The 288,358-nt window shown below is 43.8% G+C and overlaps 2 protein-coding genes across 3 annotated transcripts; one reads left to right on the top strand and one right to left on the bottom strand.

Annotated features, from left to right (window-relative positions):
* Positions 1-56,539: 56,539 nt before the first annotated feature.
* Positions 56,540-252,255, bottom strand: PARN (poly(A)-specific ribonuclease). The gene is made up of 24 exons (XM_068967772.1): positions 252,149-252,255; positions 251,738-251,815; positions 247,994-248,073; positions 247,447-247,514; positions 247,280-247,361; positions 238,864-238,924; positions 232,725-232,890; positions 231,635-231,700; positions 230,517-230,555; positions 229,117-229,159; positions 227,905-227,985; positions 224,860-224,916; positions 218,615-218,692; positions 214,042-214,085; positions 212,860-212,902; positions 212,102-212,177; positions 209,811-209,921; positions 209,433-209,502; positions 182,897-182,952; positions 181,836-181,922; positions 178,813-178,887; positions 109,943-110,132; positions 70,964-71,157; positions 56,540-57,472 (listed from the first exon to the last, which is right to left on the bottom strand). Exons 1-24 carry the CDS (start codon positions 252,165-252,167, stop codon positions 57,420-57,422), a joined length of 1,917 nt encoding a protein of 638 aa, XP_068823873.1. The 5' UTR covers positions 252,168-252,255; the 3' UTR covers positions 56,540-57,419.
* Positions 252,256-257,791: 5,536 nt separating this feature from the next.
* On the top strand, positions 257,792-287,613 carry BFAR (bifunctional apoptosis regulator). Of its 2 annotated transcripts, none has more exons than XM_068968038.1 (8): positions 257,792-257,904; positions 270,765-271,101; positions 272,601-272,805; positions 273,484-273,653; positions 275,562-275,706; positions 282,723-282,896; positions 284,597-284,799; positions 286,386-287,613. In XM_068968038.1, exons 2-8 carry the CDS (start codon positions 270,839-270,841, stop codon positions 286,576-286,578), a joined length of 1,353 nt encoding a protein of 450 aa, XP_068824139.1. In that variant the 5' UTR covers positions 257,792-257,904; positions 270,765-270,838; the 3' UTR covers positions 286,579-287,613. The 2 variants fall into 2 exon arrangements, with proteins under 2 accessions (XP_068824139.1, XP_068824140.1); XM_068968039.1 differs by having other exon boundaries at positions 257,795-257,904; positions 270,826-271,101.
* The last annotated feature ends 745 nt before the right edge of the window (positions 287,614-288,358 follow it).

Genomic DNA, 288,358 nt, shown 5'->3' with positions numbered 1-288,358 from the left:
CTCCCAATGGGGCCAACATCATAGCTACTTTGTGCCTCAGCGCCTTTGGCCAGGCAGTGTCTTCAGCCGGGGATGTCTACCTTTGGACCCTGTATTAATTTTCCCCCTGCAGGGCTCAGTCCAAAATTCACCTCCTCGGGGGCCTCCCTGGTGGTCCAGTGGTTAAGAACTCACCTGCCAGGGCAGGGTACATGGATTTGATCCCTGGTCCAGGAGGATACCACATGCCACAGGGCAGCTAAGCCCATGTACCACAACTACTGACCCCAGGTGCCTTAGAGCCCATGTTTCACAACAAGAGAAGCCACCACAATGAGCACCCCAATGGAGAGCAGCCCCTGCTCGCCACAGCTAGAGAAAGCCACCGGGCAGCAATGCAGACCCAGCACAGTCAAAAATAAATACATCAATTCTCTATAAAGTCACCTCCTTAGAGAAGCTTTCCCTTCAAAACTCTCCAGGACAGGTCTCCCCAAGGCCCCTCCCTGGATATACTCTCCCACTTTGCCTTATTTTATTTTCTTCTGGAACTCAGTTCCCTGACATCATCGTGTTCATGTACTCCTTTCTCTCCCTCTTCCCCCACCCTGGATGTGAGTGCCACAAAGCCAGGGGCTTCACCTGTTCCTTCTCTGCTACACCCCCAGGTGCCCCACGAGCATCCAGGCATCAATAAACACAAGTGATGCCAGTGCCCATTAAACTGGCATGTTATTAGAAGACTCTCAAATTTCAGAAATTATTCACATCTGAGAAAAAAAAATACATCTTAGAGGCACAGAAATACTGGGTCTGAAATATGTGCCTCCTAGATGCCCATGCATCCCAGATGGATGAGCCCTTTTTGAGTCCCTCCGTGGAGGTTGAAGTGTCTGCCCCACAGGCAGCTGCTTAAGTCCCAGTCCGGCTCTGCAGGCTCCAGGCAAACCCTACCTCATTTCACATTCGTGCCAGACTTGGGAGGCAGGTGGTCATGTCCCCATTTTGCAGATGAGGAAACTGAGGCTCAGTGAGACCAAGGGCCGCCCATCAAAGTCACACAGCAGAAAAGGCACAAGATCCTACCCCTTCCCAACCTCCCCCCATCCCACGTGCCCCAGAAGAGGGGGAAGGAGAGGAGGAAAGAACCGACAGAAAGCCTGGAGCCCTCCTGTTGCAGCCCCAGCTGCAGGCCAGGGAGCTGCCTCTGGTTGTCCTGCGGGGGTGGACCCAGAGGTGACTTGGGGTTGGGGGAGGCGGTGTCGTGATCCATAAGCTCGGGCAGTGGGTCAGCAAGGCCTGGCACACAGATAGTTCTGCTCACAGGGACCAGCCTACAGGGGACACCACCTCTGCCCTTAGATGTTATGGCTGCCTTGCAAACACAGGAAGCACTAAGAGGCTCAGTCTTCTTCTTTAGATCCCAGACGATAATGTTCCTCAGACAAAGAAAGGGACTGAGACATTTTCTGCAGAAACTGTGGTCTTCCAGCCTGTGCTGAGAGCAGGGAGACATGCAGTGCCTAGCGTCTCCCAGAGGGCAGCCCACTACTCCATCACAAAGCAACAGTTACTGCTAAGTCACTTCAGTTGTGTCCGGCTCTGTGCGACCCCATAGACAGCAGCCCCCCAGGCTCCCCCGTCCCTGGGATTCTCCGGACAAGAACCCTGGAGTGGGTTGCCATTTCCTTCCCCAGTGCATGAAAGTGAAAAGTGAAAGTGAAGTTGCTCAGTCGTGTCTGACTCTTAGCGACCCCATGGACTGCAGCCCACCAGGCTCCTCCGTCCATGGGATTTTCCAGGCAAGAGTGCTGGAGTGGGGTGTTTGCTGAATTTCATGCCACCCAGCTGGGCTGATGTCATGGCTCTTTCAAACCCCAGGGCCTTTGCACAGGCTGCTTCCTCAGCCTTGGAGGTGGCAGGTAGGGAGAAGTGTAAATAGCTTTTTGGACTGATTGCATTGCTTTGTCCCAAGTCTAACTCCTCTGCAGACATCTCCCCCCTGAAATTTTTCTTGCCCCCTTTCTATACCCTCCCCCCTGGTAGAATCAGCTCCTCTGTACCCAGTGTCAGTTCTAGAACGGCGCCTCTACAGGTGGATCCTGGGGCGTCCCTGGTGGCTCAATGGTAGAGAAATCACCCGCCCATGCAGGGGAGAAGGGTTCAATCTCTGGTCTGGGAGGATCCCACATGCCACAGGGCAACTAAGCCCGTGCACCACAACTATTGTGCCCGTGCTCCAGAGCCCGGGAGCTGCAAATACTGAAGCCAACGTGCCCTAAGCCTGTGCCCCACAGCCAGAGAGGCCGCTGCGATGAGAAGCCCGTGCTCCACAGCCAGAGAGGCTGCTGCGATGAGAAGCCCGTGCCCCACAGCCAGAGAGGCTGCTGCGATGAGAAGCCCGTGCCCCACAGCCAGAGAGGCTGCTGCGATGAGAAGCCTGCGCTTCACGGTCAGAGAGGCCGCTGCGATGAGAAGCCCGTGCATGCCACTGCTAGAGCAAAGTAGCTCAGCCAAAAGTAAACAAACACAATTATGCATGTGTGTGTGCCAAGTCACCTCAGTCGTGCCCCACTCTCAGCGACCCCATGGGCTGTAGCCTGCTAGGCTCCTCTGTCCATTGGGTTCTCCAGGCATGAATACTGGAGTGGGTTGCCATTTCCCTCTCCAGGGGATCTTCCCAACCCAGGGATCAAACCAGCGTCTCTTACATCTCCTGCATGAGCATGCAGGTTCTTTACCACTAGCACCACCTGGAAAGCCCTGATAAAATTCCAAGAATAAATAAATAAAAGTGGATCCCATTCAGGAGTGCATTTGTCTATGTACCACTGGCCGTGGTTCTGACACCTGGAAGGGGTCGAGGGTATGTCTGCTATCATATCGTTCTCACAATCGAAGGACGGCACACCGTGCTGTGTCCAGGGATGACTCACCAGGCCTTCACACAGCTCATGGAGTCCCTCTCCTTCCTCCTGGCCTTTACCTGGGGACCCGTCCCCTAGAAGAAGCACCTCAGACCCACAGGGGGAAGCAGGGTCAAGGGTGATCCCTTCCCCCGGCCAGGGCTGACCTCTCTGTAAGACATTGCTTGACCCAGAGAGTCTCTGAGTCCATCTCTTGCTCTTCCAGACATCACACTCCATCACTTGAGTAAGGAAGGAGCAGAAGGTGGGTGGAAACCATGCTGCCACCTACCCGCACCCCAGCAGCTGGGGCTACAGCAGGAGGCCTCCTGGCTTCTACGTGGTTCTTTCTCCTCTCCTTCCCCTCCGCTGGGGCATATGGAAGGGGTAGATTGGGGGTCTTTTGCCTTTTCTGTCATGAAACTTTGATGAGAGACCCTTGGCCTGGCTCTCTGCCCATCCAAAGCCTGATGCCTGTTATCTAGAGATGCTCTTCATATGCGTGTGAGTGAAAAACAAAGGAAGACTCAAGGGTTAGCAGCCCAGAGTCTGACAAACATCAAAAACAGATACTTATCAGTGCTTGCAGTAGACCAGGGCCTTCTAGATGTGCCCTTCTATCTTGTTTTATCTTCAGAGGGCATCAAAGAGACTGGGCAAGCAGGTGGCAGATTTGGAACCTAGCCCCCGCAGTCTGAACTTCAGGCTACTTCAGACTCACTGGTCTGACATCTGTACAGTGGGTCACAGCTCACACCACCTGGCCCCGTTGGAGCCCTGCCAAGAGGACGAGAGAACACATGTGGGCCAGCCTGAGGCCCACGCAAGCAGTGGGGGACCCACAGAAAAGCTGATGCAGCCCTGAGGGGTTCCCCCAGAAGTCAGCAGTGCAAGTCTGTTCTGTGGGGCCCCATCCTAGGGATGGGGAGCCCTAGGCCCCTGATCCACATGAAGGCCACGAGGATCAAGCCCCAGGGGCCATGGGAACTGCTGGTCAGGACAGGTGGGCATGGCCGTGTAGCAGGCACAGGGCCCCACTCACGGTTACTCTGACCTCTAAGGCAGGCCAACTGGTAGACACTCTTCCCAACCTCATCAGCAGAGCTGAGCTGCAGCCACAGCCAGGAGGCCCAGGGTGGGGGCTTTGGCTTCCAGCTCCTTCCACCGAGGCCAGTTTGCCCAGTGTCATCACTGGCTCCCCAGCCTTTAAGGTCTGCTATATCCACACATATCACCTCCATCATCACTCACCTAATACCTTCCATAATAGGACCACTTTTAAAAATTCATTATTTATCTGAAATGGAAATATTTTATCACTACCTGGTGAAATCAGTCCGAGGGGCTACTTACACTTCTCTCTTACCTATAACTTTATGGTAAACTAATAACTACAGACATAAAACCTGGCTCACTGTGTATACCTAAAATCATCATACACTTCAGCAGGAGGACAAGTGCCCCATTCTGTCCAGTTTTTGAAAAGAGGGTCTCAGTTGCTCCCTCCTCAACCCCTAGACCCCAGGGGCCCCCTTTCCAAGTTTTCCAAAGTTGGGGAGTCCCAGCACATTCCTTCGACCCAGCACACGATGAGCACCCCTACATCTTTCCTGGGAAGAAATCTTGGGCTGTTGACTCTAAAGAACCCCACTTGGATTAGAAGCCAGGATCCCTGAGTTTGAGCCACAGTCATGGGACTCTGGGAGGGTCACTGCCCAAGCCTGAGCTTCTACTGCAAGCAGGAATAACCCTCCCAGCACTTCCCTGGTGGTCCAGTGGTTAAGAATCCACCTGCCAGTGCAAGGGATATGGGTTCAATCCCAGGTCCAGGAAGATTCCACATGCTATGGGGCAACTAAGCCCACACACCACAACTCCTGAGCCTGCTAGCCCTAGGATCTGTGCCCCACAGCAAGAGAAGCCCACGCGTGACAACTAGAGAAAGCTCACATGCAGCAACGAAGACCCAGTGCAGCCAAAAAAATAAGTATATACTTTTCCCAAAATCAAGAGTTTAAAGAAATAAACCTCCTAGAGGAAATTTCACTTCCCAAAAGCTCCCAGGATGGCTACCAGCCCATCTTAGGCTCCCAGGAAGGCACAATGACTAGCAATGCTTCCTGGACAAAAGTAGTGGGTGTTCATATTCTCATGGTTGATGAGCATGAATAACACCATGGCAGCCCTGAGAAATATCCCCGTTGGTAACAGAGGAAGAGATGTCGACAGGCACTGGGTCCCCACTGTCAGAAAAGCCACTGCCATGCAGCTGGCCACTTCCCTTCTCAGGCTCCCTGCCTCAGTCTCTCCATCAGTAAAATGGGCAAGCCTTCTGTTTAAGGAGGGACAAGGAGAGGCTGAGATTCAGACACTGCCTGAATTTGGAACTTTTCATTCCAGGAGAAGTCTCTCTCTAGGTGGGCAGGGGAAGGACACACAGTAACTGACACCTTCCCAATTGCGGGGAAACAGGGCGATCTCGCCAGCAGCCCCTTCAGCCCAGTGGTTGGGGAAGATGGACCCCAACCCCATTCCCAACCCCAGCTCAAACCTTAATTGGTTTAAATGAATCCCAACCCAGCATACCTAAATTAGTTAGCCCAGGGCTGGCCCCAGGCCTGGGGTGGGAGTGAAGGACAATCAGGACTGCATTTTGCAAATAAAAATACAGGTTGCTAAGTTAAATTTGAATTTCAGCTCAACAACAAATAAATTTTGTTTACCATAAGGATATCTGATGGAAACATTTGGGATATATTATTACTAAAAATTCACTCACTGTGGATCTGAATAACCTGGTGTCTTGTATTTTATCTGGCGACCCTACTTAGGACCCTCATTAGCCAATTGAGGGAGGAAATGCTTTCCCCAGCCCAGGACACCGAGAAGCAGGCGGTCTCCTGGCCACTGGCTGTCATCTCACACCCACGGGGGAGGGCGGCCACAGGGCAGGCAGCACATCGAGGCAGTGGAAGAGGGCTCAGAGAGCCAGGGCAGAGCAGGGGCTCCTCCATCACTGCCTGGTGCCTGCGTTTACTGAGCACTCACGGGCCAGGCACCACACTGAGCATGCCTTTACGTACACTACGACATGGTGTGTTCCCGAGAAAGCCAGCACAGGCGAGGAAGTGAGGCTCAGGGCGCTGCTTGCTGACTGTCCGAAGCTGGATTTGAACCCAGGCAATTCAGTTTCTAGGGGATAAGCCACTGTGCTACCCTTTTAACCTGCCTGCACATGGATCTCCCTGATGCTCCAGTGGTAAAGAATCTGCCTGCCAATGCAGGTGACACGAGTTCAACCCCTGATCCGGGAAGATCCCACATGCCCCGGAGCAACTAAGCCCCAACACCACAACTATTAAGCCTGTGCTCTAGAACCTAGCAGCTGCAACTACGGAAGCCCAGGCGCCTAGAGCCTGTTTGCAACAAGAGAAGCCTGAACACCGTGACTAGAGAGGAGCCCCTGCTAGCCGCAACCAGAGAAAGCCCGTGTGCAGCAAAGACCCAGCACAGCCCAAGATAAAATTAATTCATTAAAAAAAAATTTGCCCACTCCTTATCTTGCTACAGTTGGGTACAGGATGGGGGGGTGGGGTGCTGATTAATTCCGTTAGTAATTAATATGCATCTGACCACGACTGCCCCGGTAAAGAAACGCATAGAGCATCATGTGACGGTGCTGCAACAGCCATTGAGTTTGGGACGGGAACAGGGAGGTTGGGCCTCCCACCCAGGGACCAGGATGTACGCACCCTGGCCCAGTCCCCTTCCTCCCAGATTTCCTTCCTTTTAGGAATGGAAAGAGTTATGACAGCCAACCCCAGGGTCAGAGAGCAATTCCACTGGGCATCTAGTCTGGCAGAGAGGAGCCACCAGCCACCCAGGGCTGGCCCGAGTGAGAAATCCCCATCAGTGCCCAGCCAGGATGGGGAGAGGCCCCGGGTCCCAGGGCATCAGCAGGCATGAGCACCCAGCCCCTGCTGGCCTCTGCTGTAAGAAAACCCCCACCCACACACCGGCAGGGACAGCGGAGCAAGGAGCCAGCACGGCAAGCTTCCCCTGCTGGCGCTGAGCCCAGCCTGGCACCATCCCCAGCTCCCTGAGACAAGGATGAAGCCCACGCATCCTGAGAACCTGTGCTCAGCCTTCGGAATCCTTGAACCCAGGGCCACCAGCGGAGGAGGGGCTATTGGCTCAGCCAGTCTCAGTCACCCAGTCCAAACCTGGGCCAGATGAGAGCCTAGCCTCAGAGAGCTGAATGTGGCCCATTCCTGCCCCTAGGTGGGCCTCCCTGGTGGCTCAGATGGTAAAGAATCTGCCTGCAGTGCGGGAGGCCTGGGTTTGATCCCTGGGTTGTGAAGATCCCCTGGAGGAGGGCATGGCGACCCATTCCAGTATTCTTGCCTGAAGAATCCCATGGACAGGAGCCTGGCGGGTTACAGTCCGTGGGGTCACAAAGAGTTGGACACGACGGAACGACTAACACTTTCACTTTCAGGAGCTCCAGATCAGCCCAGGAAAGAAGGAAGGAAGACAGTATGCCCAGAGCCGGGGCCTGGGCCAGAGAGGGGGGCACAAAAACCCAAAGGGGAGCTCCATCACCCCGCCTGGAGAAGCTGATGGAGGTGATGGCCAGGCTGGGGTCAGGGACGAGGAATCAGGTGATGAAGAGGATAACCCCGGAACCACCATCTTGGTTATCTCTTAGCTAGCCAGACTCCCTGGTTCCTTGGCCACAGCCAGTCCTGTGAGATGGATCACAACCCATTTCGCAGAAGAGGAAAACTGAGGTGCACTCTGTCTCTTGGCATCACCCACCAAGGGGCAGAGAAGGGATCTAAACCTGGGACTTCTGCTGTCATCGCTCCGGGACGGGACTGCTTCCCTGTCCTCTTGCTGCTGCTCCCAATCCACACCAGGTGCCAAGCCAAAGCCAAGCCTTCTGCCCGGGCCCTGGAAAGCCCCTTAGGCTGGGAGATTTTCTCCAGCAAAGAGTCACACGTTCTCAGCACCCAGGCCCAAAGCCTTCAGGGTGGACCACAGACCTCAGGGGACCGATACACCCTCTTTTCCCCTAGTCTGTGCCAGGTGAGAAAAACGGGGCCTGGTTGCCTCTGGGCTCACATGGGCAATGGGAAACCACCCCAGTATTCTTGCCTCGAGAACCCACAAACACTCTCTTCAAAGCAACAGCTCCTTCTTGGTTGGAGTGGGGGAGGGGCAGTCAGTGGTCAGGTCGGGGGAGGATGAAGGAAAGGGTGCCTTAGAGAGCTGACGGCTCCCAGCCTGGGGTTTGGTAGTTGGGCATGAACCACAAAGTCCACTTGGCGGCCCTCTGATAGAAGCTGGGGTCAAGGTCAGGCTTGGAGGCTCTGAGGTAGACAAGGCCAGGGTTACAGACTCCCTCACTAGAAGGGAGGGGGTGAGGGGTCAGAGGTGAGGAGTCCCCTATCTCAAGCAGATGTCAGAAGAGACCTCCACTAACTCTGACTGCAATTCCAAGGCAGCTGGGGCTCAGAGGCCCTGGGGGCCCTGAGGTTTTCCTCTGAGCACCGCCCTCCCCCCAGATAAGCTAACTGGGATTCTGGTTCCACAATGAACTGACTCAGTGGGCCCGATAGACACTCATTGCAAGTTCTCACCATCTCCAGGGCCTGCACTGGAAATGGAGACATTTGATGCCCTTCTGCGACTTTTATCCAAACTATGTAAAGAAATCTTACAGGGACTTCCCCTGTGGTCCAGTAGTTAAGACTTTCAATGCAGGGGTCACAGGTTTGATTCCTGGTAGGGGAATTAGGATCCCACATATCAAACAGTCAAGAAACAAAAAGACAAATAAAAAATAAACAAGGACTCTTAGAACTCAATGAGAAGAAAACAAATCATTTAATTAAAAGTGAGCAATGTTTGTGAATGGATATTTCTCCAAAAACAGGTCAATGAGACCATGAGAAGATGCTTGGCATCCTTAGCCATCAGAGGAGATACAAATCGAAACCCCAAGGAGATGACCCTTCAAACCCGCTCAGATGGCTAGAACCAAAAAACAGACAATAAAGACATCACTGAGGATGTAGAAGGAACTGGAAACTTTGTGTAAAATAGAACAGCCACTCTGCAATGCAGTGTGTTCTTCAGAAAGTTAAACAGATCAACAAGGTCCTACTGTATAGGACAGGGAACTATAGTCCATATCCTGGGATAAACTATAAGGGAAAAGAATATTACAAAAAACGAATGTCTATATGTATAGCACTGAGTCACTTTGCTGTACAGCCGAGATTGGCACAACACTGTAAATCATTATTTTCAATACCACTATTTAAAAAAAAAAAAGGTTAACCAGAGAATTACCCTATGACCCATCAATTTCACACCTGGCTATCTATGAAAGGAAAGAGAAATGAAAACACATGTCTGCATAAACTTGTAGGAGCATGTTCACAGCAGCACCGTTCATAATAGCCAAAAAGTGGAAGCCACCCAAATGTCCATCATTTCATGAATAGATAAACAAAACATGGCCTGTTCACACAAAGGAATATTACTCAGCCATAAAAAGGAGTGGATTCTGATGCCTGCCACGACATGGATGAACCTCAAAAACAGGCTTACTGAAAAAGTCAGTTTTTTACCATTTTATATATATGTGTGTGTGTGTATATATATATTTCACTGTTATATATAAAATGTAGAGCTTCCCAGGTAAGGAATCTGCCTGCTGATGCCAAGACATGCGGGTTGGATCCCTGCATCAGGAAGATCCCCCGGAGAAGGAAATGGTTCCAGTATTCTTGCCTGGGGAATCCCACAGACTAAGGAGCCTGGCGGGCTAGGGGTCACAAAAGAGTTGGCCACGACTTAGCGACTAAAGAACAACTATATAAACTGTATATAAAATGTTCAGAAAAGGTAACTCAATAGAAACACAACATGGATTAGCGGTTGCCTGGATCTGGGGGTAGCTGTGGGAGTGACTGCGAATGGACGCCAGGTTTCTTTTTCAAGCGATGAAAATGTCGTAAAATTAGATTGCGGTGATGAGTCTACGACTCTGCGAATTTACTGAAATTTGTAGAACTGTGCACTTTCAACAAAGATTAATTTTTTATTTTATTTTTTTGGCCACACCGCAAGGCATGTTGGATCTTAGGTCCCTGATCAGAGATCAGCCCTACACGCGCTGCATCGGAAGGTCAGCCTTAACCACTGGGCTGCCAGGGAGCACAAGCTGTGCACTTTAAATAAGTGAATTTGGGGGGACGCTGAGTAAACTTCAGTAAAGCTGCTTAAAAAAAAAGCTGGCCTCCCAGACCCAGAGAGGTATCTGGAGACCCCCTGGGTGGACCCTGAGTGTGTGACGCTCCCCAGCGGCCTGCCTATGTTTCCTCGTCTGCAAAGAGTCAGACATGAGTGGACAACTGGACTGAACTGAACTGAAAGCAAGATAAGAGCTTCCCAGGAGATGCCATGGTAAAAGAATCTGCCCGTCAATACAGGAGACGTAGGAGATGCGGGCTCTATCCCTGGGTTGGGAAGATCCCCTGGAGAAGGGCATGGCAACCCACTCCAGTATTCTTGCCTGGAGGATCCCATGGACGGAGGAGCCTGGCGGGGTATCGTCCATGGGGTCACAAAGAGTCGGACACGACTGAGCATGCGTGAAAGTAGGATAAGGGGCCTCCCTTTTGGGGTGACCCTGCCCTCCCCCCAGTCCCTCCTGCTGAGGACAGGTCCCAGGGGAGTTAGGCAGGGGAGGGGTCTTGCTATTGGGGAATCAATTCATTGTGACATTCTCGGAAACGCAACCACAGCTCATCAGCCAGCAGGCTTGGGCAACATGAACTGACACGGGTGCCAACTGAGACGAGGGGCTGGGCTAGGCTCCTCCCCACCCCAATAGTTCCCCAGGGTCATGGGCATCAGCATTGGAATTCCACCCCCAGGTTTTCTGAGCAGAACAGGAACCCTGGAACTATGCTATGCCAGAGGCATAGCAGGTCAGTCTCCACCAGCTCAGTAACAAGGGGCGTTAGCAGTGTAGACTGCTGGTTAGGTGCTCAGACCCTGGGCTCAAATAGACTGGGTCAAATCCCAGCTTGCTCACTAGGTAGCTTTTGATAGCCAGTGAGTTTTATCATTTCCCAGAGCCTCAATTTTTTTAATCCAAAAATTGACCAGGGACTTCTCTAGGGGTCTGGTGGTTAGGAACCTGCCTGCCAAAGCAGGCAACATGGGTTTGATTCCTGCTCTGGGAAGATCCCACATGCCGAAGGGCAACTAAGCCCATGTGTCGCAACTACTGAAGCTCACATGGTGTAGAGCCCGTGAGCCAAAACAAGAGAAGCCACCACGATAAGAAGCCCGTGGGCAGCAATAAAGACCCAGCATAGCCAAAAATAAAATCAATGAATGAATGATTTTTTTAAAAAAACATCACAACAAAAAAACGGTCATGATATTACAGTGCCGGTGTGGTAGACTCTGGCAAGTATTAAAGCCGTGGACATAGAACTTTCTGTGACCCAACCTGTCTTCACTCTGATCTCCTCCTGACGTCAGAGCTGGTCACTGCAGGACCCAGAAGGCAGGGCTGGCTGTGAGTGGACAAACAGGCCCAAACCATCTATTAAGCTATAGAGCAGGACAGTGGGCAGCTTTTCTTCTTAACCCAGAAACTCTCACAGAAGAGTTCGGAAAACCTAAACAGAACCCTTGGTGGAAGAGTCAGGTGACTCTTCAAACAGTTAAACCCAGAATTACCCTATGACCCAGCAATTTCACTCCTAGATATGTACCCAAGAGAACCAGAAACTTACATCCACACAGAAACTTGTACACAAATGCCACTGTAGCCTTATTCATGGGCGCCAAAAGACAGAAACCACCCAAAGGTTCATCAACAGATGAACAAGCAAAACGTAGTATAGCCGTACAATGGAATATCATTCAGCCATAAAAAAAGAATACTGATGCAGGCCAGGACATGGATGAACCTTGAAAAGTGAAAGCAGCAAGATACAAAAGGCCACGTATTCCACGATTCCACTCGTGTCAAAGTCCAGATAGGGAAATCCAGGGGAGAGAAAGCAGATGGTGGTGTTTGGAGGACGGGGGAGGAGGCTAGGAGGGCTGGTAGTTCATGGGTACCAGGTTTCTTTTTGAGATGTTGAAGATGTTCTAAAACTGATAGTGGTGATGGTTGTACACATCTGTAAATATAACAAAACCCACTGAATTGTACCTTTAAATGGCTGAAGTGTATATAAACTGTATTTGAATACAACTATTAAACAAAAAAAAAGAACCCTAGAATTTGTACACTGAAGGACCTTCCAGACCACTGGGTCCAACTCTGGGCCCAGAGATGAAGGAAGTGAGGCTAGGAGGGGGAGAGATTTGCCCAGGGTCACTTGGGGCTTCATGTTGCCTGGGGCCAGAAGGAAGGGGGTGGGTGTGGGGAGGCTTGACCTTCAAGGTCAAGGCAGAGGGGTTCTAGGGGGACAGGAATGGTGGGCGCCTGTTGGTTGGAATATCTGGCAAGCTCTGTGTAGACCTCCTAGCCCCAGGTCTGTGGTACTTCAAGTAGCCCAGGGTCCTTCATCTCTGCCAAGATGAAGGGCAGGAGGGAACCACATGGATAATCTTGTATACAGAGGGAGGCTGTGTCCCAAGCATATCAAATGATCCCCTTATTTTAAGGGGTTTATGTGCTTAGTCGCTTAGTCATGTCCAACTGTTTGAAATCCCATAGACTACAGCCCACCAGTCTCCTCTGTCCATGGGATTTTCCCAGACAGGAATACTAGAGCAGGTTGCCATTTCCTTTTTCATGGGATCTCCCTAAGCCAGGGATCAAACCCAAGTCTCCTGCAATAACAGGCAGATTCTTTACCACTAGCGCTGCCTGGGAAAGGTTACTTTAAGGGAAGGGGGTGTGAAAGAGACTCGGCGAGGTGAAGGGGCTCACCTGGAAGGACACAGCCCAGAGTGGAAGTGGTTTGTATGATCCTAGACTGCACAGACGGAAGGGGTGCCTTGCTTCCAGCCTGGGGTAGGCAGGGGTCGGGGGAATTCTCCACTGAGCGGGCACACCAAGGAACCAGTATTGGGACAGTGAGGCACAGGAGCCCCTGAATCTAGGCAGGGCCCTGGCGTCTCCACCCTGCCCTGGGCCTTCCGTGGTCTCTGAAATAACCAGTGGGGCTGGGGCCTGGGAGCCACCCACCTCCTGTCCACTGCACCCAGAGGCTTCTCTCTGCTTTCATTCTCCCCACAACCTGGGCGAGTGCCCAGGCTCATATCCCTTCCCACCCAGTGAGCCGTCCAGGCTTCGGAAGAGGGTCTCTGGGGTTGGACGGCTGCTCTCGGGTCTCCCCCAGCTCCTCAATGGCCCAAGGTTACATGTTCCCCACCCCGGCCCACCAGCCCATTGGCATGATCCTGTAAACCCAGCCAGGACACACATCAAGGCTGTGGCCAAGGGGTGAGAAAGAGCTGTGAGCTTGAAGGCCAAGACCCCACAAGCAGGTGCATCATTTTTATTGGGTCATTTTCTAGAGGTTCAGGGAGGCCCTGGGGTGGAGGAGGACCGCCAGTCACAAGGGCGAGATGCGGCCTGGCCAATCCCAGGGGTGGGGGAGAGGCCTCAGGACACACCAGAGTTGCCCTCGGCTCTGAATCTAAGCGCCCAGAGGGAGTTTTGAGAAACACTGGCACCTCTCAGATACGCCTTCGCTGGCCCTCTAAGCTGTCCCTTCCCAGTCCTGGATCCACCATTAAACCAGGTCCTCCAGGCCACTCCACAGCTCTAGAGCCTTCAGTGGCTCCCTAGCACCCAGCACTGGCGACACCCCTCATCCCCACCCCAGCCTTAGGGACTTGGTCCTGGGCTCCATCCTCTGCTACCTCCCTGGTTTGCCACATGCTGTTCCCAGTTGGCTTTCCTCTTATCCACCCAGAAAGTCCTACTCAGTGGTCAAAACTCCAGCCCGATAGCAGTCATCTCTGACAGCCTTGGGGAACTTGATTCAGAAATGAAAGGCAACCTACAAACTTGAGAAAAACTATTCACGAATTTGATAAAATGTTATTATTTCTTATAATTTTAAGTGGAAAAAATAAAGCATGTAATGGTGAACACAGTACCCTACTTTTTGTGTTGGACGAGAAGTAAGGATATCTATTGTTTGTAGTTTAGTTGCTAAGTTATGTCTGACTCTTTTGTGACCCCATAGACTGTAGCCCGCCAGGCTCCTCAGTCCATGGGATTTCCCAAGCAAGAATATTGAAGTGGGCTGCCATTTCCTTCTCTAGGAATATCTGTATCTACCTATTATGTTCAGTTTTGCAAAAAGAAAGGAAAATGAACAGAAACTCATAAAAACAGTCCCTCAAAGGGAGCTGGTTGGGATTAGAGACGACGGGTCCCGGATGGGAGTGGGCTTTTGAACTTTGCTCCATTCATATATTGTTTTATGCTTCAGAAATGAAATTTAAAAAGAAAGCAAAAACACCCAAATGTGAAAACAAAATAGAAACAAGTGAACCTACCCGTGTAACAAATTGATAACAGAATCACAATGAGAAAAGCGCTTCTCGGAAGTTTTGAATACCGCGATCAGACTGTATTTCCTCACAGTGACACAGTATAAGGATGAAAAGAAATGCAAAGGAATCTTAGCTAGCATCCAGTAATGTTTTTTACTGAAATGAAATTTAGAACACATAAAAACGGAAATGAAATTTAGAACACATAAAATTAACCATTTTGAACGTTACAATTCAGTGACATTCAGTATTCACAATGTTGTATAACTATTGATAGTAGTGTTCTAAAACATTTTTGTCACCTCAAAGTAAAACCCTCAGACCACTAAGCGGTCACTCCTCATCCCCTCCCCCGGCCAGTCTGCTTCTGTCCACTGTTTATGTTTAGAAGTTCCCACTGTTACAATTTCGAAATGATTCTACATATATTGTAGGATAAAGCAAAAAGTAAAAACGGATATTAGAAGTCTAGATTTTCAGTGTCAGAGAAAAGAAATACAAATATAACGCAAAAACTGCTAGGATGAATAGGTATTTGTCCACCCCTGTCCACGGCAGCACAACTCTCAACAGCCAAGAGGTGGAAACAAACCAAATAAATGGACCAATGGATAAACAAAATGTGGCATAAACACACAATGGAATAGTGCTCTGCCTTGAAAAGGGAGGAAACTCTGACACATGGTATAACAAGGATGAGACTGGAAAGATTATGTTAATTGAAAGAAACCAAACAGAAAAGGACAGATATTATATGATTCCTGTTATATGAAGTACCCAGAATAGTCACATTCATAGAAAGTAGAATGGTGGTTATGAGATGCTGGGCAGAGAAGGTAATGGGGAGTTATTGTTTAACGGGTATAGAATTTCAGTTTAGGATGATGAAAAGTTCTGAGATGAGGGATGGTGGATGATAGTTGCAGAAAATGGTTAAGATGGCAACTTTTGTTATAAATACTTTACCACACGGGACTCGCCTGGTGGTCTAGTGGCTAAGACTGCACGCTCCCAATAAAAGGGACCAGGGTTTGATCCCTGGTCAGGGAACTAGATCTCACGTATCACAACTAAAAGATTTTGAGTGCTGTAAGATCCAACACAGCCAAATATATATTTTATCACAATAAAAAAGTAATTAAGAAAATACTCTCTCTGATATGTGAAATCTGAATCAGAAATATCAATGCATATTCAGGTATCAGGCTTCCCTAGTAGCACAGACGTTAAAGCATCCGCCTGCAATACAGATGACCTGGGTTTGATCCCTGGGTTGGGAAGATCCCCTGGAGAAGGAAACAGAAACCCACTCCAGTATTCCTGCCTGGAGAATTCCATGGACAAAGTAGCCTGGCAGGCTACAGTCTATGGGGTCACAAACAGTCAGACACAGCTGAGCGATTAACACACACACACGCATGTATCAATATGCGTACATGCTGAGGCTGAAGCTCCAATACTTTGCCCACCTGATGCGGAGAGCCAACTCATTGGAAAAGAGCCTGGTGCTTGGAAAGACTGAAGGCAGGAGGAGAAGAGGGCGACAGAGGATGTTGGTTGGATGGCATCATCGACTCAATGGACATGAGTTGGAGCAAACTCCCACAGATAACGCAGAAGAGGGAAGCCTGGTATGCCGCAGTCCATGGGGTCGCAAAGAGTCAGACAGAGCTGAGTGAGTGAACAACAAGTGTGCACATGATTTTTATATACAAACATAGTTTCTGAAATGGTCTAGGAGCACTGACACCCCGGGAGCAATGAGCACACCTAATACTCAGGTCGCGGCTTCTAAGCATCATTTCTTCTTAACTGAGGCTCTTTGGAGAAATGGCCGATTCCAGGTGGCCTTATGATATCTTGTACCAAAAAGTAAGAAAGCTACCAAAGACAAAAACATCATACCAAAGGTCACAAAAGCCAGCTTAAAGGGACTCCCCTTGGCTAAACTGAGACTTCTGAACTTTGAGAAGAACAGTGACTATAATGAGCGGCTAGGTATTCAATAAAAAAAATCTCTGTGTCCACACTGATGCCGCGTGTATCCTCGTCATTCACAGAGTCAGTATTCGCAAGTTTGTCTGCTCACTAAACTTTATTTGTAATCCTCAAATCAACGCTCACTCATCCAGCAACAGTCACAGTCTTTCTTGGACATGTACCAAGTGGTTAAAAAAAAAAAAAAGATTCATTTGATATGGATTTTCACAGGTATGGTTGAATACGGCAACACCCTGCCTACTTGTTTCAGCTTTCAGACCATAAACAAAAGTCCTTCTTGTGGTCTGAGTGCCAGGGTTTTTACCCCCACCTCGCATTTTTGTGGGTTTTGTTGGTGATTTTGCTGCTGAAAATGGCCCCAGGCATAATAAAGTGCTGTGTAGTACTCCCAAGCCCCAAAAGAGGCTAAGACGTGTATTGCAGCGAAAATGTGCATGAGATAAGCTTCATCCAGGTATGAGTTTCAGCACTTTTGGTCATGAGCTCAATGTTAATGAATCAACAACACATATTGAACAAAAAGACTTTAAACAGAAACACACACAAAACAAAGTTACATAGTGATTGGTTGACCAAGAGATTGTGACCCAAGACTCTCAGGAAGCTAATCTTGTATTTCCTCTAAGAGCGATGGTTCAGGGTTTGAGGTGACCCCACAGAACCTAACTACCATGAATAATGGAAATTGACTGTACTTGAAAAAAATAAAAGTGGAGGAAAGCTCTTCCCATAGAAGAATACCACGCTTCCCAGGTGGTGCAGTGATAAAGAATCCGCCTGCCAATGCAGGAGATGGGAGATGTTAAGAGACGCAGGAGACACGAGTTCAATCCCTGGGTTGGGAAGATCCCTTGGAGTAGTAAATGGCAACCCACTCCAGTATTCTTGCCTGGAAAAACCTATGGACAGAAGAGCCTGGTGGGCTACAGTCCATGGGGTCATAAAGAGTCGGACACAACTGAGCACGCACTCAAGCAAGCAAATAGTAGAACATTAGCTAAAAACACAGAAGGAAAGATGGAAAAGTCAGCTTTGCAGACTCCGACGTGGTAACCAGTTCATAATCAGGCAAGGATCTCTGCTGGCTGTGGAAGCCCTGGGTGAAAGGCTATTTGGGGACAGCATACTCTCCCTGTGCCAAGATATCATCACCCCATGGGCTGCTTATTGCACAAGGGTCAGTACAGTGTAAAATGGAGAAACCAAGCAGGCAACACCGAAATTAAGAAATAAACTCAGCATCACTGAGTTTATATAATCAGCTGGTATGAGTTCCCCACTGTGATGCAATGAAACGTCACCCATGGGGTATTCTTGCTTAACCAGTTGCATCAGAATCTAGTTAAGTCTCTAGACTTAAGTCTTCCAGGTGACAGGACATACAGGAGACAGAGGGGCATGAAGCCCCTCAGGACCACATCATTAGACAATAGGAATTTGAGAGCATCTATAAGGCGATGATGATGGGATTCCCTGGTGGCTCAAAATCTGTCAAGAATCAGTAAAGAATCTGCCTGCAATGCAGGAGATGTGAGTTCAACCCCTGGAGAAGGGAATGGCTACCCACTCCAGTATTCTTTCCCAGGGAATTCCATGGACAGAGGAGCCTGGTGGGCTACAGTCCATAGGGTTACAAAGAGTTGGACATGACTGAGTGACTACCACTTTCATAAGATGAAAGATCTAGATTCTTCTAAAAGTCAAAGTCATGGGGGAAAGAAAAATGGCAGGATGAAAATAGTAAAAGATTGAAAGGCCGCCCGGAGTAGGAAATGGCAACCCACTCCAGTATTCTTGCCTGGAAGTTTCTATGGACATAGGAGCCTGGAGGGCTATAGTCACAAAGATTGAAAAAAGACATAACCAAATGTGAGGTATGAACTGGGTGGGATAGGATCCTGGTTTTAAAAAAGCAGCTATGAAGGGACTTCCCTGGTGGTGCAGTGGTTAAGAATCTGCCTTGCAAGGCAAGAGACACAAGTTTGATCCCTGGTTCCGAACTGGAATCTCACATGCCACACAACAATAGGGCCCATGTACCGGACCTGCTGAGCCTGTGTGCTCTGGAGCCTGAGAACCACAAGTAGAGAAGCCCCAATGCACTGCAATGAAAGACCCCTCATGGTGCATCGCGGATCCTGCGAGCCGCAGCTGAGAACCGATGCAACCAAAAATATTTTTTTTAAGCAGCTATAAAATATATTTTTATAGATTGAGACAACTGAGAATATCTGACTGTAGACTGGAAGCTACTGAAATTCTGCTAATTTTCTTGGACATAATAATGTATTCATCTCTCATAGTACAGTTCATTTTGCATCCAGCCAGGCCTGGGTCTGACTTCTGGACAAAACACACCAGTTGGTAATTACTCCCACTGTTTGCTAGGCCCTGGGTGAGGGGTGCTGTTTCCACAGGGTCCAATTGCCCGGGTGTGCATCCTTCTTGCTGGCTGTGTGACCTTGGGCAATTTACTGAACCTCTCTGGACCTTATCTGTAACATGGCAGAAAGAACAGTACCAAACTCACATGACTGTCTGAGGATTAAATTAAATAAAACCTTCTGGCTCAGCTGGTAAAAATCCGCTTGCAATGCAGGAGACCTGGGTTCAATCCCTGGGTTGGGAAGATCTCCTGGAGAAGGGAAAGGCTACCCACTCCAGTACTCTGGCCTGGAGAATTCCATGGACTGTATAGTCAATGGGGTTGCAAAGAGTCGGACACGACTGAGCGAGTTTCACTTTCACTTTCACTTCACTTTCTCTTGAAGGGCTTAGTTCAGACTGGCACAAAACAAGTTCTCAATAATGTTATAGATTTTCAGCTGTAGAAAGAGCAGCTCATCTTTTCAGAGGCTGCTTCGGGACAATGACTGAGCACAGCAGTGCTACTAAGACACGTCTCTTTCTGAGAGAGATTTTATGTATATTCCTTATTTATGGACATAAATATATATATATAGTCTGTGTGACCCCATAGATGGCAGCCCACCAGGCTCCCCCATCCCTGGGATTCTCCAGGCAAGAATGCTGGAGTGGGTTGCCATTTCCTTCTCCAATGCATGAAAGTGAAAAGTGAAAGTGAAGTCACTCAGTCGTGTCCGACTCTTAGCGACCCCATGGACTGCAGCTCACCAGGCTCCTCAGTCCATGGGATTTTCCAGGCAAGAGTACTGGAGTGGGGTGCCATTGCCTTCTCTGCATATATATACACACACACAGATCTTCCTCGACTTACCATGGGATTACATCCCAAAATATCCAACATAAATTGAAAATATAAATGGAAAATGTACTTAATAAACCTGTCTTCCAAACATCAGAGCTGAGCCTTACCCACCTTGAACATGCTCAGAACACTTACGTTAGCCCACGGCTGGGCAAAAGCAGCGAACGGAGCCCACTTCATAGTCAAGGTGTGTAACTCATGTAATGTATTGAGCACAGCACGGAAAGTGAAGTACAGAATAACAGTAAGGGCGTTGGTTGTTTACCCTTGTGGTCGCATGGCTTCCACCGCCCAGCATCACACGGCAGGAGCATGTTATGTATTGCTCGTCCAGGAAAAGATCAAAATTCAAAATTGGAAGTCGAGTCTTTACTTAAGGCACAGCACTTTCACACTGTTTAAAGCAAAAAATGGGGCCAGTGCTTAGGAATCCACCTGCCAATGCAGGGGACGCAGGTTCAACCCCTGCTGCAGGAAGATTCCACATGCCGAGTGGCTACTGAGCCTGCCCTCTCGAGTCTGTGCTCCGTAACAAGGGAAGCCACAGCAGTGAGAAGCCTGGGCACCACAACTAGAAAGTAGCCCCCCCTTGCCACAACTAGAGAAAGCCCGCACACAGCAACAAAGATCTAGAGCAGCCCAAAATAAAATTTTTTTAAAAGTTAAAAGTTTAAGTTGAACCATCATAAGTAGAACCACTGTATATTGGAGATTGTCTGTCTGAGAATACATACACCCACATACATATAATTAATAGTTGGGGCATTTCACCTTGAATTTTAGAGGCCAAGTCATGCACCTCTGAGCAAGCCTGGGGAGGTGGGCCTTGTCTCCATCCAATTTGCAGATGAGAAACCTGTGTGCCCACAACACACAGGACTGGGGTCCCAGTCAGGGCCCTTCCCACAACCCCTCATCTCTCTCCTGCTGGACTTGTCGTGTGAACTCGGGGTGGGGAGGGACATTAGGGCTGCCCAGACTCCCTGGGGGACAGAGACGAAGAAAGGGCCCTGGTCTGTCGCACACCTCTCTTTTGTTTGTCTGTTGCCAGCTTCTCACTATAGCAGATGGGACTGGGCATGGCCTTGGGGGGTCTCGGTTCTGTAAAGGCTTTTCTACCCCCAGCCATGGCCCAAGCACTAGGCTGGACAGAGTGACACGTGGATGTTGCCACCCAGGAGACCACAGTCCCGTATGTCCATAAATCCTGTGTGTCGGGGGCTTGGGAAGCCAGCCAAGAACACCTTTTAACTCAAAGTAGAGCACCGTCGCAGTTTTTACCTGCAGAACTAGCAAGCTACCTGGGAGGAGACCGGGTTTCAGGTGAGTCACGGCGGGGAGGAGTCTGTTAGTCATGCTGTTGTTGTGGCTGTTCTGTGCTCAGTTGTGTCTGACTCTGAGACCCCGTGCACTGAAGCCCGCCAGGCTCCTCTGTCCATGGGATTCTCCAGGCAAGAATACTGGAGTGGACTGCCATTTCCTTCTCCAGGGGATCTTTCTGACCCAGGGCTTGAACCCAAGTCTCCGTGCCTCCTGCGTTCCAGGTGGATTCTTGACTGCTGCACCACCTGGAAAGCCCCTATTAGTCAGTGGAGGGCAAATAAGGGGAGCCAGAGGGTGTATGGAGGTATCTTCGAGAACAGGGCTCAGCAAACTATGGCCTCCAGGACAACACTGGCTCATTTCCTGCTTTTATAAATAAAGCTTTATAGGCACAGAGCCACACCCACTCATTTACATATTGCCTACTGCCAGCCCCTCCCACTTTCGTGTATCAGACTCTTTGTGCCGAGTAGCATCCAGGGCACCCTCTCCCTCTGTGGTCATGACGAGGCTCCCTCCCAATCTGCCTGCCCACGGGTCCCTTAGTGACCCGTGCAGAGAGTGCTGGCAGCTGCTCCCATCAGTCCTACCAGCTTTTGGTAGCTATTTATGTAGCAAAATCTCAATGAAATGTCTTTTTCCCTTAAAAAATAACAAGCAGAGCTGAATTGCTGTGACAGAGACTGGGTGGCCCATGAAGAATTGCAGGAGTTCCAGGCTTTGTCAGTTTTGTTCTCTGCCGCTTTCTCCCGAGCACCTACCCCAGGGTGGAGGGCTAGAAAGTGACATGAAGCTGCCTCCCAACATCACCTTCTAGTTCTGTTAACGTGAGCTCTTTCCAAGCACTTTTGCAAAGAAGCCAACCTTTGACAGAACAGATGACAAGGAGGGGCCCCTCGATGTGGCCCTCAGCCCCCTCTAGCCTCCCTGTCCCTGGTGTGGCTGATCTCCTGCCCTGCCCTTGGCGGCCTGGGGCTGCCCTGCAAGCCCAGCCAGGCCTGTGAATCATCAAGGGCTGACTCACTCACTGTCTAAAAATACATATTGTCTCATGTTGGCGGGTGTTGCTTTGATCACTGTTTGCATTCATTCCGGTCATTTTCTGCTCAAGTTAGAGCCCTGAGCAGGCAAGGTATGGGTTTTCACCACTCCGGGTCCCCATGTTCCAGTTCTGTCCACTGCCTGAAAAGCAGCTGGAAGGAAGTGCTTGGATGTTTTGAGCAGACTGTCCACTGCTTCTCATTTACTGTGTGACCCTGGGCAAATCACCCAACCACTCTGAGCGCTCCATTTCCATCATCTGTTGCCAGGACGAAACGAGCCAAGGAGGCTCTGCTGATGCCGCGGTGCTTCTTCCCACCTGAGTAAGGGGCGGGGGTGGGGGTGACCTGCCTACTGACCTCCCCACTGGGCTTTTCTCTGCCAGTGATTCCATCTGACATCATCTCAACATCCAAGAAAATCGGGAAGCTGAGCCGATGCCGAGTTCTGGATCTTGGTGCCAAGCGCCGGGGAAGCTCCAGTTACAGAAAACAAGTGGAAACCACAGGCCCTGGGCTGAACGTGGAACTAATTTGGGAAGCAGTGAGGAGTAGCAGGACACAGCCCAGAGGCTGATCCACCCCGAGCCAGGCCACTGTCCAGGTGGGCCATCTAGGGCCCCACAGAATTCTCCAGCACCTGCTTCTTTCTGCAGAGGGCTGAGGGCCAGGACAGGGACCCACCTCAGGATGGCTGGGTGGAGATTCAGAGCATGGGCTGGAGCACCTACAATCGGACCCTCCGTGCTCTGTGACCCGGGGCCTGTGGCCTCACCTCTCTGAGCCTCGGCTATCATATCTGTGAAGTACAGGAACTAGGAATGCCTTTCTCATTGGGTTGCTACACAAAAGGTTTATCGCTGTGCCCCAGCACCAATCAAATCCTCAAGAAGTCGGAAACATGCAAACAGGACTTGGGAGATGGGCCATATGGGAGTGAAGACTGGTAAGGTCCTTGTTCATGTATTCATTCAACACACAGTTACGGAGCATCTCCTCTATGCCAGCTACCATAGGGAACAAGACAGACCCAGCCCTGTCCCCAAAAGAAAGTGAGCAAATAATATGTAGCTGTAGTAATCTTATGAAGAAAAAGAACAGAGTTCTTGGATGGAGAATAATGGAGGGGTTCTCAGGGGAAGACTGAAAAATTGGCATCTGAGTGAAGGTCTGAAGTGTGAAGGGGATGCAGCAAAAGGAAGATTGGAGGAGGGGACTCTAGGCAGCGGAAGAGCATTGCAGAGGCCCTGAGGCAGGAGAGAACTGAGGGGCTAGGGGTCTGGGGGTTAGAGATTCAGCAGGGTCAGCCACACTCAGGATTTTGGATTTTATTCCAGCCGTCCAGGGAGTGGTGCTGGGCCAGGCAGCATCGTGAGCGTGCCCTCTTGGGGGAGGCGCTGAGCTCTCTGGAGCGCAGGGCTGGTCCAGTGCCCCCTGCCCCCCGCAGGCAGCATGCCCTGAGGCCAGATGCAGCAACTGCCATGCCATCCCCTAAAGGCTAGGGGGATGCCTACAATCCACTTGGGGGCCCCCGCAGGCCAAAGACCAAGAATGGGCTGGGGTGGAGGGGTCAGCTCAAGATGGTGGACTTGAGGAAACTTAGGGAACCTCCCACTGTCCCTCCTACAAAGGATGAGACAGACACAGAGGGGAGAAGTGACTTGCCCAGGGTCACACGATGTGTTAGCCCCATTCTTACATACATCCGCCTAGAAATGATTTGCTGAGCCCCTACAGTACGGCATGTCCTGTGATAAGCACAAGGAATAGGAGGGTACATAGTAAGACCTGGCCCTTGTCTAAGGTTCTCCATACTCCCCAGACACAGATATTTAAACTGACATCTGTAGCTGACCTCCCCAGAGATGACCGCTCCCCAAATCCTCCACCTCCTAGCTCAGTTCCGGTTTGGCTGTCTACCTTTCCCCCAGGCCTGCTGATCTGGGGGTTTGTTTGGGGGCAAACAGTTCACATTCTTCCCTCCCCATGAGTGGCACACACACCGCCCAGTCGTCCTGCCTTATCTTCAAGATCTTGTCTCAGATGGGCCATTAGAGTCAGGGAAATGATGCCTCTTGGACAGATGGACAAATGGAAAGACAGATCAAAAAAGTGAGCCTGTCATGAAAGTCTACAAATAATTAATCCTCGAGAGGGTGTGGAGGAAAAGGAACCCTCCTACACCGTTGATGGGAATGGAAATTGGTGCAGCCACTGTGTAAAACAGTATGGAGGTTCCTTAAAAATCTAGAGTTGCCGTATGATCCAGGAATCCCACTCCTAGGCATAGATCCAGAGAAACTCTAACTGGGAAAGATACATGCACCCCAATGTCCACAGCAGCACTAGTCACAATAGCCAAGACATGGAAGCAACCTAAACGTCCACTGATGGATGAATGGATAAAGAAGATGTGGGGTGTGTGTGTACACACACACACACATATATATATATACACATTGGAATATTACTCAGCCATAAAAAAGAATGAGGTGTCATTTGTGGGAATATGGATGGATGGAGAGATTATCATCCTAAGTGAAGTCAGACAGAGAAAGACAAACACCATGATATCACTTATGTGTGGAATCTAAACTGTGATACAAGTGAGCTTCTTTGCAAAACAGAAACAGACTCACATAGAAAACCTTATGGTTACCCGAGGGGGAGGGGTGAATTAGGAATTTGGGATTAGCACATATAAACTACCATGTATAAAACAGATAGACAAGGTCCTACTATATATGGATAGCATAGGGAGCTATATTCAATATCCTGTAATAACTCATAATGGAAAATATATATATATAATACATATATAAAACTGAATCACTTTGCTATAGACCAGAAATGAACACAACACTGTAAATCAACTATACTTTGATAAAATTAAAATTTAAAAAAGCGAGCCTGTGGCATTCATCTCACCTCACTCCACTTCTCTACGAGGGCTGTCCTTCTGGGCCGGCAGGAACCTGGCCCACCCCCAGGCCTCTAGACACGGGGCAGGCCCTGTCTCTCAAACAGCTAAGCAGCTGCCTTCTGACCTGACCTGGGAGGGTGATGTCATCTTTGCCCTTGGAAGGGGGTTCCAGAGGGAGGGGCACTTAAGGCACAAGTGGAGGGGAGGGGGGTCATGGGCAGGAGAAGCCAGGCTGTCTGTCTCCCAAAAAGCTCTGTTAGCCAGGCAGCAGCAGGCAGGGCGGGTGGATCAGAACCCTTGTTCCCAGACGTCTGTCTCAGCTGCCAGGCCCTGGCCAGGCAGGTCAGCACTGGCCCTAGGTGCAAAACATCGCTGCTAGAGGATTCCGGCACAGGCAGTGCACACCTGAGCCATCTCCTCCTCCCCGCTTGTTGTTGGTGTTCGGTCACTAAATCTCTGACTCTGCGATCCCACGGACTGCAGCACACCAGGCTTCCCCTGTCCTTCACTATCTCCCAGAGTTTGCTCAAGATCGTGTCCATTGAGTCTGTGATGCCAGCCCACCATCTCATCCTCTGTCACCCCCCTTCTCCTCCTGCCCTCAATCTTTCCCAGCATCAGGGTCTTTTCCACTGAGTCAGCTCTTCATATCAGGTGGCCAAATTATTGGAGCTTCAGTTTCAACATCAGTCCTTCCAATGAATATTCAGGGCTGATTTCCTTTGGGACTGACTGGTTTGATCTCCTCTCCCTCCACTCCCCACCCCTACCAAAACAGCAGCTTCCCGGCTCCCTGTGTCACTGTTCCTCCCAGAGTCCAGGGTCCAAGTTCAGGGGCAACAGGAAGTCATGGAGATGATCATCCATCCCGTTTGTCTGGAACTTGGGGATTTGTGGAACGTGGGAATTTCAGTGCTGAAACCAGAACAGTCCTGGACAACCCAGGGCCTTATGGTCACCCTAGCAATTGCTCACTCAGTGAGATTTGAGGGTGTCCAGAAGGTCCCCGCTTCCCAGATCATCTCAGCTTCCTTACTTGTCTATGGCAGGCACCTAGAATTCCACTATTACAGAGGAAAATCTCCTAAAGACGCTCAACCATACCGGCAATCAGAAAAGGCAAACTGAAACAACGAGATGCAATTTTTTTTTTCCTCCTAAGATTGGCCCAAATGAAAATGTTTGTTAATAATGAGTCTGACCTTGGTGCTGGGAAATGATCTCTCAATGCTACATAGTACAGACCTTCAGGAGGGTGCCAGGGAGGGGGTGGCCAGGATGCACTGCTGTGGCCCAGCAACCCTGTTTCCGGGGAAGCCCCGGAAGAACATTTGCCCAAGGGGCCACGGGAAAGGATGCTGATCAGGGATGAGACCCTGACGGACTACAACGAGGATAAAGCCTGAAAACGTGATGCAAAGCGAACGCAGCCCGACACATGGAACACGTCGCGTAACTCCATTTCCATGAAATACCCAGAATGGGTCCATCCAGAGAGACAGAAAACAGGCAATGCTTGCCAAGGGCCTTGGGGAGCTTAATGGGTACAGGGTTTTTTTTTGGGGGGGTGATTTTTTAAAAAGTCAGGAACTAGATAGAGGTAGCTGAACTGTTCATTTTCAAATAGCTAATTTTGTTATGTGAATTTCCAAAAAAGTGCCTCGTCAATAATATTGAGACCCACCCGGTGCTCTGTAACAATCTAATGGGGTGGGATGGAGGTTCAAGAGGGAGGAGACATATGTATACCGATAGCTGATTCCTGTTGTACGGCAGAAACTAACACAAGCTTGTAAGCAACTATCCTCCAATTAAAAGTTTTTTTTTTAATATTACTGAGACCCAGGAGCCACCTGACTGTCACTCAGGGGGCATCCCGCACCCCGGATACAGCCACCAAGAGACAGAGGTGGGGAGGGGAAGTGGGAAGACCTCCAATCCAACCTGCCAAGTGTGGCCAAGTTTCCATGTGCACACTGTCCAAGGCCTAGACTTGTGGGGCAGGTTCAGAGGAGGCCCTCAGGGTGGGGTGTTCATGCCCGACCCCCTGGGGCCTGGCTCCCTCCATCTCTCCTTATTCCACACTCAGTCTGGGCCCATCAGTGCAGCCCCCACCCACCAGGATGGAGGGTTCTTAGAGCCCATGACTGCAGAGATAACCAAAGAGGACTCTCCATCTAAAGATTTACAAGTAAAAGGATATCGTGTTCTCCCAACCTCAAAAAAAAAAAAAAAAAAAGTGGGGGTACAGGGAAGAAAAGAGAAACAAAACAGGCCAAAGCCAAAGACACTGAAACTGGGCACGCTGGAGTCTGTCGTGCTCTTCTCCCTACTTTGTACACGGTGAAAATTCTCCTAGTAAAAAGTAAAAACCATGCACCCCAAACAGGCTGAATTGATGAATGCTTAGAGGAACGGATTTTGTTGTTGGTCAGTCGCTCAATCATGTCTGATTCTTTGTGACCCTATGGACTGCAGCACACCAGGCTTCCCTGTCCTTCACTATCTCCCAGAGTTTGCTCAAACTCAAGTCCATTGAGTCCATGGTGATGCCATCCAACCAGAGGAATGGATAGGTGTGTGATAAATCAGGTTTAGTAAACTACTAACAAAACAATGTTATAACAATATATTTACATACAAACATAATGCAACATTTTTTGTAATGCAATACAAATGTTATCGCAATACATTTGAGATGTTTCATAATGAAAAGTTAGGGGGGAAAGTAGCAACAGCAGTAAAACTACAAAACCTTTACTAAAAGCCCTCATTTCCCACAGAACATCTTCCAGGGCTTAGCCGGCATCAGACTGTCACCTCTCTGAGCCTTGTGTCCAGGGCATGTAGGGAACTGACACCCCCCAACCTCCCCATCCTCACTGGGAAGCAGAAAAGCCAGCACCCCACCCCAGGCCCAGCACACAGTAGGCCTTCAGGAGAATGCTGCCTCCAGTCCTCAAAGCTTCAGAGCCACTTCAGTGACTCTCAGATTCTGGAGGAACACCTGGTCACCTAGCTTTTCCTGGGGGCTGGCAGGGTTCCTGCCTGTTTCTGCCAGTTTCAGCTCCGTCAGTCATTCCTTCGCTGGTCCAGCAAGTTCTCTGCATGCCAGCCCCCCAGCATAGAATCTAACAGATCCTTGCTTTTCAGGGACTCCCCCCTCCAGACACAAGAAAGGTCCAATCCAATAGAATAAACACATCAGGGGAACTGAACCCAGGACCCAGAGCAGCAAAGCCTGAGAGAGCTGGTTAAAAAGCAGGGTTCCATGGACAGGCCTTTGGGGCACTGGCTCCCCACTAGGCCCAGAGGAGCCAGGGCCTCAGTGCAGGGCAGACCTGAAGTTGGGAGGTTGGGCTTCTCCTGGGCTCAGTGGCCCTTTCCCCCTCCGCAGGGAGCCAGCGTGAGCCCCCGGCCCTAGGAAGGCAGGAACCCCCCTCTCCCCTCCGCAAATTCCAGTGGGTCTGCACCAGCTACAGAGAAAAGTAAAGAGACACAGATACTCCCTTCAGGGAAGAACAAGGGCAGGAAAGGAAGTACTAACCAACTCCCCTCATCTCCTAGCCAGGCTGCGCCGAGAGCCATCACCTCCGAGCGTCTTCAGCCCCAGTCTAGAGATCGGACTCCACACTCCCCCATTTAAACATCCACCAACACATCTGCGTTCTCCTTAGTGAGGCCCACCTGGAGTTACGCTCAGGGTCTCGGTTCACTGCTGTGGGAGGGAGGCCCCATCACAAGTCCCCACTGAGTAAGGAGGTCACCCAGAGCCGATCTCCAGCCCCCAAGGTCAATAATCATGGCCATCCAGTCTGTGGACCCTTCACACACATCTTCTCATGGACTCTCCGCCATGCCCTGAGCAAGGAAAAGCATGTTCTCCATTCCGTGGAGCAGGAAACTGAGGGTCAGAGAGATTCGATTCTTTACCTCACGCGCCACAACTAGAGAAACCCACAGATCCCAACAAAGACCCAGCGCAGCCAGAAAAAATAACAACAAAAAAACTTTGCCTGAAACAACTCAGTGAGCAGACAGCTGAGCCAGCACTCAACAAGTAACAACAACAACACTTACAGCAGTCAGAGGAGTTCCCGCGGGTTCCCATCGCTGCTGCAACACTTCAGTTCAGTCACTCAGTCGGGTCCGACTCTGTGACCCCATGGACTGCAGCACGCCAGGCCTCCCTGTCCATCACCAACTCCCGGAGCTTGCTCAAATTCATGACCATCGACGAGTCAGTGATGCCATCCAACCATCTCATCCTCTGTTGTCCCCTTCTCCTCCTGCCTTCAATCTTTCCCAGCAACAGGGTCTTTTCCAATGAGTTGGTTCTTCGCATCAGCTGGCTCAAGTATTGAAGTTTCAGCTTCAGCATCAGTCCTTCCAATGTATATTTGGGGCTGATTTCCTTTAGGATGGAGATGGTTGGATCTCCTTGCTGTCCGAGGGACTTTCAAGAGTCTTCTCCAACACCACAGTTCAAAAGCATCAATTCTTCGGTGCTCAGCTTTCTTTATAGTCCAACTTTCACATCCATACATGACCACTAGAAAAACCAAAGCTTTGACTAGATGGACCTTTGTTGGCAAAGTAATGTCTCTGCTTTTTAATATGTTGTCTAGGTTGGTTGTAGTTTTTCTTCTAAGGCGCAAGCATCTTTTAGTTTCATGGCTGCAGTCACCATCTGCAGTGATTCTGGAGCCCAAAAAAATAAACTCTCTGTTTCCGTTGTTTCCCCATTCGTTTGCCATGAAGTGATGAGACCAGATGCCATGATCTTAATTCTCTGAATGTTGAATTTTAAGTCAGCTTTATACAACCCAGGTGTACTTCCTCTCCTAGAGACCCTTCACCAAGTCTGCAACGCCCCTTTGACCGTGTAATTGACATAGCCACAGGTTCTGGGAATTAGGACGGTTATCAACCTGCCGCAGCAGAGATCTATTGAGCACATGCTAAACGGCCTCGTGCTTAGCATCTTTTAAATACTGTGCTTACGCTCTCTTGGCTGTGCTGGGTCTTCGTCACTGCATGTGGACTTTCTCTGGTCACAGTGAGCGGGGCTAGTCTCCAGTTGCAGGGTTTGGGCTTCTCACTGTGGTGGCTTCTCTGTTGCAGAGCACGAGCTCCAGGAGCACAGGCTTCAGTAATCATGTCTCTCGAGCTCAAGAGCGCAGGCTCAGTAGTTGTGGGGCACCGGTTTAGTTGCCCTGAGGTACGTGGGATCTTCCCCGACCAGGGATTGAACCTATGTCCCCTGCACTGGCACGTGGATTCTCAACCACTGGGCCAAGTCCTGTGCTTAACATCTTATGTGCATCAGTTTAGGGCAGCATGCCTCATACTTTAACAGGCACACGGATCCCCAGGGAATCTGGTTAAAACTGCAGACTCTGCTTCAGGAGCTCTAGAGTTCCAACAGGCACCCAGGTGGTGCTGATGCTGCTGTCCAGAGAACACCTTGTGAACAGTAAGATTCTAGAAGAGGGGCTGACAAACTTACTCCATAAAGGACCTGAGAATAACCATTTTCAGCTCTTCAGGCCCTGTGATGTCTGTTGTGATGGCTACAGTCCCAAAGCAGCCACAGATGATACAAGAACAAATGGACATGGCTGTGTGATGGTAAAACCTTAATTATGGACACTGAAAATTGAATTCCACATAGTTTCCATATGTCACAATACTTTAAAAAAATTTTCCACCATTTAAGGGACCACCACCCTGGTGGTCCAGTGGCTGGGACTCCATGCTCCCAATCCAGTGGACCCGGGTTTGATCCCTGGTCATGGAACTTGAACCCACATGCCTCAACTAAAAGTTCACACGCTGCAACTAAAGATCCCACATGTGCACTAACAGCTGGCACAGTAAAATAAATATATCAAAAAAACTTTACATATTAAAAAAAAATCCTAGATACCTGGAGTAGGAAGTAGCAACCTACTGCAGTATTCTTGCCTAGAAAATCCCATGGACAGAGGAGCCTTTTGGGCTACAGTTCATGAGGTTGCAAAGAGTTGGACATGACTGACCACTGAGCACGCACCCATCTTCCAACTTGAACCACCGCTGCTGCTGCTGCTGCTGCTAAGTTGCTTTGGTCATGTCCGACTCTGTGTGATCCCATAGACGGCAGCCCACCAGGCTCCCCCGTCCCTGGGATTCTCCAGGCAAGAACACTGAGTGGGTTGCCATTTCCTTCTCCAATGCATGAAAGTGAAAAGTGAAAGTGAAGTCGCTCAGTCGTGTCCGACTCTTCACGACCCCATGGATTGCAGCCCACCAGGCTCCTCCGTCCATGGGATTTTCCAGGCAAGAGTACTGGAGTGGGGTGCTATCGCCTTCTCTGCCAACTTGAACATTTACTCATAATTCTATGCTTTCTTATTGTTGTTAAGTTTCTCAGTCATGTCCAACTCTTTGCGACCACATGGATTGAAGCACGCCAGGCCTCCCTGTCCCTCACCATCTCCCAGAGTTCGGCCATGTTCACGTCCATTGAGTTGGTGATGCCATCCAACCATCTCATCCTCTGCCTTCTTCTCCTCTTGCCTTCAATCTTTCTGTGATTCTATGCTACAGGTCCTCAGTCCTCTATTTGCAAACCTGGAGACTGCACATGTTCCCGAATTCAAGCATTTCAGTCTTTCAAAGGTAATAAAGTGCATAAAAGTTTTTAAAACATAAAATCCTCTAGGAAACATTTTTTTTCAGTCATTTCAAAATGCAATAACCATTTTTGGTTTATATTCTGTGCAAAAACATGCCAGGCCAGTTCTGACTTTTGGGCCACAGTTTGCAAACCCCCTGATCTGGAATGCCAGTCCCAAAAGAGCAAGTATTTCTGCCTTCTTTTCTTTGCCATCTGGAAGAGAGCCTGACACTTAGTAGTTGCTCAAAACATATTTGTTGAAAAATAGACCTGTAGACATAGAGAACAAAATCATGGTTACCAGAGGGGAGAGGGGTAGGGCACAAAATAGGTAAAGAGGACCAGTGACAGTATAGCAACCTGAGGAAACTAAATTGTTGGTGGCAAGCGTGCGGTAGGGAACACAGAAGTAGGAATGTCATGTGGGACATGAGAAACATGTAATAAACCAATTTTATCTCAACTGAAAATAAATAGAAGATAAAATACATTATAGATAAAATATGTATGTGCGTGCTCTGTCGCTTCAGTCAAGTATGACTCCTTCGCAACCCCATGGACTGTAGCCCGCCAGGCTTCTCTGTCCGTGGGATTCTCCAGGCAAGAATACTGGAGTGGGTTGCCATGCTCTCCTCCAGGGGATCTTCCTGACCCAGGAATCAAACCCGAATCTCCTGTGTCTCTTGCACTGCAGGTGGATTCTTTACAACTGAGCCACCTGGGAAGCCCAAAATAAGTATAAAAATGTTTTCAAAAGAAATAAAAAGCCTAACTCCAAATAATATTAATAAAAATAATAATAACATTAATTTGTTGAATGAAAGAGCAAATCATCTCATTCAATTCTCACAGCTACTTTACCGAGGAGGTAACATATAATTAGGAAACCTATTTACACAGGTGGAGCAGATGAAAGCAATTTCTCTGGATTTATTGATGAAAAAAAAAAAAGGCACGGAGGTGGCAAGTCCCTGAGCATGCAGCCTGGAGGAGCCAAACTCCCTCTTAGCCCTGCTTGTATACTCCCCCGCAGCCCAGGGCCCCTGCCCCACAGCCAGGGCCACAGAATTGCCTGCCTCCCCAGCTACTGCAGAGGAAATTCTGCTCCCGAAACAGCGGGTCTCAGGCCCTTCACCCATCTGCAGCCAGGTTTTGCCGGGCTCTCACAGCGCCACTAGACGCAGAGTGAAACTCTGCCCTTTGTTGGTTGGAAACAGTGAATGCCCCACTGGGCAACGAGGCACAAGCTCCACCCAGTCAGAGGCTCGGGCAGGTCAGAGCCCAGCAAATGGATTCCCTTCGGGGGCCAGTCTGGTAACACAAACATGTGAAACGGGAACGGGTGGGGTTGAAACCATGAGTGCCGAATTGCAGCCACTGCCACAAGCAGAGACACCGGGCCAGTTCTGGGGCTTCTGGAAGCCTTCTGTGGCCAACCCATCAGAGACCCATGTGGCCTGAGGCCCACAGGGACCTGCTGGGTCACCCGAGCTCTAGCTGCCCAAGGCCACTGGCTCAGCAGACCCATGTCTGGACTTTCAATCTTGGAGCAGCTAGAGAGAAGGGAGTGAGGACCATGCTGACCACTGATGTCCCGAGGGGGATGAGAGGCTGGCCTGTGGTCTGGGGAGGGGGCTTCCTTTTGAAGTGGCCCCAGCTGCAAACACAATGTGGCCCTTTCTGCTAAAGTTTTTCATCAGCTGAGAATTTCTTCTCTTCCTGGAAGGGGGCCAGCTTCCCATCTGAAGTCCTTAGGGTGAAACAAGAATCATGTAGACTCAGAAACGCCCTGTTAGATTCCTGCTACTGTAACAACGTATCGCAACTGGGCAGCTTCTAATAAAGGGGCTTCCCTGGTGGCTCAGGTGGTAGAGAATCCGCCTGCAATGCAGGAGACCGGGTTCCATCCCTGTGTCAGGAAGATCCCTTGGAGACGGAAATGGCAACCCACTCCAGCATTCTTGCCTGGAGAATTCCATGGACAGAGGAGCCTGGCAGGCTACAGTCCATGGGGTCGCAAAGAGTCAGACACGATATATAATAACAGAAGCTTATTCTGTCACAACTCTGGAGGCTAGAAGTCCAAAGTCAAGGTGTCCGCGGGGCCAGGCTCCCTCTGAGGGCCGGAGGAGGGAATTCTTCCTTGCCTTTTCCAGCTTCCGGTGCTCCTGGCCATGCCTGGAGTTCCCTGGCTGTTGACAGCATCACTCCAGTCTCTGCCTCCTTCGTCACATAGCCTCCTCCTTGTGTGTATCCGTGTCCAGGTTTCCCTTGTCATATAAAGACATCTGCCACTGGATTTAGGGCCTGTGCCAATCCAGGACGATCCCACTTTAACTTGATTATATCTGCAATGACCCTATTTCCAAATAAGGTCATAGTCATAGGTTCTGCCTGGAAGGTCGTGCAGGGGCCGGGCTCCAGGTGCTGGAACGCCCTCACCCTTCACCACCAGTCCACTTCCTCAGCCCACACTGGGGTGAAGTAGGGGAACCTGGGCACGAGGAGGAGCAACTGGTTAAGGACCCCAGTGGCCAGGCCAGGAGCTGATGCTGAAGGACGCTGCCATAGCACATAATGTTGCAGCCTGCCCAGCTTCTTTCCTCCTCTTCCTGGAAATGGGACCTAGAGTTTCCTTGATGATTTGCCCCTCCCCCACCCTCAGTTGTGAAAAAGCTGGTTTAAAACTCCACATTCAAAAAACTAAGATCACAGCATCCAGTCCCATCACTTCACAGCAAATAGATGGAGGAAAAAACAGAAACACTGACAGACTCTATTTTCTTGAGCTCCAAAATCACTGCAGATGGTGACTACAGCCATGAAATTAAAAGACTCCTTGGAAGTCTTTCCAAGGTGCTTTTCTTGCCCCTTGGAAGAAAAGCTATGATAAACCTAGACAGCGTATTAAAAGGCAGAGACATCACTTTGCATACAAAGGTCCATATAGTCAAAGCCATGGTTTTTCCAGTAGTCATGCACGAATGTACATGCCCTTTGATGCTTGGGGCTCAGAGCACAGAGCAGTCGCAGTGTGAATTTAGGATGGGAGGGCATTTCTGTCCATGTCTGACCCCATTTGCTCCTGAAACTTTCTCCTAAATCTGAGGAGTGAAGGTGGGAAGTCCTGGTATTGAACAGATGGTGGCTCATAAGGCATTCTATTTGATTATGAGGCATAAATAATTATGACCTTTTGATCATGCTACCCAAAGCCATCTGTAAATCCAATGGAATCTCTGTCACAATTCCAGTGGCATTGTCCACAGAAATAGAGAAAACAGTCTTAAAATTTGTATGAGACCATTAAAGACCCAAATAGCCAAAGCAATCCTGAGAAAGAACAAAGCTGGAAGCACAACACTTCCTAACTTCAAACTACATTATAAAGCTATAGTATCAAAACAGTGTGGTACTGGCAAAAAAGAGACACGGACCAAGGGAACAGAATCAAGAGCCCAGGAAAAAACCCTCTCATATATGTGACAATGCTACTCAATGCAGAAACAATAACCTCTTCAAAAAATGCTGCTGGGAAAACTGGATAACCACATGCAAGAGAATGAAACTGGATCCCTATCTCGCCCACAAAACAAACCTAAGAACTGAAACCATAAAATTCCCAGAGGAAAACACAGGGGAAAACTCCTTGACACTGTTCTTGGCAATGATTTTTTTTCAAAATGATACAAAAAGCACAAGCAAGAAAAGCAAAAATTAGTAAGTAGGACTACATCAAACTTAAAAGCTTCTGTACAGCCAAAGAAAGATTAACAAAAGGAAAAAACAATCTATGAAATGGGAGAAAATATTCACAAATGATATATCTGATAAGAAGTTAATGTCCAAAACATATACAAACTCATACAACTCAATAGTAAAACAAGTGAAAAACAGTCTGATTTAAAAACGGGGGAAGGGGACTTTCCTGGTAGTCTAGCAGTTAAGAATCTACCTTCTAATGCAGGGGATGCAGGTTCAATCCCTGGTAGGGAAACTAAGATCCCACATGCCGTGGAGCAACTAAACCCACGTGCTACAAGCAGACAGCCCGTGTGCTCCAGAGCCTGTGCTCACAACTAGAGAAGCCATGTGCTGCAATGAAGACCTGAACAGCCAAAAAAAAATTGCTTTTTTTTAAATGGATAGAGGAACTGAATAGACATTTTACCAAAGAAGATATTCAAATGGCCACAGGTACCTGAAAAGGTGCTCAACATCACTCATCATCAGGGAAATCCAAATAAAAACCATAAGGAGATATCACCTCACACATGTTAGAACAGCCGTCATCAAAAATTTAAGAGATAACAAGTGTTGGGGAGGATGTGGAGAAAAGGGAACCCTTGGGTACTGTTGGTGGGAATATAAATTGGTGCAGTCACTATGGAAAACAGTACAGAAGTTCCTCAAAAAATTAAAAATAGAATTACCATATGATCTAGCAATCTCACTTCCGGGCATATACTCAAAAGAAATGAAAACAGTGTCTGCACTTCCATGTTCATTACAGCATCAGTCAGAATTGTGAAGACATGGAAAAAATGAAACATCCATCAACAGATGAATGGGAAAAGATGATTTGGTTTATGTATACAATGGAACATTATTCAATCACGTGGAATAAGGAAATACTCCCATTTGCAACAACATAGAAACTTGAGGGCATTATACTATGTGAAATAAGACAGAGAAAGACAAATACTTCAAGATATCATTTATATGTGGAATTTTTTTAGAAAACTGAACTCATTGAAAAAGAGGGTAGAAAAGTGGGGGAAATAAGGAGATGCTAGTCAAAGGTTATGTTTCTAGTTCTAAGATGAATAAGTTCTGGGGATCTAATGGGCAACAGGGTGGTTTTAGTTAATAATACCATACTGTGTACATGAAAATTGCTGAGAGAGAAAACTTCACCACAAAAAAACAAATGGTAATTACACAATGTGATGCAGGTGCTAATTAATCATTTTGCAACATAAGTGTATTAAATCAACACTTTGTACACTTTAAGCTCACAAAATGTCATATGTCAATTACACTTCAATAAAACTGGAAAATTTTTTAAATAGAAAAAAATTTTTTTTTTAAGGATAGTGACATTTTAAAAACCCATGTTGGGGCTTCGCTGGTGGCTCAGCGGTAAAGATTCTGTCTGCTAATGTAGGAGATATGGGTTTGATCCCTGATCCAGGAAGATCCCACATGCCTCGGGGCAACTAAGCCTGTGGGCCAGAAACTACTGAACCTGTGCTCGAGAGGCTGGAAGCCGCAACCACTGAGCCCATGAGCTGCAACCACTGAGGTCCACGAGCCCTAGAGCCTGTGCTTTGCAACAAGAGAAGCCGCCACAATGAGAAGCTCGTGCACCGCAACTAGAGAGTGGCCCGTTAGCTGCAACTAGAAAAAGTCTGTGCAGCAACAAAGACCCAGCATAGACAAAAAACTAATAGATAAATGAAAAGAAAACCATTAAGGGAAAAAAACCTTCCATTAGAAAAGAAAAAAACCCATGTTGGGTTTTCCCTGGTGGTCTCTCTGCTCCCAAAGCAGGGTGCCCAGGTTTGGTCCCTGGTCAGGGAACTAGATCCCACGTCACACATGCTGTAACTAAGACCTGGCACAGCCAAATAAATATTTTTAACTAAATGCATGCATGCTAAGTCACTTCAGTTGTGTCCAACTCTTTGCAACCCTATGGACTGTAGCCCACCAGGCTCCTCTGTCCATGGGATTCTCCAGGCAAGAGTACTGGACTGGGTCGCCATGCCCTCCTCCAGGGGATCCTCCCAACCCAGGGACTGAGTCCTTTGGCTCCTGCATTGCAGGCAGATTCTCTACTGCTGAGCCACCAGGGAAGCCCACATACATGCAAACATGAATAAAAATAAAAACCCGAGTTCAGGGACTTCCCTGGCAGTCCAGTGCTTAGGACTCTGCGCTTCCACTGCAGGAGGCACAGGTTTGATCCCTGGTCAGGGAACTAAGATCCCGCCTGCCATACAGCAAGGCCAACAAATAATTTAAATGTTTTAAAAACAAAACTAAACCCATGTTTGCTGAGTAAAACTCATTCATCTAACTAATGCTAAGGGATCCCACCAGGAAGGCTGGCTGCCTACTCCCCACCCAGCCTCCAAGTCCTCCCATCTGCCTGTTCTCAGGCTGGAGTCAGCTCTTAAACACACACAAAGCATTTGGAACAATCCCCAGCTCACAGCACAGAAGCCTAAGTGCCCACCCTTATAGCTGTTACGATTCTGTCCAGAGCTTTACGAGCTTCAGGTGAGAAGTCCTAGTTTGCTAAAACACCAGCATGTCCTCCTGGGATGAAAAAAATCTATTGAGTGCCGAGCATATGACAGAAAAAAATCAAATTTTCTTCCAACTGTGTAAGGAGAAAAAATATAAAGATGCATTGGTGAGTCCCAGACATGGCCCATCACTAACCTCCATCCTTGAGTCACTGACTTGATAACCAAACAGCCTACTCCTGTAATCACTCATTTCCTGCGTGTCATTGCTTTTAGTAACCACATGCCCTGAACTACCCGTTTCCTCCTGCCTTCCCCAAGCTGAGGCCTTCCCTTGAGGGTCCAGATTTTTCCTCCAGCTTCACACAGTGAGTCCTGTGACCCACCCTCTGAGCCAGGGTGAGCCCACTATGTTCTCCCCAACCTGGATGGCCCTGTCCAGCCCGAGACAGCCTCCATCTAGACCCTGGCTACTCTCTAGTTGCAGCTGACTCTCATATTCAGAAGACATTCAGGTCTGTACATATTCATGAGAATACTCATGGTTTACTGCAAACACATAATCGCCCTGAGACAGAGATGGGTACACACAGAGCCGTGTATCCAGAGAGAGAAGCCATCTCAATGAATCCTGGTGTTCACTGGGTCCCCACACAGACACCCTTTGACCAGAGACCTCTGTACATGCATTTTTAGCTCCAGAGTTACAAGGCTACCTGTGAAGGTCTGAGAAGGTGAACGCCAGGGAGTTGTGCCTGCTAAGTCGCTTCAGTTATGTCTGGCTCTTTGTGATCCTATGGACTGTAGGCCACCAGACTCCTCTGTCCAAGAGAGTCTTCAGACAAGAATACTGGAGTGGGTTGCCACTTCCTTCTCAAGGGGATCTTCCCAACCCAGGGATTGAAACCTGCATCTCTTACGTCTCTTGCATTGGCAGGCAGGTTCTTTACCACTAGCGCCACCCCAGCTAAATACTGATGCCAGGGTCACAAAAACCCAATGATGATATTCCCTGTGGATACCTGAAAGAGGCTCATTGTCAGCAAACAGTTAACTCTATCTTTTGAGCATGAAGGGCAAGTAAAGTGAGTCACTCAGTCATGTCTGACTCATTGTGACTCCATGGACTGTAGCCCAATGCAGCCCGTCAGGCTCCTTCCTCTGTCCATGGGATTCTCCAGGCAAGAATACTGGAGGGGGAAGTCATTCCCTTCTCTAGGGGATCTTCCCAATCCAGGGATCAAATCCGGGTCTCTTGTATTGCAGGCAGATTCTTTACTGTCTGAGCCACTTTGAGCATATCAAATTCCCAACAGAGACATAATGGCAGAGAGTGGTGTAAAGAAAAACCATCACTCACGTACCAGCCCTAACTCTGTCGCTAAGCTTAACAGCTGTCAACCACTCAACACATAGTCTTAAGCTGGACACATACTCAGCTCCAGACTGTGTAATAAATGCTCAGGCTCCTTATCAGAATAAGAGTATTAATTTTTTCCTTAACAATCTTCTCCCACCCAAAGCCTCACCCCTCCACCCACACACACACCTCTGTTGGCTCTCCCTTCCAAGGGAGGGTGTTCAAACTCTCTATGGGTCATTTTGTTGTGAAAACTTTCTAAATACAGAGTTCTTGTTCACTCTGTGCTTTATCCCTCAAGATTGAGCTGGACTTTTCAAGTTAGGTGTTCCTAGAGATGTTCCTAGGGGCTTCCCAGGTGGTTCAGGGGTAAAGAATCCACCTACCAATGCCATAGACACAGAAGATGCAGGTTCAATCCCTGGGCCATAAAAATCCCTGGAGAAGGAAATGGCAACCCCAGGGACAGAGGAGCTTGGCGGGCTACAGTCCACAGAGTAGTGAAGCGTCAGATATGACTGAGCGACTAAACACACACAAGCACATGCACACACAGGATGTTAGTGACCAGTCTCTGCTTACACAGCTTTGAGATTGGTACTTTGTAATTTACAAGCATGACCCAGATAAGCACCTGCACTTCAGGCTAGAAACTTACCAATTTTTGAAATTTATTAAAAACATGTTAACCCAGCATTAAAGAAGAATAGTACCCCATATATGCACCCATTTCCCCTCTCACTCACTGATTTTAAAGAAATTGCTGCTTTTATGAAATTCAAAGGACTGGAAAGGCAGCTTTTAATAATGCAGTTAAGCCTTCTGTGAATATTTTATTATGTTCTTGTATATCCTAGCTCACTAATAAAAACCAGGAGCGAGAATACTGGTATATTTTACCTTCCATCATGATGGAAGGAGATTAAGGGGAAAAAAGTCTTGGCACTTATTGTCAACCTTTTTTCCTCCCAGAACAGTGGTTGATTTCACTGAAAACCCTTGGTCTCAACCCATTCCAAAAAAGTGGGTTTCATTATATACGAAATGATTCAGGAGTATACAGTCTTCCAGGGTGACAAAGTCCCTAGGTCCTGGGAGAAGGCTGGTCATACATGGGGAAGACAGTTTTTGCCCCAGTTAGGTGCACATATTTCCAGGGGACCCAGGGGGACACTCTCTCTATTTTCCTCCCAGTTATACCCATGAGGGACAGGCTGGCTCTTAAGGCACTGCAAGGATTCCAGGTCTCAGACAGACAAGAGGAATCATTTCCAATTGCCTGAAAGAAAACCAGCAAGAAATATGACACTCATTTACTCAAAACTACCTCATATGCCTGACCTCGACTCCTCTTGGGGAGAGAAAATTCGGTTGAAATAGTACAGTGTTTTTTTAGGCAACTCTCTAAATGCTCAAAATCTGCCTCAGCAACAGTGGTGCAGAAAGAAGGTGGAGCAGAGACCTGGGGGATCTCTCTGGAGGAAGGGGGGGTACAACTCCTACCTCTTAAGCAAGTGTCTGGTTCCTGCTGTAAATGGGGAGACTGCATTTGAGGGGCTCTCAGTCCCTCTCCCTCTAAAATCTCACTGTTCTGTAAGCCCACCAGCTGGCCAGAGGATCTTAGGTTTTGCAGGAGTAGTCATTCTACTGGTTGGATTTGGGGAGGGGGGCTCTGAACTATAATAGAGGAGATGGAGACCGGAAATCACATAGAGGAGCTTGGTGAGAAGCCTGGGGAACAGACCCTGGATGGTGGCCTTTCACTAACTGCCTCTCTCTAGGCACTTCCTGGGTGCTGGCAGATGGTAGGTCAGGACTTTGTAGACCTACCTAATTTCATCCTCCCAACAGTCCTGTGAGGTAGGTGACAGTGACCATTGTTTGCCTCCCAATTCCTTCTTTCCTTCCTTCTTACTCACAGAACCCTGGGAATGTGTCATCTGGAAAACTGTATTAGTTAGTCAGTCCTGTGTAACAAATATGCCCCAAATTAGCAGAAAACAGAAACGTTTACTATCTCACAGCTTCTCTGGGTCAGTTTTGTGGGTTTTCTGGATCAGGTCGCTCAAGAGATTGCAGTCAAGATATCCACCAGGGAGAATGTTCCTCCAAGCTCACTCATGAGGCTGTTGGGCTGAGGGCCACAAGTCCTCACTAGCTTTTGGCCAGAGACAGCAGTTACTTGCTTCATGGGTCTCTCCACATGGCAGCTCACAACATGGGCACTGGCTTTCCACAGAGTAAAAGAGAGGAGAGGGCACCCAATAAAGAAGTCACCATTTCTTTGTAACCTAATCTCAGGAGTGATATCCTACCATCTTCTCCACATTCTATTGATTAGAGGAAAGTTACTCAGTCTGGCCCACACTCAAGGGGAGGGAATTATACAAGGGAGGACCACCAAGAGGCCGTGAGTAGAGGCCTCCTACCGCAACCACCATTCCCAGACTTTCTTGAAGCCAGATATGGCCATGTGACTAAATTCTAGCCAGTGACATAAAAGCAGAAGTTTTCTGGTGGACTTTTGGGAAGGCTCCTAAAAAGGGAGTCAGGATGTAGTTCTTCTTGTCACCTGGAACATAATGGCTGGAGGTCTAGCAGCTATTTTGGACTACGAGGTGACCTTTGGAATGGAAGCGAGGATGGGAAAACTGAAGGAGCCTGGGTCTGTGGCGAAAAGACTTCATAGACTCATCCAACCAGCCCTAACTGCCTGCCTTGGGAACCCTGTATTTTGGGGTAGAGAGTGGGTGGTTAATATATTTTTAAAATTTTTATTTAAACACTTGAAAATTATTTTATTTTTTGAGTCAAAATATATGTAACTCATTGGAAAAAGACACTGATGCTGGGAAAGACTGAAGGCAGGAGGAGAAGGGGACGACGGAGGATGAGATGGTTGGATGGCATCATCAACTCGATGGACATGAGTTTGAGCAAGCTCCAGGAGTTAGTGATGGACAGGGAAGCCTGGCGTGCTGCCGTCCATGGATTCACAAAGAGTTGGATATGACTGAGCCTACTGAACTGAACATGTAACATAACAGTTAGCATCTTAGCCATTTTCAGGGTTTAGCTGAGTAGTATTACATTCACACTATTGTGCAACCATTACCACCTTCCATTCCCATAACTCATTTCCTCTTGTAAATCTGAACCTACACCTATTAAACAATAACTCCCCATTCTTCATTTCCTCCAGCCCCTGGCAACCACCATCCACAGGAGTCTTTTACATGAATGTTTTAAGTCACCAAGTTCAGAGCTCTGTCACTCACACCTCAACCCAGTCTTAAACATGGCAGTATTACTGTCCCTATAGTACAGAGCAGAAAACAGGTTCCTATGTATACAGAACTTATACAAGGTCAAAAGCAAGTAAGTGGTTAAGCCTGGGCTTGGCTTCCAAGTTGTTTCACTACAAAACATCCTTCTTCCAATGCTTCTAGGAAGAGATCATCTAGAGTTCCTACTCATCTTCTAGAGTTTTCATCATATAAAATCAAATGGAAGACACAAATGGTATGTGATAACAGCCTGGCAAAACAGTCCTTTTACTAGGGCAGGGAGCAGAGACTGCTGTTTTTATTCATCATGTTCCCCATCTCTCCTGTAGGGACACTCGGCAAGGAACACGGTGAACTGGGCAATTGTTGGTTTGGGAAACATTCCCAATTTCAGAATAAGTGATAGGGAAGGCCGGACTGAAAGAGAGAGAAGTCTGGGTAACAGATGGTCTGTGTTTGAAAGCAGGCTGCCCCCAGGCTATGGGAAGAATTTGGTACCAGGACTCTCTTGGGACAGACAGACTGAGGTGCCTTCTGGCAAAAAGCCACGTCCTTCTGGAGAAGATCCAAATTGGACCCCTACTAGAGTATGAAGGAAGGTTCTGGCAAAGACGGGCCATCCCCTAGTGAACTCCATTTCAAACCCCAGAACCTGCCAGAGAAACCAGCCTTCCGCTGATGAAGTGATGCTTGTCAACTCAACATCTGTGTGGCCTTTTCCACAGGTGAGGTACCTCCTGCTTTCATTCCCTTACCGGGACCTAGGGCAGTAGCTGTAGACAGAACACTGAGGTCAAAGAGTGTCACTCAAGGGACTGCAAAGGATTGACTTTCTCCAGTTAAGCTAAACATTTCTGTTTTATTCTTCCCACAAGCCAACAATCGCTACATACCAGCAAGCTCTTTCACAGATAGCAGGGTCCTTCTGTACCCAAATATTCCCTGTAGTAGTCAGAGCAAGTGCCGGAAATGTAACTCAAACTAAGATAGGCAATAGGAGGGAGATGGTTTATTGATCTACATACCTGGAAAGGAAGAGGGCAGATCTAGTACTGAGCACAGAGGGATCCACGACCCCGGTGCTGCTGCCCATGTGCTCGCTCAGACCGGGTCGTCCTTCTCTACCACTGCCAGTGGGTTCTCAATGGATGGGAGAATGCCTGCCAGCAAGCCCAGACCACGTGCTTCCATCGCCAAGCGCAGAACAGGCACTAGCCTCTTCCTGGCAACTCCACCTGCGTAGGAAGTGATTGGCCCGGCTCAGGGCGAGGGAGCACTCGGATTGGCCGGGCCTGGGTCACACGCTTCCCTCCTGCAGAGGAGGGAGGAGGATGGTGGTGGTGGTAGTGGTGGTGGTGCTGGGAAAGGCGGCATGCTACTAGAGTTATGTGACTGGGGATGCCCAGCTCAAAGAAACAGGATGCTTCCAGGGAAAAAAAGCAACCGGTTTGTAATATGAGGGTTGTTAAATGTGTGGATGAAGGTTTTCCTGCGCATACGTGCAAACCCAGGGGCCCTACGGAATCCAGCTTGCAGATGGATCTCTCAGTGCACTAACGCTCCTCAGCCTGGCTGGGGGCTCCTCGCCTCTCACCGCTCTCCGCTCTGCTTTCCATTCTCCTGACAACCTCCCGCATTCTCCCACCTGCTGTGTTTGAATGGAGATCTTAACCACCAGCTATAAAGGCCCTGAGGCAGACTCTGCCATATACCGTCTAGGATGGGTGAGCTTCCTCCGTTGGCGGAGTGGGAATTCCCTCCCTAGTCCCTGCCTAAGCCTTCTGACAGCTGTCCTCGTGTTCTCCGAAGACAGAAGAGCTGCTGGTAAGCCAGGCTGCTAATCACAGATGACATTTGACCTTTCAACTCCAACGGGCTGAGTGGCAGCTGAGTGCAAAGCCACAGCTGGACCTTGACAGTTCTTGGCTGAAAAGAGAGGAAACGAGGGAGTTGCCGACCCCACGCATCTTCTGGGGAGGCGGGGCAAGCGGATTTGATTGATGTACCCCAGTTCTTGGGCTCTAAAATCACTGTGGATGGTGACTGCAGGCATGAAATGAAAAGACTTTTGCTTTTCGGCAGGAAAGCTATGACAAACCTAGACAGTATATTGAAAAGCAGAGACATTACTCTGTCAACAAAGGTACGTACAGTCAAGGCTTATGGTCCTCCCAGTGGTCATGTATAGTTGTGAGAGCAGGACTGTAAAGAACGTAAAGGACACGGAAGAATCGATGCCTTCAAACTGTGGGGCTGGAGAAGACTCCTGAGAGTCCCTTGGACAGCAAGGAGATCCAACCAGTCAATCTTAAGGGAAATCAACCCTGAATACTCCTTGGAAGGACTGATGCTGAGGATGAAACTCCAATATTTTGGTCATCTGATGCGAACAGATGACTTCATCGGGAAACTCCCTGATGCTGGGGAAGATTGAGGGCAGAAAGAGAAGAGGGCATCAGAGGATGAGACGGCTGGATAGCCTTACTGATGCAGTGGACATGAACTTGGGCAAACTTCGGGAGATGGTGAGGGACAGAGAGGCCTGTTGTGGTGCAGTCCATGGGGTCGCAAAGAGTCGGACACGACTGGGGGACTGAATAACAACATCCCAGTTCCAGGCGAGGAGACACGGGGTCTAAGCTCCTTCACTTGGGAAAGAAGATAAAGCATTTCTTTCCAAGAAGTGCAGCTCTGTGGGTGACCCTGCACATTTGCTTCTGTTCACAGCAGCCTTAAGGTGGCCAGGAGTCCAGGAGAATCTGGGGGGACGAGGTTACTCAGAACCACCCGGAGTGCCTTTGAGTCAGGAAGCAGGCAGATGGCTGCTGCGTGGTTGCTGTCCTCTCGTTGCTGTTAGAGGCGAGGGTGGCCCTCTTAAGAGAGTGGATGCTTATGCCCAAGAGAGGAGCCACATGAGCCCCGGAAGAGGCAGAGAGCAATGGCAGACCTCCGGAGTTGGGGGGGGGAACCTCAGGACTCTGCCTCTTTGCCTCCTTTCATGGGTGCCTCTCAGTTCTAAAGGAGGGTCTCCAGACCAGCCTTTCTCGGGGTACTGTTCTTGATCACTCTAGGTCTACAGTTTCTGTCTAGCCACACTCAATCGTGTGCCACACATTGGACGCTATTTTCTTTCTTGTTTTCTTTTCCTCCCCCCACACTGTGTGGCATGTGGGATCTGATTTCCTGAGCACATGTGGAACAGGGGCCCCCCGCAGTGGAAGCCTGGAGTCTTAACCACTGGACGGCCAGGCAAGTCCCTGACCCCATTTTCTTAGTCGTCTCACTCCTCTGGAGGCAAAGGAGAGGAAGAACCTAGTGATATGGAGCTGGTCCTGGCAGACACAGGGATGGACTGTGATGCCCCCTTTGCCTTCCAGACACTTGCATGAAATCATCCTTTTACCCTATGTTTCCAGGGGCCCCATTTAGGACAGGAAAGACATGGCGATAACTCAGGAGTTCATGGCCACGTGTTTAGCTTTCCCTCCCTCTCTCTATTTGGTGCTGGGGTCCAGAAGGAAGCTGCAAGGAGGGACGGGGCCTCTCCCACTCCCTGGAGCGGCTCTTCCTCTGCGGAGGGACATTGCTTCCCAAATTGAGCCGTTTCTCGGCACCTCGGTCTATTTTTGCAGTCGAGCCGGCTGCCCCATGCCAAGGTTTCTTACCACAAATAGAACTTCTGGAAAGGCCTACTGGTTTCCTCCGGGCTTTCAGACACCTCTTCACATTTCGCTTGGCTTCCCTTCTGCAGCCCCAAAAGGGAATATCTGGAGTCTGTGTTCCGCTGTGATCGCAGCCCCCCCACCCCCAGGCTCTGCAGGGCATCCTCCAGCGCAGTGGGAACCAGGCGCCGCGGCCGCTCCCTCTGGATGCCGGCGGGGCCCGGCCCAGACGCCGAGCCCCAGAGCCCCGGGGCGACCCCGAGCACCGGCATGAACTGAGGCGGTAGGTTCACTCCTGAGGGGGACGGTGTGGGCAGAGGAGCCACTGGGGCCCGCCCTCCGTGCCCCTGTCCCCTCAGAGCCCCGGCCCTGCCAAGTGCCTCTGGCCCCCACCTGTCCTTGGAGAACAGGATGTGAGAACTCATCGCAGTAAGTGTCGTGGGCAAGTGACGCATAACTGAGACACTTACCTTGCAGGAGACACCTGGAGTCTGAACGCTCCAGAAGCAATTACAATGAGTCAAATTAAAACAAGTAGGAGTGTAACTTATTGACACACGAGTAGGAAGTAAGTGTATGAAACACGAAGCAACCTTATAGTGGAGATGGAAAATGTACAAAAACAATATACGTGCTTAGTTGCTCAGTCATGTCCGACTCTCAGACCCCATGGACTGTAGCCCGCCAGGCTCCTCTGTCCTTGGGGATTCTCCAGGCGAGAATACTGTAGTGGGTTGCCATGCCCTCCTCCAGGGGATCTTCCCAAGCCAGGGACCAAGCCCAGGTCTGCCACATTGCAGCTGGATTCTTTACTGTCTGAGCCACTGCGAAGCCCCCCCCAAAACACCATTGCACAAAAAATACCCATGTTAATTTACTGTTTTATGTATGTTATAAATTCTGAAACTTATTACATAAATATTTAAATGAAATTAGAATGCTGGATCTCCCACCACAAAAAAGTGGGGGTGAAGTAAGAGGTCACCCCATTAATGTCCTAGGGACTGTGAACCAGGCAGGAGCTAGGAGTGCCCAAGACCAGTGTTGGTGTGTTAAGTCCAAGGTTAGAGAAGGTGCCAGGGAGGGCTGTCCCCGGTGGCCCAGTGGTTGGGAATGCATCTTGCAGTGCAGGGGATGCAGGTTCAATTCCTGCTGCAAATAAGACCCGAAGCAGTCAAATAAAATAAGATGATGCTGGGGGAAAGCCACTTCTAAAGGTACTGGAGATGGAGCCTCAGAAGATCCCAGAGCAGCCGCCACAAACCCCATCATTTGAAAGGCTCGCACACTGTGTAAGTATCCCCGCTCCTGCTCTCGGGGTGGCCGCGCAGAGCCCGACCTCTGGGACATGGATGGCGCTCCAAGTCCACGGCTGCCACTTATCAGTTGTGGGACCTCGAGCGGCTTCTAAACGGCTCTGCGCCTTCCCTAAAGGCAGGGGGAGAAGGGGACGATAGAGGATGAGATGGTTGGACCGCATCACTTACTCGATGGACATGAGTTTGAGCAAACTCTGGGAGATGGTGAAGGACAGGGAGGCCTGGCGTGCTGCAGTCCATGGGGTCACAAAGAGTCGGACACGACTGAGCAACTGAACAACAACAAAGTTTTCCTTTCCACTCCTGAGGGAATGAAGGGGGTAATAATAACGTGCGTGGCACATAATAAACCTCTAATAAGTGTCTACAAGAGCGGGACCGTTCTCAGGAAAGAAGCATGTGAGTGGGACCGTGAACACGAAAGGAAGAGTGACATTTTCCACATGGTCCCAATTATCCAAAGTAGATGAGCTAGGCGTTGCCGACTCTTCACGTGAACTAGAGAAGGGAGTGACCTTGCCCTGGGCTCTGCCCCTGGCTGGCACAGGTTTGGTTTATTAACAAGTGTGTGCCTTTCCCCTGCAGCCGAGCCAGCTTCCCCAAGCCCAGTGGCTCCCGGACCAGGCAGGCACCACCAACACCCGGAGGGCTTGTTTCCAGACTGCCGGCCCCACCCCTGGAGTTTCTGACTCAGGAGGACTGGGGCGAGGCCTCCACATTTGCATTTCTAGCAAGTTCTCAGGTGATGCTGCTACTGCTGGGAACAGGGGAGCCTGAAAGACCCGGGCTTGGCTCTTCAGGGCTCCGTGGCCTCCTCTGTGAGTGAAATGACTTTGCTGGCTCATGAGGAGGGCGTTCTGGACTAGGATTCTAGTCCTCTGGCAGGAGTGTAAATTGGAAAGTAATTTGGCTATCCGTGTTGAGAGCCTTGGCTGTGTTTCTGCTCCCTGAAGCTGTAATCCCCCTTCTGGGAAGCTGTCCCTTAAGAAACAGCCTGCGATGTGCACAAAGCTTTCTGAGAGAGGGGGGTGCGGGTCTGTGTAGAATTCTGCTCCTGCTCTGTGGACGGATGGAGGGCGGATCCAGCCCCCGCCCAGTGAACTGACTCCTGATTTGTTCGGGACGTGCCCACATGAGACTCGGGTGTGCAGAGGGATTCCAGCCACCCTGGTCCCTCAGCACTTCCATCATTGCCATCTCTCTTTTTTTTCCCCTAAAAATTTGTTTCCATTATGGCTTATCACAGGATATTGAATACTGTTTCCTGTGCTACACAGAAGGGCCTTGTTGTTTATCCATTCTATGTGTAATAGTTTGCATCTGCGAATCCCAAACTCTCAATCCATCCTCCCCCGCCGCCCACCCAGCTTGGCAACCACAAGTCTGTTGTCTGTGCCTGTGAATCTGTGTCACAGATCGGTTCATTTGTGCCGTAGATTCCACACGTAAGTGGTATCGTGTGGTATCTGTCTTCCTCTTTCCTACTTGCTGCACTCAGTATGTAATCTCTAGTTGCATCCGTGTTGCTGTAAATGGCATTCTTTTCTTCTCTTTTATGGCTGAGTAGTATTCCATTTGGAGAAGGTAATGGCACCCCACTCCAGGACTCTTGCCTGGAAAATCCCACGGATGGAGGAGCCTGGTAGGCTGCAGTCCATGGGGTCGCAAAGAGTCGGACAAGACTGAGCGACTTCACTTTCATGCATTGGGGAAGTAAATGGCAACCCACTCCAGCATTCTTGCCTGGAGAATCCCAGGGACGGCAGAGCCTGGTGGGCTGCCCTCTATGGTGTCGCACAGAGTCGGACACGACTGAAGCAACTTAGCAGCAGCAGCAGCAGCAGCAGCAGTATTCCACTGTCCTCCCCTCATGGCTCAAGTGGTAAAGAATCCACCTGCAAGGCAGGAGTCACAGGAGACGTGGGTTCGATCCCTGGGTTGGGAAGATCCCCTGGAAGAGGAAATGGAAACCTACTCCATTATTCTTGCCTGGAGACTCCCACGGACCGAGGACCCTGGGGGGCTACAGTCCATAGGGTTGCAGAGTTGGACACCTGAGCATGCACAGGCCAGCATGCCATCGTATTCATGGAGCACACATCTTTATCCGCTGATCTGTCCATGGACATTTCGGTTGTCTCTACGTGTTGGCTATAGTGCATAGTGCTGTTATGAACACAGGGCTGCACGTGTCTTTTTGAATTAGACTTTTGTCTGGCTATATGACCAGGAGTGGGATTGCTTGATCACGTGGTAATTCTAGTTTTAGTTTTCTGAGGAACCTCCACACTGCTTTCTATAGTGGCTGCACCGATTTACATTCCCACCAACAGGGTAGGAGGGTTCCCTTTTCTCCACACCTTCTCCAGTATCTGTTATTTGTAGATTTCTAAAAAATGATGGCCATGCTGATGGCCCCGCTGCTATCTGTGTGTCTCCTCTCCAGGACATGTCCTTCATGTGGACATATGGTGGTATCGGGTCATGGTTAGGCACGTGGGCATTGTGGTCAGAAGTCCTGGGGGTTTGAATTCCAGCTCTGCCACTGACCGAGACCTTCAGGCCAAGCGACTGAACCCAACCCCGTTTCATCTTCCAGTGGAGATGAGACTAGCTATCCATCGAAAGGTTGTGAAGTGCGTAGAATAGAGTACGTTCCAAAATACCTTGCCCATTATGAATTACAGAAAAAATGCACAGTGCAGTAGAGAAGGTTTGCTTTCAAAAAGCAAGGGTTAAATATTGGAGGGGAGTTTCAGGTGGAAAGTTCTAGAGAGCGGGGTTATGTGTCTTTAGAGGAGACGGTTTTTCCTAGTGAAATTGAACAAAGGCAGTGAAAGGGGTGGAGTGGAGGGAGACAGTGGAGAGCAGTCACTCCCTGTTATCTTCCAGCAGCTCTCAGTGACCCTGCGAGGAGGAGCAGGTGGGCGGGGGTCTGGTCTGACTCAGCAGGAACTCAGCCAGCATCCGGTGAGTGGCAGGCCATCACAGGGCGCAGACAGCGTGTGCCGGAGCCCGCTGCCTCTAATGTGTGGTTTCCTCAACGCCTGTTATTAATGGAAATTCTTCTAGTGCCTGAGTGGGCATGAGTGGATGGAAAAGGGAGACAATGAGGGCTCTGAGGCTCCAAAAGGTGGGGTGCTCCTATCAGACATCCATCAGGACGCCAGGAGCCTGCTGATTCACACACGCCCGGCGGGAGATGAAGTCACCTGGATGATGGAGAATTCTGGGGCTCTGTATAAACAACCCAAACTCCCAAAGGACACTCCATTTCCCCACTGGCCCCCCCACCCAAAACTTAGACCCAGCCTTCAAAAGTACGCAGAAGTCTAGGCTTCTGAGTCACCATCATTTGTCAAGGTAACTTGTAGGTTCAGCTATTTAACTTTTACCCTTTTCAACAAACAAGAGGACAACCACTCGGGTAAGATTGAGTAAAATGAACAACTCTGAGTTCCCACACTGTGGGGATTGGTAATGAGACCAGGCCAAACAGACTGCAGGGCACAGAGGGGAGATGAGCAAAGAGCTTTTAAGTCTCCTCATTATCAGGTGGAATGTGGGAGGTTACCACTCTCAGCCATGTGTTTCCGGCAGACTGGCTGTTGCCAGTAAGGAAGCTCCCACTGTCCAGGGTTGAACCACCTGCAAGGCAACTGGGTGGAGGAGTGCTGGCCCCCACTCACCCTCCTCCTGGAGGAGGCAAGCTTCAGAAGATAGGTAACTAGTACTCCAACTGGTCCCAGAAATACTGCAACTTTCCACACACAAGTCGCAGGAGTCAGATGAGTGCGTAAAGCCTCCCACCACACAGGGGTCTGCCCAAATCTATGATTTGCACACCAAGCGAGCTTTCTGGCCTATTGCCCTATGTTCTTACTTAAGAAAAATAGGCCTGAGGGTTTAATCTCTTTTTTTATGAAATACAAATTGAAGTCCACGCCACCACTCCCATGGGCTTCCTAGGTGGTGCTAGTGGTAAAGAACTCGCCTGCCGATGTGGGAGTTGCAAGAGACGAGGGTTTGATCCCTGGGTTAGGAAGATCCCCTGGAGGAGGGCATGGCAACCCACTCCTGTACTCTTGCCTGGAGAATCCTATGGACAGAGGAGCTGGGTGGGCTGCAGTCCATGGGGTCGCAAAGAGTCAGACATGACTGAGCGACGAGGCATGCAGCCCACCCCCATCCCCAAATAAAAGGAGAAGGGAGCTCTTTTTTGTGGTCTTGTCTTTTCTGATGGGGTTATCTTATCGAGAACATTTCAGGGGGCCTCCCTGGTGATCTAGTGGTTAAGACGCTGCGATTCTACTGTAGGTGCTTGGGTTCGATCCCTAGTCAGGGAGACTAAGATCCTGCATGCCATGAAGTGAGGTCAAACAACATTTCAATCTTAAAAGCCCTTCCCAGCTGCTTGGAGGTTGTCACCAGGCCCAGCCACACCAAGTACTTTGTCAAATTCAGGTTCACCACAGAATCGGAAAAAGCAGAAGGCCGAGGCAGAAATGGGCGAGGGGCTGAGGACAAAATGAACTACTTTCTACAGGGACCAGATGATGGGGAGGAGAGCGTGGCCCAAAAAGGAGAAACACGAACTGGCCTTCAGGTATTCTATTTCCCTCCCTGGACAAAACTGGATGCAGAGATTTACTCTATGAATCATTTGGGGGAAAAAAAAGATTTCCATTGAAGTCATGAAACTTGAGTCATGAGATTTAAAAAAAGCATTCAAAAAGATGTCACTATTTTTAACACATACTGTTTCCCAGGTTGGGAGAGAATGGTGCAGCCTCAGCAGTAACCCAGGGTCACGGCATTTCCCTCTCACCATCGACACCGGGCTGCAAAACGGTCTAAGTGGGAACCTCACAGATAGGAACGCTGCCTGTCTGTGCTGTTGTCCTTTTCAGCAATAACAGCACACTTTTAAAATAACACTCAAGACCCATGCTTGTTATTATAGCGACAGATTTTTTAGGAGGTGGGCTGTCTCAGTGGTCAAGAATCTGCCTGAAATTCAGGAGACATGGGTTTGATCCCTGGGTCAGGAAGATCCCCTGTAGAAGGAAATGGCAACCCACTCCAGTATTCTTGCCTGGGAAATCCCATGGACAGAGGAGCCTGGTGGGCTACAGTCCATGGGGTTGAAGAAGAGCTGGACATGACTCAGCAACTAAACAGTAACAACGAACAAAGAAATATACTTGGAAAGGTCTTCTCTACAAATGGAGGTGGAACAACTGGATGGCCACATGGAATTAGGGAACCTCAACTCCCATCTCACACCAAATATCAAAATACTCATTCAAGCAGACTTCAACGTGAACACTAGAACTACAAAGCTTCTAGAAGAAATGCAAAAGAGTATCTTTTAAACCTTGAAGTTGTAAAGTTGATAATTATCAAAATGAAAAACTTCTGCCCAGTAAGATATATTTTTAAGCAAACGGGTTGTTGGGAGGATAAGTGAAACAGGTGAGGGAGACTGAGAGACAAACTTCCAGTTATAAAATAAAGTAACAGGGATGTAATGTAGAGCTTGGGGAATACAGTTAATAATGTAATAACTTTGACAACAGATGGTAACTAGACTTAGCATGGTGATCACTTTGTAATATATAAAGGTATTTTATCACTATGTTGCACACCTGAAAGTAATCTAATACTGTAAGTCAGTCAGCATTCAGTTTATTAAAAAAAAAAAAAATCAAGTTGCTGGTAGAGCAGATCCTGAATGTTCTCACCACAAAAACTGATGTGGTGTTCATTTTGCTATGTGTGAGTGCACCAAGTCAACACATTATACACCATACATTTACACAACTGCAACTCAGTAAAACTGAAAAGAAAGGACGGGGTGGGGAGGGAGAGACGGAGGGAGGAAGAAACGAAACAAGCAAGCCACAGACTGGGACTGCTGCTGCTAAGTCGCTTCAGTCGTGTCTGACTCTGTGCTACCCCACAGATGGCAGCCCCCCAGGCTCCTCCATCCATGGGGTTTTCCAGGCAAGGGTACTGGAGTGGCGTGCCATTGCCTTCTCCGCAGACTGGGACTAATCATGTACAAAGCTATCTGACAAAGCACTGATGTCCAGAATACATAATGAACATCTATAACTCAATAGAAGAAAGACTTACAACTTGATAAAATACAGGCAAGAGAGTTGAGCAGATACTTCACAGAGGAATATTTAATATATACAAATGGACAAAAAAATACCTCATCATTAGTCAACAGGGAAATGCAAATAAAAACTGCAGGCAGATATACTATAGGGCTAAAGACCAACACCAAATGCTGCCAAGAATGAGAGCTACTGGTGAGTCTAAATGATACATCCACTTTGGGAGATGATATGGAAGTTTCTTATAAAACCGAGCATCACTGATCTAGCAATTCCACCTTGGTATTTACCCTCCAAATGAAAGCTTTTGTTCTCAAGAAGACTTGTACTAGGTTTACAGCAGCTTTATTCATCATAGCCCCAAATTGGAAACAGCCCAAGCATCTATCATGAATGGATACAGACTGTGATATGCACGTACTCAGCGGTGAAAAAGGATACACTGGGTGACACGGATGAACCTCAAAAACATTATGCGGAATGAAGGAGGCTTCACATCAAGAAGCATGGCTCCATGACTCATGAAGTCCCAGAAAAGGCTAGACTAATCTGTGATGAAAAAGTTCAGACCAGTGGTAACCTCTGGGGATGGGAGTGGGGTAGCGGGGGACTGGAAAGAGGCAAAAGAGAGTATTCTGGGGGTGATGGTGATGTTCTGGGTCTTGATAGACTGTGTTGCATTTGTTACAATCTATCAGAAGGTACCCACGATTAAGATTTGATCATGTTATTAAAAATTTTATCCCCGCTGGCTATAAACACATAAACTCTGGCTCATGACAAGCATGCTCAAGGATTTGGGATGGGGAGTGCTCTGATGCTTGCAACTTACTTAGAAATGCTTTTGAAACTAAGATGGACTGATGGAGAGAGGCACGGCTGAATGGTGATGTAATAAAGTAAACACAGCAAAATGGCAGCTGTACAATCTAGGTGGGGAGGAAACTGATTTTTGCTGAACAAATCTTTCCACTTCTTTGTATGCTTGAAAGTTTTCATGATACGATGTTGGTGGGGGGAACTGGACGAATACAAAACTATAAGAAAATAGAGCCGCAGCACTCAATCTCCACCCCAGCTCTAAAATCAAAGAACTACCAAAGGACTTGAAGAGAAACACTGAGGTCCCCACTTCCACACCTGCCTCCATGTGTGGTTACAGTACTTAAGAAACCACAGGACTCGGTGGTTCAGTGGTTAAGAGTCCAATTCAGGGGACAAAGGTTCGATCTCTGGTCTGGGAATATTCCACATGCCAGCTGGGCAACTAAACCCGTGAGCCACAACTACTGAGCCTTGGCACCTCAAGCCTCTGCTCCACAATAAGCAGCCTCCACTCACCACAACTAGAGAAAACTCGCACATAACAACAAAGGCCCAGCGCAACCAAGAAAAGAGAAAAGAAAGTCCGCCAGGGACTTCCCTGGTGGTCCAGCGCTTAAGATTTCATGTTTCCACTGCAGAGGACATGGGTTCGATCCCTGGTCAGGGAACTAAGATCCTGCAAGTCACACAGCATGGGGAAAAAAAAAAAACAACCCCAGAACCACAGCCCCCTTATTTTAACATGCCTGAGTCTCAGTATGGAAAAGCCAAAGCAGCATCCTAGGGTTTCAAACCCAGAAAAGACATGGAGAAAGCCTGTGTGTGTGAATAGGCAGGAGGGCCAACCCAGGTCACCTGCTGTAAGTCACTTGATACAGCTGGGAAAATAGGAGTCTGGACACGTACCAGGGCTTAGCTGGGTATTTAACGCTAATTTAACCCCTCCCCCTGCCCCTATCGTGCCTGTGTCAACTCCAGCCAGGGTTTCAGATCAAAAGCGTCTTCAAGTATCACTACAACTCGCTGTGCACTCGTGTGAGTGCTGGGTGTTTGACATGATTCCATTTAACCCTCACCACCACCCTGTAAAGTAGGTTAATAGTATAAGCCTGCTTTTATGATTGAGGAAACTAAGGCTCAGAGAGGGTATTAATGTACCCGGGAACACACAGCATGGATGCAGGCACATCCCATGAGGCTCTAGGGCAGAAGCCCTTTCTAGAGAGCACCTCCCCAAACCCCTCTGGACCGTAAGCTGTGTGTCTGTGACACTTTTTGAACAGGAAGAACTGGGCTTCAGGTGATAATGAAGAATCTCATACCTGAGAATAGTCCTCCAACTCCCCCCCGCTCCGAGGCCTTGCATGTGTGAAGTTCATTAGGCCGCCCCACGCTCGCATTTCCACGCTCGGCCTGCCCATCAGCCCAGAAGTGCGCTCCAAAAGCGCACTGACCACCACTTTGCACTGGTCTGCCCTGTTGTTCGTGCTGTTAAAAGCAGCATCAGGTGCGCCTGTTTCCACCTGCGGGTTTTAATGACTCAGCGGGGGCCAGCAGCACCTCTAAATCCTCCTGGAGATGCTGCTTTGTCTGGCCTCACCCTCCCGTCACACGCTTTCCCAGTGGGCTGTGCACAGTGATAGCGGCAAGGAGCAGGGGAGCCTGGGTTTATAATTTGGGGGCTATCAAACTCTCGGGGAACTGGGAAATGTCAAGAGGCCCTTAACTGGGGAAAGCATCTTACAAATCTGAATTCCCTCAAGACCTTGAATTCTGTTCAGAACCTTTCCACCATGAAGATGCACCCCTCTGACACCGCTGACCACCGGCTCCTCTCCAGCACCAGGCGCCTGACTCATCAAGGCAGGTGTAAGGGGTTAGAGGTTAAGAGAGAGAGAAAAAAGAAGAAAAAAAAGCACCAGGCTTACTGACTTTGCAGAGCTTTTTCTGGGGTGATCTTTAAAGAGAAACACATCTATGTAGAGATTAAGTATGTCATTCACTCACAAAAGAAGAGAAAAAACCCAGAATCCTAAGAAAATCTCTTTAATTTTCATCTTTCGGAAATACATTTTTCATTTTTTTTAATTACCATGATACAAAAATGTTAAATATCTAACAATGATCTGTAGGAAGCAGATCCACGGGATTCTGTCGCTGCTGTGACCTGGTTTGACAGAGAAAGGCTGGTACACGGTGTTGATTTGTTATGATTTCACACACATGCACACGTATGCACACTTGCCACCTCACCCCCAGACACCACCAGACAAACAGACAAGACACTGGCTAAGACACGGAATGCTACCTGGGAAAACAGAAATTAACTTTTCATTCGTACACCCCACCATGAGAAACTCACATCTTAGGGGGGAAAAAAACCACCTCTAAATAAATATGCCCCAAAGGTCAAGGCATGTGTTGATGGTGGCAGACATCTTCCTACCAGGAAAACAAGCTTGGGAGCCTCGTGGTTTCAGGCAGCAATGATGAGAAGCAGGCAGACACGACCGAATTCTTCACGGGAGGCCGTACCACACCCCAGGGCTGCCCCCGGGCCTGAGCGTGAACCTCTCGAGAAGTTCAACCCCAAATTCATGGTCACAGCACACAAGAGTGTCGGCTCTTTCTGCAGGTCTCACGGTTGGCCTTCCCCTTCGGGTGGATTCGCACACACAGATCTGTGACTGGAGGGTTTCACACGAGCAACAAGTAATGACCTTAATGACCTGGTGAATCATGAACACACGACAGTAGACAACACGCTGAGTGCCAGCACATGGGTGAGGCTGAGGAGGAAGGAACACAGCCTTGAAAATAAAAACTGGGGTTTTTTCAGGAGACACACTTGGTTTCAGGCTCCTCCCACACCACAGTGGATTCAGTGAAACGCGGTATGGCTTCCAAACGTGCCAGCTGCTTCTTTCCTTCTCGGCAACAGCACCAGCGGGGTTGTTCCACTCCGGTCTTGGTTACCACGTGTCGGGGACTTCGAAGAGCTTGGCCGAGCTGTCCGAGATGCTTCCTGGTGGGCGAGGACAAAAGAAGGTGAATCAGGAGAGGGCTGCCCTGGCTGGGGGAAAGAAAGAGGAGCTGCCTGGACAGGGTTGACCAGGGCCAGGCTGGGATGGTCTTGTCGCTGGAGAGCAGTGCCCGGCATATGAAGTCCACGCTGCAGAAACATCACCGCAGGATCCAGGAACGCCTCCTGCCTGGGCGTCCGTACTGACTTCACAGGAGTCAAGCATCCTCCAGTGAGCACACACTCCCATATTCTTTGCTAGCCAGCATGCCGGGCAGAGAAGGCAGTGGCACCCCACTCCAGCACTCTTGCCTGGAAAATCCCATGGACGGAGGAGCCTGGTAGGCTGCAGTCCATGGGGTCGCTAAGAGTCAGGCACGACTGAGCAACTTCACTTTCGCTTTTCACTTTCATGCATTGGAGAAGGAAATGGCAACCCTCTCCAGTATTCTTGCCTGGAGAATCCCAGAGACAGAGGAGCCTAGCAGGGGCTCGCACAGAGTCGGACACGGCTGAAGCGACTTAGTAGCAGCAGCAGCATGCCAGGCACTTAGTTCATTTAACCTTCATACAAGCCTGGTTTAGTGGCACTAATATGCCTGTTTTACAGCAAGTGGCTGAGATGGGGGTCCAGATGCCCCCAGAACCGAGATCCCTGCCAAAGGCCTGGGAGGATGAGTTTCTCTGTGCTGCAGTGACTGTAAGCTAGATGAGAAGTCTCAGGGGCTGGTGGCTAGATAGTGGCTAGAGGGAAGCTGACCAGTGGGGGTTCAGACATCCCAAAACAGATCTGCAAAAGCAGCTTGTAGCTCTTTCCTATTTCAGCAACACTGGCTACAGTCTTTGTGACTTAAAGGAGCCTCTTCTGTTACAAACAGTCTCACCCCAAAGTTACAAGCCCTTCTTCATTCGGAAGCTTTCTGTAACAGCAGCAGCACCATTGGGTCACTGCTTGGACCACCGATGTCCACAGCCAAGTACATGGGAACTAAGTCAGGAAACAGCGTTTTCATGATGGAAAATGCGGCCGGCTAGGTGCTCTCATACCCGGGATATCATGCATTATTTAAGCCCTAAGGTAGGGTTGGCAGGGAAACAGGCAAAGCCAGCCCCAGCTAACAGTCCAAGACTGAAAAAGGGGAGAGGTCTGTGATGATGCCTGAAGTGGAGAGTAACTTTCAAAAACAGAGGGGCACTTGTTCAGCTGAGGGTGGTTACTGCCCGTGACAGGAAGGCCTAAAGGTAACTAGGTCCAAACACGTGAAATGACATGAGGATTTCTGCTGGCATGAGAATCCGCCCCTCTCCTCCTTTACTGAGATAAAACCCAGAGAGACAGGATGAGAAGAGCAGGAGGGGACGTCATCTAAAGTGTTCTGTAGGGAGTCTCAACGGCTGCATGAAACACACATGTCCCAGGACTGCTCCAGAGAACTGAAGGTGAGCAGGAGATGGTGCCCATGACTGAGTCCCATGATCCAGTTAGAAAAGGAAAAACGGTGGGACTTCCCTGGTGGGGCAGTCATTAAGAATCTGCCTGCCAATGTGGGGGACGTGGGTTTGATCCCTGGTCCAGGAAGATTCCATATGCTGTGGGGCAACTAAGCCCACGAGCTGCAACTACTGAGCCCGTGTGCCCTGGAGCCTGTGCTCCGCAAGACGGGAAGCCACTGTAACGAGAGGCCCTCGCACTGCAGCTAGAGAGCAGCCCCCTGCCTGCTGCAACTAAAGAAAGCCCTCGCCCAGCAACGAAGACCCAGAGTAGCCAAAAACAAATAAATGCATAAAACTTAAAAAGGAAAGAAAAGGAATAAAGGCTATTGAAAGACAAAGCAAAACACAAACAGTCCCCTCCAGGGAACAACTAAATTCTGCAGATGGCCCAGGATAAGATTAAACTAGCCTGACCCCCTTCTCAACCACCCAGTCACACAGTACTTGATAGGGAGGAAAACTGACATCAGTAAGGGCGTTTTTGTAACTCACATATCAAAGAAATAATACAGCAGCCTATCAGATATTCTAAAGGTAAAAGCCACAAGGCCAAATGTTGGGGTGGGGGTGGGCGCTGAAATAAAACTGAGAGGGAAAAAGATCAATGGCTAAAAGCAATGTACTGCCATTGCTACCTACCTGGGTGGGAGCGCATGTGAGTCTGGCGGCACGCCGTCCCACACACAGGAACAGGACTTCCTTGGTAGCTTGGGGGTTAAGAATCCACCTTGCAATGCAGGGAACACAGGTTCGATTCCAACTAAGCCTGAGCTCTGTGACTACTGAGCTGTGCACTACAAGGAAGATCCTGCGTGCCACAATCAAGACCAGATGCAGCCAAAAGCAAACAAAAAGAAACCACACAGGAGTGACTCTGCGGAGAGCAAGTGAGAAACAACGGCATAAGCAGAAACTGGGGAGAGAGGCGAGCGTGGTGGGGCTGTCTCAGTAGCTGTAAGACTCTGAGCAACTCTCACTGCCGTATCTGTACGGTACACTCAATGCTACTCTGAGCCTCAGAGGATTTCCATGATTCAGCTATGTTCCTGGCACAGAGCCAGTTCTGAATGCTCATTAGCCCCTTCCCCTTGTGGAGAAGGTGGCCCAACGCTGCATGTAGTTACTGCGTGGGGAAGCCAACAGCCTGCATTCAAAGAAAGCTGCCTACAATGTGCAGCTGCTGAGAAAGGATGGTGTGCACAGAGCAGCCAGAATTTTGTGAACCAACTAAAGGAGACCTAGACCAGACGGGAGCTGAAGGTTACTGCTGGTGCTCGTTCCAGCACCTTCCAGAAAGGGAGAGCTGTAGACCGTTGAAGGATCCATTTAGAAGCTAATGGATAAGAAACTGTGGTCAGTTTTCCAGGAAACTCGCTTTTCACAGCCCTGTGTGGTAACTAGAATGCAAAGAATTACTCAGGAACAACTTTTCTTTTTCAACAGAAACTTCAGGACATCTGTCTCCTGCTATGATGGACTGTGCCTTGCATCATATACAAAATGGATGGTATATCTAAATGTAAAACCTGAAATTAGAAAACTTCTAGAAGAAAACATAGGAGAACTCTGCAATCTTGACTAAAGCAAAGCTTTCTCACATATGACACCAAAGGCATAATTCAAGGGGAAAAAATGATAAGCTGGATTCCATTAAAATGTAAAACATCTACTACTGAAAGGCACTGCGAAGAGAATGAAAAGCACCGTCCAGAGGAATCTGTAAAACACTCAACAGGTCTTGTATCCTGAATCCATAAGAACTCTCAAAATTCAATAAGAAAAAACAAACAGCCCAATGAAAAAACAGGCAAAAGATTCAAACACTCATTTCATCAAAGAAGATATTTCCATGGACAAATAATCACATAAAAAGATATTTAACATTGTCAGTCATTAGGGAAATTCAAACCAAAGCCATAAGGAGATACCAGTCCACGTCACTGGGATGGCTACAAAGGACACCACCGCACTGCTGACTGCAGAGAGCCACTGAGCCCTGGTGGGGATGCGGAGCGCTGCAGCCACCCTGGAGAACAGTGGGCCAGGTTCTTACACAATTAAACATACACTTACCATCTGACACAGTAAGTCCACCCGTAGGTGTTTATTCCAAAGAAATGAACACTTAGTTCACATAAAAACTGACACAGAAGGTTTGTATCTGCTAGATCCTCAGCTGCTAACACCTAAATGCCAAAGGCAAAATGGATAAACAAAGAGTGGTATGGCTGAAAGTGGATTGTTAATCCACAGAAGAAAGGAATGAACCAGCGACGTGGGTGACAACACAGACAAACGTCAAAGGCCTTATGCTAAGGGCAAGACCCGAGGGGTCACGTATCGAATGATTCCATTTAAATGACCCCCGGAAAAGGCAAAATTACAGTGACAGAAAGCAGATCGGTGGCTGCCAGGATCTAGGGACGGGGAGGGGCTGACTGCAAAGGGGCACGAGGGAATCTTCTGGAATAGCTGTTTTATTTCTTGAGCACAGTGATGCTTATATGACTGTATACATTTGTCAAAACTGTACACTTTGTCAAAGCCGGTATGCCTCAGAGTAATGACTTTCACTGTATGTAAACTGAATCTTAATAAAGCTGACCCTGCAAAAGGTATGAGGAATATTGTTTTTTTAAAAAAAGACAAAAATTTTAATATAAAATATTATGCTGATAATTAAAATTATTTGACCTAGAATTTTCAGATGGGGGAAAACAAGATACTAAATGGCATACAGAGTATGCTCCCACTATGCATAAAAACGACAGGTAGAGAGAAATACTTATTAACAGAGTACCAAGTAACTGTGGAATTTTATATTCTTCTATTTTCCTTCATTTTACTGATTTTCATAGTAAGCCCATTATTTTTATTAACAAAACAACAAAAGAAAGTAAAAAGTGGAAACAAAAGGTGACTGTTTCTGCTGATTTGCCTTTCACCTACTTAAGAGTTGAGGGTTTCCCTGGTGGCTCAGACAGTCAAGAATCCACCTGCAATGCAGGAGACCCAGGTTCGGTCCATGGGTCAGGATGATCTCCTGGAGAAAGGAATGGCAACCCATTCAGTATTCTTGCCTGGAGAATCCCATGGACAGAGAAGCCTGGCTGGCTACAGTCCATGGGGGTCTCAAAGAGTCGGACACGACTTTTTATTCACTTCACTTCATTAATCAGAGCTGAAAAGGAGAAACTCTGAGCTAAGGCAGCTCTTCCCTCCTGTGAATCTGAAAAGGTATGCAGCACATCAGAAATCTGCCATCAAATCATATCTACAGAGTGGAACTCTTCACATGGAAAGATCCTCTGGGTGCCATATGGGAGTTTTTAACTAGGAAATGCTCCGAAGGGCCTGGTCATGGGGTGGTTTCCACACTAAGAAGGCAGGGCTCCCCTGGATGGCGTGTGGGGAGTCCCTGAGGGCTGCCTGCAGGAAGAGGAAGGGCACTCGCGGAGCACACTGCCCTGCAGTGCAGCATCCCCCTCGGTGAGGCTGAAATCCATATCTGAACTGAGTAATCAGAAAGCTCCTGGGGAGGCTGCTGGGCTTCCCTAGGCTGGCCACGCAGGTGACCAACAGCACCAACTGCAGATCACGTTTCTGACTTCAGGAGACCTCTGACAGCAAGAGGAGACTGCTGTTCCAAGTAGAGTCTCCATTTTCACACTGAACCCTAAGGGCTGAAGCTGGAAAAAAGTCAGCAGATTAGTCAAGACTCCAATAAAACTCTCGGTTCTTGGAAAACATGGAAAGCTCTACTGTGTTGTGTTTTAAACGTGAGGGGGAAAAGAGACTTGGAACGACATCGCTGCTACATGACAAGTCACCAGGAACAGCCACAGCTCTTGGCCCTGCTCTGTGAACACTAAGAGCGTTAGACGTGGAACCTCGGCTATTGGACAGTCCATCTCTATTTTGAGATTGGCTAGTCTGACCAGCATCAGGCCACTAGAATATGAATTCACTTCCTCAGCAAGAGCAAGGGCGCTGTGGATACCCACCCATCAAACAGTGTCTGGGAAACACTTCTTAGAGACAGCTGACTCCAGCATATACAGCACACGGAGCTGTTTCCTTTATGCACCAATGGAGAGAATGCCTTGAATGGCCCAGAGGAGAGCAGACAGCATTATCAATCTCCATTAACTCCAATAAATATAAAAGGGGGAGGATTGATAGTATACATTTGCTTCCTAAAAATAGGATAGAAACAACTACATTCAGGAGAAAAACATTAACTAAGTCACATGACATGCAGATAAAAAGCTCCAAAAGGGAAGAATATCTTGGATTTTTATCACATGATTTCATCACAAGAAAGTCTGGGTGGGCAGCTGTTTCTGATCTAGAACGGCTGCCAGAAACATTCACCTTTGGGAAGAACCCTTCACGTCCTCTGAAGTTAGGAGACACCACACACTGCAGGGAGGTTTGATGCCTTTGCTCTGGCTCAGACAGCCCTCCCCGCCACCCTCAATAGCAGCTGTATTTTACTTTGCCTATCTGTGATTCTTTGACTCTTTTTCCTCTCTATAAATCAGAGATAATGACATCTACACTTTACTCAGTTTTTACAATGACTAGATCATAAAGGACATTCCTAGCACAATGTCTGGTATATACTATTAAATGGTCATTTCTTCTGCAACTTAAGTCCTTTTGTTCTGTGGGAAGGCATCCAGTACTTAACTCTCAGTGTATCTTTGATATTAAGAGGTATAACTAAGAAAAATGACACTGTGGGGGATTTCTTGAGCATCAGTTGGCCAGAAATTGCTACGGTACATGATATCCTGTGAAAAACAGTGAAAGTGTTAGTTGCTTAGTCGTGTCTGACTCTTTGAGACCGCATGGACTATAGCCTACCAGGCTCCTCTGTCCATGGAATTCTCCCGGCAAGAATACTGGAGTGGGTTGCCATTCCCCTCTCCAGGGGATCTTCCCAACAGAGGGATCGAACCCGGGTCTCCCGCATTGCAGGTGGATTCTTTACCATCTGAGTCACCGGGGAAGCCCATATGATATCCCATGGTCCTACTTTTTGCTACTTTCCCCTTGGAAAGCAGAACGCTCCCTACTGGTGGGAGGCTGTCCTCTGCATTCCCCATGCCTTCACTGGCAGTGCTCTGGGCACCCAATGCGCCCCAGTGGGTCATGGGAGCACCTGTCAAGGTGCCGTCCCCACTGAGCTTGGGGACTTCGGTACAAAAAGATTTGCAGAATCCTGTACATATTAATATCAGAGAAGCCTTGGCCATCGTGGATTTGAGTGTCCACATAGAAGCGGACAGTTAGATAGCAAGAGCAAAAGATGGGGACTAGGACCAAGATAAAAGCATCAGTGGCTCCCCAGGTGTCTCAGTGGGTGAAAGAATCCATCTCAGAGAGATGCACAAGATGCGGGTTCATCCCTGGGTTGGGAAGATGCCCGGAGGAGGGCGTGGCAGCCCACTCCAGTGTTCTCTCACCCGGAGAATCCCATGGACAGAGGAGCCTGGCGGGCCACAGTCCATGGGGTCACAAAGAGTCGGACACGACTGAGGTGACTCAGTACGCGTGCATGCAAAAGAACTGGCTGAGAATCTCATCACTGGCCTTATAAAAGGAATTCACGCAAATCCTGTTATCACACTGTATGCTTTCATGTATTCAATCTGTTGAAGACATATTTATTGAGTATCTAATTCGTAGAAGGACAAAATCCCTGCATAGAAGGTTAATCTATAGTGAGAGGGATGTATTTAAAATAATACTCAGATAAATATACCACCACCACATCTGATCTTGTTATAAAATAAAACTAGTGATAACAGTGTGTTCTCTGGAATTTATCATTAAATTTAGTGATGAAACACTTTATAGTTAAAAGAAAAAAAAAAAAAAAGATACGGTCCCCAGTAGGACTGCTCAGCTTGATGCCTTAGAACCCTTCTCTGCAGGAAAAATGAAGCCACACTGTACCAAACATTCTAAGCCAGTTCCACCTCTGGTCTCCTGGGACACTCTGAAGCTTTGGGAGTTTAACACAGACCCTTCAGAGTCTGAACTTTGTTGTTGTTCAGTTGCTCAGGCACGTTCCACTCTTTGTGACCCTATGGAATGCAGCATGCCACGCTTCCCTGTCCTTCACTATCTCCTGGAGTTTGCTCAAACTCATGTCCATTGAGTCAATGATGCCATCCAACCATCTCATCCTCTGTCATCTCCTTCTCCTCCTGCCTTCAGTCTTTCCTAGCATCAGTGTCTTTTCCAGTGAGTCAGCTCTTCACATCAGGTGGACAAAGTATTGGAACTTCAGCTTCAGCGTCAGTCCTGCCAATGAATATTCAGGGTTGATTTTCTTTAGGATTGACTGATTTGATTTCCTAGCTGTGTAAGGGACTCTCAAGAGTCTTCTCAGCACCACAGTTAGAAAACATCAATTTTTCTCTTGCTCATTTTAGGACCTCCTTAAAGTAACTGAGCAATCAAAATTGGTTGACCTGCCAGGCCCAGTACCTGGTATCTTGACCTACATCCTGCGGATTCTTTTAGGACTATGTGCTCGAAACAAACCAGCTAAAGAGGATCCAGGGAACTTCCAGGCCTGTGCTGTTGGAAGATCTAACCCAACGAATGGTGTTCTAGAAGAAAACTCATTGCTCTTAAGTTATCTGATTCAATTAAAAGTTGTCAAGATGTTTCTCTTTCTTCTTTAGCAGGACCGACAAAGAACTGAAAAAATCTATCTTTTTTTTTTTTTAAAGCTCAAATCTTGTGGCAGTGACAGCTTTACTGTCAATCGGAGGGAGAAAGAGACTATTTAAATGATGGTGTTATAAATTCAAAACCCCAAATAACTCATAGAAAGTTTTCCCTTAAAATGATGAAAGTTATAAAAGGAACTAATCTATTAATGCAATCTATTATTAGGTATTTTAATATCTTTGAGACTGTGCTGAGACAGAAGGGAAAAAACCTAAAATCCTGTCCCTGAGAAGTAACAGATAATTTAAAAAAATTCAGGAGATTGAGAGGTGAAGGAAAGCTATACAAGAAGGGAAAAGCCCCCAATCCTGGTCATGCTCTGGGTGAGCTCTGACAGCCATGCTAACCTTTAGTATCTAACATCTGTGGAGCAGGCCCAGTGTGACAGGGGCAACGGGCGTCAGAGGTGAAGACAATGTTGCAGATTAAAAACCTCTCTCATACTTACATGAGGGAAACGAGGGGAGACGCACAGCCTGGAGTAGACAGTGAAAACACACAGCCCAGACTTCAAGTAAGAACTTACGCTTTCAGTTAAAGTGCAGCTTCAGCACAATGCATAAAAAGGCATCTGTGACACTTCTGCTGTCTTTGATTTCATTAATATCAATGAGATTCAGAAAACGCCCTGCAGGCAGATCAAGCCGTGTAAAAAGAGGAATTAACTGAAACACAATGCATTCTTGGCCTGGGTATGAATAAAGTTCCAGGGCTCCACTCCTATCCTTTGACCTGACTGTTGGTTCCAACTAACGGGGGTGACTGTCACGAAGTCAGATACAGGACAGGAGTAACTTCCCTCTCAGGCATCCCCTCATCCTAAGGAGACAACATGTTAACTGCGCTTAAAAATATAAGCAAGGTGAAAAGACAGCCTTCTGAATGGGAGAAAATAATAGCAAATGAAGCAACTGACAAACAACTAATCTCAAAAATATACAAGCAACTTATGCAGCTCAATTCCAGAAAAATAAACGACCCAATCAAAAAATGGGCCAAAGAACTAAATAGACATTTCTCCAAAGAAGACATACGGATGGCTAACAAACACATGAAAAGATGCTCAACATCACTCATTATTAGAGAAATGCAAATCAAAACCACAATGAGGTACCACTTCACACCAGTCAGAATGGCTGCGATCCAAAAATCTGCAAGCAATAAATGCTGGAGAGGGTGTGGAGAAAAGGGAACCCTCCTACACTGTTGGTGGGAATGCAAACTAGTAGAGCCACTATGGAGAACAGTGTGGAGATTCCTTAAAAAATTGCAAATAGAACTACCTTATGACCCAGCAATCCCACTGCTGGGCATACACACCGAGGAAACCAGAATTGAAAGAGACACATGTACCCCAATGTTCATCGCAGCACTGTTTATAATAGCCAGGACATGGAAACCACCTAGATGTCCATCAGCAGATGAATGGATAAGAAAGCTGTGGTACATATACACAATGGAGTATTACTCAGCCGTTAAAAAGAATTCATTTGAATCAGTTCTGATGAGATGGATGAAACTGGAGCTGATTATACAGAGTGAAGTAAGCCAGAAAGAAAAACACCAATACAGTATACTAACACATATATATGGAATTTAGAAAGATGGCAATGACGACCCTGTATGCAAGATAGCAAAAAAGACACAGATGTGTATAACGGACTTTTGGACTCAGAGGAAGAGGGAGAGGGTGGGATGACTTGGGAGAATGGCATTCTAACATGTATACTATCATGTAAGAATCGAATCACCAGTCTATGTCTGATGCAGGATACAGCATGCTTGGGGCTGGTGCATGGGGATGACCCAGAGAGATGTTATGGCGAGGGAGGTGGGAGGGGGGTTCATGTTTGGGAACGCATGTAAGAATTAAAGATTTTAACATTAAAAAAATAAATAAATAAATTTAAAAAAATTAAATGTGGTTAAAGATAAAAAAAAAAAATATCCACTTTGTTGCAGGCCTGACTTCGTGCTCCGTGACCCGGGGCAAGTCACACAATCCTCAGGCCTTGGTTTCCTCCTTTCCTCTTTTCCCTCCTTCTTCCCTCCTTTTTTCAAAAAATTTTTAGTTGCAGTATAGTTGACTTACAATGTTGTGTTAGTTTCTGGTCTATAGCAAAGTGATTCAGTTATATTTATATACATATAGATGTTTTTCATATTCTTTTCCATTATGGTTTATTACAGGATATTGAACATAGTCCCCCATTCGATACACTAGCACCTTGTTGATCTGTTTTATATATAGCAGTTTATATCTGCTACTCTCAGACTCCTAGTATCCCTCCCCTGCCCCCTTTCCCCTTTGATAGCCACAAATTTGTTTTCTTTGTCTGTGAGTCTCTTTTTGTTTTGTAAATAAGTTCATTTGTATCGTATTTTAGAGTCCACATAGAAGGGGTATCATATTGTATTCGTCTTTCTCTTTCTGACATTGGCTTAGTATGGTAATCTCCAGGTGCATCCATGTTGCTGCAAATGGCATTATTTCATTCTTTCCTATGATTGAGTGATACCCCCACGTATATATGTACCACATCTTTATCCATTCGTCTGTCAGTGGACATTTAGGCGGCTTCCATGTCTTGGTTACTGCATATAGTGTGGTTATGAACACTGAGGTGCATGTATCTTTTAGAATTAGTTTTCTCCAGATATATGTCCAGGAGTGAGGTTGCTGGATCATGTGGCAAGTATATTTTTAGCTTTTAAATAAGGAACCTCCATGCTGTTCTCCACAGAGGCTGTACCAACTTTTGTTTCTACCGACTTTTTTCTACACTCTCTATAGCATTTTGGAGAAGGCAATGGCACTCCACTCCAGTACTCTTGCCTGGAAAATCCCATGGACAGAGGAGCCTGGTAGGCTACAGTCCATGGGGTCACTACAAGTCAGACATGACTGAGTGACTTCACTTTCACTTTTCACTTTCATGCATTGGAGGAGGAAATGGCAACCCACTCCAGTATTCTTGCCTGGAGAATCCCAGGGATGGGGGAGCCTGGTGGGCTGCCATCTATGGGGTTGCACAGAGTCGGACACAACTGAAGCGATTTAGCAGCAGCAGCAGCGAATACAGCATTTATTATTTGCAGACTTTTGACGATGGCCATTCTGACCAGTGTGAGGTGGTACCTCATTGTAGTTTTGATTTGCATTTCTCTAACAGTTGGAGAAGGCAATGGCACCCCACTCCAGTACTCTTGCCTGGAAAATCCCATGGACAGAGGAGCCTGGTAGGCTGCAGTCCACAGGGTCACAGAGTTGGACACGACTGAGTGACTTCACTTTCACTTTTCACTTTCCACTTTCATGCACTAGAGAAGGAAACGGCAACCTACTCCAGTGTTCTTGCCTGGAGAATCCCAGGGACGGCAGAGCCTGGTGGGCTGCCGTTTATGGGGCCGCACAGAGTTGGACATGACTGAAGTGACTTAGCAGCAGCAGCAGCATCTCTTCATCTGTATGCCTTCTTTGGAGAAATGTCTACTTAGGTCTTTTGCCTATTTGTTGATTGGGTGGTTTGCTTTTCTGTTGTTGACTTGCATGAGCTGCTTGTATATTTTGGAAATTAAGCCTGTCAGTTGCATCGTTTGCAACATTTTCTCCCATTCCATAGATTTTGTCTTTTCAATTTGTTTATAGTTTCCTTTGCTGTGTAAGGGCTTCCCTAGTGTCTCAGACGGTAAAAAGATTGTAGAAGTTTGAGTAGGCCCCATTTGTTTATTTTGCTTTGTTTCTATTGCCTTGGGAGACTGACCTAAGAAAACACTGCCAAGACTTAAGTCAGATAATGTTTTGTTCTCTTCTAGGAGTTTTATGATGCCATGTCTTATACTTAAGTCTTAAGCCATTTTGAGTTTACTGTTGTGTATGGTGTGAGGGAGTCTTCTAACATCACTGATTTACATGCAGCTGTCCAGCTTGGCCAACACCACTTGCTGAAGATACTGCCTTCTCTCAGGCTTTCGTTTTCTTCATTGTAAAATGGACCATGATGCCTACTTCAGAGATTTGAAGGAAAGTGTTTCAGTCAAGTCTGAGGGGCAGAGCCAGGCCCTCTACAAGCACTTGGTCAGCAGCGGCTGTCCTTTCTGTTGCTGTGACAGCTTGCTGAGCAGGTTCCGGTCGGATCTCCTAGGCAGGGCCTTTCTCAGGCTCTGGCTGCCCCTCAAGCCCCTTCCTTGCCTTGCACTCGGGCCGGTAGAAGCTCTGAGCACCAAGGGCTGGGTGAGCTCCTGGGGCCTCCAAAGCATGTCTGGGGGACGGAGGGGATGTGGGACTCAGCTCACCTTCTCTTTCTGCTTTTGGTGTTGTTTTTTTTTTCCTGCTCCTTAAAAAAAATTATTTATACTTGATTAAAAAAATTTTTTTTAATTAAGTTTTTGGCTGTGCTGGGTCTTCACTGCTGCGTGTGGGCTTTCTCTAGCTGCAGCGGGGTTGGGGGAGCCTACTCCCTAATTGCAGTGTACGGGCTTCTCATTGTGGTGGTGTCTCTTCTCCGGGGGACAGTTGCCCCCTGCGGCATGTGGGATCTTCCCACATCAGAGATCAAACCCGTGTCCCCTGCATTGGCAGGCAGATTCTTAATCACTGGACCACCAGGGAAGTCCTTGCTCTGCTTCTTACTAGCTACATGCGCATTTCCTTGCCACTCTGAGATCAGACATCTGCCATCACTAAAACAAGGGTGAGTTCCTAGGTCAGAGCTGTTGTGAGAATGAAATTCAACCAGGAGAGAGAGAAGGCTCCTACTGCACTGTCTAGCACACAGTGGGTTCACAACATGTGTTCATTTCCCATTTCCTTTGTTTCTTACGTAACTCTGCTTATGAGAGAAATTCAGGCTGCCTGGGGTTGGGCTAGGAACAGTGAAAATTCTACTGAAAATAACAAGTGTAGGAGTAGAGCTCTGTGCAAACTCACATACACATTTAAAATACTCAGGTGACTTTACACACATCACAAAACCTCTAAACAATGGAGGAGAGAGAGAAGGTTACCAAAATGGGCGGATCATCTTTAACAAGGAGGCCCCTGCCAAGCCTCACACTATCCAGAGCCAGGGCTATTAAGGGATTCCTCAAATTAAAATGAAAATGATCCAAAAAACATCTGGTCCTGTTCTGGGCTACATGGGTTTGGCCATCAACTGAAGCCCTGATGTAATTTCTTCCCCCCAGTGAGAGTTTCTAGAGCACTGTGGAGGACTCAGCTCCAGGCCCTTGGTGAGACTCAATACAAACCTGTCGGAGAAAGGTCCTTCTTCATCCTTTTTAGTTTCTTGGCCTTTTTCCTTCCCTCTGAGAGGGATTCTGCACAGGGATCTGTCTGCTCAAGCTCAGTGTCAGAAATCTCCCCAGATACTCGGGCCTCCAGGCCAGCTTCTGCTCGACTGGGACTCAGGTTTCTCTTTCCTACTGTGCTGGTGGCCGTGAGACTGAAATGCAAATAGAGGAACAACATGAAGGGTGCTGAGAGTAACTGCAAGACTAAGCCTATAAAAATATTTTAACACTCTTAATTCTATTAACACTTCACTAGCAATCAAACAATACAGGCAGCTGCTCCCTGTGAACTGAAGTCTAAACGTATACCTACAGCAAGCCTATTCAGAGGAATCTTCTGTATCAGACTTGTGCACAGATAGACACAAATCTAAGAGTGTTTAAAAGAAAATAGTTTTAATGAAAATCCCTGGTCTTTATTTTGACAGAGTTACAAATAGCCGATTCATTGGGAAAGTCCCTGATGCCGGGAAAGATTGAGGGCAGGAGAAGAAGAGGGCAATAGAGGATGAGATGGTCGTATCACTGACCATCATGGACATGAGTCTGAGCAAACTCCAGGAGCTAGTGAAGAACAGGAGGGCTGGCGCCCTGCAGTCCATGGGGTAGAAAAGAGTCAGACATGACTGAAAGACTAAATAACAATCCTAACAGAAGAGTCGGAGAAGGCAACGGCACCCCACTCCAGTACTCTTGCCTGGAAAATCCCATGGGCGGAGGAGCCTGGGAGGCTGCAGTCCATGGGGTTGTGAAGAGTCAGACATGACTGAGCGACTTCACTTTCACACATTGCAGAAGGCAATGGCAACCCACTCCAGTGTTCTTGCCTGGAGAATCCAAGGGACGGTGGAGCCTGGTGGGCTGCCCTCTATGGGGTCGCACAGAGTTGGACACGACTGAAGCGACTCAGCAGCAGCAGCAACAAAAGAGTACAACAGACTAGCAGAGCAATCATAACAAAGCAGCGGTATGGGTTACAGTAAATCACAAAACAGCACTGTTACTTACATGCCTGCCTAACAGATACGCAGGAGAACAGGAGAATTCTTGATCTGTCTGCTGCCACACTACTTGTGCATTTGAATATACTTAAGGGGCATACCTCAGGGCTTCCTGGGTGGCTCAGCAGTCAAGAGTCTGCCTGCCAATGCAGGAGACACAGATTTGATCCCTGGGTTGGGAAGATCCCTGGAGTAGGAAATGGCCACCCACTTCAGTATTCTTGCCTGGGAAATCCCATGGACAGAGGAGCCTGGTAGGCTACAGTCCATAGAGTCGCAAAGACACAACCATACCCCACCTTCATAGAATCTTCTTCTATTCCAAAAGAGTGACTTGTCAAGATTATCATTAAACCTGGCTTCATTTTTAAAGCTTTACAGGATTTGACATGCTGAATTAGATCAGATTACATGTCCTGATTTTCCTTAAGAAAGTATGTTCCCTGAAATAGAACTTGATAAAAACAGAGACCACATGGCCAGTGTGAGTCCTGTCTCCTCTAAATGAGTCTTACAGGTTTTTTTTAAAAACCATAGCCCCACGTTATGAAAAGCATAAAGAATCCAGTCATTCCCCCTAAGGGAGGCCATTCCAGCCCAGAGAGAAGGGTGGATAGCGAGAGAGAGAACGTGAGCATGCCCCTGGGTCAGCCTTTCCTAGGAAGTGAGTGCTTTAAAACAGGGGTCCCCAACCCCTAGACCATGGACCTGTACGGGGTGATGAACCAGGCCGCATGGCAAGAGGTGAGCAGTGGGCGAGCAAGTCAAGTTTCATCTGTATTCACAGCTGCTTTCCATCGCTCATATTGCTGACCAAGCTCCGCATCCTGTTGGATCAATGGGGGCGGCAGATCCTCATAGGACAGCGAACCCCATTGTGAACCGTGCATGCGAGGGATCTAGGCTGCAAGCTCCTTTTGAGAATCATCCTGAAACCACCACCTACCCTGGTCAATGGAAAAATTGTCTTCCATGAACCTGGTCCCTGCGGCCAAAAAGGGTGGGGTACCGCTGCTTTAAAAATGTTACCTATAAAGCACTCAGGCTACTCAATTATTCAAGTTCAGAAATGTTACTCCTGTGCTTCCCTCTTCCCTGTACCTTACACTTGTGCACTCAGAAGAAGAAGGTGGTGGTGTTTAAAAGCCACAGGAAGCAGAACAGAGCCCAGAGCAGATGGCCTCATAAGAATGGCTGGCTGGCCTGCCACTGTCTTCTTTTCACCTGTATTATCTGCAGCTTTCAGAAACATCTTTTATTGAGGGGACATGAAGAAAAGGGAGAATACCAATGGAAGTATTGGGGGGGTGGGTATTAAAAATTCATGCTAAAGTTTGCTGTTTGAAAACTGACAATACCTTTAAATTTTTCTTAAAGACTGAAACTATTTTTGGTTGGTGTCAAGAAATTTTGAAAAATTCAGAAAGCATAAGTTGGAAGATAGTAAGGACATATCCCTCCATCTAAAAAGGGGTAGGAGGCCTAAATATTCCTCTGCGCTGTAAACCCTGGAACATGACAGCCTCTGAGACATAAATGTTTAATGAAAACTCAGATGGAACCATCGGTACTTCAAGAAATACAAAGTCCTGAAATATCCCTAACTGCACACAGAAATCTAGTGGTCCAGTGGTTAAGAATCTGCCCTGCAATGCAGGGGACACAGGTTCGATCCCTGGTCCAGGAACTAAGATCCCACATGCTGAGGGGCCACTAAGCCCAAGTGCCACAGCTAGAGAGCCTGCACATCGCAACAAAAGATCCTGCGTGAGAGCCGAGGCGGTCGAATAAATAAATATTTTTTGGTAATGGTAGTATTTAAATTCCCCTGGAGGAAGAAATGGCAACCAATTCTGGTATTCCTGCCTGAAAATTTCCATGGACAGAGGAGCCGGGTGGGCTACAGTCCAAAAGGTTGCAAAGAGTCAGATACAACTGAGTGACTGAGCACATACATTCAAACTACTGGGGCAGAAATAAACTTTCAGAAAACCGGTGGTGGGACAAATGGAAAAAGATACACTAGACCCATTCTTTACCCATAAAAAAGAAAAAAATGTTAAAATGGATCAGATATCTAATGAATATGAACCTAAACACATACTGAAGGAAAACATGGATGAATTCCTCCAATACCTGGGTGTAGACAGAGGCATCAGGACTCACTATGACTCACAATCCATATGTAATAAAAGATTTATAAATCTGATCACTTAAAGATAAAAATCCACTGCATAGCACAGTGAAGACAAATGAGAAACCAGGAGAAAATATTTGTAAAGTGTTTCACAGATAAAAGGCTAATATCTCTAGTATACAAGTAAAACTCAAAATTAAAGGGAAAAAAGACCAAAATTCTATAGGAAAATCAGCAAAGCTATGACTAAATAGCTCATTACACACAAAGATAGACCACACACACACACCTCTTAAACACACAAAAAAATGTTCAATTACCCCTTATACACACAAAAAGATGTTCAATTCCCTTCATGATACAAAATAAAATGAAATATTGTTTCTCACCATTAGATTGGCAAAAACATTCAAATGCTTGATGAAATACTCTGTTGGTGAGACTATGAAAATAGGCACTCACAAAGCACTAGTGAGAATGAAAAATGGTCCAACTCTTCCAGAAGCAAATGTGCCAGTATTTAACAAAACTATGTATCTGTTTACTCTTTGAGCTAGCAATCCCACTTCGAGGAATTCAGAAGATATACCTCCAACAATGCAAAAATATTTATGTACAAGATTACTCATTGCCACTTTATTTGTTATTAGGATATTTTATTGCCAAATATCCGAATGTCTAAGTATAGGAAATTGGTTGAATAATCAGTTATAAACTGGTTGAATAAACTATGCTATGTATAGTCAATCTAACTAAGCAGTTACAAGAACGAACGATAATCTCAAAGAACTGATATGGAATAATTTCCAGTGAAAATGGTGAAAAGAGCAGAGTACAAACAAGCAATTTATGAACCTGTATTCCCATTCTTGGGTGGAATATTGGGGTGGGTGGTAGAATTAAAGAAAAAATCCTGAACTCTTCAGTAGGTTTGCTTCTGTAGTTAAATGAGTGAAGCGACTCTGAAAATGTCTGGATACATGATGATGCTTAGCAAATTAGTAAAAGTGTTGATGTAGCGGGAAAATAGATGTGCAAATACTGGAAGAGGAGAAGGCAAGGGGGACCCTGTGGGGATGGAATGAAACGGGAGATATGAGTATGGGCGTGGCATCTCTCTTTTTTTTTTTTCATTTTTAGTGGCTATTTTCTATTTCTTTCTTTTTAAAGAAATAGTTATTTATTTGCTTGCAACGCAGGATCTTCAGTTTTCATTGCAGCATCCAGGACCTTCAGTTGAAGCATGTGAACTCAGTTGTGACATCTGGGATCTAGTTCCCTGATCAAGGATCGAACCTGGGACCCCTGCACTGGGAGCACGGAGTCTTAGTCACTGGATACCAGGGAAGTCCCTGGACTTGGGATTTCAAAACCAAGTGTGGGTACACGTGTGCATGTTTACCTGCATATGTATATGACATATATGTGTATATCCATGCACATACTTCTCAGTATTGCCCACTGAAAGGACACAGAAGGAAAAAATTTTCAGTGGTCACAAGCACATGTAGTGTCCACATTATAATGTCAAACACCAAACCCCACTGAAAACAAAAAGGGCTCCTCAAAGAAGAACTTGATTCCAGGTCTGGGTAAATGAAGCACAAAACGAGCCCAGAGTATCTTGCTATACAAGAAAGCAGGAAACTGCTCAGGAGATGACAGTGGCCTGGCACAGGGACCAGGAACCAGGTGCAAAGGGCTCTGACTGACCAAGCATGTGAGCACCAGAGTGATTTAAGAGTCAACAATAAACTCTAAACCACTGAGAAAAGACAGGAACCCATGGGTCTGCATCAATATACAACAGACAGAGAGAGGAGGGAAGAGCTCTTAATTCTGGTTAAATGCTGAGTAGGAAATGGTCAAAGTAGAGAAAGATGGAATTGGCAAATTATCCATTGGTAACCATCACATGAATAATGAATGATGCAAAAGTATCAAGAGATGCTAAATCAGAGGAGAAACTTTGATGAAGTGCAGGATATCTGCATGACCTTAAAGTGTCACTCCTGAGGCTGATATCCTGAGAAGGGCACAGCATCACTTCTGCAGTATTCTAGTCAGGACTGTATAACTTGAATGTAATCATGAAGAAACATCAGACAAACCCAAATGAAAAAAATACCTTATGGAAAAAAAGTGGGGTGAAGGGTTGGTGTCCTTCAAAAATGTCATTGTCATAAAAAAGACTAAAGAGACAATGAAAATTAGTTGCAACACATTATCACAGACTGGATCTTATACTAGAGGTAAAGCTATAAAGATATTGGATCAAATAATAAAACTGGAATATGAATAGGAGATTACTGTATTATATCAATGTAAAATTACTGACGTTGATAACTATACCACAGTTATACTACTACTACTACTACTAAGTCACTTCAGTCGTGTCCGACTCTGTGCAACCCCACAGACGGCAGCCCACCAGGCTCCCCCATCCCTGGGATTCTCCAGGCAAGAACACTGGAGTGGGTTGCCATTTCCTTCTCCAATGCATGAAAGTGGAAAGTGAAAGTGAAGTCGCTCAGTCGTGTCCAACCCTCAGTGACCCCATGGACTGCACCCTTCCAGGCTCCTCCGTCCATGGGATTTTCCAGGCAAGAGTACTGGAGTGGGGTGCCATTGCCTTCTCCAACAGTTATACTAGAGAGTATCAATACCCTTAGAGTATTTACGGATTAAAGATCATGATGTCACTAACTTCCTCTTGGATGGCTAAGAAAAAAACAACTGTGTTGCGGGGTGGGGTACGGAGAGAAAAAGGGAGTGCAGCAACAGAGTGTGTATACAGAGAGAGGAAGGGGAAGAAGAGACAGCATGCACAGATGAAACCAAAAAGGGCACAGGTTAACAACAGAGGTATCTGGATAAAGAATATATGGGCACTCTTCGCAGTATTTGAGAACTTTTTTACAGTTTGAAATTATTTCCAATATAAAAGCAAAATAAATTACTGGAGATACTTGAGAAGCATGAACTTCAATGAATAAGGAAAGTAGGAACCTCCCTGGCGGTCCAGTGATTAAGACTCCTCGCTTCCAACGCAGGGGTTGTGGGTTTGATCCCTGGTCTGGAGGAGCTAAGATCCTACATGCCTCGTGGCCAAAAATCCAAAACATAAAACAGAAGCAATACTGTAACAAATTCAATAAAGACTTAAAAAAAAAAAAAAAAAGGCCCACATCAAAAAAAAATCTTTTTAAAAAAACAAGGAAAAGTGAATTTCATCTAAGGAGTATCTTCTGATGTCTGTCTGCTGCTGCTGCTGCTGCTAAGTCACTTCAGTCATGTCCAACTCTGTGTGATCTCATAGACGGTAGCCCACCAGGCTCCCCCATCCCTGGGATTCTCCAGGCAAGAACACTGGAGTGGGTTGCCATTTCCTTCTCCAATACACTCAGCTCATAACAATAAGGAAATACTCATATAAGCAACACGGGGGAATCTCAAGCACATGCTAAGTGAATGAAGCCTTCCCATAAAACAGTGGGTATTTCATAATTCCATGTGTATGAAATCCCAGAAAAGGCTTAACTACAGAGAAAAAAAATTGAGGAAGAACTGGGGGATGGCAGAGGCAGAGGGACCTCAACTTTCTGGAGTGATGTTAATACTCTGTATCTTTATACAGAATACACTTTTGTCAGAACTAGACCTCAACATTAGGTAGTTTTCTATGAGTATCAGGATTGATTGCATTAATTTTAGCCTGAATTTGCAGATGATGATTTTGCAGGTGTTTGCTGGAAACATTATTTTTATCCTCATTGTACGTCACTGGGATATTCTTGGCCCACAAAACCCATGAATGTCTAGTGTTCCTCTTGATAAATTTCTAAGAGTCTACTATGTATCACAGCCTATGCGAGGACCTTGCCTCTGGGAGGTTCCTGTTTTTATATGACTTTTAATTTTACAAAACATTTTCAGAAACATTTTCCCCAATTAATTTACAACACATTTCTTAGTTCTTTTTTTTCTTTTTTCAGCACCCCTCAGCATGTGGGAATATCAATTCCCCAATGAGGGATCAGAGCAACTCCCCGTTCATTGGAAGTGAAGAGTCTTAACCATTGGACCACTAGGGAAGTCCCCATATTTCCTTTTTTTTGGCTTCACTAGGTCTTTGTTGCTGTGCATGGGCTTCTCTCTAGTAGTAGAGCCAACAACAGGCTCTAGAGTGCACGGGCTCAGTAGTTGTGGCACACAGGCTTGGTTGTGGCCTTGCAGTATGTGGGATCCCTGACCAGGGATCGAACCTGAGTCCCTGCATTGGAAGATGGATTCTTAACCTCTAGATCACCAGGTTAGGGAAGATCTTCAGTTCAGTGGCTCTTTGCAACCCCACGGACTGTAGCACGCCAGGCCTCCCTGTCTATCCCAACTCCCAGAGCGTGCTCAAACTCATCTCCATCACGTCAGTGATACCATCCAACCATCTCATCCTTTGTCATCCCCTTCTCTGCCTACCTTCAATCCTTCCCAGCATCAGGGTCTTTTCAAATGAGTCAGTTCTTCACATCAGGTGGCCAAAGTACTGGAGTTTCAGCTTTAGCATCAGTCCTTCCAATGAATATTCAGGACTGATTTCCTTTAGGATGGACTGGATGGACCTCCATGCTGTCCAAGAGACTCTCAAGAGTCTTCTCCAACACCAGTTCAAAAGCATAAATTCTTTGGTGCTTAGCTTTCTTTATGGTTCAACTCTCACATCCATACATGACTACTAGAAAAACCATAGCTTTGACCTGATGGACCTTTGTTGGCAAAATAATGTCTCTGCTTTTTAATATGCTATCTAGGTTGGTCACAGCTTTTCTCCAAGGAGCAAGCATCTTCTAATTTCATGGCAGTTCGTAATCTACAGTTTCTAGCTTCAAATAAGAAGCCTTTGCTCCCTAGGAAGGGCTACTGTTTACTGGACATTTTGCCTGAGAAAGCCCTCACATAGGTGTGAAATTAACACAGTTCAGATGTTTAAATATGCATTTGTATGAAATATCTACACCAATATAAAATTTTCTCAACTGTTACTCTTTCATTAAAAATAAAAATTGTGACTGTATCCCATATAGCTTAACTAAAGTGGTTTTGGATCAAAAACAGTTTTTATTAAACACTGAAAACCAGATTTAGGCAGTAAGGCCTTTAAGTTTTTCATTATCCATTTTTATGGCCCAGTGTTGTATGTGTGTGTATGTGTGTGTGTGTGTGTGTGTGTGTAGACACTCAATATATGCAAGTTGATAGGCTAGTACATTACAGATTGATTTTAAAGATAAAAGTCAGGATGAAAACCCAGCAAAACAACCTCTATGAGTCTGAGCTCGCTTCGCATGCAGAACTAGAATGCACAAAGTGAACTACTTTATAATGCATACCAAGTGCACATTTAAATCCAGGAAAGAAGTGGTGATTAATTTAAAAAATAAAATGTTAGAGAAACAACACGGTATGCCAAAACTGAACAGCAAACCTTTCTTAGTGTCTATATGGGGGAATGCAAATGATAAGCTGGCCTGGTTACAACAGTTCTTGGGTCAAACTTAGAATTCTGCTACAAGATATCATTAACAATGCAGCAACTACAAATCAAATTCTGCCAGGGTGAATATCTCCATTAACTTCCTCCTCTTAGTAGAAAAGAAGGTTTGCTAACAGGAAGCTCACATTTATGAGCTTCTACAAATGCCTTTTTCTGTAAAACCACAAAAATTTGACTGCCTCAGGAAAAATTTCCCCTCTTTACTTTTAATTAGGGCATTATCTACATGCAATTAAATCCACTCATTTTAAGTATACAGTTCAGTCAATTTTTATTATTTATTTGTTTGGTTGGCTGTACTGGGTCTTAGGTGTGGCGTGTGGGACCTCGTTCCCTGACCAGGCATTGAACCTGGGCTCCCTGCGCTGGGAGGGCCAAGTCTTAGCCACTGGACTACCAAAAAAGTCCCCAGTTTGGTTAATTTTTGAAACTGTATGTAGCCCTGTAAGCACTGTAACAATCAAGATAGATGTCAGTTTCCTTTCTCTAAAAATATTCCTTGTGCCACTCTGCACTCAATTCCCTTCCCAGCAACCACTGATCTGCCTGCAGTCCCCATAGCTTTGCTTTTTCTAATGGTTCATATGAACGAAATGATACAGTATTTAGTCTTTTCTGTTTGACTCATGCTTAGTATAGTACTCTGAGAACCAGCCACACAGTTGGAACGATTGATATTTCACTCCTTTTGTTACTAAATAATATTATTTCATAGTATGGCTATACTGCAATTCATTTACTCATTTATCAGTTGATGGACTTCTGGGCTGCTTCCAATATTCTGCTACTATAAACAGGAATACTATGCACATCCGTGTAAAGGCTTTTCTGAGTTTTTTTAACCGTGGCAAAAGACACAAAACATAAAACTACCACCTCAGTGGAATTAAGTACATTTATATTGTTGTGCAACCGTCACCACCATCCTTTCCCAGAACTCTTTCCACTTTGCAAAACTGAAACTCTGTACCCATTGAACATTAATACCCCATTCCCTTTTCCTCCCAGGCCCTGGCAACCACCATTCTACTTCTGTCTCTATGATTTTGACTACTCTAGAAGGTACTTCATAGAAGTGGAACCATACAGTATTTGGCTTTTTTTCATCTAGCATAATGTCAAACAAGGTTCATCCATCTTGTGTGGGTCAGAATTTTGTTCCTTTTTCAGGCTGAATAAAAGCCCATTGTATAGGGCTTCACTGGTGGCTCAGTGGCAAAAAAAAAGGAAAAAAAAAAATCCATCTGCCAATGCAGGAGATATGGGTTTGATCCCTGGTCTGGAAAGATCCCACACGGCATGGAGCAACTAAGCCTGTGGGCCACAACTATTGAGCCTGTGCTCAAGAGCCTGGGAGCCACAACTACTGAGCCCATGTGCTGCGACTGCCGAAGCCTGCAAGCCCGAGAGCCCGTGCTCCACAACCAGAGAAGCCACTGCAATCAGAAGCCCGTGCACTGCTACTGTTAGTCCACTGTACACATACCACAGTTTGCTTATCCATTCATCTCTCAGCGAACACTTGGGTTGCTTCCACATTTTAGCTACGAAAATGCTGCTATCAACATGGGCTGTACAAATCTCTCTTCAAGACTCTGCTTTCAATTCTTTTGGGTACATATCAAGAAGAGGAATTGGTGGGATCATACGACAAATCTGTTTTTAGTTTTCTGAGGAACCATCATACTGTTTTTCACAGCAGCTGTATCAGTTTACATTCCTACCAACAGTGCACAAAGTTCCAATTCTCCTATCTTTGTTAACATTTATTTTCTAGTTTCGTATTTTTCTTAATGGGTATGAGGCGGTATCTCACTATGATTTTGCTGTGCATTTCCCCGAAGCATAGTGACACTGAGAATCATGTGCTTATTGGTCATCTGAATACCTTCTTTGGAGAAATTTCTGTGCAAGTTCTTTGCTCGTTTTTGAATCAAGCTGTCTGATTCTTATTGCTGTTGGGTTTTAGGAATTCTCTATATACTCTAGACATTAATCCCTTATCAGATATATGGTTTGAAAATATTTTCTCCCATTCTGTGGACTGCCTTTTCACTCTGTTGTAGTGTCTTTTAACGCACAAAAGCTTTTATTAATTTTCATGAAGTCCACTTTATCTGTTTTTTGTTGCCTGTGTCTTTCATGTCATATCTAAGAAGTCATTGCCAAATGCAATGTCATTAAAACTTCTCCCTATGTTTTCTTTGTTGTCTTCTCAGAGTTCTATAGTTTTAGCCTCTATGTTTATATATATATATATATATTTTTTTTTTAATCCAGTTTGAGTTAATTTTTGTATATGGTGTTACGTTAGGGTCTGACTTCATTTTTTCCTGTGGATATACAGTTTACCCAACACCATTTATTCAAAAGACTGTCCCTTCTCACTGAATGGTCTTAGAACAATCCTTGTTGAAAATCATCTGACTACTGGTATATGTCTGTATGCCAGAACCACACTGTTTTGATTACTGTAGCTTCATGGTGAGTTTTGATATCAGCAAGTGTTAGGTCTTCAAATTTGCTTTTCTTTTTCCAAGACTGTTTTGGCAATCAAGGATCTCCTGAGATTCTGTAAGCATTTTAGGATGGATTTTTCTGTTTCTACAAAAAATAGGTTTTTGAAAGAAACTGCATTGACTCTGTAGATCACTAACATCTTAATAATATTCAGTCTTCAAATTCATCAACAGAGAATATGTTTTCATTTATTTAGCTCTTTAATTTCTTTTGTCATGTTTTAGAGATGGTAAGAGAGACCCACCCCTCTCTGTATTCCTCTTCTTATAAGGGCACCAATCCCATCATGAAGCCCCCCACTCTCATGACCTCATCTAATTCTAATCACCTTCTCAAGGCCCCATCTCCTAATTCCATCTCATTGGGAGTTAGGGCTTCATCATATGAACACAGGGGTGGGGTGGAAACTCAATTCAGTCCACAACATAAAGTCACTAAGTCTTTTTTCCACCTCTAGAAGTGTTACAGTTTTAATTCTTACATTTAGGCCTGCAAGGCATTTTAAGCTTCATTAGATATATGGTGGATATAAGAGTGGAAGTTTATTTTTTTTGCATTTGATTGAGAACAATTTGTTGTCAAAACTAACCTTTGCCTATTGAATTACCAGCAATTTCATCAGAAATTTTTAATTTTTCCAAATTCCTGGCAGTTATTAATCTTAGGATTTGAGAACAAAAAATTGGAATTGCCAAATTACATATTATTCTATATTTTTCACACTTTCTTACATGATTTTAAGTAATAATGAGTTATCATGAAACACTGAATCACTTCTGTGATAGGGTTATGTTAAGAAGTTTCAGGGGCTTCCCTGGTGGTCCAGTGGTTAGGAGACTGTTTGCCAGTGCAGAGGACATGGGTTCGATCTCTGGTCCAGAGTGATCCCACATGCCTCGAGGCAACTACTGAGCCCATGAGCCACAACTACTGAAACCCAAGCGTTTAGAGCCCTTGCTCTGCAACAAACGGTAGCCTCCTCAGTGCAACCAGAGAAAGCCTGCACACAGCAACAAAGACCTAGTGCAGTCAAAAATAAAATAAATAAGGAAATAAATCTTGAAAAAAAAAAGAAGTTTCAGGGGTTACTTTGGTAAAGTAAGGTATAATAATACATGTGTGGGTTCCTATTATTATGAACAAATAGACTGTGACAATATCATATATTTCAATCATGTAAAAAATAATCTCCACCTGATACAGAAATCTGATAATAAAAACATTAGCACTAAATGAATGCCCAATAAATATCACTTAAAAACAGAAAGATGTCACAAGTATTTTGTATTTAAAAGTTATTCTTAAATGAGATTTTAAAACACATAAGCATTAGTATTTTTCATAAAACAAATGTTCCAGATGGAGAAGAGATTCGTTCAGGTCGTGCTGATGTTGATCAAACTATTCCGAGTGTGTCCAAAGCAAATACAAGTTGGGTGTTAAACTATGCACTATTTCATATAGACTCATTTCCTTTTCTAGAGATGAAAATACTTCGTCTGCTTGCCTTAATTTTGGTTTTGCTGCTAAAATTGATACCGCTTGTCCTAATTCAGATTTTAGATCGACTGATTTCACATTGGAATATCCCACAATGACACTTACATTTTGTCTCTGCATTTTTTCTGCAGAAGTCTTTACAAAGAACTGTAACCTACAGCAAATATTCAAACACTGGAACACTACTGGATTCTATTAGGATAACATAACATTCAGATATCCTATTAACAGTACATGGTTCAAAACTGCCAAATTAAAGACTGCTTCCAAAACTGATTTTTGGAGCAAGATTTGCAGAATCTTTATACAGTGTACTACTGTTTGTAATCTCGCTAATATTTTTTAAAATTAATGTATTGCTGTGCTGGGTCTCTGTTGCTGCGTGTGGGCTTCCTCTAGTTGCGGCAAGCAGAGGCTACTCTCAAGTTGTGGTGTGCAGGCTTCTCATCGCGGTGGCTTCTCTCATTGCAGAGCACGGGCTCCAGGGCACAAGGGCTTCAGTAGCTGTGACTCGTGGGCTCCAGAGCACTGCTCAGTAATTGTGGCACATGGCTCAGTCGCCCCAAAGAATGTGGGATCTTCCCGGACTAAAGATCAAACCCATGTCCCCTGCATTACAGGGCAGATTCTTAACCACCGGACCACCTGGGAAGTCCAATACATTCCTTCTTATAAGAATAAGTTAGTATTAATAGCAGACAGGGCCGCAAACGCATATAACAAAGCAACAGTGACAAGAGAGAATGACTGATCTGATGGTGGCCCTGTTCATCCTGTCTGCTCCAGTCCTTACTTCAAAAATGTTGACCTTAACCTTTGACATTGATTCCACTCTTGCTTTTGACTTGTCAGATGATTCCTTTGAGTTAGTAATGCCTATGACTTTTTTTTAGTAATGCCTATGTTGATGGTTAAACTTTAATTCCCACAGATGTTTTCCCTTTACCCTGATCTCTCAACTGATACTTCTTATGATTTGGAATAATACATAGACGTCCCTAGAAACGCCAGGAAGGAACTCCTGCATGGCAAACCTATTGGAAATAAACCGACCACACACTGTACTCTCTGCTGTCTCACTATCTGCCTGTCTCTCCTTATGCCAGCATCACACTGTTTTCACCCCCAGCTTCAGTGTAAGTCCTAAAGACAAAGGTAAGTTCTTTAGCTGGCCAGGAAGTTCACACTGCTAAGTAAAATAACAGCCACCTTTCATTTTAAAGGGGTGCATAGTTTATAAAATTCTCTCATTTGATATTTGTCTGTGATCATTGGAAGCTGAACATGCGTTTTCATTCCCATTTTACAAGCAAGAAACCACAGCCTCAGAGTAAGTGACTCCTCCCAGATTGTGTAGCCGGTTGGGTAGGTCTGAGGGTGTTCTCCGAGTCTACTCCTCTTTGAAATGCTCCACAGCCTTGCCCCTCACACCAGCTCCCCAGGGCCAGTTCCTTCTGTGCGGGTCTCAACTGAGAAGAGACCGCCTTGGAAAGGTGTGGCCTGGGCCCCTGAGGAGCCCAAGCGGCTCTCACCCCTCCCTGTTTGTCTTCCTCTTCTTACTCATCTCTGCCTCTGTTTCATATTGATTCGTGACTTGCTTACTCTCTCTCTCTGCCACTAGAAGGTAAGTTCAGCGAGAGCAGGATTTTACTCTCTGCTGACCTCAGGGTTCTCAGTACCCTATGCAGAGCCTGCAGAGTCAGTCAGTCCTTTTCAGTCAAGAAATAAGTGAATGCTCCCCCCATCAGACCAAAAAGCTAAGTGACAAACACCAGACTGCTTATCCTGTCCTGAATTATACATAATACTAACATGGTTTACCGTCTAGGACAGTAAGTTCCCTACATATGAACCTTCAAGTTGCAAACTTTCGAAGGTGTAAATGTGCCTTCCATCAGCATCAGGAATGAGTGAAATTGCGTGTGTTATTTATGTGAAAGGTATTATAAACCCTTTACAGGACAGGACTCTAGCTGGTTGTGTTAGCTGGGGACCTAGGCTAACTTTGTTGGATTTAACAAACTGGACTTATGAATGCGCTCTTGGAAAAGAACTCATTCATATGTAGGGGACTTACTGTACACAGTCAACTTCCCCAGAATGCCTAGAAAAAAGCACACACCCCACAAGAAAAGAGCCAAGGGAAAGAAGAGGTGTCCCACTGTGCAAACTACCTCACTCTGCAAAATGAACTGGAAAAATCTGGGGAAGTGGGAGCTAGAAAATGCATTTTTATTGTTTTCACAAACTCCCGGGCTGAATTCAAATTCCAGCAGCATGACTGTTTCTGAGTCTGCAGGCATGGTCCGGGTGGATGAGAGAAGGATGCCATAGAGCCTAGACTCAATTCAGAAGGCAGTTCCTTGAAAACTGCTGATCAACTGTGATTCTTATTTCTAAAAAAGAAGTTTGAGTTTGAAAAGCAAAATTAAGTACGGTACATCTGTATGATGGCTACCCAGGAATAAAGGCTGTCATTTGTGGAATGAAAGGTGGTGGGTGGGGAGGATATACGAATGTGTGGCATGAATATGTGCTCAGTCCTAGGCATAACGTTTATTTGTAGATTAGCATAAAGCAGACAAAAATTGGTTCTGGGTTACAAAAAAATCAATGGCATGCAATTAGAAATACATTTTACAAGAACACAGTCTGAACCTGGTAAATAGTCCCCTATTCCTAACTTACTTTAATTCAATATAGAAAAGATTGATAACAAACACGAACAACATCAATACTAACTCCTAAATTTAAGAATTTAGACTCAACGTACAACTAATTGAAGCTGAATTCACAATATTTGGAATTCTCAGGGGCTAGGAAAAAATTTAATTTTGCAACTAAAATTTACTTTTGCCTCCAATGAAAGGGCTTACTAATCATACCAGTAATATTGGGCTTCCCAGGTAGTTCAGAGGGCAAAGAGTCTGCCTGCAATGTAGGAAACCTGGGTTTGATCCCCAGGTTGAGAAGATCCCCTGGAGAAGAATACTCACTCCAGTATTCTCGCGTGGAGAATTCCATTGACAGAGGAGCCTGGTGGGTTACAGTCCATAGGGCCACAAAGAGTTGGACTTGACTGAGCAACTTAGCAGGCACATACATAGCACCAACAATCAAACCAAAACGACTGCCCTCACCATATCAAAAGCTCAACTATTTTAGAAAATGAACTGCTTTTTAACAACTTCCAGGAAGTTAAACATGACCAACTGAACATAGGGATTTATCTGTAGAGAGACAGAAATACCCTTACACAGGCACAGAAGAGGAGAGGCAGCGGGAGAGGATGCGATGTGTGCTCACCTTGGAGACACGGTCTTTGGAGATGACAAGTAAGGACAGGGGTCCCACAAAACACTGCACAGTGGGGGAAACAAATCTAAGTGTTGTATAAAAAGCTGGTTCGCCCAATAGAGCTCTGCGTAGTCTAGGCAAACAACAGGCACCAGATTCCTGTAGGTGATAAGGACTGTCTATGCCAACAGAGGAAGAGGCTGTTCTAGGACCCCCACCCCATTCCTGTGAAGCCAGGGGGCCAGCATTCCCCCAAAGTCAACAGAAGCTGGAGAGGAGGTTTTGGCTCTGGAGAAACTGATCCCCTCAGAGAGGCACCAGGTCCAGCAGTAGAGAGCGGGATTGACTTGGGCAATAAGAACTGACTAACAGAGGAAGGAGGGCTTCCCGGGTAGCTCAGCTGGTAAAGAATCCACCTGCAATGTAGGAGACCCTGGTTTGATCCCTGGGTCGGAAAGTTCCCCTGGAGAAGGGATAGGCTACCCACTCCAGTATTCTTGGGCTTCCCTGGTGACTCAGACGGTAAAGAATCTGCTGGCAATGAAAGAGACCTGGCTTTGATCCCTGGGTTGGTAAGATCCCCCAGAGAAGGGCATGGCAACCCACTCCAGTATTCTTGCCTGGAGAATCCCCACAGACAGAGGAGCCTGGTGGGCTACAGACATGACTGAGCAACTAAGCACAGTACAACAGAGGAAGGAGTATCTCCCATATACTAAGAAGTGAGCCTCCAGGGCACCAGCAGTCAGGTCATCTCCCAGAAGCTACAAATTAGAAAATCAATCTCTAAAAGAGCTCATTCCTTAGAGCTAGTATCACACTTAACGTGGAATGCTTTTGCCCTAATATCAGGAACAAGGCACAGATATTGACTCTCACCGTTTCTATTCAAAACTGTACTAGAGGCTCTTGCCAGAGAAATAAGGCAAGAAAAAGAAATGAAATTCATAAGGTCCTTTGGATAGAGAGAAATACTAATGCCTTTTTTTTTTAACAGATTGTCTAAACAGAAAACACTAAATAGTCTACAAAAAGGTTGTAAGATTCAAGGATACAAGGTCAAAATAGACAAATCACCTGTATTTTTTATATTAGCAGTGAATGACAAGAAATTGAACCTTAAAATGTATGACTTACAAAAACAATATGACTTACAGTAGCATCAAAAAGTAAAATACTTAAGGACAACTCTAATAAAACATGTAAAATCTGTATGCTGAAAACTACAAATGGTGATGTGAGAAATCAAAGTAAACCTAAGTGAAAATATACACTGTGTTCATGGGTGAGAAGACTCAATATAGTTAAGCTGTTAACTCTCCCCAAAATGATCTTATATTAATAGAATCAACAAAATCCCAATCAAAGTTCTAGCAGACTTTTTATAGAAATCAACAAATTGACTCTAAACTTTCTGTGCAAAAGCAAAGAACTTGGAAAAAGCATTATTTTTTTTAAAGAAGAAAATGGTTGAAGGATCTACTATCTGATTTCAAGGCTCACTATAAAGCTTCAGCATAAATCAAGACACTGTAGCACTGGCATAAGGAAAGACACAGATCAATGGAATATAACAGAGTCTAGAAATAGACCGCATGCATATGGCCAACGGGTTGTTGACAAAGGAATCAAGGTAATTCAATAAAGGACAGTATTCTCAAAAAATGGTGCCAGAACAAATGGACATCTATATGCAAAAAATGAAACTGTATTCATAACTCATTCTGTACATAAAAATCAACTGGAAATAGATCATATGCCTAAACATAAAACTATAAAACTTACAGAAAAAAAAAGAAAGAAAATCCTTATGACCCTAGTTTAGGCAAAGATTTCTTATGTACATTGGAAGAAGCACAAGCCCTAAAGAAAAGCATGAGTCTCAGAGAAAAGATATGTAATTACAAAGCCAGCTTCTCACCTCACCACTCTACAAGGAGAAACCATCAGTAAGTTCTGCCTCCAAGAACTTCTCATCCCTTTTCAGTTCTTTCTTAAACAATACTTAAAGTGAAAGTGTTAGTTGCTCAGTCGTCTCTGACTCTTTGTAATCCTATGGACTGTAGCCCACTATCCACGGGAGTCTATCCAAGGGATTCTCTAGGTAAAAATACTGGAGTGGTTTGACACGCCCTTCTCCAAGGTGATCTTCCCAACCCACATCCCTTACGTCTCCTACACTGGCGGGTGGGCTCTTTACCACTAGTGCCACAATACTGGATGGCCAAAAATAGTCAAGCCTTTGAAGAAAGTCTTTGAGACAAAACCCAAAACACACCAGGATTCAGAGAGAAAAAACTGAGGAAACAATGTAGGGAGCTGAGGGAAACTTAACGTGACTGGACAAGACTACAGTATTTGGAAGTCAATGGACACAGAAAAATGAAGACATAGCAATAAGCATATTACTCGGATATCACTTGGAAATAAGGTAAATTATCAAATGAAAAGAGTTGAAAGTGATTGCCTCTGAGGGACAGAATGGGCGTGACAGGGGACTGCTGCTTTTTACTATAATTTTTAAAAATATTATTTGGCTTCAAAAGAACAATGCTTATGTATTTTGTTGGCAGTATGTTAAAAGAAAAACAAGCGCCAAGAACTTCACAAAGTGAAGTTAGTATGTGAAAAATCACCATACCAACAGTAAATTGCTACTTGTCTGTCCTAAATTGCCAATTAAGTAAGAGTAAGCTCTCTTAATTGGCTTCATGACCATGAGTAAGAGACAGCTTCTCTGACTCCCCAGTTCTCCTCTCTAACACAGAGGAGGGTGTACAAGATCACCTCCAAGTCCTCTCCAGCTTCCACAAGTATGTGGCTTTATCAAGCAAGACTTCTGTTCATACAGTTATAGGCACTGCTTTAATAAAATAAAGAAGAATTTTTTTATATATAGCATTTGTAAGTAGAAACGACACACAAGAAAAAGTTCAAAGCCAGTTACCTATAAAACAACAAATTATAGCATGAGTATCTTAATCCTATACGTTTTTGAAGACATTTAATTTCTTTGGAAATTGTCAGTTTTGGTTTTTGGTTGTCATTTTTGGTTATTTTTCTCACAAACCCAGTAAACCCAAACTGAAAAGGAATAAACCCCATCAATGTCAACTGAACAGGCTCAAATGTGGAGGTAAACTACTGCTTCACAAATGACAAAGGAAAGGGCAAGGTGGGGCTTTTTCATACTCATGGAAGGCTCCAACTCCTTCTCTCTGCTTGGACACCCACCTTTATCTGATGCCCACTGAAGCCAAAAGATCTGAGCTAACAGAGACAGAGAAACTGGGAATGAAAGAAGAGGATAGAAAGAAGGCTAACGACCATGTGGACAAGGCTACTGTAAATTCTAACAGTATCACTATATTCATGAATTTAGCCATCCTAAGTGGATATTCACATTACAGACTTATCAAACTAATGATGAGATGACTAATTAAAGCCAAGATCCAAATCAAGACCTCCGAATTTATACTTTTCAACTGGAAAGAATCAAAGAATACAGCTATGTTTCTAAAGTAGCATCACTAAAGTATTATTCTCATGAGTATTAATGGACTATGCTGAAACAAGGTAAAACAGAGTACTCTTATTTGGTGCTTACTTTGTGAAATATTGCCACTGAAATACATTCCAGATGTTTAGCCTGACAGATGCTTCTACAAGGGTTTGTGCACTCAAATACTGATAATTGTTATTCAAAATTAAACTTACAGAACACCTGAAAACAAGATGAACTGGAATGTGTGGACAGTTTGATAATATTCATTAGCAACAATTTTTTAAAGAAGGCTACTGTTTTAATGCAAATGAGTAGGAGTTTAAAAACTGTCTCCATTTAGTGCTTTAGCACTAACAGTTTGGTCTGACAAATCAACAGAGTAGGATGGCTTCAGCAGAAGAGAACAAGGTAAGTACCTTGACATGGAGAACATGTTTCAGCTCCCTGAGAACAGAGAACCAGGGACCAGAAGAGGTTCCGACACCAGGAAACCATGTGCTTCTATCATCCTGGCTTGGATTTTGAAGACCCTTCTGGGGATAATTTGTGACTACAGCAAACTAAGAAACTAATCCCTTCCAAGAATGTAGAATCACTCATTTAAGAAGATGAACTAATATACTTCATGGTCCTTCCCAAGAATTCCCCAATTCTTTACATCAACTATTTGACAACTGATGTTAACACTCAAAAACTGGTGGTCTGAATACTGATTCCTGTAGCATCACGAGTTTGATTTCCTTTTAAATTACTTTCCTTTAAAATAAGTGATTAGCCAAGGGTGAAAGGTCTTCAGACTTGAGATATTCCAAGGCTTTCACAGTCAGTCTCCTCCCACCTTCATATGGCTCTTTCAGATGAAACAGCTGTAAATAAGCTGGATGCTGGTATGATTATGGGAAAAAAAAGTCATTCCATCTTGCCTAACCTTTAGCAAAGCATGTGAAAGTATCCAAGCATGGCCTCATATTGTTCAAAAGGAAAAAAGCAGACTGCATGGCCTTCTCCAATCAGAAGCTGGGTGGGAAGATGTGTTCCTAATGCCTTATGGGTTCACTTGTTTATTTAAATCTTTCGCTGACTGACAAGGCATCATTTATCCGGTGCTGGAGCGAGCACTAATATGAATAAACAACAACCCCAACTTTATCTTTTCACTTCCTATGAGAGTCCCCACGGCAAAGAATTCTCAAGGATTCCAGGTGGCAGGGAAGGCATGTCAGAGGGCATTTCTGGGGGTGTGGATGGATCACAGATAGATGTGGAGGAGACAGGAGGCAACCCGGAGAGAGTGTGAAAGGGATCTGGGATGAAAGAGTGAGGAGCATTTGAATCTGGGTGTTGTCATTTACTGGTTTTGTGACTCAGGGCAAAAAGGAGCGAGTCTCAGCTCCTCAATTGTAAGAACAGATTATTGTGAGGGTGTAAGAGGCATACAGCAGATACTGAAATGCCAGTGCCTCCTCTGTTCCCACTCTGGACCGTGGTGAGCAAAAGGTTCATGTTTTCTAGAGATGATGTTGATCAAAGTCTTCAGAGACAGTGGCCCCAAGCTCTGCAAAGCATCAAGAAAGGAGGGGAGCCAGAGACAAAGAAGAGCAGAAGGAAGGTGCTGAGTGGCTCGAGCAGGTTGCAGAGCCTGGTCTGCATGGCTGGAAGGGTGAGAGGCAAGTGTGCCCAGCTTCCCTGGGGGGCCAGGGAAACCACCACCCAGACACCCATTTGTTAACTCACAGGTGCCTGGAACCTGCAGATTATCAGGAACCACCCAAACCGCCCGCCCCTGTTTCTAGGAGGCCCAGTTCCACTTCCTGCCAATATTTTATTAGGAAAACTTTCAATACATAGGAAAGTTTGAAGAGTTGTACAGTAAACATCCATTTAGGCATCACTTAGATTGTACTATTAGTTCTATTTTGGAAGTGGAGATTTGAACTTATACAGCAGATTTTAGTTCTTCCTGCATTTGGGAAAAGTGGGTACAAAAGGAAGGATCTGAAGGTTCCTATCTGGCAAAGGTCTGGCTTCTGTACTACCAGCGACGCAGCGGGATGAAATGAAACCCTTCAGTGACCCCTGAACAAACAAAGGGACCCACACACCTTAAACCTGTAGACGGTATTGAAACATGGAGCCCTATCAGTACAAGGACAAACCTGGTGTTTGATCACAGCAGTCATTCTGCATCCTCACAACTCCCACCCCCCTCAAATAACACAAGGACGCCGTGGCTTCTGCGGGCTTCCAGTGTAGTAGCAGAATATTAAAAAATCATAAAGTGTCAAAAAAAATAAAAACTGCCAGAAAAGTGAACTGTCAGATTTCTACACCTGGCAATTAAAATACAGGATTTACATAATTCATGCTTTATTTCAATGAAAACTATTTTACAAACAGGAATAATCTTAACTGCAGATGACCTGAGTACCTCAAACAGGAAACCTGTTTTGTATTTCAACATGAAAAACAGCATTTCAACTTCCCTATCATCTAAGTCTGTTGAGGGCAATTTCAATGGTTAGCAGCATTAGAAAAAAAATTATACTCTTATATGAAGACAAGCACAAATATATAGAACTCATTATTAGAAACACAGATAATTACTGTTAATTACGGTTAGTCAAATAAACAGCATGAAGATTAGGAAAGAAAACAGTAATTTTCAAACATTACTGCTATCATGAAACATGATAGCGTCTACGATGGCACCAGCTCTGTGATCTGGAGCAAGACACTTCTCTCTGAGTTGTCTTATCAGTGAGACAGGTCTACCAATGCAACTTAGGCCTCCTCAGGGGTTCTTCCTCTGTCCTCTGCCTGGAGAAAGGACCACTGCTCTTTTTTTTAATCTGTGTATAATTCTATTTATTTATTTATTATTTCTGGCTGTGCTGGGTCTCCGTTGCAGTGAGGGCTTTTCTCTAGTTGTGACCAGCGGAAGTTACTCTCTAGTTTTGGAGCAAGGGCTTCTCATTGCTGTGGTTTCTCTTGTTGCAGAGCATGGGCTCAGGCTTAATTGCTCTGTGGCATGTGGAATCTTCCCGGATCAGGGATCAAACCTGTGTCGGCAGGTGGATTCTTTGGCACTGAGCCCCCGGGGCAGCTCCCAATGCTCTTCTGATGACGACGTTTGATAATCCTGCCCACAGTTCCTATTGCCCCTTCCCTCCAGTTACTGTGCCGGGCTGAGGAGACTCGACATCTCCCCTTCACCACCAGTCACTTTCCTCTCGCTGTGCTGCAGTTTCTCTACTTAAAATCAGATGAACAACCCACCAAAGGCCACTACGAAGGGGAAGACCAGTGCTGAGCATCCTAGAAGGATGACACCCCAGTACTTCTGATATTGGCTTGTACATCCCAGAGTCACTTCTCTTTCTTTGAAAAAAAAAAAAAAAAGCCAGAAATTACAAACTAAGAGTTTTACACTGAAGATCTGTGGGACTAGATATCTAAAGCCTCTCCCCAAAGAAGTAAGTTTGAAATTCAGATGTTTTAACCTTAGGGCTTCTTTAACACAGGATTTTTTTTTTAAGCAGGCGTCCCCAACCTCTGGGATCTAATGGCTGCTGATCTGAGGTGGAGCTGATATAATAATAATAGAAATAAAGTGAGCAATAAATGTAATGTGCTTGAATCATCCAGAAACCATCTCTCCACCCCCCTTATTAACCCTGGCCCTGCTCCTGGTCTTCCTCAAAACTGGTCCCTGGTGCCAAAAAGGTTGGGGACCGTTCTTTTAAAGAAGACATGATTTGCTAAAATGAGACCTCTTTCTCAAATACGCACACTCTTAGGTGTATATGTGTCGTCTTCCTGAGAGGCAAGGTAATGCACTTGCTATGGCTCCCAAAGGCCTGTAAGTTAGAATCTTGCATAGCTTCAGGAAATTATTTAGCTTCTCTGAGACTCAGCTTTCTCATAGATAAATCAGGAATATTCCAAGGGATCACTGAGTTGTTAAGAGTTTTGAAATGATATAAAGCACCTAGCACAGTGCCTGCAATGAAGAATCTGCTTCCTAAATGAGCTTTCTCGTTTTTCACGTCGTTCGGCAGAGATTCCGAAAAGCATGCTGAGTGTCAGTGAGCTTTACATCTTTATACTGATGAGGACAAAGAAAGAGATAAGAAGAGGAGAAAGGTAAAAGAAGAATGCTTTATCCGAATGATTTATCATTTATCTGGATAAATGATTAATGGATTTATCCAGGGCTCTACTGGTTGTGAATTAATTTTTCACAAAGCAACTTAATACAACATTCATGAATTTTGCTACATGGTTGATCATTTAAACTAGGATGAAACATTGAGGTTTAGCTGGTTAGTATGTTTTATTAAGGAGACTGAAGAACACAAAAACCATCTGCAGCATAAAGAATCACTTTTTAAGAGACACAGAATAAAAGTGACTTCCAAGATACACAGCTAAATGAGAAAAGGAAGGTGGGGAAAAGTATGTGTGGTCCATTACCAACTAACAAGAAGGTTTTATATGTAATTAATTAAGTCCTGGAGTCTAACTGGATTGGAAAAATCACTATAAATTTATCTTAAAAGCAAAAAAAGGAAAGGAGGGAAGACTTCTCTTTACATTTAAGAAGTTTATAAACAATGACAAATCTAATATCAATAAACACCGTTAGAAATCAAATTATGGTTTCTAAATACAACTGCCAATCAAAAGGAACAGGGCCTTTGAGAAATGGCTGATTCTACTGCTTGCAATGCAGGATACCTGGGTTCAATCTCTGCATTGGGAAGATGCCCTAGAGGAAGAAATGGCTACTCTCTCCAGTATTCTTGCCTGGAGAATTCCACGGACAGAGGGCCCTAGTGGGCTACAGTCTATGGGGGGGTCTCCATAGAGTTGGATACAACTGAGCAACTAACACTTTCACTTTTTCACTTTTAAATACCCTGCAAAAAAAGAACCACTTTGTATTGGCTGGACTATGGACATGGATTTGACAGCTTTTTTTATTTAAATGGCAGCTATGATACAAACCCCAGGACACCCACCCAGCCAAAGAGCCAAAGAATAGTTCCTGTGACATGCCACCTTCGTCCATGTAGTCCCTTTTGGAAACCTACCACCAAACTTGGGGCCTTCACACCAACAAACACACCACAGTCAACTGTCCATGGCTACCAGTTATGCCAAGATTGTAACAGCATTTTTACTTTCTACACAACAAAGAAGCTCTGCAAATAAAATCTTAGCACTTTGAAAAAAAAATAAAAAAAGAAATGGCTGATTCCAAACATAAGGTAGAAAATGTACAAGTAGAGTCTGGAATAGCTTCTTAAGAATATCAGAAGTTAAAGAAGCTACTAACAACTATTGGGATTGCAACAGAAGACTCAAGAGACAACTGGAAATGGCTCTCACCAGTCAGGAACAAGATAATCTGAGCATCAAAAAGAACAGTAACTGTAATGTATTAAAATATATAAAATACATATTTTATATGTATTTGATTCAAACAAAATAAACCTCATTGCTCACCTTTGAAAGGTGCTAGGAAATCAAATTTTTCTGAAAACTAGTTTTAAAAAGGTGTGTTGGTGGGAGAGATTAAATCACTCATTCTGCTTTTTTTTTTTGGCTGTACTGTGTGACATATGAGACTCAATTCCCAGATGAGGGATTGACCCTCAGGCCCTGTATTGGAAGGGTGGAGTCTTAACCACCAGGGAAGTCCCATTCTGTTGTTTCTATATGAACTATACCTGCAGGTAACCAAATAGATGATAAGAGATTTTTCATTTTAAGTAAGAGCATCTGGGACAATAAATGAGGAAATAACAATATATTATTATTTTGCAACCTTTAATGAAATAATGAATCTAGCCATTGATCATTAATGGCTACTAAAAATCATCAGATAAAAAATTGATAGGGGAACTTCATATTAGCTGAACCAGGCTAGCAACATCTGAACCCACATGATCAATCTTATCACAAAAGGGAGAAAAGTAGACTTTTTGTGCCATCCAACTCAATGCAACAGGAAATACACAACACCATCTAGGAGCTAGTCTTGCCATTCAGTTTAGCCCTGAATCTGATTTGAGTTTATAGATCTAACTACCGGTTGATTTACAAACACAGTAGTCAGGTAACATGTTATACAACCTTAAAAGAATGTTCCAGAATACGGGAACTTCTACAGAGCAAACAATCTGGTATTTTAAAATCTACTGCAAAGTTACAGGCGGTACAGGAAAAGGACAGGAGGAATTCAGAGATTAAGAAAGAAACGTGACACATCAATCAAATGTAATATGTGAACTTGTTTAGAAACTGGAGGTCAAACAAAACAATTACTTTTTAAAAAATCTGTGAACAAAAAATCTGAGACTTCCTTGACGGTCCAGTGGTGTAAGAATCTGCCCCGCCAATCCAGGGGACACAGGATTGATCCCTGGTCTGGAAAGATCCCACATGCCACAGAGCAACTAAGCCTGCATGCGGCAATTACTGGCCCGAGTGCGTAACTACTGAAGCCTGGCCACCCTAGAGCCCGAGCTCTGCAACAAGGAAGCCACACAATGAGACGCCTGTGTACAGCAGCTAGGGAGCAGCCCATGCTCACAACCAGGGAAAGGCCGCACAGCAATGGACAGCCAGGACGGCCAAACAAGCAAATCATGGGAAACACAAAAGGAGACCTGAACACTGGATCTCTGACAGTGAGGAATCATTATTAATGTTTCAATGTGGGAGGAGTATGATAGTTTTGTTTAAAGATGGTTGCTCATCTTTTAGATACATACACATGTAGACTCACGCCTGAAATCATTTGCTGTCTATGATTTATTACAAAATTACCTGAAAGGGAGGGGGAGAGAAAGAGTACTATTTTAAGCAGGACTGGCCATATGTCGATCACTGACACTTTGTGGTAGCTAGATGTTCATTCATTATGTTATTTTCTCTACTTGGTATATACTTGAAAATTTTCTGTAATGAAAAGTTTCAGGATTCATTAAAGCAGAAATTCAAAAGGACCTCTCTTCTGTTTCCTAGGATATCACTTTAAAGTGAAAAGACACAGCTCTTGGATGTTTTCTTAGATGTGTGGTGATTACAGTTAAGACAATAGTCCCAGGACTTCCCCTGGCAGTCCTGTGGTTAAGAATCTGCTTTCTATAAAAATATACGAAGGAGAAAAGTGGTGCTGGGAAAACTGGTCAACCACCTGTAAAAGAATGAAATTAGAACACTTTCTAACACCAAACACAAAAATAAACTCAAAATGGATTAAAGATCTAAATGTAAGACGAGAAACTATAAAACTCCTAGAGGAAAACACAGGCAAAACACTCTGACATAAATAACAAGATCCTCTATGATCCACCTCCCAGAGTAATGGAAATAAAAACAAAAATAAACTAATGGGACCTAATTAAACTTAAAAGCTTTTGCACAATGAAGGAAACTATAAGCAAGGTAAAAAGACAGCCTTCAGAAAGGGAGAAAATAATAGCAAACAAAGTAGCTGACAAAGAATCTCAAAAATATACAAGCAGCTCATGCAGCTCAATACCAGAAAAATAAATGACCCAATCAAAAAGTGGGCCAAAGAACTAAATAGACATTTCTCCAAAGAAGATATGCAGATGGCTAACAAACACATGGCTCAACATCACTCATTATCAGAGAAATGCAAATCAAAACCACAATGAGGTACCATCTCACGCCAGTCAGAATGGCTGCTATCAAAAAGTTTACAAACAATAAATGCTGGAGAGGGTGAGGAGAAAAGGGAATACTATTACACTGTGGAAATGCAAACTAGTACAGCCACTATGGAGAACAGTGTGAAGATTCCTTGAAAAACTGGAAATAGAACTGCCATACAATCCCACTGCTGGGCATACACACCAAGGAAACCAGAATTGAAAGAGACACATATATCCCAATATTCATCGCAGCACTGTTTACAAGCTAGGACATGGAAGCAACCTAGATGTCCATCGGCAGACGAATGGATAAGAAAGCTGTGGTACATATACACAATGAAATATTACTCAGCTATTTTAAAAAAACACCTTTGAGTCAGTTCTAATGAGGTGGATGAAACTGGAGCCTGTTATACAGAGTGAAGTCATAAAGAAAAACGTCAATATAGTATATTAATACATATATATGGAATTTAGAAAGATACGCAAGACAGCAAAAGAAACACAGATATAAACAACAGACTTTTGGATTCTGTGGGAGAAGGCAAGAGTGGGATGATTTGAGAGAACAGCATTGAAACATGTATATTACTATATGTGAAACAGATGACCAGTCCAAGTTCGATGCATGAAACAGGGCACTCAAAGCTGGTGCACTGGGATAACCCAGAGGGATGGGATGGGGAGGCGGGCAGGAGAGGGGTGCGGGACAGGGGGACACATGTACACCCACGGCTGATTCATGTCAATGTACGGCAAAAATCACCACAATATTGTAAAGTAATTAGCCTCCAATTAAAATAAATAATTTAAAGAAAAAACAAAAATAAATACATAAATCTAAAAAAGAATCAGTCTTCTAATGCAGGGGATGTGGGTTTGACCCCTGGTTTGGGGAACTGGGATCCCATGTGCAGCTGGGCAACTAAGTGTCCGTGCTGCAACGACTGAGCCCCCGTGTGCCGCAGCTAGGGAGAAGCCCGAGCGCTGCAGTGAAGACGCCATGTGCTGCAACTAAGACTCGACGCAGCCAAATAAGTAGAAAGAAGAAGAAAAAGACAACAGTCCTCTATGTGGCACGTAGCTAGGTGCAATCGGTTTGAGTACCTTCTTCCCTTGAGGATAGAGCAGCATACCAGACCTGGGAAAATATATAGGGGGTTTGATGGATAGTGGAAAGCACGGGGTTCTGTAGCTGACCTGGTTTCAGGCTCCAGTTCTTTGTCAAAAATTGTTTAATCTCCCTGGGCCTCCATGAAATGGGGATAACCTCCCCCACTCTCCCTGCCAAGAGCTGCCATGAGCATCTCAGGAATGAAAACATGAGAGCCCTAGCTCAGAGCAGGCGCTGGGGATACTGGCATTCGGGAATTTATTCATTCATTTATTAACCAAACATCTGAATATATCCGCTGGGTCAGACTCTAGGTTATGTGCTAGTGAAATCAAGACATAAAAAGCATGGCACCTGCCCTGAAGGAAACAGGAAAGTAAATGAATGATTATAGTGGTGAAAGCAATGTATTTTAAGTTCTGAAAGGATAAACTGTTGGATCTGGAATTCTGTATTCAAGCAACACTACCAATTATGAAAGTGAAATTGAGACATTTCTATAGCGTTTACTAACCATACACTATTAATATATATATGCAAAAAGGAAAAGAAAAATCACTCCAGGAAAAGATTACTTCCCTTAAAGAAAAAAATCTACACATGAAAGGCTGGGATATTTGGAAAATTATCTTTGAGTAGCAAAGCTTTAATGGCATAGGAATCAATTTTCTTCTCTGTGGGCCTCTTTATGCTACTTTTTCTCTTCAGAATATTGCATTTACACAATCATATTACAGATGCTGTATACAGGCTTCCCAGGCAGCACCAGTGGTAAAGAACTCACCTGCCAGTGCAAGAGACATAAGAGACACGGATTTGATCCTTGGGTTGGGAAGATCCCCTGGAGGAGGACATAGCAACCCACTCTAGTATTCCTGCCTGAAGAATCTCATGGACAGAGGAGCCTGGGGGGCTACAGTCCACAGGGATGCAAAGAGTCAGACACGACTGAAGAAACTTACGGATTATAGATGCTGTATACCTACTGTCATCTCTTGGAATCAAGATTCTCAAGAAAGCACAAAAGGACAGATACACAAAAGCAGTAAAAATAAATAAATAACATCACTCACCAAAGTGAGAAGGGAAACAGACAGAAGGTAATATACAAGTGTTAAATTTCTAATCTTTTTTAGAAGTGATCAAGATATATTGGTCAAAGTGTGTAAGACGAGAAACAGAGGTGTAATTTAAAAGTACAGTGATAATAGAAAATGAAGAAAATGATAATAGTAGCTGCCACTGGGAAAAAGAACAGGGAGTGTGGAGCCAAGATTTCCTCCCTTCACTTTATATTCTCCTGTACCATGCAAATTTTTAAAAATTATGTGCATTTATCACTCCAATGGTTTAAAAAGTGTCACGGGAAACACTTTTTCTGCTAAAATATGTGTAACTTACAAGTTCTACAGTGAAATTTCCAACATTTAGTCTGCCTAAATACAAGAAAGATATTAAGGTAGCTAGACTTGATAACTTTTATAGTCTTTTCCAGACGCTAAGGGTCTATCCAAAGGGAAACAGAAATTGTGTCACTGTCATTTGGATAATATAAAGACACACCTGTAAAGTCTGTTCCTAAGCTACTGAACCAAGAACAAAAAATAGGAAATTTCCGCAGGAAAAGGCAGCTGAAAACCAGGAACAGAAGCAGCAAAACTAAATGGAGATTTCCGCAATGGAACCAGGAGCAAGAACAAATGAACAAGAGAAAGTCAACACTGAGAGGGAGTAAGTGGCCTCCAGGGTAAAAGGGGTGGGGCTGAGGCCGCAAAGATTCATTCTCAGATGGGGGCGGGCGGGTAGCGTGGGTTTCCCAGGTGGCGTTAGTGGTAAAGAACCCACCTGCCAGTGCAGGAGACACAGGAGACACGGGTTCAATCCCTGGGTCGAGAAGATCCCCTGGAGGAGGGCATGGCAGCCCACTCCAGCATTCTTGCCTGGAGAATCCCATGGACAGAGGAGCGTGGCAGGCTACAGCCCATGGGGTCGCGAAGAGTTGGACATGACTGGAGTGACTTAGCATGCAGCATGGGGTGGGGTGGCAGGGGTGGGGTCTGGAAGTGACAGGCAACCGCTCTGTCATAGAAGCTGGAAAGCAACAAATGTGCAAAAAGAGGACAAGACATAGAGGACAAAAAGGATTGAGTACAAGTTTCTTCTGCTCCAGACAAGTGCTGTCTAACCGTCTTCATGAAATCATGGGGAGAAGGAGGGTCAAAGAAATTCTAATACACAGATGATAGGTGGAATTTGAAAACCGAGTGAAAGGGTCAACCATCTTTTCTCTGTTGGGTGCCTGTCTTTATTATTTCAGTGTGCACTGCTGTGCTTAGTTGGTCAGTCATGTCTGACTCTTTGCGACCCCATGGATTCTAGCCCGCCAGGTACTTCTGTCCATAGGATTCTCCACGCAAAAATACTGGTGTGGGTTGCCATTCCCTTCTCCAGGGGATCTTCCCAACCCAGGGACACAACCCAGGCCTCTCACATTGCAGGTGGACTCTTTATGGTCTGAGCCACCAGGAAAGTCACATTTATACATTTCAGTATGGTAAAGGGATTTCACAGGCTCACTTAAGATACTGGTTCATCCAATCTTATTTTTACTATATACCTCTTAACCAAAAGTTCTCCTACTACAGGGATTTTCAAAAATCTAACTCTTTGGGTTGAAAAGAAGCTACCTGCTATTTGAGGAGATTCTCAAAGGGTCTTGAAGAGTTTGTATCAGTTTCCTCTTCATGCCCAGCTACACTGGACACAAGGTAAAAACACTTGGGATTTAAGATCTAGAAGGGACTTTGGCCTTCTTTCCAATAAGATGCCTCATTTAAGATGAGAAAACACAAATACTGGGCTCTTGCTGGTATTCACTGAAGGGAAGAATGAACGTAGTCTTTGCCAAGGTACCAGCAGAGCGCAAGCTAGAACACTTATGTCCAGCTGCCTATAAGTCAGCTCCCTTTTCACTCTGTGGGCTCTGCTGTCTCTATGGCTTTTTTTTTCAGTCGGAGGAGAGAAAACACTTGCTCCACAGACCCATTTATGAATAAACATGTAAGCAGTCTGACAGAGCAATAGGTGCTGGGACCCAGTCTGCTTCATCTGAATCTTCTGTGTCTCTAAAGGGCTTGCCCTCCATTTCCTAATGAAATATGTACATTCAATTACTTGCAGAAACTGCTAACTTCAGATGAAAATTATATGAAATCTGAAAACCATAGCTTTGACGTATGCTTTAGCGTTTCCTACATAAAGAGGAATTCCCAGGAGCTACAGAGGAATGAGATGGTTGGATGGCATCATCGACTCAATGGACATGAGTTTGGCCAAACTCCGGGAGATGGTGAAGGACAGGGAAGCCTGGCGTACTGCAGTCCATGGGGTTGCAGAGTCAGACACAACTGAGCAACTGAACAACAACAACTACATTTTCAAGGAAGGCTGAAATTTAGTCTCACAGAAAGGAAAGGCTAGAAGGAAGACAAGCCAAAGGGTTTTTTCCTAATAGTTGAAATAAGCCAGAAAGAGCAAATAATCCACAGATATGATGGACCAAACCTCTGTAAGGGCAAAGTGGCTTTGGAAAACCATTTTCTTTAATTACAGAACATCCTTAGTAAAATGAGAAGGGAAAGAGCATCTGTTTTTTTAAGACTGTTTCAGACATCAGTGTCTGCTTATGGGGGCTAAGTATCTATTAGTGAGATCTTAGATGTTTCAGCATCCACTGCAAAGGAGGATTCTTCAAATGCTATGCCAACCTGTACTTAGTCACTCAGATCTCTTGCCACCAAACCAAATCTCCTTTTTCCCTTCTCAAGCAAATCCAGTACAGTTTCCCAGAACCGAAGCCCTATCTTTTGTCCAGTTATCAACTATAAACTCTTTGAATATTCTCAATCTATTACAGGAAAGACTTCTGCCACAACATCAGTGCAAACAGAAGAAGAAATGGACAACCACCTCCAGGGAAAGTGCAGACAGCCAACTCTGGAAGCTCAAGAGTCATGAGGTGTCTCCCAAAATCTCAGGTCAATTCTCTAAAGCCAACAGCAGCAAGTCACAGAGCCAACTGTTAAGGGCCCTGACAATCTTAACTGGACTTTTCTAATTATGCCTGAATTTTTGTTTATACTTATGCTATTTTCCCCAGACTTCAGTCCCCCCTCCACTTTTTTTTTTAAAGAGTATTAACTGTTTTAAAGAAAAAGAGAGAGAAAAGGAACAACAGCAACAACATGATCAAGTTTACAGAATGTAGAAGTGAAATATGAGACAAAAGTTCACAAAGGATGAGAGAGGCAGATGGAAATACACTCTTGTAATAATCTTACACTGTTCATGAAGCAATGTAACTTTCACTTGAAGATAAACTGTGATTCATGAAAGAGGCGTACTTTAATCTCAGAGGAGCACTTGGCCAACAGAAATATACTGTGAGCCGGATACACAATTCTAAATTTTCTAGGAGTCACCATTAAAAAATAAACAAATAAAATGAATTTCAATATCTTTATTTAGCCCAATATATAAAAAATGTTATCATTTCAACATGTCATCAATCATTCAAAATCATGCATGTTTTAAATCTGCAACATCTTAGTTTGGACTAGACATATCTGAAGGACTCATTAGCCATGTGTGGTCAGTGGCTACCATACTGGGCAGCTCTAGAGCAGGAGTCAGGAAACTTTTCTGTAAAGGAACAGATAGTAAACATTTTGAGTTGTGTGGGCTATATAGTCTGTCATAACTACTGAAATCTGTTATCGTATTGCAAAGCAATCAGAGGCAAAATGTAAATTAATAGGCATGGCTGTGTTCCAATAAAACTTCATAAAAACATGTTGGCCAGATTTGGAAGGAAATGGGAACCCACTCCAGTATTCTTGCATGCAGAATTCCATGGACAGAGGAGCCTGGTGGGCTACAGTCCAGGCGGTCGCGAAGAGTAGGACATGACTGAAGCAACTAACACAATACAGTTTGCCAACCATTACTCTGGAGCAATGACAAAAAATAACACAAAGAAATATAAGCAAAAAGTTGATAGGGAAGATAAAAATGGGAGGCTATAGTATCAGTAAACACTAAATAACACACAATTCATCCAAAAAAAGACAGAAAAGAGGTACAGAGGGACACAGAACAATCAAGACAAATAAGAAAGGAACACCAAGATAGAAGACAGGTTCATTTGCATCATTAATTAGGCTAAGAATAAATTAGGCAGGGATTGCCAGAATGGATAAAAAAGCAAGATCCAACCATAAGCTGTTTATAAGAAACCTACTTTAATTATAAAGACAAATAAGTTGACAGTAAAAGGCAACCATATAGGATAAGAAACAAGAGTGGCTGTATTAATACCAGATAAAATAAACATCAAAAAAGTTATTTCTAGAACGGAGAAGAAATATTCCACAATGATAAAATGGGAAATTCATTAAGAAGACATAACAATCTATCAAAAGAGCTTCAAAATTCATTAAGAAGATATAACAATCTATCAAAAGAGCTTCAAAATACATGAAGAAAAAACTGATAAAATTAAATGGAGAAATAAATCTACAACCACAGTTGGCGATTTCAATACCACTCTCAGTAGCTCAAAGAAAAAGTATACAACCCTCCCATCCACCCACCCCCAAAAAACCTAACAACAATTAAAAAAAACCTAACTCACAATCAGTAAAGACATAGAAGAGTTGAGCAAAACCATGAACCAATGTAACTTAAAATGATATTAATGGAATATCACACTCACTCGAGTGCACACAGATGATGTACCAAGACAGAACACATGTCAAGCCATAAAACAAGTCTCAATAATTATCACAGAAGTCCTAAATAATTCATGTGTTAAGGAAGAAAGCACAAGAAAAATTAGAAAATATTTGTAATAGATAATAGTGAAAAGCTAACATGTCAAAATATGTGGAATACAGCTAACAAAAACTAAAGGAAAATTCACAGCTTTAAATACTTCTACAGAAAAGAAGAAACATAACTTCAACGAGTTAAGTTCCTACCTTACAATGGGAGAATAACATATGAAATCCAAAGAATCCAAAGAATAACTATTAAATTCAAAATAAGCAGAAGAAATGATAAGAAGAGTATACATAAATGAAAAAAGAGGACACAAATGCAATACTAGGTAAGTCCTGGTACTGACAATTAACACCTAGCAAGGAAAAAAAGAGAGACAACACAAATTACTAATATTAGAAGTTTTTAAAGGGATATAATTATAGATCCTACAGATACTGAAATTATAAGGGAATATTTTCTTTTCTTTTTTTATTTTTTTAATTGTTTATTTGGCTGCACCAGGTCTTAGTTGTGGCATGTAGGATCTAGTTCCCTGACCAGGGATCAAACCCACACCCCCTGCCTTGGAAGTGCGGAGTCTTAACCCCTGGGCTGCCAGGGAAGTCCCTTAAGGGAATATTTTCAGCTAATAATTTTATGCTAATAAATTTGACAACTTAAACAGAGTATTCCTTGGAAAACACCAATTCATAAAGTGATATAAGAAATAATAGACCCATATCTATTAAAGAAATTCAGTTCACCATCAGAAACCATTTTCACAAGAAACCCTTATGACCAGATGTCTTCACTAGTATAAGTAAGTGTTAGTCACTCAGTCATGCCCGACCCTTTGTGGCTGCAGCCCACCAGGCTCCTCTGTCCATGAGGTTTTCCAGGCGAGGATACTGGAGTGGGTTGCCATTTCCTTCTCCAGGGGATATTCCCAACCCAGGGATCGAACCCGGGTCTCCTGCACTGCAGGCAGATTCTTTACTGACTGAGCTAAAAGGTAAACTTGACCAATAATTTAACCAATGCCCTCCTCCCCTCAAATCATATACACACTGTCACCAAATAACAGAAGAGGAACTTCTAAACTATATGCGGTCAGCATTATCCTGATACCAAAACTTGACGAAAATATAAAAAAAGAGCAAACTATAATCTAATATTCCTCATGAACAAAGATATAGAAATAATTAACAATATATTAAAATCCGGCAACATGTAGAAAGAAGTGTTGATACATCATAACCCAGTGGATGTATTGGGTCCATGACCGACAGACCCAATCCACGACCCAGCTGGATTCCTCTCAGGAATGCAAACCTGATTAAGCATTCAAAAGCCAACCAATGTCATTCAAAATATTAACAAAGGGCAAAACCATATGACAATTTTGAAAGATAGGACTTCCCTGGTGGTACATGGGCTTCATCCCCCTCCAGGAAAATTCCACATACCATAGAGCAACTAAGCCTGTGTGCCACGACTACTGAGCCCGAGCTCTAGAGCCCATGAGCCACGACTACTGAGCCCTCAAGCTCTACAGCCTGTGCTCTGCAACCACAGAAGCCACCACAATGAGAAGCCTGCACAGCGCAATAAAGAGGAGCCCTCGCCCACTGCAGCTAGAGAAAAAGCCTACATGCAGCAACAAAGACCCAGTGCAGTCAAAATAAATAAATAAATAAAGGTAAAAAAAATTAAAGAGGCAAAAAGATACAGAAAGAGTACCTGAAAATATCCAACATCTATTCATGATACAAAAGTCGTAGCAAACTGGAAACGGAGGGTAACTTTCTCAACCTGAAAAAAGACTTGTGAACAGCCTATCAATCATAGATCAAGGGGCAATACGGAACTAATACTGTAAGCAAGGAAAGGATATTTACTCTTCCCACTTTAACAATATACTAAAGGTGCTAGTTGGTGCAATAAAGCAAGAAAAAGATAAAAGACACAAAGATTGGAAAAGAGATAAGACTGTTATTAGTATGCCAACATGACTGCACAAATGAAAAACCCTGCAGAATATTAAGAAAAAACCCAACCTATCAGAATAAGCAAATTTTAAAAGGCTGAAGGGATATAAGATCAATATATATATAGACTTCACTATATATATTGAAGAATTAATTATATATCCATATAGAAGCAGCAGACAATTTGAAAATGAAACAAACAATTCTACTTATGATTACATAAATAATATAAATATTTAGGGGAAAATGAACATAACTACCGAGCCCAGATGCTCGAGAGCACGTGCTCCACAAGAGAAGCCCACACACTGCAACTAGAGAGAGCCTGCATGCCCCAACGAAGATCCAGCACAGAAAAAGTTTAAAAAAAATTTTTTTGTGTGGAATACAAAGGATCTAGAAGAGCCAAAACAATACAAAAAAGAAGAACAATTGTTGACGGGTTTATGCTACCTGATTTTGAAAGTGAAAGTCACTCGGTTGTGTCCAACTCTTTGCAACCCCATGGACTATACAGTCCGTGGAATTCTCCAGGCCAGAATACTGGAGTGGGAAGCCCTTCTCTTCTCCAGGGGATCTACCCAACCCAGGGATCAAACCCAGGTCTCCCATATTACAGGCAGATTCTTTAGCAGCTGAGCCACAAGGGAATCCCAAGAATACTGGAATGGGTAGCCTATCCCTTCTCCAGTGGATCTTCCCAACCCAGGAATCGAACTGGGGTCTCCTGCATTGCAGGTAGATTCTTTACCAACTGAGTTATCAGGAAAGCTTACTATAAAGTCAGAAATAAGAAAGCGTGGTATTGGCATAAGAACAGGTATAAATATGAGTGGAACAGAAGGATCCAGAAATAGACCTAGACATACATGGTCAATTTATTTTCGACAAAAGTGCCAAGTCAATTTAAAAGGAAAGAAAAAGTCTTTTTAACAAATGCTGCCAGAACAACTAGATGTCCATACGGAAAAAAATAAACCCTGACTCCTATCTCATACAAAATTTGAAATGGCTCAAGGTTAAATGTAAAAGCTAAAACTATAAAACTTCCAGAAGACAAGTTTCTAGAAAATTATTGCAACCTTAGGTAGACAGAGTTTAGGGACAGGGAAAAATCCACCAACCATTAAAAAAAAATTATTAACAGGACTTCATCAGCACTAAAAAATCTGCTCATCAAAATACATCACTAAAAAACTGAATACACTACCCCAAACTCAAATAAAAGGTACTTGCAGCACAAATATTTGACAGAGGATGTGTGGATCCAGAATATATAAAAGAACTCCTACAATCTACAGTAAAAAGAGGCAAGAGACTTATATATCTGCCTCACACAGAAGATATCTGAATGGTTAGGAAGCACACAAAAAGGTTAACCAAAGAAACGCAAATTAAAATCACAATGCAATATCATCCCGTATCTTCTAGAATGGCTAAAAAAGGCTGGTAATACGAAGTGTTGCCAAGGATGTGGAACAACTGGAGTGTCCAGCTAGCGTTTCAGCTAGGGGAGTATAAAATGGAGCATCCACTTTGGACAACTGTTTGGCAGCTCCAATAAAATTTAACATACACGTATCCTAAGAACCAACCATTCTAACCTTAGATATTTACTCAAGAGAAATGAAAACACATACCCACAAAAATTTTTTTTACAGAAATGTTCACAGCAGCCTGATTTATAACAGTCCCACCTGGAAACAAACCAAATGTCCACCAACAGATGAAAAGGCAAATACTGTATATTCATACAATGAAATACTACTGAAAATAAAAATTAACGAACTCTTGATACATACAACACTAAGGGTGAATTTCAAAAAGATGTTAAGTGAAAGAAGCCAACTACAACACTGAGTGATTACATTTTTTATAGATTCAAGAATAATCAAAATTAATCCACAGTGATAGAAATTTGAAACAGTAGCTTAGGATAGTGGGGGCTTGGAGTTGCTTAAAAAGGGACACAACAAAAATTTGAGGTGGGAGATAGAAATGTTCTAACATCTTGCTTTGAGTGGTGGTCACATGGGTATATATAACTATTAAAACTCTTTGAACTAATTAAGTATTTTAGATTAGCACATTTTATCATATGTTTATTATACTTCAATTTTACAAATCTCTAAAAACCATTTTAAAAGTATGGAAGGCAATCCAGAATATTAACAGAGATTGCTTCTGGGAGGTGGGATTATGGCTAATTTTTTCTTTGCTGATTCACTTTTCTCATCTTTATAATTTTCTACACTGAACTCCCCCTTCTCCCCCACCACCACTTTCTATGGTATTTATGTTTTACAGTTTCACAAAGATCCTAAAATGTCGCCAGTATTCATCTTCTGAAAGTACTATAGGATTACAGGTAAGTAACAGAAGCGTGTGTCAAGTTCTCCTTCCACAGCGGGCATGTGGTTCAGTGTCTACGTGGGACACGGAAGGGGCTCAGAAGCTCAGCCAGAAGCACCGTGGCAGTCTGGGGAGAGGAAGAAGTCCGATGTGGGAGAGTTCAGCTCTGGCCCCGGCTCACTCACTGAGTGGTGGCCAAGTCACGGAGCCCCCGTTTCCTCACCCCTAAGATGGGAATAAGATATATCCCCTTTTCTGCCTCACTGGGGTTTTGTGGATGTTAGCTGAAATGGTCTATACAGTACAGAAGGAATTAAGGGAGTAGTAACTTCTGATATTATGTGAAAAGTCAGAAAAAGCCTTTTTCACAAGTCAGATTTACTACTCTTAGTCCCACAAGAAACAAATAAGAACTTTGCTAGGATGACGCAATGCTCTTCAAATCAACAGCCAAGAACTCTTACCTGTTGGCGTGGTAATGGTGATTCTGCAAACTGTAGGAGACGCACTGCGTGTTTAGCCGCTTTGGCTCAACCTCCTTCCAGCTATCTTCTGTCCACTTTCTCTTCATCTGCTTCTCCTCTCGCTTTTTCCCGACATAGTCAGCATAGGTCTGGATGCGATAGCTCTCTGCATACTTGCTGGTATTGACAGCTACAAGGAAAAGAACAAATCCTTAACAAAGGGTCTGGCCTGGCCCCAGGATGTTGGAAAAGTGGCTTGAGGTCATCAAAGGAACCCTGAGGTCAGGTCTGCCATTTAGAAGCCAGATGGCTTTGGGAACATCCCACAGCTCTCCCGGTCTGAGTCTCCTGACCTGGAGAAGAGAGTCCTGCTCCCCAGCCTCCCTTACAGTGTGAAAGTGCTCTATAAACTATAAAGAACCAGAAGGATGTGAGCAAGACATTAATTTTCAGAATATCTGCAGGTAACATTACTGCCTGAAAAGTACTCATTTTCAGAGTAAGAAAATGAAAAACAAAACAAAACCGCCAAGGGAAAACTGTTGTGAAAATAAAGATGACAAGAAAAGCAATCTGGACAGCAGTGCTGATCCCCATAGGTCTACTGCATGCCTGTGCCTGGTGCTCTGCATACATAATGTCTAGCCTTCACAGAACACTTGCAAGGGAGAAGTCACCTTTGCTGATTATAAGTAAGCTGGGGCTGCCACAGGCCACGCTGCACCAGTGGCAGGAAGGAAAACCAGGCTGCTTGGACCCTAAGGCCAGGGCCCTTCTCAAAGGTCTGTGCTTCCCTTTGGACTCTGCAGATTCAAGACAGTCCCACAATATTTGAGACCTGCCTCTTCTCTTTCTCTTCTTAAAGCCTGTTAATTCTCTGTAATGTGCTTCTGGCAGGAGTTCTTGAGAGCCAGAGCTTGTTCCCTTTTTGGTGTTAATGAGTGATAAGGCCAGGACTGTCTTCCTGCCTCTTTCTCGGAGGCTGGGGGCTGGAACACGGGAGTGGCCTAGGAGTGAGGACCCACAAAAACGGTGTGGACGGGCCCCTTGTGCTGCTCCGGCTTCTGCAGTGTGAGCAAACATTCCCCATCCACTGGTTATTATCCCCACTAGCAGCGAGACAGCAAGGGCTGGGCCGTGCTGGCAGGGAGCTGCGGGAGCAGACCTGGGACCTGTGCTGCTGGAAAAGCACCATCATGTCTGAAATAGTCTGTGTACCTATTTTCAGCGACTTCTTGGTACAGAGTGAAGGAAGTGAATGTTTGTTGCTCAGTCATGTCTGACTCTTTGCAATCCCATGGACTGTAGCCCCCCAGGCTTCTCTCTCCATGGGATTCTCCAGGCAAGAATACTGGAGTGGGTTGCCATGCCCTTCTCCAGGGAATCTTCCTGACCCAGGGATTGAACAGGGGTTTCCTGAGTTGCAGGTGGATTCTTTACTGTCTGAGCCACATAGAGTGGTTCCCAGTAAATATTATGTGAATAAATGTAGCAGATGATGATGGACACATCAGAACTGGAAAAGGGACTCCAGTACTCCAGGGACCTTGAACCACAGGGACAAGACACCTAGATGAGACGCAGATACCCCCTGCATATCTGACGCAACCAGCTTCACTCCAAACAGACTGGATTTGCCTAAAACTCCTCAGCACAATAGTAGTTTATAGAATGTCATTCATGCCTTAAATGCTTAGCCATCTGAAGAGCAAAAGCAAAATAAAACAGCAACAAGAAAAATAAGGAAAGACTCCCATTCTTTCTTTATTTATTTTTTAATTAAGAAGTTTGCTGTACTTTTCAAATATTCACTCTAGAGTTAAAGAGGGGTAGGGTGGGGGGCGGGTGGGTGGGGGGGAGGAACAAACCCTAAAGGTATTAAAGAACTTTCACACTGTCCCAAGGGAGTAGAGTGAGTTAGTGAAATGTGAGCTCAAAACAGCATGCTCTGACTCACTCACAAGGAGATAAACAGAAAGCAATCAGTTCTGCAGATATGCTATCGACCAAAGTCACTCAGATCAGAGAACTGCAGAAACAGTATCCTTTGCTGAAAATCCTATTCCTCAGGACAGTTAGTTTTCTAGCTTCCAAAGGACTGCACGTCTGACTTTCTCAGCTCATTCATCTAACTGCCCCACAATCTGTACATCAAACCAACATCATCCATCCATGCCTCCACCCAGCAATTGCTCACTAAGTGTCTGTCGGTCCCAGGGACCATGCCAGACATCTGGTAGAACAAGACACAGTCTCCACCTCTCGAGCCCACCTTCTCCCACACAAGCTTCACGCAGAGTTATGGAAGCCTGAGACGACCTACTATATGACAGTTCACCTCTCAGTGTGATGGATAATGTGAACCCACAGATTCTACATGCTTATTCTGTACCAGTCATTGGCAAGTGAGCATCTGCTGGATTTTCCTCTTTAGGTCTCACTCCTTACTCAGGCAGGGTTATTCTGAAGCGTGTCCCCAAGGGAAGACATATGCCGCAACACCTCTCTCAAGTTTAGTTTGGACTACCGAGTCAGAGAGGAGGCTTGAGTCAACATTCCCCATGAAAGCAAAGGTGATGATAAGGTCATAAAGGAGCCAAGATGATCTGCTTAACAGCATCCGACTGCTTCCAGTAATCTGGGTCCCAGCCCCACGGACAAATGCTTCAAAAGCTCCCTGATCATGATGGGGAATTTATCTGAGCACATTTGGAACGAGGAGCGCTTAAAGGGGGAAACAAATAACAATCCCCTTTTCACTGCTGGCCTTCACATGGCAATAATTTACCAGCATTCCTTCAAGTCCCAGCAGCTTTGCAGCTCTCGGCCTTTAATCTGGAAGCCAGCTCTGGCGCAGAGCCACCCCTCTAATGGATGAATCAGCAAAATGAATTGGCTGTCAGCTGCGTCCTTCAGTGATTCCAGCTCGCCTGTCAGAAGCGGCGTGGAGCAGGAGGCTTGGTAACACTAACCTTTTCCAAATTAGTCAGGGAAATGCTTCAAGGCCATCTTTTGGCCATGCCACTCTGTTGAAGCCGCTGTGAAACCAAACACGGTGAGGGCCTTCCCCGGCTCCCTGTGGGTGAACAAGAGCACCTCCTCTCCTGCAGACTTCACCCACCCACAGCTTCGCTGAGCTGGGCGCCCTGTCTTGAAGCATTTAATCTTCACAACCACCCCACAGGGAAGAGACGTTCTAGTCATCACACAGATAAAGAGGCTGAACGTTCAAGGAGCCACGCATGTCTGCTTACAGTCTTGCAGAGCAAGCGACAAAGCTGGTTTGGAACCAACATGAGAGCATTTTAAAAAATATAACATTGCCACAAGTCTGACATATATTTGTGTATTTCTGTGTCCATTTAGATCGAGGAGTATCTCATAAAATGCTTCCTTGAAGAGGACTTTTAAAGAACTACTTACAATGTTTAGATTTTTTTTCCCTAAAAATGTAGAACCTTCCACTATAATCAAGTAAAAGATCTCTCCAACTAGGTCGAGAGCTACATTACATTCACAAGAAGACAACGTAAGACATAGAGACCTTCCTAAATTGATCTATAGATGTGATGCAATTCCAATTTTTAAAATTCCATTTTAATAAAAACATTGAAAAAAATTTTAAAGAGATTAAGAAAAATCTCAGCAGAACACTGAGCAGCGGTAGCCGGGGACTCGGGGGATGAAGCCAACTACCAAGGACACGAGGGAATTCTGGGAGTGATGCAACTGCCCTCTGTGTCTTTGCCTGCGGTGGAGGTTACACCATGGTGTGCGTTTGTTAAAACAAAGCCCTGGCCAACAGAACAGTGGATGTGTATTTCATGGTATATAAATTACATCTCAATCATTCTGTGGCATTTCAAAGGTCCAATTCCAAATTTTAAATGGAAGACAAATGGGCCAATAATAGCCCAAACATTTCTGAAGAAGAATAAGACAGGGGGACTTCCTTGGCTAGCTAAAAAGCTTATTGTAAACCTGTAGTACTTAAGACAGTGCCGTAATGGTACAGAGATAAACAAACTGACCGATGGTACAGGAGAGCCTAGAAACAGATCTAGGCATCTATGAAACTCTGATATCCGACAGAGGCAGCATGACGGCGTGCAAAAGGAAAAGTTGGAAAAATTGTTTATCCACGGGAAAAAAAAGAAAAAAAAACTGGATTCTTACTCACACCAGGCCAAAAAATCAACTCCAGATGGATGAACCACTTAAATGTCAAAAGCAAACTTTGAAAACTTGAAAAGAAAATAGAAGTGAATATCTCTTCCTGAGCTTGAAGTAGGAAAGAATTTATGAAGATACAAAAAAAATGTTAAGCATAAAGAAAAGATCAATAAGTTTGGCTTACATTAATATGAAAACTTGTGTCCATCAGAAGATACTCTGAAGAGGGCAAAGACAATCTACACGCTGGGAGGAGATATTTCTAACATGTGCAACTGATGGAGGATTAGCACCAGAATACATAAAAACGCCTACAAATCAGTAAGAGAGGACCCAACAGAAAAATGGGCAAAAGACACAAAAAGCACGCCTAGTCATCTCACAGAAAAGGGAGCATAAAATGCCAATAATTATAGAAAGGAGCTGCTCAATCTCAGGGAAAGGCAAATTACGAGCACTTAACTAAGGCGTCATTTTGTAGATCTGTAGAGGGAGAAGGAGGTGGGGAAGGCAGGGGGAACAGGAGACAGAGGGGAAAGAGGGGAGAGCGAGAGTGAGTCTGAGGCTAGAGAGGCACAGAGCATCAAGAAAGCAAGAAAAGGATCAACGTGACTTTTATGAGAGTGGCTCCCCATTTCCACGCTCCTCCACCAGGAATCAGGGGTTTGGGATGTGGAGGAACAGCAGATTCCCGTTATAATTTACTAACGGTATTTTAGCTCTTCTTGTTGAGTAGTGGTTTCACAGAGGTTCACTACATTGTAAACAAATTGGTTAGGCTTTCTCGGTCCCACCCCTAAGGGCCGTTTCTGAGGCCAAGTTTGAAGGCCTCTTGTAGGAGGTAAGAGTTTCTCTAGTTTCAATGTCTCCGGTGATAAGGAGGTGTCCCTGAATGGTTGGAGTGCTGTAGCCAAGCACGGGGGTGCTGACACACCGGGCTTCTCAGACCTTCCCTGGGGAAGCTGAGGACACTTGTGCAGCCTGTTATCAAGCTGCTGCAATCATTTTATTGCAGCAATGGCTAGGAGGGGGCGGCGGGGGGAGAACATCAGGAAACTTCTAAAGCAGTTACCACCATCAGCCCTGCGTTTTCTGCAGTGGCTACCCTCAGCCAACATTAGGTTCTCAGTCAGTTTCTAAGGGAATCACCTATGCTTATCCATCTGATAGTTACGAGAAAGGGAACTATTTACTGGTTACTTATTCTGCCAGGTACGGAAAAATCCTGTACGGATTATCCTGACTTTATAGATAAGGACACTGAAGCTCAGAAGAAGTGATGGGTTCAAGGTCCCGAAGATGACAAATTTTGGGATCCAAACCAAAGCTGCATTCTTTTCATGACACCATGTGCACTGGAAGGGTCCCAGACCATGTCATTTGGAGTTAACACAGGCAGGTGCCTCTGTCTGCGAGAGCCTCAGAGTCCGGCCACCTCGCCACACAACAGAGTTGTGTACAAAGCAGAAGAATCTCTCTGTGATAACCTTGTGTGTTCACCTCCCACCAGAAGTGACGTGTGCTGAGAGTGACCTCTGCCAGCTTTGCAGGCCCAGACCCTCCCCCCCACCCACCAACGTGTGCTTTAATCCTTGACGATGCCCACTTCCAATGCCCTTCACGGCCTCTCCTGACCCCTCCCTCGGCCGCCAGCCTGGGGCCCTGCACCACTGTGTCCTCATTCTGGGCTTTCAACCCGCACCAGGAGGGCACCCGACGCTGCTTTGTATTTGCTTGCTTATTTACATGAGAACATATCGGATTGAGAAGTTTTCTCGTGTTCTACACGATTGGATCCAGTTTGGGTTTTCAGAAGCATGACCATTTCCCCACTTTTACCAGAGAGAGAATGGACGGGTTTACCTTGGGTTCTGAAGGAGACAGCCAACTTTATAAAAAAAAGTGTGTGCAAGCTCAGTCATGTCCTAGTCTTTGCGACCCTATGGACTGTAGCCTGCCAGGCTCCTCTGTCCATGGGATTCTCCAGGCAAGAATACTGAGTGGGTAGCCATTTCCTTCTCCAGGGGATCTTCCTGACCCAGGGATCGAACCCACGTCTCCTTTGTCTCCTGCATTGGCAGGGAGGTTCTTTACCTCTGAGCCACCTGGGAAGGCCTTTACAAAAACACTCAATCCTAATAATGGTCAGCAGGAACATTTGCCTACGTTCAACCCATCTAAGGAACTAGGCAGATAAGGTGCTTGCAGGGCTTGGCGCTCTGTCAGAAGCATGTGCAGTACAGCTATTTCCAGGGTGTCCAACAGGTGAGAGTGGGCAGTCGCCCAGGACACAAACAGCTCTGTTTTACCCTCACCAGTCCATTCTCGTCTATAAAACCCTGCAGAGTCTTGAAGATAAAGTGCCAGCCTGCGAGAGGACGTCAGGGCGTTTAACTCAGTGCAGCCCTCCCTCAACTCTGACTTTTTCCCACCTGTGTTCCCAATGGGGCCGGGCGCTCTGTGAGGGAAGGGATAGTACTTTACTCATCTGTAGCGCCTAGGTTCTCCCATGGTACTCTGGCAGGAATTTAAACGAAGATTATGGAGGGAGGGAAGAAGCACAGCTTCTGTATCTGTTGGCAGCTTGTTTCAAGAGGAGAAAGCCGGAACCAGGACACATATTCACATCTTCAGTTAAAAGTTCCGTGATGAAGGCTGATCAGGGGACAGAGAGTCCGGGGCTGGACACAAGAGGAGTGAACTCTGACTCTGAAGGGCTGGCTCTCTCTGGGCAGTGGCAGCCCACGCACGTCACCACCCCTGAGCCTCACAGCAACACCGGGAAACGGATGGTGATGGCCCTTACAGCAGCCTCGGCGGGGCCAACACACCGGCCCCGGACACAGGGTCAGGACCCAGAACCCGTGATTCCTTGTCTGCTGCTCCTCACGCAATGCTGCCTACTCACCCAATGAAGGGTTTCTGTTTGTTTGCTTGCTTTTAAAGCACTAAGGCTAGGGACTTCCCTGGCAGTCCAGTGGTTAGGACTCCACGCTTCCACTGCTGAGAGTCTGTGTTTGATCCCTGGTTGGGACACGAAGATCCCACAAGCCTTGCGGTGCAGCCGAAATAAAAAAAAGAAACAATAAAAAATAAAGTACTAAGGCTAAAGAATGCATACTAAGGCACGTGAAAAAGATGCAAGCCCTGTAAGAGAGGACATAATGGAGTAAGAGGCGGGGACAGGGGCTGGTAGTCGGTCTCTCCTCGCGGTCCGGTCACTAAGGCTCCACACTCCCAACGTAGGGCGCCCGGGTTTGATTCCTGGGCAGGGAACTACACCCTGAATGTCACAACTAAGACCTAGCACAACCAATTAAATAGATAAATATTAAAAAAAAAAAAAAAGAGGCAGAGGGGCACTGGTTTCATCCACCTCTGCTTTCCCCCGGCCTCCATCATAGCACTCGACATGAGACCCTCAGGAAAGAAATGGACTAGGGCCAGGGAAGCAGGCTCAGGTCACGATGCTTGAAAAGATGTGAAGGGCAGAGTGTGAGAGAAAGAGCAGCTGAGCGCTCACAGAACCGGGCTTGCACCCCACCCCACTGAGTCCTCGGCACCGTGAGGGCGGGCACTAGGAGCCCCATCAAAACTCGACGGGCACCAGAGAGGAAGTGGGTCCCATCCTGGTTCCGCCACCTACGAGCCTGCCTGCGCCGTGCTCCTCCACGTCACCCCCTCATTCTGCCCGTGGTTCCCACAGCGCCTTTCACCTCACGGTCTCTAACGAAGGCCAAGGAAGTGGAGAAGAAAACACTTTCCACAAACCGGACGAATGCTGACGTGTAGATACGGCGACATTTACTTGAAATCTACACAGGGGGAGGCCATGAAGTCAAGTGGGAAAAACCACAGGTTCTGAGGCCACAGAGGCCTGGGTTCAAATTCTGCCCAAATCTTTACTTGCCTGAGGCAAGTCACCGGGCCTCCCTGGGCTTCCCTCTCTTTATCCATCAAATGGGGCCTATTCACCCATCTCAGAAAGCTATTAGGAAGGGCAGCACTCTTAGCACAGGGCCTACTACACAGTAGCTGCTTAATTAATGAGGCTATTGTGGATAAATCAGAGTTCAGACTAAAAGAACTGTGTCTAAAGCATCCTACAGAGACACAGATTCAGCGAACTGCAGCTCATCACACATAGGGGGCTGGAAGTGAGGGGGCCTCACACACCCAAGTCTGCAGCGGCTCCTGCAATAGCACTATCGTCTAGAATTGGGGTCTTTCCCGTGCAAAAAAAACCATGAAAATAAAATAGATTATACAGGAACCCATACATCAATCATACAGGACAAGTGTGAAATCAGAAAGTCTGAACCATAATTAAAAAAAACTGAAGCAACCAAAATTAGTCAATTAATTTTCACTAACTCTTGGCGACACCAGAGTCTGCTTCTGAAACGTGCACCTCATTCATTCACTCCACAAACACCAGCTCCAGGTTCTGTGTCAGGCACCAGGGCATGATGGAAGGGGACAGATGATCCCCTCACAAAAGAAGCTCACAATCTGGAGGAGGAGAAAAGGAAAGGAACGGACTGGCAGGGGAGCACCAGGGAGTCAGGGCTCTAGGTGAGGAATAAAGATTTCAGCACAAGGAGCAAAAGGTTGACAGTGAGGAAGAGGCCACCGCTTAAGTTCCCAGCTCCCAGGGCCTCTGCCAACTGCTTCTGCGTTCACTGAATGGCATCGCCAAGAAGCACTGCTTCCATGAACCAGCCTGCGGGTGGCGGGTGCAGGGACAAGGGGGAGGGGAGGTTCTTTTCTTTTCATGGTTCCTAGCTGAAAAGTCAATTAAAAATAAATAAAGCCACCCTTTATTGAGTGCTTACTACACATAAGCACTCTGCTGACTGCTTTACAAACAAACACATTTAGTTCCTGCTTGTTCATTTATTCACCCTTCCACCTGTGCATGAGCACAGACACTGAGCTCTCACCTGCTCACTTATTCGCCCTTCCACCTGTGCGTGAACACAGACACTAAACTCTCACCTGCTCATTTACTCACCCTTCCACCTGTGCGTGAACACAGACACTAAACTCTCACCTGCTCATTTACTCACCCTTCCACCTGTGCGTGAGCACAGACACTAAACTCTCACCTGCTCATTTACTCACCCTTCCACCTGTGCGTGAGCACAGACACTAAACTCTCACCTGCTCATTTACTCACCCTTCCACCTGTGCGTGAACACAGACACTAAACTCTCACCTGCTCATTTATTCATCTATCCATTCACTGACGAACAAACACATCATCTTCTATGCCTGGGCCACTGGGGCTGAATCAGAGACCCAGTCCTTGTATTTGCTGGGAGGGCAGGACAGGGCACAGAGCCCCACATGTGCTGAGGGTGAGAAATGCGCTCTGGAGTTTCCAGTGGAGTGCTGGCTGGGCAAGCCTGGGACACAGGGACCGTTTCTCTAAGGAAAAGACACTCGGGCTTTCCGGAGACTGAAGGTGAGAGAGCAAACAGTAAAAGACACTGGGGACGGGGAAGGGTGTTCCAGGCAGGAGTAGCACGGAGCGACCGACCTGATAAGGAGACACGGTCTGGATGGAGGAACTGAAATACGACGTTAACAGTGGAGACTGCAGAGGGAGGGGGGAGGACCTGCAGTGAACCCGGGTGATGGGCACCCCATGCCACGTACAGCGGGACCCACAGTCTGGCTTCAGTCACCTGGAGGGGGTACGAGTGTGAGCTGATATGTGTCTACAAGGTCACTGCGACCAACGGGGAAAACGGGAGGAATGGAGAAGGCGCGGAGTGAGAAAAGAAGTCCCAGTGGGACACTGAGAAACAGCGACACTCACCTTATAGATAGCAGGAGCAGGGCCTGAGGGGGAGGAGGACTAACCTAGGAAGTCCAGGGCTGCGGGGCCCAGAAGGGAAGAATGGTCAGTGTGCTGGGGACCAGGCAGGAGGATAGGGCCCTGGGGCTTCACGATACAGAGGTCACCAGGGACCACAGGTGAAGCAGAGGGCAGATGGCGGGGATGATACTTGCAGACTCCTGGGACTTGCAAAAGAGGAGTCATTGGGAGCAAAGGGCACTGGAATCAGGAGTCCTTTTGAAAAGATGGAAAGGATTCGGCAGGTTTTCGGGGTGCTGGAAACAAGTTGCAGGTGGGCCTGAGGATATGGGTCCATGTGAGGCCTGGAGAGGAGGTGGGGCCCAGAGCATCTGTGGGGGCCCCACTTCCGAGTGGAGGGAGGAATGGGTTAGAGCTTTGTGAAACCGGGGTAGGAAGCCCCACCAGGAAGCTGGCGGTTCCCTGGGTGGAGGGAGGGGGTCTCCCTGAGTGCCCTGGGGCTGAGGCCGGGAGGACAGAGGGGCAGGAGAGGCCACGGTGCTGTGACAAGTGTCCAACGGGAGACAGTGGCCTTCTGTGCAGAGTAACCAACTCTCCCATGCTCTTTCTGTCCTCAAAGCAATCCCACAAGGTGGGCAGGAGCTCTGTTTTCACAGACACAAAAACAGAAGCTGAAAGAGATTGAATAACCTGCAGAGGGTCAAGAAAATGATGATTTTATGATGGAGTCAAACAGGAGCAGCCAGAGTTCCAAAAAAATTTAGAATTGAGAGTCACTTAAAAGGAGAGAGAGAGAGAATTTTTTTTTTAAAGATAAAACACTTAGGAAGTTAGGAAGTAATTCCATACTTAGCAGTCCTGACAAACTTGACAGACAGCTGAAAGAGCTAAGGTAATTTGTAACATTCTTCACACTTCTTGGGAAAAAATTAAGGTTGATGTCTCAACTACACAGGAATAATTCAAAGTAAAATCAAAGATCTCCTAGAATGTGCGAAATGGCAGATCCTAAATGTCAGGAATACTGAATAAATTGCACTCTAGGGAAAACTAAATAGTACATGTTTTTAGTTATACTATTTTTTATAACAGTGTTTTTAAGGCCTGCACATATCACAGAGGAGTACAAATAAATAATAGTCATGGTTTACAGAGGGGTTACCATGTTTCAGATGCTATATGAGCTCGAGTCCTAATAGATTACCATACAGTCTATAATACCCTAATATATTAACCTTAACATAGACTCTTTCATCTCTAATCCTATCCTCTACAAAACAGCCATATTTTGAATATAACCAAACAAGAGACGCAGATGGGTTAAGTCCCCTGCCGGACATCACAGTGCTGAGTGGTGGTGAACAGCCAGTTTTAACCCCCTACTGACACAACCTCCTCCTACAAGGGCGCCTTCACAGTCTAAAGGCATACAGTGTGCAGCACGTTTTAAATTGCAACAGTATCACTAAAGGAGACCTACCTTTTCTACCCAACCCACTCTGATGCTTCCTATTGTTTCTTTTCTCCCTTCTTTTTAAATTCTGGTGTCAACTAGCACTGATTTCCTGACCCGAAGTTTGAAACAAGCCACAGCTCATTGACACCCACCATTCAAAGTGGCATTTCTGTGAGACAATGCGCTTTGTGTTCTAAAAGGTTAATCAACAAAAGGACTTTTAGGACACAACCTATTCACCAGCCAGAGTTCGTATGTAACTGAACTGCTGGGTGGAGGCAGTGGCTGGGTGTGCAGCTGGAGTTAAGCAGGGTTCACTAACTCTCTCCTGTGATGTTTCAGATGCCAGATGCAAACATACACCAAATAGAAATGTCCCCCACGTACAGCAGGACAATACTTTTGGACTACTGACCTTGGCAGTTTGAGCACTTTATGAAGCATTAAATCTGCCACAATATTACCGCTATTGTGATAACACATAAATGCACCATCTTTTCTTTACGTCCCAAGACCATGTTTACCGAAAGCCTGACAGAGCAGCACATTTTCAGATTTAAAGGTTTCCACAGTTGAAAAGCTTAAAAGTCTGTTCATGTATAAGCCAACCAGATACTGTGGGAGATGCTGAGCCGCAATATTTACACTTTCACTACATGTCTCTCTGTGGCTGTTTTGATGTGGTTTTCATTTGATAAAAGAATTTACTTACACCTCGTGACTCAGCTTATTCATTAACCAAGTGAAACCCAGGAGGGAAGGAGAGAGAGAATGAAAATGACAGGCCCTTATCAGCAGGCAGGGCTGAGCTGTCTCACCTGCAGGGTGAGTCATTACCCCTGGGAGGGAAGGCATCCGTTCCCCAAAGGGGCCTCTCCCAACCCAGAAAGGAGTCATAGAAATGCCATATAAAGTGTACACAGGGCAATTCCGTGTATGGTTCCCATTAACCCTTCCTTGCCGCGCTACCGGTCTGGAACCTCTCAGGGTTCTCCCGAGGGCATTGTGATGCCACCCATAAACAAATCCTCTTCCTCGTCCTGCCTTCTTCCCTTCTAGCCCCCTCGCACCCACCACTGCGATCCACCTACAGATGTGGAACCCTCTGAAATCTCCATCAGATGTGACTTGCCTCTTCAGTGTTTTCAGGACACCCCATATATGACCTGTCACCACCAAAAAGATTAGGAAAAAATGCCAAGACGACCTGCTCTAACACTCAGGCCTGCGGCCTCAGTGCCTGCACAGAGCCCTCACTGGCAGTAACTCTTACCTGTTTACTCGATGCCAGTCCTTGTATGCCAGCTCCTCTGCTATACTAGGGTCCAGTCTCTATGCAGGGAGAACTGATTCACAACAAAACGAATGGAATCTGCTCTTTAGACCGCAGGCTGCCTTGGGACCATGCAATGTATTTGTTATAACCGGCAACGTCTGATGTCAAGAGCGTATAGAGAGAGAATCGAATGCTTCGCCAATGGGGAAATAAGCCACAAATGATAAAGTTAGCCGTATTTTCCACATCAATTTTACTCTTTGCCTTTGCTGAGACTATCTGCCCAACGACTGATTTTTTTCCACTGATAGGTTCTCTCTGTTAAAACCCTACAGTTCACCAAACAGCCCAAAGGGGCAGCACAAAACTGAGTGAGAATTACTTGGATTTTAAAGTCCCACTCCAGCTTGGCATTTAACACGTTCATTCTACACTGACAGGTAAGTCCCCTGCATACGAACGAGTTTCATTCCAAAAATGCATGTGTTAGTCCAATTTGTTCCTAAGTCCAACAAAGTCAGCCCACGAACCCAACTAACACAATTGGCTATATAATACTATACTGTAATAGGTTTATAATATTTTCACACAAATAATACATTTAAAAACAAACACAAAAAAAATGAAACACTTTAATCTTACAACACAGAACCTAGCACAGTACAGCAGCTGGTATACAAGGACTGGCATCGAGTGAACAGGCAAGAGGAGTTACAGACTGGAGGAGGGAGAGGAGGTGGGAGACAGCAGGGCTGAAGGGTCGTCAGCAGCAGCAGATGGAGCGCGAGCTGCAGGCTCACTCATGTCTGACGTAACTGGACGTGCGAGTCCACGTTCAAGTCTTTGAAAAGTCTGCAACTCGAAGGTTCGTATGCAGGAGACGGACTGTATTTTCCTCCCTTTAAGTCACCCAACCATTTCCCTGTAGACGTCAGGATTTTAGGAAGGCTATTCCACCTCTTTTACTTTCTTCATCCTTAAGTCTGTCTTGCTGTTACAGGAGGCGGAGGTTCCTGACATCAGGGGTCAGGCCTACAGGCAGCATTCAGGTCTGACAGGAAGATGCTAAGCTAACAGAAACAGGCGAAGCAGCTCAGGGTCAAACACATACATGTACAGGAGGGCAGGGGAAGGAAGGAAAGGACAGAGATGAGAAAGAGAGGGATGCGAAGAGGAAGGGGACGGGGAGAGCGTGCCTGCCTGCAAGCCAGCCAGACTGAGCTTCTCCCATCTGCGGAGGAGTTGCTTTCTGAAAGCAGCAACTTGCAAATTCAGAGAAATAACAAGCTCTTCATGACTCATGCGTGTTTAAAGTGAAGGTGTTAGTCGCTCCGTAGTGTGTAACCCTTTGCAACCCCATGGACTACAGTCCACCAGGCTCCTCTGTCCATGGAATTCTCCAGGCAAGAATATTGGAGTGAGTAGCCATTTCCTTGTCCAGGGATCGAACCCAGGTCTCCTGCGTTGTTGGCAGATTCTTTACTGTCTGAGCCACCAGGGAAGCCCCTCCTAAACATTTAAAGAAACTGAAATTCTTTGCCAGCAGGAGAGTAAGGAAGGCTTTTTTTCTTTTAAAATGTGATATTGGCACTGGTTAGCTTTCCTGTCTCAAGTGATTAAGATCTCTACATTATTCTGAACAATCATTTTGTTTTCTACATCCTAAGGAGATGTAAATGTAGAACTTTTTGTGTGTTTGGACATCCGATGGAAAATCAACTGGTTAGAAAAAAAGAGTCAAGTGCTACATTTTAAAGCACTTATGTTAAAACAAAAACAAAAACAACAACGAATACAGTGGCAACTGTGATACTGCTAAGTTTTAAAGTATTCTGGAATATTTTATGACATTACACCTTAAAATTTCCAATGGCCCAAGAGTTTCCGGCAATGTCAAAATGCTTAACACAAATTAGGAAATTGAAAAACAACTTTTGCAAGGCCTGTATTGGTAGAGTGGAACACAGACTGCTTTCTGACTGATAATGGAGCGTTCAGGGACTTTAAAGTGCTCTCTACATTAATTTTTCCCTAGAAAAATATTTATCACCCTTTAAATTACAGCTCTGCAGGCCCACATCTACTGCCTCTAATGTAAGCCAAGTCTCATTTTAAAGCACGTAAACTTAAGTGTCATGAATGAATTTATTTATCCTGCCTTTGCATAGCATTACACTATGATTTCGATGAAGAAAAAATATGAATATCTGATGGCAACTTGAATGGGACAGAGCTGCAAAGCTCCACAAACCACGGTTCTGCGGTACACTCACAGACTGCTCCCTCTCCAGGTTAGGGGAGGGAGCAGTTAGAGGCCTTCACCAACAGGAAACGCACAAACCACGCTTGCTTGTACGGCTTCAACTGGATTCTTCTGTCAAAACCAAATCAAGCCTCCAATTAAAATAAATAAATTTTTTTAATGCAAAAAAAAAAAATCAGCAGAGGTGCATCGCTACATACAACAGGGTAAAACAGTCCTTGAGTCTGACTCACAAAAGAAGTCACTCTGCCTAATGTAAAAAGGAACATATTTTCAGTAACAAATCCCCCTCGGGATTTGATTTGGGGGTCAAACTCTCCAGCTTCTACCTTTAAATGACAGATAAGAACAGAAGAGTGAGCGAATATTAAGATGCAGGCAGGGATGGGGAAAAAGAAAGGAGAAAGTCGGCTCGAGGAGCCAAGTTTATCTCCTACTCCCTCCCGAGTGGTCAGCCAAGAGCTGATAGAGGGCTTTTTGGTAAAGTAGGTAGGAAAAAAATCCCCACCAGCTCCCGGGTTGCCAGGCAACCTGCCACATTTTATTAAAGCGGGAGCGGTGAGAATCCCCAGAGGGCGGCTGGAATGCTGCGTCATGCCTTCTCCCAAGCTCCAGGCACACACTCGCCCCACAAGCCCGCCCTGGGGGGGGGGGGGGGTGAGTGGCAGGGAACCGGACACACCCAACAGGGAGCAGCTACCTGAGTGTGGCCAGAAAGTCACAGATGGGGCACAAAACCCACACAAGCACAGCCCGTTCCTCTCCAGCTCAGACCAGAACACAGCAGGGTTCGCTGCCGTTGCCACAAAGAGCACAGGCAGACCCTGTACTTGGTTCTCTGCAAGCCTGACTAAATGCTGCTGAGACTTTTTTTTTTTTGGCAGCTTGTGGGATCTTAGTTCCCTGACCAGCGATTGAAGTCGGGCCATGGCAGTAAAAGCACCGAGTCCTAGCCACTGGACTGCTAGGGAACTCTCTGTTGGGATTACTTAAATTAAAAAAGAGAAAAAAAATTTTTGTAAGTGATTCATGGTTGAAAAGATAGTAATACAACTGTAGGAGCACGAAGGCACAGTGGAATGAGTGAGCATATGCGCCCTGGGGTCAGCTCTTTGGGCAGCTGCTTCCTTGTCCTGGAGCCGAGGTGCTGCCCAGGGGTCATTTCAGGGAAAGCAGTTAGTGCGGTGGAGTTGCAACAGTGTGTACACCTGGAGCAGACAGGCAGGGAGGCTAAAGGTGAAAGCCCCATTTAGTCGAAGTTACCCTTGTAAATTCCCTTTGGAGGTGTCACAGCAGCATCAGACGTGGCTGTTTTCCCCTTCAGTGTCACAGCACCCCACTGTTGCACCTCTTGCACACCCAGAGGAAGGGATGGCCTGGCACATGAGGACAAGGTTACTGAACACACACGCAGGTGAGCACACTTAATCTCTAATCGGCAAGAGTCTACCCTCCAGGAGGAACGTGAGAATGGATATTCTCGTGGGAGAAGCATATCCCTGCTTCCCATTTCATCTCTGACTCACTTTCACTGCGTGGTGGTGGCTGTCTTTCAGTCACTCAGTCGTGTCTGACTTTTTGGGACCCCATGGGACTGCAGGCTTCCTTGTCTGAGTTTGCTCAAACTCATGTCACTGAGTGGAGTGACAAGCAAAACCAGTCTCACTACTGAAAAAAACAATTTCCCCAACAAGTACTTTTGAATTCGTACAAGTTGAAGCATTTTATGCTGCCTCTCTAGCTGGAACCGAGTGAACACACAATCCAGGCCTTTGTGCCCGTCCTCTGGGCGCACAGACCCCAGCAAGTCCTTCAGGACAAGCAGCGTGCTGCAGTCGCTTTATGTCACCGGCAGTACTTCTCTAGGAGAGGGTATCTAACACAGCTATTTCTCTCTGCTCCCAGGAGCCCTGGGCTGGCAACGACTGCCAGTCACTGAATAACCATGACTACCCATGACTGGAGAATAGAGACGAAAAGTTAAATAATTAATCTGGTCATTGGAAAAGTTTTAATATGGAAATAAAGTGGATGTGGGATTTTTCAAATGTGTGAGGATGGTTTAAATAAAACTGCAGAGAAATGCCAACTTGCATTGCCCGCCCCCACCCCCACCCCCACATATGGGCATCCCATCCACCCTCCTTTGGAGCCAGGGGTCCTTAGTGGAGTTTAAGAGTTGCCCCCTACTGCACAGGTCCTTTGTGATAAATAGTAACTGAATAAATGACCCACTCCGTCCGGTGGAGCAAGAACACCAAAAGGGAGAAGAAACTCGTCCTCCTCTTCTTGGCAGCCACGTGGCAAAGGTCATGTCCACGTGGAGTGGTTTACACAAGACAATTGCACTCTCAATGCACACAGGATACTCACAGAGCTGTTAGTTTTTTGTGGACAGGAGCAATCCTGGAAAGAGCTGACTGGTGTGAGACAAGGATAACGCCTTGTCTACTTTTTCCAGCAAAGGTGACAGCAATGTCAGCATCATATATGAGCAAGGAAAAATGAGGGTAGCCTCAGCTCAGAGGGCGTGCTCTCACAGGTCAGGACAATCTGTCTCAGAAGGGTGATAATACTCCTCTATCCCTGCACCCTGTGGTCACAACGGGACGGTGGGAATCCTGTCCTGCAAGCTCACAGCCTGACCCTCACTCACCAGACAAGTATTTCAAGGCCAAAGTGAAGTCATCGCCTCACATCTGTCAGCTCATTACCAAGTGATCTGGACCAGGGACTGGGTGAGCGTGGAGCAGGGACCGCCTGCCCTAGAGCTGCACTTACTACCTCCTGAGACTACATCCCATGTGATACCCCCACAGGCTCTGCTACCATCACAGTCTAGAGAAAACGGCAATCTGTTGAACGGCTTGCCCCAAGTCCTGCAGCTGGTGTAGGGAGAGGAGCTGGCATTCAGACCCGAGGCATCTCCGACACCCTACCAACCAGGAAAAATGACATCAAAGAAGTGACCAGCCACCGGCCACCGGGCCTGCTAGCTCTTCTCAGAAGCAGGAACACAGAGTCATGGTGTCAGTCCTCTCCACGTGCCACTTTCAGCAGACAGATCACTGACTGTCGTGGTGTTCTGTCGGAATGAAAGGGGCATACCCTTTCATCTAGAAATCTCTTTCAGGAAACCAGTCTATGAAAACAATCTGAAATGAGGATTAATTTTTAATACACAAAGATGCATTAAACTTGTTTAAGGGTAATATATACCTGTATCAAGGGTATATATATACCCTTAACCCTTTCACATCTTTGTCCAAGGATACATATTTTAACAACCCAAAACATAAGCCTCCAAAATGTTCAACAGTAGGGGAGTAGCTAAATAATTATTCTATTCAAATTCATCAAAACTATGCTTTTCAGGGGGATAAGGACCAAACAATAAATAATCAATAAATTCTCTCACTAGTTATTTGCACACAAAGTAATCTTTTGAATGTCTACCTCCCAGGCTACATCACTGATTCATTCAACAAATATATCTGCTGATCACCTACTATGTGTCAGGTACTACTTGAGGCATTGAAAATCCATTGAGAATAAAAATTCTGGCACCCCCGGAAGGTAGTTATACAGATGTACTCACTTTGAGGAAATTCACTGAGTGGTATACTTATGATGCATGCACTTTTCTATATGTATGTTAAATCTACATTTGAAAGTTTAAAAAATGTCTGGCATCATAGATTTTATATCCCAGTGGTAGAGTGAAGACACTCAACAAAAAAATAAAATACACTGTTTATGTATAGTGCCATGGAGAAAAAGAAGAGCGGGGAGGGCTGATGTGGGAGTTGCAATTTTAAATAAAGTGATCAGGGACAGCCTTAATGACAGCATCACCAAACAAAAACGTGTGTGTGTGTGCGTGTGTGCTAAGTCGCTCCCGTTGTGTCCGACTCTTTGCAACCCCATGGACGGTAGCCCACCAGGCTCCTCTGTCCATGGGATTCTCTGGGCAAGAATACTGGAGTGGATTGCCATGCCCTCTTCCAGGGGATCTTCCCAACCCAGGGATCAAACCCACTTCGCTTACATCTCCTGCTTTGGCAGGTGGGTTCTTTACCACTAGCGCCAGGTCGGACATGACTGAAACGACTTGGCGCTGGCACTGGCCACCTAGAAAACCCTAAAAGTACAAATCTCTGCATGTATCAAGTTAAAGTTGAATTTCAGACACACAACAGGTCATTTTTTAGTATAAGTATATCCCGCACAATATTTGGGCCATGCTTACTTTAAGCAAAATCTAGCAACTTAACCCTACTTAGTGATAAGATGGCATTTGAGCAAAACTCATTCCTGATGGATTTAACACTTAATGCTTCTATACAGAACACAGAAGGTAAAAACTATAACAGGATAAATTGCTAGTTGTTACTGTGATAAAATGTAAAGCTCGGTGTAGCAAAATAGACTATCTTAAGATGCACACAACAAACTGGGACAAATATCTGCAAAATACAAAACCCAGCATTCATCTCTCTAAGCTTCAATCTCTTCTGTAAAATGAAGGTGGGGGTGGTTCATAAAATCGTTATGAAGATTTCAAAACAGTGTCTAGTAGCTAATAAATAATGGCTCACTAAATGTTAGAAAAGGAATAATCATAATAAAAGTGTACTGACAAATCAGTAAGAAAGCACATAACTCACAAAATGAGACGAACCAATTAAACTCTTCAAAGTAATTCTAGTGTGCTCTCTGCAGCGCATCAACTAAACCCTGAATGACACTCTTGCACAAGTATTGCCCACAGAGTACTGGTTAACACAAAGGGGGGGAGCTGCAACGGAGATTTCTGAGGCCTCCATTTAACAAAATTACCAAACAAAACATCAGTGATAATGGAACAAACAGTGTCTGTGTCCCTCAGTGAGACGTGCTAAGGCGAGGTCACCTATGTAGTGCTCCTGTCAGACACGTGGAATCCCAGGACACAGACAAACCCCGAGTGGAGGACACCACAAAGCAACACCTGCTCTGAACTTTCCAAGAAGTGTCAATGTTACGAAAAACAAAAACAGGCTAGGGACTGCTCTATATTAAAGGAGATGGAAGAGCTAACATGACTTCCCTGGCTTTAAAGATGAAGGATGGGGACGAGAAGCCAAACTATACAGGTGACCCCTGGAAGGTGGAGGGAAAGCAAAGAAATGGACTCCCCTCCCCCGAGAAGGAACACAGGTCTGCTGACACCTTAATTTCACCAACTGAAACCCATTTTGGACACTTGCCCTCCAACTATAAGACACTCCAACTAAGCCGCAAGACAATCAGTCTGTGTTGTTTTTAAGCTGCCAAGTTTCTGGTAATTTGTCAGAGGCAGCAGAAAATGAATACCAGGGTTTGTTTTTGTTTTTTTTACAACCTGTAGAAGTTAAACTGTAGAAAATTGAGAGAAATACAAGAGTTATGCAAATGATTTCTGCTCACAGAACTGTGAAAACACATTGTCTAGTGTGTTAAATTCTCATCTGAATTGCTTTTAACATCTTATTGGTTTTATCATTAATTAATGAGCTGAATAAAATCTTTGACACATGTTTAAAACCAGAGAGCTATGATGACTAAATGCAATATATGATTTTGACTTGATCTTGGATCAAAAAATTAGATAAAAAACTGTAAGAGACAATGCTGGAACATGTGGAGAAATTTTATTATGGCCTGAACATTAGCTCATATCAATAACATAAATGTAATTAAAGAAATAATAATACTTATATACTGGTGGCTCAAAGAGTAAAGAATCTGCCTGCAATGCAGGAGACCCAGGTTTGATCTCTGGGTCAGGAAGATCCCCTAGAGAAGGAAATGGCTACCCACTCCAGTATTCTTGCCTGGAGAATTTCATGGACAGAGGAGCCTGGTTGGCTACAATCCATAGGGTCACAAAGAGTCGGACAGGACTGAGCAGTTAACACTAACACTGTATTTCCTCATCTCTTGGAAGAAAGTGAAAGAGGAGACTGAAAAAGCTGCCTTAAAACTCAACATTCAGAAAACTAAGATCATGGCATCTGGTCCTATCACTTCATGGCAAATAAATGGGGAAACAAGAGAAACAGTGAGAGACTTTATTTTGGGGGACTCCAAAATCACTGCAGAGTAACTGCAGCCATGAAAATAAAAGATGCTTGCTCCTTGGAAAAAAAGCTATGACCAACCTAGACAGCATATTAAAAAGCAGAGACATTACTTTGCCAGCAAAGATCCATCTAGTCAAACCTTTCTTTTTTCCAGTTGTCATGTATGGATGTGAGTGGGACCATAAAGAAAGCTGAGTGCCAAAGAATTGATGCTTTTGAACTGTTGAACTATGTTGGAGAAGACTCTTGAGAGCCCCTTGGACTGCAAGGAGATCCAAACAGTCCATCCTAAAGGAAATCAGACCTGAATATTCATTGGAAGGACTGATGCTGAAGCTGAAACTCCAATACTTTGGCCACCTGATGTGAAAAGACTCACTGGAAAAGACCTTGATGCTGGGAATGATTGAAGGCAGGAGGAGAACGGGACAGCAGAGGATGAGATGGTTGGATGGCATCACCGACTCAATGGACATGAGTTTGAGTAGGCTCCAGGAGTTGGTGATGGACAGGGAAGCCTGGCATGCTGCAGCCCACGGGGTTGGGAAGAGTTGGACACGACTGAGTGACTGAACTGAACTTTACATTTTATGGATACGTGTGCACATATGTATATGTGCAGAGTGAGGAGAAGATAAAGGAAATGTAACAAAGGCTGCCATCTTACTATAGGTTTATAGGTTACATTTTTCAAAATAAAAAGAAAATCACAAAAATAAAAAGAACTGCTGATAACAGTTTTTAAAAAGAGAAATACTTGACACTGGGTGGATTACAAACTGACATAACCATTATACTTTATATTCCCTGGAGAAGGAAATGGCAACCCCTCCAGTACTCCTGCCTGGAAAATTCCATGGACAGAGGAGCCTGGTAGGCTACCATCCATGGGGTTGCAAAGAGTCGGACACGACTGAGCCACTTTACTTACTTACTTAACTTTTATACAGGGCTATATGATAATATATGAGAAATTCTAATTGTTCTTAACATTTTTTAAACCAAATCTCTGACTCTATCATGTTACAGACACAGGCCAAGTGAAATCCCAGATATTTTATAATTTTGCATTTGCAGTTCATCCTTTTACACAAAATTCTTGTTCCCAAAGAGGATTGTGAGTGTTGTTAAAATGAAAATACAATGTATGGCTAAAACCACTACAATATTGTAAAGTAATTAGCCTCCAATTAAAATAAATAATTTTAAAAAATGAAAAATCATGTAAAAATTCTATAATAAGAATATTATTGAGTAAATTATGGTACATTGACTTGAGGGTTTAAACTAATGCAGTTGGTTAAAAGCTTTTCAGAGTTGTCTCTGTAGGGCCCAGCATACCTTTGCTTATTACCAAATATTTTTTTTTCTCATCTCCATGTGAACTATCTTCTTCTCCCCTTTGATTCCTTCCCCTTTGATACAAGCCTCTGGGACTTTCCTGGTGGTCCAGTGGTTAGGAATCCACCTACCAACACAAGGGACACTGGTTTGACTCTTGATCTGGGAAGATCCCACATGCCACTGAGCAACTAAGCCCGTGTGCCACAACTACAGAAGCTCGCACTCCTAGAGCCTGTGCTGTGCAACAAGAGAAGCCACTGCAAAGAGAAGCCCGCGCACCACAACTTGGGAGCAGCCCCCTCTCACTGCAACCAGAGAAGGTCCATACAGCAACAGACTCAGTGCAGCGTCGCCCCTCCTCCAAAAAAAGAGAGACAGAGAGAGAAGGCATACAAGCCTCAACTGCCTAACTTATCCTTGGGTCTCTCTGTATTCACATATATATGTATAAACACAGCTATCTTTTGTGCTCAGTAGTGTCTGACTTTTTTCCCACCCCACAGACTGTAGCCTGCCAGGCTCCTCTATCCTGGGATTTCCCAGGCAAAAATACTGGAATAGGTAGCCATTTCCTCTTCCAGGGGATCTTCCCAACCACAAGGACAGAGGCGCGGGTCTCCTGCACTGCAGGCGGATTCCTTACTGCGGAGCCACCAGGCTTATGTATGTGTGTGTATGTATCCTGTGTGTGCACGTGTGCACGCTTGGTCGCTTCAGTCGTGTCTCACTCTGCGATCCTAGGGACCAGAGCCCACCAGGCTCCTCTGTCCACGGGATTCTCCAGGTAAGGACAGTGGAGCGGGCTGCCGTGCCCTGCCATCCCTCAGGGGATCTTTCTGACCCAGGGATCAAACCTGCGTCTCCAGTACTGGCAGGTGGGTTCTCTACCACTAGTGTTACCTGGGAAGCCCCATATGTCCAGTATATATATAATTATATTTCTCTTTCTTCTGCTAACCTGTCTCATGTCAGTATAACTCTTAGACAAGCCAGAAGAATCTAAAAAGGATAGAGGGAAACTTTTTCCTTCCCCGACAAGTTTAAGTAACTTGAGAAAATCTCTCATAACTATTAATGAAAATAGCAAAAGCTGAATGATGGACACTTAGACCTACATAAAGAGGCAAAATACTGAAAAAAAATACCAGAAGGTTATTACCATTATTTCTAGACGATTGTCTTCATTCCATTTGTGTGTGTTTCTCCCCAATTTTCTATAATAAGCATGTATTCATTTCATTTTTTTAAAATACTTTTTAAAAACAAAAGACAAAAAAATTTGGCATTCTTAGACCTAGAACACAGTGGAATTTTTTTGTTATTGGAGTTACCCAATTAGACAATCTGAAAGGTGAGAGCAAGGAAACACAAGCTCACAGACCCACAGTGCTGGGTCGTCTGTAACTATAGAGAGAGAGCTCTATTTAAAAAGAAAACTTTTAAACTGACTGTGGGACTGCAAACTTTTTGATAATTACAGAGGAAGGTTATGAGCTATTTATACATATTATTAATACGCTGAAAATGTTCTACTCAAAAGGCTTGATTCAATGCCAGTAAAGAGCAAATAAATTTTCTTTGAGACAGAGCAGTCTTAATATTTTATTTAATTAATTTGGGGTTTGGCTATAGCTCAACCTCAAAAATCCTAGTCTAGGCTGAACCCAAATTCTGCAACTCACTTCACTTTTAACTGCAGCCTTAAGAGAACAGAGTTATCACTAACTAAATGAATATCTTGGTTTCATTCTGAATGTAGGCAAGTCAACATCTTGCGTTGACAACTTTCAACATGTGACAGAATTTAAAAATTATTCTTGATAGTCAAATGTTCTGAGAATGATAAAAATTATTCTGAGAATGCAGAAGGTAAAATTTTTAAGAGGCAAAATTTTCAAAGAATAAGCTAAATTATAAACAAAATTATTCTGAATGATTAAAATTATTGAGAGAAATAATCCACTTAAGAGATTTCACCTATGTAGACTGACTCTCAAGAAAACCCTATGCATTCAGAAAGGAACCTCCCCTACAAGGCTACAAGCTGCCACAGAGAAGATGCAATCAGCTGATCTATCTGCTTTTTCGACCTCACTGATCAGCCTCTGATGCTTTCAGACAAGATTCATACTGCATGGATGGGCATGACGATTTTCAGCCTGCTTCTCTCATTCAGCTGGTTGTGCATGCTCAAAGAAAGCACAGATAGTACACTTGAGAGTTATTGAACTGAAGGTGGAGAGAAGGGGAAGAAAGAGCTTAATTCAATAAATGTGACTTACTGCATGATTATTTAGTAACTTTTTTCTTTGGCTGTAAGTAAACAGATTATTTTAAGATGCTGTCACAAATGACAAAGCAGTATAATTACCAATATGCTTTCTTTTAGAAATTTTATTAAAGTATAGTTGACTTACAATATTGTGTTAATTTCTGCTGTACAGCAAAGTGATTCAGTTATACACACATAAAACATTCTTTTCCATTATGGTTTATCACAGGATATCAAATATAGTTCCCTGTGCTATATAATAGGACCCTGTTGTTTATCCATCCTATATATAATATTTTGCATCTGCTAAGCTCAAACTCCCAATCCTTTCCTCCCCTACACCCTCCTTGGCAACCATAAGTCTGTTCTCTGGGTCTGTGCTGTTTTATAGATACGTTTATTTATCTTATATTTTAGATTCGACATATAAGTGATAACATATGAAATTTGTCTCCACTTTCTTACTTCGCTTAGCATAATACTCTCTAGGTCCATCCATATTACTGAAAATGGCATTATTTCATTTTTGTGGCTGAATAATATTCCATATATACATATATATATATATGCACCACATCTTCTTCATCTATTCACCTATCGATGGACGTTTCGGTTGTTCCATGTCTTGGCCATTGTAAATAGTGCTGCTATGAACATAGGGGTACCTGCATCTTTTCAAATTAAACTTCTATCTGGGTATTTCCCAGGAGTGGGATTGCTGGATCAAAATTCTGTCTTTAGTTTTTTGAGAAACCTCCACATTATTTTCCATACCAATATGCTTTCCTGTGAAGAGATACTCGGAAGATGAAAACTTTAAACCCTATACTCCACCCATCACTTAAGAGAGCTATCAAACGGATGTGTCTGTGCATGCATGCTAAGCTGCTTCAGTCATGTCAAACTCCTTGAGACCCCATGGACTGCAGCCCACTAGGCTCCTCTGTCCATGGGATTCTCCAGGCAAGAACACTGGAGTGGGCTGTCGTGCCCTCCTCCAGGGGATAGTTCTGACCCAGGGATCGAACTCGCATCTCTCCTACACTAGCAGGTAGGTTTTTTACCACTAGTGTCAGCTGGGAAGCCCATCAAATGGATAACAAATTATAAAGATAAATTCATGTCATCATTATTGTTTAAAGTCCACAAATATGAAGATCAAATACTTGATCAAATATTACCAAAATCTAACAGCATCTGAAAAGCATCTTTATACACAATATTAACACAAGCGTGAGGGCAAAGTGCATTAAATGACAGAGATTTTTATACCTGGAGCAAAAAGCCTATAGAAGCAACTGTTTCAGGTAGAAATAAGCTTCACAGAAATAAGCGCATCTCACAACCCTTGGAGGAAGAACTCTATTCTTAAGGAATAAACATTTTGGCATAGTATTTCTTTTAGTAAAGAAGGAAGAATATGGTTAAATGTCCTTCTTACTTCTGGTCACTAAGAAATGGGTTTCAGAACTCACCAGAGGAGAGATATACAATTTATTGTGCTAACATACACCTGTTTTCTTTCAGAGGAGAGTTTAAATCTTCATGCAGAGCCAACAAACAAACACGTCCCAACGAAACGACAAGAACAACTGGTGGAAACATTCCTCTTCAGAGAAGATTCCCAGACACTCAACAATTAAACTTAACCTGCTCAGTGTTGCTGCAGGCTTTTCTAGCACCTTTGAAGCCCAAGACTCTCCCCATGGGAGAGAACAAACAGCAGAGAGCTGGACGAATATGTTCATTTGTGAGGAAAAAGAAAAGGTCAGGGCCGCTTCCAAAGCATGGGGGTAAAGAGTTTCACCTGTTTTTTCAACAGAGGCTGTAGGAAAACCTAATAAAACAACATATTCTCCTCAAGCTGTAAACTGCCACCCAGGGTAGCTTTTTAAACCAATATATATGCAGTGGCCAACTTCACCACTACTGTACTTCTTGAACATTTTCACAAATTCTTGGGGCAGGGGGTGTGGGGTGGGTGGAAAAACCAAGACTGGGAAAACTATGTACTTAAGGGATAATTAAGTACCTGTACAGAACCCTAAATTATGAAAGTTTTATAAAAATTCACTTTTTTAAAGCACAAGAAGAAAGATGAATCTGTGTGATACGAAGATGATGATTAAGGCCTCAAAGAGAAAGAAAACAATTGCTTAATCAAAATGACAAATTAAGGAAATCCAAACCTTGAGCTAGACTTAGTTTCTTAATCTGTCATTCTGTGTTTCCAAAGACTACACCAGGTAACTGCATTTTAAACCGAGGTCTTCACTGACGCTTGTCAGTGAAGCACAGAAGCACACAGCTGCAGCCCACCTAGCTGCCACCACCCTGGGATGCAGTGTTTTCACTTTGCTATACAGACAGTGCTCAGTATCTAGCCAAGCTGGCTCTTCTGCCTGCTAAACCAGGAAGGAGGAGAGACAGAAGAAATGTTTACGGAGAATATAAAAGGTAGAAAAGAATTGGGCCACGCAGGGTGGGAAAAATCACCAATGTCCAAAGTTCTAGATGCCAACTGATCATGAGATTGCCCAATAAAGGGCAGTTTCTGGAGGGAATTTCCTGGTGGTCTAGTGGTTAGGATTCCAAACTTTCACTGCTGAGGGGCTGGGTTCAACCTCTGGTTGGGTAACTGAGATCTTTTTTTTTTCTCAAGGGGAAGTAATTCCCCTTGAGTTCCAACAAAACACAAAAATCAGATGACAAGTTCTTTTTCTTCTATTACCTCCAATCTACACCAGCATTTCCTTTAAATTGTTCATTAGTTGTCCCTTATTTAAAAAAATAAAACAAAATTTAAAAGTCACTGCTAGCTCAAACCCTAAAAGCATACAGCTTGCTTATCTCCGTGAGCTGACACAGGGTGATAAGTCCAAGGTTCCATTATCTTTCAAAGGTCAAGGATGAAATAGCTTGGTCTGCGCTAGGGACAAAGCCTAAACCCTGCACCCTTTCATGCCCCACTGAGAAATGAAAATGTTCTTTTTCACAAAGGAGAGGGAAAGAGAGTCCAGACACATTAAAACAAATCCATTCCTAAGGCTTAGAAAACCCCAAGCCACATCCTATTTGATGGCTCATTAAAAAAAAAAAAAGAAAAAAGAAAAAAAATTACTTGGGAAATGTTCAAGCAACAGACGAATTTCAACGCAAGTCAGAGAGGGTAGCTAATAATACATTGCACATAACCTAAGTTTGAGTCAACACACTGAAATCATGACAAAAATATGAACCTGAGATATCTTTGTTTGGCTCTCTTCTGCCTCCTGAATTAACAGGCTTAACAGATTCAAGTAGGATCCATGTTCCTAGAGGGTTAAATGCATCTCAAAAGTAATTCTGAAAAGCTTTGGAGATCTAAAAAGAAGTGATTTTCTTTTCTCCTCTTGGAAGGAAGTATAAGTTAAAAAGCCATTAATTGTGTACAAAACCCTGTAAGGCAAGTAAGTTATCTCCCACACTGGAGGTGGGAGCTGCCAGGTAGTGGAGAATTTCCTGAGCAGCAGGCGTGTGCTAAGTGTGGTACCAGCAATCCTCTCACTCAACCTCATCCATGTTGGGAGGCTGGTGAATGGGGCCTCCTGAGGAGGAGGCTTGCTGACTCCCTACAGACGGATGAGCAAAGTAATAGCTCGGCTTTGTTTTCTGTGAGAGGAAACCTAGGCTCAGAGACGTCTGGATAAAGTAATTGGCTAACATCAGTTAAGTGTTGTAAGAATCAGGCCGTGGAAATCAGAGTGAGGCCATGGAATGCCAGAAAGATCCTGCTCTTTGCACTCTGCCTTACTCCATCTGCTGTCTCCTTTTATCCATACACTTCTAAAAACCTTTCCTTTCCAGGTGAAACTAGCATTAAAAGCAGTCATCTTGCCCATTTAAGGACTGAGGCTGAAGCTGAAACTCCAATATCTTGGCCACCTGATGTGAAGAGGAAAAGGAAAAGGTCAGGGCCTTTTCCAAAGCATGGGGGTGATGAGTTTCACCTGTTTTTTCAACAGACTAGGAAAACCTAAAAAACAACATATTCTTCTCAAGCTGTAAACTGCCACCCAAGGTAGCTTTATGGACTCACTGGAAAAGACCCTGATGCTGGGAAAGATTGAAGGCAGGAGGAGAAGGGGATGACAGAGGATGAGATGGTTGGATGGCATCACCAACTCGATGGACATGAGTTTGAGCAAACTCTGGGAGTTGGTGATGCACAGGGAAGCCTGGCGTGCTGCAGTCCATGGGGTCACAAAGAGTCGGACACGACTGAGCGACTGAAGCTGAACTGTCCATTTTAAAGGGCTTTTTTCTTTTCCCTTCCTTTTTTTTGAAGTCTTATAACTAAAATAAATGCTTTTCTTCCAGAACCAACCTAAAACATATTTTCAGAACTTCAGCAAATTAAGTGCACTATTAAAAACAAAAATATTATAGTACTGTAATCTTGCTAATAAATAATACAAATATTTACTATACATGTATTTATTTTATCTGAGGGCTCTCAAAATCGCTATGAGGGAGCCATGACAAATGGTCCAACTACTAATCACTCTACTTCCCTGCTGAGCATCCTGTAAAACCCTGTGTTTACCATACATACTGTGAACGCACCACACTGTCTGAGTCAGGACCCAGCCTATGTGGTTGTGATGGGTACTACTGTTGTGATGGGTACTACTGTTCAGACAGCTCACTGAGGACAAAATCTGTAACTCGGCCTGGAGGCCCTGCCAGACGTGGCCCTGCCCAGCCACCCCAGTGTCTGCTCATCTCTCTCCCATTCCTCACAGTGCTGACCTGGTTCCCTCTGACTGGTAAGCCCGTCAAAGAGGTGCTCCATCCTCCTGGACAACTCCCACCACAAAGCTCACACTCACCACACCTTTGCTTCTTAAGCTCAGAACTCTTCTCAGAGAGGCCTTCCCAACTGCCCTAGACTACCTGTCTCCTCTGTCCGGTCCTCTCATCCAGCACTTTCTACACTTTATTACTAACATCCACCTCTCTCACTAGACTTTGAATTCCATGTGGGAGTGGGGAGATACGTGTTGCTAACCCGGTATCCTCAGTGTCCAGTATGTATGTGCTAACTGAATAAACTGCTGACCGCCTCACGTGTGTCAGGAACCATTCTAAGCACTGGGCATCTAACCTGGAGCTTTGATTTGAATAAGAGGAAACAGACATGGGGGAAGTGTCCTTGTTGAAAGGCTTGCAGCAGGAACAGCAGGCTTGGAACAGCAGGCGTACAGTGGGCACTTGATAAGGATATTTTGTATAAATGAGATGACATCAAAAAGTTGTATAAGATCAAGCTGTTAATTATCACAAATGCCAAGGGGAAGCTAAGCTTTTATCATATAACTTCTCTGTTGGTAATAATACATCATATGGTCTGCAGAACAAAGAACAAACATCTCTACAAATTCCCGAAATCAACACATCCCTGTTCCTCACTATCTCCTCAAACCAAACTTGCCTTTGTTACTGCGCTGGTCAGATTCTAAAATATATAACCGCTCCTGTCTCTCACAGCTCAGCCATAGCAATGCATATAGAACTTGAACCTAAGTACTTGGAGATGTTAACTTCCTTTTAAAACAACATCCCCAGTACAAATATGAAATGCCTTTAACCCACCACAGCAAACTCTATGGTATGTTTCATTGCTGTGAGATGACTAGGACTGACGACGGAACTCAAATACACATGCACAAAAATTTTTCATTGCCAACATAATGTTTCTCCAGAGGTTTTAATAGTTAAAAAATAAACCGCCAAAATGAGTAACAGAAAAGGGATTGTGTTCAAATCCCATAGGAAGTTATTATAAAAGGAGCAGAAATACTATCCCTACGGTCAATGAAAGCATGCCAGAAAGACATGCCTACCAAGGAGATGAAAACTCTGTCTAATACTTTGAAATGAACTGTAAGAATTTAAGAGAATGATAAAATATATGTGAGAACAAAATGAGACCTAGAAATACTCAGAAATGAGGGGGCAGCACTCCAGAAAACATTAGAACTCAAGAAAGAATTTGACATAAAAGAAATCATTTTATAAATGAAGACTAAATTACAAAGAAGAATGAATAAATCCAACGTCTTAAGGGACAGAAAAGATGAAAGGAGGAAGAAATGTTAAACCAAAAAGAAATGCAGAGGTTAAAAATGATTGGAAAATGACACAGAAAACAGACAAAGAAGATCCAGACAGGTACAACAGAAGTTCTCATAAACAAAAATAAAAGTAATACACAGAACAATACTGAAAATTCATGTTACTTCATGTTACTTCAGTTACTTCATGACTGAAGTAACCAAAACCAATTTTTAAAGAGACAATAATGCGCACTGAAAAGGCGCACACCTGGGAAAACAGATCCAGAACATCTAGCCTGAAGACGTATTTTAGTAAAACCAGTAGACTTTAAAGCAAAAAAATCTTTGGGGCATCCAATCAAAAAGAGCAACCCACTGAGAAGGGAAAATGTCAGACTGCCTTGGACAGAAGCACTTCAAGCCAGAAGAAAATGGAACATCATTATTTTAAATACTCAAAGAATATTTGAACCAACATCTAAAAATATAAGAATGCATGATAAGCTAAACTGACTCTCAAAAAGACTACAGACAAACTAACATGCAAGAATTTCAGAAGCATTTTCCCCATGACTTCCTAAAACACGTACTGGAGAAAAAGCTTCAGAAAACCAAACTGACTTAAGGAACATCATTGTAAGTACTGATAGTGAGCACTGAATGTATATTTACCTGTAGGACTCACACTAAATGATGGTTATAAGAGATAGATTATAGTGCATATGGCTGTTTGCTCTGACAATGCAAATATTAAAAGAGAAAAGCTGAGAATAAGGAAGGCATACAAGAAGAGCAGAGTAAGAGTTCTGGGACTTCCTGGTGGTCCAGTGGCTAAGACTCCATGCTGTCAATGCAGGGGGCCTGGGTTCAATTCCTGTGAAAGAACTAGATCCTACACACTGTAACTAAGACCCAGTGCAGCCAAATAAATCAATCAAACTAAATTTTTTTAAAAAAAGAATAAGTATAGTTAGTAATGGTGAGTACAAGGGTATTTCTGCAAGTCAGATGCAGAAGAGAGGGAAGGCAAGGAAAATAAGAGGTTATTAACTAATTTCAATATTGCTCATACTGGTAGGGAACCAATAGATAATGATGACAGACAAGATTAAAAACACTATATAACGGGAGTTGTGGCAGACTGCCAATGCCCCCAAATTCTTCCTTCTGTTCATGCACACCCTGTGAAACGTGACTTTTCTGCTCTTCCCATCAAGAGGGGTAGTAGGTTCACTGCTCCTTCTCAGACTGACAGGGGACCTCCTCTGGCCAAAGGGGTGTTAACAAGCAAAATGCAAACAGAGGGAACTCATGGACAGTGAAAAAGGGCCTGGCTAACGTATTACATAATGGCATTAGAATACGGTAGCCCTTCAGACAAAAATATAACTCATTCTTTTAAAACACAAAACAAAACAAAACCCAGGGCTTCCCAGGTGGCTCAGTGGTAAAGAATCCACCTGCCAAAGCAGGAGACATGGATTCGATCCTGATCCAGGAGGATCAAAAAAGGCGGGAAGCAGCCCCACAACCACTGGGCCTGTGCTCTAGAGCCTGGGAGCCGCAACTGCTGAGCCTGGGAGCCTCAGCTCCTGACGGCCGAGTGCCTTAGCGCTTGCGTTCTGTAAGAGAAGCCACCGCCATGGAAGCCCGAGAACCACACCTAGAGAGTAGCCTCTGACTGCTGCAACTAGAGAAAAGTCTGGGCAGCACCAAAGACCCAGCACAGCTGAAAACAGATAAGTAAACAAAAAAATTTTAATCCACAAAAACAATAAACAAAACCTCAAAAAACATATTAGTTAAAGGCAAGAGAGAATACATAAAACAGATCATTCAGAGAAAGATTACCCATATGAAAGACTTGTATAACTACATATATAATATAAAACAATGACAGAATCGAGGCCAAGCATATTGGTTATGTGAACAAATTTAAATGGGCTTTAGCCCACCTATTAAAAGAAAAAAATTCAGATTGGCTAGCAAAGCAAAATCCAACCATGCACTGTACTATTATAGTGATATGACTGTGATGCTCTCTCCCAGATATCTTGTGAAATGAAAAAAGCAAAGCTGAAAAAGAAAGTAAATACAGATTGCAATTTATCTAACAAACAGAATATAAATGTCTAACTTATCTGTTTATCTTAAGAAAAATAAACAAAAGGAGGATAAAACACACTTTTAAAAATAGTTACTTATAAGGGGAGGGAGAGAACAGGGTGGAGGAAACTACTAAAAACTAGCTGTTTCTGAATAGAGTATACCTTCTTTTTTAAAACCAACTTTGGGACCATGACGATATTTTAAATCATTACAAATGATTACATTTTTAAAAGAGATCCCTAAAACTGCAAAATTTAAAAATGAGCCTAACGTGTATCCAACTAGGGGCATAAACTCAGAGAGAAACTAATGGAAAAGGCTTTAGAACAGCTATCAGACTGTGTGTCCCTCGTCCCTTGGGGAAGAGCCCAAGCCAAACAGAACTGCAAAAAGTCTGGACTGTTCTCCATCACACTGGCACAGACTGGTTGTTCTGAGGCTTCTGGGCATATATATCATGAGATAAAACAGACGAATAGCTACGTGATGCTCTATTTCCACCCTTCCCGGTATTCTCCCGGTATTCTCCCGGTATACGGGATAAAGAAGATATAAGACAAAAGAGGTTAAGTGAAAAACTTCAGTCCTGAATCAGAAATACCAGTTTAAACTCACGATGCATTTTTATCTGAAAGAAAAAGATGTTTTTCTTAGCTCTGTCTATTGTAAAGGCTCAGAAACAATGACCAACCCAGCCCAGCGAGCCGGCTGGCACCCAGATTGTGGTCCTGAAACACCATTTTCCATGAAGAGCAACCAGAGCCCCTCAGAGGAGTGCTGACTCCAGGCCTGGGGCAGAGCATGCACAGGTGCGCCTGGAACATCCTGTCGTGGCACAGGGCAGGCCAAAAGGACTTGGCCAGAGGCTCTTGCTTGTGAAGCTGGGAGAACTGGATCACTGATAAGGGTCAAAACTGTACCTGAGTAGATCACATTATTAGGTCCATGAGTTCATTGTGATACCAAACCAAAATGGCTAACTGGTCACAAATGGACAATTCTAGTAAATCAACTCACTTTACCAAAAAAAAAAAGAGCAATAAATGAAAGAAGCAAACACATATTCTGCTTTTCCTATATCAACCGCAAACCACATTAGAGATAAGCGAGAATTTCTCTTTAGAAATGTATTCCAACAAATAACGGAAACAGGAATGCTAGAATGACAAAATCACCCTACTGCAACCTCTGATGAAATAAAGGATCTAGGGTAAGCATTAACAACAGTTTTGTGAGCTCTCTCACAGAACGAGACGCACCAGACGTCATGGGCTTCCTGATTGGAGAACACAATAGCATCCATGAAGGGGTCTTGCATCCTGGCCAAATCAAATCTTATCTGGGTCAAGCCTCTAGATTTAAGAAGTAATTTACAGGCAACAGGAGGACAGGAGAATATATAAGACAACACAAGGAGACATAGTCAGTAAAATCAGAACTGAAGGAAACTCTACAGGACCAATGACCCTGGTTTCTTCAATAAGTGAGAGAAAGAGAGCTACAGATTAAAAGACCTCATGGACATTTCAACAATCAGTGTGTGGTCCTCGTGTGGCTCTTGACTCAAATGGAAAAACTCATGACATTTGTGAGATAACTGGAAATTTTAACAATCAGTGAATTTTTGATGATAGTAAAGATTTAATTTTTTTAAGAGCAATAATAGTATTTTTTTTAATGCTCTGCTTATTTATTTGGCTGTTCTGGGCCATACTTGCAGCACCCACAGTCTTCAACCTTCACTTGCTGCATGCAAACTCTTAGTAGTGGTGTGTGGGATCCAGCTCCTGGACTGAACCTGGCCCTCTGCACTAGGAGCACAGCGTACCTGGACCTTGAGAGAAGTCTCATGGTTGTTTGTTGTTTTTGTTTTTTTACAGAATTTGTCTTTGAGAGATACACACTGAAACACAAACCAATGAATACAATATGGTGTCTAGAACATGCTTCAAAATATAAAGGGAAACAGTGAGTAACGGAGACCTGAAGCAGGACTGGCTGTTCTGGTGGCTGGGGTTGGGGCTGGGGCGGGGGGGTGGGGGGGGGGCGGGTTTAGCACACAGAAGGATTCATTACATCCTTCCATTTTCTTGTATATCTTTAAAAGTCTTCTGCAATTAAAAAATGTTACCAGGGTACTCTTTCTACCCCCTTCTGATGCCTATGTCAGAAGCTTTCTCTATCTCCTTTATACTTTAATAAAACTTTATTACACAAAAGCTCTGAGCGATCAAGCCTCGTCTCGCCCCGGATTGAATTCTTCTCCTCTGGGGGCCAAGAATCCCGGCGTCATGATTCAACAACAACCTTTCATCTTGGGGGCTGGTCCAGGATCCTTCAGGACAAGATACTGGGGCAACTTACTCTGTGCTTACTGAAGCCCCTGGCCATCTTTCTTCCCAATCCGCTTCCATAATGGGACTGTCTGGACGAGCCAAAAGATGGCAGTTCTTTTGTTCGGGATGGAAAGCGCAAAGCAGGTTATGCCGTGGTGACTGCTGATTTGGAAGCAAAATCTGGATTACAACGAAGTGGGAAGTATCCTGGAGAAGACTGGGAAATTGATTTTACTCATATGCTGAAAGCTAATGGATATTCTTGCTTACAAGTTTGGGTAGATACTTTTACTGGATGGATTGAGGCTTTTCTCTGTCGTAGTGAACAGGCTAAGGAGGTTATAAAGATTCTCTTCATCAGTGGAAGGCTTCCCGTGGTGGACATCTCCACTTCAAAAAAAGGACTTTCTCCAAGTCTGTGAATACCTTCGACAACAATCACATGTGATGCCTCTTCTTCATCTGATGACATCTACCAAACCTAAAATGGACTGGTGCAGTATGTTGAACTTTAACTATGGACTTAATGTGACTTTTAATTTTGATTTTAACTTGTTTTAATGACTATGTTGCCTTACATCTGTAATTGTATAACTGGATTTGTTTCTAGCCGCATGAAAGCTTTTAAGTTACAGGTGGCTGCTTAAACTCGTGCTACTACTACACCTTCCTCCAACTACTATTTGGGGCCCCTGAATCAGATATCCTCAATAGGAGGATTAGGAGAATATGTTGCCTCCCCAATTTAGGGACAACGCCCCTTCTCAGCTCGGAAGCAGTTATGGAACCAGAACGACGCCCCTTTTCCCTAGGCAACATAATTCTCCTAAAAGAAAAGGGGGGAATGAGAGTCATTTCCTAGGCAGGTTGATAAGAAGTCTAGGGGTCTCCAAGGAGAGAGGGGTCTGGAATTCTCAAGGAGGGAGAAAGGACAAACTTTTTTCCTTCTCTACATTCCTTAGGATTATATAACAACAATGTATTATGCCTGAGGACAGTCTCTGGATTAAACCTTCTGGCTAATTCTGTTATCTTAAAATGTAAATTATGGGAGTAGGTCTGGTGAGGTCTTTACAACCTTCAGACATTCTTTGGATTTACTGGAGTGTATATAACTTCATTGCTAACATTAACAAGTGGGTACTCTTTCTACCCCCTTCTGATGCCTATGTCAGAAGCTTTCTCTATCTCTCTTATACTTTAATAAAACTTTATTACACACACACAAAAAAATGTTACCAAACCAACTACTGGACTGCAGAAGCCTCTCCCCTCCCCACATCCCTTTAGGTTCACCATCCAGGGCCCCCGTCTGGTGACGGTGCCACAGTGGGTACCCTTTGGTTTCCTAATCTGGCTCCCTGAACAGGCTTAATGAAGGTGAAAGGTCTGACAGAACATCATTTCCACTTTCACGGCTTTCCAGCTCTGTCAAGATGCTGTAACAACACACTTTGACCAACCTAAACATTCCCTTTTCCATATGGAAAACAAAGTAAAATAGAGCACTTGACATACCACAGACCAAATTCCTGTAAATTCCCCCCCCCACCCACAACCTCATGCAAAGAGTTGACTCGTTGGAAAAGACTTTGATGATGGGAGGGATTGGGGGCAGGAGGAGAAGGGGACGACAAAGGATGAGATGGCTGGATGGCATCACGGACTCGATGGACATGGGTCTGAGTGAACTCCGGGAGTTGGTGATGGACAGGGAGGCCTGGTGTGCTGCGATTCATGGGGTCACAGAGTCGGACATGACTGAGCAACTGAACTGAACTGAACTTCTATTTTATCTCTCCCCATATCCTTTGCCACCCCCGCCCCCCCAACTATCCCTTTTTGGTAACCATAAATTTCCTATGTCTCTGAGTCTATTTGTTTTTTAATGAAGTTCATTTACACACACACATACACACACATATATGTATATATATGATTCCATATAAGATTCCACATAAGTGACACATATTGCTATCACTTATGTCAAATTCCTCTAATTTTTTTCTAGAATTGCAGGAATTGGCCAAATAAATAAATATGTATTTTTTGAAAAGACACATCTATGCTAGTAAAGTAATGCTCAAAATTCTCCAAGCCAGACTTCAGCAATACGTGAACCGTGAACTCCCTGATGTTCAAGCTGGTTTTAGAAAAGGCAGAGGAACCAGAGATCAAATTGCCAACATCTGCTGGATCATGGAAAAAGCAAGAGTTCCAGAAAAACATCTATTTCTGCTTGATTGACTATGCCAAAGCCTTTGACTGTGTGGATCACAATAAACTGTGGAAAATTCTGAAAGAGATGGGAATACCCGACCACCTGACCTGCCTCTTGAGAAATCTATATGCAGGCCAGGAAGCAACAGTTAGAACTGGACATGGAACAAAAGACTGGTTCCAAATAGGAAAAGGAGTACGTCAAGGCTGTATATTGTCACCCTGCTTATTTAACTTCTATGCAGAGTACATCATGAGAAACGCAGGACTGGAAGAAACACAAGCTGGAATCAAGACTACCGGGAGAAATATCAATAACCTCAGATATGCAGATGACACCACCCTTATGGCAGAAAGTGAAGAGGAGCTAAAAAGCCTCTTGATGAAAGTGAAAGAGGAGAGTGAAAAAGTTGGCTTAAAGCTCAACATTCAGAAAACAAAGATCATGGCATCCAGTCCCATCACTTCATGGGAAATAGATGGGGAAACAGTGGAAACAGTGTCAGACTTTATTTTTTTGGGCCCAAAATCACTGCAGATGGTGACTGCAGCCATGAAATTAAAAGACGCTTACTCCTTGGAGGAAAAGTTATGACCAACCTAGATAGTATGTTCAAAAGCAGAGACATTACTTTGCCGACTAAGGTTCATCTAGTCAAGGCTATGGATTTTCCTGTGGTCATGTATGGATGTGAGAGTTGGACTGTGAAGAAGGCTGAGAGCCAAAGAATTGATGCGTTTGAACTGTGGTGTTGGAGAAGACTCTTGAGAGTCCCTTGGACTGCAAGGAGATCCAACCAGTCCATTCTGAAGGAGATCAACCGTGGGATTTATTTGGAAGGAATGATGCTAAAGCTGAAGCTCCAGTACTTTGGGCACCTCATGCGAAGAGTTGACTCATTGGAAAAGTCTCTGATGCTGGGAGGGATTGAGGGCAGGAGGAGAAGGGGACGACAGAGGATGAGATGGCTGGATGGCATCCCCAACTCGATACACATGAGTCTGAGTGAACTCTGGGAGTTGGTGATGGACAGGGAGGCCTGGCGCGCTGCAATTCATGGGGTCGCAAAGAGTCAGACACGACTGAGCGACTGAACTGAACTGAACTGAACTGAACTGAAAGCAACCCCAAAAGGTTGAAACTACGAGGCTGGAAAAGATATGAAGCAAATACTAACTAAAAAAGGGAACTTTCGGTCTAATAAAGCTGTATCAGACAAAACTGAGTTCAGGGCAAAAACAACAAACCACTAATTAGAACAATGGGACTAACTTGCTCCAAACCAGAAACTGACAGAAACATAAGGAGAAGCCAAGAATTTCAAAACCACAGCAGGAGCTTAAAAAAAAAAAAAAACTCAATTATAAACTTACAGATCAAGCAAAAGAAAAGAATGAGTAAATAAATAAAAGATCAGAGCCACATATTTACAACCCTGATTTGCCCATATGGTACCCCATACTTCACAACTGGAAAACTGCACTTTCCTTTCAAACACACTTGGAATATTTGTAAAAAGTGACCAAGTCACGGAGCAACACTTGACAAATATCATGGACTATCCTTCCAACTCAGGAGCCTCAAGAGATGTGGGTTCAATCCCTGGGCTGGAAAGATCCCCTGGAGGAGAAAATGGCAACCCACTCCAGTATTCTTGCCAGGAGAATCCCATGGACAGAGTCCACGGGGTTGCAAAGAGTAGGACACGACTGAACAACCGAGCATGATCTTAACCACATTTCCTAACGTGAAGTCATAGAACCAGAAATGCTCTGGTGGGGACTGGGGTGTAAGCAACAATAATCTCCACTTTCTGCCCCTTTCCTCTAAATACAGAGAATCTGCCCTCCCACTAACCTAAAATTAATATTGTATATGTGTAGAGAGTGAGCTCTACTGAGGAAAAATTATACATTTCTGGAGAATGTGATTGTGCCTCTTAATATCAAAGACACAGAAACAGCTAACTGCACGGCCAAACGGAACCTGCTTGTGTCTGCGGGCCTCCAGGGAGTGATGCGAGGATTAGGGAGATAAAAGGACCAAGTCATTCAAGGGAGCCCAGATGCAACACAGGGGCTGATTGTAGCCTGTGAGCTTTATTTAAATTCTCTTTTTCCTTAGCCTAACACACTGAAAACATTTCATGAGCTGTTGTTTTCCCAAGGCAATTGCCTAGTTATGAATTTTCTGTTTGGTTTTGTTTTTCCTTATCAGAAAGGAAGCTCTAAAAGAAGAGCTGAGGCCTGAAGACAAACTAGTATATTATCATACTCCTGGTCCACCCTGAGCAGCTTAGATAATCAAGATTCATTACTAGGTACACGTTCCTGTCCCACACATGAATTATGAAAAAAGATCTTGACTCCAAGGGGCAGCTGTTCACTGCTGCTGCTAAATTGAGGCATTAGGAGTATTCGATTTACCAAGACAAGGAGACAAAGATCAAGCTCTAACATAATCACTTTTCAAAATGCTTGCAAGCATTTACAAGGTAGGGGAAGGACTAGATTAGGAGGGATGCGTACATGCTAAGTCACTCAGTCGTGTCCGACTCTCTTGTGACCCCATGGACTGTAGCCCGCCAGACTCCTCTGTCCATGGGGATTCTCTAGGCAAGAATACTGGTTGCCATTTCCTCCTCCAGGGGATCTTCCCAACCCAGGGATCCTGTGACTTCTGCATTGCAGGTGGATTCTTTACCACTGAGCCACCAGGAAAGCCTAGGAGGGATAAAGTTTCCTTTACTCAAATTAGAAATCTAACAAAAATTTAGAGAAAAGTCTTTAAATGTACCTAAAATACTTTACCGAAAACATTTTATCTCCACTTACATATAATTTTCCAAACAGTATTCTATTAAAATGTTTCCGTAGCAATACTAAAAATGACTACCAACTGCTTGTAAAAATTTCTCCAAGGAGTTAACATCAACAAAATATAACCATTGGTGCCATTCTGATCCTGCCCTGTGGTGTTTGTGTGTATCTTTCCTCATTCGGATCCATTAAATCTTTTTATTACCAGACAACAAAGCAGAATTTTATACATATGTGTAAAAACTGCAACTCTTAACTTTATTCGTACATCAAAATGAATCTCTCCTTTAAATACAGCCCAACACAGTACACGTTACGGCAAGGAAGGCAGGTCCCTCCAATTAATTCTCAGTAATTTCATGAGAAAGAGGAGGAGGATTTAAACAATAACAGATATTTTCCAGAACAAACACTACCAGCACTACTTTAAAAAATATATTTGCACACATGGGGGTCACAGACGAAGCAGTTCCTTGTCTCTGTTTGTCTGAAGTTCTCCCAAAGACTCGGAGGGAATCTCACTGTGGAATTTCAGTTGAAAGATCTCTCAGGAAAACACAGAGACTAAGTTCCTATGCCTTGCCTCTCTTGCTAAAAGTGACCCTCCACAGATGAGGAAGTAAACGCACCAGTGGATAAAGGCTATTCTCTGCCAAGACGTGAAACAGATGACCCCCACCCATCTGCGAGATAAGGATGTGTCTGGGAAGTGCAGGAAGCCACGTCTGAAGTTGCCCCAGACCTGTCAGTTTCAATACTTAATACTGATACGGTCTCGTCAGTGCAGCGGTCACAGAAGGGACAAATCCTCTCAGCCAGTGAGGCGAGGCGTCCATCATTCTCAGACGGGTAGGGGGCACACACCCCACCTGCAAGAAAAGTCAAGAGTGGCTGTGTGTGCAACAAGCTCCCAGCCAGGTGCGTGAAGGCAGCGATGTGCCAGCCGAGCAGTGTGCTGGGGCACAGCCTGTCCACCACATCCACTGTCGCTCAGCCGTGAAGGTATCCCACGTGCCACACAACCGGTCAGAGCTGCTCAGTAAATCTGGGGACCTGATTAGCCTAACAGACTTACAAGTGACACTTTAATTATGGGCTCTACTCAGGGAAGACCGGACTCCGTGTTCTGTGTACAGAGGTGAACAGAACAGTTGTGTAATGGGACAGCAAGTCCCCTTTCAACCAAATCTGCCGCACGTTACTCTCTCTAAGTACCTAGCAGAGGGATTAAGTGAGTCCTCCACAGTCTTTTACTCTTCTCCCACCCCAGGCCCCTTCCCTTCTAAGAGGGACCAACATGCAAGCTAAATTCTGTGGAAATGAAGAGGCTGGCGACGTGAACCACACATCCCGGGTTTTCTCAAACCTCACCACACGATGAAAAAGGTGAGGTGGAAATCCACAAGAAGATTCATCTGCAGAACTAAGGTGTCAGAAAAAAGAAGAAATAAAGCAAATCATCTTCAATAAAAGTCAAATGCAAGAGTTGTAGGAATTACAGGCACAGATGTCCAACATACAATCTCGATCCTTTAGCTATACAGCCATAATAAGAACAAATGCTCAAAGTCGCGATACCCTGAGGAGATGGCTCTTGGTAACCCAGCTCACCACATGAAGCTCCTTGGGGTCCATCCACCTAATGACCCAGTACTGAGGGTGTCCCTGTGCCAGGTACCACCCGGGTCACCACTGGCGAGGCTGGGCCCCCTGCAGCAAGCCCGTCTCTGGGGCAGGGCTCCTGTCAGGCAGGAGCCAAAACCTCTCACAGCTCTCCTTGAAAAACAAGGAGCAGCCCAGGAATCCTTTTTCCCTAAGGGTGCTGCACGGAACACGCAGAGGAGAAGGGAAGGCAGAGATGAAAAGAGTCAAGTCTCGCGTTTCCGTAAGAATCCTCCAGCACTGCCACCACGCCCCGGGGGAGACCAGGGCCAGGTCCCTGCAAGCCTTGGGCCACAACACTTTCTTGAGCCAATCAACACACACGTGTACTTCCATGTAAAGATACCGTATTTAAGACACGTTGCTGACTCACTACTACTGAACTGAGCAACAAGGGACTGTAACTCATGCCTGAATGCAGCTTCTCTCACTACAAGGCACATTGGTCTTGTCGGGCCGGGAATACAGACAGCACTTTAGCCCCGTGCTGGGGGCGGGGGCATTTCAAATGGCAAAAATCACCAACAGAAAGCAGAAAAATGTGCAAAAAGTGGCAATAAATAGGCGGTGAAAAGGACCCTTGTTTACAGTATGAGCTGCACTGAGAAGCATCGCCTTGTTCAACCTCCACTGGGGACCGTGTGTGTCTGGAGAGTCACGTTTCTGCTGCTCTGCGCATGTCTGTGAATGACCACAAAAGCTCCCTGAGCGCTGATTTTGAGGTTGCAAAAAAATTTTAACAAGTAGGTGAATTCACAAACACAGAATCTGTGCATGATGAGGACTGACTGTACTTTTAAGACCATGCCCAAACCAGCCTCCCGTACTGACTCTGGGAATAAATCTGTAGACCAACCTTATAGCAATCTTACTGACTTCTGTAGGGTCCTCAGATTACTTGCCAACCTCCTGAAAAGCTGACCTCTGTTAACAGGAAGGGGCTCCAGGAGCTAGTGCAATGGGGACCCCATGTAGGCTCCAGGGGAAACCCCTAACTACAAAGTGGGTAAATGAGGAATTAGAAGAGCAAGGCAGGAAGCCACAGGTAAGAAAGGGACAGACAATGAAAAATCATTTTGGCAGTAGTTTTGGTCTCATGTTGAAAAGGTGCACATGGAGGTACTTTTATCTGAGAGGTACATCATTCTCCAAGTTTTCCACAAGTTTCCATGTTGCGGCGATGCACACTTTTTATAGAATCAGTTCGGTAATATTATTTTAATGTCGGGATTTCTGAATGGGGACGGGATAGGGTAAGAAGTGCATGTTTGCTAAGCAGATAGCGTTAAGACCATCACCTTTCTTACTGCCATCAATTCTTCCCAGCACTGAAAAGTATATTTTCTCATCTTGCTTTTACAGCTGAAGGCTCAGAGAAGTTAAGTCAAGCACCCAAGATCACACAGCCAGTTTTATTTCAAGTTCATCATAGCATCCAGGTTTCTTTCAAATGGTTACAGTAAGCTGGGTAATTCAACTGTGTATCCAATGAAACAATCAACTGAGAACAGTGTTTCTGGCAAACCTGATTCAGGAGTTTTTCTCCAGATATTTCAGATCTTTTCCAAAAAGAGAAGAAATTTTCTCTCTATGGAGACTTCTCTCCTCTCTATTCATAAATCTTCATACCAAATTATGGAAGACTGCACACAGATCAAATAGCAAATAACAGAAATCTTCACTCTGACTCTTCACTCTGGCCCTGAGCAAGCACCTAAGGGAGACCCCGGTGGCAGGTTTCTCCAAGCTCCAGACTCTGAGGTTTTTGCTCCCGCAAATGCTGCCTAACTACTGCCGTACCACATGAGGGTTAGGCCGTGCAAACGGCACGCTCTATCTGTCCACACTACTTAGTGTGAATAAGCATTTAGATGACAGGGTTTACTAGGAGATGGAAAGGTGGATTAGTTGCCAGCACGACAGCACCACCTTCTGGTCGGTGACATGGAATGAAGACAAGACACAGAAAGTCACACCTGGATTTAAAAAGCATTTCAAGTTTGGTAAACCAGAAGAGTGGCAAACTAGGAAAATTTAGTTTCCACAAAATCCAAATAATGTCAGTAATAAACAAACACCCTCATGGACCAATCCTGGAATAGAAGAAAATTTAACTGTAGGTTACTACTGGTCGACTTTCTACTTCTGGAAAGTCATGCCCAGTCTCTCAGCTCTCCCACACCACGTAGCCCATTGTTCCTATAGGAAAGAAAGGAAAGAAATTCCGTATCTTGCAGGAAAGAAATGTGAGGAAAGAAATTTCTTGTCATGTCATCACCCACACTCACATCCACACACCTCTGGGTGCACAGAAAGGCTCTCTGCTGCTCACATACAAAGTCGACATCTGGTTGGGCAGCAGTACCAGGAGCCCTCAGGCTCTGGTCCTTTCCAACCATCTCTCCCACTGGTCCCAGCTGGCAGTGAGGGAGCATCACCCTCTTAGGGTTCAACAAGTTGTGGGACAGATGGAGGAATGGATGATGACACAGTATCATCTTTAGGCTCCCCCAAAGCGTGAAACTCCCTGTGCTGGAGACAGATGTTGGGTCTGAGGTCCAAACAGGGCCTCCTACCGTGGCCAATGCCACCCCCTACAAAAAATTCAGACCAGGATCGTTGGCTATGCCCCAATAAAATAAAAAGTAAAAAAAAAAAAAGGGAAATTCAAACCAGGTGACCCTCCCCACCACCCGCATCAGCGAAAAGACCTGACAATTGCTGGGAGCCTCTAAAATCTAAACTATTTCCTAATCTCAAGATTAGGAACAGACCCTAGCAGCTGGTTTTCCAGGCCTGCCTTCTTCAATACAATGACCCCTTCCACTGATCAAGAAGGCCCAGGGGTGTCAGCCTTTTCCTAATTTCACCATCAGCTGCCTTCCACGAGGAAGAGCGAGCAAGGGGGATAGAGAGTGGTGAGACATTTTGGCCACAGTATCCCTCTCTGGGTTGAGAAGCATGGAGGTCTCCACCCGATTCATGGAGACTAAGAGTGAAGGAATGAGCCTTCCTTCCAGATGCTGTCCACAGCGATCCCCAGCTCTGCTAGAGACAGGGAGCACCTGAGGACACAGATCGTTGTCAGAGTCACCCTCAGCTGCCACGGGCTCTGCACACGGAAGAGGAGACTCTCATTACATGGAAGCTTTGCTTATCTCCTAAACTGTCTGAATTCACTTTTTTGGCCATGACCTGCAACACTACATTTTTATTACAACCCAGTACACATACACACACACTCCCACATGTACAGATTTATACCTGGAAAAAAGTTACATTAAAAAAAGCAAACCTATCATTATCACATGAGACTCACTCTGACATTTTCTAACTTTTTTTCTTTTATAAAAAATAGGCTGGTCACACTCACTCACTAAAACCATTTCACAGCCCAGTGAGAGGGAGCCAGCCTGACAAACCCTGTCGTAAACATTCACTCCTTTGCCTATACCAGCTCCGCCTGCACCATTCTCTCTCTTCTCTGTTAACTCAGGATCAGCCCTCTTTCAAGGACCCCACTGAGGTCTCTTCTCAAAGCCTTCCCAACTCATCCCAGCAACCACCCCACATACCAAGGACGTAAAGTGACATACAGCATTTGCCATCTGTATGCCTTCGTTCACTCACCCACTCAATTATTCTCTCCTACCTTGACTTGCTTCAGTATCCTTTGTATAAATGTTTACATGTTTGCCCAAAGATGAACCCACTAGGTAGGATTTCCTGTTTTTGCAATCTTATTTGTCAAGAGATAATTTTTATGAACTCTAAATTAGGATCTGAAGTGCTCTGTCACCGATTCCTGGAAGCCATTGGCCCATTTATTATTCTGTGTAGCATTTATAGATGTGGCAGCTTCCCAGATAAATTCAATTTGGCCTCAGTCTCAGAGAAGGCTCTGAAGCAAAGACCAACCTCCTAGACACTTAAAAATAAACAGAATCTGCCTGAATATATCCGTCTATTTTTGACCTTGTGCTACAGTGACACCAACACATATGGAGGAGTGTCATGGGGGGCGGGGGCGCTGCGTCACCTCTGATAGCATTCAGGCTTGTACAGGAACAGTTCAAATTGACACACTAAGCACTCCATACCTGGAAATTCTTTTGAAAGCCCCAGACTTCAACAACAACAACAACAACAACAACAAAACAAACTGAGATGCAATATATTATTTTCAAACCTGATTTAAAAAACTACTTCAAGGGGACTTCCCTGGTGGTCCAGTGGGTAAGATTCTGTGCTTCCACTACAGGGGACTCAGGTTCCATCCCTGGTCAGGAAAAGTAAGATTCAGCAGGCTTTGCAGTGCGGCCAAAAAAAAAAGACCACCCCAGATCACCATTACAGGAGGCTTGTACAGGGATCAGATGCAAACTCCTAGTTTTAATGTACACATTTCATGTTTCTACCTTCTAACTTCCTTTCCAGCCACTCCACCACGTGTACCCACATTGCAAACAAATTAAAGGATGTGCTGGTCCCATTCTTTGCCAGAACTTTCTCAGGTTTCCTCTACTAGGCTAACTCCATTCAACTCATAACTGGGAGCAGTACCACCTACTCCAGGAAGCCTCCCCAGCTGACCCTCTTTTGTGTCTCCACGACAGTCTGAACCGGTCCTCTCTCCCGGAGCAGGGTACCTTGTCCCAGCCCCAGTGATGCACTGGTTGTCTAGATTCCCATCTGCATCATCAGACCATGAATTCCTTGAGTGTGGAGACTCTTGTTATTTCATCTCTATTCTTACTTCAGAACCTTGGTTCTTCAACAGTACACAGGCAATTATTTATGCAAAGATGAACACTGCAGCTTTCAAATGAAACCCAGCTTTCTGATTTTTTTTGGCCACGCCACAAAGCTTATGGGATCCCAGTTGCCCAACCAGAGATGGAACCCTTTCCCCCTGCAGTGGAAGCTCAGGGTTCTAGCCAGTGGACCACCAGGAAATTTCTAGAAACCCATCTTTTTAAAAAACCTTGCAAACTACCTCAAAATTATTCTCTTCTCTGCCATGACTATAAAGAACACTGAACATAAAAATACAAGGTTTCTACCAATACACAGTGATAAATCAATAAGGCTTACATGCCATCTGAATATATGATTATAAAAATGCACATCTAAATGTGACCCAGCTCGTACTATAACACAATTCATATTTTGAGAAACAATAATTACTAAAATCAGTAGGTATCCATCCTATAAGTAGCTCATATTGTTTTGCTACATAATATGCTATAATAATTTATTTCCCTTCCCTTTAAATTATCTACATAATAACAATAAAGGATTTTTGAGGGGAAAAAAGCTCAGTTTCAAAGATTTATTTTCATGTGTTGGTGTCTCTTCTATGTTGTCTGTGTGCTCAGTTCCTCAGTCGTGTCTAACTCTTTGCAATACCATGGACTGTGACCCACAGGGTCCTCTGTCCATGCCATTTTCCAGACAAGAATACTGGAGTGCACTGTCATTTCCTACTCCAGGGGATCTTCCCAAGTTAGGGATCAAACCCAAGTCTCTAGTGTCTCCTGCCCTGGCAGGCTGATTCTTTACCACAGTGCCACCTGGAAAGCCCTCTTTTCTATTCCTTTCCCCAATACTGTAGCAGTTTGCTCTTTGGCCTGTGACACAATTAGAAAACAAACCTCCATGAAACTCCCCATGTTGCTCCAATTCAGTTCAGTTCAGTTCAGTTCAGTTCAGTCGCTCAGTCATGTCCAACTCTTTGCGACCCCATGAATCGCAGCATGCCAGGCCTCCCTGTCCATCACCAACTCCCAGAGTTCACTCAGACTCGTACATCGAGTCCGTGATGTCATCCAGCCATCTCATCCTCTGTTGTCCCCTTATCCTCCTGCCCCCAATCCCTCCCAGCATCAGAGTCTTTTCCAATGAGTCAACTCTTCACATGAGGTGGCCAAAGTACTGGAGCTTCAGCTTTAGCATCATCCCTTCCAAAGAAATCCCAGGGTTGATCTCCTGCAGAATGGACTGGTTGGATCTCCTTGCAGTCCAAGGAACTCTCAAGAGTCTTCTCCAACACCACAGTTCAAATGCATCAATTCTTCAGCACTCAGCCTTCTTCACAGTCCAACTCTCACATCCATACATGACCACTGGAAAATCCATAGCCTTGACTAGATGGACCTTTGTTGGCAAAGTAATGTTTCTGCTTTTCAATATGCTGTTTAGGTTGGTCATAACTTTTCTTCCAAAGAGCAAGCGTCTGTTAATTTCATGGCTGCAGTTACCATCTGCAGTGATTTTGGAGCTCCCAAAAATAAAGTCTGACACCGTTTCCACTGTTTCCCCATCTATTTCCCATGAAGTGATGGGACCGGATGCCATGATCTTTGTTTTCTGAATGTTGAGCTTTAATCCAACTTTTTCACTCTCTTGTTTCACTTTCATCAAGAGGCTTTTTATCTCCTCTTCACTTTCTGCCATAAGGGTGGTGTCATCTGCATATCTGAGGTTATTGATATTTCTCCCAGCAATCTTGATTCCAGCTTGTGCTTCTTCCAAACCAGCGTTTCTCATGATGTACTCTGCATAGAAGTTAAATAAGCAGGGTGACAATATACAGCCTTGACGTACTCCTTTTCCTATTTGGAACCAGTCTGTTGTTCCATGTCCACTTCTAACTGTTGCTTCCTGACCTGCATACAGATTTCTCAAGAGGCAGGTCAGGTGGTCTGGTATTCCCATCTCTTTCAGAATTTTCCACAGTTTATTGTGATCCACACAGTCAAAGGCTTTGGCATAGTCAATCAAGCAGAAACAGATGTTTTTCTGGAACTCTCTTGCTTCTTCCATGATCCAGCAGATGTTGGCAATTTGATCTCTGGTTCCTCTGCCTTTTCTAAAACGAGCTTGAACATCTGGAAGTTCACAGTTCATGTATTGCTGAAGCCTAGCTTGGAGAATTTTGAGCACTGCTTTACTAGAGTGTGAGATGAGTGCAATTGTGCAGTAGTTTGAACATTCTTTGGCATTGCCTTTCTTTGGGATTGGAATGAAAACTGACCTTTTCCAATCCTGTGGCTACTGCTGAGTTTTCCAAATTTGCTGGCATATTGAGTGCAATACTTTCACAGCATCATCTTTCAGGATTTGAAATAGCTCAACTGGAATTCCATCACCTCCACTAGCTTTGTTTGTAGTGATGCTTTCTAAGGATAAAACTAATAGAGTTTTGCCAAGAAAATGCACTGGTCATAGCAAAACCCTCTTCCAACAACACAAGAGAAGACTCTACACATGGACATCACCAGATGGTCAGCACCAAAATCAGACTGATTATATTCTATGCAGCCAAAGATGGAGAAGCTCTATACAGTCAACAAAAACAAGACCAGGAGCTGACTGTGGCTCAGATCATGAACTCCTTATTACCAAATTTAGACTTAAACTGAAGAAAGTAGGGAAAACCACTAGACCATTCAGGTATGACCTAAGTCAAATCCCTTCTGATTATACAGTGGAAGTGAGAAATAGATTTAAGGGCCTAGATCTGATAGATAGAGTGCCTGATGAACTACGGACAGAGGTTCGTGACATTGTACAGGAGACAGGGATCAAGATCATCCCCATGGAAAAGAAATGCAAAAAAGCAAAATGGCTCTCTGGGGAGGCCTTACAAATAGCTGTGAAAAGAAGAGAAGTGAAAAGCAAAGGAGAAAAGGAGAGACACAAGCATCTGAATGCAGAGTTCCAAAGAATAGCAAGAAGAGATAAGAAAGCCTTCCTCAGCGATCAATGCAAAGAAATAGAGGAAAAGAACAGAATGGGAAAGACTAGAGATCTCTTCAAGAAAATCAGAGATACCAAGGGAACATTTCATGCAAAGATGGGCTCAACAAAGGACAGAAATGGTATGGACCTAACAGAAGCAGAAGATATTAAGAAGAGGTGGCAAGAATACACAGAAGAACTATACAGAAAAGATCTTCATGACCAAGATAATCATGATGGTGTGATCACTCACCTAGAGCCAGACATCCTGGAATGTGAAGCCAAGTGGGCCTTAGAAAGCATCACTATAAACAAAGCTAGTGGAGGTGATGAAATTCCAGTTGCTCCAATTAAGAAGGAATAAAAGACACTCCTACTAGTAGGACAGTGTAATATAAAGCCTTATTACTAAACACATATTTTAAGCCATGCTTGCTTTTTATAATCATGCAACCTGAAACACACTAGTCAATATCTAGATATGTTGATATTGAGGTACAGAAATTAAGGTAAAACCCTGGTCTGAAGTCCCAGGGTCACTACCACCGTCAATTACAAATTATTTAACACTCCAACATCTAGTATTTTCTGGCATTTTTGCTGAACATGATGAAGTGACATTCATCCTGCTACAAAAGTGATGTTTGGGCTTTCTTCCAGGATAAACAAGAAAAGACGGGTTGTAAAAATACTCAACAGTGGAAATATGATCAACAAATAACACAAATCAAAAATGCTTCATACTTACCTTCCCAGAATAGATTTACACCAAAAAGTTGAAGAAGGAAAATTCAGAGGAAGTAATTCCATAAATTTCATGATCAGGAAAAAGGTACCATAAAATAACTACAGTCAACCACATCCTAGACATTTAAGAATTTTAGAAGCAAGAAGTTTCCTTTTGCTGTCTTCCTGCACATATGAAAATGAAAGAAGTACACCTTCATTATTAAATTTTAATATACAGGTAATACCTGTCCTACAGAAAAATCAGAAAACAGAAAAAAAAAAAAAACCTCACAAGAAAGTGAAATTCACCTGTAGTTTCACCATTCCATGAGATTTCACTGGCAATATTTTTCATCCCCTTCATGGGTCACAGCCTTCCAAGATGAATATGTCATAGTGAAAACTTCTGACAAAACACTTCCTCCTCTTCTCCAGTGGAGAAGGAAATGGCAAATCACTCTAGTATTCTTACTTGGAGAACCCCATGAACAGTATGAAAAGGCAAAAAGATATGATACCAGAAGATAAGACCCCCAGGACGGAACATGTCCAACATGTTACTGGGGAAGAGCAAAGGGCAATTAATAATAGCACCAGAAAGAATGAAGTGGCTGGGCCAGAATGGAAACAACACAAAGTTGTGGATGTGCCTGGTGTTGAAAGCAAAATCATGCCTTAAGGAATAATGTTGCATGGGAACCTGGAATGTTAGGTCCATGAATCAAGGTAAATTGGACATGGTCAAGCAGAAGATGGCAAGATTGAATATCAACACCTTAGGAATCAGTGAACTAAAATGGACAGGAATGGGTGGATTTAATTCAGCTGACCATGATATGTACTACTGTGGGCAAGACTCCCTTAGGAGAAATGGAGTAGCCCTTATAGTTAACAAGAGAGTCCAAAATGCGGTGCTTGAGCGTGATCTCAAAAACGAAAGAATGATCTTGGTTTGCTTCCAAGGCATATCATTCAACATGACAGTAATCCAAGTCTATGCCCCAACCACTGATGCCAAAGAAACTGAAGTTGACTGGTTCTATGAAGACCTACAACACCGTTTAGAACTAACATCAAAAAAAAAAAAAAAAAGATGTTATTTTCATCATAGGGGACTGAAATGCAAAAGTAGGAAGTCAAGAGATACCTGGAGTAACAGGCAAGTTTAGCCTTGGAGTAAAAAATGAAGCCGGGCAAAGGCCAACAGAGTTCTGTCAAGAGAACACACTAGTCATAGCAAACACCCTTTTCCAACAACCCATGAGACAACTCTACACATGGACATCACCAAATGGTCAATATCAGAATCAGACTGATTATGTTCTTTGCAGCTAAAAATGGAGAAGCTGTATACAGTCAGTAAAAAAAAAAAAACAACAAAAACCTGGAACTGACTGTGGTTCAGATTATGAGCTCCTTACTGCAAAATTCAGACTTATATTGAAGAGAATAGGAAAAACAATAAGGCCATTCAGAAATTACCTAAATCAAATCCCTTACGACTATATAGTAGAGGTGCTGAATAGATTCAAAGGATTAGATCTAGTAGACAGAGTGCTTGAAGAACGATGGACAGAGGTTCAAAATATTGTACAGGAGGAAGTGACCAAAATCATCTCAAAGAAAAGAAATGCAAGAAGGTAAAGTGGTTGCCTGAGGAGTCTATAAATAGCTAAGGAAAGAAGCCAAGCGAAAGGCAAAGGAGAAAGAGAAAGATATACCCAACTGAATGAAGAGTTTCAAAGAACAGCAAGGAGAGATAAGAAGACCTTCTTAAATGAATGATGCAACGAAACAGAGGAAAACGATACAGTGAGAAAGACTAGAGATCTCCTCAAGAAAATCAGAACAATCAAAGCAACATTTCATGCAAGGATGGGCACAACAAAGGACAGAAATGATAAGGACCTAACAGAAGCAGAAGATGCTAAGAAGAGGTGGCAAGAACTGTATAAAAAAGGTCTTAATGACCTGGAAGGCCACAATGGTGTGGTCACTCACCTAGAGTCAGACATCCTGGAGTGTGAAGTCAAGCTGGCCTTAGAAAGCATTACTACCAACAAAGCTAGTGGAGTTGATGGAATCCCAGCTGAGCTATTTAAAACCCTAAAAGAAGATGCTATAAAGTGCTGCAATCAATATGTCAGCAAATTTGGAAAACTCATCAGTGGACAAAGGCCTAGAAAAGGTCTGTTTTCATTCCAATCCCAAAGAAGGGCAATGCCAAAGAATTTTCCAGCTACCATACAACTGCACTAACAAGGTTATGCTCAAAATCCTTCAAGCTAGGCTTCAGCAGTATGTGAACCAATACGTTTTGGATGTACAAGCTGGGTTTATAAAAGGCAGAGGAACTAGAGATCAAATAGCTAACATTCATTGGATCAAAGAGAAAGCAAGGGAATTCCAAAAAAACATCTACTTCTGCTTCACTGACTACATCAAAGCCTTTCACTGTGTGGATCACAGCAAACTGTGGAAAATTCTTAAAAGGATGGGGAGTACCAGACCACCTTACCTGTCTCCTGAGAAACCTGTATGCAGGTCAAGAAGCAACAGCTGGAACCAGACATGGAACAACTGAACAATTCAAAATTGGGAAAGGAGTATGACAAGGCTATATACTGTCATCTTGCATATTTAACTTATATGCAGAGTATATCGTGAAATGCTGGGCTGGATGAATCATAAGCTGGAATCAAGACTGCTGGGAGAAATACCAACAACCTCAGATATGCAAATGATACTACTCTAATGGCAGATAATGAAGAGGAACTAAAAAGGCTCTTGATGAGAGTGAAAGAGGAGACTGAAAAAGCTAGCTTGAAACCAACACTCAAAAAACTAAGATCATGGCATTTGGTCCCATCATAGCATGGCTAACAGAACGGGGGAAAGTAGAAGCAGTGAGAGATTTTATCTTCTTGGGCTCCAGAATCACTGCAAATGGTGAATGCAGCCTTGAAATTAAAAGACTCTTGCTCCTTGAAAGGAAAGTTATGACAAACCTAGACAAAGCCAAGACATCACTTTGCTTGTCAAGGTCCATCTAGTCAAAGCTATGGTTCTTCCAGTGGTCATGTGCTGATGTGAGAGTTGGACCATAAAGAAGGCTGAGTGCTGAAGAATTGACACTTTCAAATTGTGGTGCTGGAGAATACTCTTGAGAGTCCCTTGGACTGCAAGGAGATCAAACCTGTCAATCCTAAAGGAAGTCAATGCTAAATATTGATTGAAAAGACTTGCTGCAGCTCTAATACTTTGGCTACCTGGTGCAAAGAGCCTACTCATTGGAAAAGACCCTGATGCTGGGAACGACTGAAGGCAAAAGGAGAAGGGAGCAGCAGAGGATAAGATGGCTAGACAGCATCACCAACTCAATGGACATGAATCTGAGAAAACTCCGGAAGACACAGAGGACAAAGGAGCCTGTTCTCTGGGACAGACGTAATGGAACCTGCTTTCTAACTTATTCTGTGTAACCCTGAAAAGTATGTTGATAAACACAAGAACCACAAGACACAAAATTACATTCAAAGATGCAGAAGATCATCTGAGTAAAGGAAAAGACACAAATACCTCATCACAGAGACTGAATATGTCAAAATAAAGACAGCAATGGAATTAATTTGTTAAAATAGCAGTGAAAAATCCAACTGGACTTTTTGAGTGACCCTACCAGAATAATTCTAATCTCAATCTGAAGAATAAGTAAAAGCTTATTTTGAAATAGGAGTAAAGAGTCCTAAAACTGTATAAATGTCCAGCACAGAACTGGTTAAATAAATGATGATATATTCATGATGAAATGTTATTCAACTAAACACAAAAAAATATAAAGAGCTTATTACATAGACATGAAGCACTGTTAAAAGCACACAGTAAAACAATACGCAAAGCATAAAATACTGTAAGATGAATATATACTTACATATACACAATTCAAAAGTACGTCTCAAATGCTACTGCATTATCTGTTCATAATGAGAGGGGTGCCACACAAATTATTAATTTTTTGGTACTTTAAAACTTTTCTATTAACAAAAATTATCACTGTTCAATAAGAGGAAAAACGACTTGCTTTAGATTTTTTTTCTTTAAGATCATCATTTCAATTTCACATCTTCAGAATTTCTTTTAAGAAAATAATCAGAGATAAAGGCAAAGATGCTCATTAAAGAAGCTATTTAAAATAGTAAAAATGTGGATATAACATACAATCCAGAAGGAATTCCAGATAAATAAGTTACATATATCTCTACAATGAAATATAGTGCATCCATTAAAAGGAAACGTGTAGAAAAATGTGTAATGGCACGGGAAGTGCTTGTGAAATAATGTTAAATAAAAAAGCAGACCTGAAAACCACTTAGGGCTTCCTTGGAGGCTCAGTGGTAAAGAACCCACCTGCCAATGGCTGGAGACATGGGCTCTCAAGAAGATCCCATCCCACATGCCTTGGAACAACTAAGCCCGTGCGCCACAACTACTGATCCTGCGCCCTAGAGTCCTCGAGCCACAACTGCTGAAGCCCGAGCTCCCTGGAGCTAGCGCTCTGCAACAAGAGAAGCCACCACAGTGGGAAGCCACATACCGCAACTCAAGAGCAGCCCCCTGAGGACCCCATCTAGAGAAAAGTCTGTGCAGCAAGGACGACTCAGCACAGCCAAAAACCTAAAATAAATAGATGAGTGTTTTTAAAAAACGCATTTAAAGTCAGGTCTCTAGTATTAAAAACATTATAAAAACACTCTTCCAGACAGAGTAAAACAACTGACAGGAAACACTAGCCAAAATACTGCTAGCATTCATATCTCGATGGTGAGACCATGGTTGAACTGTTTTCGCCTTTATATTTTCAGATATTTCTCACATTTTCTATAGTGAGTTTGATTTACTTCTAAAATTGGAAGCAGGAGAGCAAAACAAAAGCAATATTTTAACAAATGACATGACAACTAAATTTGATGGGTTTCCTGAATATTTGGCCAGTGCATCACAAAGCAAACAGTCTTTGAACCAGATATAACATGTCCCCTTAAACACAAAGGTCAAACCCAGTTCCTTGAACAACAAGCAGTTGAACAGAAGATAAAGATCCAGCCTCTGAAGCATAAACACTGCGTTTCTCCTGGTGACATTCTCACTGCCACAGGACTCATTTCCTCACTGCTTGCTTTAACACTGGTAATTCTATTAAGAACTTGGGAAGCCTTATCTGGCAGTCAGGAAACTTTCCGCCCTATTCTTACACCAGTTAATGCCTTAATTAGGAAGAGTCCAAGTTACTGTCACGCTCTTAAATAAATCTGACTGATACAGACTCCACAGCAGAGGTGCATAAGACCGTTAACTCTCAAGATTAAACACATAAGGGCATTAGGCAAACAAGAAAGTTTCTAATTAATATTATTAAAAATTTCCACAGTGCCTTTTGCAGATTAAGTGATTTACAGGGGAATAAAAAGAGTCAGTTGCTCTTACAAGTTTTCAAATGAGAAGATAGCAACACAAAACATATAGACATGCATGCTTTTATTTTAATTTTAAGATTTTGGCCACAGTCCCTAGACATGCATGCTTCATACTAATAATGATTTCCCTTTACCAAACTGAAGTACTCAATAAGCCACCACTATTAAAAAAAAAAACACTTGTTCTGTATAAAAACAAATATAAGGACTTCCCTGGAAGTGGTAAGGACTCCCCGCTTCCACTGCAGGAAGCACGGGTTCCATCTCTGGACAGGGGACTAAGATCCCACATGTTGCGTGGTGTGGTCAAAATACAAAACAGAACACTGCTTTCAGGATCCAGTACTTAGGGCATAAAAATCATGTATAATTTTAACCAAAAGTTAAGTCATCTATCCTCTCCCTCTGGAACAAGCTTATTTAAAAGAATTTTTATTTTAAAAAGGCATGTTGTAGTTGAACTCATTTATTTATTGCCATAATTTATAATTCAAGATAACTGTTGAGCCCACATACCATTTAAGATTAGGAAAATTACCAAGAAAGGAGAAGTATCACTTATTTTTTGGTTCTTGACTGTTACGTGCATTTCTTCTTTGACAAGAATAAATATACAGAAACACACTAGCCAACTATGAAAAGCACCACAGATAGAAGCAAAAACACCAATCATTTGTCAGGATATTGTCTATCAGTATATGCGTGGTATTTAAAAGGAACTAAACTTTTTATTTTGGGGGGCTTAAAAACCACTGCAGATGGTGCCTGCAGCCATGAAATAAAAAGACACTTACTCCTTGGAAGAAAAGTTATGACCAACCTAGACAGTGTATTAAAAAGCAGAGACATTACTTCGCCAACAAAGGTTAGTCTAGTTAAGGCTATGGTTTTTCCAATAGTCATGTATGGATGTGAGAGTTGGACTATAAAGAAAGCTGAGCGCCAAAGAATTGATGTTTCTGAACTGTGGTGTTGGAGAAGACTCTTGAGAGTCCCTCGGACTGCAACGAGATCCAACCAGTCAATCCTAAAGGAAATCAGTACTAAATAAATGTTCACTAGAAGGACTGATGTTGAAGCCGAAACTCCAATACTTTGGCTACCTGATACGAAGAGCTGACTCATTTGAAAAGACTCTGATGCTGGGAAAGATTGAAGGCAAGAGAAGAAGGGCACGAGAGAGGATGAGATGGTTGGATGTCATCACCGACTCAATGAACATGAGTTTGAGTAAATTCCGGGAGTTGGTGATCGACAGGGAGGGCTGGTGTGCTGCAGTCCATGGGGTTGCAAAAAGTCAGACATGACTGAGCGACTGAACTGAACTGAAACTTTTTAACTGATTAGAGGAAGTAAGTGACAGGTTGTTATTGCATTAACATTAGATTCTCTTAAAATGTTATTAAACAAAGAGAAAGACATAGTTCAAGCATGGCATAGTAGAGCAGGAAGTTCTGCATCAAAAGCAGATGCCATAGGGGCAACAAATGAAAAGCAAAGGTAGGAGCATTCCACCTCCAAGATGGAGGAATAAGCTCTTAACAAGCTGACCTTTCCACTGATGACAACATAAGCTCTGGGCGAAAATGCTAAAAACAAGTATTTAAGGGCCTTGGGACAGAAACAGAGAGATACTGGAGGAGAGCCAAGACTTGAAGGAAGCAAACTAGCACAGAGTGAATTTCCTGGGCTTTTTTTTTTTTTTTAATGTGACTTTGCCCTAAAGGGGATCTGTAGTAAAAAGGGCAAAGAGGAATTAAAAATCTGATAGAGAAATCCCATGTCTTTCTCATCGGAGGAGTCAGGGGGTGGGGGAAGCAAGGGGTAACCAGTGGCAATACGGAATGATGAAGGAATCCTGGAAAAGAGGAACCCAGGGTATGGGCACCCCAATGTGGGGCTTTCCAGGGGCACTATTGGTAAAGAACCCGCCTGCCAACGAAGAAGACATAAAAAACATGGGTTCAATCCCTTGGTCGGGAAGATCCCTTGGAGGAGGGCATGGCTACCCTCTCTAGTATTCTTGCCTGGAGAATTCCACGGACAGGGGAGGCTGGTGGGCTAAGATCCGTACAGTCGTCTAGGAGTCGGACATGACTGCAAAGCAACTGAGCACACACAGCACAACTGGCTGACCCTCAGCCACGCATGCGACAGAGTGAAAGCAGTCTGAAATGCTCATGTCTAAGCTACTTCCCACCACAAGCATGAGAGGCTTTGAAGTTTAAGCTAACTGCCTGTTAAAACTAAAACAAAAACAGCAACACTCTTCTGAGGAATATAAATGAACCCAAAGTCACCACAAAAGAATAGTCACACTGTCCAGGAAACAATCCCAAGTTACTGAATATATGAGGAGTCAGGAAAATGTGACCCAGTCTCAGAAACAAGATAATCAACAGGTACCAATGCTTAGATGACACAGACATTGGAATGACTAGACCAAGACTTTAAACTAGCTATTCTGAATATGTTCATCAAGGTAAAGGTATATAGGCTCAAAATAAAAAATCTCAACAGAGAAGTAGAAAAAGTGAAAAATAAACTGAATGAAAATATGCAACTAAAAAATATATAAAATTAAAAATTCACTGGACAGGCTAAACAGCAAAATAATGATGACTGAGGGAAGAGTCAGTGATCTTGTAGGTCAACAGAAATGATCCAATCTAAAGAAGAGGGCAAAAAAGGTAGAAAAGAAATGAACAGAGCATCAGGAAACACAGGGACAAAATCAAAAGGTCTCCTACATATAGGTAACTGAAGCCCCAAAAGAAGAGGTAAGAGAATACAAAACAGGAAAAATATATTCAAATAATGTCTAAAAACTACCCAAACCTGATAAACAAACATAAATCTATAGCTCAAGAAGTTCAGTCAACCCCAAAAGGATAGTTACAAGGAAAGCCATGCCTATCTACATCTAAAAAACTCAATGGTAAAGAGAAAAATCTTTAAAGTAGTCAGAGAAAAACAATTCATTACACAGAGGGCAACAATGATTCAAATGACTGCAACCTTGTCATCAGAAACCATGGAAGCCAGAAGATGGTGGAACATCTTTAATTGCTGAAAGAAAAGCCCAGCTAAAATGTTCTACATGAATGAAGGAAAAAAAAGACATTTTCGGATAAAGAAAAACCAAGAGAAATAGTTGCCACCATACCAGCACTATAAGAAATACTAAAGAAGTTTTGCAGGCTGAAGTGAAATGACACCCTAAAGAAAGCTGGATCTTCAGGAATGAATGAAAACACTTGAAATGGTAAATATCTGGGAAAATACACAAATTCATCGTTTTAATTTCTTAAAATACCTATGACTACTTAAAGCAAAACTATAACACCATTCTGTGGGATTTATAATCAGAGCACTTGTAATGATACCTATGCCAATCACAGCCAGAAAGACAGTAGGAATTAGAGTAAATGGACCTATTTAAATGTACTGAATTCTGTGGAATATATATACAAAGGTTTCTACCTATCGTTAGGTAAGGTTTCTACCTTCTGTATGAGAACATGAACTCTAAGAGGACTGTGAAAAGTTATGAATATATGGTGAAATTTCTAAAGCAAACAGGTATAACACTAAAAAGCCAACAGAAAAATTAAAATAGAATTCTTTTAAATTTTTCAAATAATCCAAAAGAAGACAGGAAAGGGGGAAACAAAGGAATAAAAAACAGAGTGAATAAACAAAAAACAAACTTCAAAATGACAAGCCTAAGCATGTCTGTTCGTCTCCAAGGCAAACCATTTAATATCACAGTTATCCAAGTCTATGCCCCAACCAGTAAAGCTGAAGAAGCTGAAGTTGAACGGTTCTGTGAAGACCTACAAGACCTTTTAGAACTAACACCCCAAAAAGATGTCCTTTTCATTATAGGGGACTGGAATGCAAAAGCAGGAAGTCAAGAAACACCTGGAGTAACAGGCAAATTTGGCCTTGGAATGTGGAATGAAGCAGGGCAAAGACTAATATAGAGTTTTGCCAAGAAAATGCACTGGTCATAGCAAACACCCTCTTCCAACAACACAAGAGAAGACTCTACACGTGGACATCACCAGACGGTCAACACCGAAATCAGATTGATTATATTCTTTGCAGCCAAAGATGGAGAAGCTCTATACAGTCAACAAAAACAAGACCAGGAGCTGACTGTGGCTCAGATCATGAACTCCTTATTACCAAATTCAGACTTAAATTGAAGAAAGTAGGGAAAACCGCTAGACCATTCAGGTATGACCTAAGTCAAATCCCTTCTGATTATACAGTGGAAGTGAGAAATAGATTTAAGGGCCTAGATCTGATAGATAGAGTGCCTGATGAACTATGGACAGAGGTTCGTGACATTGTACAGGAGACAGGGATCAAGACCATCCCCATGGAAAAGAAATGCAAAAAAGCAAAATGGCTGTCTGGGGAGGCCTTACAAATAGCTGTGAAAAGAACAGAGGCGAAAAGCAAAGGAGAAAAGGAAAGATATAAGCGTCTGAATGCAGAATTCCAAAGAATAGCAAGAAGAGATAAGAAAGCCTTCTTCAGTGATCAATGCAAAGAAATAGAGGAAAAGAACAGAATGGGAAAGACTAGAGATCTCTTCAAGAAAATTAGAGATACCAAGGGAACATTTCATGCAAGGATGGGCTCGATCAAGGACAGAAATGGTATGGACCTAACAGAAGCAGAAGATATTAAGAAGAGGTGGTAAGAATACACAGAAGAACTGTACAAAAAAGATCTTCACGACCCAGATAATCATGATGATGTGATCACTAATCTAGAGCCAGACATCTTGGAAAGTGAAGTCAAGTGGGCCTTAGAAAGCATCACTATGAACAAAGCTAGTGGAGGTGATGGAATTCCAGTTGAGCTCTTTCAAATCCTGAAAGATGATGCTGTGAAAGTGCTGCACTCAATATGCCAGCAAATTTGGAAAACTCAGCAGTGGCCACGGGACTGGAAAAGGTCAGTTTTCATTCCAATCCCAAAGAAAGGCAATGCAAAAGAATGCTCAAACTACCGCACAATTGCACTCATCTCACATGCTAGTAAAGTAACGCTCAAAATTCTCCAAACCAGACTTCAGCAATACGTGAACCGTGAACTCCCTGATGTTCAAGCTGGTTTTAGAAAAGGCAGAGGAACCAGAGATCAAATTGCCAACATCTGCTGGATCATGGAAGAAGCAAGAGAGTTCCAGAAAAACATCTATTTCTGCTTGATTGACTATGCCAAAGCCTTTGACTGTGGATCACAATAAACTGTGGAAAATTCTGAAAGAGATGGGAATACCAGACCACCTGACCTGCCTCCTGTGAAATTTGTATGCAGGTCAGGAAGCAACAGTTAGAACTGGACATGGAACAACAGACTGGTTCCAAATAGGAAAAGGAGTACGTCAAGGCTGTATATTGTCACCCTGCTTATTTAACTTCTATGCAGAGTACATCATGAGAAACGCAGGACTGGAAGAAACACAAGCTGGAATCAAGATTGCCGGGAGAAATATCAATAACCTCAGATATGCAGATGACACCACCCTTATGGCAGAAAGTGAAGAGGAGCTAAAAAGCCTCTTGATGAAAGTGAAAGAGGAGAGCAAAAAACTTGGCTTAAAGCTCAACATTCAGAAAACGAAGATCATGACATCCGGTCCCATCACTCCATGGGAAATAGATGGGGAAACAGTGGAAACAGTGTCAGACTTTATTTTGGGGGGCTCCAAAATCACTGCAGATGGTGACTGCAGCCATGAAATTAAAAGATGCTTACTCCTCGGAAGAAAAGTTATGACCAACCTAGATAGTATATTCAAAAGCAGAGACATTACTTTGCCGACTAAGGTTCGTCTAGTCAAGGCTATGGATTTTCCTGTGGTCATGTATGGATGTGAGAGTTGGATGGTGAAGAAGGCTGAGTGCTGAAGAATTGATGCTTTTGAACTGTGGTGTTGGAGAAGACTCTTGAGAGTCCCTTGGACTGCAAGGAGATCCAACCAGTCCATTCTGAAGGAGATCAACCCAGGGATTTCTTTGGAAGGAATGATGCTAAAGCTGAAACTCCAGTACTTTGGCCACCTCATGTGAAGAGCTGACTCATTGGAAAAGACTCTGATGCTGGGAGGGATTGGGGGCAGGAGGAGAAGGGGACGACCGAGGATGAGATTGCTGGATGGCATCACTGACTCGATGCACGTGAGTCTGAGTGAACTCCGGGAGTTGGTGATGGACAGGGAGGACTGGCATGCTGTGATTCATGGGGTTGCAAAGAGTTGGACACGACTGAGTGACTGAACTGAACTGAAGCACAGAAATAATTACACTAAACATCAATGGACTAAATACTCCAATAAAAAGTCAGAGTTATCAGAATGGATTTTTTAAAAATGCAAGACCCAACTATGCGCTGTCTGTAAATACAAGAGATTATTTTATGTATACATAGATGGGCTCATAAAAAACGGAAGAAAAAGGATACACCATAAAGGATTTACCAAACATAAGAAAGACTAACTATATTAATATCAGATTAGAGTTAAAAATAACAGCAACACAGAAGATAAAGACAGGCATTTCATAATGACAAATTAATGAATTTATCTGAAAGACAAAACAATTATAACAGCTTCAAAATATATGACATGAAAAATGACAGAATGAAAGGGGCAAATAGACACTTCCACAATCATACGAGAGTTTAACACCTTCTCTCAAAAATGGATAGAGTTACTAAATAAAACGTCAGTAAAGATACAATATCTGAACAATAGTGATATTTATAGATCAAACCTTATCCCACAGCATTTACATTCTTTAAAAGTGTACACAGTATGTTCAGCAAGACAAGTCATATTTTATGTGAGGCTATAAAGCAAATTTCACTGCATTTAAAAGGAATGAAATCATAGTAAAATTTCTAATCACAACACAATTGAATTGTTAAGTAGTAACAATAAGAAATCTAGGAAAATTCGAAGTACTTGGAAATTAAACAACACCCTTCCCAATAATCCCTGGTTAAAGGAGCCTTCCCTGGTAGCTCAGAGGTTAAGAGAAGGCAATGGCACCCCACTCCAGTACTCCTACCTGGAAAATCTCATGGATGGAGAAGCCTGGAAGGCTGCAGTCCATGGGGTCGCTGAAGGTCGGACATGACTGAGCGACTTCAGTTTCACTTTTCACTTTCACGCATTGGAGAAGGAAATGGCAACCCACTCCAGTGTTCTTGCCTGGAGAATTCCAGGGACGGGGGAGCCTGGTGGGCTGCAGTCTATGGGGTCACACAGAGTCGGACACGACTGAAGTGACTTAGCAGCAGCAGCGGCAATGTGGGAGACCCAGGTTCGATCCCTGGGTTGGGAAGATCCCCTGGAGAAGGAAATGGCAACCCACTCTAGTGTTCTTGCCTGGAGAATTCCAGGGACGGCGGAGCCTGGTGGGCTACAATCCACGCGGTCACAAAGAGTCAGACATGACTGAGTGACTTCACTTCACTTCAGAAGAGCCTTTAGAAAACGTGTCTAACTTAACAATAATGCAAACACAAAGTACAGTTGATGGGATGTACCTGAAACGGTGCTTTGAGGTAACTCACAGCTTTAAATGCTTGTATTAGAACCAAAAAGAGGTCAAAATCAATGACTGGGAGAGGGTCTTAGCTACATACACACTGTTGGCTGGGTGTGAGGCCTTGTGCACTCACACTGGAGAAAGAAGGTCCTCCCCAAAGTGAAAACTGGGGCAGACTTATGAACTGCTTGAAGGTGGGATGCTGAAATTCCCAAACCTTGCTGGCAAAAGCAGAAAGCCTTAATGGCTCAAAATGTTCAAGCACATCTCACTGATCACTGGCTGTACTGCTAAGCTATCAGAAGCCAGGCTCAAAAATATTTTAGAAGACAGGGGGGAATAAAAAAGTACATAACTTTCTACTTCAAGAAACTGGAAAAGAAGAGCAAAGTAAATCCAAAGCAACTTAAAAAAAAGAAAACAACAAAGCAGAAACCAACAAAATAGACACCAGCAAACAACAGAGAAAAATGGAGTCAGCCAAAAGCTGGTTCTTTGAAAAGAGCAACAAAGTCAGGAACCTAGAGTGACTGAGGAAAAACGAGAAGACAAATCAATCCCACAAATGAGTACCTCTAAAAGACTCTGATGCTGGGAGGGACTGGGGGCAGGAGGAAAAGGGGATGACAGAGAATGAGATGGCTGGATGGCATCACCGACTCGAGGGACATGAGTATGAGCGAACTCCAGGAGTTGGTGATGGACAGGGAGGCCTGGCGTGCTTCGATTCATGAGGTCACAAAGAGTCGGACACAACTAAGCGACTGAACTGACTGACAGATTCAGTAAACTTTAAAAGGTTAACAAAAAGCACAGGTGAAGTTTAAAGTTATAAGCAGCCTCTTTGGAAATCCAGTACTGAATAATCACCTCAAAAACCACATCACAACTCTGATGTTTATCTGTTCAGCACAATCACAAGCTGGGCTTTTAAAAGCATGGTTTAACATAAACACACTCATATTAGGGACTGAAGTGAAGCTATAAAGCCAGGTACCTACCCATCCCCATAAACTCATCATGAACAAGCTCCCAAGGCAGCGTATCAGGAATTTCTGTAACTCCCTGAATGGGGGCTGGCTTTACAAAATAACCACTAGGTTTTTTTTACCTCTTCTACAGTGCCTTCATCAATTTTTGCTTTTTAAAATTTCTCTGTAGTATTCATGGTGTGCTCCAAACTCTGACTTTCAAAACAAATGAAAAGCTAATTTTCCTCAAGCTATTTCTATAAGAATTACAGGCAGAGGGATAATGCCTTATAATGTATTTAAGGGGCTTCCCTGGTAGCTCACACTGTACAGAATCTGCCTGCACTGCAGGAGACCAAGGTTCAATCCCTGGGTCAGGAAGATCCCCTTGGAGAAGGGAATGGCTACCCACTCCAGTATTCTTGCCTGGAGAATTCCATGGACAGAGGAGCCTAAGGACACATAAGACAATGTCTAAATATTGAGAATAAGACTAGGAAGAGCCAGTACATTTGAAATGTTGTTGAGCTCTTTCTCCCATTTAACAAGACTGAATTAGGTATATAAAAATCCTAAATATGTCTGAGTTATTCAGATGTGACCATTACAGGTGATTTCTTATTCAATGACTCTGAGAAAAATTCACAAACAATGAGGCTAAGTGATCTCCTCCATGGCGTCAAGTCCCACACTGGCCACAGGCTGTCTTCCCAGACAGAGGGGAAGCATGTGAAGAAACAAAAAGCAACAGGAATCATACTAAATGACACTTAGGAGAAGAGTTTTAATCATTTTGGTAGACCTGAGAAAGAGCTGTCATAGTCATGAAAATGCTCTGAAGAAATCTTGATTAGACTCAGCACGATGAAGAAATAAAAAAAAAAAGACAGGTGTCAGTAAAAAAGCAACTCCTTAAATGTAAATCAAAAACAAGTTTGTAACTGAGCCAAAGAAGCCATTATGAGCTGCTGTATAAATAGGCATTTAATGATTTTTCCAATGTTATGTTATTGATCTAACAGGCCCTGTGTTTCCGCTAAAATGAATAAGTAATTTGTTTAAGATAACATTAACAGGATTTGCAGCATATTAAATACCTTGGGTCTTCCTCATCGGTAAAATCACCACGATAAAAAAATAATTCTACACTGTCTTTCAGTGAAACATTTGCATTGTTTCAGAAATCACAGCACAACGCCTGAGACACGAGATACACCCAGCAAATGCAGAAAGGCATTTCTAAGTCATGACACCTTGAATGGCATTTATTCAGCTCAACAGCTATGTAACATACACTTCTAACATCAGACACTAAAACTCAAAGCCCTGAAAACACAATGGCAAACAAGAGATAAGGTCCCTGCTCTCAAGACAGTTTCCAGTCCCTCTGGGAAGACAACCAGGGAAGCAAGGTATGGTAAGAAAGGGTATCAGGCTCCGTACAGAGACCAGGGTCCAAACCACTGTAAAAGGAGCCTGAGAAAATACCTGGAGACACGGATGTCGAGGCTGAGCTGAGGATGGAAGTAGGACAGAGCCAGGCTTCTGGAGGAAGAGGATGGTTGAGTAAAAGACGGCTCCTGGCCAAGAAAACTGCAGTCATAGGCACAGTACATGCAAATGGCTGGGTATTTATGTTAAGAGTTGTCTTTTCTGTCAGAAGAGAGACTATGGTGGAATATTAGACTTGATTAGTAAAGCTGCATGTATCGAAAGACAAGTCACAGGACTTTCCTGGTGGTCCAGTGGTTAAGAATCCGCCTTCCAAAGGAGGAACAGAGGTGTGATCCCTGGTTGGGCAACTAAGCCCACGTGCTGCAACTACTAAGCCCTCAGGCTCTAAAGCCCATGCTCTGCAACAAGAGAAGCCGCTGCAAGGAGTGAGCACACCGCAACTAGAGAGTAGTCCCAGTGCGCCAAAACTAGAGAAAGCCCACATGCCGCAACAAAGATCCCCCAAATAAAAATAATAATAATTAAATAAAAAATAAAGAAGAGAAGGAATTAAAAAAAAAAAAAAACAGTCACCTAACTTCTTAACCTAGGAGGAAAAGAGGTAAAAATGTCACAATTTCATCTTGGCCAACTCCCTACATGCCCCATTCACACACCAGGCATGAGAAGGGGATCCAGTGGTGACTGTATTTATGTCTCAGTCACTCAGTTGTGTCTGACTCTTTGCAACTCTATGGACTGTAGCCCGCCAGGCTCCTCTGTCCATGGAATTCTCCAAGCAAGAATACTGGAGTGGGTAGCCATTCCTTTTTCCAGGGGATCTTCCTGACCCAGGGATTAAACCCAGGTCTCCTGCATTGCAGGCAGATTCTTCATCATCTGGGCCACCAGGGAAGCCCCCAGTGGTGAATAAGATGGGCAATGAACAAATCAGAGGACTTCTGTGGCTACGTGATTCTGAAATCTAGCTTGATTTCAGGTATCACTGAATAAAATATTGAGCGTAAAAGCTACTATACTATTGAAAGATGCAAAAATAAGTAAGGGAATAATCATTACGGGACATCAAATACAGTATAACAGGAACATTAAAAGAGGCTTTGACACCTCTTACCCATAAACAAGGAATTATGCTTGCACTTTCAAGTAAATACTACTCACTAGTGTCTTCCAGATTCCAGATTTACACACAGCGAGGGAGGCCAAGCAGTGTCATGATAAATACTACCAATTGTCTGGCACTGCTGATGGAGTGCCAGGCTCTTTGCTGGGAACTTAAAATCTGTGATCTTGGGGCTTCCCTGGTGGTCCAGGGGCTAAGACTCCGAGCTCCCAGTGCAGGGGCTGGAGAGCCACTGGTTGGATAACTACATCCCACAAGCTTCAAAGAGTTCATATGCTATAACTAAAGATCCTGCATGCCACAACAAAGATCAAAGATCCTGAGTGCCACAACTGAGACCCAGAGCAGCCAAATTAAATAGACAGACAGATACTGTGTGGTATCATTTTACAAAGTAACTATCACCATTTCCATCTCTCCAGTGAGGAGCCTGTGGCTTAGAATTTACGTGGCATGCCTCAAGGTGCGTGGCTGACAGGTGGCAGACGCAGGCTAGTTCCCACGTCAGTGTGACTTGAAAGCTTGTGCGTCCCCTTTGCTCCCACTGCACAGCCTAATTTCTTGAAGTCTCACAACCATCTTAATCTCAAGGTCCTTGCCCCACACTTGAAGTCATCCTTAGCTTTCTAATAACCCGTTCCCTTCGGATTCCATGTAAACTGTCTTTCTAAGGATTGTGGGGGGATAGGTCACAGATAAGCAAATATGAAGACATGTAACTGTTGATAGCAATATAATTCACACCCTGTATCCAGTACTGTTCCTAGTGCCACAAGCTCCTGCAGTGCCTTTCATGTTGAAATCTACTTCGAAATAACCACCATGAAAGTTCCAAGCAATGCCAGCTTTATATACATAATCATCTCATGTAAAATCCGTAACATTGTCCTCAGTTTATAAAGATAAGCAGAAGCTTATTAAAGAACTTGCCCAAGGTCACACTATAGGTAGTGCGGCAATATGATTCCAGAGCCTAAACTTTCCATTTCTATAACACGGCATATATTCCTGTGATGGTTATATATCTATTTTTAAATACCAAAAAATATTTGACCTGAATTTGTGTATTTGTAGAAATTTTCATATAAAACTGCTTATATTCTGCTCATACATCAGTCAGAATTATATACTTTTAGTCTGTGGCACTTCATTTAATAAGAAGAAAATGTTAATCAGCATACTTAACATTTTCATACGTTTTTATTATTTGCACCAGGGAACTTGAAATCTATGTGAAGAAGTAGGTGAACAATACATATTTTCTTCAATTGCTTTACATCCTAAGAATATAGGATGTTTTGTGATGGTTAAAATCAAAATTATTTAGGGTCCAATGTTATAAGAGAGTTGGTGTTCGACCTTTTTACAATCCTAATTTAGAAGCAGCTAGAGTATCTTTCAGTTTATTTGTTTGTAAAAACAAGTATTTGATACCAGTTTAATGAAATAAGTGAATTGCAAAAAGTTATAAAATAAATGGGAAAAGTATAGAGGCAAACAGGTCAATATAGGAATGACCATCTGGTATTCCCCATTCCTCTCAACTTGCTATTTCTAGCCTTCAAAGTAAACATACAAATCATTTTCAAAAAAGGGCTATAGGAAGGGAACAGAAAAATGAAAGATATATGATAGAGTATATCTAAAGAATCTATATATTTGTCTTATTTTTTCATCTACATGCGATACTTACTAATTACTTCCTTTATTTCAGAGACAAGCTCAAAACAAACCAGGCAGCAATGCTTGTGAATCAGTTGACTGAACACCACAGCATCTAGACTGGGAAGTGGGCAAGCTCCCACTTTTAATCAATACACCAAACAAAGGCCCAGCACACTTACCAATTGGCACTTGTTCAGGTTGGCTGAGAGAAACAAATGCTGATGTGTCATCAATCCAAGATATCTGAATGTTACCTGAAATATTGAATAAAAAGCAAAGTAGCATTTAGCCATTTAGATAGCTCTCAGATTCCATTTGTATATCTGACATATTTCAGAACATCCATCAATTTAAAGAGAAATGAGGTGTTAGTTTAAAAGATGATCAAAATCTCAGCACTACAGAGAAATAAAACTTAAATCTATCATAGTAGCTGCTGCTGCTAAGTCGATTTAGTCATGTCCGACTCTGTGCGACCCCATAGACGGCAGCCCACCAGGCTCCACCGTCCCTGGGATTCTCCAAGCAAGAACACTAGAGTGGGTTACCATTTCCTTCTCCAATGCATGAAAGTGAAAAGTGAAAGTGAAATCTCTCAGTCATGTCTGACTCTTCAAGACCCCATAGACTGCAGCCCACCAGGCTCCTCCATCCATGGGACTTTCCAGGCAAGAGTACTGGAGTGGGCTGCCACTGCCTCCTCTGATCATAGTAGCTGCTACAGTTAAAACTTCAAGAAAGCAGATAAACCAGGAAAACCAGAAGAATCTTCTAAAGTTTGTTTTAAAAACAAACAAACAAAAAAAGATCCTTCTGGATTAAATCCTGAGGCAGTTTACCATTCAACCCAATCTCCTGCCAGGGTTAGAGACTTTTTTCCAATCAAGATCAGGAGTAGGGAGTTCCCTGGTGGTCTAGTCGTTAGGATTCGGCACTCTCACTGCTGGAGTCAGGACTGAAAATAAGCAAACAAAAACTAATTACTTAAATAAATGAAGGACTATGCCAGGTTCATGTACTAAAAGACTAAAAGTCCATGAACCTGGTATATTTTTAAAAGGATCACTAGTAAAAACCAGAGAGCATGTGCATAAGAAATAAGAAAAAGTCAATGCTGATCTCAAGGCCAGGGAAAGAACTCAAATAACGAAAAACAGATAGGGGATAAAGGACGAGGAGAAGAAGGCGTCAGAGAGAGGAAACCAAGACAGACCAATACAGAAAAGAAAAACACAGAGGGACAGAAGGCAGTATAGTGGCACGAAATGACTTTCACATACAGAGACAAGTCCTCTCCAAAGGCAAAACGCAAACAGAATGGAATGCAGGAGAGTGGACAGAGGGGGAGAGGAGCAGAGGGCCGGGAGCTGGAGAAAACCCAGGGGCAAGCAGAGATCTACCCACTACCCTCTTCCCGAAAAAACACGGAAGACTGGAATGAATTTTTTTTAACGGCGAAACATCACCAAAACTTAGTGATGAAAAAATGTCTTATTATCTATTAAAATTTTTGAAGGCTTCGGAATACTTGAAAGCTGCTTTGCGTCTCCTTCACAGGAAAGAACTTTCACTTCCTGCTGCACCATGGGGTGCCAGGACTTTCTCGATTACAAAAGTCACTACCATTACTTCCTTAGCTCTCTACCCTGTATGTTTTTTCTAGACAAATAGTGTGTGGGGGCTTCCCAGGTGGCTCAGTGGGAAAGAATCCACCTGCCAATGCAGAAGATGCAGATCCCCTGGGGGAGGAAGTGGCACCCCACTCCAGTACTCTTGCCTGGGAAATCCCAGGGACAGAGGAGCCTGGTGGGCCACAGTCCATGGGGCTGCAAAGAGCTGCACACGACTTAGTGACTCAACAACAATAATTAACGTTTCTCAAGTAGCTACTCTAGGCCACATACTATTCTGAATGCATTCCACGGATCAGCTCATTTGATCATCCTGACAAGCCTATTAAACAGGCAGCAACATCGCCATCATCATCTCCAAGGAGGAAACACAGAGAGGTTACCTGTTCAATATCACACAGCTAACCTTTCTTTAATTAAAATGAAAAATATTCCACTCAGAGCGTCCTGATGAATATAGCCAATTAAAGTTTAAGTAAATAGGGGTAAGAGCAACACAAGATGGGAAACAACATCCAAAGCTTACCAAAGGAATGTACTGTGAAATCTCACTGCATTTAAGTTAAAAAGCAGGACTATAATTTCAGAAGTCATTTAAACTATCTGCAAAGATTAGGATGACTTGCCAGAAATATACTTGCATACACTTACATTCCTAAAAATTGCACAATGTTTTGTACTTATAAAAGCTAATGTATGTTTATTTTAAGAAATATTGAAAAGCACAAAGAGGAAAAAAAAATCCTATCTAAAACATTCAGTGATAAGAGCACGGTGCATCCTTTCAGTTTGATTTCAACAAAAATGATGTTAGTTATATAGGAATTCTACTTTGTATCTGCATTTTACTCTGAATGCTAAAATACAAACATTTTACCATCTTTTAACAAACTCTTCAACTCTTTCTAAAACGGCTACATATTAAGCTGTTGGGGAGACACATTAACATTCACTAAACAGGCTTATTATTGGACATTCAGGTTTTTGCTGCTTCCATTTTAATCATGAATCTCCAGAGATGACAGTCTAAATACTTTATTTGTTAAAATTAAGAGACACTGCTGAAGACTTACAATCAGAATGGCCTTTATAAACCCTAATCAGAAGACTGTTCTAATTTAATCTAATCACCTGACCTGATAAAAAAGGTAACAGAAGAACCTACCCCATACTTGGTCCTCTCAAACACCTGTGCTTGTCTGCTGGACTATTCCATATTGAGCAGCAACTGCCTGCCCTTATGAAACAGGCATTCTCTTTCCATTTCATCTTAACAATGATTCAGCCTAGACTTCTTCCCCATGGGTCGACAGTAAGGGGCTAACTGTTCTTGATTTCCATGGATATAGATGAGTAACAGAGCTCTGCTGTGGGATGCTAGCAGAAAGTCCTCAGATCATATTGGCATAAGAAAGCAGCATACCAAGCTCCAAAAACTCTTTGAGTGAGATGAAAACTTTGCATATTAATCTTCTTTTATGTCCAAGCTAAAGCCATCTACATACTCTGACCACCTAAACCGTAAAAGGAGCAGGACCCTAAAAAAACATCTATACTTATTTTTGACTTACCAAAGGCACTGAAAAGCTGGTAAAGGTCACTGGTTTTCCATTCTTTGGGGAATGTCACATGGAGGACGTGATCACGTTTAGGCTGCACTACAAAACAAATTTTTGATGAAAGCTTGATGGCTGAAAAGGGGACACCTGACCAGTGGTTCGTCGATGAAACTGAGCCCAGGCTAACTTGGAGAATCATTATGAAAGCCTTGCAATTACCAAATGAGCCTTAATGTCCATGTTTATTTAACTTAAAAAAAAAATGCACTGTCCAAACTGAATGGACTGTTTAAAGAGACGTAGTCCTGAGTCACAATCTTGTTTTCTAATCCCACACCCACCACTTGGTTGTGCAACTCAGAGCCAGAGGCCTAGCCACTCGTGGTTATTTCCTAGGGATGACAAGACTCAGCTCACAGAACTGCTGCAAGGGTGACAGGTTTGAGCATTAGAACTAATACGAAGTGCAACACAGTATGTCCTCAAACTTCTACTGCAGTGATTATTATCATCGTGTATAAAGTGTAATTCCTCTGTTTCTATCTGCCTATGGCATATATTAAGGAAATTTACCAAGGCTACAAAAAGTGCAATGGAAAAGAACAATCGGAAGAAGCGACAACCACCTCTCAAACAGCGTGGTTGTCCGAGGTCTTCAAAGAGAGAAAAAAAAAACCTAACCACAAAACTTAAATATATACATACTCAAACAACTGGAAAATAGAAAATGTACTGTTATTATCACGGCTAGTACATCTTGAAATCTATTACATATACAATGTATTTATAGAAAATCATGAACTCAGAGTGCTGAGTGAAAATGAAGTAATGATGAGAAGATATATATATTTTTTAATTCAACTCATGTATAAACTGGAAAATACAAGTAAAGAGATGGGTTAATCAAGGCCCAAGGGTAACATTAACTTAGGCATACTATTCATATCAACCACAAAATCACTGGCTATTTTTAAGTGAATAAAGCTCTTTCTTCAGTAATTCTGTTCCTGTTATCCTTTCCAGACCACACACTTAAATGTGCAGATGCAATGAGAAAATAAAAATTCACTTACAGTCTGGTCCTTCCAAGTTTAGATACGGGATATCCATGACTCTCATAAGAAATAACCTACCAAAAGAAAAGGAAAATGGATAATGGACTAACTTCTTAAAAAAAGCAACTGATAAAAACATCTAGAAAATTCTTTCATAGAAGCTCCTTAATTATATTACCTTATTTCTAAAATCATTTTGTAGAGTCTTAAGATCCACTTCACATCTTTCTCTAGGGCTAAATATTAGTCAGACACGACTGAGCACACTTCTTGAGTCTCAAGTATTTATTATAAATAGAAAACAAAAACTGGTATCCCCAGCACCTACAACAGTTCCTGGCACTCAGGAGCTACTCAATAAATATTAGCTAAATGAATAAAATTAGTCATCAAAGAGTCGAAACGAAGTCCTCTGCTGAACTGCCCTGTTAGTCCAGAAAAACTGAGAGAAAATGAGCCCTACAGCGTGCCGACCATCTTAACCCCCTTGAACAACTGTCCCCACAAATCGTAAAGGTAATCCCTATGGATCGGTGCTTTGTGAGCTAGGAATGTGTCACCAGTGTCTGTCTTTTCTTCTTTTTTTAAACTGAAATGCGATCATTGGATGAGTACTAATCTTACTGGGTGAACTGTCATTACTCCCATTTAAAACACATTAAAAGCATGAAGCAAAATAATCCTTGGTAAAAACAAACAAACAAAAAACCTATCACACTGATAGAAATCATAGCAGTCATTTATGTATACTTTTTAAATGGATACAAAGGCACTTTTTAGAAGAGTGCTTCTAAATTACAACGCTCCATAATGCCATTCAATTTGCTTTTATTTGCAAGATTGTGGGCAAAATATCAGGCATTCTGTTGTCTGTAAGATGATTTTAATGAGTTTTATTTAGATAACGGCATATTGTGCATTTCTGGTAGCGATTGCATTATACAGCAAATTAAAAAGGCAATCCAAGTGCCCAACAAGCAATTAGTTTGGCTTCACTGACCTGCAATTAAGGCACATTATTACCAGGCATTCAAAAGCCAGGCAGGGCATGATCCAGTTTACAAATGGAGCCATCAGCATGAATACCACTGTTCTGTGAATGCCAGAAAAAACAAAGTCCTGGTACTCTGCGGTTTGAGGACTTGTTGCCTAGCCTACAATTTAATAAACCAAATCCTATGGCTAAGAAACCAAATTTATTTTTAGTTCACTAATTTAGGCTCAAGTGTACTATTTTGGATCTGGTTCACCCAGTTTAATCGATACCGCCTGCAATGCCAGAAAACAATGAGACATATAAAAGCATAGATTCCCCTCGAAAGTGGTTGTTATTATTACTGACAACCAGAACCTGATGAGTTAGTCCTGGGTTAGAAGGATCAATATTTTTATGGTTCACATAATTCTCAGTTTTCCATTTAGTAAATTGAGAGATGGTTCCCAACTCTACACCAAAAAAAAAAAGCCCAAAACAACTTTCAGTAAAAGTTGAAGAAACATATCAACCACTACAAAAATAAATTGTGTACCCAAACTTCAACAGAAGAATAAAAACTGAATCAACAAGATGTTCACTGTTATACCTTCAAAGGCACCAGTAATCAAAATCAACCTCCAGATTCAACAACGTGTGTGGGTGGGTAAATTATAGTTCATCATTCCAACAGAATTAATTTCAAGATAACTTTCAAAAAATTCAAAACATCAGTAACTTGCAGGCCAATTTTTAATTTTTTTAAAAAAGCACATTTTATACTATTGTGACAGCTTTGTAAAACACCCAATATCATTAAACCAAAAATACAAAATACTCCCCACTCCCTGCTCTGAAAAAAAACAGCCAATGATTTTGGGAAAGTGAATTTTATTCTTCAAAAATCCTTTTGTGATTATTTTTTAAACTTAAAAAAGAAAACAGAGGCTACCAGAACTGATAGGCCCAGGGGTAATAACTATAGAGATTTTCTTAGAGAAAGTTCAACTGAAAACACCAGTAAAATCAATCCTGTATATCCTGTGCACTACCCCACCTGCTGTGGGGAGACCAATATAAAGCAAAATCACAAGTCTGAGTGTGCAGCTGCTTTATTTCTTTTAAAAATACTGTTTTCCTCTAAAGGTCATGTGGCCTCACCAAGTTTAGAAAATCTATTGTCTTATAAATACAAACAAGGATGACATTTAAAAGCAGACTTCCAAAAAAAAAAAAAAAAGCAGACTTCCCCAGTTCTCTTGCCATGTAAATATATATTTTCTCAATTTTAAAGATACATTTCGTCAAGCATTACACTGGCTGTTTGTCCTTTAATATTTCATCTCGATTTATAAGTTATCATTTCTGTTTAAACTCAGTAAAAATTTATTCTCAGCAGAGACACTCAAAAGATTTTTTTTAAGTTAGTTAATCCAATACTACCTTATTTGCTTATTCAATACTTTAACTAAATAGAAACCCCTTCCAAATGAATTATATTAATAGCCCTTCTTACTCATCCCTCCACCTTCATGTTCGGGCTTTACAGAGAAGCAAATCACCCCAAACCCTGGAGGAACACGCAAACCAATTCTGTCTGTGACTTGGCTGACAGCACCCCATGCAACTGGGAAACCGATTCTAAAACTGGAGCTGAGCGTCTGTGGAATAGACCCAAAGTCAACTCGCCGAGGGCCTCCCTCTCCTTTTAGGCCAGACGGTTTGCAGGCCACTGCACTGGAAGCATCCCCGCCTGCCCTTTTGAGGGAAAATTAAAACATTTCATTGCATGCACCCCTCATACTGACTGGCTGTCAGATGGCGTACACTGACACCCTGGGATGATCTGATAAAACACCTCATGTGTGGCTCATCTGACCAAACAGTTTTCATTTTAACGTATGAGAAATGCACTAGGAGAGCAGAAATACTGACAAGCACATGAAAAGATGCTCCTTCCCTGTGAACTGTATTGAAGAACAGTCTCTCCCAGAAGGCCTTTCATTTGCAGATATTGGAAACACACTTAGACCATCGCTTGCAGGAAATGTTATTTTTATTTCAGTGAAGATTCAGGGCGGCTATAATTTGGTAGAGACACACAAGACTGTGTGGGGCCCTGGCCACGTTCCTGCAAGCTTCCTGATGAAACACTATTTTTGCACTTATTCTCTGAAGGACTGACAATGATTCTGTCAAAGACTAAAATTAAAGTTCCCATCTGATACAAGGGCCAATCATACATTGGGATTCTATCCCAGTACACTACATGACTCATGTTCACATTCTAGATGCTATAAAATAAATTCTACCCTTTTGGGCATTTGTCAGTTTCTTAATGCTCTATGATGATACTGGCAATGTTGTTTAGTGTGGCTTTCAAACATCTGGACAGATCCAAGGGTGGAGCACAGCATACTCGGGGGTCATTCAGTCAGCAGACTGGGTGACTTCAGCTCAGCCTCTTAACAGGCTACACAGACTAGGCTGTGGACAGCACCTTTGTGTCCAGAACAGCCACCCAGCTCTGCTGCCCGTATGCTGCATGGCACTCATAGAAAGTCATCTGCTGACATTCTTTTCTGACCATGGTGGTGTGACACTGTGACCTGGACTATGTTAGAAGGCTTATAGTCACAGGAGAATTTCATTTCAGACTTAAAGCTTCTTAGAGCCTAGAACCTTGAGCACTTATCAAAATGTGTTTCCCCAGACAGGCATCTTGATAGGAATGCAAATTCCTGGGCCCCACCCACCTAAGTCCTACTGACTCATAACCTAGGAACTGAAAATCACTGGGTTCACTGAAAAAAAGTATGTTTAAGACTGTTAATTTCCACAAATGATGATTCACTGATCAGGTGGGTAATAATGACTTGTGTCAACTTCTCCAAAAAGGTATTAGTTTTAATGATTTGTTTACAGTAAATTATTGTGACTTAAGAGAAACACAAAACCATCACAACAAATGTCAAGGACTCCCTCAACATCCAGGCACCAATAACATAAGGCTTCCACCATTCCCTGAAACCAGGAGGTCAATTGTGGCAAACAGCTAGGTCCTCTGCAAGAGGTAAATTGGGGGAAACAACTGCTGACCACTGTTTTCCTCATTTTGAAGAAGAAAGTAAAAAAAAAGACAGCATAAACTACTCTCTTGGCAACTCACTGGCAAAAGTCCAACCCTTTCTATGACTTGGCGACAAAGCAGCCCCTCTGGCATCACAAGCTTTAGCCTCTAATATGGACCCCAAGGCTGGCACACACATACGCAGACTCTCCAAACTTGTCAAAATTCTCCGACCTTACCAACAAGCTTCAAACCCAGATTTTGGCAAGCACAGGACACACTGAGCAGCTCAAAAGAGGTACACTAAGGTCAAAGGGTATTCTTTGATGACACAAGAGCTTGTCTTGGACTGTGGCTTATCTGAATCATTTGCAATTGTCCAATGTGAAAATGGATGGCAAACAGTGCTAGTATTAACCTGCTTTATGCAGCTGTGCTCAAGAAAACATAAAGGGCAAAGGTGACATTTAAATGCAGACAGGAAGTCCTGAAGGTGATTCAGGAATATTTTGCACAAAGGCTCAAACCTCTGGGAACCACAAAGATCATTATGGTTCATTAAAATTCCACATGACAGAGTCTACATACACGTAAAGCCAATAATTCTATTTAGAAATGAAAGGAAATATTTCGTTTTGCTCCTGCAGCAGCATGGTTTCCACTGCTGCTAAGTGATGGCAGAAAAACACAGTGGATCAATGACCTGCACTTGGGGCCACTCAAAGAAACAATCGGCAGGACTTCCCTGGTAGTCCAGCGTCTAAGACTCTGCACTCCCAGTGCTGGGGGGCCCTGGGTTTGATTCCTGGTCAGGGAACTAGATCCCACATGCTGCAACTCATGATCCCACAGGAGTTCACATGCCTCAACTAAGGATCCTGCATGCCGCAACAAAGACCTGGCAGAGCCAAATAAATAAATTTAAAAGAAAAAAAGAAAAGAAACAACTGGCAAAAAACCAGTAATACCCAGTGCAGGGCAGTGGCTGTGCAGCTGACAGAAGGCCGGACACATGGATTAGGCTGTATGTGGACCACGATGCTCACCTGAGCCGCCACTGAAGACCAGCAACGCCATGCTGCTAACCGCTAGTGTTAACGCCTTTTGAAAAATCCTTTATTGAATTTGTTTTAAGTTACCAAATTATATTAATATATGAAATAGAGATAGAAAACACATTAGCAGGAAATACACCAAGTGACAGTTTTGTTTTGTTTTGTTTCATTTTGGCTGGTGGAATTACAAGTGGGTAATTTGTGCTTCAATCAGGATAAGAATATATTACTTTTTAAAAGGACAAGGTTCCTGACTAAAATAAGCGTTTGTTACGGCACATTCAGCCTTCTCTGATCCTCTGGTATCTGGGGGACAGGCACCAAGTCCTATCATACAAGGAACGAGCAAGCAGCTTTTTCCTGCTCCGGCGGCTTACCCTTGGCCATCATGGGAGCAGAGACAGATTCAGACCCAAAGTTTCCCCATTACTGCTGCTGCTGCTGCTAAGTCATTTCAGTCGTGTCTGACTCTGTGCAACCCCATAGATGGCAGCCCACCAGGCTCCCCCGTCCCTGGGATTCTCCAGGCAAGAACACTGGAGTGGGTTGCCATTTCCTTCTCCAATGCATGAAGGTGAAAAATGAAAGTGAAGTCGCTCGGTCGTGTCCGACTCTTAGCGCCCCATGGACTGCCGCCCACCAGGCTCCTCCGTCCATGGGATTTTCCAGGCGAGAGTGCTGGAGTGGGGTGCCATTGCCTTCTCCATTACTAGTCTTACACTAAAGGCCTCACCTTCTCTCTGCCAGGTACCCCCTTACACTTCAGTTGTGTCCAACTGTGCAACCCTGCCAGGCTCCTCTGTCTGTGGAATTCTCCAGGCAAGAATATTGGAGCAACTTGCCATTTCTTCCTCCGGGGGATCTTCCTGACCCAGGGATTGAACCCACGTCTCTTACATCTCCTGCACTGGCAGGTGGGCAGGTTCTTTACCATTGGTGCCACGTGGGAAGCCCACACTCCCCTCACATTGGGCTTCTAACCTGAGCTCTTCCCACAGCCTCACGTGAAACAGTGAGCCTCTAAGGGACAAATGAGGACGCGCGTCCTGAATCACCTCTAGTGCAAGAACTCGAGATGTACAATCTCAGACATAGGCTTCTGTCAGTAGTTTCTGGCAATGCTCTAAGGGCTGATTAAATTATAGCTTCGTGCAACGGGGCAGAATCCAGATATAAAAAACGAGGTTGCTTTCTGAGAAGAGGTTTGGGTGGACTGAGGAAGGCAACCAGGATGAAGGAGCAGAGAAGACAGCCATGCTGCTGCAGGTCAAAGGACAACCTTTCCACGTCTGCAGTGCAGAACCAGCTGCTACCCGCGCCTCGGGCCTCGCGGTCACACCCGCCCCACACACCATGATCACCACCAGGAAAACCCTGTGAAACGGCACATCTTAGGGGTGAGTGAGATAATGAGGTATCTGAATACAAGAGCTTTATTTTCTGTAAGGTCAGATCTGTACACATACACACAGGCTTGAATGATCTAGAAGGATTTCTGATGTTACAGCCTGTCTTCATAAAAGAGGACAGTGTTTACTCTGGTTCTGCCTGAGCAAAAGGAAAACCCTCCAGCCCCCAAACTTTTCATTCTTCCACCTAGAAACTCAGTATTTCATTTAAAGAGTAAACATATGCATTTGTTCAAGACTACACGTCTCTTCCTAAAAAGCTTTACCTCAAAGAACAGATTTCCAAGCAAAACTGAACTCCTCTTATGCCACTGCAGACCAGAATACGGAGATGCCGAGTACAATCTCATCTCAACACGATTTGAGTGGTGAATTAATTTGCACCTAACTCCAAGTCCCAAGCCTTCCAGAGGAAAATTGAAACCTTTAACGACTGCCAGCTCTACTGTTCTTGCAAATGGTCTTGGTATTTCCTTCAGGGCACAGCAGTAAAAAGCACTTCATGAGAACCGTGTATGCAAGGGCTCATCATTATACATATTTATGTGCCATAAAAAACTAATTTTATCATCCAGGGTAGGAAGCATGCAGACATCGCTCACAAAATAAGTTCATTTATTTCGCTCACTAAAGCTCTTGTGTAAAATGAGAGGGCAACCACTGGGTAGAGGAGTCACTGTGGCACCAGTTATTTTCATTTCACTCGGGGTGGGGAGAGGGGTGCACGCGCAATTTCCAGTCTAGTCACTTGATGTCTTGACAAATAGAGCATTACCCGACATTTGTCCCAAAGCCAACTCATGTCCCTTCTCGGAGATGTAACACAAGAAACAAGGCGGGGGGGGGGGGGTGGTGCGGGGAAGAAAGGCAAAAGGAAAGAAAGTCAGCAGCTCGTTTAAACAGTCTCCATCAATGAACCATATCAAATTACATCAAATAGAAGTGTTAAACTAAACACTGTACAAAGGCAACGGCTGCTGGACCTATAAAACAGCAGACTGTAAAATGTCAGAGGAAACTGGTCGCACTCGATCCGGTGGTCCAAGTCAACATCTTTTAGAATCACTGCTCAAGCCAAACATGCAGACAAAGAAATCTTTCAGTGACACTAGCATTGTCTCTTAAGAAAACGTCCTAACTGTCAAGCCGTCTCTTTTAGAGACTGATGCTCTGGAGTAAGAATCCTATCCCCAGCTGAGGACAAACCTGGGTTATCCCAGACTCAACTGTTTCTGGGGCCCTCAGCAGATGGCCTCAGCCTGCAAATGAGGGACCTTATTACCTACCTCCTCAGGGATGCTGTCAGAGAAGGCAATGGCACCCCACTCCAGTACTCTCGCCTGGAAAACCTATGGACGGAGGAGCCTGGTAGGCTGCAGTCCATGGGGTCACTAACAGTCAGACACGACTGAGCAACTTCCCGTTCACTTTTCACTTTCATGCATTGGAGAAGGAAATGGCAACCCACTCCAGCGTTCTTGCCTGGAGAATCCCAGGGATGGGGGAGCCTGGTGGGCTGCCGTCTATGAGGTCGCACAGAGTCGGACGAGACTGAAGTGACTTAGCAGCAGGGATGCTGTCAGAAATTATAGTCGCTGTGGGTGAAATACTCTGAACCATGGAAGATGTTCAATAGAGAAGATACTTGGCAGCTAGTCTAAATTCCGTCATGGCTCAGCCAGTAAGGAGCCTGCCTGCAATGCAGGAGACCCAGGTTTGATCCTTGGGTTGGGAAGATCCCCTGGAAAAGGAAATGGCAACCCACTCCAGTATTCTTGCCTGAAAAATCCCATGGACAGAAGAGCCTGGCGGGCTACAGTTCATGGGGTTGCAAAGAGTCAGACATGACTAAGCGACTTCACCTCTCTTCACTCTCTCACTTCTAAATTTCTTAGGGTACCCTGCTAACCTCTGACTCATATAAATTAACTGTGAAACAGTCTTGGAAATAACTATGACCTACTTGCTTACAGCCAGGGCCAAAGCAAGGCAAGGACTACCTAAGAATACTGACTTTACTACCAACATACCTATAAATGGGCCTCCAAAAAGATAGGTCCACAGCCTAATTCCCAGAACCTCTGAATGCTGTCTTCTTTGAAAAAAGGATCTTAGCAGATGGAACTAGAAATTAGGTTAAGGACCTTACATGAGGACATATCCCGAACTATCCAAGTATACCCTAAATACCATCACAACTGTCCTTACAAAAGAAAGACAGGATACACACAGAGGGGGAGGCAGAGACTGGAGTGACACGGTGACAAGCTGAGGAGTGCCAGCATCACCAGGCCCTAGAAAAGCAAGGAACAGATCCTTCCCAGAGCCTGTGGAAGGAGCGCAGCCACATCTATACCCTAATTTCAAACTTCTGGCCTCCAGAACTGTGAAAGAATAAATGTCTGTTGTTTTAGGTCAGCTACCAAGCTTGTGGAGATTCAAATAGGAATCACAGGAAACTATGATGATATCCTGCTAAGAAGGAGGCAAGCTGCTTAAACAAATATCCAGGGACTCATTTTTTCTAACCTCTACAAATTGTAATGATAAACAAGTTATTAAGCTAGAGAGACATGTACTTTCAAGCCAATCCAAGGCTAGAATGGGCCCACATGTAGACAGCCCTTGGGGGCCCACAGGGCTAGCACACCGACTAGAGGTATGTGGCATGGCCTATACCCATATCAAAAGTGGCCTTCTGATAAAGCCATGGAAGCAGCTTGCCCGATAAATCTTTAGGAAAACAAGGTTGCTAGGCAGAAATTAGATAAGGCAGTGTCAGTTTGAGGCAAGCACCCCTTGCCTGGAGAACTCAACAACTAGTTTGGAAACAAGCACTAGTTTCTAGTCTTAAGAAGCCCCACACTCAAGGCTATTTTCATGTGCTCGAGACTCACCTTGTCTTTCACCTTTATGAAAATCAGGGCGCTCACTTTTGGGGCAATCAAACCAAGCCAACACTGATTAGGAAACCCAAGGTGTTGTTTCAATAGATTAAGATCTCACTGGAGCAATGAGTTGGTCAAGAAGAAACAGCTCACACAAGGACAAATTTGTAGACAGAAAAGCAGGTGAGAGGTTTACCTGGGGCTGAGGGGAGCCGGGGGATGGGGAATTACTGCCTAATGACCACAGAGTTTGTTTGGGGTGAGGAAAAAGTTCTGGAAACAGACAGTGGGACAGCTGTGCAACACTGTGGATGTACTTACTGCCACTGAATTGTACACTTAAAAATCGTTAAAATGGCAAATTGTAGGTTACATATAGTTTACCATAATTTTTAAAAAATGCATAATGTCATATACCCCAAACCACTGAACTGTACACTTTAAATGGGTGAACTGTATGGTGTGCAAATTTATATCCCAATAAAGCTGGTAAAAAACAAAAACAAAACCAAAAAGAAACCCCTTTCAAAGGGTCACTTAGTAAATGCTACTTCTTTACTTTCCTCTCCCAATAAAAATCTACAACTAGAAATGCTGCCCAGCCCAAAGACTGAGATATGACCATATGCCTCAAAGGGGGAAACAAAAAGCAAAAAAGACGTACATGCAAATCTTCCTGAGCACCACTGAGTTACAAGCATGCTTTATCCTCCTCTCCCTATTTTTTCTGATCAAGGCTCATAACTGAATACAAAGCCCACCTTACAGGAGGCCTACAGTACTAAAGATATGATTATACGGTATTTCCTTTAAAAACAAAAAGCTCTCCATTTGTTCCCAGCCTCTGGTCAACAGAAGCACCTCTTCAAAGTACAAATGTCCCCAAAGCAGTGACAAGCTGACTGAGGCCTATGACATGTCAGGCACTGTGCATTTTATACACATTCTCCCATGTCACTCTGACGGCAACCCTATCCAATGGGTACCATCATTCTCAACTACAGATGAGGAAGCTGAGGGTAACTTACTCAAGGGGTTCCAGGTATAGAGAGCGGGGCTGGGATTCAAATGCAGGTACCTGATCCCAGAGACCACAACTGCTCTCTATTACACAGCACCCTGAAGTGAAGCTGTTCTACTACAGAAATTAACCAAATGATTTTAACATGTGAAACACATATGGAAACCCATCATGTTGAGCACTGTGACACCCACAGGCAGGTCTTCCCAACAGCACAAACCGTGTTCCACCTCTTGCACACTTATGTTGTAAAGCTGGAAAGCTCTTGGGGGAAATTACTCTAACACTTAAAACAACGGACTTATGGGCTTCCCTGGTGGCTCAGTGGTAAAGAAGAATCCACCTGCCAGTGCAGGAGATGAGGGTTTCATCCCTGATCCAGGAAGATCCCACATGCCGCAGAGCAACTAAACCCATGCACCACAACTACTGAGCCTGTGCTCGAGAGACCGGGAGCCACCAACTACCGAGCCCACAGGCCACAGCTACTAAGTCTGAGCACCCTAGAGCCCAGGCTCCGCAACAAGAGAAGCCACTGCAATGAGAAGCCCGAGCACTGCAACTAGAGCAGCGAGCACACAGCCCGACTAGAAAAAGCCAGAGCAGGAACGAAGACCCAGCACCGCTAATAATACACAAATTACATTATTTTTTAAAAAAAGAACCACAATGGACTTAACTGATACCCAAGCTTAACAGGATCTCAGGTAAAGACATATTGGCTCCATCCCCTAAGATGCTAAAACCTGAAGCAATTGCTAGGAGGCTTCCCAGGTGGCACATAGTAAAGATCCACCTGCCAATGTAGGAGATGCAAGAGATTTGGATTTGATCTCTGAGTCAGGAAGATCCACTGGAGGAGGAATTGACAACCTCCTCCAGTATTCTTGCCTGGAAACTTCCATGGGCAGAGGAGCCTGGCGGGCTATAGTCAATGGGGTGACAAAGAGTTGGACACGCAGTCTGAGCGACTGAGCATGCACGCAAGACAGACTGGCCTTGCCTTCTTGTTGCTCCAGCACCTTTTACTCCTCCGTATGAGAAGGGGCAGGCAGGACAGGAGAAGGTAAAGTGAGGGCTGCCCTGCAGGGGCGCAGGTACTGCTCTCATGAAAGACAAGCAGGGGGAGGCGGTCCTAAGATGGTGGAGGAATAGGACGGGGAGACCACTTTCTCCCCAACAAATTCATCAAAAGAACATTTAAACACTGAGTAAATTCCACAAAACAACTTCTGAATGCCGGCAGAGGACATCAGGCACCCAGAAAAGCAGCCCATTGCCTTCGAAAGAAGGTAGGAAAAAATATAAAAGACAAAAAAAGAGACAAAAGAGGTAGGGACGGAGCTCCGTCCCGGGAAGGGAGTCTTACAGAGAGAAGTTTCCAAACACCAGGAAACACTCTCACTGCTGAGTCAGTGGCGAGCCTTGGAAGCACAGAGGGCAACATAACAGGGAGGAAAAATAAATAAATAATTAAAACCCACAAATTCCACGCCCAACGGTAACTCCCCCAGTGGAGAAGCAGCGCAGATGCCTGCACCCGCCACTAGCAAGCGGAGGCTGAGCAGGGAGGCGCGGGCTGCATTGCTTAGCATAAGGATCTGGCCTGAATGCCCCAAGCCCAACCTGAGCGAACTAACTTGGGCTAGCAAACCAGACTGTGGGATAACTACCACCCAAAAAGCCAGCCCTAACCTAAGACACCGCCAGGCCCATGCACAGAACAAAGGACTGAACAGAGACAGCTGGCTGCAGACCATCCCCCTCCGATGACAGGCAGCCAGAGCCGGAAGGGGGCAATCACAGCTCCAGAGAGACATTATCTACAAAATTGTAAGCAGGCTTCTTTGTCAACTAAGACTTCTTGGGGTTCTGGACGTCAACATCTGCCTGAGAAGGTGTGCCGGTTGTACACCCAGAAAACCGAGCGGCAGGGATGGGAGAGGCGATAAGTCGCAGCGACCGCGCTCACCAAACACCCCATCTCCTGAGCTGCTTGGACCTGGGAAGGGCACAAAATGCAGGCCCAACGGAGTCTTCACCTCTGAGGATCACCCAAGTGCCTGAACCAGACCGGCTTAGACCTGGGAGGTGCATGTAGCCCAGGGCCAGCCTCGGACGGTTCCCGGCAGAGCAACATAGAGCCTGAGGAGAGGGGGCAGGGAGGGTACATGCGCCGTGAGCAGGGGAAGGCCCAGTGTGGCTGAGGCACTGCGAGCACACGCCAGTGCTATTTGTTTGCAGCGTCCCTCCCTCCCCACAGCGCGACTGAACAAGTGAGCCTAAAAAAAGTGTCCACCACCGCCCTCTTTGTGTCAGGGCGGAAATCACACTGAAGAGACCAGCAAACAGAAGAAGCTAAAACAGAGGGAACCGCCTTGGAAGTGACAGGTGCAATAGACTAAAACCCTGTCGTTAGTACCGACTACATAGGAAGGGGCCTATAGATCTTGAGAAATATAAGCTGGAACAAGGAACTATCTGAAAATGAACTGACCCCATACTACCCACAACACCAGAGAAAGTCCTAGATATATTTTTACTATTTTTATGATCATTCTTTTTTTTTAATTTTTAAAAATGTTTAAGTCCTCTATTACTCTTTAATTTTCACTTTTATAACCTACTATTACTTTGCAAAAAAAAAAAAAACCTATTTTTCAAAAGCAAACTTCATATATATATATTTTTTTAATTTTATTTTATTTTATTTTATTTTTTTCCAGTAAGGCGTTTTTATTCTCTGCATCCTGGAGGTAGTACCTTGTAAATAAGTAACCACTTACACAGAGCAGTAAACAGGTGTTTGATAATTTTGTTGATCAAGCTCAAACTTTCACCTTGATTCTGCTACACTTTTTAATTCCTTTTAACAAGAGGAGAAGCAAAACCTGCCCCTTATGGGAAAAGGGATGTTAATCTCGTCACTTTAATTAGTAACTGGGAAACAGACACGTGGGTCTTGAGGAAAGGAAACTGTACTTTTCTCCTGTGCCTTTTCCATCCCTTAAAAATCTAAGAAGCATTTTTCAAGTTTTCCCAAATTGTTAGGAGACACTATTTTCTTGCAAATTAATTCTTTTTAACTCCTTATGATAGCTTTGAATCCCATAAAGAAAGATGAATTATCACATACTGAGCCCAAGCTGTGAAACAGGAGGAGACAAATAGAGACCCCTACTGTGTTTAACAATGTAGAAGAAATTCCAGACGCGATAGAAAAATTTTGTCCTTTCCCTAGACCTCCAAGCGTGTGCGCTCGGAGCCGGACAGCGGAGGGCGCTCGCGCCTCGCCCAAGCCGCGCTGACCCGCAGGCCGGCTTCCGCCGACTCAGTGGCCCACGCCTCAAATGTGTTAAGGACGGACCTTAACACAGGCACAGGCACCAAACGCCTTCTGTTTAAAAGGTTTGCGGGTTCTCCTCTGCGGGGTGAAGCACCGGGGAGGGAGAACACTGTTTCCTTTATGGACGCACGCAGCTGGAAAGCAGCCACAACGTTCACTTGTCTTAACTATCTGCCCGACGCTGTATCAAATAATAAGATGTTTGTTGCACTTCAAGGTTGCACAATCGTTCTTTCATTCAGATATTATGCTGTAATCACCCTTCCGATGAATGCACGCATATCACTATCTGTACCTCACGAGCAACGCACAAACCTGAGATTCGGCGGCCAGTGCAGACCATTTCGATCAAAATTCCGGGAGGGGAAAAGCACGGTTTGTGCTGGGTCACTTTTTTGGTGCAGATAAACTCACACATGAACTAAATGAGCTACTCCACCACGCATCTGTGCAGCCAATTGCCTGGGTCCTCCCCCACCTCCTCACTTTCCATATCCACCGGCACAACGAAAAAGAAATAAGCCAAGCCTCTCGGATGCACAAACACCTGGCCTGAAGGGCCCCGCAGCTGCGGTACTGCGCGGTGTCCAGGAAGAAGGCACCCATCCGTCGACTGTGACTGTCGACTCCTGCACTCGGCCTCAGGTTATTAAATCATTTCCAGGATTTGCCATCACCTCAGCACACTGTTCCATTTCTACAGGGGAAGTTTACACATGAGCAAAAAAAAAAAAAAAAAAAAATCCTCCTGGAAAAGCTCTGCCCGGGGGCTGAAGCCAGCGTCTGCCTGCGCTGAGCCTACAGTCAACGATCAAACGGCGGTCTGGAGAGGGCACTCAGCAAAGAGGACCAGGAATGCCGAAGAATTAAGACCAAGAGCCACGGCACCTTCTCACAGATCCCAGGCCACCAGGCAGGACTCTGTGCGGCCCCAAGGCTTCCTGGAACGCGGAGGGGGAGGGGTCCCGGATGGTCAGCAGGACTAATCCGGGATGCGCCTGGTTTTATCCGGAGTGTGGGCAGCATCGCACATGCTGTGATGGCAAACCTGGCCCACCAGCGGCAGAAGCAGCTCTCGTTTTCACGAGGCTGCTCTTAGCCTGGCAGCCGGGGTTAATTCCCAAGGCGGCCATTAGGAAAGGCCAGGCCACACCGACTTCCTACTCGCCTCGGAATGGGATCGCTGGTTTGTCGGCGCGCCCGGACCTCTCCGGCTCCGCGGCCCTCGGGGCACAACCAGCGGCCGCTGGCCGTGCTCGGGAGCCCCGTCCGGTGGCGGCAGCTCCTCGTCCGACTTGAGATGCTGGGGCTTGGCCTGCTTGCGCCGAGACATGCTGCTAGCGGCGCGCGGGCCCCTCGCAGGGCAGCGGCAACAGCGGGGCGGCCGGCGGGGCGGCCGGGCGGGCGCGGGGCACGGGGCGCGGGCGGCAGCAGCGGCGGCTACACGGGCCGCCATATATTTTTTTAATAATTTTTGTGACTTTGTCTTTTTTTCTCGCCTTTTTTTTCTTCTTTTCTTTAATGTTGTATTTTTTAAATTCCAAACTCTAGATTTTTAATCTTTGCTTTTTGGTATTTGTTATCAATTTGGTGCCTTTAAGAACCCAATTTTCAGTACCCATTTTAACATGGGAGCAAGATTACTGGCTTGACTGCTCTCTCCCCCTTTGGACTCTCCTTTTTCTCCACCAGGTCACCTGTGTCTCCTCACTAACCCCTCTCTTCTCTACCCAACTCTGTGAATTTCTGTGGGTTCCAAATGGTGGAGAACACTTACGGAACTGATTACTGGCTGGATCTGTCTCTCTCCTTTTCATTCCCCCCCTTTTATCCTCCTGGCCACCTCTGTCTCCTTCCTCCCTCCTCTCTTCTCTGTATAACTCCATGAACATCTCTGAGCGGTCCAGCTGTGGAGTACACATAAGGAAGTGATTACTGGCTAGCTTGCTCTCTCCTCTATTGATTCCACCTTATCTCATTCGGGTCACCTCTAACTCCCTGCTCCCTCTTCTCTTCTCCATGTAACTCTGTGAACCTCTCTGGGTGTTCCTCACTGTGGAGAAACTTTTCATCTTTAACCTAGATGTTTTATCAACCGTGCTGTATAGAAGGAGAAGTTTTGAGACTACTGTAAAAATAAGACTGAAAACCAGAAGCAGGAGGCTTAAGTCCAAATCCTGAGAACACAAGAGAGCTCCTGACTCCAGGGAACATTCATTGACAGGAGTTCATCAAACACCTCCATACCTACACTGAAACCAAGCACCACCCAAGGGGCAACAAGTTCCAGAGCAAGACATACCAAGCAAATTCTCCAGCAACACAGGAACACAGCCCTGAGCTCCAATATACAGACTGCCCAAAGTTACTCTAAAACCACAGACATCTCATAACTCATTACTGGACACTTCATTGCACTCCAGAGAGAAGAAATCCAGCTCCACCCACCAGAACACCAACACAAGCTTCCCTAACCAAGAAACCTTGACAAGCCACCTGCACAACCCCACCCACAGCGAGGAAACTCCACAATAAAGAGAACTCCACAAACTGCCAGAATACAGAAGACACCCCAAACGCAGCAATATAAACAAGGTGAAGAGACAGAGGAATACCCAGCAGGTAAAGGAATAGAATAAATGCCCACCAAACCAAACAAAAGAGGAAGAGATAGGGAATCTATGTGAGAAAGAATTCCGAACAATGATGATGAAAATGATCCAAAATCTTGAAATCAAAATGGAATCACAGATAAATAGCCTGGAGACAAGGATTGAGAAGATGCAAGAAAGGTTTAACAAGGACCTAGAATAAATAAAAAAGAGTCAATATATAATGAATAATGTAATAAATGAGATCAGAAACACTCTGGAGAACAAATAGTAGAATAACAGAGGCAGAAGACAGGATTAGTGAATTAGAAGATAGAATGGTAGAAATAAATGAATCAGAGAGTAAAAAAGAAAAACGAATTAAAAGAAATGAGGACAATCTGAGAGACCTCCAGGACAGTGTTAAACGGCCCAACATTCAAATCATAGGAGTCCCAGAAGAAGAAGACAAAAAGAAAGACCATGAGAAAATACTTGAGGAGATAACAGTTGAAAACTTTCCTAAAATGGGGAAGGAAATAATCACCCAAGTCCAAGAAATCCAGAGAGTCGCAAACAGGATAAACCCAAGGCAAAACACCCCAAGACACATATTAATCAAATTAACAAAGATCAAACACAAAGAACAAATATTAAAAGCAGCAAGGGGAAAACAACAAATAACACACAAGGGGATCCCCATAAGGCTAACGGCTGATCTTTCAATAGAAACTCTTCAAGCCAGGAGGGAATGGCAAGACATACTTACAGTGATGAAAGAAAATAACCTACAGCCCAGATTACTGGATCCAGCAAGGATCTCATTTAAATATGAAGGAGAAATTAAAAGTTTTACAGACAAGCAAAAGCTGAGAGAATTCAGCATCACCAAACCAGCTCTTCGACAAATGCTAAAGGATATTCTCTAGACAGGAAACACAAAAACGGTGTATAAACTCGAACCCAAAACAATAAAGTAAATGGCAACGGGATCATACTTATCAATAATTACCTTAAACGTAAATGGGTTGAATGCCCCAACCGAAAGACAAAGACTGGCTGAATGGATACAAAAATAAGACCCCTATATATGTTGTCTACAAGAGACCCACCTCAAAACCGGGGACACATACAGACTGAAAGTGAAGGGCTGGAAAAAGGTATTCCATGCAAATAGAGACCAAAAGAAAGCAGGAGTAGCAATACTCATATCAGATAAAATAGACTTTAAAACAAAAGCTGTGAAAAGAGACAAAGAAGGACACTACATAATGATCAAAGGATCAATCCAAGAAGAAGATATAGCAATTATAAATACATATGCACCCAACATAAGAGCACCGCAATATGTAAGACAAATGCTAACAAGTATGAAAGGGGAAATTAACAATAACACAATATCAGTAGGAGACTTGAACACCGCACTCACACCTAGGGATAGATCAACTAAACAGAAAATTAACAAGGAGATGCAAACTTTAAACGATACAACAGACTAGTTAGACCTAATTGCTATCTATAGGACATTTCACCCCAAAACAATGAATTTAACCTTTTTCTCAAGCACACACGGAATCTTCTCCAGGAGAGATCACATCCTGGGCCATAAATCTAGTCTTGGTAAATTCAAAAAAATTGAAATCATTCCAAGCATCTTTTCTGACCACAATGCAATAAGATTAGATCTCAATTACAGGAGAAAAACTATTAAAAATTCCAACATGTTGGAGGCTGAACAACATGCTGCTGAATAACCAACAAATCACAGAAGAAATAAAAAAAGAAATAAAAATATGCATAGAAACGAATGAAAATGAAAACACAACAACCCAAAACCTATGGGACACTATAAAAGCAGCGCTAAGGGGAAAGTTCATAGCAATACAGGCATACCTCAAGAAACAAGAAAAAAGTCAAATAAATAAAGTCAAATAAATAACCTAACTCTACACCTAAAGCAACTAGAAAAGGAAGAAATGGAGAACCCCAGGGTTAGTAGAAGGAAAGAAATCTTAAAAATTAGGGCAGAATAAATGCAAAAGAAACAAAAGAGACCACAGCAAAAATCAACAAAACCAAAAGCTGGTTCTTTGAAAGGATAAATACAATTGACAAACCATTAGCCAGACTCATCAAGAAACAAAGGGAGAAACATCAAATCAATAAAATTAGAAATGAAAATGGAGAGACCACAACAGACAACACAGAAATACAAAGGATCATAAGAGACTACTATCAGCAATTATATGCCAATAAAATGGACAACGTGGAAGAAATGGACAAATTCTTAGAAAAGCACAACTTTCCAAAACCGAACCAGGAAGAAATAGAAAATCTTTAACAGACCCATCACAAGCACAGAAATTGAAACTGTAATCAGAAATCTTCCAGCAAACAAAAGCCCAGGTCCAGACGGCTTCACAGCTGAATTCTACCAAAAATTTAGGGAAGAGCTAACACCTATCTTCTCAAACTCTTCCAGAAAACTGCAGAGGAAGGTAAACTTCCAAACTCATTCTATGAGGCCACCACCACCCTAATACCAAAACCTGACAAAAGATGTCACAAAAAAAGAAAACTACAGGCCAATATCACTGACGAACATAGATGCAAAAATCCTTAACAAAATTCTAGCAATCAGAATCTAACAACACATTAAAAAGATCATACACCATGACCAAGTGGGCTTTATCTCAGGGATGCAAGGATTCTTTAATATCTGCAAATCAATCAATGTAATACACCACATTAACAAACTGAAAAATAAAAGCCATATGATTAGCTCAATAGATGCAGAGAAAGCCTTTGACAAAATTCAACATCCATTTATGATAAAAACTCTCCAGAAAGCAGGAATAGAAGGAACATACCTCAACATAATAAAAGCTATATATGACAAACCCACAGCAAACATTATCCTCAATGGTGAAAAATTGAAAGCATTTCCCCTAAAGTCAGGAACAAGACAAGGGTGCCCACTTTCACCATTACTATTCAACATAGTTTTGAAAGTTTTGGCCACAGCAATCAGAGCAGAAAAAGAAATAAAAGGAACCCAAATTGGAAAAGAAGAAGTAAAACTCTCACTGTTTGCAGATGACATGATCCTCTACATCAGTTCAGTTCAGTTCAGTCACTCAGTCGTGTCCGACTCTTTGAGACCCCATAAATTGCAGCACACCAGGCTTCCCTGTCCATCACCAACTCCTAGAGTTCACTCAGACTCATGTCCATCATTACTAGAGCTAATCAATGAATATAGTAAAGTTGCAGGATATAAAATCAACACACAGAAATCCCTTGCATTCCTATACACTAATAATGAGAAAATAGAGAAATTAAGGAAACAATTCCATTCACCATTGCAATGAAAAGAATAAAATACTTAGGAATATATCTACCTAAAGAAACTAAAGACCTGTATATAGAAAACTATAAAACACTGGTGAAAGAAATCAAAGAGGACACTAATAGATGGAGAAATATACCATGTTCATGGATCAGAAGAATCAATATAGTGAAAATGAGTATACTACCCAAAGCAATTCATAGATTCAATGCAATCCCTATCAAGCTACCAATGGTATTTTTCACAGAGCTAGAACAAATAATTTCACAATTTGTATGGAAAAACAAAAAACCTCGAATAGCCAAAGCAATCTTGAGAAAGAAGAATGGAACTGGAGGAATCAACCTGCCTGACTTCAGGCTCTACTACAAAGCCACAGTCATCAAGACAGTATGGTACTGGCACAAAGACAGACATATAGATCAATGGAACAAAACAGAAAGCCCAGAGATAAATCCACGCACCTATGGACACCTTATCTTTGACAAAGGAGGCTTGACTATACAATGGATTAAAGACAATCTCTTTAACAAGTGGTGCTGGGAAAACTGGTCAACCACTTGTAAAAGAATGAAACTAGAACACTTTCTAACACCATACACAAAAATAAACTCAAAATGGATTAAAGATTTAAACATAAGGCCAGAAACTATAAAACTCCTGGAAGAGAACATAGGCAAAACACTCTCCGACATACATCACACCAGGATCCTCTATGACCCACCTCCCAGAATACTGGAAATAAAAGCAAAAATAAACAAATGGGACCTAATTAAACTTAAAAGCTTCTGCACAACAAAGGAAACTATAAGCAAGGTGAAAAGACAGCCTTCTGAATGGGAGAAAATAATAGCAAATGAAGCAACCAACAAAGAACTAACCTCAAAAATATACAAGCAACACCTACAGCTCAATTCCAGAAAAATAGATGACCCAATCAAAAAATGGGCCAAAGAACTAAATAGACATTTCTCCACAGAAGACATACAGATGGCTAATAAACACATGAAAAGATGCTCAACATCACTCATTATCAGAGAAATGCAAATCAAAACCACAATGAGGTACCATTTCATGCCAGTCAGAATGGCTGCAATCCAAAAGTCTACAAGCAATAAATGCTGGAGAGGGTGTGGAGAAAAGAGAACCCTCTTATACTGTTGGTGGGAATGCAAACTAGTACAGCCACTATGGAGAACAGTGTGGAAATTCCTTAAAAAACTGGAAATAGAACTGCCTTATGACCCAGCAATCCTCCTGCTGGGCATACACACTGAGGAAACCAGAATTGAAAGAGACACGTGTACCCCAATGTTCATCGCAGCACTCTTTATAATAGCCAGGACATGGAAACAACCTAGAGGTCCATCAGCAGATGAATGGATAAGAAAGCTGTGGTACATATACACAATGGAGTATTACTCAGCCTTTAAAAAGAATACATTTGAATCAGTTCTAATGAGGTGGATGAAACTGGAACCTATTATACAGAGTGAAGCCAGAAAGAAAAACACCAATACAGTATACTAACGTATGTATATGGAATTTAGAAAGATGGTAACAATAACCCTGTATGCAAGACAGCAAAAGAGACACAGATGTATAGAACAGTCTTTTGGACTCTGTGGGAGAGGGAGAGGGTGGGATGATTTGGGAGAATGGCATTGAAACATGTATAATATCATATATGAAACAAGTCGCCAGTCCAGGTTCAACGCGTGATACTGGATGCTTGGGGCTGGTGCACTGAGAAGACCCAGAAGGATGGTACGGGGAGGGAGGAGGGAGGGGGGTTCAGGATGGGGAACATGTGTATACCTGTGGCGGATACATGTTGATGTATGGCAAAACCAATACAATATTGTAAAGTAATTAACCTCCAATTAAAATAAATAAATTTATATTAAAAAAAAGACAGACAAGCAGGGTCTGCACTTTCGGACATGTGGGTCACCCAGTGAACGACATGGTTCAACATGAAGCGTGACTGCTGGTAACTGAGACAATAAGCATGGTTCACGTCCAGCTCCAGCAAAAGAAGGTTCTGCACGGATTGGAAGTATTTTGTTTTTTTACAACCCTTCAGTTTAAAAAATCTCTCTGATGTCAAAGGTGAAGCACAGGCAGATTAGCAGAAAGAACTTAATGCCCGCACATGATTGCTCTCCATGGAGGAAAAGGGAGAAGACATCAGTGTGCTTCATCTCAGGCGCTGTAACCACTCCTCCTACTTGCCACTTATCATTGCTTTGTGTACCTATACAACCTTCCATAAATTGCTGGATTCATCTGCATAACAAAACTTTCTAAAATGCTTCAAATCAAAGCAATCTTGCTTCTATTATGTACCAATCTGACATACTTCATTGTCCTCTGATTTTTCTTAAGCAAACACTAAAAGGTGAGTACAGGGAAAGTGGATGCTTCACATTTGCTCCAGTTTTAAATCGGCACTTCAATCCATTTTCTTCTCTATCATGAAACTAAAAACATACAAACTCATGCTGCTACGATATCTACTGTTTTGAATTTCCCAGCATGTCAAATTCTCTTGTACTTCAGGAAAGGAAAATAATAGACCCTGGCCACCTACTAAGTCTGAGGAACTATCAAAGTCCTTTTGCATCTCATGTGACTTTTATAACTTACATGGGAGGGGGATAGTTCCAGTCCTGTTTTTACAGAGGAGGAAATGAATTGTCTTATCTTCAGCTTAGATGGAACACACGGCCCTGTCATCCTAGGAAGACTCCTGTTGAAATTCAGAAAGCTGTGGGACTTCCTTGGTGGTCCAGTGGTTAAGAATCTGCCTTTTGATGCAGGCAGTGTGGGTTCAACCCCTGGTCCAGGGGCTAAGATCCCACATGCCTCATCACCAAGAAGCCAGAACATAAACAACAAAAGCAATACTGTAACAAATTCAATAGAGACTTTTAAAAAAATCATTAAAAAAAAAAATTCAGAACACTTGTGCCAAGCATGATGCAGCTGTCCTATATAGTAGAGTGCAGGCACTTCTTCCTTTTTAATCCCACTACTTAGAGATTGGCCAAAATAAAATACATGCTCATTTCCTTCCTCCTTCTAAGAACTGAGGAAAATCGAAAATAACCTTTCCCCAAAACCCTTCATAAAAGGTTATCTATTAATACAAGAGAGCTCAAGGGGTCTTGCAGAAACAGATGGCTGTTAATAAAACATAACACTAAAGTCTGATTATGTGCTTTCTGTCGTGCAATAAAAAGTATAAGCAGAGTGTATTTTTAGCTCCTTCCGGGCCTAAAAGGATTTGACCAAAGGATCTTCTCTAAGTCTGGTTTTCTATGCATTGATGAAAACTGACCAAGGTCATAAAAGAAGGTAGACCAATTCCTGAGCAGAGAGCCCACAACATAGAGGAAGAGAACGCTGCACACAGCCTGTCATTAGCAGTGGTCTCATCCCAATTTCCATCATTCAGCAATGTTAGGACTTTCATTCTGAGTCCAAAAAGGAAGGGAAAAATGAGGTGCCCAGGAAAGGAAAGAGACAAACAGTACCTTGCAAAGTCTACTGGGACATTTCCCTGGACAAACTGGGCTTAGAAAGTGCCCTGTACTACACTCCATTTCTGCAATCTGCTCAAGCACCAACTGTCTTGGAATCTTCTCAATAGCGGACTCGGTAAAGCTTCCCCGAAAGAAACACCTAACGCCATCAGATGCTAATTTAAAATAATGCAGAAATAGGCTGGGTTTATCTTCACTGAAGGTTTACTTTTTAAACAATCTTGGGAGAGCAGAGCAAAAATATCATTTGCACATGTAAGTCAGCTCATGTCCACCCAAATTCATATTAAGGCTATGTCTGTTTGGTTAAGCTTACATTGAGAAAAGCCAGGTGCCAAAAAGAAGGCTGTGTGCCAAAGAATTGATGCTTTCAAACTGTGGTGCTGAATAAGACTCTTGAGAGTCCCTTGGACAGCAAGGAGATCAAACCAGTCAACCCTAAAGGAAATCAACCCTGAATACTCATTGGAAGGACTGAAGCTAAAGCTGAAGCTCCAATACTTTGGCCGCTTGATGCAAAAAGCTGATTCACTGGAAAACAGTAATGCTTGGAAAGATTGAGGGCAGGAGGAAAAAAGGGTGATAGAGGATGAAATGGTTGGATGGCATCACCGATTCAGTGGACACAAGTTTGAGCAAACTCTGGGAGATAACAAAGGACAGGAAAGCCAGACACGCTGTGCTCCATGGGGATGCAAACAGTCCAACACAACTTAGTGACTGAACAACAACAAAAACAAATAAACCCTCAGAAAAATTTAGATTCTTCTAAAATCAACCGCTTGAGATAATACTGATAGCAACTGTTGGACGTCTTTTTACAAGAGCAATCTTGAAGTAAAAAATCAAGGTTTAATATCATAAATGAAACCTGCATTTAAGTAAGAATGGGTCAATATTGGCTTCCCAGGTGGTGCAGTGGTAATGAATGCACACACCGATGCAGGAGATGCATGTTTGATCCCTGGGTCGGGAAGATCCACTGGAGGAGAAAATGGAACCCCACTCTAGTATTCTCACCTGGGAAATCCTATAGACAGAGAAGCCTGGTGGGCTACAGTAGAAGGGGTCACAAAGAGTTGGACACGTCTGAGCAACTGAACACGCATCTACTCATATCATCAAAAGCAACCGCTTTTCCCATTTTCTTAACGGGTTCAGGATGGGTGGCTGTACTTAACCAAGCTAGTCCAATATAGAATAAAAATAGTCTTTATTTTGCACTTTAAATCCTGCTAGAATCTTTCTTCCCTTCAAAGATAACGAAACAATTCTTCCTTCACAGATAGGGAAAAATAGAGGAAAAAAATCAAATTGGGCAAGAATTTTTAGTGCAATATCATAGGAGGATTCCTAAACCTCAACTATTTTTGGTATGCATCTAGGTTTTAGCAAAAAAATAATCTGAATAGACACCAAACCCATTTAAAAGTTAAGTTATGTGTTTACTGCCCAGTTCTTGTAGTAATATCTTTGCATATAATTAGCAATACTAAATTGATCTAGAAGTCTTATTTAAACTTTTAAAGGGCTTCCCTTGTGGCTCAGCTGGTAAAGAATCCTCCTGCAATGCAGGAGACCTGGGTTCGATCCTTGGGTTGGGAAGATCCCCTGGAGAAGGGAACACCTATCCACTCCAGGATTCTGATCTGGAGAATTCCATGGACTGTACAGTCCATGGGGTCGCAAAGAGTTGGACACGACTGAGCAACTTTCACTTCATTTAAACTTATAAACCAAAGCCTACTTTGACTGCTGTTCATTTTGGCCACACAGATGACTGATAAACAAGAGACAGCCTCTATCTACCCACATTTGCAACCATCACCTGACTTTATTAGGAGCTGATTCTAGTGCAGAAGCAGGATTGTTGTTTTAAATATTTAAACGGGAGTAAACATCTCCCCAGTTGCAAAATACTGCTGAACGACAAACTTAACATCACATGCATAAAAATGCCAGAAAGGCCACAATCCATATGTATAGTGTCACTCACAGGTTCCATGGTTGATGCCATAAGCGGTCCTAAGATTTACAAAGATAAACACTGCCCCCAATTTAGAGTTAAGGGGTTAGAAAATCCCATTTTGAACTGGATAGATAGCAAGAACTCAACTGATGGCAGAATTAATTTTCTATGCAGAAAAATTCAACTTAATTTTCAATATACACTACATTGTTACCCAGTCCTCTTTGAAAGATTTTTTTTTTTGATGTGAAAGATATTTTTGAAAAGTCAAACACATTTACCTCTGAACTTCCACAGAAAAGAACAAAGATTTAAAAAGGAAGAAGCCACAGGATGACAGAATTCACTAACTCAGACTATACAGATTCCAAGCCTGTAGGAACCCAGATGTTTGGAATTAACTTCTGACTGCAGCATGGTACCTATGAACAAGCACTGTGATACCAGAATTTATACAGACTCTGGAGGAGACGGCACTCTTACTCAGGAAAGTACTGATAGAAATGCAAAATGCCACATATAAGGAAATGATGTCACCAAGCCGACCTTGAAATGGCTCTCTCAGAAGTGGTGAGTGATGTGGGCTGCCCACTTCTGTCTGGCTCACCTAAACCTCCCAGAACCAGCCCTGCGAAGAGAGGTAGGGTAGAGACGAAGGCTTGGGGCCCTGGCACAAAGCCATGCTGTGGCCGGCTGGATGATCACATTCACAACTTTAGTCTCAACTGTGCCAAGAAAGCACCAGCCTCACTTTGAAGTAACAATCTAGAGATTCTTTGGAAATGCTCTGAGAGCAGATGTTTCCCTACAATCACACTGACTTCCTCCGACAGTGAAGGAGCAACTTCACCGGATCCATTCAGATGAGGGCTCGGGATGTGATGACCATCAACCTGCTCCACAGGTTATCTGAGAAGTCATTTGTGTAACCAACGTCTTCTTAGAAAGGACATTATTTAATTAGATAATAATGCAAGCGTGAAGAATAATCTCACTCGTAAAGCCTGTTGGGGTTAAGTTAGGTCTGACTGTGTATACAGACACATACTCAGAGACTCCCTCGTGGGTCACTTAAATTCTGAACCCACCAGTCCTTTGTCTTGGAAGAGATGTGCTACCTTTCATAATGTTTTCTTTTTTTTTCTAGCAAATATTGAATACATTCTTTTCGAAAAGGTCAATTTCTATTTTTCAAAAAACATCTGAGTCACCAGCGATGAGAAATATCTTATCTACAAATGCCCGAGAGCTCCCAGTCACCCCTCACTGACATCCCAGATACTGGGCTCTTCCACCAGCAGAAGATTCTGGGGCACTGGAACTCTGATTACTTACTTGTTAAAAAAAGGTTCGATGAGTTTTGATCTGGCAGACACATGACTCTTTGGAGGACTAAGAAAAGAACCTAATAAAGAAAAGAAGCAGAATATCACATACAGTCAAGGAAAAACAAAGCCTGAAAAAAATATCCTGAAATCAACAGTATGGTTCTGCAAGGGTACAATAAGTGCTCATGTGGACCAAGGACCACAACCCCAGGTAAGCATTTGATGGTTCTTCCTGTGCACTCCCCACCCCCTCTCCCAACCCCCTCCCCCTCCTCCCTCAAAACCCTCCCACTTCCTACTGGGTGAGTGGATCCCAGGGAAAGGGTAGACAGGGAAGATCCCCTCTGGACCATGGTATGTTGACAGAGACAGGTACAGTGTGTACCTAGGTAGTTGGCCATGGAGATGAAACACAGTCCTGTGATATAAGCATCATAGCCTGCCTCGTGGAGCTGTTCAGAAGCCGTGTCATAACTTGGAAAGCCTTCTGCACTTTCTAAAGAGAAAAAAGAAATAACAGTCTTCCCAAGGTCGTCACAAATCATGAAGACTGGTAAGCATGCTGCCCTGCCAAATCCAGACGTCTGTGCGGCAGAAACACCATAAAGAAGCAGAAAGAAAGCTATCTCCTTAATTCTCTCCACACAAGATCTTGAGATAACAGAGTCACTGAAAATGAGGGCTTTGGTCTAGACTAGAGAAGTGTCTTGGTTACGTTGTCAAAGACTCAGCCACACGCCTCCCAACTGCATGCTGTTGGATGCTATTTACAACCATGCATAACTCACTCCTGTGACCGTGACTCCTCCTCTGATTGGGACACAAGGGGTATTTCAGAGCAGTGGTCCCCAATCTTTTTGGCACCAGGGACCAGTTTCGTGAAAGACAAATTTTCCATGGGGGCAGAGGTGGTTTGGGGATGATTCAGGCATATTACATTTATTGTGCACTTTATTTCTATTATTATTAAATCAGCCCTACCCCAGGTCATTAGGCATTAGATCCCGGAGATTAGGGACCTCAGAGCAATGGCTAAGAGCATGGCCCCCAGCGTCCACTGTCTGAGTTTGAATCTTTGCTCCATCACTTAGCTGCTATGTGATCTTGGGCATGTTGCCCTCTCTGGGCCTCCACCACGGTAGAAGGGCAGTGACAACCAGAGCTCCCTCGTTAGGCTTTTGTGAGGATCAAATGAGCTCAAGTAAGCAAAGCTCTCATGCCACGTTTGGTATGTGGTAAACACTCTGTAACTGTTATCTGACAATACTCCAGCTCACCCTCCCCAAAAACCAAAGACTCCCATCAAGTTTGGCAGCTCAAGTCAACAGTGTCCTTCACTATGTCTCCGAACTCACAGATATAAAGACGGAAAGCACAACCAAGTCCCAAAACATCAGAATTTGCTGTAACACTGCCCTTGCAACATGGCACATCCTCATGGGAGAGACCGTTTTATGACATGCCTCTCTGGTCACAATGATATTCACAGATGCTGAGAGAATGAGGTTTACTGAACCTGCTTTAGACTAAACTCTCCTTACTGGAATATTATATGGAAATAACGGGATAAAACTGTAACTCATAAATAGTTCTTTCCTAGAACCATTTTGTAAATGAGAATCAAAAAGGTTACAACAGAATCAAAAGCATGAGTGGAAATTAACAATGAAAAAGCTGTAATTGTTTTTATATCAATACAATGCTCTTTAAGCAAGAATTCTTTAACCTCAGTAAGTACTGAGTATTAGATTTTAAGCTTAAAAAAAAAAAGTCTTTTAACATGATAGCCAACTAAGTCATGGCCTCTATTCTACCACCAGCTGAAACACTATTTCCAAAATCAATTATTTCCATTATACTGTCCATTATATTGCTAGAGGAAAGGTCTAGGTTTTCTCCCCCCATCCTTTTCTTAATTCCTTTTTTGGACTATTCCAGAAAGGGAAGCAAATAACTGTCATCTTGGCTGCTTTAGTACCTTCCATTGTCAATTCCTGAGCCATCAGTCCTGTTATCAATTTCTCAGGAAGCTTGCAGGCTACATCTAATGGGATGTTAATTATGATACCAGCAGCATGACTGAGGCCAAGAGGAACCAAGGAAGTAACTAACACCTGGAAGGTTCACCAAACACATGGGTGGGACCATGGCCAGATACGGCAAATGTTTCCACCCCTGAGAAATGTCCCTCCCTTCTCTGGTTTTCCTCACCACTGCTGTCCAGTGCCTAAGCTACCTCTGAAGGAGGCAGAGGTGGAGCCCCCTCCTTCCTCATCTGTAAACCCAGTTCTTGGGCTTTCCTGAGACAAAAAGTATATTTTCACTCTACCCCTGACAATCACCAGCTTTTTGTCTTTGCTTAAGCCAAAAGGAAGACACATAAAGTTTGGGGGAAATTCCAAGCATTAAGAAACAAAAAGCCCTGAAGATTCCATTGCTAAACTTCTCAACGAACAGGCTACCCAATCCTACCTGCGCAAAATCGAGGTAGGATTAGAAGACCATCTTTATTCAGAAAACAGCAACTCAACCAAGGGTATGAGCAAGTTAATTCAGCCAAAATTTATAAATGTACAACATATGTAGTTTCTAGAATAGTTTTACCTTTCTTCTATAATAGACATCCATAATTATCATTGAGAATGTGGAGCTTTCTGGGATCGTTTATATTCTTACCAACTTTAGGAGGGTTGAAAGGTGTCTCTTTTAACCGCTTTTCCAGTTCTGCAAGGGATGTGTTGTTAATGATATCCTACAAACCACGAAACACAGGGAGCAGCTGTCATCATCTCAGAGCAACATCTATTAGAGATTCACGAAGAATCAGGACCAAAAAAAAAAAAAAGCATCTAGTACTGCCCCCTTGTGTTCTTTAAAGAAACACAGGAGTCGTTCTTTTCAATATGAGAGAGAAACCACAAGTTTAATTTCCACCATATGGGAAGTATAGCCATATGAAAAGTTTTTACAGATGTGTTAAGTATCTACAGACCTTCGGCCAGAAAGCTATACTGCTCTGGCATTCATTTCACTCAGCCATATAAAGTCACTTCAGAAAGAAGCAAATGATTATATTTTTACCTGAATTCTCTTGTAGACTATATATCCAAAATATGTAAAATAAGGAAAAGGAATGAGTGTATGCATCTGTAATCTATTCAAAAATTCATTATGTTTTAACATTAAAAATTTATATTCAAAAGGAAAAAACTCCCACAATTCCACTACCCAAAGACAACTGCTATTTACATTTTGACATATCTATTTCTAGTCTTTCCTCAATTTCTTTTTTATCTTTTTTTGTTTTTTCAGAGAACAAGAGGCAGGTAGGGGGGAAGTTGTATTGGAAAGTGACATTAATTGACCAGAATTCTAAAGCTGTTAGCAGCAATCAGGATATAATTTATCAACAATAGTTCTGATTTTTTAAATACCTTAAAAGGTTGTGTGCTGGCCATCAATTTTGTATCCAAGAGCCTAAAAACAGAATTTTTTAAAAAGGTAAACAAAATGGATAGCAACATTCAAAATGTACTTTACTCCAATGAATAACAGTGGATGGGGGCGTTAGGCACATCAGTCATCTGCATCTCCACTACGTCAGACTGAGGACACGGTCCCCTCATCCAGGCACTTCATCAGGAGGCTGTGGGGAAGCCCACACCAACAGCACAAGTTCTAGAGGGCATGGGCTTACACTGACATCAGGGCTAAGTCAAACATCCTTGTGTGTTTGCACGTGGTTCAAACACTGCTGCAGGCCTGATGCTCCCAAGCTTTTATCATCTCCTACCACTACCCAGATCTGTATAATATAATATCTTGGAGGGTCAAAAACTGCATTTGCAGTCTCATACAACTGTTATTTCTCACTACTCTGCTTCAGAAATTGCAATAACAGAAAAAAGAGACACACACATATACACACTCATATAAAAATACTATTTCCTCTCATATAAATATGAGTACTGCAGATAATTGGACAGAAATAGTCTGGCAGAAAGAGCAACTGCTCCAAGTCCTCTGCAGACAGGTCCTCAGATGTAGACTCTTGTTCTGAGGGCTTCATGCGGCTGATGTAGGCTCTACCAGAACACACCACACTAACCATGGACAATACCAACAGGCTAAGGCACTGACAAAATTGCGAAAAAGGAGTTCTCTAGCCAGACAGGTTTTGACCGACGACAGAATACTCTCAACATATCCAACTCTATCCAACTATATATTCAACCATCTTCAGTATTCAACGGAATATCCTCAACTGGATGCTTCACTGTGACAAGGTTCACCCGACAGACAAGACAGACAAGCGCCAACTCAAGCAGACCTCCCAGGTCCCGCAGACAGTGGGAGGCAGGGTAAGAGAAAAGGCAGCTGCTGTCCGTTTTCACCCTTGGATCAAATTCTGGCTTTAAAATTTTAACAACAAACAGAATCATCATTTGTAAAAGCAAACATCAGCAAGGTAGAGCTATTAAGCCATTTTCCAACTTATGCAAACTGAACTGTCACCATGATCTAATGGTTTTAATAAATTACTGTATACCTATGTGTAATTATGGATGCCCTGATGGCAGTTTTTAACAAAAGGCAAATCCTCAAAGAAAGCTTACCTGGGGAAAACACATGTTGTCATCTCCTTAAATTCATTTAAGTCCTAAAAAATAAGAACGTGACCTGTTATGATTTTACTGGTATGTTTGCAATATTTAAAACAAATATTTCAAGTCCCATGGTTCTCTTCTCAAACCATGATACCAACACAGGCACTTGAAGCTAAACTTCCATTTCTCACTAATATCTAAAAATTTTGGCAATTCCTCACTGATTGGGAATCATATGACCTGGTACTAAAATTCTGCATAAGCAAAATAGATATATGAGCATTTTATGGCTAAAACAAAAGAGTTTGGGGAAAAGGTTTTTATTGTATGTAGAAAACAGTCACTAATACTTCTATTACACAATTCACTGTAAAGTGAGACGTAGAATTATTTAAATAAAATGGTTGACAGTATCTTTTTTTTTTTGGTTAACAGTATCTTGTGATAAAGCATAAAGGAAAAGAATATTAAAAGGAATATGTATAACTGAGTCACTTTGCTGTACAGCAGAAATTAATACAACACTACAAATCAACTATACCTCAATAAAATTTTTTTAAAAATAAAATAAAGTGGTTCATGCAGGAAATGGACATACTGTAAACTGGATCATACTTTTAATGGAAACACCTTTGAAGTATTGGTTAAAATGGCCACTAAAACAGAGACTTTCCAATACACATGATTCTTGCTTTAACTACTCAGAAAATTGCTTAAGTGGCACCAATAGCAAATGCCTAAATTAGGCAATTCATTTCCCAAGTTTATTTGATCAGGAAGTCTAGAGCTGGAATGAGATTGCTCTCATTTTGAATTAACTTATTTATATACATAATTGCCATACCACACTGCCTGCTCATACTCCTGACCCACTGTGACTATAGTTCTCTTCAGCGTTATTCATGCTTCACAGGAAACTGCCATTTCCCATTAGCTTTTTGAGCCTGTAAATACAGTCTGTATTTAGCTAGCTTGAAGTATTTACCAGCTTTTTCAATGGCTATCATTAAATTAATGAACAATACATGAATAATCGGTTTCAGTGCTAAGTCAAACAAAAAGACAATAAAGACTGTAATCTCTCAGTACCATTAGAAAGCCTCACAAGCAAGATAAAATTAGAATTATGGCCAGTTCCAGGGCCAGCATATAGCAAGGTTCTAGACCAATGCCTTCTAAAAGGTAGCAAGAATGAATAGCAAGACTTTTAAGAAGAGACTCTTCCCCTAAAAACCTGCCCCAAAACATAGATCCTTTAGTGCACTTTTAAATACAACATTTGGTAACAGTGTATTTCTATCATTTTAATTAGGCTTCTTCCTTTCCTGTTATCACTTCTTCCAAAGGTGGATGGAAGAAAACCATTTTCTCCTTCTGACAATGACAGAACACAAAGAAGTTACATAACATACTCAGGCCTTAGTAATAAAGCAAGGAATAAAACCACTTACCCTAACTCACCTTCTATTTTGCAATAAGCCATATGCTCTTTCCAGTAGAATTAGATTGAAAACTAGCTACATGCAAGATAACATTTATTAAGTCCTCACATACAAAGCACTATGCTAGGCATTTAGACACAGACAATAAAAAGGTCACACTCCTTGTCCAAGGAGGGAATCACTTACAGAGAAAAGCGGAGTAAGATGTAAAGGCAAAATTTATGCAACAGGAGAGGTACATGGTTCTCTGGCAGTTCAGAGAAAGGAAAGATCACTCTTGGGCAAGGCAGCAGGCAAGGGAAAGGTGTACACCCAAAGAGGCATACACTGGACCTGGGTAAGATGGGTAAAGCTGTAAATAACAAACAGTCAGAAAAGCCAGAGGAAATTCAAGTTGAAGGATTTCATATACCAAAAACTGCTGCTGCTGCTAAGTCTCTTTAGTCGTGTCCAACTCTGTGTGACTCCATAGACGGCAGCCCACCAGGCTCCCCGTCCCTGGGATCCTCCAGGCAAGAACACTGGGTGGGTTACCATTTCCTTCTCCAATGCATGAAAGTGAAAAATGAAAATGAAGTCGCTCAGTCATGTCCAACTCCTAGCGACCCCATGGACTGCAGCCTACCAGGTTCCTCTGTCCATGGGATTTGCCAGGCAAGAGTACTGGAGTGGGGTTGCCATTGCCTTCTCCATACCAAAAACCACAGACATGCAAAAGCATACAATATTTTCTAGGGGGAGAAAAAATGAGCCAGTCTGGCTGGGAAGAAGGACAAAAATGGGTCCAGACTACACAAGAAGGTTGGGCCAGATCACAGAAGGCTTGATAATGCCAGGCTAAAAAGAATCAACTGTACAGAAAAACAAAGAACACGGGATTAACTCAGAATTTAACTCAGGGTCAGTCATGTGGACAGAGCCATACATCAGGAGATTACAAAGCTAACACAGTCGGAAGACACTCATTTGTTAAATCAGTATTTAATGCCTCTTACAACCCAAGCTCTGTTTGGTGTTTAAAACACTTATAAACACAGCATTAAATACACTTTTCCTTACAGATAACTTCACTGCTCTGAAGGTCAAAAGGCCGTGAGAGAGGCTACTACTATTCAGTCAATAAGGAGTGACGGATCTGAAATTAACATTAGCTCTTTAGCTTTACACAATGCAAATTCACACCCATCACGTTTGTTTTGAGACTCACAACTATGATGCCTTTGAGTCCCTGAGGGTGATGCAGTTTTTATGAAAAGCAAGGACAACCTTAAGGCTGCAGAAATAGGAACAGGCTTCCCAACAGACCTGCTGTATTCAGTGTTGGAATTTTCCAAAGAAAAGTAATCAAGATGCTGAAGGAACAATGCATCGTGAGAAACGTGAAGTAACTGAGGCTTTGCAGACGTATAAATGGCACTGGACTCTAAAGTAGGTATTATCCAATCCAGAAGCCATAAAAGGTAAATCTGGTGGTATATGCAGACAAAGCCGTAGAAAATGGACTTGCAGACAGGGAGGGGGAAGGAGAGGGTAGGATGAATTGAGCAGCACTGACATGTATACACCACCACGTGTAAAATAGCTAGCTACGGGAAGCTGCTCTGTAACACACGGAGCCCAGCCTGGCACGCTGTGATGACCTAGAGGGATGGGGTTCAAGATAGGGAAGCCAGGCTCAAGAGGGAGGGGAGATATATATATATATATATATAGATATATATATATATATCTATATATATATATAGTTATACCTGATTCAAGTTGTATGGCAGAAACCAACACAATATTGAAAAGCAATTATCTTCCCATTTAAAAAAATCTGGTGGTATATAATAGTTTAAAACAGAGGCTGGAAAACCATAGCCACAAGCCAAATCTGGCCTATCACCTATTTTTAAATAAAATTTTTCTGGGGCAAAGTCATACCCATTTGTCGACGCACTGCATTCTACAGCAGTTTTCAGGTGACAATGACAGTGTTGAGAGTCCTGACAAAGACTATTCAGCCTGGAGAGCCCCAAATATTTTACTATCTGACCCTTTATAGAAAAAGTTTGCCAACCTCTGTTTAAAGGATGGGCTGAAGGTTAAAGTGAGGCAGGAAATCCTGCCTGGAGTTTGCTAACTTCAGATGAGAAATAAAGCTACTTGCTACTTGAGATGAAAAGAATCCAGATGTGAGAGACAGCCTGGAGACAAAACTGCCAGGATTTTAGAACTGGCCAGATCTGGGGGACAGAGGAAGAGCCAAAACAGATGTTAAAGACCATGTTGGTGACTGGGCATCATTTACAGTGAAGCAATCAGGAGAAAGAATGGGTTTGGAGACAGAAGGAGAGAAAGGTTATGTTAAGTTGCACACCCAATTTGCGACACATGAATTTTAAACCCCACTCATTCTGAAAGCTACCCAGGTAGAGACGTGCGGGGTCAGCATAAACTGTGACCGGGATCTGAGGAGAGATCCCAGCTGGAGAGGAAGATATCGATGTCTTCAGCTGAAGTCCTAGAAGGTGGATGAGATCACTAAAGGACAGAAAACATGGAGAGAAAATGAAGGGGAGGCACTGAAGTGATGAGCGGCAGCAAGGTGAGGCCCCAGGCAGTCAGGGAGCGAAGAGGAGGCGACAGAGAGCAGCCCTTTACCTGGAGCTTGTGCTTTGGTGCACTGAGACAGCATGGCTCCAAGAGTCCCAAAACACCAAGGTCCACAAAGAATCTCAGGGAAGCAGCCTCGCAAGAGGGAACCAAGACTTTTACACAACCTGATCCAGTCTATAGACCTCTAGCCCCACTACCCACCCCCTCACCCCCCCCCACTCCAGCCACCTCTGCTTCAATGCCCTGCTATGGTTCATGTTAGCAGTATCAAACCTGAAGACCACAACTGCGGCTCAGCCACCCCTCCTCAGCACTAACTGAGGAAACAAACCTCCAGCATCAAGACGAAACAAATGTTTAACCTCACTCCAGCAATGGCAGCCATCCGAAGATCCTTTAAAATATCTTCAAAAACATTCAACCAAGTGCAGGAGACTGTCCCTCTGGGACAGCTGCGGACAAGGGAACGGCACCCCACAGAGAACACGTTCTCAGTATTGAAGACGAGAATTCTTAACACAGGCTGACAAGACACTCACCGCAGGCAGAGGGCAGTAGAACTGATGAACCGTATGCATGACGTCCAAGAGCATGTTGTGTCCAATGACAAGCTTCCCCTGAAAAAAGCCACGGTTAGGAGACTCCTTGGTGCAAAGCTGGATCAGGGCTTTTTACTGAAGAGCTCAAAACACTAACAGAAAATGCTAAGTATCTTGAAATGTATGGCTTGCTTCCATGAGAATTTTGTACTAAACTTACTTTTTGACACTAAGGGGGGAAAAAATGTATAAAGATATGCAAATAAAGAAATCTGGGCTGGCTTCATTCCTCTTCTGGTGTAAAATCCAGAATGCAACGTAAAAGCTCCAAAAGACTTTGATTTCATTGATCTTTTTTCTCTGATTTTTATTCATCTTCTACCCAAAAGAATCAGAAGCAGTAAAATTTTTATTAACACAAGAATCAGAAGTAGTAAAATTTTTATTAAAGAGTTCAAAAAAGTAACTGAAAATGCTAGATACCTTGAACTGTCAAATAATTTGTGAACAAACTCCAAATATCTATTTCAGAAATGTTTTCTTCAAAACAACTCATTTATTTTCAAAAGACACTCATAACAATGCTAGAAGGTGAAAATAACGAACTTAAGTAGAATTGAGTTTTCATTTCCTCCATCATGTATATCAAATTCCACAGGGCTTGTTCTGAAATATTGTTTCCAATGAAATTCACTGCTCTTCAACCAATGAGGTACAATATATGTGTAATAAATTAGTCCATTTTGATAAAAATTAAACTGCAAAAAATGGAACATCAACTTAGATTTAGCTAGCCAGGTGACAGTATTTTTAACATAAAGCATCCAGAGCTTTTTGCTACATCCCAGTGGACCTTCAGAGCAATACTCCTTGACTCACAAAGCTAAACATAATTCTCTGAAATAAATAATTCTATACAAAATCTCCCAAATCCAACAGACGATCTATCCTCTCAGCTCAGTGTGTGGGCCATTCTGAATATCTATGCAATGCTAAGATACCAAGTATTGATTGAAACCACAGAGAAGGAAGGAACCCAAAATGGAAACCCTAAAAGACAAACCTAACTGTATTATAAATGAAGCCCTCAACCACACTGAAAGAGGTCGGGAAGAACAAAACTAACATCAACACAGCAGATAACAAGAACTGCAATTCCCAGTGTCGGAGTGAAGAAAGTTACAAATAAGAGAGTAGGTTAAAAGTAAACCCTGTGGTATTGGACTAGAGTCTGTCATCAGTTCAGTTCAGTTCAGTCGCTCAGTCGTGTCCAACTCTTTGTGACCCCATGAACTGCAGCACACCAAGCCTCCCTGTCCATCACCATCTCCCGGAGTTCACTCAAACTCACGTCCATCGAGTCGGTGATGCCATCCAGCCATCTCATCCTCTGTCGTCCCCTTCTCCTCCTGCCCCCAATCCCTCCCAGCATCACAGTCTTTTCCAATGAGTCAACTCTTCGCATGAGGTGGCCAAAGTACTGGAGTTTCAGCTTTAGCATCATTCCTTCCAAAGAACACCCAGGACTGATCTCCTTTAGAATGGACTGGTTGGATCTCCTTGCAGTCCAAGGGACTCTCAAGAGTCTTCGCCAACACCACAGTCTGTCATATATCAGTATAAATTCATTTTTCAAAATATGCATGTAAGTCAGACAGGGAAATATCAACATGTATATACATGCATGGTTACACACATGTACCATTCTTAGCTCTGTGCATTTAAGTCAGACACGGAAATAGCAACGTGTGTATACGCATGGTTACACATGTATCATTCTTAGCTCTGTGCAGGGAGGGGAACTAGAAGTAGTAACACCACAGCAGGAGCTCAGCACCAGAACTTGGTTTCTAAAAGGAACCAGGGCTCCTTAGAGAAGTCATTGATTCTAGAGCTGAGGAAGGGAAAATATAAAGTAAGTGTGGAATATCTTGTGATGTCAGAAAGTAAGGAGGTGCTCAGAAAAAGATGGGGGCTTGTTCCAGGGGAGTCAGCCTGAAGAAGCGCCAATGGCCCACGTGATACCATCCGAGCAACAAAATAAATGATAAGAACACTAGATTAAAATCTGTAGAGGGACTTCCCTCATGGTCCAGTGGATAGGAATCCACCTGTCAATGCAGGGGACACGGTTCAATCACTGGTCTAGGAAGACCCCACAAGTTGTAGGGCAACTAGCCCATGTGCCACAGCAACGGAAGCCTGCATGCTCTAGGGCCCATGCTCCACAACAAGAGAAGCCCCTGCACCGCAACTAGAGAAAAGTAGCCCCTGCTCCACTGCAACTAAAGCCCACACATGGCAGTGAAGACTCAGCAGAGCCAAAAATAAATAAATTGATAATGTTTTTCAATTAAGAAATAAATCTACACAGTGGGGACTTCCCTGGTGGTCAAGTAGTTAAGAATCCATCTTCCAATGCTGGGGCTGTCAGTTCCATCTCTAATCAGGGAACTAAGATTCCATGTGCCTTGGAGCAACTCATCCTGCAAGCCCCAACTACTAAGCCTGTGTGCCACAACTAGAGAGCCTGCACGCTGCAACTAAGACCTGATGTAGCCAAATAAATAAATAAGTTGTTTAAAGATATGTAGAATGAAATAAATTTCTCTGAGTCCAAAAAAAAAAAACAAAAAAAGAATTAACAGAAGGGGAGCAGGGGCAGCTCTTCTAAAAGATTTCCAGAAACAAATGGAAAAAGAAGGAGGGAAACACAAACTTGCCACTAGCATACCACAGTCATGATGGCTGCAGGCAAGGTCCACTGACAGATGCTATGCCACTGGCAAAAGCTCAAGAAAAAAGAGGACTCTCCGCATCTGAAAATACCTCCAATATATTCATTAACTACAAAAGAAGGCACAGTAACTCTACAGTGCCTAAGCCCAGCAGACACCACCTGAACTGAGTGATGGGGGTCAATGTCATAAACCATCATTTCTGTGGTGTGCCTACCAAAACTGTGTCTTCAATCCAACGTGAGAAGAGATCAAACAAATCCAAACCAAAGGACACCCGACATAATTACAATCAATACTCTTTATAAACATCAAGTTATAAAAGACAAAGTAAACTACAGACTGCGGAAGACTAAGGAGAAATAACAAGTAAACGCAATGTGGGATCCTAGACAGAACCATGAATAGGAAAAGGACTTAAGAGGAAAAACAGGTTAAATTCAAGTTAGCTCATAATATTGTACCAATGCTAATTTCATGGTTCTGCAACTGTATGGTTATACAAGATAGTAACATTAGGTGTCGCTAGGTGACAGGTGTATAGAAATCCTGTACCAGTTTTGCAACTTTTCTGTGGGTGAAAAATTAGTATGAATTTTTTTTAAACTAGAGACAACAGATTCGTTACTAAGAGTGACGGGAAAAGAACCTGGTCTAATATAGAGTGTTTACTTGTTCACTGGCTATACAGAACTCAACTACATTAGTAGTTTTGAAGTACATGACTTAAATTTTAAATGTCTGGATCACTAACAAACAGGGCTAAATTTTTATCACGGTATGCTCCGTGACGTGTACTATGAATGGCCCACAACATGCTATGAATCACTCTGCAGAAGAGGGACGACAGAGAGGAAAAATAAATAGAGGCACAGCTGGCTAAGGGATCTGAATTGTTTGTACAAGGCAAAGAAATGCCCCCACCTTGGAAAAGCCCCCTAAACCATCATGCTGGTTATGGGAGCTCAAAGCCAACTGCTGCCCCACATCTGTTTCAAGGACAGCTTCACTGCTCTGAAGACGGCTGGTTAAGTGTGTGTAATGTAAGCAAACATGACCAGAAACTCCCCTCTGCGTGCGTGCGTGCGTGCGTGCATGTGTGTGTGTGTGTGTCTCTCTCTCTCTCAGTTATATCCAACTCTCTGTGACCTCACAGACTGTAGCCCAGCAGGCTCCTCTGTCCATGGAATATACCAGGCAAGAATACTGGAGTGGGTTGCCATTTCCTTCTCCAAGAAATCTTTTTAATCCAGGGATCAAACCCAAGACTCTTGCATTACAGGCAGATTCTTTACCACTGAGCCACCAGGGAAACCCTCTCTGCTTCTCTGAATACACGCAATCTTGTTGCTGTTGATCAGTCATGTCCTGACTCTTTGGACTGCAGCACATCAGGCTTCCCTGTCCCTCACCATCTCACAGAGTTTACGCAAGTTATTGTCCATTGAATCAGTGATGCCATCTGAGCATCTCATCCTCTGTCACCCTCTTCTCCTTCTGCCTTAAATCTTTCCCAGCATCAGGGTCTTTTCCAATGAGTCGGCTCTTCGCATCAGGTGGCCCAAGTTTTGGAGCTTCAGATTCTGCGTCAGTCTTTTTTTTTTTTTTTTTTGATAAATTTCCAAACGGATTTTATTTTATTTTTATTTTACTTTATAATACTGTATTGGTTTTGCCAAACATCAACATGAATCTGCCACGGGTGTACATGAGTTCCCAATGAATATTCAGGACTGATTTCCTTTAGTTTAGGACTGACTGCTTTGATCTCCTTGCAGTCCAACGGACTCTCAAGAGTCTTCTCCAACACCACAATTCAAAAGCATCAACTCTTCAGTGCTCAGCCTTTTTTACGGTCCAACTCTCACATCCATACATGACTACTGGAAAAACTATAACTTTGACTACATGGATCTTTGTGGGCAAAGTGATGTCTCTGCTTTTTAATACGCTATCTAGGTTTGTCATAACATTTCTTCCAAGGAGCAAGTGTCTTTTAATTTCATGGCTGCAGTCACCACCTGCAGCGATTTTGGAGCCCAAGAAAATAAAGTCTGTCATTGTTTCCATTGTTTCCCTATCTATTTGCCATGAAGTGATGGGACCAGATGCCATGATCTAAGTTTTTTGAAATGCTGAGTTTTAAACTAGCTTTTTAGCTACTTCTCAAGAGACCCACACCTTTTGTTTTTCTCCAGGCTCATCCCTGGCTCTATTCTGTTCCGGTAACATCATTTACTTGAGAGAAAGAGCTCCAGAGGAGCCAGCCCTTTTCTCTCTCAAGGTCTAAGTTCTGTATACCCCTTGCCAGGGACAGTGGCTGCCTCCCTGAAAGTGCTCCTGTTTGACAAGGCTGTACCTGCTGTTGAGATAACTATGGACTCCTGGAGCACTGCCTTGAAGTTTCCCCGAGGCAGAGCTCAGCATCTAAGGGACAAGATGACTCCTCCAGGGAGACAATTCCTTCTCCCTAGGCCAGCTACTCAAGGAAAAGGAAGTCTCAGACTCCAGGAAGTTTAGCATCAGGAAAGCAGTGTGACTTGGATGGGTAACTCAACAGAACAACCAGCAGCAAGACCCAGTTTCTCTGTGCAAGATGGGGGTGCTTCTTTTCTTAAAGGATGTAAGAAACAAGGGAAAATATCTACTATATCTATCATAGAACCCTCCAGCACATTTACATAAACAGTTGACACATTTTTTAAATTTATCTAATGTTATTAAGATATAACATTCAGGGATTCTCGGGGGTAGTGGTAAAGAATGTGCCTGCCAATACAGGAGTAACAGGTTCAATCCCTGGCCCAGGAAGATTCCACATGCTGAGGAGCAACTAAGCTCGTGCACCACAACCATTAAACCTGTGCTCTAGAGCCCAGGAGACGCAGCTACCAAGCCCACGTGCTCTGGAGCCTGCGCTCCACAACAAAAGAAGCCACCGCAATGAGAAGCCCGCACACCACAACTAGACAGGAGCCCCTATTCGCCAAAACTAGAGAAGAGCCCTCACGGCAACAAAGACCCAGCACAGCCTAAATAAATAAATAAAATTATTTAAAAAACAAAGATACAGGATTCAGTTAAGCGGAGGAATTCAACACAATTATTTTTATCCTCTAGATTTCTTTTGATGAAGGAATACAAGGTTTCAAACACTGGATTATTTCTCCTCATCTTCTTTAGTTTGCTATTCTGCTTCTTGTTGGTTTTGAGAATAATAAATTATCAGTTTCATGGAACCACATAAGGCCATCACAGCATAATCCTCTACTGCGTTTTAACAGAAATGCTTTCTGAAACAATGGTTTGGATGTAATTCAGCAATTATAATGTCACACTGAGCGCATTATGACAACAAGCTATCTTTATGAAGTTCTAACTTCTCCCTCCAGACCAAGAAAACATTCTAATATCAGTGTGACCAGATGATGGATTTGCAATGATAACTTGGCATTTCACAGTAAATGTTATGTTCAGGAAATTAATTACAAAGTTTGTTTCACTTACCGAATTAGCAATGGCATGAATGACTCTAGAAAATCCCACAGCATCATTCAGTTCTTCCTAATTTAAAAACAAAATAAAAAACCAACTATTGAAATATATTTATTCCTTGTTTGAATAAGTTAAAATCTAGGCAAAAAAAAAAAAAGAGGCTGAAATTTTATATCCAGTTAGATAACTTTTGTTTCCCATTCTTTGAGTCCATCACCGCCAAACAACTGCATTGGAAATGATTTCTGCATGTACCATTTTTCTGTTTCAGAGAGAGGGATGAGCAAGTGGCAAACTATTCATCAGTTACTAAGATAACAGTGCTAGGGTATACCCATCACTTCCTATTCATCAGTTACTAAGGTGACAGTGCTAGGGTATACCCATCACTTCCCATTCATCAGTTACTAAGGTAACAGTGCTAGGATATACCCATCACTTCCCATTCATCAGTTACTAAGGTAACAGTGCTAGGGTATACCCATCACTTCCCATTCATCAGTTACTAAGGTAACAGTGCTAGGGTATACCCATCACTTCCAATCAACTGCTGAAATTTCCACATCCCTCAGACTGCCTTGAGGGCTTCCGTGGTGGCTCAGCGGTAAAGAATCCATCTGCCAATGCACGAGAAATCAATTCAATCCCTGGGTCAGAAAGATCCCCTAGAGGAAGAAATGGCAACCCATTCCAGTATTTGAGCCTGGGTAATCCCATGGACAGAGGAACCTGGTGGGCTATAGTCCATAGGGTTACAGAGTCCGATACAATTTAAGGACTAAACAAGAAGCTGCCTTAAAAACAGGGACTTTTAAAAGCTGCCACCTGCTGGCCAAATTAATACTGCATTCCATTCCGAGGAGAACCACTAAGATCAACTGCTATATCAAGAATTCTCTAATTTTTTTTTCCTGAGTGAGCACTTAGTTGCTCAGTCATGTCAGACTCTTTTTGACCCCATGAACTGTAGCCCACCAGGCTCCTCTGACCAATGGGATTCTCCAGGCAAGAATACGGGAGTGGGCTGCATTCTCTTCTCCAGGGGATCTTCCCAACCTAAGGATCAAATCCAGGTCTCCTGCACTACAGGGGGATTCTTTACCAACTGAGCCACCAGCGAAGCGCCACCCTCCCTGCGCCCCCGCCTTCTTTTTTCCTGGTCAAATGCATTTTTATTAAATTTTTACAGCACCACACTGAGACTCATTCCCACTCAGCTTCTCTCCTGTTTTCTTCAATACGGTGCTTAAATAGACTCAATTTCTTTCCTATCTTGAAATCCTTTTCTTAACTCTAAGCTCTAGGGAACCACTCTCCTTCTTGTCTCTTTACAGCTAAATTATTTAGTGACTCTTCTCCAGGAGATCCCTGGTCCAAGCGCTAAGACTGTGCTTCCATTGCAACGAGCATGGGTTCTATTCCTGGTCAGGGAACTAAGATCCTTCCTGCACACTGTGTGGCATGGCCAAAAATTTAAATTAAAAAAAAATTCACTAGGTCCAGTTTAATTCCCAGGAAACTGCAAGCCCCCTGCTCTCCCATTTCACCCTCACTGAAATTGTTCACTTCCTTAAATTACTCTTGAGTCTAAAAAGCACTGGTGGTTTTGTGAAGAAATTGGAACACTTGTACTTTGTTGGTGGGAATGTAAAGTGGTACAGTCACAGTAGTCCCTCAAAATATTAAAAACAGAATTACCATATGATCCAGCAATTCCACTCCTGGGTATATATATGCTCCAAAGAACTGAAAGCAAGGACTCAAAAGAATCCTTGACACTCATGTTCAGAGCTGCATTAGTCACAAGAACCAAAAGACAGAAGCAACACAAGAGTCCATCAACAGATAAATGGACAAACATAATGTGGTATACAGAATATTATTCAGACTTTAAAAAGAAAGGAAACTGTGACACATGCTACAATAAAGATGAACCCAAAATGCCATTACGCTAAATGAACGAAGCCAAATACTATCTGATTCCACTTATGTGAGGCACTGAGAGGAGTCAAAATCATAGACAGAAAGTAGAACAGTGCGTACCAGAGGCTGGGGGATAGGAGGAGTGGGAAGTTATTAGTTAATGGATATAGTGTTTCAATTTTACAGGATAAAAACAGTTCTGGAGACAGATGGTAGTGATGGTTGTAGGACAATGTAAATGTATTTATCAGTACAGAAGTGAACACTTCAAAATGGCAAAGATGGTAAATTTCATGTTACATATTTTACCAGAATTAAATTTTTTAAAAGAATATTTTTTAAAAAAAGAAAAAAAAAAAACCTATTCCCAAAGCTAAGCCCCTCTGGAGGAGGGCATGGCAAACCACTCCAGTATTCTTGCCTGGAGAATTCCATGGACAGAGGAGCCTGGTGGGCTACAGTCCATCAGATCGCAAAGAGTTGGACATGAAAGACCGCTTAACATTTCCACTTCACTTTCTCCTGTTTAAGGCCACTGGCGTCTCTTAGCTGGTTGGTTACTCTTCAGCTTAACTGGTCTTCCTGCTCGAATCCATTCTCCAGAGGACAACCAAAGTGAGGTTCCAATAAAACTATGAGCATACATCTGTAGGCCCATATCATCTCAACTTTGTTTTAGGAAAACTAGTTAACCGGGCCTGAATACAGCCACAGTGAGACCACTTAACGGGCCGAGACGCTCAGTGACACAAAGTCTGAATGCTAACCACTAACTCTTGCTCTGAGATGGCTTCATGGAGGTGAAGACTGTCCACCGCAATGCCACCCTCACTTTGCTGCTGCTGCTGCTAAGTCGCTTCAGTCATGTCCAACTCTGTGCAACCCCACAGACGGCAGCCCACCAGGCTCCCCCATCCCTGGGATTCTCCAGACAAGAACAATGGAGTAGGCTGCCATTTCACTTTGCTGGCTACGTCTAAATACCTACACCTCGATTTCCCTCACTCTCTTTCAGGTTTTGCTATGAATTCAATTCTTCCACGGGAGAAAATGATTCACTAAATTGAATCCAACATAGGATTTACAATTCTGTTGCCATTTCTCACCCAAAGGAAATGAGTGTAGTTCAATCACCTGTTCCTTAGCATGTTTCTGTTGCTCTCTTCTTTTGCGTTCTTCTTCATCTACTTTGCTGATAACAATATATCGCTCTTTCTAAAAGACATAAAGGAGATATACAATTTTCTGGAAGCTACCTGACCCTCCTCACCCTCTGAAATTCAGGTTCTGCTACCATTAGAGGTTATAATTTTTATCAGTGCACAGTCTTTCAGGGGCTAAAGACACTCAAAGTATCTTGAAATGCCACCAAAAGTTGAGTTGTTGCTTTACAAACTAGAATTCGTCTCCATGTTTCCACAACAGTTTCCTATGATTTATTAATTCACCCCAATAGAGTCAATTATAAATATCAAGAGCCTGTGACAGTAAGACACTCCATGATGGACACTAAGATGTTGCATTTGAACACGAATTTCAAAGTAGTTGGTTTTGAAATAAAAATTCTATGTAACCCATATAAATTTGAATCATATTATATACCTAAAACTAATACTGGTAAGTCAACCATACCTCAATTTTTTAAATTTCTATATCATTTCTCATTAACATAAAAGAAAAATCCTGGATTTTCCAGTAACCTGTCGGATAACTAGCATCTTCTTTCTCACACTGCATTCTCGATCAATCAAACACCACAAAATCTCCTGTGTCAAAGTTTGAGATTTATCTTCTAGCAAGATTTAATTTATGTAATCTCTTATTTAATTAGACATCTCACTTAAGAACACGAACTAAATTCTAAAACTCTATAGTTCTGTCAAAGGAACCCACCATCAGCCCAACACTACCCATTTCGGTTCTATCACTGCTCTCCGGGAAGACATGATGACAGAATGCTGATGCCCCAGATTCTAAAACCGAATTTTAGTGGCCCATGTGACAAGGAGCAATTACTACATGAGTACCATGCATATCAGCTTTCTGTGATGATGAGAACGTGTACCAACATTTGCATGCTCTCAAGTTTACAAAGTTCAGTTCCATCTACTACTTTTTAAAAAGCTGTGAGACAACAGAGCTTATCATTACCACAGTCATGCATGGATTTACAAATGAGGAAACTGAGGCTAGCAGCGGGGAAATGACTTGTCCAATGTCACCCAGCTCATATGTATGGGAGCCAACTCTGACTTTCAACTTCTTGATCTGATTGCACTTTGTACTTGAATATTGTGGCACTGGTTCAATGCATTTAATGTTGCCCTGGATAAGCCTTGGGGTTACCTTTTCGGTTTCTAAAGTCTCAACATGAATGCCTTTGGGATACCTAAAGGAAAGAAAGAAAACATGATTATCAGTAGATGAGATAATGACAGCTAAGACCCTAAAGGACTTTTAAAACAACTTTATAGCTATAATTTCATTACATCAGTTTTATTGAGTATGCAATAAATATTACTACAAGGAAGACTGTAGAGTAAGCCTATTCCATAATATTTCAGTTTTCAAATGTTTCCCCATCTCTGCTCTTAGAATACAGCAATGTATCTGATTTCAAATTAAGTTTTTAGGACTTAGGCAGTTTCTGAAATGTCAGGCATCATATAATACAGACAACACATTACCTCACAGTCAAATCTTGCTTCTAAATGTCACAATGCTTACTTCCTAAGTGAAAAATTTTGAAGGTCTTTTTGGATGGTCTGGGGCACACACAGGGGAGGTTTGAGATGAGTAACTCTGTGGTAAGCTGGCACAGTAGTTGGCATCTGCCAAGGAGAGGAATCTGGAATCCACAGGGAGTATGTTGCAAGGATAACATGAGAGGAAAGGAGCCTGATCAAATAATAATGGCCCTTTTCCTAGTCTGGTCAAAGTAAATTCTTTGTACATGCCACTGGCAGATTCTAACGAAAGAACAAAAACCCCAAACAAAGTTGAATGCAAACGTCCATCTGTTCAATCCTGACATTCAACTGCTAAGTTAAGAGATTCACTTGAAAATATAATTAAACTAATGGAAACACCTCCAGAAAAAAACACATACAAAATTTTGGATATTATTTCAGGAGATTCAGGCATCCTGAAATCCACCCATGGTCTAATCCCTGCTTTAGAAAAAGCATTCACCTTTCACTTAATCTAATTTATTTCAATATTTCTTATAAACAGCAAAAGTATGAAATTAAAAATTCTGTGTACAATGCTACTGAAATATAGTAAAGAAGGCAGCCTAATATAATTAAATATTTTAAGCTGCATAAATTAAAAAGTTAACATAAATGACAAGAATCTAAATAAAAATTACCCTGTTTCAAAAAAGAAAAACAAAGAGCATTCACCTGAGTATTTCCCAGGTCTTAAAGCCAAATCTTTATCATATACCTTCAAAGAACAAAAATAATACTATAATTTAGGATACACCAAGTTGATCATTAAAAAACTGTAAAGCCTTTACAGCAGCTACTAAGAAGCAAGAGCAAATAAATTAAGCAGGTATTTAACTTAAGAAATGGAGGGGGGGGGGGGAACAGTAATAAAATGAAGCACTGCCCAAGAACATGGTATGATCAAGTCACCAAAACCAGCAGAACATCAAAAATGAAATAAAGGCTAAAAAACTGCATTTAATTTTTTAATTCTGGGTCCCTCACAGAACACTCATGTATAATTTAAACACTTACTTCCAGCTCAAAGTCTGATAAATCAGTTTTCTTTGGAACCTACGAAAACAAGTGAAAGGTATTAATTTGCAATCTTTGAAGGAAAATTCAAACTGACCAAGCACTGATTGGGAAAGACCATGTAGAGGCTTCATTAGAAATGACAGTTAACAAGCAAAAAAGAACAGAGGATGATTGAGGTGGGAGAATTCCTCACCACTTTTCTTATCAAAATGCTCTTTACTGGGACTTCCCTGGTGGTCCAACGGTTAAGAATCCACTTTTCAATGGAGAGGACTTGGGTTTGATCCCTAGTCAGGGAACTAAGATCCTATATGCTGAGGGGCAATTCAGCCCACACACCACAACTAGAGAGATGCACTCAAGCTGCAACCAGAGAAGCCCGTGTGCCGCAACCATGTCACCACACAGCCTAATTAATGAATTGAATGAAAAAGTGAAAGTCGCTCAGTCATGTCCAACTCTTTGCAACCCCATGGAACAGTCCATGGAATTCTCCAGGCCAGAATAATGAAGTAGCCATTTTCTTCTCCAAGAGAATTAATGAACGGAAAATGCTCTTTATCATTGCTATTATTATACTGCCTTTATAGAAGAGGCAGAAGTCCTTATCTAACCAAAATATTACCTCCTGTGGTTGTATGAAGAGAATTTTAAGTAGACAAATGCATTAAAACACTTCTGTGAAGCTAGTCACAATGTAAAAGGAAGGAAAGCAGGCTGTTTCAGTTACTGACTCTTTGAAACACCGATGCTTTTTACTGTAGAGAGAAATGAAAAGGACAGAAATAGCCTAACAATGGATTCTGCTCTTCTGAAGCCTTTCTGTATGAAGCACAAATCAAGGCTACAATAATTACGCCACTCTTGAGCATGACTTAAAGCAAAGGTGCACAACAGTTTTCTTCCCTCCAGGACAGGACAAAGCACTCATTCAGTGTCTCAATATACCATGGTCCCCACTGCGTTAATGCTAAAGTTAGTGCTGAAATCTTGGGAACATACCTATAATAAAAAGACTATTTATGAATGTTTTTAAGAGACCAAGGGAGAGCACATGCCAGAAATCATCTACCTTTTCCAAAAAAGAACAACTGAAAACATTCAAGGCAACTGACCCAGTACATGGTTCTAAATCCAAGTTCTTGTTTTCTTCACTTTGTAATAAATCTTCTATTTTCTCTCTGAAGAATTAGAATAAAAACATGACCATCAGCATCATTAAGGAATGAAGTCATTAATCAACAGAACCACCATACTCAAAAGCAATATAACATATGACAATGTAATTTTACCAAATCATAACTTTTTAGTTCAGTAAGGCTTAAAATGCTTTACTTTGGCAGATTCTTTCTGTCATTGTTATTAATGAGTTAGTGACAACTTCTCAAGGATTCATTGATACAAGTGATTTACATTTTTACTTTCCTGGTAAAGTAGTTCTGTTGTTCAGTCACTAAGTCATGTCCAACTCTTCTTGGCAACATGGACTGCAGCACTCCAGGCTTCCCTCTCCCTCACCATCTCTCAAAGTTTGCCCAAGTTCATGTCCCCTGAATTAGTAATGCCATTCAACCATCTCATCCTCTGTCACCCTCTTCTCGTTCTGCCTTCAATCTTTCCCAACATCAGGGTCTTTTCCAATGAGTCAGCAGTTACACTGATAACTAAACTGAGCAAAACCAGACGCTCCTCCCGTGGCACATTTGCTTGTTAGAAACTTCACCACAACAGGAAAAAAAACACAGATGTGTTGCAATATCTGGATGTGCCTCTGCCTTCGGGGGAACAGTGGCTGTCAGTCCTCTGGTCCCCCCAAGAGGTCTGCCCACTTGCCAAGGCAGTCTCTGGCCGGGTGACACATGGCGATTCTGCACACAGTACACAGAGCTCAGTTTACAACTGACAGTAGAAGGTTGGATGGTATCACCAACTCAATGGACATGAGTTTGAGCTAACTTTGGGAGACAGTGGAGGACAGAAAAGCCTGGCATGCTGCAGTCCATGGGGTCGCAAAGGGACAGACACAACTTAGCAACTGAACAACAACATATAACACAAACTCAGGTATGCCACAATTAAATCCTGCCCTCACATCACACTTCTGTGTGCACTGTATGTGGGTAGCACAAGCCTGAGATACAGGCATCAATCCTGCCCCCAAGACACACGTCTCATCGCATGTCTGGTTTCAGTTTAGGAACTTACACCACTTGGTCAATAAACTTCTTCTGATCGTCAGGAATGGTCACGGGACACTTTGAAGTGTTAGGAGACGTGTAGGACAGAGCACCTGCACCGTTGGACTGCGAACGCTTCTCATCATACTGCTCTCTTAACTGTCTTTCTTCTTCCTGGTTTAAGTACGGAATTCCTGAACAGAATTTTTAAAAGCGTGCATTAGCAGAGATCACTGTTTATCGTAAAAAAATTTTGTAACAAACCACAGAGACTAAAAGACTCGGGAAAGACCATATTTGACTACAGCTCAAAAAAAAAAATCCAATGGAAAAAGCAAGTGATTTTGAAATGTGTGTGTCTATTTCCCTCACTCCGTGTGCTCGTTCATTCATTCATCTCTCAACAGGCTGTGACTTGGCATGCACACTGTGCCAGGCACTGTACCAGGCACCGCTGAGCTAATGATGAACAAGGGAGATGCATCCTGCTCGCTAGTGAAGGGAACACCTTAGGACAACCAGAGGAGGCCACCAGGCAGGAGGACCCAAAAGGGGAGCATGGATCAGACATGCAAGAGCTGAGGGAAGAGTATTTCAGGCGCGGAACAGGCATAAATGCCTAAAGGACAGAAATGCTTTGGACTGTTCCACGAACAGTTCCAGAAGAAGGAAGCTGTAAGCAGGAGAACGGAGTAATGTCAGGCTGGACAGGATGGGGCAAGGTTACACGGGCCTTTAGAGGCCATGGTAAGAATTTTCATATTCTAAGAACAAGAGGATGCTATTGGAAGGTTTTAAGCACAATAATCACATTATCTGCTCCATATTTTCATGTGCTTTTAAAAAAATATTTATTTATTTTTGGCTGCACTGGGTCTTCACTGCTGCGCACGGGCTCTCCCCAGTTGCGGACAGCAGAGGCTACTCTCTAGCTGCAGCAGGCACAGCTCTAGAACTCACTCAGGTTCAGTAGTTGTGAGGTGTGGGCTAGTTGCCCTATTGCATACAGAATCTCCCTGGACCAGGGATCGAACCCATGTGCATTGCAAGATGGATTCTTAACCACTAGACCACCACGGAAGCCCTGCTCCATGTTTTTAAAAGACCACCTGGACTCCTATAAGAATTGAAGTAGGGAGGTTAGCCAGAAGGAACTGTCCACTGTGGTTGTCCAGGCAGGAGATAACCACTTAGATCAGAGATCAGTACACCTTTCCTTAAAGGGACAAACAATAAACATTTTAGGCTTATGGGCCATATGGAGATCTCTGTGGCAACATAAGATCTCAACATCTTTCCAACATGAAAACAGCCATACACAGTGGCTAAATAAATGGACATGGTTGTCCCAATAAAGCCAAAAGCTACCTCCTGGATATATTAAATCATCTAGGGATATACATATAAATGAAAAGCTACAAATAAAAGCCTAAAGCTCAGGAGAAAGGTGTTGAGATACAAATTTAGGTGTCATCAGGATGAAGGGAGGCATTACAAGTCATGGGACAGTTAACAAACTGTGGAACCAATGATGAAGTTAGAAAATCATCATTTGCCAGCAACAATAATTGTCTCAAGCAAGACTCATCAGTGGATGCTAAACCTAACTGAAAAAGTATGATCAACATTACAAACACCAAAAGCTACACAACAATATGTATGTACTTAATACCAGCCAACTGTATACTTAGAAATAATTAACAGATGATGCACGTGTGTTTTTCTAAAAGTAAAAAGAAAAGCTATAATCAGCAGTAACTTGGCTCACTGGTGCCACGTTCTCCTGATATGATGCATTGAGCACACATCTGCAGTATCCCTGCCCGAGAGGAATGGACGCCTGTAGACCTGGCTGAGGAAACATAAAAGTCCCAATTGAGGGGCATGCCACAAACTAGCCTCCGCTACAAAATACTGTCAAGGCACTGAAATCAAAGACAAACTGAGAAATTGTTCTGGACTGTAAAAGAGCAAAGAGATACGACAGCTTAAATGCAGCATGTGAGCCCAGACTGAATCTGGACGGGGAGTAGTTGTTTTTCTCTTTTAATCTAAGTAGCAAAACTTATATACATTAGGTTTGTAAACGAGGTAACAGTACTGGAGCAACATCCATCTCCTAATTTGGATTACTGTACTGTGTAAGAGAAGGTACTTGTTTTTAGGAAAATGCACACTGAAGTAGTTAGGAATAAAGAAACGTCATGTCTAGAACTTACTCAAAAATGGTTTGGGGGAAAAAATTATACACACGCATGTAATGAGAGAAAGGATGACAAGGCAAACAGTATAATGCCAACGTTGAGGAAACTGGAGGGCAGGTACCAGGAATTCTCTGAGGTATTTTGGCAACATTTATAAAGTCTGAGGTTATTTCAAAATAAGAATTTAATAATAAAAAGTAAATGAAACCATGGAATATATGAGACTAACACTGAAGCCAGGCGAGATGAAAAAGAGTCAGTCAGGATGCAGAGGAGGCCAGAGGACGGCAGGAGGAAAAGCACAGAACGAAGAGTCTGAGAGTCGGGGAGAGCGTCAGGGGAGGAGGGCGCAATCGCCCGGTCAGATCCCGCCAAAGGCGGAGTGAGGGCAAAAAGGATCCACAAGGTGTGAGATCCTGGCATATGACCTGACCGCAAGTCCGAGGAGGGGCGAGGACAGCAGACCAGCTCAGGTGGGTGAAGAGAAAACCAGAGGGGAAGAGGCAGGAACAGCAAGAGCAAACACCTCATTCAAGATGCCTTCCTCCTCCGAGTGGGAGCATCACAGGCCAGAAGGGACACTGGGGATGTGGAATCAAGTGAGGGGGATGGGTTTGCTTTGCTTAGAGTTATTCTGAGATAGAGATATCCCCACAGGCGTGATTCACCTTCACGTGCCACCTATTCCTTTGGTGGTCCGGTGAAATCTACAGGCCCTTCCTCAAATGATGTTTTCCAATGCATAAAATAAAATACACAAGATTATAAAGAAAAGTAATTAAATCAAAATAGTTACCAAGAACTTTTTTTTATATCTATGATATAGTAATATAAGATACCAGCTTCCTGGTCAACACATTAAATTAAGAAGACCTAACGGCAGGGACTTCCCCACTGGTCCTACGACTCTCTGCTCCCAATCTAGGGTTCAATCCTTAGTCAGGGAACTAGATCTGGCATGCCATAACTGAGAGTTCACACGCTGCAACAAAGATCGAAGATTCCAAGCGCTGCACTAAGACCTGGTGCAGCCAAATAAGTAAATTAAATACATTAAAAAAAATTTTTAAAGACCTAATGGCAGGTGAAATAACTACAATAACTTCAAAGTACTGACGAAGGCAAACAATATTCAAGATATCTGCCAAAACGAAAATGCCATTTGAAGATACCTAGGATTTCACTTGAGGACAAACTTCCTGCTACTGCTAATGCGGCTGGGTTGTTGCCTACATTCCCAACAGAAGAAATGAACAGATTCAGTCCAAGGTTAGACAAAAATATAGATGTCAACTCCTCACTGCCTTCCCCAGATTCACAGATTCCGGAACTCTATCTATGGCAGGAAAGTGGCCCATGGACTAGATTAGGGAGCTCTGCACTAAAAGAATGTTTACAAAGGTTGATGGAGTGATCAGCAGAGAAGGGAAAACACCCAGCAGACAGAAGGGCAAACTGGAAGAGCCAGTGCCTGACACAAAGGGAGGGACTAGCCTTCTAAGGAACACCTGTGAAAAGGCCAGGCCCAGGCTCAGCGGGGAGATCTGTGGGTCTGGTGGTAAGAACACAAACTGGCTCTTGCCTGCTGGCTTCTATTTTCATTGAGGCATGACCAGCAGCTGAGAGGGAGGCCTGGAGAGAGATGGTAAAAATACAGATATTTCAGAAAGTCAGAAAGGGAATTTCTAAGTCAGAAAAGTAGGATTTCTGAGCATGATGGAGTCCTTACTTGATGCTTGTGCTCATGAATTTAAAGTAACCAATGGGCTCAGGTCTGTCCCATTTTACTGCAATACTCAGATGCTCAGGAAGAGAGAAAGTGAATGATCAGAACCAACTAAGCCCGGGACTTAGCTAGACGAGTTCAATATGCGGAGAGGAGCAAGGGGAAGAAGAAAGGATAATAACGGACCAGGTGGACAAGGAGCGAAGTCTAGACCAGAGAGTAGAAGGTAACTGACAGTGAGAAAGCAACAGAGATCAACCAGCTGCTGAAATGAGGTAGCCAAGTGGATGTGAAGGACGAGAGGAGGCGCTGTCAAGGAGAAATGATGGAGGCGGGCACAGTGCCTGCTGATAAGACCCATGAAGCCACTAACGGAGTGGACAGCTAAGGGGAGGCAGAAGCGAGGACTGCTGACCACCCGGGAGCACACGCGACAGAGCTTTTGCAGGTGCTCCGTGTGGATGCTGGAGTCACCTGAAAGGAGGAGAGAGGTAGGAAGAGAGAGCAAAATGAGCCAAAGTCTAGGCCTCTGGTGAAGGCCATGCCCAGGACGTCAGCAGAAGGGGGATGGCAGAGCTGGTTACACAGCCCTGGGAAGAGCCGTGGCTCCTGAGAAGAACTCAGATGGGCTGAAGGTGGCAGGTCTACCGCCCGGCTGCACAAACAGAGCTGAAACCATCCGTGCTTGGGAGAATGGTAACCGCAGTCACCTGGTTCCACTTCAGACAAGGAAGTCAGAGGTACTTCCAAGGAGACTGCCAGAAGGAAAGGTTCTGGCATGTGCAAACCCTAGAGTGGAAAAATTTAATAAGGAAGAGAAGTGAAGGTCTGGGTCAGATTTAAAGCACAGGGATAAGAGTCTCAGTAATAACAGATGGCCTGGGAGGCCTGATGCAGTTGTGACTAAAATACTCCAAGGTCTGACTACAAAACTAGAAAATGAAGCATCCTCCTATTTAGCTGTTTCTCTCCTTCTATGAAAATAAAATCATCAGGCTGGATAACACATTCATAGGAATCTGGTATTTCCTTCAAAACATTTCTGCGATAAGACTTCCCAGATGGTCCAGTGGTTAAGACTCCACGCTTCCAACACAGGGGACACAAGTTCCATCCCTGGTCAGGGAACTAAGATCCCACATGCCACACAGTGCACCAGAAAAAACAAATTGCACACATTCCATCATAGTGCTCTAACTACATGTGGAATTTGTATTTTATAGTGGCTTTCAGAGTCAAGCATGAGCCACAGGGAATAAAATTACTTTGTTATACCCAAACTGTGTTACCCAGTGGGTATACCCAATAGGTTAAGTAAGCAGTTTGGATTCAAAATTTTTTAGCATTTCCCAAAATCAAAATCATCAGTAGATATGAAGACACAGCACCACTGAAGCAATTAACAGACAACAAGACATGGTCCTAAAGACCCTACAAGGAGATCATGCTGAGGCAGAGAGATTGTAGTTGAAGTCTATGTTCTAGAACCTTTGCTGAGAAATATCTCCTCTCCTACCTCACTCAGTAACACATCCACCATGGGAAAGAACACAGTTTACAAGAACAGTTAAGTGGAAAGTAGTTACTGACCTTAGAGCAGCAGGCACTTAATACTGCTGGGAACACGAGAGGCTTTCCCAGGCACTTTCCGGGAAATAAATGAATGGAGGAAAAAAAAGCCACTCTGACGTGCTTCAATGTCCAGCGTTCATTAATTAAATATTTAACAATCACCTCTCTGAGGGATCGTGCCCTATGCTGGGGATAAGGACTAGGACTTGGTCTTCCCAACCCGCCAGGCTGCTGGTCAGCACATCACACCAGCAAATTAGCCATCAGAACTGAATTTTTTCCTCCAAAGACCATCACGGTATTACTGAAACACGGCTGTTTTTGAAAAAGCGACACTGGAGCACTTGTCTCAGTGAAAGACAACGGGGACACATACCCCACGGGGAGTCTGCCAGGCAACTGAGTCACACCAGTAACAGCACAAGCTCCACTCAATGAGTCTGGGGGCTCAAGAGGCCTCACTGGAGCTGAACGAGGCAGCAGCTCCTCTCCTGTGCCCTTCATGCTCGACCAGGCCTTCAGGAGTGGGGCACAATGAGAACTTTAATGGCTGCATTGGCTGGAATGGAAATCCGAGACCCTGTCTCAGACAGTACGCACTGAAAGATAATTCTCAACCGAATCCAGATTTACAAGCTCTGAAGAGAGGTCACATGTAATCTTACCGTTGCGAAAAACTTTATTAAAATCAAATCCTTGGCTTGCTAGAAAGTCAATGCTTGAGCTCTGAAACAAGAGTAAATAGAACATGCATTTCAGTGAGGTCCGTGGCAGGTGTGTGAACAGAGGCAGAGAAAGAACTCTGGGGAGTAAACAAAGGCAACCAGGCAAGGGGGCAGCATGCCACGGGTCAGAGGACAAGGGGTTTCTACTCCATGGCTGCTGAACTGTCCACTCATTCACTTCAACTATCTGGGCTTCTCCCTTATAGTTTGTAAGAGGAATATCCTTTGTTACCCAACACTGAAAATTTTACTTGGTGAACATATATTCTCCCAATAGACAGAAAACTCCTGAATAAAAATTAAATGTATTTCTATTATCTCACCCCAGGTTCAAGTTTAAGGGAACAAATGTGCAAACTATAAGGTATCAATATTCACTTCAAATTAGATTCTGGAAGCCCAAAATAACTGGATGTTCTTTACATTCAACAACATAATATAGAAAAATTCCCAGTAAAGAGACTTATTAAATACATATTTCAAAGTCAAAATATAAACGTAAACGTAGCAAAAATATCAAGTAAGTAACAATACGCAAGAATGGGGAAATTTTCACAAAGTCCTTACTCAACTGGCTGAAGAGTGGAAAACATCACTGAGCTTCTCTAATTTTATTCTTGTTTTAAGTCAGAACAGCCTTGTCGAACTCAATGGAACTATGAGCTGTGCTGTGCAGGGCCACCAAAGACACAACGGTCATGGTGGAGAGTTCTGACAAAACATGGTCCACTGGAGAAGGGAATGGCAAACCACTCCAATTTCTTGCCTTGAGAACCCCATGAACAGTATGAAAAGGGAAAAAGATATGTGACACTGAAAAATGAAATTCCCACGTCGGTAGGTGTCCAATATGCTACTGGAGAGGAGTGGAGAAATAACTCCACAAAGAATGAAAAGAAGAAGCCAAAGAGAAAACAATGCCCAGCTGCAGATGTGACTGGTGATGGAAGTCTGATGCTGTCAAGAGCAATACTGCATAGGAATCTGGACTGTTAGGTCCATGAATTAAGGTAAATTAGAAGTGGTCAAACAGGAGATGGCAAGAGGGAACATCGATATTTTAGTAATCAGTGAACTAAAACAGACTGGAATGGGTGAATTTAACTCAGATGATGACTGTATCTACTACTGTGGGCAAGAATCCCTTAGAAGAAATGGAGTAGCCCTCACGGTCAACAAGAGTCTGAAATGCAGTACTTGAGTGCAGTCTCAAAAATGAGAGAACGATCTCTGTTCGTATCCAAAGCAAAACATTCAATATCATAGTAATCCAATCTATACCCCAACCAGTAATGCTGAAGGTGAAGTTGAATGGTTCTATGAAGACCTACAAGACATTCTAGAACTAACACTCAAAAGAGATGTCCTTTTCATCATAGGGGACTGGAATCCAAAAGTAGGAAGTCAAGAGATACCTGGAGTAACAGTCAAATTTGGCCTTGGAGTACAAAATGAAGCAGGGCAAAGGCTAATAGAGTTTTGCCAAGAGAACGCACTGGTCAAAGCAAACACCCTCTTCCAACAACACAAGAGAAAACTACATATGGACATCACCAGATGGTCAACACCGAAATCACACTGATTATATTCTTTGCAGCCAAAGATGGAGAGGCTCTGTAACAGTCACCAAAAACAAGACCAGGAACCAACTGTGGCTCAGATCATGAACTCCTTAATGCCAAATTCAGACTTAAATTGAAGAAAGTAGGGAAAACCACTAGACAACTCATGTATGACCTAAATCAAATCCCTTACAATTATACACCAGAAGTGACAAGTAGATTCAAGGGATTCGATATGATAGACAAGAGAGCCCGAAGAACTATGGACAGAGGTTTGTAACATGTACAGGAGGCAGTGAGCAAGACCATCCCCAAGAAAAAGAAATGTAAAAAGGCAGAATGGTTGTCTGAGGATGTCTCACAGATAGCTGAGAAAAGAAGAGAAGCTAAAGGCAAAGGAGAAAAGGAAAGATACACCCATTTGAATACAGAGTTCCAAAGAATAGCAAGGAGAGATAAGAAAGCCTTCCTCAGTGATCAATGCAAAGAAATAGAGGAAAACAACAGAATGGGAAATACTAGAGATCTCTTCTAGAAAAACAGAGATACCAAGGGAATATTTCATGCAAAGATGGGCACAGTAAAGGACAAAAATGGTATGAACATAACAGAAGCAGAAGATATTAAGAGGAGGAGGCAAGAATACACAGAAGAACTATACAAAAAAGATCTTCATGACCCAGATAACCACAATGGTGTGGTCACTCACCTAGAGCCAGACATCCTGGAATGTGAAGTCAAGTGGTCCTCAGGGAGCATCACTACAAACAAAGCTAGTGGAAGTGATGGAATTCCAGTTGAGCTATTTCAAATCCTAAAAGAGGATGCTGTGAAAGTGCCACACTAGATATGCCAGCAAATTTGGAAAACTCAGCAGAGGCCACGGGACTGGAAAAGGTCGGTTTTCATTCCAATTCCAAAGAAGGACAACACCAAAGAATATTCAACCTACTGCAAAACTGTACTTATCTCACATGCTAGCAAAGTAATGCTCAAAATTCTCCAAGCCAGGCTTCAACAGTATGGTAACCATGAACTTCCAGATGTCAAGCTGGACTTAGAAAAGGCAGAAGAACCAGAGATCAAATAGCCAACATCTGCTGGATCATCAAAAAAGCAAGAGAATTCCAGAAAAACATCTATTTCTGCTTTATTGATTATGCCAAAGCCTTTGACTATGTTCAGTTCAGTCGCTCAGTCATATTCGACTCTTTGCAGCCCCATAGACTGCAGGACACCAGGCCGCCCTGTCCATCACCAACTCCCAAAGTTTACTCAAACTCATGTCCATTGAGTCAGTGATGCCATCCAACCATCTCATCCTCTGTCATCCCCTTCTCCTCTCACTTTCTATCTTTCCCAGCATCAGGGTCTCTTTCAATGAGTCAAGTCCTTCGCATCAGGTGGCCAAAAGTATTAAGAGTTTCAGCTTCAGCATCAGCCCTTCCAATGAATATTTAGGACTGATTTCCTTTCGGATGGACTAGCTGGATCTCCTTGCTGTCCAAGGGGCTCTCAAGAGTCTTCTCCTACACTATAGTTCTAAAGCATCAATTCTTCAGCACTCAGCTTTCTTTATAGACCAACTCTCACAAACATACATGACTACTGGAAAAAACCATAGCTTTGACCAAACGGACCTTTGTTGGCAAAGTAATGTCTCTGCTTTTTAATATGCTAAAAGTAAACTAAAGAGCCTCTTGGTGAAAGTGAAAGAGGAAAGTGAAAAAACTGGCTTAAAACTCAACATTCAAAAAACGAAGATCATGGCATCCAGTCCCATGATTTTGGGCTCCAAAATCACTGCAGATGGTGACTGCAGCCATGAAATTAAAAGACACTTGCTCCTTGGAAGAAAACCTATGACTAATCTATACAGCATATTAAAAGGCAGAGGTGTTACTTTGCCAACAAAGGTCCATCTAGTCAAAGCTATGGTTTTTCCAGCAATCAGGTATGGATGTAAGAGGTGGACTATAAAGAAAGCTGAGTGCCAAAGAATTGATGCTTTTGAACTGTGGTGCTGGAGAAGACTCTTGAGAGTCCCTTGGACAGCAAGTCCAAGGGAGATCCAACCAGTCCATCCAAAAGGAAATCAGTCCTGAATATTCATTGGAAGGACTGATGCCAAAGCTGAAACTCCAATACTTTGGCCACCTGATACGAAGAACTGACTCATTGGAAAAGACCCTGATGCTGGGAAAGATTGAAGGCAGGAAGAGAAGGGGACAACAGAGGATGAGATGGTTGGATGGCATCACGACTCGATGAACATTGAGTTTGAGCAAGCTCCATGAGTTGGTGATGGACAGGGAAGCCTGGCGTACTGCAGTCGATGGGGTCTCAAAGAGTCGGACATAACTGAGCAACTGAAGTAACTAAATTCGGAACAGTTAAATATGACCCCTTATAGAGCGGCCCTTCCTGAGCCGTACTTGATGGTACACCATCAGTCTAGACTGAGGATGCTCTCCCAGTCCCAGTAAGCTCATCACCACATTCACTTTAGGGCTGCTGCCAAAGATGACGTCTTCTACATTAATGACTTCTTTATGATAACAGGCTTCCCTGGTGGCTCAGATGATAAAAAATCTGCCTGCCATTAAGAAGACCTGGGTTCACTCCCTGGGTCGGGAAGATCCCCTGGAAAAGGGAATAGCTACCCACTCCAGTGTTCTAGTCTGGAGAATTCCATGGACAGAGGAGTCTGGCAGGCTACAGTTCATGGGGTCACAAAGAGTCATACATGACTGAGCAACTAAGACAATGATAACAGAAAGGGAAATGTCTTGGGGTCTCTAATCTGAAGAAAGCTGAACTGGTCCTGGTCTGTTTTGATCCTTTGGGCCACAGAACTGACGGTGTGTTTCCCCCTTATCTTGGCTGATAGGAAGCTCAAGAGACAAGCTTCTGAAGTAAGCCAAAGGCAAGACTTTCTTTGGCATGAATTCTGTGTGCTAATCGTAACACAGTAATCACACCCTCATTTTTCTTTTCTTCTAATTTTTCACTTACTTATTTTTAAACTTAGGTTAAAAGGTTTTATATATTATATATACTGTTATGTACTTTATGTATCTTTATTACCTGACACAAGTTCTTTTAAAATATGAGCAACCTAATCAAATATACACGGGTATGTGCGTGCACGCACGCGCGCGCGCACACACACACACAAATATGGGCACATCATTTTCTATCATGTCCAAGTTTTCTGTGGTGTGAATAAGCAACCATTTCCCCTGTGTCTTCCCTCTTTATCCTGTTCTGAAATAAGACCCAGTGCCTTCTGACTTGGGCCATAAGCCCCTCTACCTTCCATGCCTGAGTATTCTTACAACTTTGCTCCCCTAATACCCATCACTGACAGAAACACCAAAAGATGGATTATGGAAAGGCATTTTTACCCCTCCTGTCACTAGACTCCAAAATATCCTAACTTTCTTCTTTAAAAATCAGAGTCAGAGATCACGTATCCCCTTTTTGAAGCTATTTATTTTCTACTCAAATAATACTCTTTAGACCGCACCAAAAAATGTACTCTATGCCACCGAACTTAAAGCCTTTTAAAATGGTAAATTTTAGGTTATGGATTTTTTTTTTTTACCATAATAAAGAAAAAGCATGTCAAACCAACAAACTTTATTTGTAATATTCTAAACACTATCTTTGGTTTGTCCTAAAAGTACCATTTTCAGGATTCAAAAGATAAGCATAGATATTAGGGGGGACAATCTGAGGCATCTATCAAACTTTTAAATCTGTAAGTTCTATGACTCATCAATTCCCCTCCTAGGAAAGCTATCCGATAAAAACATTCCTGGAGTTTAACCTGAAACTTAGTCTGTGACAACCTAGAGAGGTGGGATGGGGTGGGGGAGGAAGGGGAAGGACGTTCAAGAGAGAGGGGATATATGTACACTTATGGCTAATTCATGTTATTGTACGGCAGAAACCAATACAACATTGTAAAGCAACTATCGTCCGATTAAAAATAAATTTTAAAAATAGCTTTAAAAACATGTTGATTCAGCCAAAAAAAAAAAATTCCCATATACAACCAAGACACATGCACTTGGACACTGACTACAGCACTGCTTAAAACAGGGGGCCACTGGCAAACTGTCCAGTTCCAATTAGATTACAATACATCTGCATTATGAGGTATGAAGACATTGCGTTAAATGGAAAATGCAAGCTATATGAAATACGAATGTTACGATTTTGCGTATATTAAAGAAAAAACCTAAAACTGTGTATGTGTGTGTATATATATATGTAGACACAGGAGTATATGTATATATGGCACAAGAGGAGTGAAATGGGGAAAGAAGTGGCATGGGGGAAGAGGGGATTTAAAAAAGGAAACATTTTTTACTCTATAGACAGCAGCAGTGTCTTTTCACAACCATGTATATATTTTCCTCCATGAACTCAACTACAGATGTTCAGCCAGAGAAAAGAAGAACAGAAGAAAAAAGAAGTGAAGACAATGCAGATGCCTTGCAATTCACCTGGATGGGCACAAGCTCCAGGAGTGCGCATGGCTCTCAGGGGGTCTGTTCCTCCACAGCCTGCCTAGTGCGCATGGATCACTGTGTGTACAGATACTTAGTTTTCAGATAGCACACAGTAAGTTGTTTTGCTGCCCAATTCTCCCTGCTTTAAGGATAATAAAGGCTTTTTGAGATCGATTTTTAACTAGACACAATCTTCACCCTACTCACTGACTCTAGAAGCTAAGTTCCTTTTAAGATGCGACTCTGCTGTAGGCATAGAATTTTAAACAAGACAAAATCCATCTTAGATGGAGGACCAGAAAAAAAATTCAAAGATACTATCATTTACCTTATCCATATAATTGCCAAGTTTACTTACTCCCAACCTCTTCTCTGCGTTTGTTTTTCCAGAATACAGAACTGCACTATTTGAGCCCATTAATCTCTGGCCTGTCTTCAAGTCTATGATGTTTTTCTTTTTTTTAAGGAGTGGCAGGCTATTAGAACTGTATAAAGTGTTCCAGGTGTAGTCACAGGATGGTTTTGTATGATGGGTAGGGTTCTTCTGATCTGTCTCCAGTTGATTTCCTAGAATAACTGTGTTTGTGTTGGTCTTTTAGAACATACTGTCATCCCTAAGATGTCTCACTGCCACTGTGTGCATTTGATTAATCCCTGGCTAAAACCATGGAATCCATTTTAAGGAACTGTCTTTTCCTGCTACCACTGGAAAACTACATCCATACAAATGTCCAAACTGAACCTATCTTTCTCAGAAAAAATGTATAAATATTGTTTAATGAAGTATTCTATACTCAGGTGACTGGTAAATAGTTGTTAAATAAGGATGAGATGAGATGGTTGGATGGCATCACCGACTCAATGGACATGAGTTTCAGTAAACTCCGGGAGTTGGTGATGGACACGGAGGCTTCGCGTGCTGCAGTCCATGGGGTCGCAAAGAGTCGGACATGACTGAGAGACTGAACTGAACTTATTGCAAGGTAAAGAACTATCAACTATGGTTTATCTGCTAATTTAAGAAAAATGCTGGTTACAAGAGTAAAATTGCTTTCTTTCCAGCTCCTGACACACAATGAATGCTGTTTCGTTTGTTTACATCCTGCCTTATTACAGAGAGAATCTGACATGACTCAGTCACTCAGAAGCCTACCCTCCAGGCTTTCTTAACTACATTACTACTTAGATGCAGGAAAAGGGACAGATGGGAAGACTCAAAGGAACTAATGTCACTCTGGGGAGAGAAGCTCAGACATAAGATTATAAGGAAGAGAAGACCAAAACTCAGGCTTTATCACATATCCATATAATAGACACTAATTTACATTCTTCTGTCAGTGGAGATCAATGATCTCCTTATCCACGAATCAGATTATTGAGAGAGCAGAAAGGGGAAGCTGACATCCACTGAATGTCTACCAGATCAGCTACAACTCTGAACTGGCTGTTCTAAAGGGACACCTCCCTGTACCCTTACCTTGGCTCATAAAGTCAGCCCTCTTCTCCTCAGTAGGTAACAGTGATCTTTCTCTACCCTCTCTTTCCTAACTGGTAAGCTTGGGAAAAGAAACTGAGCCCACATAACTTAGCCCCTTCTGGGTTCCCTGGTGGCTCAGACAGTAAAGAATCTGCCTGCAATGCAGGAGACCTGGGATCGATCCCTGGGTCGGGAAGATTCCCTGGAGGAGGGCACAGCAACCCACTCCAGTATTCTTGTCTGAAGAATCCCATGGACTGAGAACCCTGGGGGCTACATTCATGGGGTCACAAAGAATCAGACACGACTGAGTGACTATACTTTCACGTTCACTTCTACGTTTGCTCTTTTCAAAGAGGATACACACATACTCTGCTCCTCCAGAAAATAAAGGTCTACCTTTGGAGAGGTGTGCAGTGAGAACGGGGTGGGAAAAAACCTGCAGGTCCTAATCTGTAGGTTCAGTTCAGGGGTAAGACAATAAAAAAAATCCCCCAAAGAGCCACAGTACGAAGTCATGGCCTCAAATTCAGCTTTACTTATAATAAAGTTCATGTTCCCATTTTCCTCTGCCTGTCTCTCACATCTTATTCCTTAACTCACTCTCAGGTCAAAGGAAAGACGGGAGTATGATTTGTTTCTAACCTTAAACCTGAAGGTCAGTGAGGTAAAGTGATTTGCCCAAAGTGCAAAGTTGGCTATAGAACCAAATTTTAAAGAGAATTCTGATTCCACATGTCCACACAGCTTCATCAGGGACTCATAACAGGAAAAAAAAACTCAAAGATACTACTAACCTGACAAACAAATTTGACATCTGGTGAGGATCTATTGAAGGGTTTCGGGAAAACATAGAAGTTAAAAGACTTTGTTATATACCTGGAGAAAATAAGATAAAAGGAGACTTAGGGTGTTACATTATGCCATGACAAAAGTATTCCCACCACTTGTTAAAACAACCTACTTTGAATCTGTGTAGTCATACTTAAAAGCGCAAAGGCCAAACTGAAACAGCAAAAAGTCCATGGAATGCTGGAAAAGGGAAATAAAATACCTGTCAAAACAGTGCTGTACAGTCGACACGAGCAACAGTATTTGCAATCAGGTAGGTTTTCTGATTACTCTACTTGACTTTGGCAGAATACTTCTGATCCAAACAGATTACAGATCACCTATCAGAAGCATTATTAATTTATATACATTTCTTAATATTTTTCCCAACTAAGCACTTATGCATCATCCAGAGCATCATAGTAAACCTATTTCCAAATGATTAAAATAACCACATCATATTTCCTACAAATCAAATTAACAATGAAAATACTAAACCTTCCCCATAATGTTTTCCAGCAAACAATTATTTTTGCTGTTGTTTTAAACACCACTAAATATCATTCATAGCTGGGGTTGAGAAGTTAATAAACAACTTTGACGATTTTATTCCTCTATAATTTAACATATGCAAGACCAACATGAGAAAAAAAATAAGATTTTCTAGCACACCCACTTACCTTTTTAAGCTTCTGATACCTTTCTTCTGGAGTGTCAAAACCATTTGTTAATGTGGTGACTGAAGGTCCATCGCTGATTCCTAGATTTTAAGAAAAAAAAGTTTTAACCTATTAGCAAATGCTACTGGAAAAATGTCAGTCAACTATTCAATGTCTCTATAATTTCATATTTTTAAAAATTAAAACTAACTGGAAGTGCTCTTTACTTCACTTTTTCAAAATTAGCATGAATTTTGCAGGCTAACAAGCCAAACCCTGTAATAAAGAATTCAGAAATACGAATGTTTCAATTTTAGAATGGATAGTTTCAGTATCTAAACCAGATTTCAAATAAAGAAAACTCTACAGATATCTCACCAAAAAATTATTAGAACTAATCAACGAATTCAGTAGAGTTGCAGGATACGAAGTTAATATTCAGAATTCCATTGTAAATTTCTATACACTAATAACAAACTATCAAAAAGAGAAATTATAAAAACCATCCCATTGACAACTGCATCAAAAAGAATAAAATACCTAGGAATATATTTAACCAAGGTGAAAGACCTGTCCTCTGAGAACTATAAGACACTGGTAAAAGAAATTGCAGAAAACATGAATAAACAGAAATGCTCATGAACTGGAAGAATTAATACTGTTAAAATGCCCATATTACCCAAAACAATCTATAGATTCGATGCAATCTCTATCAAAATACCTATGGTGTTTTTCACAGAACTAAACAAATAATCCTAAAATTTGTATAGAACCACAAAAGACCCCGAACAACCACAGCAATCTTGAGATACCACCTCACATCTGTCAGAATGAATGGCTATTCTCAAAAACACAAGAAATAAGTGCTGACGAGGATGTGGAGAAAAGGAAACTGTCATGCACTGTTGGTGGGAATGTCAACTGGCGCAGACACTATAGAAAACAGTATAAAGCGTCCTCAAAATATTAAAAATAGAACATATTTGGGGAAACAGTGGAAACAGTGTCAGACTTTATTTTGGGGGGCTCCAAAATCACTGCAGATGGTGACTGCAGCCATGAAATTAAAAGATGCATACTCCTTAGAAGGAAAGTTATGACCAACCTACATAGCATATTCAAAAGCAGAGACATTACTTTGCTGACTAAGGTCCGTCTAGTCAAGGCTATGGTTTTTCCTGTGGTCATGTATAGATGTGACAATTGGACTGTGAAGAAGGCTGAGCACCAAAGAATTGATGCTTTTGAACTGTGGTATTGGAGAAGACTGTTGAGAGTCCCTTGCATTGCAAGGAGATCCAACCAGTCCATTCTGAAGGAGATCAGCCCTGGAATTTCTTTGGAAGGAATGATGCTAAAGCTGAAACTCCAGTACTTTGGCCACCTCATGCGAAGAGTTGACTCATTGGAAAAGACTCTGATGCTGGGAGGGATTGGGGACAGGAGAAGGGGACGACAGAGGATGACACGGCTGGATGGCATCACTGACTCAATGGACGTGAGTCTGAGTGAACTCCATGAGTCTAGTGAACTCTGAGTTGGTGATGGACAGGGAGGCCTGGCGTGCTGCGATTCAGGGGGTCACGAAGAGTCGGACACGACTGAGCAACTGAACTGGACTGAACATATGATCCAGCAATTCCACTTCTGGATATTTAGCAGAAGAAAACGAAAATTATTTTTTCTTCAATAATTCTAACTGAAAAAGATATATGCATCCCTAAGTCACTACAGCATTATTTACAATAGCAAAGTTAGAAGCAACTTAAGTGTCCAAGGATAAATGAATGGATAAAGATCCTATATATACGTAAAGAAGATGCTATTTATTTGTGTGTACATGTGTATGTGTGTGTATACACACATATATATGCATACATGGGGCTCTTGATGGCTCAGATGGTAAAGAATCTGCCTGCAATGTGGGAGACCAGAGGTTAAGAAGATCCCCTGGAGAAGGGAATGGCTACCCACTCCAGTATTCTTGCTTAGAGGATTCCACAGAGAGAGGAGTCTGACGGGCTACAGTCCATGGGATTGCAAAGAATTGGTGTAAAGAAATATTACTCAACCATAAAAAAGAAAGAAAAAAAACCCTGTAATATGGATGGACCTAGAAGGTACTATACTGCTACTACTATTAAGTCGCTTCAGTCGTGTCCGACTCTGTGGGACCCCATGGGCGGCAACCCACCAGGCTCCCCCGTTCCTGGGATTCTCCAGGCAAGAACACTGGAGTGGGCCGCCATTTCCTTCTCCAATGCATGAAAGTGAAAAGTGAAGGTGAAGTCGCTCAGCTGTGCCCGACTCTTAGGGACTCCGAGGACTACAGCCTACCAGGCTCCTCTGTCCATGGGATTTTCCAGGCAAGAGTACTGGAGTGGGGTGCCATAGCTTCTCTGCTAAGTGAGTAAAATAAGTCAGACAAAGAAAGCAAATACTGATTATTTCACTTACTGATGAAATCTTAAAAAGAAAAGAAAGAAAGAAACAGAAAGAAATTTATTGATACAGAGAGTAAACTGATGGTTGCCAGAGTGGGGGAGAGGAGTAGGGGGGGAGGCCAGATAGGTGAAGGGGTTTAAGAGGTACAAACTTCCACTTATAAGTAAGTCACAGCACAGAGAATATAGCCAATAATATAGCTGACAAGAACTTTGTATGATAGCAGATGGTAACTAGACTTAGCAAGGTAACCGATCCACAATGTATAAAAATATCAAATCACTATGTTCTACACTTGAAACTGATACAATTGGTTGATTATAATTCAGTAATTATAATTATATACAATTATATATACAACTATATATATATATAATTAAGCAATTATAATCCAGTAATGGATTATGCCCAGTTAAAAAGATTATGCCCAACATGGATTCCTTTAGAAAGAGCTGAAGTCTTTGAAACATGTAAAATTTGTAGCAAAAATGGCTATCTTTACCAAAATTTGGATACCTTTGATCCAAAAAAAAAGAACCTTGCAATTGTAACTGTTAGTTATACTAACCTAAGTACTAGATACATGTGTACAAGGCAGGCAATGAACACTCATTAATGCCTAAAGGAATACCCTCATTTATCTGCAGAAGTCCAACCTTAAGGTCGGTCACAAAGCACCAATATTGTATGAGTCCTCTTAGAAGAAATGTCTAAAGTAGTCAAATTCATAGAGACAGAAACAATGATTGCTAGAGGCAGAGGGGAGGGAGAAGCTGAGAATTACTGTCCAATGTGTAGAGTTTCAGTTCTGGTAGATGAAAAAGTTCTGTGGAGATGGACGGTGGGGATGGTGGCATTCCAGTGTGAATGTCCTACATGTCACTTAACTTTTAAAATCACTTAAAATGGTTAAGAGGATACATTTTATGCTATGCGTATTTCACCATACACCAAAAAAGGCCTGACCCTAACTCTCAAGCTCTGTCCCACACTTTGTCCAGTTGTTTTTCAGCAGCATCAAAACCGTAGTCTCTTATCAGCAACCCTCAGAGTTCGAACAACCACAAACCCAATCAGGAAACCCACCGCACCTCTTTCGTGCTTTTGAAACGTTTAAGAGGAAACGTGGAGACTCATGCAACCTGACCCAAAAAACTCAAACAGGGAGGAGCGACCAGCAGGTATAAGCCCAGGCCAGAGGTCAGGAGGGCGCGGGGGTGGGGGGTGAGGGGTGAGGGGTGGGGGATGGGGGTGGCGGGCAGGAGGAGGCTTGGCTATGCACTGCAGGGTGCCAGCCTCGAGCTTGCAAGCGAGGGATACCTGAAAACTCCCCATCGATGGCGAAGAAGTCGGCCTCCTCTATGGCCTGGTACACTTTGTGAAGATTACTCTTAAAATCTGCGGAGAAACCGAGAAGAGGCTCAGAATCGATGGCCTGGCTTCCTGCCCGTGAGTTACTAGGGGGATAGGGAAGAAGGGAGGGAGAGCTTCCAAGGATCCTGGGATGAGAGGACAAGTCCCTAAGGGGTGCACAGACCGGAGGGATATAAGCCCCGAGGGGTGCACTGGCCAGAGACGAACAAGGCCCCAAGAGGCGCAAAAGGGGAGCAAACCCCTGAGGGGACTGCCTCTGCCCCAGGCAGGGTCAAGTAGACCTGCCGCGGTGCGGGCCTAGCAGGCCGGGTGAGGAACTGCCGCGAGGACGCGGGGAGGTGTACAGCGGACACGCACTGCTCCTGATTATCTCCATTCTGCGGAGTGGCCAGGCCTCCGGCCCCGCCCGGGCCCGCCTCGACCGTTCCACTCGCGAAGCTCCGCGGCGACAGCGCCGGCAGCCGCGGCAGAGATCACGGGGGCGACTTCCGGGAACAGCGCGCGCCGGCGCACGTCACGTGCGCCTGCGTCATGGCGGAGGCGGGGCCAAGAGTTGGTTTCGTTCCCGGGAGGCAGCAGGGGCGTGGCTCTCAAAGTTCTCCAAGGCGTGGTCTCACTGGAGTCGACCAGACTTGGGCCTTTTACTTGAGAAGTTTCAGTGACCTTACATCCATCCAATTGATGAGGAACTATTTCCTGAGTTCCAATTATGTGCCAGACACTCTGAAATGAGTGGGGATACAGGGGTGAATAGAAAAGACAAGATGCCCAACCCCATTGGAACTTAACTTGGAAGAGCGTGAAGTCAGGCAAGATTCAGACTTGCCACTTGGAAATCCGAAGATCGCTTTAAAGAGAAAAAGCAGAGTGCTGCAATAAGAATAATGGGAAAGAGGGTTATTTGCAGAGGCGACAGGGAACGCAAAGCTGAGACCCTTAGCTGTGGCACTAGCTACTGGGAATACGATGGTGAGCAAAACAGATGAGGTCCTGCATAATGGAGTTTTATGTTGGTTATTGGTTTGCTGTTGATTCCCAGAGCCTACAACACTGCTGACACGAGCAGATGCTCCATAAACATGGATTGGTCAAAAGAATTCACCTTCCCTTCAGTTAAGTCGCTCAATCGTATCCGACTCTTCTCGACCCCATGAACCACAGCACACCAGGCCTCCCTGTCCATCAGCAACTCCTGGAGTTCACCCAGACTCATGTCCATTGAGTCGGTGATGCCATCCAACCATCTCATCCTCTGTCGTCCCCTTCTCCTCCTGGCCTCAATCTTTCCCAGCATCAGGGTCTTTTCCAATGAGTCAGCTCCTCACATTAGATGGCCAAAGTATTGGAGTTTCAGCTTCAACATCAGTCCTTCCAATGAACACCCAGGACTGATCTCCTTTAGCATGGACTGGTTGGATCTCCATGCAGTCCAAGGGACTCTCAAGAGTCTTGTCCAACACCACAGTTCAAAAGCATCAATTCTTCGGCACTCAGCTTACTTTATAGTTCAGCTCTCACATCGATACATGACTACTGGGAAAACCATAGCCTTGACTAGACAGACCTTTGTTGACAAAGTAATGTCTTTGCTTTTTAATATGCGGTCTAGGTTGGTCATAACTTTCCTTCCAAGGAGTAAGCATCTTTTAATTTCATGGCTGCAATCACCATCTACTACTGTGGGCAGGAATCCTTTAGAAGAAATGGAGTAGCCGTCAGTCAACAGAAGAGTCTAAAATGTGGTACTCGGGGGCAGTCTCAAAAATGACAGAATGATCTCTGTTCATTTCCAAGGCAAACCATTCAATATGACAGTAATCCAAGTCTATGCCCTGACCAGTAACACTGAAGAAGCTGAAGTTGAATGGTTCTATGAAGACCTACAAGAACTTTTAGAACTAGCACCCCCAAAAGATGTCTTTTCCCATTATAGAGGACTGAAATGCAAAAGTAGGAAGTCAAGAAACACCTGGAGCAAATTTGGCTTTGGAGTACGGAATGAAGCAGGGAAAAGGCTAATAGAGTTTTGCCAAGAGAACGCACTGGTCATAGCAAACACCTTCTTCCAACAACACAAGAAAAGACTCTACACATGGACATCACCAGATGGTGAACACCGAAATCAGATTGATTATATTATTTGCAGCCAAAGATGGAGAAGCTATACAGTCAGCAGAAACACAGAGAAGGCAATGGCACCCCACTCCAGTACTCTTGCCTGGAAAATCCCATGGACGGAGGAGCCTGGTGGGCTGCAGTCCATGGGGTCGCTGAGGGTCGGACACGACTGAGCGACTTCACTTTCCCTTTTCACTTTCATGCATTGGAGAAGGAAGTGGCAACCCGCTCCGGCGTTCTTGCCTGGAGAATCCCAGGGACAGGGGAGCCTGGTGGGCTGCCGTCTATGGAGTCGCACAGAGTGGGACACGACTGAAGCAACTTAGCAGCAGCAGCAGCAGAAACAAGACCGGGAGCGGACTGTGGCTCAGATCATGAATTCCTTATTGCCAAATTCAGACTTATATTGAAGAAAGTTGGGAAAACCACTAGACCATTCAGGTATGACCTAAATCAAATCCCTTATGATTATACAGTGGAAGTGAGAAATAGATTTAGGGGACTAGATCTGATAGACAGAGTGCCTGATGAACTATGGATGGAGGTTCGTGACATTGTACAGGAGACAGGAATCAAGACCATCCCCAAGAAAAAGAAACGCAAAAAGCAAAATGGCTGTCTGAGAATTCACCTTGGTCTTTCACAAAAGCCATATGAAGTTGGTTAGACGATCTGGCTTCTAAGGCTCAGTCAAGATGTTAGTGGTCAGAGAGAAAGTGTTAGTTACTCAGTCGTGTCCAACTCTTTGTGACCCCATGGACTGTAGCCTGTCAGGTTTCTCTGTCCATGAGAATATTGGAGTGGGTTGCCATTCCCTTCCCCAGGGGATCTTCCTGACTCAGGGGTCAAACCTGGGTCTCCTGCACTGGAGGCAGATTCTTTACCATCTGTTTATTAGGTCTGGAATTATTCAATATTCCTAAGCTTCTATTTTCTCTTCCACTAAATCAGTTTTAGGATCAGTGTCGATAATGTATGTGACTTATAAAGCACTGTAGAAATAAATGTGTCAATAAGCTATGATCAGAGTTCTGACCTGCTGTCACATTTCCCTGAATTCACCCCTTAGGTTTGGGAGAAATGCTGAGTACAAACCACTTGGTCTTTTTGAAAAGAAAATAGCCATTTTCCCCCAAAAGAAAATATTACGTACCCTAAAGAACAAGAGTGTGGCCATATTATCCCCACAAGGTGCCACAAGTCCATTTTCCTCTCCTCATTCAAAGGAAATTTATAGTTAGCTATGTCCTCTGTTCTTAGTGTAAGCAGCAATCTGTGTAAATGTGAAAACCAATACAAGTAGTCAAACTTAAAATCTGAAATATCTCTCTGCCTATTGGTATCAGCTTTGAAAGTCCTAGATAGAGAGTAGTGGCCACATATGACCACTTAAATTTTAAGTAATTTAAGTTCAATAATTATCAAAACTTATAGTAAAGCAACATTAATCAAAACAGTGTGGTACTGACATAAATAGACATAGAGACTAATGAAATAGAGTAGCCCACAAATACAGCCTTGAATATACATTCAAATGATTTGGATGCCAAGGTCATTCAATGAGGAAAGGATACTCTTTTCAATAAATGGTGTTGAGAAAATTGAATATCCACATTCAAAAGAATGAAGTTAGACCCTTACCTAACACTGTATAAAAATTAACTCAAAGTAAATCAAACACCTAAATGCAAATGCCAAAACTATAAGGGTTTTAGAAGAAAGCATAGGGCAAAATTTCATGACATTGGATTTGGCAATGATTTTTTTGGCTATGACACCAAAGGCACAAGCAAGAAAAGAAAAAAAATCAACAAATTGAATTATATCAAAATTTAAAACTTTTGTGCTTCAAAGGACACTACCAACAAGATGAAAAGGCAACCCATATAATGGGAGAAAATATTTGCAAACCATATATCTGATAATGGGTTAATATCCATAATACAAAAAGAACTCCTACAACCCAAAAAACACAAAAGGAAACAATCCAGTATAAAAGTGGACATGTGGAGTGGGGCTTCCCGGGTGGCTCAGTTGTAAAGAATCTGCCTGACAATGCCAGAAACGTGGGTTTGATCTTTGGTCCAGAAAGATTCCACATGCCACCACAGGGCAACTAAGCCCAGGCACCACGACTATTGAGCCTGTGCTCTGGAGCCCAGGAGCCGCAGCTACTGAAGCCTGCACGCCCTAGAGCCTGAGCTCCACAAGGAGAAGCCCTAGCATCGAAACTAGAGAGTAGGCTCCACTCACCACAGCTAGAGAAAAGCAACAGAGACCCAGGACAGCCCAAATAAATAGATAAATAAAGTTATTTTTCAAATGGACAAAGGACTTAAATATTTCTTCAAAGAAGATATAAATGGCCAATAAGCTCATGAAAAGATGCCGAACATCACAAATGCAAGTGAAAACCAAAATGAGGTTTCATTTCACGCCTATTAAGTGAGAAACTAGAACTTTGCCCACTACTAGTGGGAATATAAAATGGTACAGCCCCTATGGAAAACATTATGGCCTGTCTTTAAAAATTAAAAATAGAATTATCAAATGTAATGCAGCAATTCCACTTTTGGGCATGCAACCAAACTAACTGAAAGTAGAGGTTTGAATAGGTATTTGTACACCCATATTCATAGCAGCATAATTCACAATAGACAAAAAGCGGAAACAACCCAAGTATCCATCATCACATAAACTGGATAAACAAAATGTCATGTATACATACAATGGAATATTATTCTACCTCTAAATGGAAGGAAATTCTGACACATGTTACAAAGTAGATGAACCTGGAGAACACTATGGTGGGTGAAATAAGCCAAGTCACAAGACAAAACACTGTATGATCCCATTTACATGTGGTACCTAGATGGTAGTTATCAGAGGCTGGGGAAGGAACTATTGAGAATTGTTGAATGAATATGAACTTCCAGTTTGGGAAGATGATAAAGTCCTAGAGATGGATGTGAGTCATGCTTGCACAATAATGTGGATACACTTAGTGCCAGTGAATTGCACACTTAAAAACAGTTAAAATGGTAAATTTTGTCACGTATCTTTCACTGCAATGTTAAAAATATGCTGCTGCCTATTGCCAGACTACCCTCCAGAAAATGAGTTCATACCCTCCTGGCACTAGCACAGAACATCAGTCTTTTCACTCTTTGCACATTTGATTGCTAGGGGAAAAAATGATCAGTTTTATCAATTTCCAGGCCAGTGACTTAAAGCAGATAATCAGAATGAATTCTTAACTGGTGGCTCAGACAGTGAAGAACCCGCCTGCAATACGAGAGACCTCGGTTCGATCCCTGGGTTGGGAGGATCCCCTAGCGAAGTGCATGGCAACCCACTCGTCAGTATTCCCGCCTGGAGGGTCCCCACGGACAGAGGTGCCGGGCGGTTACAGTCCACCGGGTCGCAAAGAGTCGGACACGACTGAGTGCCCAAGCACACCTTAACAGCACAGCTTAACGAACCAAAACGCTGGGTGAGAAAAAAACGTGGTGATAAAGGTATTTTAATAATCAGATTCTTAATACTGCAAACGGTCCTCTGATTTCTGTATACAATGTAACCGCCAAAAAAAAAAAATCGTGGCGAGTACAGTGCAGTCTTGTAATATTATTTTAATTTCCAGGCAAAGCTGTTTCCCGCAGTTAACAAAACAAGACACCCGGAGGGAGCACCTTCAGGGTGTTAACGCCCTGCGCTCAAGGTCTGGCCACCCAAGAGGAAGGGGCGGGGCTGGAGATAGTACGCCTGCGCGGACCCCCAGGCGCGGGAGTGGCCGCTCTAGGCAGCGGGAGGGCGCAGGGTTCAGGGGGTTGGGGAACAACTGCGGCCTCTCCTCTATGGTCGCGGGCCGGCGGGGTACCCTCCTCCGCAGTGAGTCCAAGGTTATTTCCGGAAGTGGAGCTGCTACCTCTTCCTCTGTGTCTGTGAAGGGGTCCAGGAAGGGGTCGACGGCCAGGTTGGCCATGAGCGCGGAGGTAAGAAGCGGCTTGGCGGAGAGTAGCCAGGGTGCGGCCGGGCTCGACTTAGGGTGTGGAAGGAGGCGGTGGAGAACGGGCTCGGAGGAGGTGGGCGGGATCTCCCCTCCCAGACCTGGGTTCTCCCCTCCCAGACCTGGGTTCTCCCCTCCCAGACCTGGGTTCTCCCCTCCCAGACCTGGGTTCTGTGCAGCCTCAGCCCTACCTTTGAGGCGCGGACCCCCACTTGGCTAGCTTCTCCATCCTTCCCGAGAGCCCCACCTCGGCAAGCCGGTTCCTGGACCTCACCTGTGTTCACTCCCGGGTCACAGTCCGAGCCTGTCGTTTCTGGATTTCCACCTCCACCCTCCCCCGGGCGAGACGGAGAGGACGTGGCTGCCTCACACCTCGGAGGGAGATGACCGGGACCCTGCCCCCCGGGAGCGCGGAGCGACCGCGCGTGCAGAATTGACCGGGCTCCTGATAGACGCCAGGGTGGGCTTCAGATCTAACTAGCCGGGTGGTTCTGGCCGCAGGGCTGAACGAATGATCCCGTTTTAGAAGAGTATAAGGGACTCGCAGAAAGGAAAAGTGAAATCTGAGTCACACTCCCACCTCTTGTGATTGTGACTTCATGGCTTAGAAATCTGGACTTATGCAAAAGAGAGTTCTCTTTATTTAAAAAAAAGGCAGAAGAGAATCAGGCCGTGTCTGATAGGGTATCTTTGGCGGGGCAGAAGGCGGCCCTCCAGCTTTGGTGGGGAGAAGGATCCAGGTGCTGTCTTGCCCTCCTAAGTCCTCGTTGGGTCCTCCCCACCGAAGCCCATTGGCCAGTCCTTGGCCAGACCTTGTAGATGGTCTTGATGACACGCTCTGAAACGCCAATGGGAAGGAGTTTTACTACCTTCCTCTCCTGGAGCACTTCCCAGAGCTGACGCGCAAGAGTGCACGTGTGGGTTGGGTTGGATTGGGTTTGTTTTTGTCACAGCTGGCTTATAAACAAGCCCGCCTAGGGATATACAAACCCATGTGCTCAGTGTTTCCTTGCAGATCGCTATAAACTTGATGGGAAAACTGTGCTGCTCCAGGGCAGTTTTTGTTTTTTTGTTTTTTGAAGTTCCGGTATTTGGCACCGGTACTACCTACCTGCTGCTGCTGCTAAGTCGCTTCAGTCGTGTCCGACTCTGTACGACCCCATAGACGGCAGCCCACCAGGGTCCCCCGTCCCTGGGATTCTCCAGGCAAGAACACGAATGAGTTGCCATTTCCTTCTCCAATGCATGAAAGTGAAAAGGGAAAGTGAAGTTGTTCAGTCGTGTCCGACTCTTAGCGACCGCAGGGACTGCAGCCTACCAGGCTAGCTGGCACTAAATAAACACCACTATTAATAATTGTTAATGCCAATCAATCACAGTGGATTTTCGGACTATCTGTAGATAGAAATCAGTCATTTAAGTTTCCTTCAAAGGAACTGTTAGTATCCTGAACTTAGAAATGGGAAATAGAGGCTCAGAGGAGATAGATGGACTGTGTCACTCTTAAAACAGTACTATTTCAATTATACTAACGTTTCCAGGGAAATCATAGTCTAGATGAGAAAACATGCACAAATGAAAGTTACTTAGTGCGCAGAGACAGGAAGGATTAATTTGAGCTATGAAGAAGGTTAGTCATTAAAGATTTTCAAGTGATGGTTGATTTGGGTCTTGTCAGTTGGACACTTTTGACCCAGAGATGGTGTGTATCTGTGTTACAGATAGAAGAGTGTGGGGAAAGGGCAGGAATTAACAGGTGGGACTAGAGTATAACCTATGAGTAGGTGAGTAGCAGGAGGTGATCAGGATAATAGTAAAAACGAACACTTACAACTTTGCACTTACTGTGTGCCAGGTACCATTCTGAGTGCTGTGCGTCAATTAATTCATTTAATCCTGTCAGCAACCCTATCAGGCAGGTACTATCCATATCCCCATTTTACGGATTAAGAAACTGAGGCACAGACAGGTTAAGTAACTTGCCTGAAGTCACACAACTAATAATTGGAATCATTGGGATTTGAATGCAGTCATTCTGGCCCCAGAGTCCATGCTCTTAGTTAAAAAGTTCTGTTGATTGCAGCTGGGCCATAAAGATTCTTAAGTGACCATGGGTTTTATACTCTCACAGTTGGGAAGGTTTTGAGTAAAGGAAGGACTTGATCAGGGTTTTGCTCCAGTAGGATGATTGAGACTGTGGAGAGAGGAAGGATTGGAGAGGAGAGGAAACGAAATTGGAAATGTTATTTAAACTTGATTTTGTTACTGTCTTGTCTCACCTTGTGTGAAACATATGCTTAGGATTGTAAGTGTTTATTTGTATGTAATAGCTCTCAGTTCCCAAACATCCGTGTAAGTAAGATCTGTGATAACCTAGAGGGTCAGGATAGGGTGAGAAGTTGGGGGGAGGTTTAAGAAGGAGGAAGCATATGTAATCTATGGTTGATTAATGTTGATGTATGGCAGAAACCAACACAATATTGTAAAGCAATTAACCTTCAATTAAAAATAACTTTTTTTTTGTAAAGAATATTCTAAGGGGCTTTTTTAAAAGGAGCATTCCTGGTCCTCTCTCCCACATATCTTTGTTTGAATTCACCAAATTTCTGGGGTGATTCCGACTGAGGTTCTAAGAAGTTTCTATGATAGAAATCAAAGGTTTGTGGGTTCTATTTTCAGCTCCAAATAACTAGAACTCAGCTTTGTGCCAGTCACTCCCAGGTACAATGATAGAATTCTCTGACTTGGTTACTGACCTTCAAGAGCTCAGGATCTGGTTGGAGAGGCACAGGCTGCTCAACCAGCAGTGTACAAAACCTGAAAAGGATTCATGAGTTTAGAAATGTGTGAGTCATAATGGGATAGTTTAAAAACCAGTAGCTATGGTATGGGTTAGTGGTGACCACGAGTAGTTTTTGATCACTTCCTAAATTATTGGACGTCTCCAGTGTTTTACACAAGATAAGTCATTTGCATATCCTCCACAGACCCTTCCCTGTATGCTCTTGTCTTGCACAACAGCACTCCAGAGCAGTAAATCACAGGGCCTCCGAGTGTAGGCAGCAAGTCAGTGCCCAGTTACATAGAATCACTGGGACATTATATGTGTCCCAGGTCTTTTTTCTTCCCCCATGGATTTTCAGACAGTTGTACCTTGTTAGTTAGGTGTTTCTTTGGGAGAATATACATAAGGTTGGGGTGATAGATATCTTGTGATAATTATTTCCTAGCAGTTGTTTTCTATCAGTTGTACCAACAGACCTAACCCATGAGCTGGCTGGCTACCTTTGCCCTAGTGATTCCTGACCCTGTTGAGAAAGAAAATCTGTCTCTTTAAGTTGGAAAAACAGAGTTTTATACAGTAAGAGCCTGGAAGTTCTTCTCTTATGTTAATGAAAGCCAGTTTCCACCACCTGCAAGAAGTATTTACCACATTCTCTTTTTATTGCCACTTCTGATCTTTGCTTTGCTTACATTTGGACTCATTTCTGTGTATCTCATAATTACTAGAAATGGGTATCTTTGGTCTTTGGACATTTGATAATATCTGTAGTGTTCTGCTAGTGTCTAAGTGGTGTCCCCAGGGGTGGACTAGGGGTGCCAGAAATGAGGTACACCCAAACACTATCACCCCTACTTCTCTTGTGAATATTTCTGCTTGTTTATCTATCTCCTAGGTGGAAGAGCATGGTCACCCTAACAGTCTCAAGCTGCAGTTCTTGTTCCAAAATGCAGTGATGTCAGATTCTAGTTTGAATTTCTCAGCTTCACAGTGACACCTCTATGTTGTGGCCTAGACTGATGTAGTGTACGAGGACAGGCTTTACATGAGACCATGATTTAAAACCTGACCTGGAGGTCCCTGGCTTCCACTGCAGGAGGCATGGGTTTGATCCCTGGTCAGGGAACTAGGATCCCACATGCTCCACTGTGCAGCCAAAAAAAAAGGAAAAAGTAAGAAAGAAAAGAAATTTGTGTTGTTTGAAAAAACAAAACAAAAAACCGGACTCTGTCCTATACCAGTTAGGTCTCCAGTTTCTCATCAGTAAAATGGGGATGATAGTAATAATTATCCCATAAGATTATTATACCTCTCACATTATATAAGGGCTCAATCAATGTTAGCAATTGTCGTTATTCTCTGTTGTTGGGCAGTATGTAATGGGAAGAAATAACCTAACTAGAGACCAATCTAAAGCCAAAATCTTTGTATTCTTGCAGCCAACATTTCTGCTAAGAAATAGTTGAGATCACATTTTTCAGGCTGGAATCCCAATACATTAGCTCTTCAAAGACTTATTCCTAAAACGTTCAGTATGTATTACAGTCACAGTCAGTGTTTTGTTGAGTGAAGAAGTAGAACCATAATTTCACTGAACTAAGCAGCTTGATAATTTCACTTTCTGAAGAATTAACAGTCATCACATAGTGAGGTCTTTAGAAGCTAAGATATAAAAATTCTTAAACTGAAAATTAATGCATTCTTCTTCAAAAAACTCAATAAAAATCATTATATTAGTTTTCTTAAATGTGAGTTGAAGGACTGAAGAATGAAACAGGCCATAGCAGGGCCCCTGCCTCCTCCTGGAGAGTAGGCCCCTGGATAAATCCATAGATAAGCACTTGACAAACAACTTTCCTTCCAGGGATGGAATAGCCAAATTCATTCCAGGGTCTTCAGTTACATAGAATCATTGAGACATTATATGTGTCCCAGCTCTTTTATCCCCCCATGGATTTTCAGACAGTTGTACCCTGTCAGTTAGGTATTTCTTTGGTTGAATATACATAAGGTTGGGGTGATAGATATCTTGTGATAATTATTTTCTAGCAATTGCTTGCTATCAGTTGTGCCAACAGACCTAACCCATGAACATTTTAGAAAATGTCAGCTGTGCAGTTTGAGCATGTGTTTATATTCATGTCATATTTCACATATTAATGCTTTCTAAGATTTTATGCCATTTCTTGACATGACAACTTTAGACATGGTGTGCTACTCAGGAGGTCGTGTCTCTCCAGGTGTTAAAAAGTTACAGGGTAGAGAATTCCTGGGCACTCCAGTGGTTAGGACTGTGTGTTTCCACTGCAGAGGGCACGGGTTCAATCCCTCATTGGAGAACTAAGATCCCACATGTCTTGAGACACAGCCAAAAACAATATAAAATTTAAAAAATGTCCATGTGTCTTGCAATAAAAGCAAGTGTGGCCATTTTAATAAATAAAAGTTACATGGAAAAAAAAAAATAAAAGTTACATGGTAGAGTAAGTTGTTGGTTATATGGCATGGGCAGGAAAGACACCACCTTAGCAATTCTTCACTTGAATGGATTGACAGATGTCACCCACTAGAACGTGATGTGGAAGAAGGGACCATGAGCGCTTCCTGTGTGCTGTCCTCTTAATTCTGAGGCCAGTCCTGTCAGATCAGCAGCAGTAACCCCATTGCTTATGTCTGGTGATATGAGCCTTGGGGAGGATGAATAATTTGCCTGTGATCTCATGGCTGGTAGTGAAGCTGGTAATCAGAATCTGTCTTCTGATTTTAAAACTGAGGTGTATTACTCTGTCCCTCAGAACCAGGAATAGGTAAGACCTCCAAAAAATTAAGTGTCTTAAGGGCCTCTACTGAAATATTTGATAAATAGGTGCTAGGTCTGTAAGGATATGATGAGAATAAAGCCAGCTTAGGATTTTTAAACCTGACCCCTGCCCTCATGCACAGCCATTCACACACAGAATCTCCTGCACCTCTGAGTCTAAAGCAGAATAGAAGGGGTAACGTAGAAAAATGTGAGGAAGACCTCATAAGTAACCACCTTCCCAACAATAAGTAACCACCCAACAGCAGAGAAAGAGAAAACCTATAAGCCCATAGACCTCCAGAAGCTTTCCAGCCTAAAAGGCCAGTCCACCTAGAAATGCCACACTCTCATGCTGGACCCGGAAGGCAGCACCTTACGGAACAAGTTATGAAAAACAAATTTCCACTGAAATCTGGCAGCTAATGGAAGTGAGGAAGCCAGCTGGGGTGATGATTGCAGCTCCCTCTGAAGCAGGCAGCTGCTCAGATACACAGCTTCGCGGATTCTAAACACACAAAAGGAGCGCCCAGGGTTGCCAGATCTTCTGAATTTTCAGAAGCAGCCAGGAATCTGGATTTGTCTGTGACATCAGATTGTTTTAAATGCTGGCATCAAATTCAATAGAAAGTGGGGGAGGAGGAGGAGGAGAAAGAGAAGCACCTCGTGAAAATTGCCTGTCCGAAGACTCAATGTTGGGACTTGGTGGTCCAGTGGTTAAGACTCTGCACTTCCAGTACAGATCCGATCCTTGGCCATCCCACATGCTATGCGGCTGGAAGGAAAAAAAAAAACAGATGGCGCCACTGTTGAAACTGCCAGGTCGAGGAGAATGGCTGCTCTTGACAGTAATGCTGAGTCACTGTGGGGAGCAGCGGGGGTTACATTAATAAAGCCTTTGTCTTACTGGACAGTCAGTGGTTCTTAGCCTTATCTGGGCTTTGGTCCACTTTGCATGCTATGCACGTTGAGTCACTGCAGTCATATGTGACTCTGCGACCCCATGGACTGTAGCCCTTCAGACAAGAATACTAGAGTAGGTTGCCATTTCCGTCTCCAGGGATCTTCCTGACCCAAGGATGGAACCCATGTCTCCTGCATTGGCAGGAGGGTTCTTCACCCCTAGTGCTACCTGAGAAGCCCCAGGAGAGTAAATCAAAACCTAGATTTCCTTCAGGAAAACGCTCGTGTAGACAAACACAAACTTGGCCCGTGATTTCAGAGTGTGCCCTGACCCCTTGAAGCACTGATACAGACGTCAGCTGAAGAACCAGCTTCAACTGTCAGAAACCACAGCTCTTCAGAGTGACTCAGAGCAAAGGTCTTCAATTCTATGGTATCCAGGCCGTTGTTTTTACCTTGTCTCTGTTTGCAGTTTTGCAGGCTTTTCCAACTCAGGCATTTTTCCCATTCGTTTTGAGCAAAATAATCAACACTGGTCTTGTTTTGCAGTGATTTAAGCACAAACCTAAGTGTCTCCGTGTGGGCAGGGCACTGGGAGCAGGGCTGGAATGCTTCTCGCCCCGTCCTAACCACACCCCCCCAGACTCTTCTGAGACCGCAACAGGAAGAGCAGTAGGCTGTGGGTGTGTCTAACACGTGCTTCCCCGTGAAGGAACTCAGCCAGCAAAGCTGCTCTCAGTTCCAGCCCCTTGCTGTGTGTGCCGCGTTTGTATAGAATCGTCATCAACATCCTCGAAGAGGCCTTTGCAGTGCAGGAGGGTGTGTTTATCCAAGTCAAAAGACCACAGCTTGGAACTTTAGTATCTGAGCTACATTTTTATCACCTGGGAGCCACTTTCCTCCTCTTGCTTTCTTTTTGCTTTCTTTAATGGAAGCAACCCAAATATTTATACAAAAATAGCAGAAAAGATCAGTTGAATTCAGTTAAGTTGTGCACCCTTTCTCTGTTAACGTCCAGTTTTTCAATTTAGAGTAAAATGAAATGAGCAGAATTCCTAGTTCAGTTCAATCACTCAGTTGTGTCTGACTCTTTGCGACCCCATGAATAGCAGCACGCCAGGCCTCCCTGTCCATCACCAACTCTTGGAGTTCACTCAGACTCATGTGCATTGAGTCAGTGATGCCATCCAGCCATCTCATCCTCTGTTGTCCCCTTCTCCTCCTTCCCCCAATCCCTCTCAGCATCAGAGTCTTTTCCAGTGAGTCAACTCTTCGCGTGAGGTGGCCAAAGTATTGGAGTTTCAGCTTTAGCATCATTCCTTCCAAATAAATCCCAGGGCTGATCTTCAGAATGGACTGGTTGGATCTCCCTGCAGTCCAAGGGTCACTTAAGAGTCTTCTCCAACACCGCAGTTCAAAAGCATCAATTCTTCGGTGCTCAGCTTTCTTACAGTCCAACTCTCACATCCATACATGACCACTGGAAAAACCATAGCCTTGACTAGACGGACCTTTGTTGGAAAAGTAATGTCTCTGCTTTTCAATATGCTATCTAAGTTGGTCATAACTTTCCTTCCAAGGAGTAAGCGTCTTTTAATTTCATGGCTGCAGTCACCATCTGCAGGGATTTTGGAGCCCCAAAAAATAAAGTCAGCCACTGTTTCCACTGTTTCCCCATCTTTTTGTTGTGAAGTGATGGGACCAGATGCCATGATCTTTATTTTCTGAATGTTGAGCTTTAAGCCAACTTTTTCACTCTCCACTTAGTCTGTGCAGTTTCTAGTTTGTTGAAGACAATTAAAAAACAGAGTTAGTGGCCACCTCAGCTTTTCCAAACATGACACTTAAAATGCACTTTGATATCTTATTCTCTCTTATGACAAATAACTTTCAGATCTGGTAAACTAAGAATTATTGGTACATTCTAGTTTTAAAAGGTTGTGAGAAATTTATTTCCATATATGTTGCCATGTCAAATGACTTTGAGATCCATACACTTGGCCTCGCTCTAACCTCATAACCATAGTTTCATATCTCCACATGCTCACTAGGCAGTTCTTGGAAATTTTGTCATCACCTCAAACTCAACTTTTACCTTCTTTTCAAGCTGGGCCCCATTAGTTTACACGGACTCATTTTTTTTTTTTTTTTTAATTTATTCAGTTGTGCCAGAGCTTCGGTTACAGCACACAGGCTCTGAGTTGGAGCATGTGGGATCTAGTTCCCTGACCAGGAATTGAACCAGGGCCCCCTGCATCAGGAGTGCAGAATGTTAACCACAGGACCGCGAGGGAAGTCCCTGCTGTGACCCATTTCTATCAGCAGAACCATCTACTTCCCAAGTTCTAGAAACTAGACAGCCTCTTTGATCATTCTCTCTAGTCACCAAAGCTCAGAAATGACTCTTGTAATATCTCTTGCATAGATTGATCTCTCTCTTTGCATTTTCATGTTTGTCACCATAGTTGCAGAAGTAACAGCACCTCCCTTCTACCTTGTCCCAGCCCAGCCCACCTTCCTGATGAGATTTATCATCCTCAAGCACTGGAACGAGTAGCCTATCCCTCCTCCAGCAGATCTTCCCAACCCAGGAATCAAACCAGGGTCTCCTGCATTGCAGGTAGATTCTTTACCAGCTGAACTACCAGGGAAGCCCACTCCTCAAGCACAGCTTTACTGATTTCATCTGCCTCCAAAACCTTTATGTGCCCTCATCTGCCCACCTGTCGTGAACCAGGCGTGGAACACAGGACTCTGTATCAGACCTGTATCTCCAGGTGTGTCACTCACTGCTCGCCACAACGCACCAAGAACAGCACCCAGATCAGGCCCATCTCTTCTCACCCCTGTGCAGCCCTCACCAGAAGCCTCTGTATCCTGCCTCCAACAGTGAGTGTAGATGGACTCGTGCATGCACTTCAAGTGCCCACCAGTGATGGGCATCCTTAGTGATGCTCAGTAGCTCAAAATGGTCCAGTGATTATTTCCTGGGATAACTCTGTCCACATGGTAGTTGTTTAATTAGTATTGGACGAATAAAGGAATCACTTTATCAAAACAATGATTCTTTTCTCTGAAAACCTGTATTATATGAGCTCTCTCAAGTAATTTGGAGAGACTGCCCAGAGGAAAGCAGAAAATGTTTAAATGTTTCTTAAACATACAGATAAGACTTCCCTGTCCAGTAGTTAAGAATCTGCCTGCCAATGCAAGGGACACCAGTTTGTTCTTGGTTTGGGAAGATTCCACATGCCACAGGGCAGCTTGAGCCTATGAACCTCAACTACTGAAGCTTGCAATACCTGCCAAGCTCGAGCCTGAGCTTGGCAACAAGAGAAGCCACCACAGGGAGAAGCCTGTACACCACACGAGGAGATCCTCTCTTGCCACAGCTAGGGGAAGCCCAAACACAGCAATGCAGACCCAGTGCAGCCAAAAATAAATAAAATTCAGTTAATTTTTAGAAACACAAATAATCAGCAAATGTGGTTTAATTTATGATTTTCTCTGTATTTTTGCAGTTATCATTTTCATTGAGAACAGCTTAGTAAATACAGAAAACCAAAACCAAAAAAATGATCCTCTCCCACCCAACAAAGAAACTACTAACGTTGCTCCGTCACCAAGTCATGTCTAATTCTTCTTGACCCCATGGGCTGTAACACGCCAGGCTTCCCTGTCCCTCACCGTCTCGTGGAGTTTGCCCAAGTTCATGTCCATTAAATCAGTGATGCCATCCAACCATCTCATCCTCTGTCACTCCCTTCTCTGCTTGCCCTCAGTCTTTCCCAGCATCAGGGTCTTTTCCAGTGAGTCGGCTGTTTGCATCGGGTGGCCAAAGTATTGGAGCTTCAGCATCAGTTCTTCTAAAGGATATTCACAGTTGATTTCCTTTAGGATTGACTGGTTTGATCTCCTTGCTGTCCAAGGGACTCTCAAGAGTCTTCTCCAACACCACAGTTCAAAAGCATCAATTCTTCAGCTCTCTGCCTTTGTGGTCCAGCTCTCACATCCATGTATGACTGCCAGAAAGACCATAGCCTACTAACATTAGGTTGGTGCAAACGTAATTGTGGTTTAATTAAAGTTGTGAACTTTAAATCATTATAACTAGGCTCAAACGCATCATTATTAATCAAAATAGGAACCATTACAATCAACACCACTTTTGCTAACGAGCAATAAGTATGTTTATTCCTATAGCATAAAAATAATGTGCTTCAGGATGTGACAAACTCTTCAAAAGCATTTTTTGCCTCCTGCTGGTTTGTGGAGCCATTTTCCCTGCAAAAAGTTGTTGAGATGCTTGAAGAAGTGGTAATCGGTTGGCAAGAGTTCAGGTGAATATGGTCAATGAGACAAAAGTTCGTAGCGCAATTTGTTCAACTTTGAAGCACTGGTTGTTGGGTGTTGTCATGGAGGAGAACTGGGCCCTTTTGTTGACCAATGCTGACTGTAGGCATTGCAGTTTTCAGTGCATCTCATTGACTTGCTGAGCATACTTCTTGGATGTAATTGTTTCTTAGGGATTCAGAAAGCTCTGGTGGATCAGACGGGCAACAGACCACCAAACGGTGGCCATGATTTGTATTCTCATGTTTATAGATTTTCTTGTTTAAAATAATGTTATCATGCTTAATTTAAAATTTGTGCCCTGTAAAAAGGGATTCAATTCCCTGAAAATTAGAGAAATCGTTACCATTTATGGTCTACTTACAGTATGCCAGGCACTTTAATTGCATTCTCATATCTAATTCTCAAAACCTCCCAATGAGGTGAATACTATTGTTTATTGTTGTTGTTTAGTTGCTAAGTTGTGTCCGACTCTGTGACCCCATGGATTTTAGCCCGCCAGGCTCATCTGTCCATTTAATTTCCCAGGCAAGAATCCTAGATTGAGTTGCCATTTCCTTCTCTAGGGGATCTTCCTGACCCAAGGATCAAACCTCCGTCTCCTGCATGGCAGACAGTCGTTTACCACTGAGCCACCAGGGAAGCCCCTTTTACCACTCCTATTATTAGATGAGAGACCTGAGACTCAGATCCAGAGGGCAGAGCTGGGGTAAGAACGCAGGTGGCCCAGCCCTGGTACCTGTGTTCTCAACCACTGTGCCTGTGAAGAGTCCTCTGCGAGCCCAGTTGTGGGTCATCAACAGCAACTTACTTTCTTTCCTGTAATAATAGTGAGATTGAGAAACATCCCCACCGGTGTCTGTGCATGCTAATTGCAGTAGCAATGTGAATAATAATTTCTTTCGGCCCTGTTTACACCATCCACCACCCCCGTTCACCATCTCTAACCCTCACAAGGCCTCCCAGGTGGCTCTAGTGGTAAAGAACCCACCTGCCAGTGCAGGAGACATAAGAGACATGGATTCAGTCCCTCAAGTTGAAAAGATCCCCTGGAGAAGGAAATGGCAGCCCACTCCAGTATTCTTGCCTGAAGAATCCCTTGGACAGAGGAGCCTGGTGGGCTACAATCCATGGGGTCGCAAAGAGTAGGAGAAGACTGAAGCAGCTTAGCACAGCACAACCCTCATAAGACACTGTGAAGTTGAGGAAATAAGGCTGGGAGAGCCCAGGTAACTTAGTCTCAGAGATGGAGAGTTGAACTTCTAACTCCATGCCCTCATCATATTGCTTCTCAATAAAAATCCCTTAAGACCCAGATAAGAGTGAGAAGAGAATGGTCCTTTGCCATTAGCTTATTAGTGACATTACCATGTTTCTGTGACACCAAACTAGTGGGATCCAGAAGGCAGGATGTGCTTGTTTGTGTTGATCTGGGGAGAGAGGAGGGATATTTAGCCCCAGGCGAGTAGGCCTGGCATAGGGCATCTCAGAGAACCAGGCCTCTCTTCCAGGTACCGTCCCTATGGGAGCCTCTGAAGTCCTATATTAAATAACTACCTCAGGGGAAGGCAGATTTGTTTGGATAAAATCTGTTGTTTATATGAAGTGCATCTGTTATTGCCAACTCCAAACATTTTAGTGAGCCAAGAATCTGGTTTATTTAAAGTTATGTACATTGAAAGGATGTCACAGATTTCATTGAGAAAACTGAGGCTGGAGAAATTAAATCTTCCAAGGAAGTTAGCAGAGAAGGATCTAGAATTCTCCAGCCTCCCCCCCACCCAAGCCCACTGAAGTTTCCTTTGCACCCTTTTGCTTTACCTAATTTTTGAAAGTGTGACAGTAAGTCGAAAAATTCAGTGATGTTTATGTGGTTTACGAAATGTAAATTTTTAGAAGCCAAGTTTGTCACATTTAAAAATCAGAGCTTTAATAGAATATCTGTCATCTCAAACACCTGCTAAATTATTTGACTTGTTTCTGTTGCTTGTCTCTCTTTTTCCCCTAGATTTAATGTCATCTTGCTTAGGTCTGCTGAGTCTGTAATTTTCTATGTCTATGGATTCCAGAATTTGCTAAGAGATGGAGGAGTCTCCGCAGAATGATGTGGATGCAGCAAGCCTTGAGAAAACGGGCCCGCTCGAGAGCGCCAGCCCTCAGATTTCCATTAATGAATTCTCCTGCCACTGCTGCTACGACATCCTGGTTAACCCCACCACCTTGAACTGTGGGCACAGCTTTTGCCGGCACTGCCTCGCTCTGTGGTGGGCCTCTTCGAAGAAAACAGAGTGTCCAGAATGCAGAGAAAAATGGGAAGGCTTCCCCAAAGTCAATATTCTCCTCAGGTAATGCTCAAGTCCATATGGGTAGCTCACTGGGCTTGGACAGCGTGGTTTCTCTTAACGGGAGCAGCCACATCTGGAAAGGCCCGAGACGTGGAGCCCACTGCCTCGGGGGTCACTCTGGATCCGCTGGCATGTGAGTCAGGGGGCTCAAGGGCCTGCAAGTCCTGACTCCCTTCCTCACAGGTGGCCGTGATATGTCTGTTATTTATTATAAATGAGGGAAAGGAAGAAACTGGTTACCAGACCGTTTTCTGTAACCCTTGGTACATAATGCTTCTGACTGGTCTGTGCTCACTGAGAACACCCTAGAATAGAGAAAGTGGCCTAACTGCGTGATTCTGAATAACTAGTGTGATGCTGATTTTCATCTCTGACTAAACTCTGTCGCACTTGCCACATTCATAGAGTTTCTCATGCGTGGCGTCACACAGCAGGTAAGACTTTCAGATGGTGGATTTTTTCCTTTTTCTATTCATAATGTTCATCCTGTTCCTGGGAGGTCTATGAGGCTAAAATCCTTTCTGTTGCCTTCTCTCTATCAACAGAGTACCAGGAAAGTTAAAACGTTAACCCAGCATTCTCTTTTTCACAGGAAGTATATTTACAAACACTTTGCTCTGACCTGTCAGCCTTGGTTTATCTGCAGGTTAATCTTAAGGTGAAGAAGGGTTCTCTTGTGGGGCGGGTGAGGCGGGGAGGTTCTCAGTTTGTGTATAATTGAAGATAAAGAGCCCTATGGCATGGCCTGATCGTTGGTCTAACTTTTACAACTGAACTTCACCTTTTTTCTCTTTTTATGAATTAATTTTTGATAATCAGATCGTTGCTGATACAGACCCCTTCGACCCTGCCTCCCCCCATCTTACAGTTCTTCCTTTTTCTCAGAGTAGTTTCAGTTATGATAATTTATACATTTATGTGCCAATAGGAAATGCAAATATTTTCTTATGTCAGTTGTGTACAGTCTGTGTTTCCGCAGTTTCCTATTTCATTCAAACAATATGTTTGAATTAAATTTATTTATCTTGATACCCAGTGATATCCAGTAAACTTATTTTTAAAACAATGTATTGCTCCTCTGTAGAAATATGCTATGTTTGTTTAGCTGCTTCCCTAACAGTGGACATGTAGAAATTTTTAATTTGTTGTTGTTACCAATAGGGCCATAACCAACCTTCTTATCCATTCTTTCTGAATCCTGGTATATGTATTTTTAAAAATATCTATTTACTTTTGGCTACATTGGGTCTTCATTGGGACATGCGGGCTCACTGATTGTGATGCATGGGCTTAGTGGCCCCATAGCTTATGGGATCTTAGTTCCCCGTCTCAAACTTACACCCCCCACATTGGAAGGTAGATTCCTAACCACTGGACGAGCAGGGAAATCCTTGGTATATTATTACATGTTGACATCAGTGTTATTTTGTCCTCTAAACATTTTAAGTGTATTTAGTTAAACAACTGTCTTTTTTTCTCTCTCTCTCTTTCCTTCATAGGGACGCCGTTGAAAAATTATTTCCTGATGCCATTAGAATGCGATTTGAAGACATTCAGCAGAATAACGACATAGTCCAGAGTCTTGCAGCCTTTCAAAAGTTTGGGAATGATCAGACCCCTTCAGCTCCCCACACAGGCCGAGGGAACCAGCACAGGGGAGGGGGTTTCTACTCCGGAGTGCTCACAGCTTTAACTGGGGTGGCAGTAAGTGGATGTCCCACGGTTTTCACTGAAGTCAGTTCTGTTGAAATACTCCTAAGTGATCGCACATGGTAATTCACTGTGTAAGTTGAAACCTGGGATGTTGCCCATACAAGTATCTACAGAGTCCGGTATTCAGAGCCCAGTAACTGTTAATTTTGTCCCATTTCATCTTCACAGCCTATGCAATAGACACTGTCATTATTCCTGCTCTAGAGAGAAGGAAACTGGTACAGAAAGGTGTTAGGGCTGGAACTGAGGCCATGTCTTGAGCACAGCACTTTACTAACTTCAAACCTTAGAGACTGTTTTTCTTTTTAAGTTCTATCCATGCTACGAAAATCTTATTGTTAACGAATTTTCCAACAGCAAAGGCACATGAGTCAGTCACACTGGCCAAATTGATGGGGTCGAGGGTGCAGTGCTCCCAGGTGCCTTGTAGTGAGTCCCATTTCTGTCTCTGTTCCCCGACAATGACCCGAAAATCAGCAGAGGTGAGCCCACCGAGGGTCGTGCTCCCCAGCTCCCTGTGGCAGTGGTGTGGCCTGGCTTCAGTGTCGACAGACTTGGCATCGTTTCCTCCCAGCCCAGTGTCTTTCCTCCCCGGCCCGACACTCGTGTATTCAGAAGCTGGCATCTCTGATCTTTCTGTGCAGTAAGGTCGTTGTCGCTTTTCCCCAGGTGGTCCTGCTGGTGTACCACTGGAGCAGCAGGGAATCTGAGCGGCACCTCCTGGTCCACAAGGCTGTGGCCAGATGGACAGCGGAGGAAGTTGTGCTCTGGCTGGAGCAGCTAGGCCCTTGGGCCTCCCTCTACAGAGACAGGTTTTTATCTGAAAGAGTAAACGGAAGGTGAGGAGCAAACTCTGCTGCTGCGCCACTGACATTTCTGAAAGTGTTTTTGAGATGCTGTCCGCATACCCTGAAACTCACCCATCTGAAGTGTATAATCCATGGTTCTTAATATATTTGCAGATATGTGCAGCCATGGCCACAGTCTGGCTTTAGAACATTCTCATCACCCCCCAAAAGAAAGCTCCTGCTAAAGGCAGTCAGTCCTCATTTTCCCCTCTCTCAGCCCCCGGCAAGCACCATTCTACTTTCTGTCTCCTGGATTTGCCTGTTCAGAGTATTTCCGTTCTTCCTTCATTCGTTCTTCAGTTGATGGACATTTGGATTGATTCCATTTGGGGGCTGTTAGGAACACTGCTGCTGTGATCGCTTGTGTAAAGGTTTTTGTGTGGACTTGTATTTTCAATACTCAGTACTCTTGGAGCGGAATTACTGGGTCATAAGGTAACTCTGTGTTTACCTTTTAGCAAACCATTAAACTTTTCTAAAGCAGCCATACCATTTTATGTCATTGGTTGACATTTTAATTGTTTGTTGCTTCCCAATTATAAGGGTAACATGTTTGTTTATTTCAAAATAATAATGTGAAACTGTAGGACATTAGAAATGAACTACTTTCATCATCCTGCTCTTGAGAAAAAAACCACTTGCTGGACAGGTGTCCAGATTTTTTTCAGTGTTTATACAGTTCTACACATAGAACTGTGAATTATTTATTTAAATGAAAATATGATTGTTTAAGCAGACCTGTGTTTATATGTATATAAATATATACATATGTATATGTGTGTGTGTTTATATGTATATGCTAGAGTCTATTAATCAACTTCTATGAACACACATTTATGGTGTTTCCTTTTTTTTCTGCTCCAGACAGTACCAAACTGCATTGGTGCAAATGGAGGAACCCATTAGTTTGAGGAACTCACTCATTGCTGAGCGATGGGGCAGGCTGCTTCTGCCCATCAGCAAAGCTCCCTGCTCCTTCCTGAGCCCTGTCCATTTTTACTGGGTCCCTGCCTTCCTTGGGATCACAAAGGAATGTACTTAGACCACCAGGCCACTGCTCTCTAACCCATTTGAATCAGACACGTGGTCCTCACTGCTAGGCTGTCTACCTGGGATCCCCAGATAACCTGCCTGGTGCCCCAGCTCCCACCCTGCTCCGTTTTTCCCCTTGAACTGAACTTTCAACACTTGACTCTCTATTGAGGAAGCAAAATGCTCCCACTCTGCTTTTTGTAAAGAGTAGCACCACCTCCCACCTCACCCTGCTCCCTCCTGGAATTCTCTGCCTTGTTAATACAATGTACTTTGCATAACTATCTTCCTTCCAGAGGAGAGCTTCCTAAACTGGCATTGCTGAGTAAAGGAGACTAAACCTTTATGGGGTACTTTAATGAGGAGTCACTAGCGGTAAATTCACATTTTCTGATGAAAGGGAACAGATAATGTATCTGCTATCATCTTTAATCACTACTCTTATTATCATGATATTTCATTGGATTTCCTTCTAGTTTTTTTTTTCTACACACACACACACACACACACACACACACATATACTTTGAAAAATAGTAAGGTCAGAGTGCATAGCTGAAAGATCAAGGGTAGGAGCAAAGTGGTCCTCCTGAGTGTGCCTTGGGTGAGTCATTTTATTTGTCTAAGCCAGTTTTCTCACCCACACAATGGACATGATACCACCTACCTTGCAGAATTGGTAGATGGGTCAGTGATAATATAGCAAAGCGTCTTCAGAGAGTCCCTAGCAAATAGTAAGCTTTCACTTGTTTTCTGTTGGCCATATTACTTCATATATTAGGTGCCTTACCTCAAGCCCAAAGTGTGTATTTGTGTTGATAAGGTAGAGTTCTGACTGAAAAGCTTGCTTCCACCCCTATCCCCCTAGGTTGCTTTTAACTCTGACAGAGGAAGAATTTTCTAAGGCTCCGTATACCATAGAAAGCAGCAGCCACCGAAGAGCTATCCTCATGGAGCTGGAGCGAGTGAAAGCCCTGGGCGTGAAGCCCCCCCAGAACCTCTGGGAATATAAGGTGAACACTTTCTTAAATGGAAAAAGAAAAATACTGAGAACAAGATAACAGTTATCTGTCTGCCCACTGCTCGCAGACATGGCAGACACAGCTGAAGCCCCTGTCAAGCTGTGGATCTTCCTGGGCCTGCTCTCCTGCTTGTGTTACGGGTGTGTCTCCACAGCACTAACATTCTAGATTTTGAACCTTAACCTAAGAGGCATGAAGTGAGCTGATGCTTCTGCAAGTAGCTTTTCTCTCTGGCCCCCATTTATCAGCATGACCATCTGTCCTCTCTCCCATTGATGGCCACTCTTTCTTATCAGTGCTATACACAGGAATGGGATTACTGGGTCACAAGTAATGCACGTCATCAACTTTACTCGATTCTGATAAATTGTTCTTCGCTGGGTACCTCGTTCTCTTTTACAGGGAGAATCTAGGGAGTACCATACTATAAGAGGAACACTCGATTTTTTAATTGTCATAGAATATCTGAAATACACAGACCTGTACCCTAAACAAGACATCATGGAGAAAACTAAATACAAATAACCAATTAAGTTGATTGGGGGTGGGGGTAATGCTCACTGATAATTCTAGTACAAACTGAGACAACCCCCTGTGTTGTTCTCAACTCTGACATTGTCAAGGATGAGAACATTTCATAATAACACGAGCAAAGAGGCACTCATGTTTGCGGATCCTAAATTGGTGCCCTCTCTTTGGAGAGCAGTTTGTCACTCACTATTCAAATTTAAGCGGTACTTACTCTTTGATCTTCATCTCACTTCTTTGCATTGAGCACACAGGCAGCATAGTGGTCTGATCAAGAAAGGACCCGGGAGCCTGACTCCTGGGCTCCTCGCCATTGGTTCTTGAGGGGTGAAATGAGGTATGTGTTGCAGTGACTTGTGGCTCCTGCAGGACACACTGGGAATGCCAGCACGACCCTGGGCCTCCTGGTCCCTTTTCCTTCTCAGCCAGTGACCTCAGAGAATCAGTGAGAGCTATACATTTGAGTCACAGAAACCATTGAACAAGATGTTGATGCCAGTATCACTGGCAGTCGCTCATGGAAAACAACCTCAGTGCCCATTGTTAGGAACAAGTTGAGTAAATACAGCACAGCCCCGCTTGTAGCCATTACAAAGGCGGAGGTGACCTGGGGTGCGCTAACCAGAAAGGAGGCCCAAGTGGTATTGTTAACTGAAAACAAAAAGCACGTTAGAAAACCTACGTGTTTATGTGGATCATAGATCTCTGGAAGGATACAAGGACTGCGAACAATGTTCTCACCTAGGGATTGCGACATGGACGAAAGGCTGAACTGTATTTGTCATTCAGTTCAATTCTGTGCCATTTGAAAAAGAAGATTGTGTTTATTATGTGCATGTATTACTTTATTTTTTTTTTCCAAACTTTAAACTTTGTATTTTGTATTGGGGAATAGCCCATGAACAATGTTGCAGTGGTCTCAGGTGAATAGCAAAGGGACTCAGCCAGGCACAACACATGTATCCATCCTCCCCCCAACCACCCTGCCATCTAGGCTGGCACATAGCATTGAGCAGACTTCCGTGTGCCATACAGTAGGTCCTTGTTGGTTACCCATTTTGAATATAGCAGTGTGTGCCTGTATTACTTTAAAACTGAAAAACACTAGTTTCAAATTTTTTGAAGAATGGGGATAGGGGTCCTAAGATAAAAGATTTATTGTTTTACCTTTTTTTTTTTTTTACTGTTTGACTATTGTTCGTTTGTCAATTTTTTTTTTAAATCTCTACTTCTCTTTTGTCATAAATTATTAGTTTTGTTAATGCAGTCAAACTCTGGACTTTTTATAGCCGATATTAGTCCTGTGGTGGATTTTAATATCTGACAGAACCTTTCTGGGTCCTGTGACCCTCTATTTAGAGTCTATCAAAGTAGACTTAATATTAACTGTAGTGAATGGGATTGGGATTCTGGTCCAGGTATAAAAGGCAATCAGAATCTTGTTCCTTCCGATCTCCGCAAGGGTGGTCATTTGATGTTGGGTGTATAGGCTTCCCAGTGGTGCTAGAAAAACCTGCCTGCCAAAGCATGAGCTGTAGGAGACACAGGTTCCATCCCTGGGTGGGGAATATTCCCTGGAGGAGGGCATGGCAACCCACTCCAGTGTTCTTGCCTGGAGAATCCCATGGACAGACGAGCCTGGCGGGCTTCAGTCCATGGGGTCTCAAAGAGTCAGACACGACTGAGGTGACAGCCCGCACCACAGGCTGTGTGACAGACACGACTGAGGTGACTTAGCCTGAACCACAGGCTGTGCCACAGACGCGACTGAGGTGACTTAACCCACACCATAGGCTGTGCGACAGATGCGACTGAGGTGACTTAGCCCGCACCACAGGCTGTGTGACACGACTGAGGCGACTTAGCCCGCACCACAGGCTGTGTGACACGACTGAGGCGACTTAGCCCGCACCACAGGCTGTGCGACAGACACGACTGAGGTGACTTAGCCCACACCACAGGCTGTGTGACAGGACCCCCCCGACCTTGGAGTCCCAGTGCAGCTGCTCCTGAGCGCCACTGTTCTGGGCTGACTTGAGAGAGATGGCTTGCTCCCCTCTGCAGCCCTGCCATCATGATCCCCTCGCTGGGACTTTGGTTCATCCTTCTCCTCTGACAGAGAGGAGCCCAGAGTTGGGATATTTTGGCCCAGCTGACCCCAGACCTACAAACATTAACCCGGCCATCGTCCCTTCTCTTGTCCTTACCACGATGTGGCTGCACACAGTCAGGCTCCGTTTCTGGGACCTGTGTTCTTTTAGAGACCGCACACTCAAAAGAGCAGTTTTGCCCCCAAGGCCGTTGGTTCTGGAGGGGTGAAAAGCATTACATATTGCAATGACTTGTGGCTCCAGAGATCACAGTACATAAACAAATACACATTATTTCTGTGGTATTAACATTTTCTGGGGCAGGGGCACGTTTATGAGAAAATCTTTAAAAGAATCCTTAAGAGGTAATAATGCAAAAAAGATTGGGAAAAGCTGCTTTAAAGTGAAGAACTATTTCCACATTTCTATGTCTCACCTAAGTTACAATATAAAGATATATTTTTCAGAAGTTAGACTTTTTTTTGAACCTTGACTATGGAAAATTTCGAATACACACAAAGGCAAGATAACAGTACAAAACTACCATCCGCCCATAAGACAGTAACTCTTGGCTATGTTTATTTCACAGTTACACCTATTCCTGCTACTCCTGATTATCTTGAAAATCTGGGATAGTTCTATTTCAGAAGTAAATATTTCACTGAATCTCTAAAAATTAAAGACTTTTTAAAAAAACAAAACTAAAATATCACAGTGTACACCCCAGAATGAATAATTCTCAAACAATCTATTGGTATACACATAACGCACTTTTTTTTTTCCCCCAGTTGACTTGTTCCAGCCAGGGTCCAAATAGAGTCCACATTTGGTTGTCATATCTTTTTTTGTTTTAATTGAGGAAAAGTGATTTACAATATTAGTTTCAGGTATACAGCATAGTGATTCAGTATTTTTGTAGATTATACCCCATTTAAAGTTATTAAAATATCAGCTATATTGCCTGTTCTATACAGTATGTTCTTGGGCTGACTTATTTTATATGGAGTACTTTGTACCTCTTAATCTCCTACCCCTATCTTGCCCCTCCCCACTTCTTTGTCCCCTTTGGTAACCACTTGTTTCTCTAAACCTGTGCATTGGTTTCTGTTTTCTTATAGCCATTTGTTAGTTTTAGTTTTTAGATTCCACATATAAGTCAAAATATATGTATTTGTTTCCTACATCTGACTTAATTTCACTAAGCATAATGTTCCCAGGTCCATCCAAGTTGTTGCAAATGGCAAAATTTCATTCCTACGGAAGAGCAGTATTCCATTCCATATATATTATATCATTATCATCATCTTTACCCATTCATCTGTTGATGGATACTTAGGCTGTTTCTGTAGGTTAGCAAGCATAAATAATGCTATTATGAGCATTGGCTGTCTGCTTCTTTCTGAATTAATGTTTTTTTTCTTCAGATACATTCCAGGGAGTGCAGTTGCTAGATCGTATGGAAGGACTATTTTTAGATTTTTGAGGAACCTCCATACTGTTTTCCACAGTGGCTGCAGCAATATAAATTCCCACCAACAATGTACAAGGGTTCCCTTGTCTCCACACCCTCTCCAACATTTGTTATCTGTGGTCTTTTTGATGATGGTTTTTCTGACAAGTTGATGTGATATCTCATTGTGATTTTGATTTCCACTTCTCTGATAATTAGTGATGTTGATATGGCTTTTCACGTGCGTGTTGGCCATCTCTGTCTCCTTTGGAAAAATGTCTATTCGGGTCTTCTGGCTTTTTTTTTTTTAATTGGAGGATAATTGCTTTACAATGTTGGGTTAGTTTCCGCCATACATCAACATGAATCAGCCATAGGTATACAAATGTCCCCTCCCTCTTGAACCTCCCTCCCATCTCCCACCCCATCCCTCCCCTGTCGGTTGTCACAGAGGCCCGGGTTGAGCTCCCTGCATCACACAGCCAATTCCCACTGGCTGTCTTATTTTACACATGGTAATGTGTATGTTTTGATGTTACTCTTCCAATTTCTCCCTCTCTCTCCTTCCCCCACTGTGTCCACAAGTCTCTTCTCTGTGTCTGCATCCCCGTTGCTGTCCTGCAAATAGGCTCATCAGTACCATCTTTCTAGATTCAATATATATGTGTTAATGAATGGTACTTGTTTTTCTCTTTCTGCCTTACTTCACTCCGTGTAATAGGCTCTGGGTATCTGTATTTTTTTGAATTACTGTTGCATGATGGCTGAGTAATGTTGTACATACGTACCACAGCCTTTATCCATTCATCCGGCAATAGATGTTTAGGTCACTGCCGTGTTCTGGCTATTGTCAATAGTGCTGTAGTGAACACTGGGGCACGTGTGTCTCTTTCAGTTACGGTTTCCTCAGGGTATATGCCCAGTAGTGGGATTGCCGGGTCATATAGTAGTTTTATTCCTAGTTTTGTAAGGACTCTTCATACTCTCTTCCACAATGGCTATATCAGTTTTCATTCCCACCAAAGTGCAAGAGGGTTTCCTTTTCCCCACACCCTCTCCACTCTTTACTGTTTGTAGATTTTTTGATGATGGCCATTCTGACGTGTGAGGTGATAGTTTTAATTTGCTTTTCTCTAATAACGAGCAGTGTTGAGCATCTTCTCATGTGTATATCAGCCATCTGTATGTCTTCTTTGGAGAAATGTCTGTTTAGATCTTCTGACTTTTTGATTGGGTTTGGTTTTCTGGTATTGAACTGCACATGGGGTTGTTTGTTGGTTATGTCAAAGATGCAAGAGACATGGGTTCGATCCCTGGGTGGAAAGGTCCCCTGGAGAAGGAAATGGCCAACCCACTCCAGTATTCTTGCCTGGAAAGTTCCATGGACACAGGAGCCTGGCGGGTTACAGTCCATGGGGTTGCAAAGAGTCAGACATGACTGAGCACACGTGCACGCACGTGCGCACACACACACACACACACACCTCTTATGTCTCTTTCTGTCTATAGATTCTGCCTCCCTCTTTTCATTACCCTGCACTTAATTGTTGTAGAAACCAGATCATTTTCTCCTGTGGTTTCTGACATCTTGAACTTTGGCACTTGTCTCTGTGGTGTCACCTAACAGGTCCTTTTGTCCCCTGCATATCTTATAATCTAGTAGACTAGAGGCTAACTTTGGTTTAGATTTGGTGGGATGGCAAGGCTGCTTCATAGATGTGGTATTTTTTCCATCAGGAGGCTCTTAACGTCCCACGATCATTGATTGTTTAAATCTCTGAGTTCATTAAGGTTGCCAAATGGTGGTATCATAACTCTCTCGTTTCTTTTTCACTTGTTGGCTGAAACACATCTTTAAATGGGAGGTTTCTTCTAACACCATTTTGATTATTCCAAGTACTGTTTATAGGGTTCCCCAGGTGGCTCAATGGTAAAGAATCCATCTGCAATGCAGAAGATAGAGGTTCAATCCCTGGGTTGGAAAAATTCCCTTGGAGAAGGAAATAGCAACCCACTCAAGTATTCTTGTCTGGGAAATCCTAGGGACAGATGAGCTTGGCAGGCTACAGTCCATGGAATTCCAAAAAAGTAGGACAAGACTGAGCGACTGAGCATGCATGCGTGTGTGCACGCAAACACACACACACACACACACAAATATCTATTGACGTCTCTTGTGAGCCAGGTGATCTTTTAGAAGAAGATCTCAGCTATGAACCAGTCAGGCCCTGCTTTCAACAGTGCTGACTTTTTTCACCTAATGTTTTAACGTGAGCATTATCCAAAGCTCCTCCTTTGCATTCCTCAATGGCTGTATGAATTCTGGGCTAATTATCTACTGTAACTTCAGGACAGAAGTCACAGATTTCACTTTTTCTCTGTTATATACAGTGCAACACAAAATATTTTGTGCATGAGACCTGTAGTTCAGGTTATTTTTATTAAGTGGTGCCCCCTATTTATTTGGGGCTTCCCAGGTGGCTCAGCGGTAAAGAATACACCTGCCAATGCAGAAGACACAGGTTCGATCCCTAGATCAGAAAGGTACCCTGGAGGAGGAAGTGGCAACCCACTTTAGTATTCTTGCTGAGATAGTCCCATGAACGGAGAAACCTGATGGACTACTGTCCATGGGGTTGCAAAGAATCAGACCGGACTGAGCACACCCACCCACTCACTCATTTACTTTCCTGAAAGGTTGTGTTCTTCTAACTGTGCCTAGGACCTTGCTTCTCATCCTCCTGCCTCTCCCCAACCGTGGAGAGAGGCTGGATCTTTATATAATGTGGCCCATCAGATGAATTTCTTGGCCCTCCTCTTCTCATTCATTCATTCATTCATTGTTAGCACAAACCACATGGCAGAGGGCATGAGACTGCAGAAGGAGCGTGAGTTGGGAGAATGCAGCCATGGTTGTAATGAATACTTGTGCTCTGCAGGCCGTGAACCCTGGGAGGTCCCTGTTCCTGCTGTATGCCCTCAAGAGCTCCCCGCGCCTTGGTCTGCTGTACCTCTACCTGTTTGACTACACCGACACCTTCCTGCCCTTCATTCACACCATCTGTCCTCTTCAAGAAGACGGTTCCAGGGAGGACATCATATCCAAGCTCCTGGTGGGTCTGCAGAGGGCCTTGAGGGACGTCATGCCACCATTGCCCATCGTGGAATAGATTTGGATATGTGGCTGTAGCCTAGCAGGGAGGAGCAAATAGCACAAGTCTTCACTGGAATCTTGCAAGGAGAGCCCTCACAAAGAAAATAGAGCAGGAACTTCTCCACTCCTAGAAGCCTGTTTTGTTTCCTGCATTGCATAGCCAGAGGGGTTACCCTTTAGACTTGAGATATTTAGAGGGGAAAAAAAAAAACAGTATTGCTTCTGTTATAAAATAAGGTAGCATATTTCCAGATTGCCTGAGCGTCAGATTTATGGGCCCTCCAGCTTGGTAATGGATCTTGGTAATCTCTTAATGCGATCTTCTAAATTGGTTTAGTATATGTCCTATGGGCCTCAGAATAGGAAGCCACCATCCTGCTTGCAGATGGCAGTCATCCTGTTAGCTGACCACCAGGCCTTTGGCAGGGCTGGTTACCCACCACGGCTCTCTTGTATTCCTCCAGAATAGTTGATCGCATTGACTCAGATTGATTCTCTGTGTCACTGGAGGGTAATGCCCTTTACATTGGTACTTTTGGGAGCAGTCCTTCTGATCTGTTTATATCAAAAGTCACAAGGGTATAGGAATCATTGTGTATGATATTGAAACAGAATTCTCAAATCTCCAAGACATTTTTTTAAACTCTTGGATCAAGTGCCTGCCTAAGTGACTTTAGCCTTGATGTTGCTTTAAGCCTGCTCGTTAGCCCCTTTGCACAGTGTTTCTCCATTTACCCAGTTTTCAGCTGTTCTCTGCCCTTGCTAGACTGGGAGCACAGAGAACCCCTGACCTTGCCATTATAACAAGCCCTGTCTATATCACTGTCTGCTCATCAGGCCAGCTTTTTTCTTGGGATGCTCAGTGTCTGCTCCATTGTACACAGTCTTGCTCAGCTTTCATTGGCCTCTGGATGCCTGAAAGAAAGTGAAAGTGTTAGTTGCTCAGTTGTGTCCGACTGTTTGCGACCCCATGGACTGTAGCCCGCCAGGCTCCTATGTCCATGGGATTCTCTAGGCAAGAATACTGGAGTGGGTTGCCATTCCCTTCTCCAAGCAATCTTCCTGACCCAGGGATCAAACCCAGGTCTCCCACATTCCAGGCAGATTCTTTACCAGTCTGAGCCACCAAGAAAGCCCCAAATGCCTACGAGTTGTTTAAAAACTCTTGTTATAAATTACCTGCTAAGTTTGTCATTAAAGTTTTTCATTTTCCCAAAATTACTTTTTAAAGGTACACATTTAATTTTCCCGTGACCTGTGATCATTCCACCGCAGGTGAGAGGTTGAATTTGGGAAATTGTTTGAGCTGCTCTTGCAGTGCTGGAGACATTTTAAAACTGGTTAATTTTTATCCATTTCAATCTTCTGATTAATATTTCATGCTTAGATTTTTTTGTTTTCCTTCTGAGCTTCCACAATCATGTAACAATATAAGAGGTTCAGTCTCTTTGGTAACATTTATTTAGTGTAAGATGAGTTATTACAAGGTGGGTTGACGGATGGAGATCTCACTTGAGATTGTTGGATGTGTATGTCTATGTGTATGTGTGTTAATACATGTAAAACTCCCTGGGCTGACCACAATATCTTGTGTAAAAGTCAGTCCTCGTAATTTTCTGTGTCTGTTTTTATGTATTTACTCGTGTTCTCCTCCTAAAGGATCTTAGAGAGCCCACATGGAAGCAGTGGCGAGAATTCCTCATCAAGTACTCCTTCCTTCCGTACCAGCTGATTGCTGAGTTTGCTTGGGACTGGCTGGAGGTCCATTACTGGACGTCACGGTTTCTCATCGTCAACGCCATGCTCCTCTCGGTTCTGGAATTATTCTCCTTCTGGAGGATCTGGTCCAGAAGTGAACTGAAGTAAGTGTGTTTTTATGTTGGAGATGGTTGGAGCAACAGAGACTGGGGAAGAAATACCAAGTGGAGAAGTCCTCTGGAGTGCTTTTCAGACTCTAGTAGACACCCAGCAGTCTGGTTTAGAAACACTGCTTAAGCACCGAACAGGAAAACGACTTCAGTTCAGCATGGGGAGGCTCTCGTGGTGCTCATTGTTAAAGTGTGCCTCCGGGTGCCTTTTCCCCACGTAATACACCAGATAATTCCTGGAGGGTGGGGTGTACATGAAGGAGTTTAATCACTGAGGAATAAACAAGCGAAGAGAAGAGGGTGCTCTATGGAAAGCAGTGTGGTAGAACGTAAAGAGATCTGAGGAGGAATTCTGTAGGCATGAGTTCTTACCCTGCTCTGCCACAACTGGGACAGTAACCATTTCTCTGGATTAATGTGTAAAATGAGAAAGTTGGACTAGACAATCGCGGAGTCAGGACTCTTGGTTGCAAGTGACAGAAACCAACCTGGGTTGGCTTTCGTACCAAGGGCCATGCCCAGTGATGGCTTCCTGCGTGGCTGGACCCAGAGACTCGATCACTGTCCTTAGGGCCAAGTGTCTTTCTCCCTCTGTTCACCTTAACAGCTCCTGTGTTTGGGGGCCCTTGATCCCTCCAGGTAGAGACCGACAGCTTAGGAACCCTAAAGGAAAGAGACACTTCTCTCCCTATAGCACTTGTGAAAGCCTCGGGCTCACGTGCCTTTGCTCTGATGGACCCAGGCTTCTTGGCCTTGCCCATCAGGTGAATAGTGAGAAACTGACAGGAATCTCCGTTATTTATTCAATTCAGTGACTCCGCTTATTCATGCCCAGTTGATTGAACCTGTCCTCTGGCCCTGCTTCTCTGCTGGACACCGCAGATCTGTTGGTCAAGAGGATAGTTTATATTCTGAAGGCCTACAGCCTAGCAGAGAAAATATTACATTAATATTAAATTAAAGGGGCTTCCCTGGTGGCCCAGTGGTAAAGAGTCTGCCCGCCAATGCAGGAGACACTGGTTCAATCCCTGATCCAGGAAGATCCCACATGCCCAGGAGCAACTAAGCCCGTGGGCCACAACTATTGAGCCTGTGATCTAGACCCCAGGAACCACAACTACTGAAGCCCGTGCGCCCTAATGCCCATGGCTCTGCAACACGAGAGGCCACTGCAGTTAGAAGCCTGTGCACTGCAAACAGAGAGGAGCCCGTGCTCGCCACAGCTAGACAGAAGCCCGCGCAGCAACGAAGACCCAGCACCGCCAGAAATAAACAGACAAGTTAGAATATGTCTGTATTGTATTAAACACAAGTGTGACTCGGCGCAGAAGCGGGTGGAGTTGGGGCAGTGCTGGGAAGGCCTTGCCTGAGGGGACCTGGTGACATTTCCCTGAGGAAGCCCCCTCCAGGCTCCGTCCCAGGAGTTGAAGGTGACGTGGTCAGGAAAGGTGTGTCTCAGGCACAGGGGACAGGAAATGGTCTCCTGCAGCTCCAGCGGCCAGGCTCTGCGGCAGGGAAAGGTTCAGGCAGGGTCTGAGCGCCTCGGTCTCACCTCTCACACGCCTCTCTTCCTTTTGCAGGACCGTGCCTCAGAGGATGTGGAGCCATTTCTGGAAAGTGTCGACACAGGGGCTTTTTGTGGCCATGTTCTGGCCCCTCATCCCTCAGTTTGTTTGCAACTGTCTGTTTTACTGGGCCCTGTACTTTAACCCGATTATTAACATTGATCTCGTGGTCAAGGAGGTCCGACGGCTGGAAACCCAGGTCTTGTGATTGATGCTGCTGAGGTTCCGAGGGACCCTTGCAGCCTCCCTGCCCGCCGAGCTCTGGGGAGTGGGGGAAGCGGACTTCCTATTTTCCGCCCCTAGTAAACAAGGTGCTGCTTTGTCCATCAGAGGCCACGGCCAGGTCCCCTCCCTCAGCCCATGGCAGCAGGAACTGGCGCCCCAGAGCTTGGCCGACACGGCGGCCGCACCTCCTACCCAGCCGCCTTCCTCGCCGGGACTTGGGAGGCTCAGCCCGCGATGGCTGGCAGGGACTCAGGGTCCTCGGAGGACACACAGTGGGTCGCAATCCCTGCTTGCTCTAACCTCAGTGACAAGAGACTCCCAGGGCAGGTCGGAGCCCAGGGCCAGGCCTGTCCTCTCAGTCAAGTGTAGGAAAACAGGAGAAGATGTTGTCGTAGGCAGAGGCAGTTGCACATAAAAAATGAGGAAAAACCACAATCCCGTTGATGATTCTGTCTTGTGTGAGAGTTGCTAGAAGGTTCAGAGTTAAACCTCTGAAAGCAGTCAGTTTGAGGTTAGAATGATGGTGGTTAGACTCGCCACCACTGTTTTCTGCTTGGAATCATTGAAAGTTTGGATCTTTCTGTTGGAGTTGTTGAGTGGGACGTCAGGCAGTTTAATCAGGCTGAGCTGCTTCCGTGCTATGTAAAATTGTTCGGCGGGGTTTGCTTTGTTTTTGAGAATGTAATCTATAAAATCCAAGCCAGTCCGTTTGTTTAAGGAAATACCTTGTACATTGACCTCACACTGTATAATCTTTATTGTCCTGCTCTGATGTATAAAACAATGTGTAATTACACCAAGTGCTGTAATTGTAAATATGAGATGAACTATGGCCTTTGATTTCCTGCCAGTGTGACAACAGCAGGTGTGAAAGGCTATCAATCCGAAGATCAGCCCCATATTTATACAGAAATGAGCTTGCATCCAAAGTGTTTTTTTGCGAGTCTATGAACCATTCATTAACCCTTTGTATCTTTGAAGATTTCCCTCAAACTCTGCATCTGAAAGTTTGAAGAAATGACTTGAAATAAAAATAAAGTTTATATATATATATACAGATAAAACTTCTACATAGAGAAAAATTGACTGTTTAGGAAACATGAAGAAAGTCTATGTTGCCCAGTACAACCTACTGGTCATGCTTACCACACCCGCCTCCACCCCACAGCTGAGGAGCCACTGAGGATATCTTAAGTGAAAGGGGAGAGAATGTTTTCCTTACCCTTGTGTTTCCTCCTCAGGCCCTGGGCCTGCCTGACTTGATAAGCCAGAGACACTGCAAGCCCAGTGGATCCAGGGACATTGCAGTGTCTGCATCTCCCTGGCCTGGTGCCTCACAAGGTTACTCTTCTCTTTTTTTATTTTTTACAATATTTATCTGTTCGGCTGCCTCAGGTCTTAGTTGCAGTTTGTGGACGCTCTAGTTGTGTGACTTGTGGTTTCAGTAGTTGTGGTGTGCAGGCTTAGTTGCTTCGTGGCTTATGAGATCTTAGCTCCCCAATCAGGGATCAAACCCACGTTGCCTGCATTGCAAGGCGGGCTCTTAACCACGGGACCACCAGGGAAGCCCCTCTTATTTGTAGATGAAGAAAGGGAGGCTGGGTAGCACTGCTGGAGCTGGGGCCCAGGGCAGACTCCCTGTCCAGTGCTTCTCACTTGCGCCTCTTGGCCTTCCCACACTGTCCTTACCTGCTCCCCAAATTATGCTTCAGAGATGAGTAATACACGTGCTGGGGAGGAGTACAAGGCAGACAGCCAAGTGC

This window comes from Capricornis sumatraensis, chromosome 3 (genome assembly GCF_032405125.1).
Source record: "Capricornis sumatraensis isolate serow.1 chromosome 3, serow.2, whole genome shotgun sequence".
Lineage (NCBI taxonomy): Eukaryota > Metazoa > Chordata > Mammalia > Artiodactyla > Bovidae > Capricornis > Capricornis sumatraensis.
Note: the sequence above shows the minus strand (reverse complement) of the source record. Positions and strands in the feature narration are given on the sequence as shown.

Coding starts and splice junctions, on each gene's coding strand:
- PARN (XM_068967772.1), bottom strand. Junction 247,362..247,446: donor TATGACTACACAGATTCAAA/GTAGGTTGTTTT, acceptor TATTTTCTCCAG/GTATATAACAAAGTCTTTTA. Junction 227,986..229,116: donor AGACTTTAGAAACCGAAAAG/GTAACCCCAAGG, acceptor TATGTCTTTTAG/AAAGAGCGATATATTGTTAT.
- BFAR (XM_068968038.1), top strand. CDS start 270,839: ATGGAGGAGTCTCCGCAGAATGATGTGGATGCAGCAAGCCTTGAGAAA. Junction 271,102..272,600: donor AAAGTCAATATTCTCCTCAG/GTAATGCTCAAG, acceptor TTTCCTTCATAG/GGACGCCGTTGAAAAATTAT. Junction 282,897..284,596: donor ACATCATATCCAAGCTCCTG/GTGGGTCTGCAG, acceptor CTCCTCCTAAAG/GATCTTAGAGAGCCCACATG.